The sequence below is a fragment of the Xiphophorus maculatus genome, chromosome 6 (assembly GCF_002775205.1).
Source record: "Xiphophorus maculatus strain JP 163 A chromosome 6, X_maculatus-5.0-male, whole genome shotgun sequence".
Classification (NCBI taxonomy): Eukaryota; Metazoa; Chordata; class Actinopteri; order Cyprinodontiformes; family Poeciliidae; genus Xiphophorus; species Xiphophorus maculatus.
The window spans coordinates 26,728,381-26,972,327 of NC_036448.1; the positions used below are offsets into that span (position 1 = coordinate 26,728,381).

Sequence of the window (243,947 nt, forward strand, 5' to 3'; positions counted from 1 at the left end):
CATAGCCATGTTGCCTTGCAGCAAAAGATTTTAGGTTCAAATATAGAAATAGTTTCCTCTGCATTCATTTTGCATGGTATTTTTTGCATGCAGAGACTTTCTCTGGGTACTCAGGCACCGTCCCACAGTCCAAAAATGTACATTTTAGCTTAATTACTCACTCTAATCTACATACAGGCTGTTGCGGTTTTGTGTTTTTGTATTGCTCTGTGATGAACTGGTGGTCTGTCTACGGTGTATCATGAACAAGGATAGGTATCACTCCCAAGTACACATCAGCGAACGTTTGTTTTTTACCCCTTCTGAGACAGTTTGTGATGATTAGACCTCCATCAGTAAGGGCCTTAGTTTTGGTTGAGAACCTGCCTGTTTCCTAATGGATGCACCATCAAGTCCTTCATCTCAGAGCAGATGAATAATTTTTAGTCTATTGTAAAATGTTTTTCTCTGAAGCTTCTTGCAATCTTTTAAGAAAGATCACAGCAAGAGGCTTAACAGTTCTGCCGTGGTGAAAGACGGAATAGCCTCAGGGCGTCATGAGAGTGATAATGTCTGACAGAAAATAACATGAAATCCAGATTCATGCACAGACTGATGAAATTTACTCCCGTTAGGGTCACTGACCTCTAGGGGCTCTTTTCATCAGACAGCTCTCTCTTGTGTTGCAGGGCTACCTGGCTGCCACAGGTCAGATGTGTTGCAGCTCCATAAAGAGCTCTGTTTTCCCTGGGCCTTGATCTGCAGTGATCTTATCTGTGTGATGTACACTTTTGGCAACTTAATGTGAGGAATTTTAAGAGAACAACTAACAAAGACAAAAAGTGTGTTCACAGTGGAAGTTGGTATGGTTTTTCTGCCATTTTTGTTCAGGACCTTTTTGTGGATGGACAGGAAGCTCAACCTTTGTTCCTTTAAGTTTACTTCTACCAAGTGGTATTTTGTTTCATATAGTCGAAAGAGGCTGTTTAAAAGCTTCCTTGTGTTTATTTTGTTTTTTTCCTCTTACCTTTGATATTTTGCCTAAATTGTAAAATAAACTGTGCTTTTTACTCACATCAACTGTTTAGAGGTTACTAGTTTTTGTACATCTGGTGCCAGAATTGATCCTTTGTTTTCTTGGGGTGGGGTTGTAACAACACCTTTTAATAATTAGCTTTTTTTCTGTCCTGTTTCTTCTTTTTGGATTTTGATAACATATACATCACAATCTAGTTATAGTCCACTTGTATGAAATGTGGATATTTAAGCTTTTTTCCCTCCACTACTAAAATTCTGACCAGGAGTGTTTAGTAAAAGCAGGTTCAGACAAAATACAAGTATAGTGGTGCAATTAAAAACCTTTATATTGGCTCTTGGAAAGTTAGAGCAGTTCTGGGAAAGTTCTAAAGCTGAACAGGCTCCGAACGGGCTGGAGCAAGCCAGGCTGCAGCACCTATTATTCCAATACCAGAACACTGTACTCTACCTTCTTTTATGAGATAATCAAGTTACAACATTTCTATCTAGTAAGCAGATATTTTATTGGTAGCAAAATGGAGCAGTGTGGTTAACTGCTGCATCTAGAAATGACAAAGGATTGAGTTGCTGAAAAATTGATGTTGTCATGATCAATTCAAATGGTTTACTTGGAAAATCTGGTTGGATTTGATGAGAATTAGGCCTGACAAGACCAGAACATGAAAGAATCAAATTTCCAAATAAATTTGAGTAATATGATACTGAAAAGGAAGTGAAAAAATCTGATTGAGCACAAACAAACATTTGCAACTTTTAAATATCCTCCACATTTATTTCTGACTGGCTTGTAAGATCTTTTTTGTTCACAGATTTGTAGAGACTCAAACTATGGAGCAAAGCAGCTGTCTGACAGAGTTTAGCGTTCTTTCTCTCCAGCTATGAGTGCAAATTGCCTAAACCTTTGAAAAGCTCTGCATCATTCTCTGATCTCCAACATTCATTGTACTAGCTTTTAAGAAAAAAAAAGACACCTCCCTGACTTAATTGCAAAGGAAAAATTAAACAACCTTTTCTAAATATTGGGTTAATATGAGGTTAGAATGTTATTTGCATTCCTTTCTAACATGTATAGATGAAGACATGGTTTACTAATTGTCTAGTTATTAAGCAGATTTTTAGTCTTCAGACATTCTTTAGAAAAATCCAGCACTTCACTGCCAAACATGTTTGCAAGCATTACTGGCCAACATGTGTAAAAAAATTTAAATTAATTTACTATATTTTGGCAGTGTCAACTTTACAGCATTTTTTAAAATGTAATCTATAATTTCTATATATACATTCTGTCGAGAAAAACCTTCCATGTAAATTGCACAACAATTTCCTTAAAACAAATAGGACCAAAGTGGTTTTTTTATGTTATTTTAAGATTATCATTGTTTCTGTGTACATTTAATAAACATCAATGTCTTCCTGCTTTCCTAATGTTTGAATTTGAACTACGAGTAGGCAGGTTTGTATTAACCACTGACCATTAGCTTGGATTACAACATAACATATCTTGTCAAAAAAAAACTAGGATGTTGTACATCTAATAACAAACCAAAACCTATGGCCAAATCAATACAGCATTTTTTCCCTAAGCACAAAATTCATCTTCATGTCATCATAATAGGTTGTTTTTGTTTGTGTATCCTTGTTATTTATTATTGTTGGGTATGGCCATATTTCAGTTCATTTCTCTGTCTGCATTAATGGTTTTGCCACATGAGTTAATTCCTTTGTGCAATTGGATTTAGTTCTTTTAGATCAGTGTTGCAGTTTTCACTCTTGATTTGTAGTTTATTTGTCTTTCTTTAGCTCCCTTGTGTTAATTAGTCTCCCTCCCTCAGCTTACTTGTCTAGATCTAACCACAGATGTTCTTTATTGCTCCTGATTAGCTCATTCCTTTCACATTTTCCACCCGGCCTCTGTATTTAAGCTTCTGGTTTGTCATTGTTCATTGCTGGATTCTTCCATTACTCTGCCTGCTTAACTCAGATCCAGTTCCCTCCATAACAGTCCTGGGATTCTTTGTTCACTGCAGAAACAAAAACACTTATTTTGGTCTAGTTTTTAGAACAAATATTGTAGAACACTTGAAATAAGACAAACTAACTAAGTTACATTTTACCAAGATATATGAGCTTGATTTAAGTTAATAAGTACTAGCTACACTGACATGACATCTTTTGTTGTACATGAAATAATCTGTCAGTGGGACTAATACTTTCTCATCAATAGTTGGTGACTTAAAACAAGTGCCTATATCTTGCAGAAAAGTTACTTGCAAGTTAGTTTTGTTTTATTTCAAGTTTACTAAGATATTTGTAAAGTACCTTGGTACAATTATTATTATTTTTTAAATGTCATCTAACAACTCTGTGCCTAATATTCTTTCATTTGGGTTCAACTGAAAACTGAACCATGACACTTTGATGATCTCAGTTTCTGAACCCAAGTCCTGTTGTAACCACATTGGCTGACCTGAAGAGAAGAGAGAACCAGGGATGACCAAGAGCTCTGGGTGATCCTAAAGGTTGTGCAAAGAAAAATGGTCAAGCATCCATCTCTCTGTATGAAACGTTATATTGGTCAAGAGTGTCCTAATTAAGTATTAGCAAAGCCACCTTTTAATTTTATTAGAGAAACAAAATCAAAAGTTGAATTTAAGAAAATGTTCAGTGTGAGACTGTGCTACTGCAATAAAAGTTACATCAATTTGAAAGCTTTGAACGCATCCCTGCCTTGGGGGCCAATAAATGTGGCCAGGAATGTATGCCAAAATGGCACACTGCAGACCAAATCTGGGCCTGATTCCCCCATGGAGCCTGTTAGGAAAATTACTGAATGTTCACTGTACTGTCAGCAAAGCTGATTACAGAATCACAACGCTGGGAAATGTTCACATTTTTTCTTTCTCTTTAGTGTTTACTGTGGCAACCCATGTCTTCTGTTCTCTTCACAGAAGAGTTATTCAGACAGGATGTGGAATGTCGCTGGACGGCTGGAGGATTCCCCTTGAAGTGGGGGGAAGAGGAGGGCGGAGGGGTGGATTCCGAAGTGTGGGTTACAGTGGGAAGGAAGGGGTTACGTTCCTGTTTGTTTGCGTTATGGAATGGCAGATTGTGCGGGGTCCTCTGGGGTCATTCACTCCCACATCACATTTGCAGCTGTCGGGGCTGGGCTGACGTGGGGAGAACAAGAGGAGGAAAGACAAATCTCCCATGATGTCCACTCCTTAAGTCTGCTGGACTTGGAGTTGAATTCATACAGTGAGGTGGATAATAATGAATGTGGCTGAGTTGCCGCCCTGTTTCAATAAAACATCTTTAGAAAAAGGAACTCAACAAACAATAGTGTTGTTATAATGAAGCAGTATATCATCATATGATCCTTTTCCAATTCCAGTTTTATTTAGAGCTTAAACTGCACTACAGTTTGCAATTACTACACAAAACTTTGAATTCTGAAGGAATAAGAGCTAAGACAACTCCAATTAAAACTGGGACAAAGTTGAAACCTCTGACATGTTTTTCTGTCTTGGCTGGAGACAGCTTTAAGTATCTTTCCACTCCATGCAGCTTCTCTGCATCAGTGCCATATCCTCTGCCGCACTATTAAATGCTTGTTTCCACTACCTGTTTTTCCTATCCTTTCATCGCTGTCTTCTGAATTTCCCATTTGTCGGGATGCAGCAGTTTCCTTCCTCCGTAAGCAACAGGATGTGTGCTACTTGGACCGTACGTGCAAGTTTTTGCAACCTACAAATCATTTTTAGCTCCACGTTTTGCTGCTGACTTCATTTCCTCTGTGAAGCTGGAAATTCATTCCTGTTAAGGAATGAATACTAAACCATGACATTAGTTGTGCCTATTGGTATGTCTGGTCATGTCGGAGTGTCGTTTATATATCATTTTTAAACAAGCCTTCTTAAAATTAAGACTCAAAAATGAAGAGTTGGCAAATTATTGTCTTTAACAAGCAGTACACTGGTGCAAAGCAACCAATTATGGAAAAACCATGTTTTATGTACCACCAAGATTAACAGACCTTGAGCACATCTCATTCGTATGATCCAGTCATAAACTCCCAAGGTGCAGTTCAGTCATTTTAAACTGGCGGTGGTCTGTTTTCTGCTTTGTCAGGTTCAGGTTCTGATGATGTGACTCATTAATTCAAAGTACTGTTGAAGCATAATGCTGACAATGATGCTGAGGAAGATAGCTGAACATGCCTTCTTCTCAGGTGTAGCGCTTGTTTTCATGTCCTTTAAAACATTTCTCATGTTTGCTTCTCTTTGAAGCGAAGCTGCTTTGCTTCTCCACCAAGGCTCAACCGTCCATTTATCTCTCTCTTGCTACAATTCAACTGAGGTGATACATTCACCACAACTAAAGCAAAGCTATAACCAGTGACCTCAGTGCTCACTCGTGATAAGAGCTGCACTCCCCTAAACTGAAATCAATACTTTATCTTTTACATTTTTTCTGGCGCATTTAGCTCACCGTGTGCAGTGAAAGGTTCGTTTTGTTCAGAGATGCTGGATTGTTCAATTTTATTTTCTGTCATCATCTATTCGAACTGTTTTTCTGCTCCATGTAAAGGAAAAATAAAACACAGGTAACAAAAGATGAATTTGAAATCAACCAGTGCCTTGCAATCATAGCTAAATTTCTAGATTTTGTCATCTTACAGCAAACATTATATTACGTTTGTATTTTATGGGATGGACAATTAATTGTGCATAATTGTGAAGCAGAGGGATAATGACAATGTTTTATTTTCAAAATAAAAAGATAAAAAGTTTAAGGTATATTTCTATTTAGCCCTCTTTACTCCAATACCCCTATATAAAATCAATTTCAACCAAATATCTTCAGAACTAATCAGTAAGCAGAGCCCAACTGAGTCAGAGGCTGCAGTAGACTTTTTGTCATTTTGACTGACTAAGTCAACATCAACTTGAATTGTGCTTGTGCAAAATCAAATGTCTCAAGTGAGATTCCTGCAGAGACGATTGTCAAGAGGTTTTGGACTTTTGCCCTGGACAGATGACCTCTCATGGGAGTTTTGATGTTTCGCTCTGCTGCCACACTGGAGACTGAAATTACAAGCACTATTTCAGCAAACGTTTAGTAGCAAAGAAAGATTTCTCCAACTGAAGTGATTGGAAGTCAGTAAGGCTCTCTGAATTGAAGGGTTTTCTGATCCTGCAAGTACTGTTTTCAGCAAGAGGAAATCCTGTAGCATGCTCTCCTTCTGCAACAGTAACAGTTGTGCTCTAAAGGTTCCATAACTCTTCAGTGTGTTGTCAGCTCCCAGATAACCAGGTGCATTGAGCACGGTGTTCAGGTCTGAGACGATGCTCTCATGGGAACTTTTTTAGTTGATTTAGTTGCCTGTAGTCTGTGCATAAAATTGAAAATGTCTGCACATCTGCACCACATGGTCAGGGGCATGATTTGTGATCTTTACTTTCTTCTTAGTGAACAAACAGCACCATGAAGACGAAATAACACGTTTGCAGTTTGTCACAAACCATGTAGGGCATTGGTTATTTTAAATAGTCATACTATCTTCTCTGCATGCCTTCAAGAGCTGCAGGAGCCTGTGAACCACTGACGTACGGGACAAAGCAAAAACTATGGCACTAGGCTCTGATCGGATGAGTCTAATATTAAACTTTTTAACGTACATGCAAAATGTTATGCGAGACAAAACTTATCACACTGAATAAACAGTACTCACAGTGAAACATGTTGGGAGCATCAGGCTGTGGAGGTGCATTTACTCAACAAGAAGAGGGGAGATGGACACCATCAAGAAGAAGTTAGGGGGGCGGGGGGGGACTGTTACAGGCTACAAAAGGCCTGAGGCTGAGGAATAGATTCACGAATCAATGGGGCAAATATCCTAAACAAGACTGGAAGAGACAAAACATAGTTTAGTTTAACTGATATTTATATGGTAGAATGGCCCACTCAAAAACCTTCTTGACTTTGAAACATGATGTTCTCAGATAGTCTCTGTCTAATCTAACTGATTTTGAGGTATTCTGCAAACTCTATAGATTTCCACTGTTGGTGAAGGCATGTCCCCACAGAGTTGCAGCTGCAACTGCAGCAGAAGGTGGAAATACAAAGTATTGATTCAGAGGACTGAATAGAGATGCATGCTAAAGGTTTCACATTTTTATTAGTTGAAGAAAAGGATCCCATTCCTCCCACTTCACAGTTGCTGAAGTGGGAGAAGTTTGATTTGGCCTATCTTCCAACAGTCAAATAAAATACATTAAGGTTTATGGTTGAAAGTCCAAGAGGTCAGGGTATGTGACTCTTTTACAAGAAAGTATAGATTTCAGATATGCAGAGATTTAGTTCTTGAATATTGTCTCTTCCACTGTCATTCAGCAGGAATGTGTTGTTAGGACTGCAGGGCTTGTTTCCCATCGGCCAAAACAGAAAACTGACACACTTCATGGTAAATTGGTTAAATTGGACTGGTGGCTCCTGTTTCCATGGAGAAACGGATCACGAGACAGACATGACTCACAGTCAGCTGTTCCTAAGTCTCAACAAGCATGACTAAATCTGGATGCCATTGGTGCACAGGTCAACACGTACGTTTTCACTAAATGGATGCATCACTTTCAGCAGTAAATCACCACTGGATAGTAACTGTATCAACAGCTTTTAGTGACAGAAATCAGGCCCCATCCAGATGGAATACATTACAGACATCAGGTTATATACTTAGGCTGTCCACTGGAAATGGAAAGTATGTTTGGTCCTAGGGTCCTAAATCTGTCTTAATTTTGCTTTCTGATGTAACCAATACATCTAAATTTCTAATGATGCTTTCCAAAGCCAGAAAAATTAAATCCAATATGGCTGCTGTTAAGTTAGTGGGAGGTGCGATTGTTTTTTCTTTCGCTTCTGCCAATTTCTATCACAAAAAATATTGGCATGCATGTTACTGCACCACATGTATTTGTGTGTGTTTTTCTTTAGTCTTTAGTAAATGTTCCAACCATAACTCAACTTGCTTTGTTAATTAAAGTGAGACTTTCTGTTGAGCAAAACAATTAGCAAACCCCAGCGGCTTTATAAACCAAAACTACTCGAGTTGTTGAATTTCAATTTATGAAACAAATAGAATAAAATAATAATGTTAAGTAACTGAACTCTCACTAATTATCTAAAAACATAATGAAGCAATTGCAAAAAATATGTCAATTCACCAGAAAAATAAGTGACAAATAATGTCCAAAGTGACAAAAACGGAACAAAAACACAGAAAGACTGGCATATTGGAGGACTCTACTTTATTTGTGACTTGCTGTATTAATTATACCAAAATGATGCAACAACCAATAATGACAAAAGAATCAGATTACTGAATTAGTGTCATTCTATATTTAAATAAGTCATCTGTTTCTTGGACCTTATCAATGTGCTCATGCCTCGGTGCTTTTTTTGTGTTCAAGTAATCCCAAAGAGTGTTAACTGCCCAGTACAACTCCGGGTATGAGTCCTAAATATATCACCCAACTGAAAATTATTTTCTGAATGCCTATGAGAGACATGGCTAAGATCTGCCAAAGTGCTCGCCTGGGGTTTTAACAGTATAGGTTGAATTTAGTCAACATATGTTAGTCGCATTCAAGAACAAACCTCTTAGTACCTTCTATTTCAATCAAATTTAAAAGTGGGCACACATACACATGCTGACTGGGCTGCTTTACCACAGTGAGAACAGGAGAGCATTGCACCAGGGTGAAATATATTACTTAGCATAAATTGTTTGAGTCATTTTGAACTCATTGACCTCATATAAAGGATGCATTTTTAGAATTTCCCTCAATACATAATCATTACCAAAGCCACAAGTAGCTAGTTCTTTTGTGAAAAGTAGCTTTTGACTGCTCAAAGTTATACAAGGCTGCCAAACGATGCCGCATATAAATTAGCACATCAATGCATTGGCTGCACCACTTTTGTTTTTGCCAAGCTGGTAGCAGGCAGAGAGCAGAGGAATGTGCAGGACAAAAAAAAAGTCTTTCAGCTCACAATCAACTGCACCAATTTGGTTTTAGACACACTGGAACTTCCACACAAGGATCTCCCTGATGGCTGGGAAAGCGCTCTTGCTCTCACCCTTTTAAGTAATGATGTCACTGCTAACAAATTTACCCACACTTGCCAGCGTTTCACTTTGCATCAGTTAAAAGCTTTTCGTGCCTGCTAAGTTTCTCTTCCACTTTTCTCTGTCACGTATTGGCTCTCATTTGTTTCTTCTTTTTATCACCACCCGGGGATTCTCAATCTAAATGTAACACTTTGTAAAATAGTTAACATGTAGTAGTCAGTTGCTTCAGTCATTAACTCTATTTTTTTGGGGGGGAAATGGTTGAGATGTGAAGAGAAGCAGAATCATGAGTCATCTAATGAGCATTTGATAGATATGAGAACTTCTGTGAATTTAGACCGACTTCCTGTGTTGAAGTACAAAGTACATTTGGTTAGTTTGGAAAATGCTTGTTGCTTTTTATAATATCACAATTTGTTGCTTAAGAGCTGAACTATGGGTAACAGGATGTGTAGAAACATATCTATTGACTCATTTGAAATGATCCAAGATTTGTTTGAAAAAGTAACAGATACAAAAAGGAAACCCAGACACCATTCTCCCTGAGACACTCTCCGGCTCTTTCTAAGGCAGTGATGTATCCATTAGTGGTTAGGGTGACCATATTTTAAATTGGGAGAACCAGGACAACCTGGTGGGGGGGGGGGGGGGGGTTGCGGGGAAAGTCCATACAGTTGCGCTTTGGCATGTTGTTGGCTTACAGGGACAGGATGTGAAATACGGACATGTCCCAGGAAATACGGACATTTGGTCACCCTATTAGTGGTCCTTAATTTTATGCTAAGCCATGCAAAAGCTCTGTCAACACTGATGAAGGTTCCCTCATCTCGGTACGCTGAGTGTTTCAAGTGGCTTATGTGGTAGATGAGTTTGCCAAATTTTCTGCTTAGTTTTCTTTCTTCCTTTTTGGACATACTTAGCTAGTATTTCTAAGATAGGGGATAAAAATGTGGCCGGATAAAAAGAAAAACATACAAAAAACCCCAGTGACATCCAATTGAATATTTGTATCAGTTATTCCAAAGAGACACTATAATTGTTTGGTCAACAGTATTTGTTTCCTCTTGATGGCGTATAACAACTTCCTTGTCCATACGTGGTTTCTGGTTCGTGATATAAAGTCCCACACTGATACATGGAAAAAAAGTTCAGTTCTTGGCAGAACAATAAGAATAAAACAAAAAAGGTAAAAAAAATATTTCCAGGTCTTACAAGTTAAACTGTGGTTGAATCTCTTCACTCATAAGGTCATTATGAAATGGTAAACTGTGAATATGCACCCACATGAACTCATACAACCTTTATTTTATACATAAAGAGATTCCTCTGAAGAGAGGGAAATTTGTACAAGGAAGGAGTGAAAGTCTGAGTAAGAAAGCGAAGGGTAAGTTTTGGGTGGTTTTTTTTTACATCAGCGATGTTCAAGACGTGCGCTGTGTGTTTATTATGGTAACTATGGCAATAGTGCTCCTCGGTTTATTTCCTGTTTTGTTCTGAAAATGCAAGTTTCTTCTTATTCAACTGTTTCATTACCTCATCTGTGTTTGTTATCACAGCCACAACAAGGGGTTTCCCCCAGTCTAATCCCGTCCAGTTGTCTCAACAACCATGTTCTTGTATTTACACCTTTCTAAACAAAGGTAGGTCTACAACTCAACTGATATTCAGGCTTTAGGACTTGTGTTTTTTCATTGCTAGGATTTCGGGCCCTTAATTTCAGAATAACTTGTAAACATCAATTAAAGTCCTTTCTGATGTTCCTCCAGCTAAAGTGGACTAAGACTGCTTATTCATGCTCTCCTCACAAATCACTCTCACGCTGAGGTCATCCAGTAAAGCCGTACTGACGGGAATTGAAAAGCCCTTTTTTAAAAATAGCACTTTAAGGGTAAGTGTTTTATATTACATGACAACCTCTCGGGCTGTTTCCTCAGAATTCAAAGTAACATTCCTGTCAAGGATGGCTCCTCTAAACTGTTTTGTCCACTTTCTTTAATGACTAAAGTCTTATGATTTTGATTCATCCACAGCGTGTCAAAACCCAAGATCAGTAGGACATGTGATGCAAGGAGCCAATTAAATTAAGTCTGCTTTTTTTTGCTACAGTCACCCCACTGTTTTGCATATTGTGCCCGCTCCTCTGCCCTTTAACAATCTATGCTTCTCTTCTCACTGAGTGTTTGCATCAAACTGAATACTTTAGCAAAATTAACTATTACATTTATCTAAATTTGCCAATCCAGTGGCATGTATTTGGAACACAGTTAATCTAAAATACAGCGACAACAAGCACAGCTTTTAAATTAGTGTCAATCCTTATTATGCGTTCTGAATTTTTCTTCTTAATGGCTACGGCAAAACTTTCCAGCCTAATTGCAGCTGTGGATTCCTAATCTTGGACCAGATGCAGTTTGCAAATTAAGAATTGGCCATTATCTGCAGTGCAAAGAGTTTTAAGACAGCTAATTAAAAGTGACTGACCATATTTTGGCAACGTTTCCAGATGCTGGATTTCTACAGTTTGCATAATAACAGTAGGTTGTTTTCTCTGTCTAAGTGCTGTCATTGTCTGTTGTTGGAACGTGTGGCCTTTGTGCCATGCTTCGTCTACAAGAGTTACACTTGATCAAATATTAAAGTTGTGGTTTTAGCATGCAGCGTGTACAACAACAAGCAAATTATATTTTAGGCTCAGTTTGATTATGGAGTATACTGCTCAAGTGACATACTCCACTGCACAAAACACTACATGACAAATACACAGCTATGCTGCAGATGTGTTTGTGCTCAATATTTTGTTGCTATGGATTCAATAATGCCAGAGATGAGCACTCTGCGGACACTGAAAGCTGTCTACGTATGAGGTTTCCACACGGCCGTATGACTCATGTAATCTTGGCATCAGCATGGTAACACCACATAACACTCATTCAAAAAAGACAAATACAGACTTTGGTGGGAGTGGATTTTAGTGATGACAGAACTAAGTGTCCCTTTGTGAATACAGGCAGGTGAGTGTGCAGCATTCTTGGGATTACAGAAACTTGCTGATTTGCATCTCACTTAGGAACAGTACAGGTTTCATTTATTGTTTCTTATGACCTTACATAAAATTCAGTTGGTAATTTATAAAAGGAAAAATCATTCTAGGTGTTCTTTACAAAACTTCAAAGTCCAATCCGTATCCGATTATATACAATTCAACTTTAATTCATGACATTTAAGTCATTTATAGAATTTGTAGAAATACCAGGTGATTGCACAGAGCCATTGACTCTGTAGTGGTTCTTCACTGTGTACAAGCATGTGAAACCAGTAATCAATAAAACTGTTGTTCCTACAAGTCTGCCACAATTCTCAGAGATTAATACTTTGCTTTTCATATGTTGCTTGGCAGATTATTGTGGACACAATGTGGGCAAATTTCATGGAAAAGCTTTCATGAATATATGAAAAAATAAGAAAGTGTGAGAATTTAAACTGAAAACAACATAAATAAGTATTTTTGACTAAGTTAAACAACTGCAGCCACTTCCACAGATAATATACATCCACATAAAATACATAAGTATGTTTTGTTTTAGTGAGCCTCATCAACTGACTGCTATATGACATCAAAACCAAATGCAAATGAAATTATAGGTTTGTAGCAATAAAATACTACAAACATTAAATTAGTAGTTGTTGCTTTGACCCTTTTTCCCATTTGTGGGCAAACTTGGCTCTTGTGAATATACTTCTTGTAACAGTGTCCCTGATTTACATGCTGATCTTTACAAACCACACAAATATTTGCTGAATACATCTATGTACTGGCTTCGACAACGGCTTTAAAAGGGCAATTTTGAGATAAATTAAGCAGCTAAGTCATTTGGTAGCAAGGTGCACCTTGCATGACAATAGCAATTATTTCATGGAAGGAGTTTTCAATAAAATCTACTCATGAACAGCTTTAAAAAAATGTTATTATTAAGCCAAATATCTACAGTCTTAACCTTAACTAAAGTTAAGGTACATGGGGTTGATCCATTAGGTCAAACTGCACAAGTAAAATCTGGGGATTGACTGCAAGCGTCGTGGTGTCAGAGAGCACAGAGCATTTCCACAGGCCATGCTGCCAGGCCAAACGTCTTAGACGATGATATAAAGCAGACCAGCAGTTCATTACTGTTTTACAGTTGGTCTGAATGTTGCTGATTGTTTGAAAATTGTTGGTCAGGATGTTACCCACTGACAAATAAGCACATGCTGAAGTAATAGTTATCAGCTGTCAAATGGAAAGTGGAAGCAAACACAAATATATGGCATCCTATTTCCATAACAGTGTGCATAAGCAATCATCTTTTTTCTGCTTCAAGACAAAAGAAGCACAAGTTATTTGTGTAAGAATTACAGAAGATTAAGTTCATATATATATATATATATTGTTTTTAAAAACCAGATTTAGAGAAGATGATTTTGTTCAGCCCTGTCAGTACAAAAAGAACCCACTAAGCATTTTCTCCAAAGTGACATTTTAAAAGTTTTGAATTTAGGTGGGATTTACAGAAAATAACGCATAAGCTAGGTTTTGCTCACTGAAGACAAATTCTATAGGAAGAAAAATTTGGACATATCATTAATTTCAACATTGTGTTACCCACTGCAGCCTACAAAAAGACAGATCTATTATTCTACCTGTCACAAAACATCATCTGCTCTTAATATATTGTACCATCATTATTCACTGGAGTGCATTATGCCTCACTCTCTATGTAATATTCATCTGTGATTTTGTGGTCCTGGCATGTCATTCTGTCTTTCATCTGCCAGGAGAAAGAGAGAGAGATACATTCTTCGTCTAGATTTACTATTCACACTATTCACACTTAGATTAAAATGCAGAGGGATCCCCTTAAAACCTGTTGCATCAATGGGTGCATTCGACGAGTATGCAACACAAAGAGGAAAAATACAGTTTGAGCTCTATTGTAATGTTAATTCTGTCTTTTTCCCCTGCTTATAAGGTCATAAACGAATCATTCGAGCTACAGGGAAACATCTAGCTTCCCTTCAACTACCAGTAATGCATATCACAAACGAGTTCCCATCAGTGTGCTCTCTGTCCTGTCCCTCAGACCCACAGAGTCATGTCCGAATGTGATGCTGCTGAGTGCTGCAAATGTGCCCACTGCCGAGCTCCCAACAAAAGAGACGCCACGGTGGAGGCGCTCGGCCGGCCCCACAGCTCAGACAATAGTCCTCTGTTCCAAATATGCTGTTTGTCACATCGCCTTCCTTTAACTTGTCAATAGTGCTGTTGTCATTCCAAACTTCAACTTTATCCCACATCCTATGCTGCAGGGTATGAGGTTTTACCTTAAGCTGGATTTAAACTGAACAGAGGTTTATGTTTTGTGAGTATGTATTCACCCATCTTCACTGAGATACTTTTAAATAAAGTCCAGTACATTTTCAAACTCAGAAGTTGTAAATAGTCTTTGTGTGATTTAATCTGTTTAAACATAGCTGTTCTATGAAGACCTGTGAGGTTTGTCAGAGAACATTTGTGAATAACATCATGAATCAGGTATGTCATGGACAACGTTGCAGAAAAGTTTTAAGCAGGGTGAGTTCAGTACATCATTTAAAAATGAAAGGGCACTTCACAACTGCTACCCAGACTTATCAGTCCACCAGAACGTACTGGCTGGACAAGGAGATCCAGTACGTTCTGGCTCAAGGAGAGCCAGAACGTATTGGATCTCCTTGAGCCAGATCATACTAGCTCCACTAATTGAACCACTTAATGGATCAATTAGTGGTTACTAATTGGTCCATTAGTAACCACATAGCCCTTGGTCACCCTGGAGGAGCGGCAGGGATCCACAGCATGTTTAGGAGAATCTGTTGACATGATAACTATAATTTATAATAAATGTGTCTTTTCTGTCAGAAAGTCGTATGTCAGAGGTGCAGTTTAATAACTTAGATCAAAGCATGTACATGTGTTAGAATGGCCCAGTCAAAGTCCAGACCATTTATTGGTCACAAGCACTTTCTATCAAATCTGACTGACCTGGAGCTATTTTTAGAACAGATAACAGTCTCTAAATATAGATATAATCCAAAAGACTTGCAGCTGTTCAGAATTGTAGCTAAAGTTATAATTCAGGAGGCATTAATAAAAGTGCACATTTTTCAGATTATTTTTTTAATGTAAAGAATAAAAAAGGGAAACAAAAAAGAAAACATTTATTTTACTTCACAATCATGTGCTACTTTGTGTTGTTCTGTCACATAGACTCACAGTGAAATATAAAAATGCTTGTGACTGTAATGTGATGCCTCTTAAACATGTTTTTCAAAGAACAAATTTTGAGCTAAGTGAGATTTTTAAATTAGTGTTTTAGTGCTGTAAATGTAAACAATTATGAAATTAACCACACATGAAGAATATGATTCTGTATGATATGTAAATATTAACATTTACAATCTCTGATTAATATCCATGTTTTTTGGTTCTTTACTAATTACAGCAAAGCAATGATTATTTACATTCAAAGAGGCGGGAGGATGTGGGGTTTATATTTCCAGAAGTATGTCAGTGTATATTTATATCATGTCATTCTAGAAATGTGAGAGATATATTACCATCTTTTAATAGAAACTCTCATCATGCACAGTGGGTGGCCACATTTTCCCCTTTTCTAACCTCTTATTTCGAGTACTTCGACAGAAAACAAATGAAGCAGCAATGCGGTTTCCTGAATATCACAGAATGCCGCGTGTCGCTTTAACAGAGATAGCCACAGGTGATTGAGATTACAACGCACATGTGGACATTATCTCCAACAGAAGCAAACCAGTCCCTCCTGAAGCGCCTCAAGCTGCTGCCACTACAATAACCGCCACAGCATTTCTGTTTTTTTATTTTCTGAATTATCATTTTTATGGCTAGTCTATTATAACTTAATAGGTTATTAAATTGTCTGCACTGCTGTGGAGAGACTCATAATAATCCTCATGGATCTCTGGACAGTCATGAAAAGGAGAAGTCTATCAGATTTGTTTCATAGACCAAGTAGATGGATCAGACTTTTGATGAACCCCCTGAGCTCACTACTGCATCAGAATATTGTTCTGACAATTTGCACTTTGCAAAAAGAAGACAAGTACATCTTTCTTTGCAGCCACTGACATTGGCAGCTTATGTCATCATGCAAAGAGAGACATGGAGCTGTTTTTGACATGTGGAACATGGCTCTTCACTCGGAGCAGCTCTATGAGGAGGGTACAACGAGTACTTGGACTAAAATATATTTTCTGTTATGCTCCAAGCAAATTGCCTATTACCTATCTGTATGCAAACTTTAGAGGTTTGTTCACATGTGAGTTAAACAGAGGCAGAGCTGCGGATGTGCAGTAGAAATCATCTAACTTCTCACCAGCAGGTCCTGTGCATCCCATCCGACCCCCTCTCTTGCCTTCAGCACTGAGTGACCCTTTAAAAAGGTTTGTTGCTTCAGTTTATAAACTGTGTAGTTCAAACTACAGAACTCTGAAAAAGTACTAAACCACACCCAAAGATTAGTCATTTTTACGTTGACTTCATAGGCAGTTCTCCCAGCTTTCTGAACTTTTTTTTTTCTTTTGGATTTAATCTGTTTTTTCCGGTGACCATTTGGAAATAAATGACTGTGGGGTTTTTTTATATATATATTGAGCTGCTTAACTCTGTCCCATGGATCATTTAGGCAGAAATCTCAAAAGATAAATCATTGTTCAGCTCAACAAAATACTTTGTGCAATTTCGTCAAAAAAGAAAGAAAAATGCTCGAGATAACAAAGTTAGCAAACACACAATATTATTTTAGCTCTGAGAATGTGATTCCCAAAGAGCAGTTAATAAACAGAGGAATTATGTATATTTTAGGTCCTGTGTAAAGTGTGTGTGCGTGTGTGATTTTAAATTTCTTAGGGAAAGAAGATGTTCATTAAAAATATAAGGTTTCAGAAACCTTAAAAAACTAATTGCTTTCAAAGATCACAAAAACATCTTGTTGCTTATAAAGAACATACATATTAGGTATGAAAACTTTTGGGAGGTATTGTGCATGTTATAAATTTTTTAAATCTTATTTATTCATTTTAAAACAACACTTGTAATAGTGTCACATGTGCTTGTTGAATTTGTGATTTTTTTTAAAAAAAGGTTATCATTTTAAAAATAAAAAAAGGTTTAACAAATTATTAACTGTGTTGATCATTTTCACTCAAAATATGTTATTGATAACTTTATATATATATATATATATATATACTGGGGGAGATTCGCAAGTGGTCGTATGAGTGTCATGTCGGGTGATAAAAACATATTTAAATGACTCTATTAAAAGGCAGAAGCAGCCGCTACTCAGTGCCGCTCCAAGCCACCAGCAGCTCAAAATTTTGAATCGGCACTAAACTCCACTTCCTCGTTTTGCTGCTGCTTATATAGCGCTCTAAAAATAGCGCACCAACCACACCACTGAGGGCTGCGCCAGATCCGACAGCATTGGTCAGGCGCTGGTTGTAGGCGGGCCATGCGCTCCGCACACTGATTGGTTCGCGTTCAAAACGTAATGTAATCACATGGGGTTAGTCCGTCTGTAATTTTGAATCGGGGGGGAAGTTTACAGTGCGCTGACAGACTTTTGAGTGAGTTCAGTGTGGAGGGCTCCTCGGTGCGTCACACGCTCAGAGAGCCAGCAGTGAAGTGCGCGTCTATCCCAGGCTGTCATACATGCACATGCAGCAGAGAGCCCAGCTTCTTTCCAAATACAGCATTCTTCTTCTTCTTCTTTTTCACACGCTTCACTTCGCTTCTTGTTTCGGCTGAGACTCGGGAAGGAAATGGATGTCATACCGATGTGCAGCATCTTCCAGGAGCTCCAGATTGTGCACGACACCGGATACTTTTCTGCTTTACCGTCGCTGGAAGAGTACTGGCAGCAGGTAAGGAGACAACACAACCCGCGGCTCATGCGTAACTGCTTAACAAGGAGCGCAGGGAATGTGCGTAATTAGATTTGTGGAAAGCGTGTTTTGCGGTGACAGCTGCCTGTCTCTGTTAAAAGTAGGCGGTTTTAGGGAAGCCATGCAAGTTCCCTTAGAGGCGCTGGACTTTAACTGAGCTAAATAAAGAACAAGTAATTTTCTTTTACAGGTTTACATGGCTGTAAAAGAAAAACATATAACAAAACTTTTCAAACCGTCATATCCACTGTTAAGTGCAACGTAGCAGAAATAATCCGAATGTTTTGGAAATGATTTGCACGTCTGCTGTGTTTTCGCTCTGTTACACCATGCTTTATGTTTTCCTGCTGCGGTTTTGCTCATGCAAATATTCATGTAGACGATTTGGTCTCATCGGCATGCAACATCATGAAAACACGCCGTGCTGCAGATAAAACGGCTGAATGGCGAGCCGTGAGTCTTTGCGCGTATCTCCTCCTCCGGTTACGCCTTCTTTCCTTCTCTCGCTTTCTGCCTCTCTCTCTCTCTTTCTATCTCTCTCTCTCACCCGCACGCGTACACTCACAGCACTCACACACATTACTGGCAAAACACACATAAGAGTGACAGGTTGAGAGAGGGAATGACAGCGGAGACTGGTTTTGCTCCAGTGTGGCTCGACCAAGCGGACCCTGGATGACAGAGCAGCCGTTGGAGTTTCAGGCTGGAAAAAGTCTCGTCTTGTTCACGTTGGGACATGAAATGATTTTGTTCTCCTTTTCCAGTCTCTCCGTTTATCAGACCCTTTGCACGCTCCTCGTTCCAAGTCGCCCTCTCAGGCATTTAAAGCTCGCTTGGGATTTGTCCAGCGCTGCTGACAGGGACAGGGGCGCATCCAGAAAGTTTTGGAACGGGCACCATTTTAATCTTTAGCTGGCACATCATAAACAAATCAGGGAGTTTGAAATTTAAATCAAATAAAAAAAAGAGAAAATACACAATCCTCCTTAGGAAAACCTACTCTTCATTTAGTTAATATTTTGTGTATATTCTCAAAGTCAGCAAATTGACATTCTGCTTTTTAAGGCAAAATGTGCTGTTTTCAAATGAAAAACTGTAAATGCCCTAAATGTTGAGGTAAATATGTGATCCTGGTGTCATTTGAGGGTGGGGCCACGAGTGAGTGACAAGTGATAGACATTGAAAAATGGTTAAATGAAGGACTAAAGAAGAAAACATTAATATACACTAGCAATTGGCCAGAGACTTTATTAAGTTTCTTTCCTTATTGAAAGAATGCATGAAATTTTACAATTTACATATAAAAAATATATTAACCAACAAAATCACCTCAGTAAACACCAGAATAAAGTTGGAGACATACGTTGGATTCCATAAAACATATGAAATCAAAACAAAATCAATGAAATGAATGAATGAAATCAATTCATTGATTCAGCCCAAATCAATTCATTGATTTCATATGTTCATTGATTTTGGATTTTGAAACTACCACTTCTATCAGCAAACCTACAGCATATCTGTTTTATTGTTGTATTATATATTGTATTATATAGTCTTTGGGGGATGGGAGGGGGGGAATCAGAATTGGTCATTACGGGAAATTAGAATCAGCCAGGAAAACTCCCATTAGTGTGTCCCCTAGAGACCCAGAGACCAGTGAATTTCTATCATTAGCCATGGCTGATCTTTTTATTCCCTTGGTGGAGCCATTTGAGTTCAGTTCATTTGTTTCCCTTTCTAATTTGCTCCAACCATGTTTGTCATTTAAACTTGGTTTATTCTTTATAGATGTATATTTGTAGCTTATGCTGATTTGAAACAAGACAAATGTAAATTACATCTGTACCATTGTAAAATCCACAATAGTCTTAGTTTAGTTTTTAAAAGTAATATCACATAAATTGGCTAAACAAACAGACATGTTTGACCATTTCTTTGCTTATTTCAGTGCACTTTGTATGTTTTCGTACTACATAAAAGTCAACCAAAGAAAGGATCCACTCTTCTCAGTTGACACAGATAAAGCTTTTCCTAACAGATACCAAGTTCAGACTTTTGAAAATGCAGAAAGTGTATCAAATATCATGCTCTTGAGAGATCTTATTTCTGATGCAATCAATTAATATGGAAAAAAGTGAATGAAAAGATTCTTCATTATTTGGCGCTTTGATAACTGATGAGAGCAGATCAAGAAGAACAGCCAGTTCCCATCTCTGTCTCCCTCTCATTGTTTCTAATTGCTATAATTAATTTTCTATGAAATTCTAACCAAGTTCTCAGTTTGCTTGGACTCAGTCACAATTGTCCCGTCCAAGTATGAGACAGAATCATTTTATTGAGTTCCACCAAAGTAACGTTTGACTGAAAACTGGAATGTGCCCCATCACTAGAAACTGCCTGTAAGCGGATTGTCACTTCTAGCTTGTGCTTGCAAGCTGCACAGGGTTAAGGAAGTGCTCTCTCACTTCCTTTTTGCAAAAAAAAAAAAAAAAGCCTACAATCCAGAGCGGCTCTTGCAGTATTCATGCCAGGCTCTTTATGGACCTCCACGAACCAGACCTCCCTCCTCCCAGTCCCCTGTGTGCTATGTTATTTCTAGTGATGCCTCCAAATGCATTATTAAATCCACATTATGCTAAATAATTGATAGATTTAAAAGATCTACAAGCACTTCTCTAACTCAACGAGGGGGCGGCGGCTCTGTAGCATATGTAAATTTCATGACCAACCTCAGCACGCACCTACACACACACACACATCTCTGCGCGCTCGCGCCATCGTGCATGCATTTACGGGCTAGAGCACCTTGTTCTTGCATGCTCTCAGGACGATACGTGGTGCTTGTAATCCTTGATACAGCCTCAGAGTGCACTTCTGCATAGGACATTGTGTCTTGTCTCATTCCTGCAAGCAGAGAGGAAGTGTAACCTGTAGCATTGCCACAGCGCATTTCTTCCTCCTGCTGCTGCTAAGAGAGAAAAAGCACAACAGTGGAGGACACCAGAGTTTCCTGTAAAAATAAACATAATTATTGGCCGTTTTAGGAATTTTCCAGTTCAGTAGAAGTATTCCATTACAAGCCTTTAGGCTCTTTGCACCAGCAAACTCACTGCTATCTTGTCCTCTCTCCACACAGACATGCCTGGAGCTGGAAAGGTACCTCCAGAGCGAGCCCTATGTCTCGGCCACTGACCTCAAGTTTGATAACCAGGAGGACCTGTGGAGCAAGCTCATGCTCGCCTGCGGGGACAAGTCAAATGAGACGGACCCAAAGAGCGGCCACCTCAAGGAGGAGGTGGACAGTCACGACATCCAGCCTCTTGACGTCGGCGGTTTCAACTCCGACGCCAGCAGCGAGGCCTCGGACAGCTCGGAGGAGCTCTCCCCGACCCTTGACTTCCCCTCTGGCTCTTTGACTGACATGCTGGGTGACAGCGGAGAAGACTTGGGCTCTGCCATCATCAGCACACCGCCCTCATCTCCTGAGCTCAGCAAGGAAGGCACCGTGGCCCAGGTGTGGAGTGGGATACAGACAGTGCTAAACTCACCGGGGAAAATAAGGACTGGGAGCACAGAGAGGTCAGTGGAGAGGTCAGGGATGACCAGCGGGGAAACATCGCCTGACGGGAGGAGGCGGGTGCACAGGTGCCACTTCAACGGATGCAGGAAGGTGTACACCAAGAGCTCGCACCTCAAAGCACACCAGCGCACACACACAGGTAAATATACTCAACAATGAAACCATTGAATACAGAATTCTTGCTCAAATACTCCCACATAGTTTGAATAGTTTTTCAGAAGGAATGCCCTCAACTGTGACCTAATTCACACAGTGAAACGTGACTTGGTGCAGAAGGGAGGGGAGAGGCAAAAGGGGGAGGGATGTACTTTTGTGACCAAGCGGGACCCAGAGGATGTGGATCCTGAAAACAAATCAACAGTTCTCAGATTTCACCATGGGAAAAGACCCAGAAGCTTGGTTGTATGCATTCAGTTTAAAAATAAAGACACAGAGAGATGGCGTTTAATTATGGGAAGCTGACATTTGCAGTCTTTTGTAGGGGGTTCAGATGTTAGCGGTTTCCCTCGTCACCTCTGACCTCTGCCAGGCTGTTTACAGCTGTGCCGCCTATTAGCAAAGGAAGTCACATTCCGATCGTCTCTCTCCAACCGCACTGAGCTTATGTTTAAGAGCCCTCATAGCCTTTAGAAACGGACTCTGTTTTTTTTTCTTCTTTTTTTCTCAAACAGCTCCCCTCTATTACATAAGCCTTCCACTCAAGCAGCTCTGTGCAGCTGCATACCACAGATCCCGAGTCTTACAAGGTTGTTTTTCTCCTCAGCTTACAGTAGTCAGCCCAGTCCACTTAGGGATCATACTTTCCCAGAAATCAGCATTTTATCAGGTCATGTACAGTAAATATTGGCTCACATTTCAGATGTATTCACTTACAAATACTAAACCATGAACATGCAATTATTATTTATTCATGAAACTGCCAAGAGTTATGCATGAACTTTTGAACTCATTGACACTGAACCTCTTTTGTGAATGTTTGTATTTGACCTTATTTTGACTTTTTTTTTTTTTTTAGGTGAGAAGCCCTACAGGTGTTCATGGGAGGGCTGTGACTGGCGCTTTGCACGAAGTGATGAGCTAACCCGACACTTCAGGAAGCACACTGGAGCAAAGCCATTCAAATGCAATCACTGCGACAGGTGAGACCATGAATCAAAAGCTTTTTTTTCTTGTTGCCCTTTCTGTTAAACACTCCCTCATTAACATAGAGAGCAAAGAGTTGCTTGTAATAACAGGATTCTAAGAAGTGGAGTAAATGGAGACCGAATGGAGGTCAAGTTCAAGGAGTTGCCTGAAAACAGACATAGGATTGGAAATAGTTGAAATCATTAGAGCTAGCCGGATCCCAAAACTTGCTTTTCCATTCTGTGCAGTTCAACAAATGTTTTTTTTTTTTTTACAGAACTCATTCATTTGGATTAAAAGAAAATAAAGTTTGCTGTTAAATTTAAGGTTACTGTACTTTAAAAGCAAAAAATGCATTTCTAAAGTTTAGATTTTAGATGCTAATCACAGCTGACACTGCTGTTTATAACCGGAACCATCAAAATAATGTGACAATTTAAAACGTTTCATTTTTGTTAATTAGTTTTACTGCCTAATAAATTGATGTATATCTAAAGAAAAATGTAGACAATGTACACATAAGTTCAGTATGTTTTTCTTTCTCTATATATAAAAATAAATTATTTTAAATTTGAACTATTTTAGCTTTTTAGCCTTGATATCTTAACTAGGCTAACATTGATGCTACACCAAATATATATTTTGTAACCATTAATAAACATGCATAAATCAATGTTAAGAAATTCAAATATTTCTTTAGTTTAGTAGTTACTAACTTGTGTAGCTATATTAGTTAACATTGATCATAATATTAATGGTGTTTACCAAAAGCAAATCTGGTATTTTTCATAAATTTAACTTTTCTCTACCTATTATTTTTTTTCTTGATTCTTTTAAAATATATATACAGTATTTTTAACAGAGTAAATAAATGATCCAATACTTGTTTTGCTAACTTTCATGGGACAACAATGGAAATATTTGAAATATTTGTAATTTTTAAAGTGAACATCTCTACATAATTTTTTTTATTTTTCTCTCTACTAGGTGTTTCTCCCGTTCGGACCACCTGGCGCTGCACATGAAGAGGCACATCTAAGATGGCCTCCATGTTGAGAGCTCTGAGGGATGAGTCTGGTTGATTGTCCCGACCAGTTGGGAATCAGCAAGGCCGGTGTATCCGGGGAGCGTTAACAGGGACACCGCTGTGTTCCAGTCAGTGGAACGACATGAAGCAACACAGGCTATTATTTGCACCATACTTTGTGCCTCCAACACCTCGCTGTGGTGATTGCTCTTAAAAGGCTTTTACAGAGGAGCAGGGGGTGAAAAGAGAAGACGGGAAAGATCTTGGCTGGAGTTGATGGAAAGAGACTCTTTTGTATGGTGTTAAATGCTTTTTTTGGGGGGTTTTCTGTTTTTCCTGGAAGATTATGGGACTTCAGGAGTGGGGGTGCTATTCCTCCACTGACAGTGTGTTTGCCTGTACACATGGGACTCTGAGTGCCTGTGACTGGATGCCTGTGCTGGCTTTATGGAGTGGCTGGAGCTTGCGAGTGAATGACATGAAAGGGGCGATGTTATACAACCACGGTTTTCTTGTTGGGGAGGGAAGGGAGGAAAAGGGGCGATAGGATGACCTGATGTAAGAATGAATGCAAGCAAAGAATTCTGTCTGTGTTGGTCTGTTCGCTAAGGCAGGGAGTGAGGGGTTGTTTGCTGGAGTCGATTCCTTTAGTTTTTTTTTGGTTTCTTTGTCCAAAGGATGACCCCTTTCTGCCTGGAGGTGGAATTACAGCTCCCTGTCTGAACTTGGGAGGTTGTTTTGTTTAGTGCAGCTATTAAATGTGCAATGTATTACGTGGCCTGTCTCACAACATACACGTTATAAAGCTCATTTCGTTGTTCATTGTGTAAGCCTTGTATCCAAAAAGACAAAAACAAACAAAAAACTATTGTACACTAACACTTATGACCATTATAGCAGCCGTTGCATGGGATCTGGGGATGTCTTGCTCACTTGTGTGCATAGAGGACAACAAAATTCCATTCAAGTGCAGCTACTTTCATGTTACTTGGTATCGTACTATTGTAAAAAACATAAGGCGGTCTTGGTTTTTTGTTATTTTAAGAAATTGGGGATACCACTATTGCTTAGCAACTGTCTTGGTTGAGGGTTTTTATTTTGTTCCTTTTTCTTCACATTTGCTTTTCTCTTTTGTTCTGTCTGTAAATGCACTGTTGACCTTACTGATGCCTTATGTAAGTGGCCTTGTCCTGTTAAAAAGATCACTCCCTCACACATACACGCACCGAACGGCCATTGCTATTGCAATAGTGCGTTTTTCTGAATAGCTTTACAAAGGCTCTTATCCATACACTTGCACCTTTCTTTTGTTTCCTCCAAACTTTTGAACAGTAAAAAGAAAACCTACAAAAAATACTATATTTTCAGCTTCACAATGACTGCCGCCTTTCCATATCTGTCACTTCGTTTCTTTGAATGCATCAGAACAAATCATATTCTAAATGATTCCAATTTGAGACAGAGTTGTGGAGCCTTTGGGAGAAAAAAAAATCACCTTTATAGTGGTTTACTACTATGTAGTATAAGACGATGTGGATGCACTGCAGATAAACTGTAAGCTGCTGTTAAAGGTACAGAGCCTTGGAAACATGTTCTCGTGTGCATTTGGTCACATAAGCAGTGAGGGGATGGCATTTACAGCAAACACATCAGGGCCATTTGTAATAGTTGATGTGTTCTCTGGTATAATAGATGTGGTATGAGATGATGACAGCAGTCTTAATCACGAGTCTGTTATTATGTGTGTTTTGTCTCGCTTTGCTTTCAACGTGAGTCAGTATTTTTCCTCAGTCCCAGTTCAAACAACCCTTAATCTGACTAAACGGTACCAAGACCAGTCTAACCAGTTCGGCTGTGCTGTGCTTCAGGTCAACGGGTTTCTGTCTCTGAAGTGGGGACTGAGACCAACTTCACTTGCACATTCAGACCTAAGTTAAAGGTATTTTTTGAGGTCATTTCATCCCCATTTGCCAACTGAGACTAAAGGTTTCCTCCTGGATTATGAACACATCAAACAAAGTGTTAAAAATGAACTTCATTTGTTTGTATCTTCATATCAGTTGGCATCACAGGTAGCCTTGTGATAACCTTTTTGCAGGTTAACCTGTTGTAGATTAATTAAAAAATCAGTTAGTAATGCTTCTTTTTTTACACTGAGAAATGTCAAAAGATGCAATTATGCATTTGTTGTTAAAAAGGCCATTTTGTAAGAAAGCATATATTTTAACGGGTATGGGACCAAAAGCAAGCGCAGTGAGTCATTTCTAAATAAAACCGATAAAAGGCTGAAGAATTACTGTAAAATAGATGCACTCCATTTTTGTTTTCATTTGTTTGCGTAACTTTTTTGTCATGGGAGAAAAATTAAGTAAGATTGAGTAATGCACATTATCAGATGGCATCAATAGCGCCTACACTTGTGGCCTGTCATTTTTCAAGAGAAAAAAAACAACTTTATAGATGTGAATTGTTCTGGACACTTGAATTGTCATCATCTTGCATTCTGGTGCCCGTATAATTTTAATGAAACTGTTATTTACCTGTAATTTCTTTCTCTCAACTTTTCAAAGACTTGCAAATATACCCTGTCTTTAGCTAGAATTGAAAAAAAAATATTGGATAATATGAGGCTCTATTTTTGTTTGTTTTATGGCATAACAAGATTTTTTTTTCATTTGAAATTGTTTTGTAAAATAGTTTCTGTATGAATGTATTTTTTATTGAAAAATGGATAAAAGACTTTATTGGTTCTACATGTGTCTGTTATTTTTTCTCCTCTGCTCCTTTCATCACAAGGGTCCGATGGGAATAACATGTTTATCCCACAGTTTCCATAGGTGGAGTTATTTTTCTCTCCCTCTCTTTACACATAGAGGTTAATGTCAGGGTTCACTGCAGAACTGGAGAAACTGGTAGTGGTTGAGTCACAAGTGTTGTAAAGGGCTCGTTTATAGAAAATATGGATACTTATTTTTAAACCAGCTTGATGTTAGCTTTAACAATGCATGCTTTTCTTTCTGTCTTATGAAATATCTGGAGACCCAATATTGATTTGTGGAATAATATGAAAAAATATTGGTAAAATAAATGTACACAGAAATGCAGCCTTCTCAGACATAATCCTGGATAAGAAAAAACTACTGTGGGGATGATAGACTGAACACATTTTCCCTTTACTTTTATAAATATTAAAACATCCACCATATCATGCAGCACAGATTTGATTCCTTTGGTGTTTTAAAGTTCATTTAGAAGAACCAAACAACCAACAGCCCAAACAGATTTCATCTAACCTACTAAACCTTACCAACTAAACATGGACTGCCATGCAAAAGAAAAGTGTCTTTCTGCTTGAACGTAATCACATTTTTTGTATTTTATTGGTAATATCTCACTGATCAACAGAAACTAGTGAAGAATTATGCAGTTAAAGAAAAACGATTCATGGTTTTCTTTGTATTTTTTATCAGAAAGACAGTCTGAAAATGTGACCTTGATTTGTATTCAGATCACATTGGAAAATAATTCAAACTCCATCCAGTTGCCATAAATTCTCTATTAGATTTCGGTCTGGACTTTGACTTGGCCATTTTAACACATAACTATAAACTGATCTAAAATATTCCATTGTAGCTCTTGCTGTATTTTTCAGTTTTCTGAAAACTTCCCTGACATTCCTGGGATAAAAGCATCCCCACAGCATGACGCTTCCACCACTGTGTGTCACTTTGGGGTTGCTGTGTTCAGAGTGATGTCCAATGTCAATTTTAAAACCCAATGCATTTAGTATGCTGGCCAAAAATGCAGATTTTGGTCTTATTTGACCAGAGGATATATTTTTCTTATTATTTTTACACATTTACTGTATTTCCTAGTTTTGACAAAGTTTAAAGTGTATGTGTTTTAGCAATGGCTTTATTTTTGCTGTTCCTCCACAAAGACCCAATTTGAGTTAAGAAATGTTTAGTTTCTGTCATTTAGTCTGACAGAAAATGAAATAAAATTGGACAAAGATGTGTAAATGGTGACGAGGGGAGAATTTTATGTAACGAGTTGTTCCAAGGATAAAAACTGGTTTAAAGTTTGTAACAATTCATTGGACCCAAAGTGTGATTTGACACTCCACAGGGTTTATGCTGTCAAAGTTGTATCTTTTTTTTCAGTATAATACTCAGTATAGTCTTCCTTGTATTTTCCACAAAAAAGTAATACCATTGCCAGTTATCTGAGTAAACGTAGCATAATGGGCAAAGAAAAGAAGAGGTTATAAAAGGCGTTCCTTTAAGTACCAAGGCTGTGTTCACAAATGCAACTGAAAATATTGATACATGTAAGCAAAGAAAAACAGTAGGCTGTTTATTCTTCCAGATATATTATTTATCAGGATGATGCGTTGATATTTCTATCCCAGATTTAACATTGAACAAGAATACGAGCTGTGTGGAGGAATCCACGTTGTGAGGACAATCTGTTCCTCCTGTTACAGCCAAGAGTACAGAATTTTCATCAAACTCCCCAAGAAATTCATGCAAATGAAGTTGTGCCACAAACAAATCGCTGATAAGAGCTCTGCGCACTACAGAGACAAATAGCCTCTTCATCTCCAATTGCAAGCATAAACTGCCTAAGCTTAAACACTGCTCTGCAGGGCCCGCCGTGCGCCATGCCCCAGAGCTCCTGAATAATTGAAGTGCTCTCAAGAGACTTTCTTTCTTTTTGTGTATGTATTTATTGGTATTTTATTTATTTACACAAGAATAAAACCAGTAATATAGCACCCCAAAAAAGAAAAAAAAAGCGTTTGCACTGTGTAAGTTAAATAAAAATGACCTCAAATTCAGTAATGATGGTGACTTAATATTTGGGAAGTGGCCAAAACATTTTTCTGCCCTTAGTTATCTAGTATGCAAAACACAGACATTTGTATCAATTAAAAATTCATGACTGTGACACATTCAAATTGACCTTATTTCCTTCCTCCAGAGGTATTACACTTCCCACTGTGCACAATTAGAGACAGCCATGGTGTGTTAATTTGGTCAGTGTAGCAGAGAAAGTGAATCAGTTTCATTAAAGCAAACCTGAGCATTAGTGCTTTAAATACTTAGATAGCCTTATGTCACAATCACACCAACACTTTGTGCTCATGCTGTAAACTATAGTTACCAAACTGATGCTTTTTTCAGGACATGGAGAAAAGTATGATTTACATTTTTTTTTTACTTTAATCAAAATATGGCTGTACATTTTGTTTATTTATTTATTCTTTTTTCTCTTTCCCAAGGGAAGGATTACTGATAAGCCTTGAGCCCTTCATTTTTCCATTCCATCTTTGGAAGAAAAGCTGTTCCAAAGCTGTTATAATGATCTGAGATTAAGAAGAGGTTGGGATAAATGTGTAAACCTCACAGAATGGAGTTACACACCACTGCTTTACGTTTTATAACTGTCCCACAAGAGGTAAAACAATTATTAGCAGATGAAATTTTAAAAATAGCCAATGCAAGCATTCAACATGCTGGAATGAGTGAATATTTCTTGCCATTAAAAGTGAATTGACCCTTTTCAATGTCATTACCTGCTTGTTCATAATAAGAGTTTGCTGCAATGTAATTAACTTGTTCAATTTCCACCATCCAATCAGCTATGAGATTCCAACAGCTAACTGAAGTTGACCCACCAATATTATTGCTCTGATCCACCTCACAAGGCTGCTGCAGACCTGTTACCATAATGAGCTGCAACAATGATACAAAGCAAAGCAGCAGACTGAGCAACCAAGTGTTTTAAGGGAAAAGTGCAGAGACACAGGATCATCCTCCTGGATCTGATCTGAGATACAGGGCTGTGAAAAAGATTTTTTTTTGTGATAATTAAATGTTTCCTATCATTAAAAAGAATTCATATTAGATAACGATAATGAGCGTAAATATAAAAAGCAGTTTTGAAATGATGATTTCATTCATTATTAAGAGGAAAAGCTATTCAAACCAGCCTAGCCCTCAGGGAAAAAGTAATTGCCCCCTTGTTAAATTATGAATTAACTTTAATTAAACATTTTCAAGAATGCTGAACTTAGTTTCACAAACCAGACCAATGTCTTTTTATTATCTGACCTGCAGATGTACTAAAACATTTAATAGAACCTCTCTGACGGCTGAAATGTCTCAGAAAGCAGCAAATTATATAAAAGAATAAAAACAGTAGAAAATAAAATCATTGATATCTATCAAACCGTTTCAGCGATCAACCTTCAGGCTTCAGACCAGAAAATGGCATCCATGGGGGGTTTCAAGGCCAAGACCACTGCTGACTAAAAACAACAGAAAAGCACAACTTATATTTATCAGATAAATATATTAATTTTTTAGAAGGGGCGTATCATGTTACATCTGACATGACGAGGCATTTCAGAAAAATATCCTGACAGCTAATCGTGGTACTGTTAGATGGGGGCTTGGGGCTTTTAACACCTAGACAACTTACTGGAGTTGATGGAATCTGGACTTTTTCAGAAAATCCTACTGGAGAATGTGAAGCCATCAGTACAAAGCATTAAGCCCAGTCATACTTTGACTATGCAGCAGAACAATGATCCAAAGCACAATAGCAAGGCCACCTCTGAATGACTCAACTAAATGAAGTTTTGCAGTAGCCTCGTCAAAGTCTGAACTTAAATCTAACTGAGATTGAATAGTGTGACCTTAAACTGTCAGGTCATGCTGTAAAACCCTCTAAAGTGGCTGAATTAGAACCACTAAGTAAATGGGAGTGCGCCATATTCCTCATTGAAGGCGTTAACAACTCATTGCCCGTTATCACAAACTCCTGATGTGTTATTGCTGCTCAGGGTAGCACAGCTAGTCATAAGGTTTAAGGACAATTACTTTTTCAGAGAGGGCCAGGTCGGTTTGGCCAAGTTTTTATTGTTAATGAAAGAAATCATTAAAAGTCAGATAACCGGAGGTTTGTGATTATGTGTTTATGGCAGAGTGAGGATCTGAAAAGCTCTGAAGAAACATTCAGAACAAATCTTTGCTACCTTGAGTACAAAAAAAGTCACCAGAATGTCAGATTTTGTACTCATGTAGAGGCAATCAGGATGATTTCAGCATTTCTTTGTTCTTAGACTGGCTAGTATTGCAAAATGAAACTGGATTGTTGCATTGAGTTATAACACAAAAATGATTTACCCTCATTCCTCCAGATTGTTGTCATCCTGACAACAAGATTGCAAACTTTAACAGTTCAGAAGTCTTACAGCTTGAGCGGTGAATGTAAAATTATTAAATGTTTCTGTACATAGCCGTAGTTTGGTTAAAAAATCCACCATGTGTTATAGGAATACAGTAAGAAACTGCTTGTTCAGTTTTGATTATGCTTCTATTTCCATTCAAGTAATTAATGTACCTGAATTATCTTTGTAAATGTATCAGTGATGCTGAACACTTCAAATAGAAACAAAAAAGACAAGATCTTATATTGGTTAGACATATGGTAATTCCCAAGAGCCAAGGTTACATGTCTCACCTGCTGCATACATCTGATAAGGAAATGTAATTTGTTGGGTTTAATTAGGTAACATTTTCTATATTTTCCTATAAAAGCTGCATGGTAGGTGGTATAGTTTACATGCAGCCTCAGTGGAATATAAACCCTGCATAAAGCTTAGCTCTATTTGAACACATTCTCTGATTGATGCTTCAGAAAAACCGCACCAAAGAGAATGTATTGACATTAAGGGTTATTATAGAAATGAATGAGAACACTCAAGGACAGCCAGGGTAGAAAGATCTTCCCCAGAGCAAGGTTTCACCACATGAACACATGTATACACGCACACAAGCACACTCCTCCTCCTCCCCCTCCTACGAGCTCTTATGCCCAGCAGCGCTCCAGGCTGGGGATGGATACAGTTTGCTTATTAAACCAGAAGTAAAAGCGGGGGTCAGTGACCCCACATGGGGATCGTGAACTGTCATATCTCCATCACCTGGAAACCTGAAGGCTATTTTTTTTTTGTTTATATTCAGCCACAAAAAGCTGAAAGCTGTTCTGCGGTTGATACAATCTAATGGGAATTTTGTTGGTCTCCAGTGATTCATAATCCTTCCACTCACATTTGGGTATTTACAGTTTATGATGCTGAGAGCCATTTGCTTGGAGAAAATACAATTAGTATTAAACACTGATGCTGAAGCTGCTGCCACACTGTTTGCTATTCTGAAACATATGTTGATGAAAAAATACCTGCTACAAGTGTCAAAGCTTAAGAAAACTTTGTATAGTGGATGTATATTAGGATGAAGGATGTAAACTTCACAGAGAGCTACACCGTTACTTTATGCTCTATAAGTGTCTCCAGGAGTTAAAACAATTATTAGTAGAAGTAATCAGAAAATAGCTAGTTCAAGTGTACGACATGCTGAACTGAGTGAATTTTTATGAATGCCAAATCCAACAGATGCCTTATATAGCACAGACTGTATTTGATATGATATCTGTGTAGCACTTTGTGTGTATTTGCATTAAATATTATGTCTGAAAGGAAAGCTGGTGCCATGGAATATTTCCACATTTCCAAAAAAAAAGTTGACTTTTTTTTGTAATAGCCACTTTTGGCTTGTCAGAAAAGTGGGCATGGTACTGCTACAGTAAATACTTAGATAACTCTTTGCTTATCTTGCTGTGTCATTGAATTCCAAAGCTAATCCCTAGTAGTCAGATGGACCCCTCCACTCCTTTGGTGTCACAACTGCCTTAATTTATGTGGCACAGATTCAAGAGAGTATCAAAATATTTCTCTTATATTTGGTCCGTATTGGAATAAAACCCATCATGTAGTTTTATTGGTGCAGGTTTGTAGGATTCACATCCCTTTTTTCACCATACCAAAGGCACTCTACTAGATTTAAATCTGCTGCCTGGAGGTCATTTGCATATGGGGGCCTAATGAAATGTCCTTTGTGTGTTTTTTCTGCTTTATCCCATTTACTTCAAGATTCGATGTATTGTGCATTGGAACAATGATATTCTGCATACTTTGGTTGTAACAGGTAGTTATTTGAGATGCTGTTGTAATTTCAGAATCTCAAACCAGTGTACCCGTTCTCATTTTCCTCAACACAACTGGAAAAAAAAAATCAGACCAGTACATTAACCTTGGAGATGGTGGTGTCTGAATGCTCTGGCAGGTGATCAGATGCTACAACCAGCAACAGTTTATGCAGTTTAGTGATGACCATGTTCAAAACAACCGAACTAAAACAGAGATGAACAAATGTAACAGGGTAAGTTGTCTTTATATTTAGAAAACGTTTTGTTTTCAGTTGACTAATCTGTAATTACTTCAAAAAGCCTGAAACATGTAGCAAATTAAAATCCATCATTAAAAACTGAAAACATTGTTAACTTGATGTTTAGGTGGACATTTGTGAGGGGACTGTGGAATGTGGTTTGGACAATTTCTTAGAAATCTAGAAATCTTTCACTTAAAATGGCTTGAGGGAGAAGAGCAAGTTTGACAAGATTTGCTAGAAAATATTCTTATTTGACCCATGTAAAATATCCATTAACTTTAGGTGATGTTGACAAGTAATCTAAGTGTCACGCAAAACTACAGAGTTCATCCCCCTTGTGCCTTTTATTCATTTTGTCAAATTTTGTGATTTAATAGGAAAAAGTTCCATTTTTAATCCATAGAAACTCTGGAAAGCTGTAGAGATCCACAGCTCAGGTGGGAAAAGAGTGACAAGAGGAGAACAACATGAGCAGTCCTATTTAAAGTTTTCCAGAAGTCACAAAGAGGACAAAGTAACATGCAGAAGATGGTACTTGGCTCAGCTTAGACCAAAACAGCTGTTTGTGTCTTATCTCCAAATGTGTAATGAAAAGTATCACAGCATATAACCCTCTATGTGCCATTCCCACTGTGACGTGACGCATTATGGCAGTAACATCATGCTGTGAAGGTAATTTTCTTAAGCAGGAACAGGGAAGCTGGCCAGAGCTGATGGGAAGATGAATAAAACTAAATACAAGGTAATCCTGGTACAAAATCTGTTAAAAGTTGGGTAGAAGTGAAACTTTCAGTAGCGCTGTAATGGTTTTAATCATGTTTTACAATCCAATCTGACTAAAGTTGAGCAAATTTGCATAGCTGGTTGAGATATTCCCCAAAGCACTTGCAGTTACACTCAGGGGCCCTAAATAAAAATATTTGCCACACTTTCCAGATTCTCATTTCCTCAACACAATTTGTTTTATTCACTTAAAACCCAGCAGGATAAATTGAAGTTTGTGGTTGTAATTTGAAAAACCTTTACAAGAAATTGCATTTCTAACTTTATTTTCATAGTTTGCACATTTTTTTATTTTTACTTTTTACATGACTATGTTTCCTGTCTGTTTTCTATTCATCTTGGGATAAAATCAGTAGATTTTCTCTTGGTAATAGTGATCTTGGGTCTTGCTGTTCTTTCCATATATTTTAGGGAATGACTAGTTAATGTACAGACATTGATAAAGAGGTTTCAATGTGGGAGGGGGTTGTTGCTCTAGCCAGGCTATGATTATGGTGCCTGATGGATGGCCGTTTCTCAGGGTCCCCCTCCCCTAAATCTCCCTCGTCCATACCCCTTTTCTCTCCCTCCCTCTAGGTGATGAACAAGCTCATTACTATGGTGGACTGATAAAAGGAGGCCATTATCTTTCCACAGCGCACTTTGAACTCTGGCAGAGGAATCTACTCCTTCTTGTCTCCTGGTTCAACTCACATAATGCAGTACTTCCTTGGTGTGGAAGGTGGCTCAGGGCCAAGGTGTTCATTCCATCTCACACTCGAGGCCCCCAGTATAACACACAGGACGCTAAATAGTGACATTTGTCCCTTTTCATGTTGAACTGTAACGCTTTGGTCATCACAGATGACAGCTTGTGGTTTTAATGTGAATTAACAGATCATTTTGAAGTTCGTAACAAGAAACTGTCATAAATGAAAAAAATTTGATCGATCCGTTGGATAATCAAGAACCAGCTGGGAGGGGGAAGCCTTAAAGGGACAAGAGCCACAACAAAGTTTAAGATGTTATAAAAAAATAAAATTATACAATGGGGAAATAATTGTGTTAGTCTGTCAGAGCAATATGAGCTTACTCTGTTTTGTGTAATGTTTTTTGCATTTTTGTTAAAAAATAAGTTAACTGTTTTTAAATACTGAATTTCGAGAAATGTCAGTACATACTGGTTTGGAGGCTTTAAACTGGTTTCATTTTATATGCCATTTTTTTGCAGATCTAATTGTTTATGTGTCCCTTCTTTCCATATCAGTTGAAACATTTGTGAAGCTTTCAGGATAAACTGCAAAGATTTTGGGATTTTTTTCACATTAAAACTCAAAGAAAGTAAAAAAAAAAAGATTTATCACCTCAACAACAGCCAAGGATGAATGAATACATTTTCACAGGACAAGAAGTCAAATACACAGGGGCAAAAACTCTTATTAGACAAAAGAAAAAGATATAATGCCAGTATATACCTGAGGCAAATGTCTGGCTAAACAGATATGTCTTAAAAGTATTTTTAAAAGATTTGAATGATTCAACCGAACATAACATGCAGGTTGTTCCATCACCTGAAATGCTTCATCCTTTACTTCTCAGTCTTGACTGATGAATTTAGATCTTCAGAACAAACAGAACCAGAACCTCAATGTGCTGCTTCAGTTTCTGGTACATTTTAAATTTGCACATTTATGAAGTTGATACCAGCAGAAATGTTGATTAAATAAAAAAAAAAAGATCATTCAGACATCACATGTTCTTGCCTGCTCAAAGGCAAATAATAAAATTACATTTCATCTGTACTTTAGTACTGCAGTCTGGGAAGATTTATAGAAACAAGTCGCTTAAAATAAGCAAGTGCTTAAATAGTAATACTAATTATTGGTATTACCAATAATTAGTATTGTTAATACAAATTAATAATACTAATACATTGTTTATTAAAGGCTGGGCATAAAGTAATTAAGTGGGGCCTCATTTTGTACCGATTCTTCAACATTCGTAACAAAGTTCCTTTCTCAAATGTGGCTGCTTTATTAGCTACAGCAAGCAAACCCCTATGCTCAATTGTTAGCAGAGAACTTATTACATTAACTTATACGCTGTCAAGATTCAAATTAGTTTAGCACAGCAGCACACGAGTTCACAAAGCTAGAATGGTTTATTGAAACAAAGTGAATTGCTGCCGTGGGCACAGACAAAGTATGATAGTCAAAGTTTGGGAGTAAATGTGGCGTTAGCTTGTGTGTTCCTTCTGGGACAGACTGAAGGAGGTGACAGAAAGCAAACAGATGAGCAGAAGCATTTTCAGAAATGCTCTGACTAACTCTGAAGAATCCTGTCGCTTAAAGGAGACGATGAAGCAAAACCGATGAGAAGCAAAACAATTTAATAAGAACATTTAGTAACCCAGACAGGCTACCAGTCCATAAGTAAGTTATCCATAAGTGTTATGGTCAATTTACAGTGGCAAATTAACTTACTGGCTATTTTTAAAGTTACGGTTATAACACTCCCTCTAGTGGTACGCAGAATAAATTTTGCTAGTAAGTGTTAAAGGTTAAATTATAAAAATAATAAGCTAAAAGCCTCTTTGCATGTTTGTTCCTGGCCTGTATGTGAATTGTCAGCAAACTCTACATTCCACTTCCTCCCACAGTCCTGACACAAAATGTCAGGAAATCATGCTTTGCTAATGAGAAAAGTGCTTGAACAATAATGATGTGAATAGGTCGAAGAGTTGGTGCAGTGGAGAGTTAACAGTTATACATGCTCAGTATAAATGTGTCATTTCACTTGTTGTGATTCCTGTTTGTGTGCATTATGTTCGCAGGCAACAAACTGACCTCAATGACAGTCCTCCAGACCAACAGCATTCATTTCTGTTTAATGTCAACCAACAACAGAGGCCAGCTGCGTCATGTTTGACTACAAACAACATGAATCACAAATGGTCAAAGAGATCTTCCTACATCCAGTTTTAGTTTTCCTCTTTAAAAAAATCCAAAAGCTTTACAATTTAATATCAGTATTAAGTAACTGAATGTTAGTTTTTAATAAATGCTGACTGAATGAATGCGCTGGATGTTAAAAAATAAAAGAGCTTTCAGAATGGAGGACAAATTGAAAATAAAAGTTTTCTTTTAAACAGTTTATGCAATATTTTGGAAACAGGCAGTTATTTGGACTTTGTTTGGCAACAGGAAGCTGTTGTGTCCTTAACCCTTTGGTGTACCTGGACAGTCTTTTAAAATTACATGTTTACTTTTTTTTCTGATTTGATGCAAAATGTTACAAAATTTGGCCAGGTTGTGTGTTTTGGATATTTTTCTGTTTATGCCTTTCAAACTAAATCATGACATTTGTGTCTTTTTTGCATTTGCTGTGCTATTAACTTCCCTTTCTTTTCTCTTTGTTTTGTTTATTCATTACAATTTAATTTCCTGGTGTTGAAATCCCTTCAAACTATCATGTTTCATTGTCTTCCACTAGGTGTACATTTAAATTTCATGAACTTCTTTTTACACTCCAAGTATTTAGATGACACTCGTCAGAATATTCCAATTAGCCTATATGAGAAACACAGCGTACCCCGACATTTGTGGGGGTTAGAGATCATAACTGCCTGCAAATTGCTGAAATCCACCAATAAATAAGACATCCTCTAAAAACACTTATGCCTATTTTAAATATTCAAACATCAAATATGCCGTAATATGCATTTATATGCACAGTGGAAACCGTCTCGGCACTGCCATGGAACATCAACGGCCTGCCTCATCTGAGCGGTACAGACCAATCAGCAGGAGGATGAATGCTATTTCCAGATTGGCTGCTTTGCAAATGGCAGCAGTAGTGTGTGAAGTAGCATTGTGCCATCCCAAGTTGCATTGTCTTTCGAAAATGTCAGATAAGTTCTACAAAAACAGTCTTCGAATAGGAGAATTTTGTTTCACAAAAAACTCAAAGATCCATTCCAAAAAAAAAAGAAAACTGTTTTGTCGCTTTTAAATGTCTAAGAATAGTTGTTGTAACTGTTAAGACAACAACATTCAGAAATTTATGACTGTTTGCTATGTGTGGCGAGGACTGAAGTTCATAATGGCAGTCATAATTTTCCTCTGGAATTCATAAAGTATATGTATTCATTCATCAAGAAAGCAATATTTCTATTGCAATCCTGAAATGAGACATTGTTGTAACCAAGTAACATGGATGAAGCACAAAACGAAGGGGCCCCCAAAGTTTAGCACAGCTGGCTGTGATTGTTTCTTTGCCAGTCAGAACCAAGTATAAGCTGAAGAATTTTGAATCTTTAAATCTTTAACATTATGAAACACTTTCTTGTTTCGCTCAAGTAAAAGTTAGAATGTGGCTGAATGTAGTCAAATTGAAAGCACCTTCGATGTATGAGTCTTCATCAAGGTCGGAACAACTTCTCTCTCCTTGTTCTCAAGAAGAATCCCCCATCAGAAACCACTTCTCAACCACGCACACACACACACACACACACACACACACACACACACACACACACACACACACACACACACACACACACACACACACACACACACACACACACACACACACACACACACACACACACACACACACACACACGTACACCCCCACACATCTTTCCCTAAAGGTTTGCAAACCCCTGTTTGAATTCACCTATCACCATGACAACTACTCTCTCTTTACTGGCTGTGCCCATGGGAGGTTTTCGCCCAGCCTTTTCTAATTTCACACTGTGTGGATATCTCCATTCAGTAATTACAATCCCATCCATTCTCATTTTCCCTGTCCAGACAATGTGCCCTGGATATACACAGAGAAAAATAGTATCTTTTGCCTCTGTACACACACAAGGTACAAACTGTCCGTGAGGACCCCGCCGAACGCCCCTGTGGTCATGAGCACACAGGGGGGCACAGGGGACATACTTGTGAGTGTGCAAGAGAGAGATACGGCTGCAGAGAGACGGATGTGAACTGTCACAATTCCTAATTTGCCAACGTTCACAATCACATACAAGGGCATCATTCTCCAAATCCAATTACAAGCCAACCTGCAGTTTTTCAAAGTTAAGTCTATTGCTAAAAACTTTATAATTGCAAAATAACAGAAATCTCCCGTCAATATGATTTCTCCTGCAAAGAGGCAACAGTTCAACAGAAACGAAAATTGGTTCAAACATATATTGTTGAGGACGGATGAGACGTAAGCATGGACTTTTGACAAAGTTGTTGTCTCACATTTAATAAATATGAAAGTCTTTTCCACTCTGTACTGGTACCACCATGTCTTTATTTTAACCTTCATATTTATTCAATAAGTTCTAAAGGTATAAAGGTCAGAAAAAAGACACAAAGTGAGAGCATCACATAAGTGAAAATTAAACATTGAATTTGACTTTCCACCCCATGCAGTTTTTATAGGAGAATGAGAATGAGAAACACTGATTAAGTTATTAATATTAACTTGCTAATGCAAACGGCTTGATAAATGTTAATGACTTCACTTCTCATTTGTTTTGGATCAGATAAAGTCGTGCTGCTATTTGTTTTTATTTAGTTTATTTCATGTTTTGGACAGATTCTATTTAAGGGACTTCTTGATTCTAGAGGTCAGAGAGTCATCAATTATTGGTGCTGCTGGTGAAATTGAATGACAAAAATATTAATAAAGTTAGAAAAAACTGAGTTGTAGTTTCTGGCAGCAAGGTCACATCATCAGCAGTTCAGACAGGACTGCATCACATCCAGGTAGCGTTCTGAAGAAGCCGGTGCAGTTTGGCCCGGTTTGGCCCGGTCTGGCCTATTCAGGAGACTTTCCACCACCGGTTGGACTCTCACAGGTTAAACTCAAACATCTAACATTGCGTCAAAATAGTGTGACAACAAACGTGATGCACTAGCATGTCTTGTTGCAAGCAGTGACATTTTTCTGTTTCCCAATCAATGCTGTTGTGTGACACCAGAAGCTCTACCCTCGCTGAACCTGACCTACAGACCTACAACTGAAGGAGACCCAGTAATGGTGCTGTACGGGTTGGTTGTATGGGCCAGTTTTACAATGAAAACAGACAAAATATCGCACCGATTTGTACTGGTGAGTAGAAACGAGGTGTAACAGTCCTGCTTAAAAACAGGCAGACAATAACCCTGATCTGTTTCACCTGAACAACTCAGTTGCAAATAAAGAAACAATTTTCTACAAAAGCAAACTGATGCTTCAGTCCTTGTCCAGCCTTATGTTTAGCCCGGTGGTCTGTCTGAATGAGGCGGATGATTACTGAATTCCCTCCAAGTGAAATAAACAGTCGATTATAATGTATGAAAGAGATGCGTTCCAGCACCATCATTAAAACCATTTAAGATAAAAATAAATAAATTATGGTGCTTTTCAACAAATCTACAACCAAAAGCTGAGAAACAATTATCGACTGTTACAATAACTACAAAAAGTCAGTCTAAGAAAATGATTCTGGCTGTTTTTCAAAAGAAAGCAAGTCTACAGAGTATAAATGAAGAAGCAAAGACTTCCAGAGCTGCATCTTTAATTTATGATAATAAGCCCCAATAAAATCAGCCAGAATGATAAACATTCATTTGACCATGAAGTTTTCTGACCAATGAATAGGCTTCACTATACACACAGTAATGACATCATAGGTTTGACGTGACACCTGGATGTCATAATCAGCAAAGACAAACATTTTAGAAAACAGATGAAAGTGGAAGAGTCATCTGAAGCTGAAGTTCATGTTTGCATCACTTGCAAACAATGGAACACACAGGCCTCTATTTTTGGTTTCTCTAGGATTAGAAGGTTGCACAATCATTATTTTCCATGAGTGAGTACAGACAAAACCTACCTAATCCTCTCCTCTAACACATTTAGTTTTTATTTTTACTTTTTAAACCTTTTTTACTTGAACATTTATATAAAGTAGAAACATTTAAGTGCTGGTATATAAGCACTCTTCTCAAAAGAGGCATTTTCTTCATTCTAAATGACAAAAGGGGGAAGGATATGACCTCACTACATCAGCTTGTTTTCCCAAGATCCCCTCGTTTCTTGTTTACAGCCTGACCCTGCCGTTCACAGGAATCCCAAAGGACTCGCGTTGCAAAAAAAACACTTTGCTACATATAAACACTGGCCCAGCTTAACTTGTGTTTACCCCAAAACTTGTTTAGGTCACTGTTGTGTCTGTCTCCTTCTCACTGAAACAGATGCCAATCCTGAATGACAAGTATGGATGAAGTTTAGGAAGAATTGCTGACTGGAGGTCATTTGCAAATAAAGTTTAGAGAAGTTGGAATGATCTCATTTCATTCTCTCCCTTTAAGCCGAGGAGCCAATAATTACATGCACATGTCATCTGCTAAGAAAACAGTTTTAATTTTACAGTTTGAAGACGTTAAGTGGAAATAACTGAGGTAGATTTTGTGCTTACACACCATACTTATGATGAAGAATCTCTAGCTTACTCTGTCTGCCTTAAACTATTATTGGTTCCAATTGGAAAGTATTGCTGATTGCAGATTTCTTTACACTGTACACTTATATTTGAGAAAAATTGTTCCAAATAATTGATTACATTTTGGCGTTTTGAATCCAGTGTCTAGAAAAAGAAAAAACACTTTTAGTTTTTCCCCAGACTTTTGCTTTTCTCAGGCTATTGCTATGTTGACCTTTGCCAAATTGATGTAAATCAGGGATTTCCAAATCCAGTCTTCGAGAGATTAACCTTTTTATGCATCTCTGCTCCTACACACCTGACTCAAACGACTAAATTTTCTCATCGACATGTCATGTAGGTTTGCAAAGAACTTTTGTAACAAGTCTTTCATTTGATTCATGCATCTTGGAGAAAGAATGCATCTAAAAGAAGCAGCATACGGAACAAAGGGCTGGACTTCAGCAACCTCCTTTCTGTTGTTTATTTCCTTTTAGACAATTGTTGCAAAATTGCAACAAAAAATAACCTGTTTGTCTATTAAACAAAGGGTTTCCATTTATCAATATGGTATCCTCAAATAGAGTGTTACCCCCCTTTGGCCATACTGTGTCATTACTGGAGGAAAAGAGTTTTAGTTATCTGACCAGAGTTCACAGAGGAGCCATCACTCCTTGGTACTAGTTAGTTAGTTCAGCTGGCCTTCTTTAAGCAGAGGCTGATTGATGGATGGATGTTAAGATTTGATTATATTATTAATCTTTTCTTTTGAGGGTTTTGGGATCTTGCAATATAAAACAGCAGCTGTGTGCTCTTTTTATTCGCAAGGCCACATTGCAAATTAACTGGTAAGCAGCATGCAGTGAGACGCAAATTTAAATTGAATCAAGTTTGAGTTCCAAAGCAGCAAATGTATAAATGGATTAACCTAACTCATTTGGATCCTTCTGTATGCAACCTTGAAAACCTGCTTTTCTTCTGGGCTGGATTTTTGCTGCCAGATTCTTCAATAGAAACTATAATCAACAGATTGTTTTACAGATCCTCACAGACTGTATCAATAAATAAATAAACTTGTTTATTATAAAGAAACTGTCTAACATCTGACACACGGTGCTGGGCAGAAAGCAGAGCTTGAAAGCTCCTTAATCATCCATCACAAAACCAGCAGAGTGGCTCATCTGACTACAGGGACAGCTTCTGCTGCGCTCCTTTGTTCATGTGTCATATGGAAAATTAATCACAAACTTTCAGTCTGCTGTTATTTCCCTTGTTTCCAACAAGAGGGATGCTCTTATTCTGTTTTCTTGTTAAATTTTCTCTTTGCAACTTTGTCAGGTAGTGCCTTGTAACTACTATTTGTTTTGTTCTCTGTGGAATAGATACTTAGTATTCTTACCAGGTCAAAGGTTGTGACACGATTGTTTGGCCCAACAAATTATTAACCGTCACTTGCTCCCAGCATAATAGATATGCATGACTGACTGACATGTACAGAGGAAACAAGTTAATGGAGCATGAATTACGGCCATGTTTTCTTGCTTCCCTCCCATGATGCTCTGAATACTTGACCTCCCCCATTCATAACTCCACACCAAAGCAGAGTACACATCATGTCATTTTTATGCCTTTTGAGCGCCTCTGAATGAACCTCCAGAGGTTTCGCAACAGCAGCTGCAAGGTGCAGAGGCAATGCTCTGGTGGAATTACGAACAGACTTTTTTCACCATTCAGTTCTCTGCTTTACGTTATTAGGAATGATGTTTTGAAAAGGAATAATAAAACAACGGTTAGCTAATTAGAGAGTGGAATGAACTGCGGAGGAATAAAAAAAACTACAAAGTGACTAAAAAGAAAGAAAAACACACACAGTAAGAACACACACGTAGACATCACAGGGCTTTAAGGGCATAGCAGAACAATCCCTTAGTGAGTACTTTTATGCTTTCAATGTTAAATTTTTTAGTTTTTATTTCAGCACAACACAGATGCTGTATTCGTTATTGAAAAGTAGAATCCTCTGAAAAAAAGTTAACATGGAGTAAAAGCTCTGGCTGATGCCATCAGTGCTGCTAGTTTAGGTTAGTTTGAGTTTTCCAGGTCATATCCACATGTTCACTTTGATAACAGTGATAACATAATATTCACCCGGTTCTTATTGGAAATGCAGGAGTGAAAGTTATATGAAAACTGTTCAGAGATTGAGTGAAAAGTCAAGTTGGGGAAAAAAGCAGCATCAAGCTTCAACAACCAGGAATGCTTTGCAGCATTTTGGATAAGATGTGTGTGTGGGGTTTTTTAAAAAAAATGAATAAAAAACTTTTTTCAAGAATATTGAATGAGCAATCTAATATAAAAAAAGTGAATTTTCTCATAGTTTTTTTGTTGGAATTCTCAACAATTATTAATGCAAGATTTTCTGCTCCTTCCACTTTATTCTACGCTTGTGTTTTAGATATATTTGCAAATATATAGACAAAAAGAATCACTCAACAGATGCACTGAAAGACGAGCACTGCCATATTTTTTCCTTTCGCAGTCCGTGCGACACAATCACATGGCAGGGGGCCACATACGCTCTCTTCTGGTCTGCTAATAATACGCTATCATCGGGCTGAACCACAAATGCAGCGCTCATGGCCATAATCTTGTTGTCAGCTGTCTCACACTGCGGATGACGTGCAGACACTCAAAGCCATTCGGCATGTAGGGCTGAGATCCCAGAGCTGTGGGATAATTGGATTTTGAAATGTGGTGCCTGGGCGCTCATCTGTGAGCGCATGCACATAAGCATCGGTATCCCTGCACATCTGAGTGTTTTCATATGTGTGCATGTGTATGTGCGCTCACGTCTGACAACATAAAACATCACTGTCAGGTGCTAACTTCGTAAATTGCATCTACTCAGAAGCACAGAAAAGCCCCCTTGATCTTAAACAGCCTAGGTTTGGAGTTTACCTAATTGGTTTCAAAAGGATTTCATCATCTTGGACTTTGTGATTTCCTTGCCTCATAGACTAGCAGAGAAACAGCAAACCCCTAACTTGAATTGACTTTGGTTGAATCTAATTTCTCATCCACTGAAAGCCTTTTCATACAACCTGTTCAAGCCATGTTCTCTAACACTATTTCTCAACAATTTACAGCTAAAAGTCAACACTTAGATAAAAGAAAAATGTTTCCAGAACTGCCAGAACAGAACAATGAGGAAAACCCTTTTCTGATGTTTTAAAGACTTGTGACTTATTTTATTATGTAGTAATAATTTAGGGCTTTAGTCCAAACTCTTCTGTTCTTTGATTTGAGAACTTGGCTTCTCTCACTGCAATGATCCTAGAGAGATTATTGTAATTGAGGTTTGGATGCTCCTAAAAGAAATAAAAATAACACTCTGGGGATATAAAAAAATTCAATATACCAATAATACTGATTTATGTACATTAAACATGTTAAAATACTCTTTTGCAAGAGGCATCTTGTCTTCTTCACACACATATTAACTTGAGTTATAGCTTAATTTTATCCACAGTGTTTACAATGGAACCTCCTGCATAAATACTGAATAGATCCTTTAGAAATGCTAAGAACTTCTTTTTCTAATTCCTAAAAACAGCAATTATGAGCAATTCATTATGAGCAATTAATTAATTATGAGCAATTAATATGCATTAATAACCAAAGTGAAAACTATCTTAGCACCACTGCAGAAACTAACACATTCCTTATCTTCACTCTTTGGCAGTACAGCCAATCAGCATGTCAAGTAGAACTGAGCCTAAATATACAAGTTTTCTTAGCTGAATTTTCTTTCAAACATTTAGATGTGTCTTGCAAAAACTATATACAAATAGGCAAATTACACAAAATAATCTGCAAACAGGTGAATCCATGAAAACTGAACCATGAATAGGCAATTGGTAATGGAATAAGATCCTTATTTATCCTGTGGAGCTACAACAGCTTCAGCTCCTCTGAGAAGGTTTTAGGAATGTTTATCAAAATTTACCAATTCTTTCAAGATTGTATTTGTGAGGTCAGGCACTGATGTTGGACCAGGAACGCCTGATCTGACAGTTATTGCTGTAATTCATCCCAGTATGTTCTGTTTGGTTAAGATTAGGTCTCTGTGTAGACCAGTCAAGTTGCCTTACACCAGAGATGCTCATCCACATCTTTATGAATTTTGCTTTGTGGATTCAACATTCATCCAGGAACAGGAAGACCATCTGTTCCCACAAAGGTGGGAGCATGAAATTTCCCACAGTCTCCAGGTATGCTGAAGCATTGCACTCCTCAGCTGTTGGAAACCCATTCTATGTAGCTCTTGAGCTAATCTGAAGGACTCAGTAAGTTTGAAGGTATGTAGCAACTGGGTCTGCAAAAAGTTTCCGATCTCTGCCATCTATGTGCCTCAGCATTCTCTGACTGTATGATACAGAGTGTGCATGTTTGCAAGATTCTTTTTTCTAAATGTAGAAAATCACATTAACATTTGTGGCCCATTACTTTTGGATGGGAAAATGCTGTTTGATTACATTTTATTTACAGATAAGCCTTAAGAAAGATCCAACAAAATAAAATCAGACTTTTACAAATCCATAATCCTTCTACTTTTTATATTTAATTCATTGAGCTTTTCAGTTTAACCATTCAATTGAAAGAGATTTGTTATAGAAATAAAGCACTGAGGTTTTTTTTATTACCTCAATCTCTGTGACATCCACAAAGTGAAATCTGCTTCTGCAGAGCAACTCCAGCTATGCAGAGGTATGAAAACAGCATTCCTCTTTGAAATGACAGATTCCTTCCTTTATTAGTTTAGATGCAGCCATCTACTTTTTCGCCCCTAAAAGCATGAAATCGCCTAAATTGAAAGCAGTTGCCGTACCAATAGCAATGGGTGTTTTCACTTTCCCATTTCCCATGTGCATGTGCTCGCTCTTGCATGCATCAGAGTTCATAAACCCTAAAATGAAAGGTATGAGATAGCTGGATGGAAGCTTGCCAGTGTGTGAGATAGAAGTGGACGCTCCGCTGCCTCTTGGAAAGACAAGGGAGCCGGCGTCTTGTCTGTATTCACCCAAACAGCGTTACCTGCTCTCTCCAGAATTCATTGTCCCTGTTGACTCCAAACAGTAGAGTGTAAGCCTACAGGAAGAGCGCCGATGACAGCTTTTCAGCCTGTCAATGCTCACACTGCTGAGAAATGTCTTTTTCTCCTGAATGAGAAATTTGCACTGAAAAAGTTATATATTTCCCATGAAAGTTTAAAATTCCACATCTCAGCTGAGAAAATAAAATCATATTCCTACTAAGACGTTGTTGGAAGAGACAGAGATGCGCATAATCATTAAACTATTTTTTCAGTCTATCATTCTTCGTATAAACAAAGAGAGCTGCATTTTAAAAAAATACTCAGCATCCCGTGGAAAACTTAAGAGATGCAGATAAATCAAATGGTAGAGCTCTTCACTGACCTGAACTGAAAGACAGTGAATTACAATAACAACAAAAGCCAGGAAAAGAGGAAAAGAAAAAAACAATAAACATATAAATTAATACCAAGACTATTTCTTTTTATACATGAATGTGTGATCAAGCTCACCTGATCCCCAGAAATACATAAATATATATATTTTTAATATTTTCTCCATATCTACCACACAGACAAACATATCTTAACTGCAACTTTATTGACTTATTTATTGCCTTTACTGCAGCAGTGGTTGTAACAATCAAACATGTAGTAAAATAAAAATAAATATTATAATATTTGTCAGAATTCAATAGTCTAAAAAAATTAAATGTTGGTTAATGTTTCATTTAAAAGGGAATTTAAAAAACACCTGGCTGTCAAATTTGTGGTGGAAATAAGCCAGTCCTTATTGTCAGCTTGTTGAGTCTGTTGGTATCACTGGTTCTGATCCACCAACTACTTTAATAATAATACACAGGCTTCCACCCTCTGGCTGCACAAACTTCCTCAACAACTAGAGTCCATTTGCCCTGTGATTTTATGACTTTGGTGATGGATTCCCAGTCCACTCTGCTGCTGCTGTCTTCCATCTCTTCCTAAATCTTCTCACACATCTTCAGCTGCAGGTGGTTCAGACCAGAGCGCTCCACACTGCTGGCTACTCATGCGTTGTTTTCCCCTCCTGTTTTCATCTACAGCAACTCTCAAAAGTTCGTACATCACTGTTAAGGTGCCTGAAGTTTCAGACTGAGTGGGCGCCTCATTCAGATACGGATTAGTCCTCAGCGCAGCTATCCGGAGTTTGGTTCTCGACCCTGGGGCTGTACTGCTTTATTAAATGATTAGTTTAAGAGTGTGCATATTTACTAAACAGAGGAGTAGATTGGTTTCTTTTTCGGTTCTCATGTACCAGATATTTCACCAGATAGCATATTGTTTGCCCTCATTTATCCCATATGGGGCCCACCTAGCTATGCCGGCTGGGTCCTCTTCGCCTGGACACCCAGAAGCTCCTTTAACAGTAATTTGTTTGTAAATAAACGCTGTACTCTTTTTTCATTCTGAGTCATGAGTGTATTCTGCATGTGGGTTAGAAAATGTCCTGGCATCATGACATTTCCTTCATTCACATCTGCAACATTGCCAAAATTACAAAATAACTTATTAGGGTCTAAATATTTACATTCCAAAAATGTGTCACTTTAACAGCAGCATGAAGACTTTGAGACCCACCATGCATGACACTAAAGCAAACATCAAATTATCACTCCAGAAATTCTGGTTCATTTCTTTGTAACAAAGACTTTCTGTCTTTTTGTTGCAAATGGTGGTTCAAGCAAAATGGCCACAAGTGTCTCTTCTTAAAGCAGTGAGAGCATCAAAGCAGGCAAACTGATTCCCTTCTAGAGGCATCTATATGGCCAAACTAAGGCAAAATACGGTATATGCATGCATCACATCAAAAGTGGAGCTGATGAGGTAAAAGTGTTTGGTTTCATTTGTGTATTTGCTGGTAGGACTCTTATGGTGCCATCAAAGGGCAAATTCATTCCCAGCCTAGTTTTACTGCACAGCCTGTGTGAAAAACCAAACCAAGGGATGCTTAAAAAAAATCACATTTACAGTGTTTTTGTCTTTGACCTCAAAGACTGCATTGAGGTCTTTATTATTATTATTATTATTATTATTATTATTATTATTATTATTATTATTATTATTATTATTATTATTATTATTATTATTATTTTCATAATATTGTGTAAACTATTTTTAAGTAATATTTGTAAATCAAGGAAACACCTAATAAAGTTCAAATGTGCAACTTCCTGCCATTAAAGAGGCAGCGTTGCGTTCTATACATTTTCCTGTTTAGGAATTTGAAGAAACTAAACATTTCATATTTTTGGACACTTCTGGTCAGAATCTTTGTGGCTGAGGGATTGCTTTTTGGGGGCAGTTATTCCCTCTGGTTTTGGATGAGATGCAGCTGGAAGGATTTTCGCTCTTGCTTTTTTTAAAAATTCAGACAGTGTAACTGTGGCAACAGGACCAGCTTATAAACGTTTCAAAAGCTCAAATAATGCCTGAGTTAAAAATAAGGCTTAGCAGGTTGTAAGAGCACAGAGAGGAGGAAGTTTAAACAATGTTTTCCATTGATCATAATGGGCAAGGACTTTATCCCCTACTCTAACATCTCTGCCCACTTTTCTAACTATACAAACAGGCAGAGATTTAAAGACCAGAAACAAAAGCAAATGCCTGCTAAAAACTGATGGTGTCATCACTACGAGCTAGCACGATACTGAGATGTTAGGATGTGATGACAGTCATGAGATTATCATGCAGCAGCAGTCTTCAGTCAGAGACTTCTTGAATGAATGAATTTATTTGTGTCCCAAATAAATTTGAGTAAATCATGTTAGTTGGTTAAGCATTCAATCTGGCATCAAACTCCAGATATTGCACACACAACTAATGCACCAGAATGAAAATGAAGAGAATTATGGATTTTTATATCTTTACAACAATAAATTCCAGATCAAGCCTTACAGAAGAAAGCTTTCACCTTTTTCAAGACTTGCACCAAACAAACCCAACGAGTCTGGAAGAAGTTAGAAAGAAAAAGATGACAGCAGTCACCTAGAGGCTGAAATATTGCTGCTGGAACCAACCAAAAGGCAGATTTTTGTCCTTTCTGTATTTTCTTATGACCTTTGATATTCAAAACAAAGTGATTTGTTTAGCCTTAGATTTGTTTACTTCTGGTTAGAAACCCTAAGATGGCTGATATTATCAGGTGAACAAAAATTCGATAACTGTGGCAAGATTATTTATTGGTCCGCAACAGGTATGAAAATGTTATTTTGGACATTTGATGGTGTTGTGGTGAGTTTGAGCCATATGACACAAAACTTTGTAGGTCAGGTTATGCCTCTGTTCTCCTCTGGGATCACTGGTTGGAAACAGCCTCTGTGTAAACACAGCTCTGACCTGACTGACTACAGTTTTCGTTTCTCACAGAAAAACCGTATAAATTTTGCAGCTCTAAAGGTACTGTACTCTAACTGCAGAAGAAATAACAGAATATTTTTATCCTTTAGTTCCCTTTTCGCCCTCCTGGCCTGCACCATTTCAAAAGGAAAGTAATCTCTCTAACAGCTGTGCTCAGGTAGCATAGCCCACAAAATGGCCATAGTGGAAAGCGTTTGAAATTTGTAAACTTAATTCAACATAATTTTTGATGTTTACACTCAGCAACAAAACTCGACCAAGATCAACTACAGCAGTGCAAGAAAACATCATAATTAGATCAACAAAATACTGTTATACAGGGTGATTTTGAAAAGCCTTGAATGTTTCTTTGCCATGCACAAAAAAAAGATCATTTTCACCTCTTAGAGGTTGTGGTGAGGAGTTGCTACAGGGTTTGATTTTATTTTTTCAGGTGCAAGGTGTTTTTGCTTGGATAGTATAACTGCTGTCAGGCTGATGTGATACAGACATATACAAACAGGAGGATTCCTGCTCCTTATCTCTTCTAATTTCATCTCCCCAACAAGACCAACAATCGTGTCATGTTGACTGTGTAAGCATGTGTTGGGGCTGCAGCTTTGTCTGCGTGTGTGTTTGTGGTACGTTGAAGCTTGGACAGAAAAGTGCACATTCAAAGCATGAAGGAAATCCTGAAAAATGTAAAATAGTGACTTGTGGGTCCAGGGGAGTCAGTAAAGCTGATAGTATTTCAGTAAAAATGTTATTGTAGCAAAATGTTGAGCTCTTCTGTCAACTAGTTTGGACTACAAAGCAACGCAAAATATTGTTTTTATAACATAGGAGGGACAGTTGTTTTTTCTTCTCGCCATCTATTGTCTATGCAATGCACAAACGAGTACGAGAATTTTTCTGTTTCAAAAAGAAAACAAAATCATTTAGTTGATTTAAAGTCACATAATGCTTTAGCATAAACAGGTAAATATTGGAAATAAATAAGAGTGAAAGCCTGGGTAAAATGAGATTTAAAAATAGTCCATTGACTTCAATTGTTGTTGCTCTGGTAACTATAAGTAATTTTTATATAGAAGTGAAGTAGAGGATGTATTATTAGTGGGGGAAGGTCTCTAAGTGTTTTTGTTAATGATCTTATTTTCCTTAATGTTTAAGAACAGGAGCAGGCCACTGCATTAAGTCAAAGCTCTGCACCAAGCAGCACAAATATTAGGTAATTGTGTAATACATTAGGATGGAAAACAGCACAGCAAATTTATGGAGTTAATTGAACAGGAGTATAAGTTCTGTGTCTGCAGCTGACTGGTTGGGAGCAGCAATGCGCCTGAGCTGCTGCCAGACTGTTGCAAGCGCCATTATCAGTAGAAGAAGAACTGAATAGCAATGTGGCAATTAGATGGAGCTCATCTCGTCCTCAGACCAACAGCTGTTTCCAAGAGACCTGCACACAGCCTGCCGCTATAACACGAGGTTTTTCAGGAATGTGGACATTCATAGAAGCATTCATGAAGAAGGAGAACAACTATTTTTGTACGTTCTGTCCTTTCAAGATTAATTGGAACAGCATCTAGAAACACGCTGTGAGTTGAATTGTCAGATCTTAACATAGCAGAGGAAAGAGGAAACTGGCATTAACCTGGTTTTCTGAAAATTTGTCCTTCTTCTGATATGATTTCCTGGAGTTTGACTGGTTTTCCAGAAACAGGGCTGGTGCCAATCAAACTGAACCCACACAGGGTTGAGTGCTCATCATCATGTGATGTCCACTCTGCCTTTAGCAGGAGAGAATCAGTTTCTACATTTAGAGGTGCCACTGGACAATTTGAAGGATATATAGCTTCACAAAGCCTCCTCCTGCGGAGAAGGAAATATAAGCCTAACAGAGAATTGCATGGCCTAGAGCTAGTTGTGATCTTGTTCATATGCAGCTTTATGTTCAGATTGAAGGAATTCAGCAGCAGAGAGGGTTGCTAAGGGAGCTGCAGGGCCATGCAAAAAATAAAGAAAATATATTCAAGGTATGGTGGGATCTGTTTGTTGGGTTAAACGTATTGCAGTACCTTTGGCTCATATGATGAGGGCAAGTGAGGATATTTTTGGTGTTTTGAATGAAATCTGTTGTGACTTCATTCAAGATTTTGTGAGCATTTGGATTTTTATGAACTTGTGTCATCGTCTATTATTTGTTTGCATATAATTTCAAGGTCTAGTAGTTATTTTGGCCTTTAATTTGAGATCAATCATATCAGAGAAAGAATAAATCATAAGCTAATTACCTTAAGGTTTAGTTGACAAAAAAAAATAGACAAGGGACATGTTTATTTTCTGAACAGTTTATATTCTTTATGTTAAGGCGTTTTCTAATGTTTTAATTTTTTGGTATTGGATCTTCCTATATTTTAGGCAAAAAAAAAAAATGATCAGAGTGAAGAGCATACATTCAAGACCATTAAGCTTAATAACTATTACTTTTAGCTCGCTTAGTATGGTAGTCAGCCAGGCTCTATATGTGATATGGCTGAAATGCAAAGGCAGGAACAAAAAATCAAATATGAAAGCAAGAGTAACGAAAAAGCCGGCAACAAAAACCTGACATGCAGCACCAACAACACACAAACACCATCATACAAAGGGAAATAATTGCCTAATCTCAAATGTGCATATCAAGTTTTAGAGCGTGTTTATTTAAACATGTAGAGATCTCACTTCTGTGCTCGTGTCACTTAAAAAGAATAAAACCTCTCTCAGCCTCAGGTCTGCTCCCTCACTGTAAAAGCACACTGAGACGCCGTCATCTGAAATTTAAATGAGCAATTCGCTGATTAGTTAACAGAGCCAAAAGGTCTCAGTACAGTCAAGTAATGACTGAAATGCAATTTCCATTCAATCAATGTTTTTGTTCCTAATGACTGATATGAAGCTCGGCAGCAGAGCAGGACCACTGACAGAAGCTCATACACACATACATACAAATGCACATTTTGCTCCCAATGTGAGATAATTGGCAAGATACGGGCGGGAAAATGTCTCTTGCTGCTGAGCCTAATTACAGGAAGAGCATTTTCATTGCTGCCAACAACAGCAGACAAACTAAAAGGTGCACCGTGGAAAAATCTGTGGCTTCATTATAATATGACAGCAACAGAGTTCATCTGTTGCTGCTGAAGAGGTGGAGCTGTGACAACCTCGACAGCCAGGGATCATGAATGGTAATTTAAAAGTTCTTTTACAGATGAAAACTTGTAAATGTGTGAGGGCGATGTGACTGGGATAAGGCTTTGGAGCGAAACCTCGCTGGAGATCAATACACCAACGCACGCTTCGATCCCAGGGAGGCGGTACATGTGGAGTTTTGATGAAGCACCGGAGGTCAAAGGTCCCTGTTGGCATTGATCAGTAACAACTGAAGACCATCAGAAAGCCTTCCTGTGCGATCAATGCTATATTTCCAAAGAGATGATTTATGGAGGACATTTTTCTTGTCAGAGCCTTGCAGAGAATTGGGAAGTCATTGTTAAAGATCAGAAACTTCTACTCATCTAAGATCACAGTTGTTTTATATATTGTACTGCTTCCATTTTAAAGGCAAACATTAAAATAATGTTTGCCTTTAAAATCAATATGCATTGATCATTAATATGATTAACTACAGGTTACAACTCAATAAATAAAAATATAATTCATATTAATTTATGAAACTCCTAAATTCCTTACAGACAGAGTGATATACTGTAAAAGCCTGTTTCTGTTAATATTGATAATTGTGTCTTACGGTTCATAAAAACTTAAGTCATTTTCTCAAATTATCACACAAGATTATCTAAAAAGAATTATTTAGTTAAACGTGCTGTACATGATTTGCTTTTTTGCAAAAGAAAAAAAAGGGTTTACCTTTTTAACTTAATAGTTCAACCATCAAAAATACATTCATATGCATTACTATGCAGAAGCTAATTCATACAGTTTTCCTTATCAGCACCAACACAAATAGATGGCACTCCTGGATTGGTTGCTTTCAAAATGTCAGCCAATATCATGTAAAGTAGTACGTATGAATGTATGTCACCTTCCCAACCTGGATTTTCTTTCAAATATTATTTCTCTGAATAATTTGGAATTACCTTCCACAGAAAAACTCACCAGTAAGTGGAAATCCACTGTAGCAGTGATCCTCAGCTCATCTGCTTTGTTAGTTTTGGCGTCTTAATTTCTTGACTATATTCCAGAGATTCTCTGAAGAATAAAAGTACCCCATGTTTTCTAGCCAACAAGCTAATTCCCTTGTCATTAAAGCTGGTATTGATACATTTGCCAATGCTGTCATGTGCTAACTTTTTGTCTAATTAGTTAACAGTTGCAACATGTGCAGTGAACTGCATGGCAGGTATTCATGCATCTGTATCTTGTCAGCAAAATGTAGATCCTCCCTCATGCAAGTTTATGAAAAACTTTTTTAAAATACAGGGATTGTAACTAATAGAACTTGTACAAGCAGAACTGAAGCAGCCAAGGATGAATCAGCCGGTAGACATTAGCTCTCTGACAGCTTCAAGCAGTGAGTGCAGCTGCAGAGGCAGAGTGGGCTAATGGTTTCTCCCTGTAGCTACAGTAAGTCAGCCAGGATTAAATTTGCAATAGAACATGTACAGAAAGATATCGGCTTTTGTAGATACGAGTTATTTTTGGAGGAGCTCAGATTCAGTCTGTGTGGTTCTAACAGTAGATAATTTGTGCTGAGGAAACCCGACAAGGATTACCAACCCGGTTGGGTTAATAGACCCATGTGGCAGAAGGCTCCTTGTTCTGAGGTGCAACTTAGAACTGACTTGGTGAACTTAGAGATTCTACCATCTGAAGCATGTTTCATCTGACTGCAAGTCAGTAACATTTTAGAGTGGTCCAGTCAGAATTCTGATTTGAATTTAATTGTCTGTATCTTGGGTTGTTTGAGGTTTTTTTCCTAGATTTGTTTATATTTTTATTATATATATTATATTTTTGCTTGCGCCTCCTTGCCACCTCTCTCAGCCTGCCTTCTGCTCTCTCCTCACAGCTGCACCATGTTTGTAATTAGTCCCGGTCCATTGTTCAAGTAATCAAGCTCCCAGTATTTAACCTGCTCCTCACTGGTTTCTTCCATTACTTGTTCCTGTGGCTTTTATTCCCTGACTTGCTGCGTTTCATTGCTTTTTTTTTTTTTTTGGAAGTTCATGTTTAATTCTTTATCAAAACCTTCATCATCTATCAGCTGCCTCTGCCTTATCTGCACTTTGGGTGCAGAACCACAAACCATTAGATCATTAGTACAGTTAAATTAAAAAATACCACTAGAAACTGATGAGCAACTATAAGAATAGTTACAATGAAACTCAGGATTTTTCTGTTGATAGTTAAGAAAAGTATAAAGCAAAAAATAATGTTCTTTCTACATTTCTTCCACATTTTAGTAGTACTTGTGAGAAGCTTCTTGGTTAAATGAGGACGACAGAGCAGAGAAAAAGAATATCTGTACACAAGACAGGGATGCTTGACTTTTTCACTTGAGACAAAGATTGAACCTGAACCCAAAAGGATTAGTCCATTTTTTTCTGACTAAGAAGCAGAGGAAGAAGACCTAACATAGACATGTATTTTCCTGGATTTAGGAACGCTTCTGCTGATGTTTGGGTTTAAATCCCATCAAATAGTGACAGACTGACATGAAGTCAGTGCAGGCCTTTCTTCAGGGCTCCAACAGGGGAGCACCCTGCCTGGTTATCTCTCGTTACTGGGATGGAAACTGCTGCCCTCGCTCTCCCAGTTCAACAATCAGGCGGTGCATTAGTAGATGTGAGTTTCCTCTATCCGGGACAGATATTCTCAGCAGACATCTTTAATTACAGCAGCATGGAAAGACTGGGAAAATTAATGGCAGCTCAGTTCCATTAAGTCTCTAAGTAAACCATGACAGATAACCAGAACACACAATAGCAAGACCCCCTCTTAATACAAAGCAGCCGTCATTAACGTACTTTTGCTCATTCTTAATGAGAAGAATCAAAATATGTTTTTCATAGAAATATGTTTATACAAAGGGCTCCATGTCAATAAGGTATGTGTTATTAATCATGTGGACTGCAGATTTTTTCATCCTGCTGGTGTCTGATGGTCAGTGAAACCCACAACTGCATGCTAATGTACTTTTCAGAGCAGAAGCGGCGTGCTCTGAGCTAAATGTGGGGGTCGGCAATGAACCCTGTATTCCACAGTGGAGTTTCATGTAGTGAAATGCAAAAGAGGCGTAGTTCTTAAAATAACAAGTAGATAATGCCAATGTCTTATGTGTGACAATGCAGTGTTATTAGCTGTGATGACGGATTTGTTTGATAAAAAAAGAAAAAAAAAACTGTTATTGAGATCGAGACCCAAAGGAAAGGAAACCATGATGACAGGCTGGGGTTCAGAGAGGAGTGTGTGGCTTGTGTGCATCACAACATTCTGTGGTCAAACTTCAACAAATTTCAACTTTGACTGTGGCGCTATATAAAACTTGCTAAGCTACATACTGTCCATTGATTTTGTTCCTCTCTACACAAAACATGTCTTCAATAACACTTAGAATAGCATAAAGTGTTTCTAAAAAGCCTTGACAGAAACAGTTTGACCAGCTGATTACAGGGATTATTTCTGTAATCAAATATGGAGTTAGGGGTTTTTCCGGCCTTGCAACCTGCCTTCCTTCTGCTGTAATTTTGTCCTCCAGCAACGCTGATCTCATGAAAAACGGTGATGTGCAAATAAAAAGAGATAAATCTTTTATAACACATTGTTTACGATAACCCCCTAGGGGGTCTGCAGTGCCATTGCAGGGGTGAGGGGTTCGGGAATGAATGAATGAAAAAAAAGAAAAAACAGTTACACAAAAGTGTTTCACTGTAAAGATGGTTCGTAGCGTGTTTTGTTGCAACCTGAAGTGGGAAATAAACTCCAGTGGAGTTTGAAAAACAATATGTGTTTAGGTTTATGTCTGGTTGAACGACGTGTGTCCAGCTGATTTTTTTTTTTTTCTTTTTGGGGGGGATTTTATTCTTTTTGGGGGGAGAAGAAAATCTTTGGGAACCACTGGTTTACTGCAATGTAACAATTTGGAAGCAAAACAAAATTTGAATTTTGGAATGGGAGCATGATTTTTATTGCTTTGCATTGCCATTTTTTATGATAATAGTTTGTAAATATTATAGCGCTGGTAATATTTGGTGCTTCGGAGTAAAACATGTTTTCTTGCTCATTTATCTAAGATTTGAGCAGCTAAACATTTTTCAGACATCTGTTTTCAAACAAAAGCCTCCAAAGCTTGCATGTGATGTTTGGCGTTAATGTGGAAAGCACAGATGTGCACATAACCGACGGCACATACTCTAATGCTCCCATGAATCCAAATATGTGTAAATACACTTTGACTTGATGCAAGAGATGTTTGGATGTTTTCCATTATTCTTAAATAAAATATGATGCTTCTACATTGAATTTTGGACCTGTAGTATTTTCTCTCCACTTGTTAGATTTGGAATAGATTTAGATCTAGAAGTTGGTAACCTTGGAATACTTTTAAATATTGTGACTAGTAAGGTAATTGCATACTGGCGCCATGTCTACCCTTATGCTCCTTTCACCTCATCCTGTGGTCATATGACTTTCTTTGCAGCATTTAGCAGCACATTTCCCTCTTAAATCAGGCAAGCAGTGCCTGTCCTTGATGGCAACAGCAGATGTACTAGCGGACAGAAAAGTCGATACTGTGAAGGAAAACAAAACAAACAGAAATACCAGGGAAACGCGGATGGAATCAGGGTTGAGAAATTAGAACACAGCAACATACATTATTCACTTTTCCACAGACTTCCAAATAAACACAAAGCACTGGCTTCAGGTTCAGCAGCTGGCTATTTTTTTTTAGCAGAATACAGCATAACAGTGAGCAATGATAAAAGTGCATTAGCGAGACGGATCCGTCCTCAAAATGAAGATTAATTAGAGAAAGAAATGCTGTAGGAGACGAACGAGCTCTTGATGGAGCTGCTTTTTGCTTTTTCTTCCTCAGCCTACTTAAAATGCAATGTCAAACTGCACTGCAATGGCCTGTAATTACAACATCAGTCATTATTGATCATTGTCACTTTAATAAACAGCTCTCAACATTTGGAAGAATTTGTCGAAGATAAAACACGAGGCAACAAAGCCGGCCTCTTTGCATTTATCTCGAGGACATACAATGAATGGGACCAGCCAGAGCGAAGAACTGAGATGTTTTCCGAAGAGCTGCAGAATCAACATTTAAATTGTGCATTTTTTTTAAAAGAAATGAGAGAGCGTCATGTTGGCTCAGCCTCAAGAAAGGGCTTCAAGGATGCTCTGCTTTTGTTTGCACTGCTCGGTGGACACGTTCGTGTAAAATAGTTGGAGGGAAATGTCAGTGTCATTTCATTGTGTATCAAGGCAAAACACTGAAGGATATGAATTTGAATCTGAGCGAGAGAAAAGCTGCGTGAATGTGTGCTTTTGTATGAATATCCACTCAGGTTTTCAAATACACACAGAAGTTATGTTTTTTCAGTCCACAAAATGTGTTTTTACACTCTGAATTTGTCACAAATGGTAAAAGCAGGGAAGAAAAGCCATCAACACGATAGTTACTGCATATTACACAGAAATATGGTTATGACTTGTATAGTTTATTCAGTATAGGGCAATATTTCATCTGTGTGGCAACGTTCCTTTATTTGTCCCACTTCTACAAGGCAAAGAGCTGAAATGTGTTTTCTCTGTAATTTTGCTGAATTTTGTAAAACATGAGAGAAAGGCAGAGTGCTGGGAAACATGTCACTGTACCTTTCAGGGCACATTTACATCGGCTTTTTTTTAAAGTTATTGGCCTTTATTGATGTTTTCTTATTCCATAATATAATCTGTTAACCTTCAAATTGTTTCAGTTTTATTTTAAACCAACACTAGGTAGCACTTTCTTCTGCAGTAAGTAGAATATGATAAATATTCTACTTACTTTTCAATTGAAATCTGAAAAGTGCAATGTATATTTGTACTTATCCCCCTTTGATCTGACACTCATAAATTAAGTCCAGTAAAAGCAACTGGCTTTAAAATTTACTACTTGGTAAACACGGCTGTTCTGTGTTGGCTCCCAAAGGTTTACACAGCCGTCAGCAAAACATCAAACCTACAAAGACATAACAATTCACCTCAACCTTAATAAAAGGGGTGTTAAGCTCCAGTCCGCAAGGACAGGCTTCCTGCAACTTTTAGATGTGTCCCTGCAAACACACCTGAATGAAACGGCTGACTTACCTGCTGAGTACGCTGTGGAGTTCTCAGGGTCCGCCTAATGACCTCATTATTTGATTCAGGTGTGTTGAAGCAGAGACACATCTAGAAGTTGCAGAACGCCAACATTCTGGGACTGGAGTTTGACACCTGTGACCTAAACTGACAAGCTGAGGAAGAAAAGTTGAAATCAAAAAAGCAGTCGACCAATGATAAATCTGAATCTGTATTCCACTAGAGGAGGGAGAATCTGTGGACAGAAAAAGTCAGAAGTCCTGTTAGCCGTTTCCTGTTAGCACTTTCACAAAGACAACTTTAAAAAATCTAAAAAATCTCGAGTAGTTTTGGAGAGTAGTTTCAGAAAAAAGACTACTGCTGTGACCTTCTCCTCATCCACTCCATTTTTACATATGTGACATTAGCTTCCATCAAGATCTTGTAGCCAAACTAAATACACTGTGATATGTGCAGGTCCTTTATGAGTTTTGAAATTACAGTTTTTGGTGTCTATTGAGATTATTAAAGGAAATTCTAAGCAAAAAGGTCATTGGTGTTTGCCTTAGAAACATTGTCATAAAGCTGGGTGGCATGGTGACAAAATGGTGAGCATCTCTGTGGTGCATTTAAATCCTGGCTGGGTTAACTAAACATTTTTCATTAAACTGTTTCCCTTTAGATCAAATGTCAAAAGTAAGTGAATAAAGGTGTCACTGCAGCAAAGGTAAAAGTTGTTAGTTGTGAGACAATTATCTACAAACAGATAAAACATCCTTTACTTGGGGAACAGAAGCACCTGTGGATACTGCAGCTTCTTCCAGATGAATGGATGAATGGACGGATAGACGGACATGTTAGAGACAACCAACTTCCACCTGGTCACCAGCTCTTGCCTCTGCAGGCTTTGATTTAATGTGTTTTGTTCTCCAAGCAAGTTCCTGAAACTCATCTCCCAAAGGATAAGACGACAAAATACAAGGACTATCGTTTAGTAATAAATTATTTCTCTGTATTTATTGGAAACGCCTTATTTTCCAATAAATAAAGGATTATCAAACTGTCCTGATAATTGCTGATCATCATTTTGCCTTTTTTCACACGGTATTTTATAACATTCATTACTTCCAATTAGTTCCAAGTCTTTGAGGTTGTCCTTGGCATCGCCCTGAAACTTCTCTAAATAAATTCTCTATCAGATACAATTTAGGACTCTGGGGGGGCCGGAGAAGGTGACTTTAAATCTAAATCTTCAGGGTGTGTGAATGATTTTGGGCTTTGCTGTATTTCTACAGAAAGATGAGTCATGCCCAAAGCGATGGTCATGCTGCCAAGTACTAAAAATGTTTTGGCGCAGTTTATATTCAAATTGTTATAAACATTTTTCTGGTCTATTCTGATGTTTTAGGTCTCGAGTAACATTTGAGTTAAACTAAATGAACAGAGTCTTTAGTTGTATACATAAGACTAGTAACCCCTCAGGAAAACTTGTTTATCTTAGTTCATGGCTGTCAGGAAAATTCAGCAGACAGAATATTTCTGCAAAATTAAAGGCAGCATCATATTCATTGACTTGTAGTCCCAGACAGAGTGAGATGACTTTGAGGATTATTACGTTCTTTACCACAGAGTTTAAAGTAATAAAGAAGTTATTCCTGCTGAACTTTTTACATTACTGCTTTTGGCTGCACTGTGCTGGATCTGACTCAGGCAAATCTCAATTACGTTACCTCTCAAATTAAAATTACCTTGTCACTCAGTGCCAACAGTGATAAATTAAAATAAAAATCAGCGAGACAAAATGAAATCCACAATATCAGAAATGCAGAGACTGCAGTTTAGAACTTCTCTAAGTACGGTTGGTTTTCCTGCGTTTAAGGACTGACAGCAGCTATTGGTTTCCTCCTGATGACAATATTTGGCAGCGAGCTATTAATTAGGCCAAGCTGTAAAGCCTGAAACTTCAGGATCAGTAAGGGAAGAGCGATGAGGCAGCACTGGAGACAAAGGCAGTCAGCCAGGAGGAGTCAGACGCAGAGCCAACAGTTTGCTTTCAGTTTCCAGAAAAAGACTTATGGAGCAGCACTGAAGGGCAAAATGCTGATCAATTTCATTACACAAAGATTTTCAAGTTGTTTTTACATGTTATAACAGAGAAGACATGTTCTGTGGTGCATGTCATGTGTCTTAATCAACCTTAACCTAATTTAGAGCAGTACTTCATAGGCATTTAGTTGCTAAATCCAGGACTTCAAATGACCCCCGTTTTACAGCTGTCTGGGGGTGAGTACTAAATAAAAACAAGAAATAAACCCTAACATTTTATACCTCCACCAAATGTAAGAAAATACTCTTGGGCACAGCTCGAGAAGTATTTGGTTAATTGGAAAACATTAAAAGTGTCTGCAGGACCATTTTAAAATGCCATCCATCATCCAGGTGTATCTGCAAATACTTGAGATATCCTCTAAAAACTGTATATTTTAAAAGTTCAAACACTAAACATTTACCGCTTTGCTGTATCTTTGTACTTTTGTAAATCCCTCAGTTTGTTTTGGTTTTCTTAGGATTTAATCTTGGTCATTCTTTCGATTAAAAGTTTAGTATTCCATTGGACTGTTTTCCTTGATGTTGTTTCATTTGTTCTTCTTCCTCTCCATTTTGTGACACCTAGAATCTCCACTGAAAATGGGGCTAAAAACTTACAATGTTTTTTTTTTTTTTTTTTTTTTTTTTTTAACATCTAGAATCAAAATCTCGACTGGGAACCTTTTGCTGTCTATTACTCCACCAGTGCTACGGCTTGTTCTAAATGTAGGTGTTCTGAAAGGCAATCACAATCAAATGTATTATTACAGCTTTAATTCAAGACAGGTTCATCCAGCCCAGCCCTTTCAGGAGATATGTAATCCTTTCAGCACAGTCCGAGTCCACTCGCTGTTCTTCCCACGGCTGGAAAACCTCCAAAGGGAATGAGGAAGAATCACAATGAGCTGTCAGCATGGAAGTGCACACTTGGATTAAGGACTTCCCCTCTCCCCAGGAAGTCTGGAAGGGAAAGTCACCAGTGGACTCCTGATGGCACTTTTCTCATCTCAGGCAGGCTTAGTGTGAACTCACTACAGTGTGCAGCCAGTCTGGAGGTTTTTTCAACAAGCAGACAAAATGTGAACATAGCCTGTTAAAAAAGGAAAGACTTCTCTCGCTAAATTCACTGTGATTAGATGTACAAGCAATAAGGACGCTTGATTAATAATATTCAGGAGATTCCAAAGTTGCTTTGTCCTTGTTATTTTGAGATATTTTTGTTATTGAGAATTTTTTAATGTGTCCGATCTGGCAGTGACTCAGAATTGCTGTCTGAATGTCAAAGGTCAAGGTGAGGTCCAACATATTCACTTTCACAAGTGGAACATTACGGCTTTTGCCATGATGCTCCACTTTATAGATATGGAATACTTTATTCGAAATTGCTTTGTGTTTTGTTTATTTTTTCTAATTTAATGAACACAGAAAAAAGAGAAAGGGAGAAAAGTGGAAAAAGTTTAAAATGACAGGAGAATTATTGAGAAATGTTTACAGCATGTAAAAATGCTCTACACATGCAGCAAAGTTAAGGTGATTTTCATGGTATTTCATTTGATTCCTTCCATCCATCTCTTCCACTTTTCCAAGATCCAGTTGCCGGAGTAACAAGTTCAGATGGAAAACTTTGGCTCTCCAGCTCGTCCTGGTGCCTCTAAAGGACTTGTATGGACAGATTGGTTGCATCACCAGTGAGTTAAGGTCCAGAAGTCTCAGTCATCCAAGCGTCTGATAGGCATTGCGATAAAAAAGCCCTCCAGCTGACTCCTATGGATGCAAAGGGACAGCAGTTCTTCCTGAGCTCATGTCCTTATCGCTCAGCTTCCTTCTGGAAGAAGCTCATTTCAGTTGATTGCCTTCAGGACCTCAGGCTTTTGCTTGTGATCCACGTCATGACAACATCTTCATGAAGATGTCACCAACAAACTGCTGCTAGAAGCAAAGAACGACCCCCAAACTGGAGAGGGCAGACAACATTTATAAGTTGGCATCTAATTCCTGAGGCTTGGAGGAGCTGGCTCCGAGTACTGAAGGAATTTAGCTTTCTAGACCCACTTATGTCCTTTTTTTAATATATACAAATTATACATTATTGTGTTTGTAGCACTCTTGGATTTGCTCATCAGAAAACATTATGACAAAAAAAAGAAATTAATTTCCTAAGACTGTCTTTTAGGATGAGTACTAACTTTGATATGAATGGTAATGATAGATAGGAGGTGTTTTGTTCGAGCGGTGACAGTTTCTGGCCGGATGCCAGTAAATAGGACTTATGTAAACTGGACTCCAGCTGAATGAAAAGGAACAACATTTGTGAGATTAATTGGATTGGCAAAACTTCAAACGTGGAGTTAATTCCTTCTTCTTCTTCTTGAGATGTTTTATTTATTACAATATAAGCTACAAAAAGAAGAAATGGCAGCATGCTAGAAAAATAATTCACATTCAAAGTTTTAAAAACTCTCTATGATAACTTTTGGCAAACAGTGAGCATTGCACTGTAAATAATACATTTATTTTGTAGGAAACTTTAAACAGTCATCTACCTGATGTCCTACATTGTGTTCCTCATTGAGCTCCTCTGAAGATCAGATCAACTTCTGATGTCTGAGTGTAAAAACTGGTAGCATAACCATTTTATGATATTATGGTCATAAATTTACAGTTCCACACATTTCCTTGCAACAACAGGTTAAAGAAAAGCCAATTTAATATTTAAAAGCTTTGAGGCGACACTTGTTTTCTTTTCTCCAAGGAGCGGTGTGCATTTTTAATTCAGCAAAAAGAAACTGGAAAATATGTTGAGACATAACAGGTTCTGATCAACAAAATGCAAAATGATGTTTAATTCAGAATATGTGAACACTTGAGAATTACAAATTTTCAAGTGCAAAACAAATGTCCTTATCTAATGCTTAGGCTCATATTTATTGATGCATTATTGAATACCAAATACTAATTTAAAAATACTTTGTTTAAATATGTATAATATTGTTTGCACATATATACCATTTTGCACAACTTTAGTAAGTATAATATTCTTCACAAAAATGTTCTGTTTAAAAAAAGTCAAAACACCCCTGCTTTATGTATTATTGTTATACCATCATTTGAAAATGTTTTTCTTAACTTTATCGCCTATATTTCCATTCATCCTTTGTCTATTCCTGCTTATCCATTCAGGGTTGGGTGGGGAAGGGGAAAGATCCACAGGATGCTCTACAACTGAAAATTGTATGCAGTCTTATTCAATAAATTAGAATAAGCGTTCTGATGAAGTTAGTTTCTCGCATTAGAAGTAGCTATTTTCTTTTATTATGAAAACAACAACCTTGGAGCAGGAATTAAACTTAAGTTTTTATTTTTTCCTGCTATAAAGCTGTTACTTTATTGATTTGATGCAACATTCTACTGTTAAATGTTCCGTTTTTATAAGATGTGTAGAAAATCATCAACATTACAAGGAAAAATCCGTAAAGCTGCAGTAAAAATGTGTTTTTTACATATTTGTTAAAACTGTCATAATATCCTGACATTATAATATAAAACAGATAACCTGTGGAAAAAAAACAACGTGGTTCTACTACCATCTGCAGAAATGCAGTTTCCAAACAATCAGAGGCAAGAGGAGTGTCTTAATGCTGTCAATCAAGCTTGTGTATACACTTCAAGCACTTGCTACTCGTGTTGAACCCTGTTCCATATTTAAATTTCATATGGCTTCAGGGTAGTGTAAGCTGCTAAAATATTATAATCATTTGTAATATTGTAATACAAATTTTTATAGCACATTTGTGAGATAAAAAGTGATGCACTTTCAATTTTAAACATGTTTCTCTGGTGCTTTGAAATGGAGAGAAACACATTATCGACTATTGCTAACAATAGTTAGCCCTGTCTCTGACCCTAGCAGTTAGCGAATCCCACTGGTCGTCCTCTGTGCAATTACAACAAACTCAACATCATGTCCAGATTTGAGTTCAGACTTCCAAAGCAAATCGAACAGCATAATTGTGCAGGCTGAGAGGCGTCCTGTACAAAAAGTTGTATTAAAACAGAATCTTTTTCTAAAGTGTCAGCTTACAGAATGGAAGAGAAGTTTGTGTAGGCGGAAAACAAGATCTGGAAAAAGATCGAACACAAACTACAGCACTAACTGGAAAGTGGATCTTATTAGCCGAGTCAGACGCCACACACAGAATCACTCATCAGAACTATTCAAGCGGCCCGGTTGGATCAACAAGCAGCAGATGTTAAGCTTTGTGTAGAAGTTTGTCAAAGACTGGCTCACAGTTACTGCATCACCATTTCATACCCTTACATTACCATTTTTTCCTTTCCTATTATCATTTCAATACACAAACCATTTTATACCCTACTCTTTCATCCTGATTTATTTACTGTGTTGTGCTCATGCACTTACCATAATGTGTATTTATATTTCTCTGGGCTGGTGACTTTAGTGAGTTATGGAGAAACATATTGTTGAAAACAAAATGATAAAACAATGCATTTGAAACTCCAAACATACAATCAGACAAACAAATGGAGGAAATAAACATCTACACACTTGACATGCATTGACAGACAGATTATTATTGTGTCTACAAGATATTTGTAAGGCAGGTGAGAAATGGTTGCCAGGTGGGAGCAAATTGTCAGCTATTTTCCTAAAATGTCAGAGGTCATTACAAGCCACCCCATAGCAAATCGCTCCTTTTCTAACCCAAAGAAGAAAAGTATGAAATGATAAAACTGTAAAAGTACAAAATTATTGGTACAGGTTAAAGACTTAATGACTGGAACACGATTTCCATTAGGGTCAGTACAAAAAGTCAAGTGTAGAAAATTAGTGCGCACCACTTACCACAAGCTACAAAGTATCTTGTGGTAAGTGGTGCTGAAACATTTGCTAGGTGGGTTCAAAATATGTGAGGTAAATATGAACTGATTCATGATCAGTAAAAGATGTCCAGTGGCAGGCAGCCTCAGTTTGTAACAAAAAAAAAGCTGAATGCAAAACAAAATTAGAAAAGCATAAGTAGCAAAGGAAAAATGATCAAATAAAATTAGATAAATTGCTAGTAGAAAACATCTACTAGATGTGCAAAATCTTTGAGGAAGGGATCAATCAATTGCTGGCAAGCAGCTCTCAAATGTTTGCTGGACAGCTACAAACGTCTATGATGTAGCACAAAGTCTTCCATGGCTAATAAGAAATGTGCTGTCAAGAGGCAGTTTTCACCCTAAAAAGATTTTTACAAAATGACTAAAACTGCAAAAGTGTAAAATGGCAAAGTTTGAAATCACCATTTCTGAGCCGACACTTAACATCCTTCAGGTGAGTGGAAAATATTCATGAGAAAGGGACAAAGTAATGCATGGTGAGTACAAACACAAAATGACTGCAACAGCAAAACAAAGACATAGTAAATAGCAAAATGGAAGTGGCTTGTCAGGAAGGAACAAGGAAGGAACGCTTCTTGATTGGTATGACTGCTTGACTCAGGTCACATGACACAATCAGCCAATAGATTTCTTTAATGACAAGCTTGTTAATTTTTTGTTTCTTTTAACTTGCAAAGCTTTCCCCATACCAGTTTGGCAGATAATTTGTGCTCTTAAAGAAGGAAATGATCAATTATTCACAACTAGGTAATAGTCTGACACAGGAGTATTTGTGCAGTAATTCTTATTTTAAGCATAATAGCGGTTAGCTGTGAATTTGTTTTTCTTAAACAAACTATGAGAAGATGACTGCAGTAATTGCAATTATATTTTAGCAACAAATATTTGTTAAATTAATAGAATTAATTAAATGAAATTTAACTGCAGTGTTTTCCGGTATGCAGACGTTGGGCTGCTTTACATTCCTTTAACTTTGCCTCCATCCTGTCACAGCTCCACACCCCCTTGTTCATACCCTCCAGGGCTTTCTGCAGGATATCACCTCTCCAGCCTTTGCATAACGCTCCATTCTGACTCCTTTTTACAGTTTCCCTCCCTCATATCACAGTGATTCATCGCCAGACCCTGCTCGATCCCCATCACAAATGGGCCCTTATCAGTCAAGCACCCCTTCTTAAGGAATCCATCCTTTCTTCGTATGCGCCACTTGCTCGTAAAGGAATTCCAATAAGACGGTGTAAATCAAGGCTAACGTAGCTCCGTTCTCAAGGCTCCTGGAAAATCAACATAAGCTTGGCAGCGGGCCTGAAAGCAAAAGAGTGTTGTGAAGCGGTGCTTGTAAAAGCAGTTATTTGATTTGGCTGGCCAGGCACAACCACTATGGTTATGTTCAACATTCTTTAGCTAATGGCCCATGTTGCAGCCGGACTGCACTCTGAGGCTATTATACGAAGGGAAGGATGAAGAACTGTCAACATTTTCAAACTGCCTTGCTTTGCTGTATCAATCGATGAGCTGACCTGTGGAAAATACAGTTCTGTATGCACACAGTAATCTGGAATGAATGTAGAAAATGGGTGGTTTTGCCTGGAGGTTTGTTATTATACAACCGAACTGTTACTGAATGGATCATTAAGTCTTTCAAAGATTTATATCATCAAATATAAGCTGGTTTCTCTTTGTTTGTTTTTGCTCTTCCTTATCCTCTTTTACTCAATTCCAAAGAACAAAGACAAACGGAGGAAAGGCTTGAAATCAAGACTGTGAAATGTTTGGTTTTTCTGTGGAGTTGCTTATTAAGCATGTCACGGTGAATCTATGTGTTGTAAATAAGAAGATGGACTGAAAGATTTCTATTGACTAGTTTTATCATGGAATTGCAGTTGTTCAATTAAAACACAAATAAAATGGAGCTAAACCTATAAACTAAAATATATTTTCTTTTTAAAACAAGACGTGTAACCATTTTATAGTTGCTTTGTTTCTATTTTAAAAAGAATTTGAAATTGCTTGATCTTTAAACAGATGACAAGCAGTGACAGGATTGAATTTAGGTGAAGATTCAATGCAATTTCTGGATTTTTTTAACTGGAGAGTATTTTATAATTTGGTTGTTTATGATTGCTCTTTTGTTTAGTCTGTTTACATACACACCGCGCAACCAGAAGGTTATTCATTTGTGTGCTCTCGGTGGGAATGTGTTGGATTTTCCTCCCACAGCATGTTAGGTTAATGGTATCATCTAATAGTCATTGGATGCGAGTCTGTGCATGAATGGCTCTTTGTCATATGTGTTGACCTTCTAATGGAGTGATGACCTGGCTCGGGTGTCCAGTACCTTCTGCTCAGTGCTCGTACTTACAAGCGGCTGTAGATAATAAAGGGATCATTTGGAGAGTATGAAAGTGGATTTGAGCCTGAATATGACTGCAATTGACAGATTTTTAATCAGAATAAAATAAGTCATGTTGAAACTAATTAAAATGTGTGACAAGACTTAAATGAAATCTGCTAACCTTTTTTCTACACCAGCCTGGGTTGATTTTTTTTAATTATTATTAATTATGTCTATTTAAATTAGCTAAATTAACTAAATTTAGGTTGCATGCTGATTAATAATGTTCCCTCAAACTGTTACCTCTTTTAATCTCGTCTTTGGCCTTTGTGTGTCGAGTTCTTCCTCCATATGTACAGGTTCTCTCCAGGTATACCAGTTTTCTCCCACAGCTGGATAAATTGAGCTTTAGGTTAATTGCTGCCTATAATAATAAAGAAAAAAAATCAAAGATGAACAGAGGTGTTAAGCACCCAAACATAGGGATTTAAAATAATTGCAATTGAGTTTTACTGTTTTTGCAAGAGTGAGGAATGGAAGGCCATATTTACCTTATAAATAGAGTATGGTTACATATCATATATGACAGTGATTCTTGAGAAGTGGGACAAAATGGGTTTGAATTTTCCCCAATTTTTTAAAAAATATTTCTCAAGCTTATGTATACAAATATGACAAATAATATTTTGGAAATGTAAAGATGCTAAGGTGCAGGCTCAAAGTTGAAACATTGTTTTGAAAATTAAATTTTTAATGGACCTGACCCAGAACTTTGTCATCACCATCTGACAAAAATAAATATAAAATTATTTTTTAATGACCCCATTAGTGATATTTTTTACTCAGTTTTACATTCAAATGCTTCTCAAGAAACAAAAGAAATATTTAAAACAAAAAACATAAAGTCCATCTGACGGAGTTGACGCAGAACTGAAGATGGTGACAAACTAGTGAGTGAAAAGAAATACTTGACACATGTGAATTAATGCCATTTATGTAAATTACATTAAATGAATTAACAGCACACTTCAGTGAGATTTGTCAACATTATCACTGAAAGAGTCACACTGTCAGTTAAAAACTCTGATGGACAAAATGCCAAACTACCTCAATTTATATGATGCTATTCTGAAGGCCATGTTGTAGCTCATCAGGTCCATGAAATCTTTACAGCATACTAAAATTAAGCATTTAGTTCGCAATATTTCAAAGTTTTGTAAATTGGCAGTTATGGTGTTGACACATCATGGTTGTGACGAAAAACTTAGGAATAAAACGGACGAAAAAAACTAAAGAATAACATAAGCTAACTAGAGCTGCTTAGCCCTCTTAGCAAAAGAAGAGAAACGAAGTGGTCCTGGGGTCCTCAGAAGTTCTGTTGCCCCCAATAATGCCTGATTTTTTTTTTTTCTTTACATTCTTTTTATGTCTGACGGTGTTGACAAAAACTTGGGACAAATTTCAATTGAGTTGGAAAATATATAAAAATAAATTAAATTTAGATACTTTTATAATTATTTATTTGAATACTTATACTTAATTATCATAATATATTATCTTAGTATTCCTTTAATTATTTTAAACTATTATAATGTATCGAGTTCTGCTCCAGGACAAGGGATTTTAAAGACATCATCCACCTACTACAATGTTTAAAATAAAAAATATTCAGTAAACACCAGGAAAACATAAGTAGCATATCTGTAGAGATAACAGTATACTATATTTTCAATCAATGTAAATGGATTGTGACCAATAAGGTCAATGGGCTAGTTTCTCAGAAGGTATATATGACTCATGAAGGAGCAGACAGACTAGACATTTGCAGTTGCAAGTGCTTTGTATTCATAGTGTGAAAAAATATACACATATTTACAACAGCAGTGGAAACATCCAAATGGCCATTTAAATTGCGCAAAAGAGAACAAAACAAAAAAAACACAATCAATCAATCAATCAATCCCACAGTTCCACAATTGATGAGCCCACACCCTTTAGTTCATCCACCCCAAGCTGGGTTGATTAAAGGTCCCAAGCAAGGTAATTATAAAGTGCTTGGTGCAGGTCCTGGGCTGACAAAAGTCAGATCAGAGTGGGTACAAAATTGTTTGTTGGCTGCAAGGAGCCTCCTACCAGCCTGGCAGGAGAAGCAGACGTCTTCAAGCACCAAAAGTGCAATCTGTCCTTGGGCTCTAGGCCTGGACTTTTGGCTCGCCATCAAACCTGGCCTGAATAATAAAACAGGACTATTATATATATATATATATATATATATATATATATATATATATATATATATATATATATATATATATATATATATATATAATCAACACATTCTAGTGTGCACACAAATTCAATGGCACTCTTTGCACTATAAATAACTCTAAATCATTTTCAGTCAATATGCATTTTCAATAAATATAAAATTCAATATAATTTACATCCATGAAAAAAAATCCAATAAATATGTACCATATAAATTATATAAAAAGTTGACATGAAATGTAAAAACCTAATCTAAACAAGTGCTCAATAAATATTTAAGGCACCTTATTGTTCATCAAATGGGTTTACATAGTCAGTAATTTAGCAGCTACACAAACAGCTAACGCTAAGTCACACACAGAAACACTCACCAATTCCGCAGTTTTATCTCACACCAACGGGTTTTTTCACCTCCTTTTTGGCTCACAGTAGTTGGCTCCTATAGTTCAGCACATTATGTGATAATCGTACAGATTTAAGGAGAATGAGGGAATGGAGGTTAAAATTTACACCAGGATTACACATACATTTGAAAAAAATATATTTTGTGTATATCTTATTCAATTTTTGTGCTTTATCCATAGGACCTGCTTTGTCCCTCTTATTTCGTTTTTTAGATCACAAGATTAATACATTTCACAAAAGTACTACTCAAGAGATGGACCAGCCCATGCGAGCTTGGATTAGTGGAAACACAGGATGGATGGATGTTGACGATTACTCACTCTGTCAATTTAGTTCCATCAAACTCTGTGATTATCACCTGTTTCAAGCCCAATTCCTTAATTTTTGTTCTTGTACAGAACAAAAAATATCATTTTAAAAACAAAAAATTTCTTGCAGAGTTGTCACATTAAAATAAATGTTCCATTCTTGTGGAGATAGTTGTCTTCTTATCTTGATGAAACCTAATAAATGTATATTTAGTGAAGGTGACCAATGTTGGCTTCTGTTGATCATTATGAAGTGTGAAATGGTATCATACTTAATCTTATTTAATGTTATTTGTTTTTATGGAATAGCTTTTTAATAATACGCTTGTGGAAACCACAAATGTATTTATGTTTGACATACAGAGAAGGATGGAAGAGAGTTTGCACAGTGTTGAAAACAGATTAAGACATCCATCTTAAAATTTTCCACTCAGTCAGAATTTCTAAAATAACTAACATGCAAGTTTGAACCAGAAGAGACTTTACCCCTTATGGTGAAATGAGCAGCTGTACAGTTTTGTTCAGTACAAAACCGAGCATCAAAAGTGTGACCGCCACAAAATGCAACCATCACTCTTGCTTATTTCTTTGTATTGCACATCTGCCAACAGTAATCTGGCTCTTGTCACTTCCAGACATCATCCATTACAGTTGCAGTGGTTTCTCTGAGGCCGCAGGAGACGGATTCCCCACATCCAGCGCTGACAGTCAGAATGTAAGTGTTGGCAGCCGGCCAGCATCACTCAGTGAGAGTAAAGGTTGGTGAAACGCTCCCCTGCTTTTCTCACATGTGCTTGCTCACAACTATCATTCATCATTTAGACGAGTCTTTCAACACTTGATGGTGCAGCAGCGGGGCAGACTGAAGTCACAATATGAGTCTGTCACACCGCCGACCAGTCCACTTGAATGCGCCACTCAGTGTAATAATAACACAATTTGGACTCTCAAATACAGTTTGAAGCATGGGAGAGGTTGAACTAAGCCCATAATCTAACCCCATTAACAAACCACAGTGGTGCTAACAGACTTTAATGGACAAGTATACTTTATAAGTTGCATGAGCTGCAACTAGTAATTCATACAGACTTGTCGCTAGTTAAGATTACCAATCCTAGTGAAGGCAGAAAGCAACCAAATGAAATTACTCTCATTATTGCTGTCCATGGTCCTGAAACTGGAGCTGCTGATGAATCCCATTAAAATAAATGGATAAGCAGTTCTTTGCTCCAACTGGTAAACCTCATCATTTGCAAAACCTACCAGCTGACCAAAGAGCTTATGGTTAGGATCATGGTTCCAAGTCTTTCACTGCTTTTCAATGTAATTCCTTTAGTCACACTGCCGTCATTTGGAAACTACAAGAATCATAACTTAGTTATGTCACATAGCAAATCAATGTCAACTCCAAAAAAATCAAGAAAATGCATTATTGACATAATGTGAAACACCAGAATCTTGATTCTTAATCAACATATTGAGAAGAATTTGCAGAATGTTTCAACTGTTTATTATATAACATATAGTAAAATTATTCCACTAGGCTAATGTGGGGATTTCTGGTCAGTTTTAGTTTTGGCTGTGCTTAAACACACCTTTCAAATTTCTGAATTTGTTTCTCAAATAATGTATTTCTAACAAATATTAAATTAGATGTGTTGAAGCTGGGAAGCATAAAATATAGAGGACACTGGCCCTTAATTACTGAAATTATCCGTTCCACGATTAGGGATCTAAATTTAAATTTAGTCACATAGCTAAAACAGATTTTCTTATTTTATGCTGTTTTTAAGCCTTTAGAGATTTCCAAATTCTTCAAGCCCTATTCTGAGTAGATTTTGTTAGTTTTTCCGTGACATAAAAACATAGTTACATTTTGTTCTGAATCATTTGCTAAGCCTGTCCATGGACCACGTTGATTGAGTCTCCTACAACTTGCTTATATGGAGACCCAAAACTTGATGTCTGCTCGGGTTGAATAGACAATATTCAGACATATGAGAGAAAACAGTAAATGAAGCTCCTAATTAACATGCTTTCCAGCTCTTAAAGTAATAGCCCACTGTGTCACCTCTCCCTTTTTTAAGCTCTGCTCACTTTGATTTTCATTTTTCTTGTCAGCCAATTAACATGTGAGCGGCCTTGTCCTGGATTGGTGGCCACACTTGCCCTCACATTCCACCTCTGCTGTTACTTCTATCCTCCCACAGGCACGGCTGATTGGAACAGTGACCTGTCTCTGCGCTCCAGTCAGGATACAGCAATTACCGGCATCTGCTGCTATAAAAGTGAATCTGATTTGTTAGTCACAGTGACTGTGAATCCATATGAACAGCTCAGCATTCTGTTTCTCATGATCACTTGTCTCGATGGACTCATAGTTTGGTAGATTAATTGCAGTTTATGGGAATTAAAGTTTTGGTTGTTATTGATTTCTTTTTGTGTTCGGCATTACTTTCTTTATTTTAAGCTTCACTCCACAACCAGTTTTATTGAGTTTTATATTTAAATGTTTCTACTTAGTTTCCAAACTGTCATATTTAATATATTGTTGCAGGTTTTTTTTTTCAAAACGACGGATGTTTTTTTTCTTCCATGTTACAATGCATTTCTTTGTGTTTATCTTAACACAAAAACATAACACCCACATAAAATATAATCAATTTGACAGAATGCAAAAAAGTTTAAAGTGTAAGAATAATTCTGCAAGGCACTAAAGGTGTAGAGAACTGGAAATTAACATGACAAAGTGTTATTAGTACATAAATAAAAATGGAAAGAATGAACTTGATTCATTGTTTTTAATGTTCACAGCTTTGGAAATGTAATTCAGATTGAGAAAATCCTCTGGTGGTTTGGACAATGCGGTTTGATGGATGGCATTTTTCAGCTGTGTGAGGACCACGAAATTGTATCACAATGTGAGTGAGAGGATTCGTGGTGGCTAGCCGTGGCTTATCTGCATCTACAGTGTGTTGCTTTTCAGTGCTTGTGTGTGGGTGGGTTAGCAAATGCACATCCCCTAATCAAATGCACATTCTTCTGTGTGTGACTGTGTTTTCTTGGCTGGTGTGTGGAAGTGCGTGGATGTGTGTGTCAGTTTGAGCTTGCATGCCTCCCTGTCATTGTGGGGGGTCGTGGGTCTGGGTATCTACTCGTGTGAATGCCCCTGATTGCAAACTCTTCTTTTATGGTTATACTGTAAGTGTGTGCTGGAAGGGGGAAGGGGGGGGGGGAAATAGGTCACATCTAATCAAGGGAAAAGACAACTCTATCAATGTCTGCTCTCAACAAATGATTACTCCAACAATGATCTCGCCTGATGTCTTCTCATTGATTTTTAATGCTGTTTGCTTATCGACTGAAGTGAACGAGAGCAGATCTGAGATAAATTGCTCAACAGAGACTTGATCTTACATTGTTTCCCCCCCAGTGAAGACTCTACATGCTTCATATGTTCATAGCTGAAGGCACATAAAGGGTTAAGCTGATGCTTCTTCCTGCTGCCATTGAGTGACTCTGTTCCTTCATAATAAGTCCATAGTAGAAACTCAGAGGTCAAGTCAGGGTCAATGCTATGATGTGACACGACAAAATCAGTAAGATGTCAGATGAAAGATGCTAAAAAGAAAAAGAAAATGTGAAGGAAGACGAAGCAGATATTTAATGCAGGAAAACTTGCTAAATCCATGACAGTCAATATATTTGTAATTGCTGCAACCATTTAAAAAACAAAACCCTCTTTACCACTCACATTTAGTAGCAATACCTCTCAAATGTTGTATTCTGATTTGTTCCACGTTGTTTAAAGATTTATTTTACATGTTTACCCATTTCATTAAGATTTCTTTTTCTACTGGTCTCTTTAGATTCCACTGCATTTTATTCAGGTTTTGGTCTGGACTTTAACTGAATCATTGGAAAACCTTATTTTTTTCTTGTGAATATTTTCTCTCCTTGTAGAATGATGAACTTTACATAATCTGGAAACCTATTAACCCTTCTCAGATTGATGCAGAAAGAGCAAGACATGGAGAACAGCAGAGTAACTGAAGGAACTTGTACAGAACAATAAAAACCAGAACTTAAACACAGAGGTAAATGAATGACTCTGAATTCAGGTAAGTTAATCAGGAAACTGAGGCACTCCTGTGATGGGAGATTGCTGAGCAAGAGAACTGAGGGAAGGGGAGCAATGGACACAGTGGAAACCAAACTATAAAGAAGGAAACTGTAAACCAAGGAGATAAAAAATATACTGACCTAAGAGAACAAACTAAGACACACAGAAAACAGTACACAAGAAAATTAATTTCAAACATTAGATAAGCAAATCATCAATTCACCAGAAATGAAAATTAATAATTAAACACTCAAGGAACTCAACAGGAAGATTCTGTACGTTTGCTTAATATAAAAAGCCTAAATCCTTATTTTCTTCTGACTGTAAAAAGTTTGTAACACCTGAATTAACATGATGTTAGTTTTTATTTTAAACAAACGCGTTTAAGGATCAGATCATTTTCAGCTACAATTTGTTGAAAGGTTGCATCACTCGGCTCATTTCACAGCATAAGGAAAACACATACAGTAAACTACAAAAGGAGGTCCCATCAGAATGCCTTTAAACTTAATCTGTCAGGGGCAAAGTGAATGAACAGATCAGCACTTTGCTCCCCTGTCTTGACTTTCTGAATGTCGTGTCAGCAGAGCCTCACCAACTGTGTCAGGGATTACACGCTGCGAGCCTCTGCGCAGCACCACAAATTCTTCTCCGGCACTGTTGGACCTCCTTTATATTAGACTTTAAATACCTCCTTCCATCTCATTTGACCTCCCTGCCATGGCTCCCCATGAGAGACAGAGGTATTATTTTTGGCCTCTGGGCCCAATGCTTGACATACTAAATATATAACAGCGATGCAAGCTCGCTTTTTGCTGCTCCATTTCTTTTCTGTGCCATAGTTTACTGTTACAGTGCTTCTTCGTCAGCACACAGCCCTGCAGCACACCATGTGAGTTCTTGGAACTGGTTGTAAGAGAAGTATCTGCCTATATGTTCTCCAGCATATATATATATATATATTTGTTATGAATGCCCTGCTCTGTTGATGATGTAAATGTAATTTCTTATCAGAATACTTGTATGAAATGAATATTGATAGCAAAGTTTTGGACACATGCATAACGTCAGATACAAACACATTAAAGTTTATACAGTACAACATTGTCCAACCTTATCTCCAAAAAAATGCACAAACTAATACCTTTGCAAAGGCACAAGATAAACACATGAATCAATGTACAACAAAGTCAAAGGGCTGCAAATGCTTTTTGGCAACAGCCTTGATGCAAAAAGTAGAAAATTGAGCCATTTTCTTCTTTGAAAATGGTGTGATATTTGGTTGCAAATTACAGCACTTTTATCACTTGAGATAAGTGCCCATGTATGTCAAAACTAGTAAAAGTTGGTGCAGTGAAATATTTTTGCGTGCAGGTGGGTCTGTCAACTAGTTATTTCTCGGAATGTGTTTATAAAAAAAGAAGAAAAAAGAAAACCTGTGCCTTCGCATTATGCATGTCAGAAGTGTTTGTGGCATGTTGGGAGCACGCATTGATGATGAGTTTGGAAGATATTAAGAAGCGTGGGTAAAAGACGATGCAGCAAGCTGTAAATACTGTAAGATCAGCCCATTGAACAACAAGTAGAAGCAATATCTGCTGAGCCTAACAAGCAATTAAGTTCAATATTCATACTGGCCAATTGAAATCTAAAGTCTTTCAGACAATTAACACTTCAAATTAAAAAAAGGCTGGAAAATCAAATATTACGCATGTTGATTTTGAAAAGCATTAGAATATGAGCACTTTTCTCAAATCTTGTTGTGGTAAGATCATGTAAGTTTTTCTTAAATCCATGGAAACTAATAATTTTTAAGGTAAGTTAGCTCAGCTGGTCAGAGCGTGGTGCTAATAATGCTGAGGTCATGGGTTCAATCCCCATACTGGCCAGTTGAAATCTAAAGTCTTTCAGGCAATTAACACTTCAAACTAAAAAAGGTTGGAAAATAAAATCAACAGTTCAAAATAAAAAAATGCTTTAAAATAAAATCATCCATCCATCTTCTTCCGCTTATCCAGGGTCGGGTCGCGGGGGTAGCAGCTTCAGAGGGGAGGCCCAGACTTCCCTCTCCCCGGCCACTTCTTCCAGCTCTTCCGGGGGAATCCCAAGGCGTTCCCAGGCCATCCGAGAGACATAGTCCCTCCAGCGTGTCCTGGGTCTTCCCCGGGGCCTCCTCCCGGTGGGACGTGCCCGGAACACCTCACCAGGGAGCATTCACACTAATGAATGCCTACAGCATTCACACTAATAACATAATCGAGTTTACTAATGCCTCATCATGTTTTATCTAACTGTGAGCAATATTAACATTTAAATCTAATGGAAGACCTGTGAAGGGAGTTAAAGATTAGGGTGATGACACGGAGGCTTTACAATCTAAAAGAACCTGGAGCTTGTCAGCAAAGACACATTATGAGAAAACTGGTTGGAACATGTAAGAAACTGGTCATTAATCACAAGACTGACTGGATTATGAGCTTAATAAAGATTTTCCCAGTCATTATTTATAAAGATTACTGACAGATTCATATCTCATATTAATAACAAACTTTGCAATTAAAAAAATCAAAATGTCACTAAGGTAAGAATCATTTTGGGCTTAAGTATAGTTTTTGCATCAGAAAAAACTAAAAACTGCAGTAATTTTTATTTTCTTAGTCAAGCATTGTGTAATTTGAGGTTATTTCAGAAAGTTGTACAGCTCTGTTTCCAATGCATTTAAAGTAAGCACTCTGCCTTATCTGTAAATACGGAAGAATGTATTTTCATTCTACTTTCTTTCTGTCTTTGCTTGCATCCATGCTTGTCACTGTGAATTTGAGCTTCATGTATGGTTTGCACATGCTTGCATGTCACAGAATGTCTTCTCTGAACATGCGTGTGGGTGTATGAGAATGTGCTGTTAACAAGCAGAGCACGAGCTGACACAGAACATTATTCAAATCATCCTTTCTTTGCCTGACTGTTAAAAACTGACATTCAGCTGCAACATGAGCCACTGCTGTGAGAAGTGACACACAAACCCTGATTCAGAATCCTGCATGAAGGATTTGGTCCTCTGTTTTCTGACTCCGAGAAGCTTTTGTGGGATTTGACTTTGGACTCTTCCGCAGTTTTGCTTTTGTGTTTCCTTTTCAAATATTTTCTTTGGGGCATTGCCAGATTCAAGAGACAGACAATGAAAATATTTTTACTTGAAGCTTCCTGTTGAGAAATGGCCTTCCTCTGTGTAGTCTCTTGCCTCTTCTGGGAGTGCACTCAAGGGCTGTTTGTTGAGCATCTTTACCAACTCTGCAGCGCTCCGTCCCTCTGTTTTCACTCAATAGAGCCGCAAGGACAAATTGATCTGGACTGAAGAAAATGTTAAGCTGTATTTCATATCAGCTCCGAGGGGATTATTTGGTGACTGCGTGATGCCTCCTCGCTGAGGGGTCACTTATTAGATAAGCGTTGTTATGATGTGAAAAACTCAACAGCAGGGTATATATTTCTTTGCATTCTTTTCTCAGCTAAAATAAGTTCTATGCAGTTTCATCCATTCAGACATGATTTTGCCATCTGCTCCTTCGTGCCAACTCCTCCATGTCTGAGCCCATGCTTTACAAGTGATGCCAAAATGGATGGGCAGATGGATAGATGGATTGAGGCTTTGTCTGCAGTAATGCGGGTACAACTCAGGTCCATTGTGATGGGGGAAAAAAACTTCAGCCGAAAAACAAAGCTCTCAATTTACTGCCTATGTTCCATCCCACAGTTACATTATAGTTATGTGATATGGATCATGATTGAGATGGGCTTTCTCTGGATAGTGTCTGGGCTAAGCCTTAGAGATAATGGTTGGAGGGAGCGTACACTGTCCGTCAGTCACCCCCATTCCTCCACATCGAATGCAGTCAGCTGAGAAAGTTCAAGAAACTCCTTTATGGTTCGTAGATCCCTACTGGCTGTAGCTGCCGTAGGAAAGTATTGACCTGCATGGTGTGTTTCTTCATTTTCATAATGATGTTTTCTCAATCATGACCTGGAATCCACCAGAATGAGAGAGTGGATCCTTGGGTTGATGTTCTGAGGGACTTTTGCTTTAGTTTGCTGTTGGTGGATGATCGCTGGACAGATGAAGGTGAAGAATGTTGATGGATGATGATAAATGAAATCCTGCTGAACTTGGGCAGAAGACACTGAAACAGTCAAGATGTTTGGCAACAGCGTCCCCTGAGCAAAACATTAACTAATGAATGAGCAGAACGAATGATTCAACCATTCACGGTGTTGTTTTTTTTTTTTTTGCATTATATAATTTTCCAAGTCATGCACAGACAACATGCTTTTCTTTGAGGCTGATTCATAAACAATGTTACAAGACCACACATGACCAGCGGACTTCTGTTCAATACCCGTGAAGAATGTTATCTGTTCTTATCTGTTCATAACTGCTATGCAAAGCTGAGGCACTCGGTCAAGGTTGAAGGAACTCCCCCTCGTTCTGCACACAAAGGGGAACAAGCCAAAACAAAAGATCCTGGTTATAAACAGCCTCGATGGGGTTGAGTAAGAAACGGTTTTCTGTTTGCACGTATCCTTTTGAATGAAAAGAACCAGGGAAGAGGAAAGAAACCATGGATTTTCATCTTTGCTCAAGCATGAGCATAAATGATTGATTTCTATTAGAAATATGGAGAAAACTTAAAATGAACATGGCGTTTTTAACTTGATAAAAGGAACATTAGGTATCAGTGCCTTTATTCAGTTTTTTATTGGTGATACTTGTGGAAACATTTCTAAGGGTTATAAAATATTTTCCTTTCTCCACTTTTTGCTACTTGGCTGTTCAGCCAATGTGTCGTAGTGTGCTGTAGAGATTTCTGACAAGACTCCTCTTCTCCAGACCAACCACAGAGCTGAATGAGATGCTGCTGCCTTCACTTGTCACTCAGTCTCCCAGGTCTTCTCAAGTTCCTGCAGGTTTTGAGTTGTAGTTCATACCTGTTTATTATGCAACACACAGAAATAAAAACAAAATTTAAAAAAGAATAATGTCATCAGCTTAGAAAAACAAATATAAAATGTTGCAGTAACGTGCAGCAGATGTGTTGAACTTTCTTTTCAGTGTGGAGCTAAGAGGAATAACAGAAGCAAACACAATATCAGACTTTACAAAATGACACAAAGTGCTTGGACTGTAGCATGACTGTCTCATGTTAGAAATGATGCACAATTAAAATATGTATAATCTTTTTTATTTTCAGGTTAGTTCGTAGTTTGCCAACCTTTCCAAAAACAAAACCATTGTTATTTGTCAAACTGTTTTGGCTAAAATTAGATTTTAAGTTGCTATCTATTTCTCTGTCACATCACAGTGGCAAACTTTGTGTAAATGTTCTGTTTAGAAATTCGTACCCAAGGGTAAGTGTCTAAACTGTTGGTGTCCAGGATCTGTGGGGTCTGCAGAGATGTTAGCTGCCCTTTTCTGACCCTAGACCAGTACAAGTCCTGGATGTAGGGAGTGTCAGCCATGATGATCCTCCCTGCACACCTGTTCTTCACAGTCTGGCCTTGTCCCGGTTTGTGGTCGAACTAAATCGTGACACATAGGAGCACAGCAAATCTGTGGGAGACATTTATCTGAATGGCTTAACATTTTACAAGAATGTATTAAAGAAAATGTATAAATTTTATGTAATTGTCTGACTTCTGTTGCTGCTAATCAACCTATGGTTTTGAAATGATAAACGTAACTAATTTCTGAAATTTCTCACCAACCGGTCTCATCATCTGAACCATAAACATCTCATCACTCCAATTGCATCATATTCATCATGTGTGTGTTGACAGGCCAGACTGAACCCAATTTGGTTTATAATAAAAGGTCAATACAGGATCAGCGTCTGCCTGACATCTTATCAAACATGTTTGGCTCGGGGGGTGTGGTTAGCAAGCAATGGCATAAAACATGTTCCGTTTTATATTAAAAGCTAATATGCGGGCGTGCCATGGTGGCGTAGGGGTTAGCGCGACCCATATTTGGAGGCCTTAAGTCCTTGACGCAGCCGTCACAGGTTCGACTCCCGGACCCGACGACATTTGCCGAAAGTCTTCCCCCCTCTCCTTCCCCGTTTCCTGTCAGCCTACTGTTATATAAGGGACACTAGAGCCCACAAAAGACCCCCTGGAGGGGTAAAAAGCTAATATGCACCAGGATATTAGCTTTAATTGCAATATTAATCTTTTTCTGATCATTTTTAATTTTGTGAAACAAATATGTAAACCAACAGTGACAAAACCCAAGACAATAAAAGTTGTGGTGACCTGGGATTTCCAAATTTTAGATTATACTATATGGCTGCACACTTAAACATTTTTTTTATTCTGGTGTAGATGCACCCAGAGAGATGACTTGCAGAGGCAGCCCTCATGGTTAGCAGTAGAAAACCTATCGTATAAGAAGAATTACTTTATTCATCCCAGCTGGGAAATTATTTCGCAGTTACAGCAAAAAATTTTTATACACAGATTAACACACACACGACGGGAGCTGCGTCTGCAGGCAGCCAGCGCCATTTTTGAAGGAGGACATGCGGCAAAGGTCATCGGGACCGGGAGTCGAACCCGCGACGTCCGCAGGTCTAGGGCCTCCAAATGTGGGGCGTGCTAACCCCCTGCACCACCACAGCACGCCCCTTACGAGTGGAAATAAAAGCATGCATTAGAGTCTCACTATTAGCGAGAGAGAGAATAAGGCGAACTCTGGCTATATTTTTAAGATGCTAAAATTCTGTTTTAACTATTTGTTTAATGTGCAAAATAAAAGAAAGCTCAGAGTCAAGAAGAATTCCCAGGCCTCTGACTTGTTTTGAAGGTTTAAAAGATGCAGTTTGCAATTTTTGAGTTATAATTTTCTTCTGATCCTCTGGTCCAATGACTAAAATTTCTGTTGGATGTTTACACTGTCTTAGGTGCTCTCCAGATCAGGGAACTTTCAGTTTGCTCAACAGGCATAACCTGTTTATCACTGAAACCATGACTCATCAGCTAAACAACCAATCACTGTTCAGCAACACTTCGCTCAGGTGGACTTGACTTCATTCAGGTGTCAAACTATGAGGAAACAAAACATCCTCGCCTTTCCTCAGAACTGATCTGTCTTAGTAACACTCTGAGAGCGACTAAATCCTGGAGACACGGTGAAGATGACCAGCTTATGGGAGATGATAAAAGTCTCTCAGTTTGTTCTGGTTGAGCTCAGAGGAAGAAGATGATGATAATGGTGCTTGGAATCCTCCTGCACATGTCCCTGCAGGTCTCAGCTGTGGAGACGTATGAAGGACAGTCCATTCTGCTGTTCTGTGAGTTTGAAATTTTTGAACTGGACCGACCCATAGTGAAGTGGAGTCGCTCTGACCTCAGTCCTCCAATTGTCCACCAGCTTCAGGAGGCAGGAGATGAATTGATGGATCAGAACCAGCTTTACACAGGCAGAACCTCCATGAAGGCTGATGCTCTGGAGACCGGAGACCTTAGCCTGAAACTGACCAACTTGCAGACGTCTGACACTGGAACCTACAGCTGCACCGTCAGGAATGTCATGGGAGAACGGAGAGTTAGAGATGAAGAGCTGCTGGTTAAAGAACTGTTTCCATCCTGGGCCAAAGCTCTCTTGGTTCTCTTTGTGCTGGTTCTGACTGTTGCTGCAGGTATTATATTATATTATTTTCGTCATCGTTTGAGACCAGAACTAAAGGTGGAGATGGAGAAGAAGATGATGGTGGAGGTGCTTTCAGGGGAGGAGTGTGTCCTGCTTCCCTGCAAAATGGTGGGCCACCTGCCTAAAGACGTAAAGGTGAAATGGGTGGATGCAGGCAACAGGGTGGTCCATGTGTATCAGAATGGTTCTGATCAGCCTCAAGAACAAGATCAGCTCTACAGAAACAAAACCAAAGTGAAGAGAGATCTGCAGAAGACTGGAGACTTCAGTCTGACTCTGAGGCATCCTACATATGAAGACAATAACGTCTACACCTGCAGCGTCCACAGCTGGTTAAGAAACATCCAAATTATGAAACAAGTTCAGCTGGAGGTCAAAGTCCAACAGGTGGAGGTGGATTCAGGGGCGGAGTCTGTCCTGCTGCCGTGGAGAACCAAAGTGCATCTGGAAGGAAATGGTAAAGTGGAGTGGAGGGACAAAGAGAATGATGTGGTCCATGTGTATCAGAATGGTTCTGATCAGCCTGGAGAACAGGACCTGTACTACAGAAACAGAACCAAGATGAATGAAGACCCACTGAACACTGGAGATCTCAGTCTGACTCTGAAATATCCTGAAGTCAGTGACGGCTATACTTGCAGGGTCTACAGCAGTGATGGAGAAATCCTGTTGGAGAAACACATTCAGCTAGAGGTCAAAGATCATGAGGTGGAGGTGGAGGATGGGGTGGAGTCTGTCCTGCTGCCATTCAAAGAAACACTTGAGCTGCTGGCAGGAGATAGAGTGGAGTGGAAGCGCTATGAACCTGAACCACCAATAAAGGTCCATGTGTATCAGATCGGTTCTGATCATCCTGGAAAATGGAGCCGGCTCTACAGAAACAGAACCAAGATGGATGTAGACCTGCTGAAGACTGGAGACCTCAGTCTGACTCTGAGATGTCCTACAAAGAGAGACAATGGAGATTATCAATGTGTACTCCTGAGAGAGGAAGAACTACTGAGAGTAAAATATTTCTCTCTGAAGGTCAAAGTCCAACAGGTGAAGGTGGAATCAGGGATTGAGTCTGTCCTGCTGCCCTGTAGGACCAAAGTTCATCTGCCTGAAGATGCTACAGTGGAGTGGAAGGACAGACAAGATAGCATAGTCCACGTGTATGAGAATGGTGTTGATCAGCCTACAGAACAGAACCTGGCCTACAGAAGCAGAACCAAGATGAATGAAGACCCGGTGAAGACTGGGGATCTCAGTCTGACTCTGAGATGTCCTGAATTCAGTGACGACTATACTTGCAGGGTCTACAGCAGCGATGGAGAAATCCTGATGGAGAAACAAGTTCAACTACACGTCAAAGATCATGAGGTGGAGGTGGAGGTGGAGGACGGGGTGGAGTCTGTCCTGCTGCCATTCAAAGAAACACTTGAGCTGCTGGCAGGAGATAGAGTGGAGTGGAAGCGCTATGAACCTGAACCTGTGAGAAGTGTCCATGTGTATCAGAATGGTTCTGTTCAGACTAGAGACCAGGACCAGTTCTACAGAACCAGAACCAAGATGGATGCAGACCTGCTGAAGATTGGAGACCTCAGTCTGATTCTGACATGGCCCACAAAGAGAGACAGTGGAAAGTATGAATGTAAAGTCTTGAGAGAGCAAAAGGTCCTGCGGAAAAAATGGTTCCATCTGAAGGTCAAAGCAGGGACAGTCCAGATCCAGGTCCAACCAGAGGACATCAGGACCCGCAGCTCAGTTGAATCGACTCCTCTGATGGTCAATCAATCAGTCTGATCAGTTAAATGATACATCACTTATTACTGATCCAGAGAGAAACCAGATCTGGTCACAGTTTGCAGAGTGAGTTTTCATCTAAATCAGGATGTTTTCAATTGAGCTGAGGCTCTTATTAAAATATATTAATATTAATACTAGCGTTCTGCCAAGAAAATATATTGTTCTCACCATTGTGGATTAAATGAATACTTTCTCTGTTGTTAAGGTGTCTAATATACCCAAATTTAAAGTTTTTTTAAACGTGTTTTGCATCATATTTTTGAAAAGTTAAAATTTACTGTTACCTTTAGAAGCATGGCAAGTTAATTTTAATGTTAGTGTTTCCGTATTTAGACCAGATGTATTATTAATTTTTAAAAATCTGGCAGCATTCTAGTTTTATCTACTTTGTTTTTAATGTGATTTTTTATGTTTTCTGTTATATGTTGAATTTTGTTTCAACATATAACATATAAATATTTGGTGCTTGCGGATATGTAAAAGAGTTAAAAGATCAAAAAAGAAAAATGTTTGGCTCAAGGTTTTCTTGATTTATTTCTCGTCCTGTTTGGTTGTTCGAATATCTTTATCTGTGGCCACATTTCTGCCTGGAGGAAAAATCTCAACATTAACTCGGGGCTCTCAGGAACTCTCCACCTGGCTCCACCCTTGGATTTCTTCTTCCACTGTGTTGCTGTTCAACTCATGTCTCACATTCTCTGAGTGCAGCTGTTTACACCCAATGTTTCCCTTCGTCTTTATTCCAGTTCTCCTTCCTCCATTCACACAGCTCTCTCAGTTGAGTCATTTTTTCTAAATGGCTCAATTACTGCCTAAGTTAAAACAAAACAAAAAAAAAACAGAAAAGCAAAAATCTTCCTGATTTTTGCTTTTCTGTTTTCAGAATTGATTTATATGACACCATATTTTCTCAATGCATTCTTCATTCTAAAAGCATTTAATGTGTATTCCTGCTTCTTGCTCTCTTTCGGTTTATATCATTTCCCTTCCATAAAAATGCAACCTGATGGATCTATGCTAAAAAACATTCACATTCATTTATTTAGATGCTTGTTCCAAATATTAGTAACATATTCACAGAATTTTTGTCTCATGATTTTTTAGATTTTCAACACATATTTGGACCGTATGCTATTATGATGGTGAGTTAACGGCTTCTTCTCATGCATACAGTAATTTTAGTGTTCACCAGAAACTTGATTTTTCTGATCAAATATTAATTTGAGTCAAGCATATAATTGTATATCAATATTTATGCTGACATGAAGTATCTCATTAACGTATGAAAATATAAATCATGTTCAGGTACAGACTTTTGATGGACTGCCACTGGGAATTTTAGATGTGACAGTTTTACACCGCTGAAGATAACACATTGTTTACAGTTTGAAAAGTATGAAGTCAACACTTTTTCTAAGAAATTAAAATGAGACATTATGTTAATAACACACAAGAAACTGTTGTGACCTTTCTGAGGTCTATAAACACTGTTGCCACATATCCATGTAATGGTTTTGCTCTGGCTGTGTTGTTGTGGTCCACTGTTTGGCCTTCGGCTCTGTGGTGCTACCTGCTGCGTGGCGTGGCTGTTCCTGCTGGTTCTCTGCACACCTGTGAGCGTTTAGGCTCATTACTTGCCTGATTAAAATAAAGAGGCTCACACTCGTTCTCCACCTGATGGCTGGCTGTAATGTAGAACTGTTTCATGTCTCACTTCCTTTCCAGTTACTTATCTTTCTGTCTTCTTCTTCTCAGGGCTTCTGAGATTCTCTCTATCCAGCTATCAGTTATAAGCTACATGCAAACAAACATCTTAACCCTTCTCCAGCCAAGGTTACTAGGCTGAACCCTTTACGCATTAACAAAATGCAAATCCACCAAACCATGCTGTTTGATTGAATCCACAAAAAATACAACATATATTATTGTCTTTAAATACGTCAAACAATATCAATGTCTCTGCATTTGGGTCAGAAATGTAGCAAATATGTGACTTAAACTATTTTGTAGATAAAAATCATTGAAAACTCTGTGGAATGAAAACCACAAAATTCAAACAGCATTGTGTTAAAATTATATAAATATAAGAATCTTTTCTCCTACCCACCCATCTGTTGGAGGAACAATGGGTTTGTTGTTGCTGTGAGAAGATGAGGGAGCCTAAGGAGCTGCATGAAGGAGCAAAGAGAAAGCAGCATGGAGAGGTGAGGTTATGGAATCAGAACCTTTAAAAAGTATTCAACCCCTTGAGAGTTTCACCCTTTCATTGGTTTTACAAATCAATCAAAATCAGACGAATTTGGTTTTCTTGAGCAAGGAAATTTAGCACAAAAAATGTATTGTGGCTGTAAAAACTGATTTCTACAATATAATGACCATTAAATGAAAAAAAAAAGTTTTTGTTGGATAGCCAAATTGTGTTGATCATAATTGATTTGTAAAAGTAATAAAATAGGTGAATACTTATAGGCACTAAATATTTGTTAGACTTAACAGTACAAGAAAATTGCTTAAAATTTGAGATTATTTATGACTGAAAATGATTTTTAAAAACTTGGGGAAAGGAAGATTATCATAATTTATGCATGAAAAAGTTACATTTACAGATGAGGTAGTTTGTAATCGACAGATGATTGGCACTAAAGCAATCTAACACATGAATGTCGAGACAGACTATTGCATATTAGGAATTACTGTCTCTCTTTTTATGCTGCCACACCTGATAAATCTCTTACTGCTCACCGCTGAATGTCCTCAGTCCTTTGGAGAGTGTTGCACTGATGACCTCTCTGGCTTATGGCTTGGAAGTAGCCTCCCCAGGCTGCTGCTGCTTGCTACCAAAGAATGGAACAAGTGTGTGATGTGCAATCCGCAGTCAGCAATAAACTGGAGCCAATTATTATCTTTGTTTCTCTGCCCCAGGGGCCCCAGTGGGCTCCTCTGGCCCCAGATCTGAAATGGGTGAGCGGTGAGAGCGTGCATGTGGTGATGTGCGTGTCTTGGCCAATGAGGGGTTGTTGGTAGCGCACAGTGCAGCAAACATAATGCTGCTCTGGAAAAAAAAAAAAAAAAGAAATAAAGTCAGTCGCTCAACATTGCAGTTACCATAAAAATATCATGAAACGAGGAACTTGCTTCTTTCTTTAAGAGCAGTTTTGCTATCAGACATTAAAGAGGCCAAAGCAACGAGAGCACAGTTGCTATAGAAATGAGCAATAAAGGAGTCTGGGAAAATGAGTATTGTGGGGAGGGGTACAAGCAAGGTTGCTCTCAGGGTCGTGTTTGCCCTAACCCCCATGGCCTTGTTACAATATATATGACCCATTTATGTCTCCATCCACTGTAGCGGCTGACCTTGCTGTTTACGAGGCTGCCGCCACAAAGAAGGCCATCATACAATTGGCTTGATTCATGTGACACGTCTGCTAAACAACAGGCTTGTTACCCTCAACACATCCACCTGGCTAGCTTGTACCAGCTGCTGTAAACGTGCTCAGTGAGATATATTAGCTCTGGGCTGGAAGCATTATTTTGACAGGTAGATTTAGTTACCTGTTCAGATCAATACAAGCTGCTACTGCAGCTAACCAACGTAGGGCTTAGTATGATGTGTTGGTGACATTTTCCAAAGTGACATAACAGATTTTGTGGATATGAAGTGGCATTATGAAAGTTTCTAATATTTAAGACACATTAAATGGGTAAATAAATGCAATACATAGGCAGCAAGAGATAATTCATCTTTTTTTATTGGATATTCTTCTTAAAATAGACTAGATCTACTTTTGGGTTGTGACAAAATTATTCCCTGCAACCAAGTAAGGAAGAGATCAAAGATCAGGAAGAATAAATACAGAAAGCCCAGAGTTGAGTTTTGTTATGGCTCATCATCTGAGTTCAGTGCCTGCTTCCTCAGCTCCTGCTGAGGCAACAAGGAAACCGTTTACCTGAACCCAGACCAAAGACAGACGCTCTAAACTTGACTGACACTTGTGAAAAAGTGAGATTGAAAAAGCACCAAGTATGGATTTCAAACAGTGCATTGACACAGAGTAATAATGGAGAAATATCTTATATAGGACTATTTCATACTGACTTCCCTGATAGATAGATAGATAGATAGATAGATAGATAGATAGATAGATAGATAGATAGATAGATAGATAGATAGATAGATAGATAGATAGATAGATAGATACTTTAAAATCAACATGTTCTTTCTTATTAGAGAGTGGTTATGCTTTTTATATTCTGCATCAGGTGACATTAGATTATACTCCTCTGTTTATTTTTCTAAAATTCCACAATACAATATTATTATTTCTCAAATTTTAAAAGGATTATTTACTACTATTTATTTATTACTATTTACTAGTACGGGAGTTGTTCCTAATATAGAAACCCCTCATATTCATAACAGAGTGCAGCGGTACCCTGCAGCACCACTAATAATAATTACAGACTTCAAGAAGAAAAGATTTATAATGAGATTGTTTAATTAGACTGCATTAGTTCTGGGGTGCTACATAATAAACTGGCAACTGAACAGAAATTCAACCCCTTGAAGTTATGTTTTTAATCTAGGATTTTTATATTTGTCACATTTATCAAACATTGCAAAATCAGTTCAGACATACAAGCGCAGCTTTCACCAAACTGCTGCCAGATCCTGTTAGCTCTCTTTATTGAGATGAAAGAAATTTAAGAGAGAAATTAAGATGAAAGCAGTTTGTTTGTATGTTGTAATGTTTGAATCCCAAAAAATTTAATGATGTCATAAAAACCTGGTCATGAAGCTCTTCCCTGCCTTTCAACGGTTTTCAAAGGTAATCATTTCTTTCTACTACGGACTGAACTTGCAGTTTTCATGACTACTCTGTTATGAAATCGTCTGTCACAATGCAGACGATGCCTCAATGCCTCTCATCCAGAATATGAGACACAAATAAGGCTTTTTACATGTTTGTAATATCAGAAAATAACTAGATAAAAATACCACCTAAAGCATTCCACACCAAAACAATGTCATCAGAATAGTCACCGATGTTGTTGCACATGGTTCAATGTCCTTATTTTTCTTTGTTAATGAAAACAACATTTCAGCTTCTTGTGATCTGTGATAAAACACATGATGCATTGTTGATAATGTAAAGGTGAAAGTGGCACATATACTCTTGTTTGGTTTTTCTGAAGTCTAATAAACACCAATAAATATGCAATAACTGTGTAAGAATCCTGCCTAATTTACGGGTTCGGATTCAAGGACTTTTCTGTGGAATGTACCTCCAAATTATTTGTAGAAAAATCACCTCGGATTTTTTAAAAGAAAATGCAGATTAGAAGTATCTAGTCGCAATGCTACTTGACATAGTTTATGCTGCCATTCACAAATTCAATCCAAGAACGCCCAGAAGAGAGAACATGAGAAAGGCTGCAGATGTTAGCTTCTGCCGTAGCGCTAAGATATAGATTCCACAGGACGTATCAATGCATATTAATGTATAGCTGGTCTTTGTACTATGAAAATACGCGATTATGAGCATTTTTTAGAGGGGGTCTCAAATATTCAAAGATTTCAGTTATTCACAGGCAGCTGTGCTTCATAAGCCCTGCAAAAATGGAGGAGCCACTGTAAAAAATAGCCTAGTAAAATGGTTACAGACAGACAGATAGATTTCATCTTCAGCAAGTATTTTTCCCCCTCAGAATCGAATCCTACTGTTTTAATGAAGAAAATGCAACCATACATCAAAGATTCATACTTGTAAGATTTTTCAGTTGATTCAACATAATTAACTCCCAGTTTACGCCCTCCTAACCTTGATCCCCCACTCCATCTTCCCAACATCTCCCCCTGAGGTCGCAGCACAGCATGGGTCCCAGCTGCGTGGAAGCAAGCTTGAGTGCATCCTGCTGTTGCCATCACAACCCTTATGAGCCACAGGCATTTCTATAAGGGTGTATGTTGTGTTTACACTGAGAAAGAGCAACACAGTGACTAAAAGCCACTGAACAAATAGCAAGAGAGATGACATCTCATTTGGAAATTCAAACATTCAGAGCTGAGATGTTGGAGCTCTGGTGTCATTTGTATGAATAATTCCTTTTATTTGATTATGCACTTTCAAAAGCTGGGCCTTTTGATCAATGCAGTGCCAAGCTGTTTGCAGGTGCTGCTGTGTTCGAGTCCTGATAGATTTTAGGTGATGTTTTATTTGAAGAGTTTTGTCCTAAAGTAGTTTAAATAACTGGGGAAACAAACATAAAAAGTTACTCATCAGTTTTTGTTTTGTCTAAATCAGGAAAAATATGTTTTATAAAACTGTACAGCTGTCAACTGACGTTGCACTTCAAACTCTTTTGTAAATTAATTTAGAGTTTTAATTATTTATTTCTCTGTAGTTTTCATTTGAAGAGTTGGGTGTAAATATTGAACAGGGAAAAATTGGCTGTGAAAACTGAGCAGATTTAAAAGATGCAAGACTTGACCGTATGTCACAGAATGTCATATCTGTAAAGGTACCAACAATCATTTCTGGGATAAGTGAGAAGATCTTATAGTGAGTGGTGACCAACTAACACCTGAATTTCAAAACAGCAACTGAAAGCTGGTGAGAAACAAGAACTTTGACCAAAGTTCACTAACCCCCTTAAGGAGATTGCACCAAATCTTTTATGACATCCTGGGTTTCCGACGTTTCCCCTTTTTAGATTGTTGATCTTCCTCAACTATCTAAAAAATGTTAAGGGAGCTAACTTTGAAATGGGGCATGTTAGGAGTAGTGCTCTGGTACAAGCACTTATCCAAGCACACATTGTCAGTAGATGTGGTTAACTCAAGCAAATAATACGAAAGGCCAAGGTTCAAGAAAAATACAGAAAAATAAATTGCAATTGGTCATGAAAAAATTTCATTTTGTTTAAGTTTGCCAATGTGGCTGAGATCCTCACAGAAAAAATGCAGAAGATAGACGGGATTGTTGTAGGAAATATGCATATCAACAGCTTATGCGTTGTCCATGCTTACCTCACCCATAATGTCAAAATGATTTCTTTTGTCTGAAACTTGATGAAGCCTCAAATGTCATGGCTCAGCTACCCAGCATGCACCAAGGAGCTCAGACCCAACGTCTGCAACAGACTCCATTACCTGACCATGTTCTGTGCTTTTGACCCTTTGAATTACTACTGGTTTACCCTCTACTGACACCAGTTTGTCTTGGGAGACTTACTAGGTAATGAAGATCCAAAAACCTGTATGAATGATCAAAACTCTCCAGTATCTGCAGCTGTGGGGAAGGTAGACTTTATTGGTTTACTTTTATTATTTCTTATATTCAACCTTGTTTGGGCTTGCAAAATATTTTATAAGGCGAATATAACATATTCAGCTTGTTATTTTAGCTTGTCAGATGGGATTATTAAACATTAACCTTATTGTAAATGAACATTTTGACATGTTAATTGGATCATAATTTAAAATAAAAATTAATAATGGAAACTTTGTCAATAAAAAAAAATGTTTCAATAGCTCTTTGTGTAAGCAAAAATTTGTACATCTTCTGAAACACTTTGATTATGAGTTTTTACTGTTTCTGTTTAAAATGATATTCCTTTATAATTTGTGCAGTCTTGTAAATAGGAGGGTATTTGTGGGAGTTCATGCTCTTCTTCAACAATCTAAAAAAATGTTGAAGATCCCAGATATTGACTTCACTTTGTGTAAAATAATTCAGGTCCTTCTTATACTTCTACTCTGTTTATGAACACATATACAGTCACTGAATTATGACTGTTCTTAAGTTTACTTTTAGTGTCTGTATTTGCATATAAAACGTTTTGAGTTGACTAATTTGTTTTTACAATAACTTAGTTTCTGCATTAAATAAAATTTGAACAGTTTTGCCAACATGAGTGCAATCAAAACAACTTAAAATGAAATTTTTATTCTACAGTCTTGAGACACTTTCGCCTCTGTTGCTGTCTGTCTTGCTGTATTTTTATCAACAAATTGAGACAAGAAGGGAAACAAGCCTCAATTATCAGATAATGAGCATGTTGATGATAAGTTACTTAGCAATCAGGGCATCCTAATAAGTATTTATTGGTAGCTAATAGGCTGTGGGCTCACCAATATGCAACCATTAGCAGGTAATTCATAATTAATTAGCTTCACACACTCGTCCAATTAGAAAAATACGAGACCATTAAGGAATAACAGATCGGTCGTTAGTGTCAAATATGCAAATACATGTTTACTCATTAGGGAGAAAAATCTATCTGAGTTAAAATTAGAAGATTTGGCTGGGAGTTTTATCCAACTTAGCAGAATTAATAAAGGAGATGATTGCTATCAAACTAAAGAAAAACTCAAATAAGAAGAGGAAACATTTTAATGAAATAATTTGTTTTAAACATTAAAAATCTGTCCTACATTAATATTTAAACAGTTTTGAATTCAGGTCAGAGTTGTTGTTTCTTTCTTTCTTTAATCTGAGGACATTTAGGTTTGCAGGAAAGCTTTTCCTGTAGCAGAAAGGTCCTGCACAGTTTGACACTAAGGTTTAAGCAAAACCTACTTATGGTTTCTCCTTCATTAAACATAAAATAAGACTAAGATACTCTGACTGGGACACAGATGAAAAGAGAAAGCAGGAACTGCTTCAATGAGAATGTGACAGAAAAAGCCTGTTTGTGAACTATATTTTACATAACTGCACAGTATCATTTTACTTATGTCGTAAATTTGTTCTTACTGTACTGTATCTTACTTTCAGTATTTTTGTCTTTGTGTTAATATGGATGTTCACATTTACCTTCAGTTCCCACTGAGACAACTGAATTTCCTCCTCTCTATTCTAATCTGATCGGTGCATCACTGAGGAAGAATGTGGAAAGTCTTTGCAGGTCCTGATAGTAAGTTACAGGGAAAATAATTAATACAGACATCTTGGTGGCAAATCAATACAGTACTATCCTCAACTATCCTTTACTCTTTATTATGCAAAAATCAAACGTTTGTTCCAATCATCGTCAAGCTTCTCGTCCAGAAGGGAGGAAGACTGGTAGAGTTTCTGCTCAGAAAACCTTCATGCTCCCAACCTGCTGATGGATTGATTATTCATACTTAAATTAGCTTTCTTCACAATTACTGCTCTTGGAAAACACACTATTTTCTGGATTTTGTCACTTCAGATTTCAGAAGTGTCCTTACTGAAGGACACTGCAGGTGAACTGTGATTGAATTTGAGATTGCTGATTAATTAGTGTTTCAACTTGAATTCAAAACATTTTTCATGTTTCTTTATCAGCTCCTTTTACTGTAGAATGTGCATTCGTTAAAACACTTTGTCACTTTCGATTAATATATGTTGTGTTCACATGAAACAGCTTGTTTTCTTATCTTGCATGATTTGTAGGAGACATTTTTCATCCAGTGTTTCAAATGTTGAAATAAATGTTTGTGTTTTGAAAGATGAAGTCTTGGGGCATCAATGTCATTTCAAGAATTTGCAATCACAGTTTTAATGGAACATCCATGTCTGACAAAAAGAAAGAGTACTCTCAAGATGTGGCTGGAGGGCATCTTTTTCTCCGAGTAAAAACAAATTTAGCATTCAGAGATGAGGACTGTTATCATGGGTTGAAAAGCTAAGTCTGCTTGTCAGAACCTCTTCAGAATTCAGAAAACAACACCTACTCAAGTATAAACCAGGTATTCAAGCAAAACATGAACCACAACACAGCAAAAATGGTAGTTATTTCATTAAAAAAACAACAAGGTCTCAAACTATTTATCCAACCAAGTGTAGTTTATGTTCAGCAGTAACAAAGTTGGCTTCAAAGGAAGGTCAGGGAAATGCTGTGTAAAAGAAGTGACTGCCAAAGTTTTCTTCTCAAGGTGAAAGCGTTTGGTAGAGATGCTATTTTATGATGTCAGTTTGTGTTTACAGAGATGAAAGGCAAAAGGACAAAGACAGACTTTCATAGCAGACTGAGTACGAGATGTGAGAGGAGGATGATAGAAGTGGACTGTTTGACTCCACTGTGAACATGATTAATAAAAATGATGGTATGAAAGAATATAGGCTAAGTTAAAGAAATAAAAATAAAGACTGTGAGCAGTGATCTAAGTGGTTCCACAAGCAGAGAATAACGATGGAGCTACTGTTTTCAAATGCTCATCATTGTTTTTAGCTTTAAAATAATGAATTATTGTCTTTTTGGGTGCAATGACAAACATTAAAGGGGACATATTATGCAAAATTCCCATTTCACACATCTTTGTACTTTCATTTGGGTCTCAACTGCTTCTAAGAACAGCCCAAGCATTTAAAAAAAAAAACCCAAAAAACATCCAGCCAGTTTTTGGCAATAAGTTCATGTTTTTTGGTGTCTGGAAAATGAGTCGTTTCAAAAACATCCAAAATGAAATATCACAAATCAGCTGACACGGCCCATCACCTAGCAAACCCAGTGATGCCCAAGTCGTTACCAAGCAACCCAAGCAGATCTCCACTACATTTCGTCAACTGGTTTTCCGACTGCCTGCGCTGTACAACTGCTGCAGGAAAAGACAAGTGTTTAGTTTTAGACTTACCATCCAGAAACCACTTGCTGCTTTCTTGGTGGTTGTCCAGGAGGCTCCACTTATGCTTTTCAAAGAGGTACGGTTGTATAATTGCGTATATTTAAGTTTGAGGATAAAAGTATGATTCTGACCCTTGGTGGATAATAGTAGTTGTAGAACACCATAATTGCAAACTTATGATTTTTGATTCAGTGCATTTGATCTGGTGTATTCTGGCAACGCCTCCAGAAACCAGTCCAAAGAAAGCCTAAATACCAAAACTGATTTGACATTCCTGCCAATGATGACTGTAACTATTCCTCAATATGTTATGTTAGATTTTTTTTATATCAGAGCTTTGCAGCAGTGTCTTCTAATACAGCTATCAAAGAAGATTGTCTTGTATTTTAAAATAAGTTTCTTTTTAGATTTTTCCTCTCAATGTTTTGTACAAGAAATGAGGAGAACTGAAAGATAGAACAAAAGCTTTCTTTTTAAACCAACACAAATAAAAACAAAGAATTGTATTCTTTCATCAAAGCAGTATGTAAATGGCGGCACTCTCAGGATATTATTCCTGGAGGACTCACAATAGCAACACAGTTGAGTTGCTGAGGGTTTGCTGTTTATTTCCTTTTTTCAATACCGCTGTCTTCATAAAGGCTCTGTCAAGCCAAATGAAAAAAAAATAAAAATGTCCTGCTGTTGGGTCACAGATAAAAAATATGTCTTTAATTAAGAAGGTTGTTTGGCCTTTGAGAGAAGTTACCCGGTTTGAGTCGTGGGAGCTTGTAAGTCCTGCCCCATGCACAGAAGAGCATGCATGGTGGTTGGTCGTGCGTATTTATTATGATCTTGGGTGTATTCCTTGGAAGAAACAAATGGAAGATGTGGAAAGAGGAATGCTGTAAATGTTCCTTGAAATATGGAGCCGCTAAAAGCAGAAGTTTCTCATGAGTAGAAATGTTGCTAACAGAAAGCAGCGCTGGAGTCAAACAATTCTTACAGACAAGAAGAATGTTGGCTATAAGGCAGCAGTCAGATTTTGCTTTCGGAAATAAAATAGAATTATATAAATAAATTTTTCATATGAAAGTGATTTATTCCACAGCCATGGGTATGTAAATGATTCCGGTTGCAAGAGGCTGGGAATTTTCCTGGAACAGGCACCAGAGTGCACAAGTAGAAAGAGAACAGTCGTTCAGGCAGCAACCGAAGCATCTGACAGTCAGAATAGTGAGTGATGGTCCACAGACACAGAGAATACCTCATTAACATATTAAACATCTGGACTTTACAGAGCTTTCTTTTGCTTTTATTCATTAAAACTACATCATTTTCATTACTCACTAGTTAGTTCTGGAAAAACAGTGCTGCCTGTCATTTTAAGTAACTGAAACTTTGGAAACTGAGACGTCCCTAAAAAAGAAATGAAGTAAAGTTTTATAGATTAGAACACTTCTGACCTTTACACAGAGGTAGTGGTGTTGACGTACGGTGCTGAGGGCTTGTTTTCTAACTAATACAACGGTGGAAGAGGCATGTCACTTTCCCCTGCGCCCCCATTTCATTCTAACAGAGCCGCTGTTCACCTCTTTCTCTGCCTCTACTTTTGAAGGCGCTACTAAAAGACTGTGTTAATTTCATGTTTAGAAATTTCAATTTCTCATATGCAACCAAGAGCTTCTTCAGTCTTTCAAAGAGCAGCTGTCAAGCTCAAACTAGTCTTTCTGTACCTTGCTCCACATTTAATTAAGCACAGTGTTTCTTATCAGCATGCAGTAAACAGACAGCATGTAGAAGCCGCTGTTTCTGCAAATAGTGTGAAATAACATCATCATAATATGGTAAAAAAAAAAAAAAATTATAAAACACTTCAGCTTTACTTCTTTGTGGCAAGGACAAACATGACTCAGACCTTGCTAAATGTACTGGCTCAGATTTCTAGTTTCCCTTTTTGACCTGCTAATTATGTTGCTTAATAACCACCTAATTATTCACACAGGTTGAAAGATTCAAAATCTGCAGGGGTTTCCTTCAATCAAAATTATGAAAAAAATATAGGATTCAACATTAGAAATAGTAAGTAAAGTGAATGATGTTCACATTGGAAAATGTCTTTAAATAAATGTACTATTGGAATGAAAGTCACAGTTTTTCACCTGCGTTGGAATCCTTTTAAACCTGCAGGTGCATATCCGCTGCTGGCAGCTGGGGGGGGGGTTCTGTTGGCCTTTCATCCTTTTTTGCTGCCAGGGGACACATCAAACTATGATGAATATGTCACTTTGTGTGTGAGGCTGATTAACATTTAAGTAACAATTTGAACAAGGCTTCTTTAGAGAGTCAGGAATGTATGAAGTGTAATCCAACCTGCATGAGCGACACCTCAGGAACAGCTGCAGGTGTTTTTATTTCTCTCTTATTTATAAATATAGAAATATTTATGTGAATTAAAACAGAACTGTTATGACACATTGAGGCAGTACCACGATAACACTAATGGCTTTGTTTTTAGTAATTTAATCTAAAGATTTCATTTACAGCACCTTAATGTAAGAACCTTGTTTTTCTTTCAATTTCAGAAATAATTGGAAGTAAATATTTCATTTGTCAATATGTTTATTAGGTTTGGTCACGCATTTAAATATGTAAAATGATAAGTGAACAGACACAAAGTGAGATGGAAAGATGGGATAGGGATGATCTCATCAGGAATGATCTCATCCTCTTTGTATATGTGGGTGATTCCTGGAGGGAGATGCTGGGAAGGTCAGCCACTGGAGGAGGGGAGTTACCCGCTCCATTCTTTCCCACAGAAACTTTGCTCCACACACTCATACACACCCCCCATGCACACACACGCTGAGCTTTTGTGTCTGACTTTGATCTGGCACTGTTGCCAACATCAAAAAGTTCTCTGTCACCCGTAGCAATGCTGCACAGCGATGTTAAAGAAAAGGTAAATGTGTGCAGAAAATGCAGCAGGAAATATCAGGTTAGTCTACTGGTTGAAGCTAAATTATTCATATTGTTTTTGAAAGCAAAGACAAGGAAGATGAGAGAGCAAGAGATATGTTTGCTCTTTACAGGTTTTGTATGCACAGCCCCATCCACAAAGATGTAGAAAACATCTTGAAAGTTATTGATCTTTTTCCACTGAAAATTGGAGAAAGATCCAGTCTTTAACTGGATCCTATTTAGTTGGGGGGAAATAGCTATATATACTGTGTATATATATATATATATATATATATATATATATATATATATATAGGTTGTTTTAAGACGAAAATGGTTGCGCTATTTTCAATACTTCTTACAAGCCCCTATAAAATAAATGTAATTTATTGTGATTTGTTTGTCTTGCAAAGTAGAGCCATGTTAGAGTGCAATTCTTATAGATACTAGGATATTTTAGACACAAACCTAGAGGCTTCAACTAAAAATCTAAAATGGTTAATTTTGGGTCTTTCAGAAAGATAAAGAACCAAAACATGTGCCCAGATCCACACAGAAATAGTTCATCAGCCACAACAACAACCTTCTTCTTGTGCCATCGCAGCATTCAAGCCTAAATCCTGCGAAAATGTTCAATAACAAGAGACTGTTATTACCTTTGCCTAAAATTTGGTAAAGAATAGACCGTTATGTTCAAATTTAAAATTTATTTTTTTAAAAGTATAGTTTGTACATTAATCTGTTTTCATTCATGAAATGTTATTCAAACATTTCATTCACAACAAAATGACAATATAATTATGAGGCAAACCAGTTTTATTTCTTTTCCCAGGAATATAAGATTTTAAAATGTTTTTTTGTTTTCTCTTCTCCCTTCTTTCCCATTCTGAAGAGTGGCCAAGAAAATTTAGCCACATAGAATGGGAAGAAGACACCATCTCTGGCTCTCTAGATATCCAATAAAGTAGTTTTTCTTTTTTATATGAGTAAGACTTCCTATCATTATTCTCTTATCACTCACATTCTCTGTTGCAGAAATATTTAAAAGGGAACAACATTTTGGTTGCCTGTTTGACAACCTCTTATGGTGTAGGACACAGGATTTGTAAGAGAATCTACACAGTTGCAGTTCAAAGAACAAAATAATACACACAGTAATAATACAATCATATTTAATAATACACAATAAACATAGAAGAAAACATTCTTTATGTTTTGAACAGTTAGATTTATATGACAGGGGCTGAAACCACAGAGCCGTCTTTGTCTAAGGCTTCACTTTGAAGTAAAGTGAGTTTTTTTTCTTCCATCTTGTCTGTGCTGAATGCTGCGGAGGAAATCAAGGACGTTTCTCAGAACTTCACCTCTTTCCTTTGTAAGCAGCTGAAGCTGACTAATTTCAGTGGAGATAACTCTTTTCAAATGCTAACTCCTGCAAATTACAGTTAAATGCTGTAAAACCTTTCAGTCATTTCAATTAAATGAACTCAGATAGAAAAGTGAAGGTTACCAATATATGATGTGTATAACCTAAAGTGGTGCAGATGTTTGGTGATATACCTAGAATCCCTGCACAGTTCCATAAATAACTACAAAGCCACTATTGAACTCCAAAAGTTCTTCATTAAGTGAAGAATCTAATTTTCATGTGTGAAATAAAAAGAGGTAGAACAACATAAGTGATTCCAACACATGGCAAGGTCAAAATGATAAGCACATATTCAATAATTATATGTCTATAATGAGTCTGACAATTATAGATACCTCTAGTAAAGAGGTGAACGTAAAGAAGCAGTTTTAGTTTGTGCTGCAGTAGTTTTATCTAACGGTGAAGAAGTCATCATCTTTGACATTTGACTCAAATGTGTGCATTGAAAATGCTTTAATGACATTCAATAAGGAAATGTGACGAATGTTAATGTGTGTAGAACCAGATTTTTGTGAAAAGCATTTATTTTTAAATGTGGCAATTTTTCCTACAAAAAAAGTGTAATAAAATCAAAACATGAACTATGTTACAATTATGAGATAAGTGTATTTTAAGTTTATTTTTTGTACATTTTTTACCAGAAGTGGCAATAAATCCATGTACGAAGAAGAGCTTTTGAACTAATAGGAGAATGTAGAATTATATTTAAAATCAGAACATAATGAGTCAGATTAACAGTACTAAAATCACAACCTCTAAAAAGGTATTAAACATATTTTTGTTAAGTTCTGGATCAAACATGCTGAAGTAATATTTTTAGCTTAACTGTCATCATTTACAAGTTGAAAGTCTTTATCATTAACATAATATAGTTAACTTTTCAAAAATATTTTCATTTGTTGTATATGAATTTATTTAGCTCAATTTAATTGCAATCTTTTTTTATGATCGTGGGAGTTTGAGGTTTTGGTTCCATTCATGTTTCTGTTTTAATGAGTTACTCGTTATTGGTTCTTCTTGTCTTGTTAATAGCAGTTCATTCCTTTATTTTAGTGTATTCATTCATTCATTCATTCATTCATTCATTTCAAACAGGAGTCAATAGCATGTTAAGTATTATTGCACCAGCTTCTCAAGCTGAATTTTCTTTTGAGTATTAGACATACTCTTCAAAAACACTCAATGAATAGGGAAGTTTTCTGCAAAAAAGAAAATTGAAACTACGTTGCACAAAACAAATCTGGAAACGCTGCTAATCTGCTGATACCATGGCGGGAGTCCATGGTATTAGAAATTTAAAGATTGTACATTTAAGATGCTCCAAAGCACTTCACAATGGGAAATGCAGGTGACCAGAAGCAAAATTGAAGCAGTGCAATTTGAAGTCTTTAAGTTTGGTAATCTGTGTTGCCTTCCTTATCTGTCTAACTGGACTACATGACATTGGAATATCTTGCGACAGAGATAATAATGGTTAATATTGTGATGATCAGTTGCAATCTGTGGGTCTTTTCTTGTTTCCTCTCTTCCTCATCTGCACTTCATTCACTTTAACATTGTGGGCAACACCATTTGTGTCCAGTATGAGCATCTGCTGCCATGAGACTCTGCCCAACTGACTAAAGATTACATTAGCATGAAAAATACAAGTTCATAAAACTTGGAATACGTTAGTCTTTGTGTTATGAGGATTGCTGCGCGCTGATATTGTGATGACGACGTGTTGTGCAGGCCTACCATATAGTGCATTTACCAAGGTAATCAGGTATGTATGTGCCCAGAAACCCATGTTTTCATGAATAGTATCTTGGGTGGTTTGTGTTATGTTTCAGCTAGTCATCTAGCAAGGACGAGGTTTGCTCATGAGTAATGTCTTTATTCTCAGGGATATAATAAAACTTTGATTCCAATGTGTGAGCACCAGAGCTGCAGGAATGAGCATTTTTCTAACAAAATGGTAGAACATGACATACTGGGAATAATTTCAGGGAAACTTAAGGAACATTGCCTTTACTGTTAGAACAGGAAGCTACCAGATCACAGTCACAGGGTAATGTTTATTCAACCTGATTTGGAGGTTTGTGTTGAAACATAAATGCTCCTTCAGGTGATGATTTCTTAACTCCAAAATATGCGAGATATTGGCTTTCGTTTTCCTTCCAGGTAACAGCCTTTTGGGACGAAAAAGTTTGTTCAGAGGAGCCAGATTTCTTTTTTAATAACTTCCTGTTTTTTAATCTAATAAAATTCAGTAAGGATTACCATGACCTGAATGAATGAGAATTGATACGGATGAATGCTTAGAATGAATTTATAAAGTTTAAGCAAAATGTCTGGTCTAATCCATTTTTACATTCTTGGTGACTTTGATACGTTTCTTGGGACCCGAGGCTGCAAATGTAAAACAAGGATATTAAATAATGCACAGCGACCAGCACAGCACAACATGAGTATAAAAGTTTATTTATCACTTTGAAAGATTTTGAGAACGTAAAAAATATGTTGGTGTCAAAAGCGACAACTGAATTTTTCAACATGTTTACTATTTGTTTGTGTTGTCTTATAAATATTCGAGTTTCAGATTTATCTGGCTGTTCCCAAAGTCCAAAAGTAACAAAATGGAAAAATGATCCAGGAGGCAAAATACCACAGGGCGTGTTAATGTAGTGAATTACTTTTGTAAATAATTTTTGCACAAAATTAAAGGGGAAAATATTCAGAGAGGAGTTTAGTATTCAGGCAGCGAGTTTAAAACATGTTCAGCTATATAATTATTCTCATATTTTTATTCCACTGGAGAAATAATTACAGAAAGCTAAAAGTAGCATATCTGGAGAAATGTTCATCTTATCTTTAGATATGATGCATTTTTAACATTACCACTAACATGGTTGTTACAGATCAATATACTGAATCTGTTAATCAGATAAAATATAACTGGCAGATAATTATTAAAATGATATCCACATTTAAGCAATTGAGTTATTGAATGTCTTTTGTCTGTATGACATTTAATTATTGTTCGAGTTAAATTGTGCAAGATATAGATTACATTTAAGGCCGGACACTTTTTTAAAGGATTCATCACAGTCCAATTTTACTACACTTCACAAAAGTAAGTCTTTTTCACAACAGTGTGTGAACTTTATCTCTAATCTTACTGATCATCTTCTCACTTGTCCTGATCTCCTATTACCATGACTAAGGCAAATTTTAACTTTGAAAATTAAGCTGAGAATTGTAATTCCTGCTTTTATACCAACTTGCTACATTTCTACAGTAAAACGTGATGGTGGCAGCATTATGCTTCGGGGTTTCTTAAGTTTCTCCTAAATTTGTTTTTTTAGGGTGGATAAAGTTGTTAATTTCTAATTTGTCCTAAAATACTGATTAATTTTCACCCACATTCATGTTATCCTAGTAGGTTTGATCGTTGCACACCTTACTCTTTCTCAACATTTACTATCTGCCATGCATTTGGGGAAAACCAAACTTAAAGTACTTTAAAGTAAATAAATACTAATTAAAAAGACAAAAGATTACCAAGAGAAACTCAGGCATATTGAATGCAATAAATTGTATCTACATGCAGGGAGTTCCTTAAAAATTGTCTGTTTTTCAACAGCACCTATAATGGGTGAAATATCATAAGCGCTGACTGGCCTAAGCAGAGATCAGAACCAAAATAAAAACCCGTAATCAGGTTTTGGTTGACCTGTATCTGGAACTGACCAGAGGAAACGTCCAAACAGGAGATATTATTATATCTCACATATTTTGAGAACGTCTGTGAGGAAAAGAAATAAATTATGCCAAGGTGAGGTTTTGTGTGCTGAACCACTTCAACCAAGGGAGACTGAATGCTGTAACTCAAATCAAAGGATGCTTCAATAACAATAGTTTTAGTTCAAGAGTGTGCTCATCTTGCATATGCAAACAAGATTGTTGCACCTTTTTTTATTTAATATATTTCCCCCACATTGTTTTTTTCTGTATTTGTAAAAGAGAATTGCAGGATACATTCACGCATGAAACCTCCATAAACATCAAACTGAGGATCGTCAGTGAAGAGCAGAGAAAAGTTCCTCCCAGTGGAAAATAGCATTCCTCTTCATATCCTAACACTTGTCTCTTTGTTTTCTTCAAGCCTCAGGCTGTAGACAAACACATGCACAGCAGTGTGTGAGTGATCAGAATAGGGAATGAGGTCTGTGGCATTGTACACCTGACCTCCTTACAGCTGAGCCTTGTAACAATATCATGGTGCCCCATGCTGTTGTATCGTGTCAAATGACTGGAGTCTTCTACTGCTCCTGTGGGGATGTAGATGACTGATGTATTATTTCATTTTTCTGCAGGCTGAATGTGTTCGTTTTTGTTTTGAGTAATGTTGTTGCTGCTGGCTAGAAGACCAAATATTCAACAGGAGCAATTCAATGTTTTGGTAACATATTGTTTAAAGGTTTGGAGAATGGCAAATGTCCAAACATTAAGTGCAGAAGGAAAGGAAAAATGGCAACCTGTGTAAGAGCATGAGAACAACAAACATAAATATGATGTTAGAGGTTCATTTATAGAGATACCTCATTTCACTTTGCAGTATTTAGAACAAACTGAGCCTAACAAATAACATCCAATGACGGTTTTTTTAACTTTCTGTATGCTGAAAAATAGTCTTAATACTATAATTTATATAACATGCAGCATATTGTCAAACATATTCCCCTTTCTGTCTTCAAACACATGTACACTTCAGTGATGCCATTTGAACATATGACAGCTTCATCTCTTCCAGGAAGGCTACCCAAAAACTTTAGGAGTGTTTACAGGAATTTTTTAACCATTCTTCCAGAAGTGCGTGTGTGAGGTTTAACAAAAATATTAGATTGAGCCTTTTATCAGGTTCAGGACAGGATTCTGGGAAGTCCATCAAGTTATCTCATACCACACAACCATATCTTTATGAAATGTGCTTGTGTGAGTGTGAAATTGACCAAAATGTCTCCTTAATGCTAAAGATTAAGGAGTGTACTGGAACTAGGGGACTGAGCCCAATCTCCTGAGAAACACCATGCCATAGTGCGCTTTGCACCAAACTATATCCATGCGACCTCATAGTCAGGCAAGTGTTGATCTCCTGGCAGCTGCCAAAACAAGACTCATCCATTGGACTACCAGACAGATACGCATGATTTGTAACTCGAAGATAACATCCCCACAGCTCCAGAGATGTAAGGGTTGGATACAGCTGCTTGGCCATAGGAATGCATTATGTGAAGCTCTCTACAAAATGTTCTTGTGTTATTCTGGAAGTTTCCACGTAAAAAACAATCCATAGTGCTACGCTTTGCTTCATCCAGACAATCTGGACTCTCAACTATTGAGAAACAATTGTTACGACTGGCTCAAGGTCATAACAAAAACGGGAGCCCATGCAATGGTTAAAGTGCAGAAAAAGGAATATTTATTAACAAAAACTACATTGGATTGTGAACGTCAGTATCAGTGGTGAAAGGCAAATGCTTGGATGTGGTGTATGAGTGCAAATGGAAGTGTTGAAGTGCAAAAACAAAGACAAACTCAAATGTGCAAAAGGAGGGGAGCTGAGGCCTGGCAACAGAACACAAGCGTCAAGTGGCAGAGTGGATGCCGAAGGCCTCCCAGAGGGTGGAGACGGCCGGGTTTAAATACTCTGTGCTCCAAACCAACAGATCAGCAGCACCTGTAAATGGGAGGAGCACAAAGGCAGACAACAACACCTGCAGCCCAGCCCTTAAGGTCCAGGGCTGTAACACAATTACTTGCTGGAGGCGTGGACTCTGCTGAAGTTTAAATTTTACCCACTCTCTAATGTTTGCCTGTGATGTATGTAATACATGTTCAAAGCATTGCAGTCAGGTATTCCAGATTCCCAAGCTACAGTTTATTTTGTACTCTATGAAACGATACACAAACAAGAGTCTCATTCCACAGAAAAATCATTGAATAGGTGAATCCACTGCATATGCTGTTGGATTTCACATTGACTTCAAAGTTTCTGGAGATTTCTGTAGAATCTTCTGACAAGGAAAACAATGTCAGAATCATGCTGGGATGTACTGCCACTGCTACAGCTTGCTTGTTCATACTAACTAAACAGAAGCAGTGTAACATTGCATCGTGTGAGCTGTCAAAGAGACTGCCAGCCAAACAGAGTCGAGAGACTGACAAAGGAATTGTGTCTAGAACAGCGATTCTTGACACTCCAGTTCTTGCTTCAACACATACATTCATTAAATGCAGTGAAAAACTGTTTTGAACAGCATTCCTCCCTTTGCATGACGAAAACCGTATTCCCAGGTATGGAAACAGCAATAATGCTGCCCTGAATGGCAAACATTAAAATGGTCATACATACCTAGAGTTTAAAGTCATTATTTTTATTAAGTGAGGACATCCCAGCAACATTGATTACTCAGAATTTAATGAAGTGTTCAAAAGGGTCTTAAAATAATCTATTGCAAATCTAAACACACAAAGCCTTAAACCAGTTCTACTTTGGGGCGTGCAAAGAAGAATGAACAAAAAGGTCATTCTAGATGGGCAGGGCTGGGAAAGACAGTCAGCATCAAGTCTGGCTCTACAAAGTATTGACTGAACACACACATAGTCTAACTACTATTTGTACATTTTTGTGTGGAACATTTGGAAAAATGCCTTTTTCTTTCATTTGACAGATTTTCTCCACTTTTTATTGGTCTTTTATATAAATCCCCCCAAAAAAACAGCATGAAATTTCCAGTTGCGGTGTGGTGGGCAAGACAAGGTACAATTTAAATAAAATAAATGCAAAACCCAGAGTTGTCAAAGAGATTTTTCTTTTCTCACTTTCTTGTCCTGCTACTCTTCAACTTATCATTTTACCATCAGCAAAAGCGAAACACATTCCTTTACATTTCTTAAAGCTACTGACTGAAGTGAGTTTAAATCTGACACAAAGTAGAACAAGTGGCTAAATCTCTCCCTTTTCATCTAAAGCCCAGTGAAGAGATGAATCCCCCCTGGCTCTCTCTGCAGCCTAAAGTCAAATATATGTTGGGTTAAAATCTCAGATGAAGAAAGCGTAAAGAGACCCTAATTTGAAGTGAAAAAGAGGGGGAGGGTATGTGGACTTCAAGGCTTTCTTAGCTTCCCCATCCACTTTTGTTGGCAGCTAACTGGAGTAATTGGGATGTGGATGAGACAGTGATCAAACGAAACCTTTGCACCTCCATCACTGTTAATGAAAGCTCAACAAGCAAATACAGAACTGCCAAGCCCTTTGTAGTCACACAAGTATGTGTTTGAATGCGTCTGTGGAAGCAGGCCTGTTTGTGAGGGTGTGTACTGTAAGTGTGGTTGCACAGATCCACTGTGATTGCTGTGGTTATTTTTAAGGCAATTATTTTGTTTTTTGGCAGCGTCAGTCAATCAGACTGACTCGGTCTGCATTCAGATAAGTCGTCTAACAGCACAGATACAAAAAGTCAAGATTTCTCACTGTCTGTGTGTTTGTTCAGTTGGCTTATCGCTTTGGAGGCAATGTAACACCTCAGGGGGTTTGAATTCAATTATCAACAAAATTATAGAGAAAAACAAAATTCACAATGTGTTTATTTCACGGAAAAGTAATTATTCTAGACTCTGGGGGATTTAGATAAAGAACAATACTCTGTGCCTTCTAACATTGTTACTGCTGGGGTGTGTCAGTCTGCGTAAGACTCTTGAGAGATGAGAAGTAGATTTGGGAAGAGGGGATAAAAAAACTTTGTTGACAGTGGATTTTCTGAGCTCCAGTACGTGTCTGTCATGTATTAATAGTTTCTGCTGTTGAAACTCTTGTTTCATTCTTGACTAAAACATACATAGCATGAAACAAATTTGTAGTGTGTAGTGTCCCTGCACACATTTTTAACAATAAAATTTCATGTTTTGCAGGTTTACATTTCAGATATTTCCACTTTTGGATGGGAGGATGGGTAGAAGATACATACGTACAATATCAATACCAAGAAAACCTTTTCCAAAAATATGATCCTGTACAACTCATCTTAAAAACAAACATTAGTCAGAACAAAAATGTAAAAACTAAAAAACTGCTACAATCTTTTTTTGCATAGTTGTGAGCAGTCATAAACTAATATTTTATAGAAACATCTTTTAGAGTGCAAAGTTATAGATTGTTTACTGTTAATGTTTTTCATTCCAGTGTTTCTATGGCTGGTAGATTCAGAAAGAGACGTTAATATGTATAGCAACTTTTGCAAATATTCACAACATTCTTCACAAAAATATTATAAATATCAAAGCCTGACTTAATTAAAAAGTGAATAAAAATATGACAAGCTGGCTTTTCACTGCTCTTTTCTGCAAGATTTTTTAGTGTGTCATTCTCGTAATCATGCAATACATGGAAATTTACTATTAGACTTGAGCAGCTGTGTCCATCGAAATTCTCATAAATAATAACCATCCTTTCAAAGAAATAGCTGGGAGCCAAATGCAGCAGCTGAATGACAGAAAAATGAAGCATTTCTAAAATAAAAAATCCTTATCATCAGTTTATTAACAACAACACAGCAATATCACTAATTCTAATGAGTGTTAACATTATAGCTGCAGGAAACTGAGCAACTGAGAAACAGTGTCATGTGATGAGCCACTGCTTTATTCTAAATGGCATTAACAGGGAAACCAGGTGAAAAGTAACACCCTATAGCAGAACAACAGGCATAATCTGATAATAAAATATTGCTTAGTTGGTACCTATAGAAGGCTTAATATTTAGTTTCTTTGAACAGCCTTCTTGATCTGACAGCTTAGCTTTTACACAACCTAAATGAAATCACCTCTGAGAACTTCTTGTTACATACACTGTAGCTTCTCAATTCCAATAGTTGACCTGCATCTCTCCACAGTGTCAGTCTGTCAGCGCTCCCACAGGGAGGCTAAAGGCAGTAATAACCAGTGTGATGTCTCTGCTGTCACTCAGTGTTTGTTCAAGTGTGCCTGAGTTTCTTTCTCTGTGTATTACTTCATATGTTTGTCTCAGCATGTTTGATGTTTCACTTAAGTGACAAAGAGAAACACTTCTGTCACATATAGCCGGGGCATTAACTCTTTCCTGCCATACTGCGCAGCCATCTGTTTCTCAAACTAACCCCCAGTGGCAACATGTGTCACAAACTGTCGCTGACACTGTAATGAAATCTTTCAGAAACTCATGCTATGGACAATACTTGGTAGATTTATTTAAATCTTACAAACAAGTAATTATTGATAAGTTAGTTTGCATTTGGTAAGCAGACACTAATGCAGTTGGAGCATTTTGGCACACTGTAAAGGCATTTAAATTCAGTTAAATTTTATTTAATTTATATAGAACCAATTGACAAAAAAATTCTTCTAAAGGCAAATGGGTATGATTCATATTCAGTTTTGAACTTTATATGTGAAAGAAACACAAAGGACAGTGAATAATTTTGTCAGTCTTCTGAAAGCAAAAAAGAAACGCATGCAAACAGAGAAGCACTGAGCTAGGAGTACTTACTATGGAAATAAAAAACGATTATGGTTTATAGATATTGGCAGCAACAGGTCAGTGCTTTCTTCCTTGAAAGAGAAACTGTAAAGTACAGAATGACAGAGGCAGTAGTACTTTTATGGATAAGAAAAACAACAACAGCACACATTGTTAATGACAGCATTAGATTATTTTGGTATTTTACTGCGTTTTGTGGGTAACATGGCACAGCATTGGCAACATTCCTGTACTTGCAGGAGCTGTTTTTTTTACCTGCCATATCCCTGCAAATCCTGAAAATTCCCATTTCTCCTATCCTTTTCACTCTCAGGGTCTAGTTGAGCTTTTCTTCCTGCATCAGCTACAGAAATCTCATCAGCAATCAGATAACTGCAGCTCAATCTTTTCCAGGTAAAACTTAATTTATCCAATATGCAGGTCTGTTTGGGTCGTGTCATCAATTTTCCACATGCGCTACAGTCATTCAGACTCTGTCACTGTTGAAATTAAAATGTGAGTGTGTAAAAATAAAATGTTTTTTATTATTACTAATTTAATCGACTCTAATATTTAATAAATAAAATAAAGAAATTGTGTTTTTTATCCACTTTGATATTAAAAAAATTTAAATCCACATATTTTTGTCACTAGTTTCTCAATTGTCAACTGTATATCGTTTTTATAACTTCATATTTTGTGTTTTTACGATGCAAAGTACTTTAAACTGCCTTGTTGCGGAAATAAATAAACGTGTGACGGAGCCGTCTCGAGCTGTGACGTAGTCCTACGGTAAAGTCCGACATACAAGCACACACGCACGCAAACAAACATATGCACATCCAATGTAATTTACTTTTTGGTTTCAGTACAAACTGGCGCGGTTCGTCGTGGGTGTTCCTGCCTCAGTTGTCATATCCATTATGGCTTATAATTCTCAGTGTCAAACATTTTCCCGGTTCAGATATTCAAGCAAAGTTATTTCCGGGTTAAAGCGCGCGGGAGGAAATCGCGTGATGGATATTGACGTCATTAGGACGAGTGTTTTCTATTAAATTGAGTATTGTATTTTTAGTCACAGGTTTCTCTTTTTCAGTATTATGAATAATTTATTTATTTTGTATACTTTGATATGGGTTTACTTGAGTTAGACGTAATTTAGGTTTTTTTTATGATTTATTTATTTCTGTTTTGTCTTCTCGTGGGCGGAGTCAGAGGCTATAAAAGAGGGCTAAGCAACGCAAGGAGCCAGTCTGAGTTTATCTTCCCAATAAGTCACACTGAAGGCGGTGGACGTTTGAGCTGCTGCAAAGGTATTGCTGTTTATTTTGTCAGTTTGTTAACCTGCCTGGATGTCCATTGTAAACAGGCTGCAAAGTTTCTTCAACTTTTTTTCACCTGAAGACTAGCGCAGTAAATACCATCTGAGATGAATTACGACATTGGCCTGTCATTTTTGTCCAAGTCATAACAGAGTGCCGTCACAGATAGATTGATATTTACCTTGTTTTAATTGTGGTTTATAAAAAGAATATTCATAAAATATTTAATTGCATCATGTTTAACAAACACGACTCAAAAATGTTGCATTCTGAAATTCCACACCCTGATCTCAACGACAAATGCGTAATGAGTATGAGCTATTATGACTGCAATGGTAAATAAGACAATTTTTTTGTGCATCTTTTGAGTTTGTCAACCAGTTCGTTGCACAAAAGAAAAAAATCCAACACATACTTTCCTTGTTTTGCTCAATTTTGGTTGATACAATAAATATTGGTAAACTATTTAACAAACATGAGGCTTTTTGTCTCTGCAGCAGCAAAAGTTCTGCAATAATTCTGTCTGATCTCAACTACAAACACAGATGAGTCTGACCTGTTATGCCTGCAATGGTTCAAAAAGTGCAGCTTCTTTTTCTCCACCAGCCCAGCTTCAACCTGTAGGCGCTAAGAGAGATGCTATGTTCACTCCATCACATGCTGACAGAACATTTCCATCAGGAGTGATGGCATTGCGGGGCAGATGCCAAATTTCATCTATATTCAATCATAAGTATTTAAAGCATGAGTTGTCTGACTGAAGTCAGGCAAATCAGAAGCAACCATTTATTAATGGTTTTCAGTTTTATCCAATTCTGGAGTTATTGTCTTACTTCAAACAAGTACAAAGACACCGCAGTGCATTCATGATGTAATATTTAAGAAAGAACTTTACAATGGATGGAGAGCTAAAGGAGTCAGTGTGTGGTATACATGATTTGTGTGTGTGTGAAAGAGAGAGGACTGCCTCCTGGGAGTTTCCCTCACTCAGCAGTAATGAGCTGTGCAGACAACATTTTGCTTATAGGCCTATAAACAACGCACTTATTAAGATGGAAGTCGCCTCGGGCAACCAAGGCTAATTCGGATATATATGCAAGGATTGAGTGCTTTCGGAGGATGGTGTGCGTGTGTGTGTGTGTGAGAGTGTGAAAAACGGGAGGCTGGATCCAAGTCAGTCAGGTTGTACACAGTTAAACGATGACAGACAGAGCAGTCTGCAGAGCGTTTGCACCCATATTTGGAGTGATGTGTACAGACAGAGTTAGAGATAATGACACGGTGGATGTTTGTGGAGGTAAAGGGGCAACAGAAAGTGAGTTCTGCAGAATAACAGCGACAGAAGGAAAGCCACCAAACAAGAGAGACTGACAGAGTCAAACATAACGGGTATGTCAAGGAAGAAGGGACGCATGCAAACAGAAAGATTTGGAAACTGAAACAGAAAAGAAAGTGGCAAAGCAGTCACAGATGGAGATTAAAATAGAGAGCCGGTGAGTCAGACGTGGAAAGAGGGGCAGAAGGAAAGAGTGAGTCACAGAGATAAAGGGAAGTTGGAGAGAAAAAGTGAAATATACAGAGAGTTTAAACTGAGAGAAGACAGAGACATAAGGACAGAAAAGCTAAAAAAAAAGAGGCAAACTGTTAGCGTTAGAGGGGGACCTGAAGTGGAAACTGAGGAGGGCAGAGATGAAAAGAGAATAAAAATCACTTTGTATGGTAAGAATGTTAGATTGAACATCAGAAGCAGTAGGTTTTTTATTTCCATGTCTTCCTTTTACAAATATCTAAGCTGTTCAACAGATGACACTGTCTAGCCTTCAAGCATTCTTTGTCTCTTTAAATTTTACTAAAAAGAAACTGGTTTCCTTCTAATTTTAAAGTTTTTTTTATTTACAAGTTTGAACTTATAGCACCTGAAATATTATATCCTATGAAATATTACAATGGAATTGGAATCAGGAATGATTCAGCATATTGTGCAGCTCAGCTCTGACCTGCGACTCGTTCATGTTCTGCTATCTTGACTCTGCACACAAAGGTGTTTTTGTCACTCTTACATTGGATAGCAATTAGGAGAAATATATTATGCCATTTGTTTTTCAAACACCTTCCTGGAAATTTTTCTCTTCTGTTGGCCCCGATTTAACTGTAGGTCTGCTCTTAAATGGCTGGTTAACCTTCTAATGTCCTGGCCAGGCTGTTTTTATTTCTCCTTTTTCTTGTCACCTTGAGAAAATTAACATCTTCTGGCTCTCCAGGGGATGCAGACGTTTTAACTGAGTAGCTTATGGATACGCTGACATTTGCATATTTTAAACTATGTATTTTGGTGCCGACAATAAACATTTCTAAGGAAACCAGTTTGGGGTGAAAGTAAAGAGCTGGCTGCATTTAGCCAGACTGGATTTCTGTAACACATTGGTTTCCAAATATTTACAAAAGTAGCAAATCACTAAGTAGAGAGAAAGAGATTTTTAAAAAGTGCCACAACCAATTTCACTTTAACTTTTTTCATAAAACGAAGTCATAAATTGAAAGATCAAAAGGTTTTTCACTCACCTCAACCTAGATTGCTGATAAAACCCAATGATTTCCATAGTAAATCACCTGCACTTTTGACCATTTGTACCTTATTAAATTTTTCACATGTGCATGGCACTGTGCAAACCTTTTTTGTGAATATGTCACTATATGAAAGTTCAGGCTAAACTGTTCTTAACTTGTGTTTAACTGTTCTGAACTGGAACACATCTAATTTGGGTTGGATATCACTCTCAGATCCAAGTTCTGACTTCAGAGGAAAATGGATGACAGGGAAAGTAGTCATCACTTCTTGTTCTTCTTTCACTGCCCTCTGCTTTAGTTTAAATTGGGAGTTCCTGAAAATGACTGCTGCACTTCTGTGAAGAAGGAAAGATAAATGTGATTGAACAAATAACTTTTCTGGCTGATACCTCACCATTATAATTCATTTGTTTGTCATTAACTTATGAGAAAATGATACCATTGATATCATTTTTCTGAGTTTGAGAACCATGGCTGTATTCAATACTGACTTAGAGGTCTGGCAATGATTTGAGCACTAAAACCCAGGAGAGGTAAAAGAATATTTATTTACAAAGGAATGCACAAGGCGATCAGCAGATTCTTCTCTGGAACAGCTTCCTAGCCAAACTCTGCAGGAAATACCAATGAGTAATGAGGGCAGCAGAAGGAAATGTTGAAAATGAAGGTGAGGCTTGAACTAACAATATTTTTGTAAAAGGTCTGGATTTAGCAAAATGCTAATTTTCAGAATGAAATGACATTAGACTTACATAGCGCTTTTAGTAGGACACTCAGACACCTTACATGAAATCAGTCATTTCTATTCACGCACACATTTACATGCTGATGATGACAAGCTATGTGGCTGTAGTTCCTCATTACATGATTGAGGTGGATTCTGGGAGTCGGTACCACAGAGACTTAAAATCCAGCATCTGATACTTAAGAAGAAAAAGGGAACTTTTCTGAGAACCAGGAGAAACACAAGTTGTCATTTTACCAGGAACTCTCACCTGCAGGACTGTATAGTGAAGAAAACCTTATGAAGACAGTGAGGTATTAGGATGCCACAACAGGTTGGCCCTCCAAATATGGCTAGGTGCCCTTCCTCACTTTAGGCTCCTTTTCAGAACCAACCATTGCAGAGGCGGAGATTTGTACATGCACAATCCAGAGAGCATTTGTCAAAAACAAGTCATTCACTTAGGAGAGGCAGAATGTTGGTTGGACAATAATCAAAATCTTGAGACATAAGTGGGTTTCAGAGTCACAATAAGAGTTGCTCACAGTACAAAGAGGAAGAAAGCAAGAGGCGGTTGTCAGGGAAACATCATGGACATGACCTGCTCAAAGACTGACAGAAATGACAAACATTCCCACACTGAGTTAAAGCAGAGAGAGTTAATATGGGCTGCAGCACAGGTGAGAACAACGAGTTAATCAGCAGGTAAGGGAGGGGCTGTGAGCAGAAAGACCATGAATCATATCAGGAAACATAGTTAGCAGGAAAGTCATGACATTCTGTTTATTAAGTGGATTTTCCTACATGTCTTTCCAGTGGTGGAGTCTCAGGTACGTCTCTACGCCGATGATGTAACGCTGATCTGCTAGCTGACATCAAAGGACGTCTGACTGCAGATAAAAAGGCCGGAGGAATGTTAGTTCAAGCAGTCAAAGATCTAATTAAGAGGAGTATAAAAGAAGATCAAAACTCAAAAATAAATACATGGGTGTTAAAGAAATGGACATTAATAAATAATACAACCAAGATCAAAGCTAGCACAAATGAGTATGTATTTAAAAAGTCCTCAGATTCTCCTCAGACCCGATTAGGTTTTGATTTTTGCTTTTTCCCCTCCATCAAGGCAGAGCTCAAGTAGAGTTTATGGTGTCAAGTGTGCATATCTGTGTGTCAAATGGGTGAAATGAAATTTCTCTTCTTAAGCACTGAAATGTCACAGGAGATTAATTTGTGTCTGCTGCCTGAGATAGTGAAGCGGTCCTCTGCTGACTTTTGATCATTCAAGGCAATGAAAAGACAGAAGTGTAAATATGTGAGAGAGAGAGAGAGTGAGGGATGAGCAAGGTGATTGCCAGATGTTTTAACAAGATCATTTAACTTTATTAAAAAATCTGTCTTTTCTTCTGCATGTTTTTTGTTGCACTGCAACATACGTTTTCCTCCAGATGTTCTGCCAGCTGATGATAGCATTGCTATCAGTGCTCAGAAATATGAAAGTGTTTGTTAACGTTGGTTCTCTGATTTTTTTTCTTTCATAGCTGTACGTGTCTTCACACAAACAAATGCAAGCTGATAAACAGGCTCATAAGCGCGTGCTTGTGTAAACAACTGTGCACACATCAACACAAACACTCTGCTGCAGTTTGCACATTCATGCTTACTTGCATAAACAGAATTGAATATGCAAATACATGCATGCATGCAAATATAACAAGCGGTCACACCCGTGTACTGTGACACAGGCAACACACACTTCTCACGTTTGCACGAGGCAGCAGCAATGAAAATGCACGGGCAAACATATGCAGAAAGCAGACCAACTCATGCACATGCTGCTGCTGCCATATGTGCTCCTTCGATCCCCCTTTTTTACTCTCCATCACACACACACACACCCACACACCCACACGCAGAGTGAGAAGATAGACATTTACGTGTGAAGTCACCAAGCTTGTTTCCATGGAAACCCGAGAGGCAAGATGCTAATGAAAGACTGATTGTGTAACTATGGGAAACATTTACCTGTACACCTGTGTTTGCTAAAACACGCTGCTTAAATCCATGAGAAGGTTCTAAAGTTCACCGGCTGATTCGGGTTTAATAAACAAGAAATGCTTTTCATTAGAAGTGACAGTTCTGTGTTCCTCATCATCAGCAGTTGATCTTAATTTTGCAACAATTAAACACCTAGATTTTATTAAAGCTTTCACAAATCAGCGAAAAATAAATTAACCTCAAACGCCTTATGTTTTCAATTGCCTAATGTTTTCACATTTTGTCACTTGTGTACAACTGAAGTGGAGGGAAAATGATGCATGTTTTTACATTTTTATAAACTCTTGACTGTTGTACCTCTAAATAAAAATTCACATCACTCTCGCTTGCCACATTATTAGTGTTATTTTCTTGCTGGAAGGTGAACCTTTGCCTGAGTCTCAAGTATCTTGGAGTCTTGAAGAGTTGTTTTCAAAGAATGCTTGTGTTCATTATCTTATGACCAGTTTCCCTGTCCCTGCTGAGAAAAAGGCTCTTCATCACCACTATGCTTCATCTGTGTTTTCAGGATGATGTATGTTCTTTTTCACCACATAGCATTAATATACATCCCAAAAAGTTAAGTCATTGATCTCATCTCTTTTCCCTTCTTGGCTTTTTGCATTTGGCCTCTTGGAGGATTCTCTGGTTGTTTCTTTCTTTGCTGAACCTGCCAGTTCAGGGGGAAGATTATGTCTTGGTATGTTCACAGCAGTTCCATATGCTTCCTATTTTCAAATTATGGACTTGATGGTGGTTTCTTATAACCTGACTCTACTTTAACCATCACACCTTTGTCTGCAGTGTTCATTGGTCTTTCTCTAGCAAATCTCTGAGGACACCACAGTCTAGCTGTAAATTACAGACAGAATCTACTAACTACTGAGGTAAGTTCTGAAAGAAACTGGCAGCACTCCATATATAAGAATAAAAGTATCTGAACAATTATTTGTTACTTCGTGTTGATCTGTTGCATCTCAAGTAAATTTGATGAAACTTCTAGCTGTTATATGATGAAATGTGAAAAAGTTAAAGGTGCATGGATACTTTACAATGTACTGTAGTTTTAAGGACTTAGACTACGGTACTTTTTTTTCTTGTTACCTCACTTCCTGAGCCACTCCTATTTGTTGCATATCATTTAGCAAATTTACTCAACATTATGATAAAACAAAACTTAAATTGGCTCAAAAAATTGTCTTAAAATAAAGGTTAAAGTTACTTACACATCATCTGATTTCATATGTGAACATCAGGGATATATGTGGAAACAATCCAGGTGTTACAGGCACATCCTGGAGCATCCATCCAAAGACCCTATAGATTTATTACACTCCATGACCAAAGCTTGATGGAGTTTGGCCTGGTCATATTTTGGATTGGATCAAGCTGAGTGATTATATTGGGAAGTTTTAGGGCACATGGTTGGTGCCAAATAAAATAAATGTGTTCTATTGCATCCAGACTGGATCTCTGAGTCTGGAGACCTTCACTTACCAGTTTTGATTGACTGAAAGATGCTCCATCAACTGGCTGCAACAATGTTCTACTCATTTTGCTTCCTAAATATAATATCCATTACTGTTGCTGCAAGTTACCCTAAAATTTAGCACTTCCTTCGAATGCTCAACTTTTTGAGTGTTGAAATTTGTAAAACGTATTTTTAATATCACCCTGTGATTAGAGATGTATACATATTTCTAACTCTTGTGTTGATTTTAATTCAAAATGTGTAACTTGGTTATAAAATCCAGGGAGATTTTAGGATTAATTCCTCATTCCAGTTCGGTTCATCTCCCGATCACTAGCACTTCTCGCCAGACAAACCTGGTTCTCAATGCAACAAATTCTCGAAAATGGACAATTTTCTTGTGTGGGTTGCAGCCCTTGAATAAGTCTCTCAGAGAAGCTGTGAAATAGTTTTCTCTATTTCTCCAGGTGAGTGAGCATTGGGGGAGATAAGCCTGTCACAGTTTCCCTGCAGACTGAAGCGCAGGGAGCACATCTCAAACAGCAGGACAACTGGCCAGCAGCGATAGCCAGCCAACATCACCGTGAGAGGACTGAGGAGCCGCTGGTGTGTGTGTTTGTGTGTGTGTTTGGGAGGGGGATGCATCAAAAACTGGGCTTGCTTTCAGAGGATCTAAGCCACTCAGCAGCAGTATCTGTGACAGAGCCGGCCTAATTGTTTTTGCTTCCAAACAAGATTCACGTTGTTTTCAAAGCAGAGAGGAAAATGGATGATTGATGGAAGTGAGCCGTGGGTGATGATGCTTTTGAGGTTTTACTGGAGGGTGGAAGGTTGAACAATTGCATTAAAAGCCATTTGTATTCACAATCTAAGGACTTGGAATGGCAACATTTAAACAGACAAAACCAGTATGCTAGGCTGCATTATTCTGGTGTTTTATTTAGTTTGGTTGTCAGAACAAAGTTTCTTCCCCCTGTACGAATTTCTTCTCTTATACGTTGATGTTTTTAGATGATGAAATAACTTTTAATATCAGATTGTAATGACCTGAGTAAATGCAAAATGTAGTTTTCAAATAATTTCATTTATCAGAAGAGAAAAGCAATCAAAAAACTAACCTTGTGTAAAAAAAAATAAATAAAGGTATTTGCCCCTTAACCTGATATGGATGGTCCATCTTTGGTGGCAAAAATTATCATATGACTGTAAAAACTAACATGCATGTAGGGAGGAAATCTGGTCCACTGTTGTTTATATGATTGTTTTAATTCAGCCAGATTGGAGGGTTTTCTAACATGACCATAAGCATCATAACCAGATTTAAGTCAGAACTTTGACTATGCCATTCCAAGTCCTTAATTTTGTTGTTTAATTTAATGTGGGTAGCGTAGACTTGTATTTCGTGGCCAATATCAACTGCAGAGTGCATATTTGTGTAAAGTTTATACATAAAGCAGATGTTAAAATTCACTAAATACAAGCCGAGAACAGCAACTACTTTATGTATCAATGTTAGCATGTTTGGGTTCTAGATGGAGCCAAATCTAAGAAGAACCACATTAGTAATGTTCTCGTGAAGATTTTTTCTTCACAATACTGAAATATTTGGAGTACTGTCACTAATAAACAGGACACAGAACTAGGACATTTCTGTCAAAACCTGCCACTAGTAATCGTTTAAAAAAAATGTAAATGTCAAGAACACAGTGAGACAACGGAATGAATTAATGATATATGTTACAATACTAATGTAGAATATGTGATACTAATGTAATGCAGTTTGTTATTTTTCTGTGCTTTAAAAAATGTTTGTTCAGGATTGAATGCAGGAGTTGTGAATCTGTATTGTATAATCAAATTGTATCTAAAACAGCCACTAACTTAAAAGCATTTTTATTATTTTAGTTATCATAAAAGTTCCCACTCCGGCCCAAATACTTAAATTCACTTTTACTGTAAAGCCATTAGGGAGATTCTGCATTCACATTAAGCGGGGATATAAATCTCCATCACAGAGAAAAACTCACCCATCCTTCTTTCTTACAGACACCCACACGCATTTTTTCCATTTACTCCCACATCATGCTCCCAGTGCCGTTGGGTCTAATAAACATTCTCCGGGTTAATTATGCGTGCTGCCCATTACATGACCATCTAGGTCAGAACTGACATGTGTAATTTTTCCAGCACTTATGAATTGAAGCCAACAGCTCACCAGAGGCTTGTGGGAAGCAGGTGACTGCTGGACACCAGCCACCCCAGAAGACTACAGGGGGCTTGTTCATATTTTGAAGTGGTCAGAAAAAAGAGAGAGATGTTTGATCATTAAATCATAAGGGAAATTTCTCAAAGTCATCTTCTGGAATGCAATTAAGTAAACTCTGGGGTGTCTTATAGTTTTAAAAGATCTGTGCTTTTATTGAGTAAAAGGGACACATTTAAAGTTATCCCACAGCTGGCTTAAGTATATCCCAGCTGTGACAGGACCAAATCTAAGTGCTAATATTAATTTCACCATGACCTTGTGTAGTCAAGTATGCAAACAGTAACCTTCTACCCAGTTATTAAAAAACGAGTTCTGAGTTGAGTAAACATGAAGAAGGTCAGATATGGGAGCATAAATGCATACATGAAATTGTCTTAGTTTAGGAAAATTCCAGCAGAATTTAATGGAGCTGTTCAACATCTCTGACTTTAATCAGAATTCTGAGATTATGACTTTAATTCTCAGATTAAAGTCAGAATTTTTTATTTTTTTTCAGTGGCCCTAATCCTCTTCCATATGATGAAGATTGTCCTCTATGGTGTATCAGAATTAATTCTGGACTAGTGTGTTTTCTGAACTAGATCATATTGACATATCTAATAGTACATTCATAGAAATGAACAAGTTAACCAGAACAGTACATTAGTTGTATACTTTAGGTGATTTTATGATTAAATAAAGCTGCAGGCCAAAGTTTGTATTTTATATTCAATTTGCACACAATATCATACTTTCATTGGTGAACCTTACAGTATAAACTATGTTTATATAAGAAGTCTTACGTCACGACAGTTTTACTCAGCTTTTTTACTTTTGCTCAGGCTTTTCTTTCTTTCAAAATATTCCCTTCTGGTTTGGTAATAAGTGCATGGCATATGAACAATATGCAAAACTGTCAATATAATCTAATATATCACTCAGCAATGCTTTGGCATTGACATAAATACAAGCATTGACAAGCTTTGACAGCTTAACAAACTTAAATTAAACCACAAGTATGAATTTGTCCTAGACTTACACATGAATACACTCAGAAACAAGCACAATAGATTACCCCCGGAAAAAAAATTATCCTCTTACTTTTCATGAGCTGCTATTGCAGCAGCTCTCCAGGAATATCTTCATTTATTAAACAGCTTCTGCACCATGTTTTCTGATGCCTTTTATAATCTCGGGGCACATGCGGATCTCCAAAGAGCAAAATTAGGTAACTTCTGTCTGTGTTCCTCCAGTTTAAGGTTGAGAGTTGCAGAATAGAAAAAGTTAAGTATATGAAAGTAGGTTGTGTGTTTTTGCACCTCCAAAGTGGTGAGGTTTCAGGGAAGGATAAAACAAACTCTTGAGAATACAGAGATGCAACAGGATGAGATACTTTACCCAAGCGTCACTCTCAACAATCCTGCAACAAAGGCCAAAATGCGACAGAGAGGAGGAAGTTTTGTCTCACACAAAAAGTGGCAGAGAAAGTGAAAAATGGAAGAAAATGATGTTGTGTGTGCATGCGGTACTGACGTTGAGATTTTTGACTTTAGAAACCATTTTTGGTCGATGAAAACCAGAACCTTTTCCAAAGAGGTGCACTGTGGCAGAATTACTGCATATAGCCTATGACAGCGATAACGACTTGGCGCATATTGGGATTATACTGCTGTGTGAAGTCTTTGCGCCCAGCCTATTAAATATGCATGAATGTTTGAAATGAATTTTGGAAGATTTTCACCCCCCTTCTTCACTACCCCCACTTCCTTTTATTGTCAGACTATATAATCATATTCCTGTCTATTAAAATTCAAATGCATAATTTAAACATATGACAACAACAGACTGAGAAAGCGAAGGTTTGTGTTCAGCAGCTGGCAGCAAGGTTGCTTTTGATGAGCGCTGTATGCTAAATTGACATTGTTGTGGTGGAAGAAACAAAACATTAAAAGAAAAAGAAGAAAAAAAACAACAATCCACCCCAAAAAAGTGTCACCCTGGTGAAATCCGATGGCACCACTTCAAAAGTGTGACACAGAAACATATTGGCGGCTATGAAATATTCAGCAAGGTTACAGCGAGGCTGCAGCAGGTGGAAGCACTCTGCTGTTCAGGCTCCGCTTGTTTTACACAGTTTCATTTAGACCCAATGACTTTATCAGCACAGCTGTTCACAACCAATTTCACCCAGTGAAGAATGTACAGCAGCGTGCAAAAGTTTTAAACCACCGCTAATATCTTCAGTATTTGCCATGAAGCAGCCAGTTAATCGCTCAAAGTGGTTCTGATCAATAATTCTCCAGGGTTCCTGAAGGACTTTCAAAGTTTTGAAGTATTTTAAATCCACGTTTTTTCCTGTTTTCTTTGTTCTCTTATATTGCATAACTTTTTTTGCCATGAATTTCATTTTGTTAATCTGCTCTGTCCTTGTTTTTTCTGCCTCTTTATAATTGCTTCAGGCAGTCTAATTTGCTTTATTTTAAAAATATGATTCAGTTTTTGAGCAAAACTGTTGAAAATTATGAAAATCATACAAAAACACCCACAACCAGGCTGTTAAGCAGCGCTTACACAAGGGCTGCCACCAAAAGGAATATCACCATGTATGGGTTCCTTATTTATGCTTTAAAATTGGAGCTGCTTTTTACCTACACAATTCATTTTTATTGTATAATTGTACAATGGCAATACAAGAATATTCAATACAGGTTGTATAATAAGAAGATAATGATGTATTTGACCATTGTTATAACGCCAGAATGCTATCTATGGTTTCAGAAACCAAATATTCCCTCCCTGTTTATTGGTGTGGTTGGAAACCATGGCAGCAGGTGCAGAAAGGAAAGACACTCATGTACAGGTGTAGATGGAATTACACACAAACAGATATGGAGAAAGATCCAGTGCTGGATGCTCTCACACCGAGATTTACCCTCTGAGAGAGCGAGCGCATAAAAGAGAGAAATTCTGTGGGAATGGAGGAGCGCAAGCTTGAAAGGGAATGCAGAAATTGGAGATATAGCTGTGGGTGGAGGGCAAACTAACTTTGAACATTCATTGCTGTGAAGTTATTATCCGTCCTCTCCAGAGGTCACAGACAGGGCTGGTGGGAAGGCTTCTCAAACAGAGGAAAAACCTCTCACGTACTGAGCTCAGAGGGCATAAAATGAGCTTTTTCTTATTCCCCAGACTTAAAAAAAAATGTCTTTAAATATATAGATGAATAGATATGTGCATGCTGGCTGAATCTGTGAATATAGGACCAGAGTTTTAATAAACTGTAATTGTGATGCCAAAACTGCACTACTTTAAGGATAACTCACTAACCAAATTATCCTCACACAGGATTAAGTCCCGACCACTATAATAAAAGTCCACAAGGACTTAGAGGCGGACTTCTGGCCTTCTGGGCTCCCCATTCTGTGTGATAGAGTGGAAATTCTCCGGAGTGTTTTCAGCTTGGACAAAGTTTCACCGGGAGGCCGCATCGGGTTGTTTTTTTATCCATTTACAAGATGTTATTTATACAGTGGCAGATTTATACGTAAAGTAATCTTTACATTTTACTGACATCCTTCTTCTGACTGAAACTAAGAGAGATGTGAATCAGAATCTGATTATAACATGGTGTTAGTTTTCCAAATGACGTAAATTAATGTGAAAGCCTGTAAAAAAAAAAAATTACCTCCCTATTTTGAAATCACATTTTTGTGTGTGGATGTGAGGTTTGAAATGAAACATGCTGCTTGGTGCCACAGCTGGCGGGTCCCTCCGTTTTTGAACTGCAGACATTGATTACTGCTCTTGTTTTCTCAATAGCCATCATCAGGGTGAACCTTAAATCCAGTTTTTATTGTTTTTGAAGCCGCCTCGATGATACCTGCGTTTTGAGGTAGTCTGCACTGATCTGTCTGATTCAAGTATGTTTGCTGGTAGAAAATATGTTTAGAAATTTTTTAGAACAAGTTTTAAGATAAAGTGTCCAAGCAACATCTGGGAATCCAGAATGTTCACCAGAAATATGAACTATTGAAACCAATAAATGTATTTTGAATACATAAATCAAACTGACTGAATTTATTTAGAGGATTTCTAGTCATACTGGCTATTCAAAGCACTTCACACTACAGCCACATTCACACTCACAAATGCACACATTTATATACCCAATATAAAAATTCATAGGTAGCTTGAGGTTAAGTGCCTTGCCCAGGGGTACATCATCCTTATAAGAGTCAACTGTAATCAAACCTACAACCTCATCTATATGTATATCTCTCTTCTGAAGCAGTTTTATGACTGCAGCTTCCAGGACTACATGAGGCTCAGTAATAACATGCTATTGAATTTGTCCCTATTGAAAACTAATGTAACATCCAAATGTGTTTTCCTTGGCCCCACTGAAAGCCATTTAGGCACCTAAGGCTAATTAATTTTCTCTCTGAAAATTCTACCTATAAAATTATGTTTAATTTAAACACGTTTTCTAAATTTAATCAACTAAAGACACGTGTAAATGGTAAAATTAGAACATAGCCATAAACAGTGGCTACTTTACGTCTGAAATTAGGTTTTATTTATTTTATTGTTTGTTTTTTATTATTTTCTTTGGTCCGCTTGGAAATGATATAATATACTGTTTGATATAAGCAACACATTTGTTGCATTTACTTCACCAAGTTAGGCTTTCTCATTATCTGTTTTAAAGAAGTCGTCAGCAATACATTTCTCCAAGATTTCTGAAGGTTTTTCAATGTTTTTCTTTCAACTTTTGCTTTTCAACTTGTTTTCTGTTCAGTTCTTGTACTTGACCTTTGGAGCATATCATTACAGTGAACAATATAAAGAAATGCTGGGTGCAAGAAGCACAAAGTGTTTCTGAACTTTGTATCTTAAAGAGATAGAATTGTAGAATTTGTAGAAAAACATTTATTAGTTTATGGGAAAGTCCTGATTGGATACTAACACCTCAGCCAGAATGGAGATTGTCCCATTGACCTGGGACCTTTTAAAATTAACAGGATGCCCTAAAAGGAAAGATCTAAAAAGCTGGTGAGCAATCATAAAAATTGTTTGATTAACTATGTAATTCCTATAAAGTCAGTTCCACTGATTATTGGGAATGGCAGATGTATTGTTTGACATTTTTTCTTTCAAAATTGATGCTCATTTGACTTATGTTTTATTTCTAGACATGTCTGTCTCATTTTCAATCAGAAACAAGTTTTTTTTTATTGTAATCTGCCAAAGGTGTGAATACTTTTGGCACTAGTCAAACATCAAAACTGATCTAAAAGTAAACTGTAGAAAAATTAACAACTTGAATTTTTCTACAGTAAAATTAAAACTGCATTTTGCTGCAAAATAGCAATAATATTTTTTGGAATCAACTTGGTTGAGCACTACTTTCTCCATTCTAATACATAATTTAACTCCTACAAAGTAACTCTAAACACAATGCAATAACCTCTGATCTAATTGGTCTCTATCAGTTGTTACTGTCTAATCGAGTTTAGATATTAAGAAGAAGATACAGTATATTCCTCCTAGCTGCACGTTTTATGTTTATACCTTGAGCTCCATGTGCAAACAGTGCAGAACACTTTAACACATGGATATCTCCTCTTTATCTGGATTTCTGACTGCATGAGATGCTACAAGGTTAAGTGGAATGATGGATAAATTAATTTTACACATGCACAAACCTTTCCTTCACACTATTTTTTCTCAAGGTTACAAAGCTTCATTTGAAGCACAGTATGAACTGTAAATAAGATTTGAAACTCTACCTAGCTTGAAAAACAAGCTACTCATGAGACCTTTTCTTCGCTATGTTAAGAAAGGTTTTTTTTGTTGTTGTTTTATATATGTTGTTGCATAGGAGTTGGAATCAATCCCAATTCAAAACCAGCACGATGTGAGCAGACAAGCCCACTGTGGGGCTTTTAAGAGCCAACAAAAAGCTCAATAATGAAGCTAAAACACTCAACCAAGAGAATTCACAGCCAGAACTGTTTTAAACCCAGTGGCGTCACTTGCCATTGATTTTTGTTTCTGTGCAGACACTCTGTGTGGCGTGCCTATGCTCAGGTGGCTGCATTGTGTTCATGTTTGATGTTCTGCTTTTTAATTTTGTTTTGCCACAGTCCAAATAAAGTTCACAGAAGCCTCAGGCTGTGTGTCCAGGGAGTCTTCTGACTCTATGGAACGCAGGCAAACGGCTGTCTGCAAAATCCATTCAGATTAGCATCAGAAGGTTATAGACTTACCTGGCAGATTTGTAGATTGAAAGTGAGAAAAGTAAAGTGAGGGTGCTTTCAGAAAGTTATTCCATCAATGGATTTATTTAGAACCAAAAATGAGACATAATGGGCTAAGGAACAAAAATCTTGAATTTAATCAATATTTGTTTGAGCCATGCTTAATCTTCAAAGCAATAAATCCTCCAGGTACTTTTACTCAGGACTTCTCAAGGTAGTTGGCAGGTGGTATTGTATGTGCTTCTGTTAATTTAAGTCTCCTCATTGCATTCTGCTTCTTTGTTTTTCCCCAGATGGACTCCATGTTCTTGAGATCCGTCCTCTGCGGAGATAAGGCCATCTGTTGGAGCAATACGCACTCTTCTTGTTGACTTCTTCTTCTACTTTAGTTGAATGTTTGGTATATGTCTTACTTGCGATTTGTCACAATCTGCGACTTATCTGCAACCTTTGTGTTTACGTTGCGAAGCAGCACTAATGAAGGTGTGAACCTTGAATCTACACAGAGAAAACACAAAATCTTACCATTATAAATGAAATAATTTGCCAGTGAATAAGTACTTTTTTATGAATATTAATGAGAATCCTATTAATTGATTTTTCTGGCTTGTTTTCCTACAGTAAAGTTATTACTGAGTTTGTTTTTATTTATGAAAGGACAACAACCTTTAATAAAAGTGATAAACTGAGAGATATGCAGCTGAGTTAGGGCATTCCTTCCTACACACTCTAAAGGTGTTTGTTTGTGGTCTTCACACATTTAACACCAAATGTTTCAATAAGTTTCACCTCACTTAATAAGTTTCGAATGCACATTTCTGCAAGATCAAACGACATACCACCTGCTAATTCCTCTTCAGATCTGAGAGGGATCTGCAAATTAGGCATGAGGTTTTGAAGTAAACGCAGTTTTGCCACCACGTTTCATTTATTTTCAGCTCCAACACTCTAATTGGCCCCAGAGGTGAGGAGGAAAGTGGATGCGATGCAAGTATGGACTACGGCCAGATATTCACCTAATGCACGCACTTATAGAAAAGTCTGTGAGAACTTCTGACATTTCAAGGCAGGAATTCCTTATCAGATGGTCAAAATTGCAAACAAATCTCAAGCAAGACTGAAAGCCACTAACAATAGGCAATCAGTATTAATTAGTGAGATTTTGACTCTTCTGTAATGAAATGTGTCTGAACACCGAGTCTCACCTTCTGAACATAAAAAATCTGTGAAACTCCTTCCATTTGTCCAGGTGCATGAGGTTAAAATCTAATACCATTGTTTCATCTGTGAAATTGTATAACAGCAACACATACACTCAGGGAAGACATTAAATAGTATCATGTTAAAAAGTCAGAAAGAGCTTTTTGGATAAATATCCAAGATTTGTTTAATTTAGGGGTAACTGATAGCTTCCCTGACACTTTCTGGGAAAGCCATATAAACCCTAAATAATGCTAAATATTACTAATGTAATATTTAATATTGACATGTGGGGTATATTTTGAAAAAAAAGGCCACATTTTTTCTCTGTGGAATGTTTTACACTAATAGCATATTCTTTAAAATATGTGAAACCTTTCCTCTACTTATAAAAACCAAGAAATGCAACTTTCAGTTTTCCAGCCTCGGAGGTAGTTGGGTTTTCCTGTTCATTCTGTTCACAGCCCTCTTTGGTTTAAGGAATGCATAATGCTACAACTCTGGTGGGACTCAAACCTACAACCTTTGAATTACCTCATTCTGTCTAGAAGTCCAATGCACTATCCATTGCGCCACAGAGCTGTTTTTTGGGGGGGGGTTGGGTTGCAAAGAAAATACTCAGAAACATGATTATTGTGTTTACCTTCCTATAAGTTATGTATGCATTACAGGCAACTTTTTTGAACATTTTGATTGAACAATTTGATTGTCTGAACAACTTGTATGTACACTTTTATTTATCTTGAGGAAAGACCCATTCTGAGTTTTTTCTTTGAAAGGACGTCGCCTGGTGGAAAATTCACCTGTTCACAGATTTTTCCATAGAATATATCTGAAATACTCTAAAGAAAATGCAGCTACAGAAAATTGTTTGAGATGCGACTGGTTAGCATTTGTTTGCTCCCTTGAGTCAATTGGTTTTTCCTGGTAGAATAAAGTTCACAAATTTTAAATTTTTTAAAATTTAAACAAGCCAGTTCAAGAGTTCTATTCGTTTTCCTTGGTGCTGATTGGCTTTACTCCTGAGAGTGGAGATAAGGACGACCGTGGATGTTAGCTTCTGCAGTAGCGCTACTGCTTTCAGAAATTAATGCTGCACGTCTTTTAGAACATGTCTCTACCAGTTGTGAACATCATATTTAAAATCTTGCCAAATATTATCAGTTGGATTTAGGTTTGGGCTTTGACTGGGCCATTCTAATTATGTACTGAACAAAATCACTTCATGTAGATCTTGCTCTTTGTTTCCCATTGCCCTGCAAGTCTCAGGGCTTTTGTAGCCAGATCCAGATTATTCATGGTTTATTATTTTTCCTTCCACCTTCCAACTGTGCATTACTTTGAGTCTTCAGAAATCCACTGAAATGCATTTCAGTTACTGTTTCTAATTTAGGCAACATGTTGAAAAAATTCAGTTTACATCAGTCAAAGCCTCTGTACTTTGATGATTGTTTTTAATATTGCTGTTATATTTGAAACAAACATACTGAGCTGTAGCCTTTGTGCAAAGTGGCCTAACCTGTCATGTCATTTTTATCCATAAATCCTGCCTGATAATAAATATGGAGGCAGTTGTTGCTGGGGAAAGAACCACAGACTCGTAGAAACTGCTGATGGATGGCGAAGCAGTAAAAGACGAAAGGAGGCGGAAGAGCTGGGGGTTTTGTTTTCTATTTGACACTGATGGATTGCCCGGGCCTGGATGAACCCACGTCTGGACAGTCCAGACATTTATAAAATCCTGAGGATTACAGAGAGGGAAGGAGCAGATGAACAACAGCACGATCATCCACTTACATCCATGCCAATATCTTACACACAGTCTAAGCAATTTGATTTTTGCATTATCTATGTCTACTTGCATTTGGTTTGAAGACTGTTTTTGGTTGTTACAGTTGTTTGCCGACTTAATCCTGTTTCTTTCAGCTTTGCAAAAATCTAATTTATAGCTTGACCAGCATCTATTTAATGCTTTATTTAAATAATGGCTTCAAAAGCAGCAGGTGTGTAATATTTGGTCAGCCTAAAAGGGGCCTACATAATCCTTCTGCCTAACTTCAAGTCACCATGAAATGAAAAATGACTTTGTAAAATTGTTTGTTAATTTTCCACCCCCACAGTTTTATCCTTCGTACTCAAAACCTGCAAAATATGAACACTATTTTCCTCTTTCTAATGCATTTTCTTTCAAAGTAGTGCCAGTTTTGGCTTTTTCATTAATTCATTCCAGCATAAGCCAAGACTCAAGACGTAAGTATTAACATTCAATCCACGTCATGCTTTATCATAGTTTCTTTTCATGTAATAAAGTTTTTTATACCTTTTATTAATCTGCTCCACACACTTTTGTGCTATCTCTTTTCTTTCTTTTGATAACAAACATGCAGAAACTCTGTGAAGTTGAAGTCGGAGGAGTCTGCTGCTCTGTCGAAAAGCCTCTTGCCTCCTCGCCAAGGCCTCCTATTCATGCTGCTGGAAAGTCTCCCACATGCTGTCAGTGGAAACACAAGGGATGACCGTGGGTGCCTCAAAAGATATTCACAGAAAAAAAATGAAAGCCAGTCACTGCAGTCGCTGTCGCAGTTGTGCTCAGTACAGGCAGGCTGATTTTTGCAGAAAGTGTGCATAAGGGAAATGACTAGTGTTTCTATTCCAGTCCCCCAGGATCTCATGGTGGTTCTACGGTTTACATCCTTTTTATGACATCCCTTTATGATATCCAGTAAGACTGCTTTCCTTGCTTTTTCCCATCTGAAAGTGCAGACACATGCTGTAATAATGGGGTTTGTGTTTTGATATGCCATGAAACTACCTTAGCAGTCCCCCCATAGAGAGATTATTAAGTGGAAAGGGTTTGGGATAATTACCAAAAAGCACAAAACCTTTGGGTCCTGATAAATTCTCAGGTTGGTATGTTTGTCTGTTTACAACCAGGTGATTTTGTTTAGTCACCCTGAGTGCAAAATTATTAATATTAATAGAAGTATTAATAGTTGTATTTTGGATTATAGTCACTGCCGTCCAAAGAAGCACACCTCATAAATTTATTTCTTAAAGTGCTTTGCCAAAGCAGAGACAGCACATTATTCTTCATGAACTATCTTATTCTCAGGCAGTTTGGGTAAGGGAGCATCTGTGAACATCAGTTCTCCATTGGATTTAGGTCTGGACTTTGACTATGCCAGTCTAATACATAAATATACTTTGTTCTAATGTATTCCATTGTAGTTCAGGTTGTATGTGTATAGTCAGTGGCCTTCTGGAAGGCTGGTCTTGTGGTTTTGCTCCAGGATGGTCCTGTGCGTTCCTCAATCCATCTTCACATCAACTCTGACTAGCTTCCTTGTTTCTTCTGTAGCTACGCATCCCCACAGCATGATGCTGCCACCCACATCTTACATGAGGGATGCTGCATTCAGGACAATGTGAAATCTTAGTTTTGTATTTGTCTTTATTACACCCAACGGTCAAAAAGCTCCGCTTGGTCAAAAGAAAAAAAAATTCTCGTATCATGATAATATTAAAAGCACTTGAATATAAAGTTGAATTGAGATGATCAATCAAAAATAATAATTCTAATTCTTCTCATATTAAAAAGCAGTCTACATTTGCAGTTCAATTCCATTTCATCACATATTTCATCATGAAATTAAGGACTGATATAAAAAGGTGAACAGTTTTCACAATAAAAAATAAAAAGTACTGCACATTGATAACACTTTCCTTGCAATAAGAAGGTTCCAATCCCAGTTTGGGGTCTTTCTGCATGGAGTTTGCATATTCTCCCTGTGCATTCTTAGGTTCTCTCCGGGTACTCTGTCTTCCTCTCACAATACAAAAACACGACTACTGGGATCGCTCTAAATGGCGATGTAAATGTTAATGTGTGTGCATCTGTCAGTTGCTCTTCAAGGATAAGTGGCTGTAGAAAATGGATGGATGGATGGATGGATGGATGGATGGATGGATGGATGGATGGATGGATGGATGGATGGATGGATGGATGGATGGAAAAAATAAAATCACCTATAATTATGCTAGTGTATAGGAAAAAACGCATATTTTTCATTCAAAAAGTTAAAGACAAAGAACGAATGTTTTATATTATATTTAATTCAGTAAATACTATAATATTATTCAGTAAACAATAGACAAATTGTGGAAGTTTACCTGCATTTAGCTACGTTTGGTAATAATATATAACGGCCAAAATGAGAAATGCCCTAAAAGTATTAGTTACCAAAATATGTTCACATGGCGTCACCTCGTGGAAGTAAATTGTAATTGCATTTTCTTTCTCCATATGATTAATGTAAATGAGGAAACGTGGTGTTTTTTTGTTTTTTGTTTTTGTTTTGTTTTTTTCATGTGTTGTTAAAACACCGTCCAAAGTTTAGTGTATTATAAGCGTAGTTAATTCTCTAAATGCTCTGCTCATTTAAGTCAAGTCATCGTTTAGTAACCTTAGAGATTTTGTTACTAAACCAATCATATAGTTTCTTCTTTACAAGCTGACCAATCAAAAATGAGGACGTTTAAACGTCATTTGCCCTCTCACTCGCGTAAAAAATTGCGCAACATCTAACAGTAGAGCGCCATTACTGCTGGATCGGTTAAAGTGGATTGCAGATGGTTTAGAAATCTGCGATTAGCGCCGGCGTGGCGGCCATTTTTACATGCGTGGTTGAACCAACATGTCAGCTACACAACACACAGCATGAGAGGACACAAACCAGGGATGTTGAGCCTAAATACAGTGAATTTGTTCAAAATATGGTAGAAATGTTTGGGTTGTAGCTGGACACAAGCAGAAAATAGTTTATTTTTACAACTGGGATAAAAATAATGTTTCGGCTTACGAAGACTGTGCTCCAGAGACTTCATGTTCGGTGAGTTAGTGTATAACGGCACTGTTGGAAAAAAGCCAATGTTTATTTCATGCTTGTTTAAGGTTGTAAATCCATGTCATTCATTATTGACACAGCTGTGCTATTACAATTATGTGAAAGCACACCCGTTTGCATAATGAATTTAAAGACTTTGCTTTAGTTTTTAATTTTTTGTTAGACTTTGTTTAGCCCGTTCAACCTCTGTGATTAAAACTTCATATATTAATTTAACCTGCATTAGACACGACGTGTTTAAAAAGGTCGTTAAATTAAGGATATTTAACTGCGACACAAGACCCTGTGAATGTGACCACCTGGGCTTTTTGACATCAATAAATTCCTACACACATTATTGTAGTGGCGGCGCCAGGCCTCTTTTAGACAAAATACAAGCATCATCTAATTCTAAAATAAAAAAATAACATACATACATTAACCTAAATGAGAGGAAATAATAAAATAAACAGCTCAGATATTTGTATCAACATGTCAACTTTGAAAAGAGGGGGCTCAGTGGAAGGTCATGTGACCTGGGTTTAACCTGATTTTACTCTCATTGATTATATTAATCGCTGAGGTGTTATTTTAGAAAAAAAAACATTTATGTTCAACCTGACAACCCCATTAAACGACTCAAATCTGAGGAGTAGATGGAATTGTCATTATATTGCCATTTTAAATTGTACAAGTGTTGTAGCATATTTGGTGGACATGTTAATTCTGTAACATAATTATGTTCTTTTTAAAATAGAGTTGTCTCTTAATTCTGAAGTTTCAAAGAAAATGGGAAATATATGCATGCACGGTTTCTTTCCAAATTCTCTGGAGTCCTGATTGAGCATGGATGTGCTTGATCCTCCAGGTTGAATGGACGTCACCAAGCATGGAGGCTGAGGAGCTCCTCAGCTAGAGAACAGGCTCTGGAGTACCAACCGGGGCAGAAAATCCACGGCTTCACTGTCCGAGAGGTAGAAGCAGCTTTCGCCTGGCTGATGCAGTAATTGATCATCTGAGAGTTTTGTTTCTTCTCTGAAAATTTGGATGTTGTTTTAGAATTTTTTCTCCCTCAGTATAAAAGCTCAAATGACAAGATTAAATCAGTAAATTTTTACTGCCTTATAATCCACTGCGGATCTCAGTAAGACAATAATATTCGAAATATGCTACTTGCTTGTACTTCCTGTGGTGTGTTAACTGTCTTGTATCAGGACATTTTTAGTTTTTATGTCTGTAACCTTGCAGTTAAACTCGGTGCTTCTTATCCCGACCTCAGGTTGCAGCCGTCCCTGACCTTTGTCTCACAGCTGTGACGTTAACCCACGATAAAACTGGAGCGCAGTATCTGCATGCAGCCCGAGATGACTCAAACAACCTCTTCAGGTTGGTTAGCTCTTAGTGTTAAACTGGTGGCAACGTCTGCTTAATCTGTGGAGTTTTTCACAGTATTACAGCTGTGTCTTATTTGTAAATAGAATCAGAAATGGTTTCCTGGTTTCTTGTTTTTTCTTATTTGCTCTTGCTGTTGTTCAGTGTCCAGTTTAGGACGACCCCGAGGGACAGCACAGGGGTCCCCCATATCCTGGAGCACACAGTGCTGTGTGGATCTGAAAAGTACCCCTGCAGAGATCCCTTCTTCAAGATGCTCAACCGCTCGCTGTCCACCTTCATGAATGCCTTCACAGGTTCGCTATTATTTGGTTGTAAATATATTGAGACACCTGTGCTGAGATTGTGTTTATTAATCCTCGGATAAATCCATGTAAGAGACCTGCTTTATGTTTCTGTGTGAACAGCCAGTGACTTCACAATGTATCCATTCTCCACCCAAAATGGGAAAGACTTCCAGAACCTTCTTTCAGTTTATCTGGATGCAGTTTTCTTCCCTTGTTTACGAGAACAAGATTTCCGGTGAGATTCAGCTGCATCACTGCACTCTTCACATTGCCCATAAGCAACTAGAGTAAATTAACTCGAGTTTAGCTCTGTTTATATTCTGATGTTAAGTTAAATTAAGGTGTTGTAAATTCATAAATTAAATTTTTTAAATGAAAATATACTTTTGGCATGCAGACGGTGGTACTCTGTTTAGGAGTAGTTTAGGATCTTGCTTTAAGTTGTATACGCTGCAAAGCTCTTAATAAACATTACAGATGTAATAGTGAATTGTTGCTCTTGCAGATTTTGTTTTATCTTGTTCTTTACTTGTCTGATTAGTTTTTCAGTGGAGCTAACAAAAATCACATGCACACTATAATCAATTAATAATTCAAGTGATTAGTAGACACTCATTTTCTTCTGTTGAATAAAAACAAAACTGAAGAAACAATCACTAGTTGGCACACAGCTTCAGCTATTACAGATAGAAACTAGAGATCAGGCCTGAAATCTGGGTCTAGTGATGGACTGAGACCTTCAGAGTCACATAGAGACAGTCACAAAGTCGGCCTTCTGTCACCTGAAGAACACTTCCAGGATTAAAGCGCTAATGTCCCAGCAAGATGTAGAAAGTCAGCCATGTATTTATCTTTAATTAAATTCTTTTTTTTTTTAATTACTGAAAATCAAGACGGGAAGCCCATTTGTTTTGATTCACCTTTGGTGAATAATAACTGGAACATCACTAACTATAGTCTGGATTCCAACATTTCATTCAGGCAGGAAGGCTGGAGGCTGGAGAATGAAGATCCGACCAATCCCAGCTCCCCGCTGGTGTTTAAGGGAGTTGTGTTCAATGAGATGAAAGGAGCCTTTGTAAGTCACTATCACATGCATTTCAGCGTGCTCACAATTACTGTTGCATTTTTAGTTTATTTAAACACAGTTCTACTGCTTTTAGACCACCATATAACTGACAGTCATAATTTGTCATCAAACTACAATGTTTCATCTTAGCTTTGTCTTTTCCTTGATCTCATTTCAAAATGGAAGGAGGTTGATAGGAGATGGGGAGTGGGAAGGTTTCCAGTTCTCAAACCACATCAGTTTACTAAATGTGCTCAACCAAACTTCCAAATGCATCATTTAGCTGATTTATTTTTATTTTTTTACCAGTTCTTCCAAGCACCATTGATACTTGAATATTTATTAGTAACTTTACTTGGGTTAGATTTTTCATTAGCGTTGATTAATGGAATATTAATGTTTTATACATTGTCCATTTTTACTAAGATTTATGAACACAGCAACAAAACCAACAGATCAAATAGTGAGTGATTTTGTTTTTAGAGGCATAATGTGAAACAGTGATATGAGGAATTGTAAAATGTAATATTATTCTTAATACTTAGGAATAATGTGCCTAATCTTGACGTATGTGTATATCACCATTTTAGCATTTCCTCTGTAGTTATTAATATTTTTAATCTTAAATCTTGAGTATTTAGATCAGGACTTCTCTGTTCAAATTTATTTGGAGGATTACATTCAACCTTATGTAAAATGAAACCGCTGATCTTTTTTTGTGTGCTTTTCCAGTCAGACAGTGAGCGTTTATATGCGCAGCACCTTCAAAACAAGCTGTACCCTGACCACACCTACTCTGTGGTGTCGGGCGGAGAACCGCTGGCCATTCCAGACCTGACCTGGGAACAGCTTAAGCAGTTTCACGCCACACACTACCATCCCAGTAACGCTCGGTAAGGAAGCACGGTGTTCCTAACACTGAAGCACAGGAATGGAAACTGGGAGTTAAAGAATATCCTTCATTCTCTTAAATGTTCAGGTTCTTCACTTATGGAGATTTGCCTTTGGAAAACCATCTGAAGCAGATCCAAGAAGAGGCTCTTTGCAAGTTTGATCGCATCAATGCAAGGACAGGAGTCCCATCTCAGCCTCACTGGAGCAGTCCAGTAAGCACACGTGTCAAACATACGTTTACGTAAAATCATAAACATCAGAAATGGCTCTGATATTACTGTGGATTTCAACTGTTTTTGTCCAGAGAGAAGACCATGTGACTTGCAGCCCTGATGCTTTGGCTCCAGATCCAACTAAACAGAACACTCTCTGTATGAGTTACCTGCTGGGAGAGTAAGATCTGACTTTAATCGATAGTCTTGAAAAATTAAAGTCCAGTTGTGTGATTTCAGCCTGACTTGTTTCTGTTTCTCTTCTTAGCATCACAGATTCCTTCGAAGGATTCACTCTCAGCCTGCTGTCTTCGCTCATGGTCTCTGGACCAAACTCACCCTTCTACAAATCCCTCATCGAACCCAAGATAGGAAGTGACTTCTCCTCCGTTGTTGGGTTTGTACATAAACTTTGCTTGGAAGAATAGTTGACCAAGCAAATGTTGCATCATCGAGGTTTTGTGAAAAAATGTTTTTGTTGCCCCACAGATATGACGGAAGCACCAAAGAGGCGTCCTTCAGCATCGGCCTGCAGGGGATGGCTGAGCACGACACAGAACGGGTCAAACAAATCATCAGCCAAACTATCGACGATATCATAGAGTGAGTCCCATTACTTTGAGTTCTTCTTTTAACCAAGTGAACCATGTGGGGCAGGGAAATTCTGTTTTCTCATTTGCATATTGTAGTTGATGCTGTAGTTTGCAGCAAAGTTACAAAGGATTAAAAGTATCTCCTGGTATCAGTCAGCATTAAATATGCAGTGGAATCATAATGAACGTCATAAATAAATGGAGGACATGAGGAACATGGTGGTCAGGGAAGCCGACAGCAGCACTAAATGAGCTGCTGGGTTTTAAACCACATCTGGTTGGTCTACAGGTCACAGCAGTATTCTATATCGTCTTTACTATATTTTCTTACCTCTATGGAGGCTGTTATGGTCTGATGATACTAAAGTACAGTGAATTAACAAAAAACATGTTTTAAAAGGAGCAATTAGGACACAAAAGCAAATAAACAAGTTTGGATTTTGATTTCTGTGTTTTCCAGATCTGGATAAGTATGGACAGAAAATAAAAATAATTCAATTTCTAGACTTTATTTTTTGTCACATTATCTAAATGTTTTCCTTCAGTTTTTCCTTCCTTTGGTGTATCCTTTCTACCTACTTTGTATCCAGGGAAATTATGTTTCCTTCCATCCTTTTGTGTATCCCTGTTTTTGTCAAGGAGGATGAAATTTTGAATAGTTTGTCCAAATATCACTCAGTTTTAATTCAAAGCAGTCAAATATTTTATAGCTGAAGATAAGGAATGTTGAATCATTATTCGGCACTAGTCTTAAACAAAAACCATAAACAACCAAATAATTACTTTGTTTGAAGACAGTCCAGCTTAGTAAGTCCAAGCCAGAGAACAGAACTAAACCTGACAGATAAGCTGTGGTGTGACCTCAAGAGCGCCGTGGGAAAGACGTTCTCACAGTGTGGGGTCAAGAAGTGAGAACATATCAAAGCTGATGGACTCAAAGCAAAAAGTGTAGAATGTCCCGCAGGTATGTGGGACGAGTGTAGAGATAGTGCTTGAAGATGTGTTGTTTTTTTGCTGTTCATTTTTTTTGTTGTTGAACTGAACAGGGTATATCTTACATTATCAAGTTATTTAACAATAAGCATGTAGCTAAATAACCTGACTTTACGCCTTCTTGTTTTGGGTTTTGTGGCAGGAAAGGCTTTGAGGATGAGAGAATCGAAGCTCTCCTTCATAAGATTGAGATCCAGATGAAGCATCAGTCCACAAACTTCGGCCTGGCTCTGGCCTCTGTGAGTTCACCGTTCAGATCATTTCATGAATCCAGGGACTCAGACACTCAGACATTTTGGGTAGTGTGTTTGTGTTTTCTGTTTAAAATCTGGAATTAATCTTTTATGATTTGAATATTTCTACACAAATCAAGAATTTAAACATGCTGTCATTGATTTCCCTGGAAACCATTTTATTTACACTAAATATTCTGTTATTGCTGATTGCTTCTAACCCTTTAATCACCTGTGATTTCAGGTTTACATTCCTAGTGATTTATTCAAGGGCTTTTAGGTGTCATAAAGTAAATGCCATGCATAAAAAATTACTTGCAGAATTAGAGCTGTTTCAGTTTGACCTTCAGTTTTTTCTGTCGGGTACATCTTCCTTCATTATGGGCTTTTTTTTCTGCATGTTTCTAATAGTATATAGCTTCATCCTGGAACCACGAAGGAGATCCTGTAGAGCTGCTCCGAATCAGCGACAGCGTTGCAAAGTTCAGGCAGGCTCTGAAAGAAAACCCTCACTTCCTCCAGGACAAAATCAGATACTACTTCAAGGTAAATAAATGAATTTAGCCTAAGTTTAGGCAAAAATAAGGTCTATCAACGGTGCTTGGCATATGTTATTTGAGTATTTATGGATATAAAACACATTAGATTTTAATTCCATGCTAATTATTGCCTTGAATGGATTATTTGTGCAGGAGAACACGCATCGTTTGACGCTGAGGATGAGTCCTGACGAGGCGTTCCTGGAGAAACAAGCCAAGGCTGAAGAGGAGAAGCTTCAGGAAAAGATCTCAGTTCTGACCGACAGCGATAGAAAAGAGATTTATCAGAAAGGTAACATCTTCACTTCAACGCATCTGATTCCTGCTCTCTTGAGCCTGGTTATAGATTTATAGTGTTTACTGTTTATTTCTGCTTTTATATTTTAGTACTGGTGGAAAAATAACTTTAGATTTTTACAAGCTTTTCCATTTTGTGAAACATGGATGAGTCTCCTCCCATGTGGATGCAGATATTTGATCCCTTAGGATATACTTCTTATATTAAGCAGTATAAAACCAGTAGTGTTCCTGTTGCCATAAGCTTCCAAAATTCGACTTGGAATAGTCTAAATATTGTTTTATTTTCTATTTTTTTCTTTTTCTTTTTTAAACTTGTCCTTTTGAGAATGTTGTACTTCAGTTATCTTTACTTTTTCTTTTTTATTGTTTTATTGGTTTTTAATTTTTTAACATATGATCACCAGACCATTTTGAATCATGTTATTGTTGTGTTGATGTAAAGTTTCCCTGTCTGGCAATAAAGCAGACTCACCTCACTGTAGCTAAATCTACCTAACGGTATAAATAAATTTGATTGATTGATTGCTCAGTATCCTTCAGGTATGACGCTAAACTAGAAGATTTAATAATGTTTTTATTGAGTTGCATGTTTTCTTGTTGAAAAGGTCTGGAGTTGCTGGAAACTCAGAGTAAAACTCAGGATGCCTCGAGTCTCCCTGCTCTCAAAGTGTCTGACATCCAGCCAATGATGCCCTTCACTGCCGTTCAGATGAGCACTGCAGGTACAGCAGTTCTCTCCTTATCTCATTTAATCGTAACAAAACCAGCCAATTTGTTTCTAACGGGTTGTGTGTTGTGCTGAAGGTTATGTCCCGGTTCAGTTCTGTGAGCAGCCCACAAACGGTTTGGTGTACTTCAGAGCCATATGCAGTCTGAACACTCTGCCAGAGGACCTGAGGGTTTACGTCCCGCTCTTCTGCAGCATTATCACCAAGTGAGTTCCAACGTACGAGCCAAAGCCCCGGCCTGGGCTTGGAGATAAACGCTACTAGTGAACATGGAAAGACACTTTAATATGAAATGTTTCTTCCTCTTCTTGAGCAACATTGAATTGAATTTTATCTCTTTTTTATTGAAGTAGAAATAAAATTGGCAGCAATGCTTTTCCATACGGTGCAAACAGAAAACAGGCACAGACATTCACACAAGCAGATATAATAAGATAATGACTAGCAACAGATAAAACACAAAACTAAAGCCACAGGAAACTGGATCCTGTGTATCAGGGACAGAGCGGTGGTCTGAGGTCTTGGTGGTTTATCCTCCAGCTCTGTCAACAACACAGTCTGGGCCCATAAAGCTACAATATGTAACTTTCATTAAAAAAATATTTTCTGAATACTTGTTAAAACTATCACTTTGTTATGACAGTATGGTATGAGACAAATAATCTGTAAAAAATAAAAATAAATCTGGCTGCTCCCAGTGCTAACTAGCCCTCTGCTGTGCTACAGCTGATGATGGTGGATAAATAGTTTTCCTGGAATAACAAGTTACTTCTCCAGCATTAGCGCATTTAGCAGCTCGTACATGCCGTGATTAGCAGCGTGATTAAAACTGCAGCTTTAAAATCTACAGCACAACTCAAGTCAAGAGTCTAATTCAAAATCAGTAAACTAGATTTTTTTTTTAAATGACATGTTCAGTAAATGTGCAGCTTTGTAGAAACCTGTTGACTTGCTCAGCCCCATTGAGACTATATTCTGTTTATTAACATTTTGACATTCATAAAACAGAATGTCAAAATTCGTTCCTAGGCCATGTTTTCTAGGAAATGTGTAGAAGTTCTTTTAAAAGCAATTTGCTTTGATTTGATTGGAATGAGAACTTTTTTTTTTAAGTGTAAATAAAAAGTATCTTCATTAGATGTCTATAAACTAATTAAGCGCCATATACATGAGATTGCTGCATCAAGACTTTCCATCTGTTTGTATTTGCTCAGCCTGACTAGATCAGCTGATTGAACAGCTCCAGTAACCTCAAGGACTTTACAAGCTAAAAATAATCCAATTTTATTTCCAACTATAAGCAATCTAGTTTGGTCCAGACTGAATTCAAATCAAATCATTTCAATTAAATGCAACTTGTAGTCAGACTCATATTCAATAGCAAGCAGTTTATGTTAATCCATATAATAATACAATACAAACTCAGTTGATTAGGTAATACTACATCATAAAAAAGAAGCACACCTGGTTTTGTTGTCAATCTGCTGCAAACAGCTGTAGGTGGAGATGACAGGAAGTAAATGTGGAAACACTGAGCCAGGAGAACTTCCTGTGAAATAGAAAAACAAGGTCTAAAGATTTGGATATTTGTATTATTTTAATGCTTTTTAGTAACATTGGATGGTCTTGTTGCAAATTGAAACAATTTTTGCCTCAACTAGATTTGGGTCCTTTTTGGTGGCTTTGCTGTTATTCTTGCAGTTAGATTAATTCACTCAAGAAGATTTCTGAATTGTGCTAAGTGTGTTTAAAGGAACATTCATACAATTCTTCATAAAAAATACTTTTTGTTAATACTTACTGTTAAATCCTTACCGAATATTATGAACACAGTTGCTTTAACTAAATAAGTATCTTTGTTTACTGCATGTTTTACCTTAAATTTGCTTTGAAAACTAACAATCAAAAAGACTGGATGTCGATTTTCCATTCCAAGCTGCAACAGCGGATTAGAAGTTGTATTGTTTTTGGGCAGAATGGGCTGTGGAGATCTGGATTACAGGCAGCAGGCCCAGCAGATGGAGATGAGGACAGGAGGAATGTCTGTCTCAACGCAGGTCATCCCTGACTGCACCCAGATGGACACGTTTGAGCAGGTTAGCCAAAAACACATTTATCCTTTTGTCTTCTTCTGCTTTTAGATGAAGGATAAAGCTAAGCTCTGTTTCTAAAGGGAAATTGTCAGCTTATTGTTGCTGTTTCTCTTACAGGGGGTTCTCCTGTTCTCCTCCTGCCTGGAAAGAAATCTTCCTCACATGTTTAAACTATGGAGCGACATTTTCAACAGGTTAATAAAACTCCAGGATGCAAATGCACTTTCTGTCAATCTTCTCTGGTTTTTCTGGCTGGATATTTGACTATTTTTCTTATCATAAATTATGAGACTTATTTCATTTAAATTGATTGGTTTCCTGCTATAGATTGGACCTTTAAGCATTGTTGGCCATGTTCTGTAATGGGGAGATAAGGAAGCTTTACATTTTCTAATTCAGTCTAAAACTAGTTTTGGAAGAAAAATGTTATGGTCAGATGACAGAAATAGAATTGTTTTTCCATAGTGAACTACATGTGGATGATTATTGCTTTGCATGAAATAACAAAAGACTGGTGGTTCTGCTACAGCCCTCATTTTGACAGCGAAGAGCGCCTCCGCGTTCTGGTGATGATGGCGGCGCAGGAGTTGGCAAATGGGATCTCCTACTCTGGTCACATGTACGCCATGACCAGAGCGGGCCGGCACCTGACACCAGCTGGGGAACTCCAGGAGACCTTTGGTGGGATGGAGCAGGTAATCCTGATTTTGGGCAGCATTGACTGAAAGATGGAATAGTTTGTTGTCTATAGTCTTTGTTTTGTTGTAACATCACTCTGCTGTGGTTTACTGATCAGGTTTTATGTTTTTATTTGAACATTAGGTGAAGTTTTTGAAGAGAATAGCAGAGATGCCAGATCTTAGTCAAGTCATCCGAGTATTACCCAGGATCAAAAAACACCTTCTGAACCCCGAGAACATGAGGTGGGATCATTGCTAGATTTTCTAGTCACTTAACAATAAAGTTTGGTTGAATCTGAAAAGTTTATTGTTTTGTTTTTTTCTTTCTGTGGTTGCATCTTATCACATTTGTGATTTAAGTTTTAGCTACAGAATGCTTACCATTTCATTTTCATTTCCTGCTTCCTTCACATTCTAACAGGTGTGCAATCAATGCAACACCACAGATAATCTCTGACTCAGAAAAAGAGTTGGAAAGGTTTATTAAAGACGTTGCTGAAAACAGAAAAGAGCGCAAACTTATCAGAGCAAATATTATAAAGGTAAGATATTCCTGACAGATTGAAGCAATGCTCTGCTTAGAAAATATATTTATTTTTATGCATTATGTATTTTTGTTTCTTTGCTACAGAAACCACTTGACCCTCTGGATGATTCAGGTCCAACTAGAAAACTAATAACAGTAAGTTCAATATAATCAATAAGTTTGGATGTATAGAAAAATGTTTTCTAGTTGTTGCATTTGTTATTAGTGAGAAATCTAGAATTATAATTACATGCTGGATAGAACACTCATGTCTATATTAACTGAAGTTTAAACTTATTTTTTTATGCTGCTACAGGAGCCAAATTTCCAGCCATGTCAAATGAAAACGTTCTTCCAGATGCCCTTCCCTGTTAACTTTGTCAGTGAGAGTATTCGTACAGTCCCTTTCTGCCACCAGGATTATGCCAGGTAACTATAAAATAAATACAGAAAAGTCCACTGATAAGTGATTGCTTCTTTATTATAACTTTTATTTTAGCTTACTTAATGGAACTACAGGATGTACTCTACGTTACATGTCAAAATGATCGCGTTACGGTAATTATGTACCGTTTGATTCATATTTCTTCATTGTTTATCCTCTCCACTTGCTACCATCTTCTTCTGAGTCAGTTTGTGCATCTTGGCAAGAATGATGACGGCTAAATTCCTCCACGGAGAAATTCGGGAGAAGGGCGGAGCCTATGGAGGCGGAGCCAAAATGGGAGGAAGTGGCGTGTTCTCCTTTTACTCTTACAGGTGGGCAGCAGTTCACACATTCGATCAGCCTTACTTTATTTTGTAATAAAAAATGAAAATTATTACAATACAAGAATGTAAAAATCATTCTTTGATTGTATTTGGTACTTAAATTTTGAAGGAAAAAAAAAATTCTGGTCATAAATAAAACCTCTGTGTGCTTTCAGGAGCATGTCAGCGTTTTAGAAACCCTTCGATATTATCATTTATTTCTGCTAATTTTGATGATTGGGTCTGAAAGCTAATGAAAACCCAAAATTCAGTTTAAGAAAAATGTGAACATTACTATTATACTCGGTTTAAAAAAATACACCTGAACATTCCTGTATCCTAACTCAGATGATGAGTGGATAACTCGGCTGAGCTGCTTGATTTCTTTTTTCCCTAAATTACTAATTAGGAATTATAAACTATAAAACCAGTAAAGGACATTTATTAAGCCTCTCTTCTGTGTCTAAGGGATCCGAACTCGGTGCAGACGTTATCTGCATTTCGAAAAGGCGTCGACTGGGCGAAATCAGGCCAGTTCTCTCAGCAGGACATCGATGAAGCCAAGCTTTCCGTTTTCTCCGCTGTAGATTCACCTGTGGCTCCTTCAGATAAAGGTGATGATGCAACACTTTAATGGCTTTTGTCACAGAATCTTTTTGTAACCTTTTAGATGCTTTTTTTAATGGAGTGGAATCTGCTAGGTAGTTTTAATAACTTTTTCTGGATTTTCTTTTCCCTTAACTTAATTTTCAATATGGTATCCAAATTTTTGCTCTTTATTTATTAACTTGTGGTTTGAATAAAGCAGAGTTAAAAGGTTGGAAACTGATTTGATGTTTAAGTTGGTAGCTGATCCCTTCTCTTTGTGGAGCAGGAACGAGTCGCTTCCTCGGTGGAGTCACAGATGAGATGAAGCAAAGTTACAGAGAACAGCTCTTTGCTGTGGATCATAAAAGCCTGGTGGAAGTGGCAGAGAGGTAAAACAGTTCAGGATGAATGATTGTTTCATGTCATCATCTGAGTTTGCCTTTGGGAAACTCTTGCACACGAAGCGGAAATCAGCTGATTGTTTCCCTGCAGGTACCTCAGTGTCGGTCAGAGCACGTGTGGAGTCGCCATCCTGGGTCCAGAGAACGATGCAATCAAGAAAGATCCAACGTGGATATTAAAATAATGTTCTTTTCATAACTGGACCCAAAGCTTGAATGAACTTTGTACTGAAAACCAAACAAAAATGTAAGTTGTTTTTTTTGTGTGTTTGTTCATATTGCTGGCGAGAGACAGAAACACACAACATGAAGACAACTAAAGCTGATGGCTGTCATTTTAAACGGGCAATAGAAACCTTTTTATATTCCATCATGTACATATGACTGATGGAAAATATTTGTTACAGTAACACATTGAATATAAAACTAGATCTGAGTTTTGTGAAAGTAAAATCACTTTGTCATTAAATCATTAAGTTTAATGGGATTTCTTGTCATAAAGTGGTTTTGTTTGTCCAACACAACCTTTAATTTACCAAGACAAACTCTAAAAATGAAACCCTTCTGTTGGGTTCAGGGCTACAAATACAGCTCATTACATTAGAATATAAAAATAAAATTACAGTGAAACTCATATCATTACAGAGAGTGGTCTATTTCAGGCATTATAATTTAGATGACTATGGTGCAGAACTAATAAAAACTCAAAATCAGTGTGAATATAATGTTTTAGTTTACAGTTGTTGGAAATTTTCGCTCTGATTTCCTAGTGTTCTGCTGTAACGTTCACAGCATAGAAAGCTGGATAATTACCTTTTTTAAAGAGGTCTATTCTGAACTACAACATGAATTTCTAAAGATCAAATTCCTACCTTCTGCCGTTTCTCTGAAATACTGAGGAACTTAAAAATGGAAGATTCTTTGAAAGTAGTTACAGCATTGTCTCGTAAAGATATACCATAAGGAAATTTTCTCTCAGGTTTGGAATCCTAAAATGAACTAAAAGGTTATTAAAAATGGTCAGACAGCACAAGGTTATGGGAAAGTGGATATTTCTTCAGACTCGAAGCCATATGTCAGCTCAAGGCGACAGAATTGGGTAGGACTGGATTCTTTAAGAAAAAGCCAATTGAGGCTAAGATAATATTAAAGGCTAAATTTACTTTTGGTGTTAATATGAAGTCCCCACTTTAATGACCAATATTTAACATTAAATCATACAACAAATCTGAGATTTGATATAAAATTTGAGAGCACAATACAGATCAACCAATGAAAGCGATTTTAATAATTTACGAAGGGTCAGAACCTCAAAAGAACTGTAACTTTTGTTAACTTTCCAATCTGGTTTCCTGAATACAAAATCCATAAAAATCATTTTTTTAATCCATGTTCCTATTATTTACCAAATGAACACAACATTCAGCATTTCCACACCATAAAAGCTTTATTTACTCTGAAACAGGACACTCACGTCACGTTAACGCCATCAATGAGCTGTTCCACACATCCTCCAAATACTTTGCTTTGCTACAGCAACAGCCTGCATGAATAAAAACTATACGGTGAAAACACAGAAAGCCCAGGATGGATACAAGCAGCTAAGGCAACAACACAACACACACATACAGTTAGCTTTCGACCGTACACACACCTGCTCACTCTGAAGCCTTCAGGGTTACAGCATTTTCCAGGACATTCTCGAGAGTGCGCGTGATTGGCCAGACATTGATTCCCTTTTTAAAAGCAGCTTTTGGGTGATAACATTGACTACGTAGTTCAAAGTGCAAGTGAAGGTGATAAAAGCCCAATTTAATCAAAGATTTTCATCCCTGGCTGAGATGTGTCCACACAAAACAATAATTAGACATGGCTACATTTGGGGCACTAAAACCTAAATACATCGTGAGTAGTGCATATATTATATTATATTCATGTATAATAACTTTGGACATCTAAGCTTTCTTAGATGTTAGCTTGCTTAAAATAAATACTCTTTCCAAATGACCCTCATCAAATTTTAACTAAAAAATGTAACATTCCTTCTGAAAAGTGCCACACTCATACAATAAATCCTTTTCTAAATTTTACCTCTATCCTTTATAATCTTTCCTTTTATATATATATATATATATATATACTGTATTTACAGTATATATATGCAGGAATCAATCAGTGTGAGCAGCTGCCACTGAAATGTGAAGCAGGTTTCCTGTGGGAGTAAAGCCGTTTGGCAGTGGTTCAGATCGCGGCCGAGGCGTCGTTCTCTTTGGGCCGCACCCGGGTCACGTGTTCCAGCTGGCCGGCGTCCGACACGTCGTAACTCGTCTTGTACTTGGCCAGGATTTTCATCAAGGGACGGAGCTTGAGCCACCACTGCTCCTTCGGGATCCGGTGGCTAAAAAAAAGAAAACGAAGAAACTGAGTGTGAGGATTTTTTTTAGAGTTGAACATTTCACCTGAGACAAAACTAACAAGAGTAAATCCCTGTTGATGTGATTTGTACAAATTCAAGCACAGTAACTTGCAAAAAAATTAAGACCCTTTCTTATATTAAAATTGACCATGCTGATATACAGTTTTCAAAATGTTTTGCAAAGAAAAACCCCCCGTACTCTGAAATCAACTATTCATCCTCCATAACAAAAAACTTTATCTTGCACTGCAGTTCCAGCTTTACACATTTTTCTTACAAAATAGCCCGAGCTTTGTCACATTTGATGGAAATGACACTCTGAGACCTTCACAAAACAAATAAAAAAAACAAAATGGTTGATAAATTATTCAAGGTTTCAGGGGTTTGAATACTTTGGCAAGGAAATGAAGGTCTCACCTTCAGCACATTACTAGAAGGACATGCAGAGTGTCTGTGGGGCTAAATTTGGGACACAAACTCTTTTTGTTCAGTGTATGGAAGCAGTGGTGGAGCTGCAGCTCTAAAACAGCTGCAACATTACCCAACACACACAGCTAGCAGTAAAGGCAGCACAGCCCACTGGAAATCTGAGTAACCTGAAGGAATGCTACTTCAAACTGAAAACAAGTAATTAAGAGTTCACTAATTGTGACTGTTATAAGAAGGGAACATCTAGTGTAAAAATAACTTTAAATAATAAATTCAGTTTTTGCTCTGTAGTGGATGTTGTAACAATGGCATCTCCAAACATAGAAGTCAGTGAAGGTCTGAAATCTTCACTGACTCAATGACACCAAACAGAAACACCAGGAATCCAACCAGCTTAACCTGTTTGGATCAGTTTGACGCATTGTGCATTAGGGTCAAAATTAATACATTGATTGCTAAGAAGAGTGTACATAGCTGTAATCAGGAAAATATTCTCCTGCAATCTAAATGACACTAAACTCAGGCTTGGAACTACATGCTAAGATATGGCTTGCATAATTCCGTGCTGGATGTAATAGTTCTCTTTTAATCCTAAACATATTTGCTTTTTAAAGTAGATATAAGTCTTTGGACAGCGTGACTGTAAGGATGAAAATAGAATCTCTATCTTACACAAAGTCGGTCTCTTCCCTGAGTTGAGCTACAGGTTGAAAGACCATCGCCCTTCGGCGCATCCCCAGCAGGCAGGCGGTGTCCTCTGAGTTGGTGAACACTTTCCCTGTATATAAGAAAAATGTAAACTTTTACAGCCAAGACATAACACAGTGAAAATCTCCCAAAAACATTAATATGTAGCGAATCCTTCTCAGAGTTAAGTACACAAGTAGGTAGTGTGACACACCTTCTTTGTATGACTCCTTGAGTGCCCGTGTGATCCACTGTATGGCTTTAGCTGCAACCTTGGTGCCAAAGTTTCTGTCGAAGGGAGACGGAGCGCCGCCCTGTTGAAGGGAAGATAATGGCACGGCATTATATATTTTATAAGATTTAGTAAAAGAAAAGTTTTATCTTTAAAATACTATGAACACTTTAAAAGATATACTTCGATTGACCATTATAAATCAACATTTAAACCATTAGACCAGACTTTATAAGTCGGACCTGCTGCATGTGACCCAGGATGTTCTTCCTGCAGTCAAACACGCCTCGACCTTCTTCAGAGTACAGCTGGTAGATGAAATCAGTGGTGAAGTTTTCGTTGCAATTCTCATTTCTAAGATAAACAACAGAGGCAAAAATGAAAACAGGGAAAAGAAGACATATTTGACGTGAAGAAGATGCCCCACATTGCAATATATTTAGGTATATGATTTAAGAAGACTGCAGACATGAAGGCAAATCTCTGGCTCAACATCCTTTTTAAGGTCAAAGTGACTGAAAACGTCTACTTTGCTTTTTGCTCGTTACAAGACAGATAACTCCAGATGTTAGGACATATTTCTGAACTTCAAAGACACAGACAGCTATGGGTTTCACATTGTTCATTTTAAAGCAATGCAAGTTAAAAACTACAGCTCACGAGCTAGAAACTAAAACAGGAAGCACTACCTGAGCAGATAGCCTTACTAAGTATTCAGTTAATATCAGCTAAATGAGAAAATAGCAGCCAGAGTCCAAGAAAAAAGCAATTGAAAGATCTTCAGAAAACTGTTGATTAGATGGGATTATATGTGGTTTAAAACTTTTTCCACATAATATATCAATAGAAGTTGTTATTGTGTTAAATTAGATCAGTTCATCCTGTTTTTAAGTTCATTAAACTGCAGTGTTCTGTGTTTTACAGCCTGCAGATTCCCTCCATCCATTATTGTTCTGGTTTTGGTGTGCTGTAGTAAATTATTATGCAGGTTCACCCCTCAGCACAGCCTCACAATGTCACCTACGCTCTGTTCAAAATATTACATTTGTCCTATTTCCACAGAGCTTCATCCTGCTGGGAGCATTTTAAACACTGCAGTGGACTAAAATAACCGCAACACACAACATCACAGGAAGTCTAAAGGGTCACTTCAAAGGCTGGAAAATAACATAACAGTTTTCAACAATGGAGACATTTTCATGACAGTTTAACATTTTCATCTGTTAGACTTTAGTGTGTTGACTAAAGCTAGACTGACATCAGCAAACTGAAAACATCCTAATCTTTCACAAACAGAATGAAACTCACCGGAGCACCAAGCCTCTCTGGATGCTCGTCTTCATTTTCTGCGTCAGATGCTCCACGTTGGCCTGGAAACAGAGGGAAGACTTAACGTGAACCTGAGGGAAGAACGCCTGCTGCCTCCAACCTGGACAAGCAACTGCAACTCTGAGACTCCTCGGTGTGCTGCTCCACATGACACAGTGGCGCAGTGCAACAAAAGCACCACCAGAGGGCACCACAACCAGTTTTATTTAGCAACTGAACGCATAAGGAGAGATAACGTTAGTTTAATGTTTGTTTAGGTGTTAAGAGTCCATGAAGGTTCTTCTGTGAGATTTTAATCACTTCTCCACATGAAAGAATATTTAAAAGTTTAAATATTTTTCAAAAATCAGGACACGTTTAACACTTTTTACAATTTTTACAATTTTATCAAATTATAAAAAATATATTTTATGGTATTTGCTTATCTTACTTTATTGAAATCATTCATAGGTTCTTGTTATTGTATTTTTGTACAGCACTTTGTTAAAGTGTGGTTGTTTTAAATGTGAAATGAACGGCGTGTTCAGATCTTGCTCTGCATGCCATTCCTCCTGCACATACTGCTCTCCTTCACATCGCTGTGTTTGTTGTTGCTTCTGTGTATGCAAGTCTATTTTAGGCAATGTTTTAAATTTTACTCTATTTATTCTTTAGCCGTCTCTTTCTACCATCACCGTTCTGTTGTCTGCTACACATAAAGTCAATATGATTGAAAGCAGTTTTCTTATCTGCTTATAATAGAGTGTATTGATCATTTAACCAAAACCTTAAAAACTTCTCATGGAAACTTACATTTTTAATAAATGCCTCAAGCCTTCCACTACTGGTTAGTAAAACATTACAATGTTTTCACTTCAAAAGAAACCATTAGAAAACAAAAACGTGTAATTTATTAACATTCTTATCAGTAAATTTAAAGAAAACAGTTTTTGGGACAATCTAACGGTAACAACGAACACTGACAGTCCTGCCGTCTCTAATCCTCTAAAGAGATCTGGCTGTTATGGAATGAATGACGCAGCTCAGAGGTTATTTATAAATTCCCTTGTATTGCATATCTTTAATCTGCCTCACGTGCAAATTCCTGACACATCCTGATCGCAGCAGAAGCAAGACGCATGTGAACTAACTTCTGATATACCAAGTTGTTGTAAACAATGTGTGCAATTTACCCAGCAGGTTCATAAATGTATTAAAATGTATTTGAATCTGACCTGCAGGTCACGGATGTCAAACGGCTCCTCGTAGATGTAGACCGTGTCGGCTCCTGCAGCCAGACCGCCCACCGTGGCCAAGTAGCCGCAGTAGCCCCCCATCGTCTCAATGATGAAGACCCGCCGCTTGGTGCCGCTGGCAGACTGCTTGATGCGATCGCATGTCTGATTCACACAGAAGTTACGGGGTTAAAAAACTAAACATTTCCGTCTCTGTTCGGGCATGCAGCTGCAGAGAACGCATTTCAAAAGCAGAGCTGAGACGAGTCAAACTGGATCATTTCAGATACTATAGAAAATACGATGGAATGATGTACCAATGATCCCTTTGGAATCAGAGAACTGGAGGATAAAATAACAACAAATGGCATAATTGTGACAGACGAAAAGATGACAAAAAACAGCAGCAGCTCTGCTTTAGAGTGGATAAAATTCCTGCAGGGTAAAAATATCACAATGACACACAGGTTGACTCCTCATATGGTGCTGCAGTAATGTTAAAATCATGAGCTTTATATTCAAGTGTTTGCATAAAAATTAGACACTAAAGTTTAACTGCTTAAAACAGCAAATATATTCTTTAATTTCGTGACAGAAAACAATATCAATTGAAAATAAGAAATAAAAGAAATAATCAAGCCTTAATTTAAAACCTCCTGATGGTAAATAATGCCAGTCAACCTTGTTATGTTGAAGCACAATTACTTGAATATATTATTCTTTCTAAGTGGAGTCAGTCTTTAATTTCTGAAGGTGTAAGCGCATTCAAAGTGAAATCAACCAAATCAGAAAAATGTATCTCCATAACATCACTGAAAACCTCCTTTTGGCAAAATGCAATCCATCAAAACATGCAGATTTCAACACAATAATATATAGTTATGCAGTAAACAACTTATCAAGAAAACACAGACACTCAGTTAAACATGCAGGTACTCACAAGCTTCTGTTTGTCCATTGATATTTGAAGTGGTACTGAGGGGTTCAGCAGACATGCTACCAGCTTAATTTGGGCTTTTTCTTATTGCCTTGAACCTGTAGGTATTTTTAAGGTGGTTGTACAAGAAAACCTCAATAATTTGAATTTAAGTCTATTGGATACCCTACAATATGCAATAATGAAGCATTTCCCGGATTTTACCTGGACTTTCAGGCATAGTTTAGATAACAATGATAAAACTTCCTTTGCGACTATATTTTCATTTGCTCACCAATAAGTGAGAAAGTTTAGGTTTATGATTTTAAATCTGTACATGGATATTCTGGGGCATTCAACCCTTAAAACCATCAAAATCTATCCTAAAAAAAACCAAGCAGTTACTATTACGTTTTTTTCTGAAGGAAAATACCAAACGTCTGTCACTATGGAGACATTGATGTGCTTGTTATCATTAATATACTGTCTTCTCATTATTTTTTCTAGACCATTAGTTGTGTTTCTGTTTTTGGGCCTTACCTCCACAATGGCGTTGAGCGACGTGTCGGCTCCCAGACTGTGGTCAGTGCCCGGCACATTGTTACTAATGGTGGCAGGCAGTATGCACATGGGAATGCAAAACTCCTTGTAGTTGGCCCGGGCCTCGCACAGCTCCAGCAGGGACTCAAAGGCCTGATGGTGGTGGCCCGTAATATGCAGTTAGACCACTAGGGGGGGAACTTACAGCTCTACGTGTCTTTACCAACTGATCATGGTGCCCTGGGGCTCCATCATCCTGTATCCTTCTTTTCTGTGGACATATGTTGGGTTTAAACTCAACTCTGTTTTGTTTACAAAACAGAGTTGTGCTAAAAGCAATTTTATGTTTTATATGAACTAGAAGGGAGCTGTGACTTAGAAAGCAATAGAAAATGAAGGATACATGAATGGGGCAGCCTCTTTACTTTAACTGGAACCATGAACATTCAGCTCTGTAATGGGTGGGCTGCTTAGCTGACTCTCTCCAGGACGTCAGGGATGGGGCTTTGGCTTCTCATTGGCTGAGAGGGGACAGAGCGGGGTGCAGGGGTGAGGTCATCACCGTGACAAGTCACGGTGATGACACACAGAGATAAAGGCCGAGGAGGGACTGCAGAGGATCTGACTCCATTTATGTCCATCCAGTGAAGAGTCTTGAAACAGAAAGCGTCAGCAGGCTTGACTTTAAACGAGCCTTTCAGAGGAACTTAATAGTCTGTGTTGTTTGGAGGAGAAATAAGCTGAGTCGGAGCGCTGCCCACTTACTGAGTGTTTATCAGCACACAAACAGCAAACTGCACTGACACAACACACCAAGACTACGACCGTGGTGCAAACATGCAACAAGTCACTGCATGCTCTGACTTACCTGGCACCTCTGCAGACCAACTCACCTCCAGCAACCAACAGCAGAAACATGTTTCTAACTCATCAGCTCCATTTTGGGAGAATTAAACTCATCAGGTGTGTTGAGAGAACTACACACTGTATGACGTTTATTTTTTATTTATATCTAGTGTTATGTTTATCCATCACTGGTATTTAATGTTTTTTTGCTTTGTGAGGGTAGGTGTATTTTGATTTTTCCTCCAAGATCAGCCAAGGTTAAGCGGCTAAAGCTAAAGGCTAAAGGTCAAGCAGAAGGTCGACCGTGTTAACTATATATTTTTCCGAATATTTCAGCTGTGAGCCATTTTTAACAACCAGTCAGCAAAGAAGGAGGACTGGAAAGCAAAACATCACAACAGAATAAAACTTAACACACTGACTGCATCTGTGATCCGTACGTCAAGTAGCAAAAACTAGAAGTAATATCTTGGCCCTACTGAATAATTCATCCTTAATAATATCTGGTCAGGTATGTCTCGCTGGATGAGAGATGCATCTTAAAAAATGTAACCTCATCATAATATGTGGTTCACGCAGTAGGCCAAACCACATATTTTAAAATGACCATAACAAATATACTGATTGTAGATGTTCACACAATTTAGTTTTGTTCTTGTTTAAACCTCTTTACAGACTCATAGTACGTTTGTATTGTTTTATCCGGCTCAAATAAGCGCCGTGGTAACAATGTTTCTATTGAACCTGCATTTAGCAAAGCAGCTAACTAACAATGGCTTACCCACAGAGAGGATGTTTGAAGCTTTAATAGCTCACTTCAGAATAAATGTGATTTGTTGTATTATTTTGGGTGAACCATAACAAAAGTGTAGACATGTTAGCAAAACCTTGGTGCAAAAAGCTCCAACTTATAGGAAGAACCTTGATAGCTGAATAAGATTCACGATCAGCTCAAAAACTGAAATGGATTGTTGTGAACTGTATTTGGACTGAATTGGATTGTGTATGTTGGAAACATGGACCAAAAATGGACCCATTTTTAGGTCCAAAAATGTTCTTGTGTTTGTTTTTACGCTGAATCAAATACATCCAACCCCATAACCAACTGACTCACTACAGGAGGTAATTATACCCAAATCTGGTTTCTGACTTTAACCCAGAAACCAAGTTCTACTGCTTAGTTTGACAACCATTACAAAAATGTTTTTTCTCCCTGTTAATTTGACATATTGTACCACTTTTCTGTCTAAATACACTAATCTAACTTTGTAAAATTATCTCAGTATCACTTGAAGAAAGCCATATCATTCAGTTGCATGAGTTTTCTCTGATACTAGAGCTCTATTAATAATAAAAACACTTCAATTTCCACTTCCTGTTTGTTGTTTCTTGGAAGCGAGCTGGTAGTCAGAAGAATCCCAAACTCTGATCGACTGGACGGCGTTTGACTGACACATCCACAAACACTCGCAGGCGCTCAAAGCCAGCCACACTTACGTCAGTAATGGCATTCAGAGCTGTGTCTGAGCCAATGCTGAGATCTGAACCAGGTATGTTATTGGAGACTGTGGCTGGGATCATAACCATGGGCACGCAGAACTCGGCGTATTTGTCCCGTGCCGAGGAGAGTTCCAGTAATCCAACGTATGCCTGCAGCGTGGAGAGCCAGCATCTTATTGGTTGGGATCAGGAGATGAATGGTAGAATAGTGAGGCGTAACGCTGAGATATTAACGTAGCAGAATGAGAACAAGGATACAGGAAAGCTTTTAGGTAAGAAAAAGTCCAGGAAGAAGCTGCGACAGCAATAAGATCCAAAGGAAGATAGTCATTAGCTTAACTGTTTGGTTCAATGTTAAATTCTTCTTTTTTGGATACAAAAGTCTGTACAGTTTAAAAGGAGGAAATTCTAACAGAAAGATTTTAATAACTTTTGGGTCCAAACATGCTGGAAAATGTTCATATCTTCTGATCTGTAATGTGAAAATTGAGTCAGGAGAGGATAAATGGGGAGACAAAACTCATGATGAATGTGGCTTGTGTCCAAACAGGGAGGGAGGGAGTATGATGTAAGACGGGGGGCTGCTGATGGGAGAAATGTGGTGGGAAAATTACAGGCACTCTTGGGAAAAACAAAGTTCAGGGGACGAGCATAGTGGAGGGAGAAGCCAAAGGGAGAGAGCCAAGCCAATCACTGCAGGCGCCAGACATGCACAGGAAGCTGATGTTGCTTGTTGCACAAAAAAGATACAAAGATGAAAAAAAAATTAGCTTTTCTTTTATTGGCAAAGCTGCACTGATCTGTCAGGGGACTCCTGGAAATATTTTATCCATTATCTCATGGAATCAGTAAATAACTATGATTATTCTAGGCACTGCAGGCAGTGCTACGCACAACAGGTGTTGCAGCTTTGCCAATAAATAAAAACTGTGCAAAGATTTTAAACCAAACCTAATTTCTTTAGAAGTTGCTTCCAGGGCACCAGATTTCTGAAAATGACTTCATGTCATTTCAATACTTTGCACAGTCATGTGTTTAAAATAAAGCCTGAAACAATTCCTTATACATCAATTAGTGTTAAGTTTAAATAGTTAAGCAGTCAAGACATGTTTTTACTAGCTTAAATGTTAAATAGCGATGGCTAGTGAAAGCAAAAAACTCAAACAGGCTTGAAATGAAGAGCAGGTCGCCAATGGATCGAAAAAGTGTACAAACACCGTTTAAAATGCCAGGCTTTCAAAATCTGCTTAATGTGACACATATCACGTTACAGAAATAAATAAAGTAAAATTAAAAAAAACTAACAAATCTGTTAGACTGAAATGCCTGTCAGTTTAGCAGTGATGTGTACACTTTAAGATCCACTGTAAAATACAGGACAGCAGCAGCGGAAACAAGTTACAATGACTAAAATGAACAAAATCAATAACTGATCGATCATAACAGAACATGAACATTAAACAACAGAATGAAATTCTAAGAGTGTTAGCAATACTTTCTGTTATATTTAAAAATATCAAAATAAAAACTTAAGTTTCAATAAAAAAAGACAACTTTGTCTAATAAATAAAAAAAGCAACATACCTCAAATCCCCCTATAACAAGTAAAGCAGTGATGTTATGGATCCTCATCTGCTCAGCAATTGCATCCAGATGTTTTGCTGGAAGAGTTCTTAATGGGGAACAGAGAAAATCTGCTTTATTTAGAACTTTGTTTTATAGGAAATAACACATCACTCAATCCCAACTATAAAATTATCAAAGATACAGCAAAAGAAACTGAAAGGGATAAATTAAATATTACCAAATCATTTTTCTTTGCCATGTCTTCTTCGTACTGAAGATGCTACAAACTTAAGGTCTACGTGTTTTCGTTCTCACCTTTTTGTTCCCAGCAGAGATCCTCCTTGGCCAGTCCAACCTCCAACATCTCCCCATTTTATCTCCTTGATCTGAGAAGAATAAAACAAAAATCTGCTGAGGTGCTTCTAAAAGACTGCAAAGGAATTACAGAAAAATATTTCATAATTACATCAACACAAGATTCCCTGTTAACAGTTGCCAACTAACAAAGTGTTGAGGCTGTTCATGAGGTGTGCTGTATTAACAAAGATGTTTGCTTTTCCAAAGCAGCAAACTGCAGTGATACATATTTATTTAGATTTGTTATATGACAGAACAGACCAATATTAATAAGCTAAAACAACATTTACTAATAAGGTTATGAAAAGATTAATATTTTATTGCTATTATTATATTTCAAAGCAACAAAGTAAAAAGAGTGGCTCATTTTTTTCCCCTTTACTCTTTTCATATCGCATGAATGCAAGCAGAGTTTTACCAAACAAGCTGCTCTTCACTGCAGTCTGTGTCCTATTTAGAAGAGCTTTTACTCAGGGATCACTGCTTCACGTCTCAATCATGTCTAATCTTCCTCTGTGACCACTCACCTCGGAGAGTAATCACTTCCCACAGGTCACCACGGCTCTGCTGGAACATCCAAACACACGTAGGCGTGTATCTGCGTATGTGTGTGTGTGTGTATGAAGGTGTGTACAAGCAAGTGTTTGCCAGCGGTCAGCAGAGCATGTTGGAGACCGCTTCTTTGCATGAATGGAATTGCTGCAGGGGAAGGTTCTGTAATTGGCTTACAGTAAGCAGAACTGTTTACAGGACGCTGTTGTTGTCACTGTGGTCATTAGGGCTCAGAGGAGGCGGTTAGTGACGGAGCATTCATGTCCTACATCTGGGCTCAGCCGAGTCTGTTCATCAGGCTGCATGCAGACTGAACTTTAAAGTTGTCATATCAAACAGGATACTAAAATTATTAAAATTATTGTTTCTTTTTATGACAAACATAACTTTTATTCAATTGTAATAAAGAACTTATTGCCTGCATGCTGTGAGTGGTAAACTAACCTTATCACATCTGCCTTTCATTTCAGTACTCTGGGTATTCCATAGGAAATTAACACCTTACAATGCAGGTAACATCATATAAGCAGTCTAATCAACACATCATCCATTCTGTCACAGACATTTTGGAGATATCAAAACATTCTAATTAATGAGCATGTTAGTCTTCACATGCAATGCAAATGTTGCAACAAAGAATCAATAATTATTTTAGGTAATCTCACACAACGATATGTAGATGTAGCACTTACTGTCAGATTAGTTGATCTAACTATCAACTACAGTATCAGTGGTTAGAGAATTATTTTTTATTATCAGATGGTTAGATCGTCCTTAAAAATGATCAAATTGAAACTATTACATGAATGATGCCACACGAAAATAATATATCCACTCATGGCGTAGGATGGAGTTAAATAAACACCACTGATCCCCGTAGGCATGAACTGTTCAGAGCAGGAGCGCATCAAAGTGTATTCAAACACATTCCTTACTTTTCTCCTGTTTTCTTACATTTCGACCCAGTCAGATTCCAATTTTAGTATTTGTGTAGATTCATCTAGATATGCTGGCACTTTCTCAAAACCTGAGTGTAGTCTTTCTACATCACAGTCAAAAGTTTTACCTGTGGCGTAAACAACTGCATCGTCACCGTATGCCTGAAGCTGATTATAGGAAACTCATCTATAAATAGCAATTAAACTGAAAAGAATAGGAGCTAAAAATTGTTCCATGTGGAATTCCTGAAGATTCAATTTTTGGAGATAAAGATTTAATATTATCCGTTACAACACACAATTTGTTTTCCAGATATAATTCAAATCATGACAATGATTTCTTAGTAAAATTATATTTTGAGAAAAAAAAATGCTTTCTTCCATTCTGAAAGCAACTCATGTATTTCCTTAAACAAGTGGTGGTTTAAGGATTTTTGACAAGAGGAAGGGTCTGTTAAAAGCCTTTGTTTTAATAGTTTTATCTATTAAGAAAATATAGAAAATTTATTCTAGCTAATCAACGGTTACTCTGAAACAATGTGCTACAGTAGTTTGGAGGCTGGAAGGAAGTTTTAATGTGAACAAACTGTAGTTTTGTGACCAAGGAACAGTTTCAGAATTCATATTTTGCTCAGCGCTTTGCCTATCAATAAAATACTGGTGCATCCTTTGAGTTTGGCAGCCTTTTTAGGTCTGTACAATTTTTATAGTTAATTGGACAAAGAAAAAAATGTTTATTTTTGTTTGTTTGTTTGCCTGTGGTGACTCACCTGTCCTTTGTAGAAGCCCTCAAAGCCGTCGTTGACAGCAAACATTTTGTGGCCTTCTGTGATTCCCACCCTGACGGCAGAACGCACGGCGGCATTCATACCGGCAGCCGGAGCGCCGACGTTCATCACCGCCACGTTAAAGGAGCTCTGAGGATAATGGAGGGCAGATATTTCACACAAAGACACGCAACCCTGAAAGGTGCTAAATATGCAGTAGATGAATCAGAATCCGGCTGCTCTGCGTATGCTAAGGCCGTATGTTCTAACACCAAGCATTGCCATATCTTTTAGTCAGACCTAATGCATGAATTTCACATTTAGTGTTTGAACATATGTAAACCTCAGCATTAAACATGTTTGAGGAAATGAAACAGTTCCTGCAATGAGAACTTTACATGCAAGAAGCCACATGCTTCTAGAAATGCAGAGAAGCAGCAACTTTTGTTTTCTCATGACAACCACAGAAAACATCAGCAGCCATCAGCATTAAGAATCTGCTGAGCACTAAGGATCAATAACACGTTCAAGACGTCAGAACCCCAAAAAGAAGGCGTTTCAGAACTTCTGCTGATAAATCAACTAAAACTTGCGTTTTATTGAAAATTGACTAAGTAGCTCCTGACTGTGAAAAAAAACTTTTATCAAAAACTGTCAAATTTCTGACTCTGATATTAACATTGGAACACAACAGTGACTTAGAAAAAAGTCATATTTTCATCTGAAATTTTTAAGGCACAGCATCAAATTCATATACAGTAGGTAATAAGTGTTGTCAGTTGTCTCTTGAACTCAGCTTAAGCTAAGCTCTACATGCACTTAAAAACTCTAACATAATTTTGAGTTATGCGTAATGTTACCAGCATTTTTCTCTTCAGACTCAATGCTTATTTTTTATGCTTATGTGAAGCATAGAAGTCATTACCTGTGTGTCTATGCTTCAGAACCATTTCTCTATAAGAATGCAATTCTACAACAAAGCGGAGCCATGAAAAAATAAGAAAAGATGGACAGAGCAACTGGTGGGGAGCACTGACCCTTTTGTGGCACTCTGTTACCATGACAAAATGAAAATATGAATTTAAAGAGATTTATTTCTGACATGAATACACAAAACCTTTTTCATTTTTTGTCAGCATGGTAATTAGAAGCCGGCAGCTTGATAAGGAGTCTGAGCTAATTTTCCTAAAACTAATGGTGCGAACTACACCTGCACAAGCTGCAGAAGCTGACCCATCACATACATGAGATTGCTCTTCTTCCCCTGCCTCCTTCTCTTCCTCTCCCTCAAGTCAGTCACAGAAAAACAGAGACTCTGTTAGTGTCACAAAAAGACTGCAGCACCCAGGATGCACCTGACCAGGCGGTACCTTATGCTAATGTACAAATCTCAGAGCAGCTGTTGGAAAAGATGCATCAAAGAAATTAAAGAGTGGATTTCTGGTTTGTTTGTATTCTTCATTTTTTTGTGGTGTTTGTTTGCAGTGGCGCTTACATTTTGGAGTTCAGAGCGAGCAGTTTGAGAAGCAAGCAGTCTGTAGGTGCTCAGATTATTTTCAAAGCTCCTGCACATTGAAAATAGAGTTAAAGTTTTTAGACAACGCAAATCCATTGCATACCTTGCTTTACAATTTCTTTGCAGATGGCTTATTTGCACATTTCATGAGTTTTGTCTCAGACCTACCTGCCGCGCAGTCTGACCGCCTCATCAAATTTCTTCTCGTCCATGGCCTTCTGTACCTCTTGAGTCTGATGGCAAAACAGAAGAGCTGCTTTACTGAAAAACAAATGATTTCAGCATGTAGCTGGTCTTCTTTTTGAGCACGTCTGTTGGTAACTACTGATATATGGTGAGTAACGTTCAGTGAAACTGGAAGCACCTGGGGATAATTTCAGAAAATAACTTTCAAAAAAGTTTTTTTTCATTTTGATTTTACTTACAAAACACAGGGGGATTGTGGGTACCCTAGTCCTGAATGACAGTGTGCTATGAGATCAATCAACCACCACCTATTACCTTGATTCACCATGGCAACTACATCAAGCTAACACGTGAAGAGAATTTTCATAAAAGTAAAGTTAAGGAAACTTGGGTACTTGGGAGGAAAAGGTGTAGTGGGGGAAAGCTAAAACTCTCATTGTCGTAAGTCAAAAGAAAAAAGTAATAAGATAAGTCGTACTTGGAGTGCATCCTAGCTTCTTTCACAATTCATTAATGAGCTCCGCCATGTTCTGAGCACATGTGAAGTTTCTGAAATAGAGCTGGAATTGCAAAAACCTACGGTGGCCCTGAGGTGCAAACCACTTCAGCAAATTGAAAGCACAATTACAAATTACAAAAACACCACAACATTAACAAAACGGAAGAAGTATGTCCCAGTGGGAGACCTAAGAAATCGCTGATTGGACTTCAGCTTGTTTTAATTTTGAACTGGAAGTTACTCTGGTGTGCTTCGTTTTAATGAGAAGCAAAGCAAGCGGGAATACGATCACGTCGCCATGTATTGCCCAAACTGTGGAAAAGAGCTGGTTGAGCTGACACCAAACTTTTGTAGCAGTTGTGGCAAGACGTTTGGATCACCGAGAACCTTCATGTTTTTAAAAAACATGTTAAAGCCAGAATAACTTCCGGTTCAAAAGTAAAAACAAGCTGTAGTCCAATCAGCGATTTCTTAGGTCTCCCACTGGGACATACCTCTTCCGTTTTGTTAATGTTGTAGTGCTTTTGTAATTTGTAATTGTGCTTTCAATTTGCTGAAGTGGTTTGCACCTCAGGGCCACCGTAAAAACCAGAGGAGGAGTAGACTGAAACTCTGCAAGGTTGACATGGAGGGCTAACCGTGATAATGGGTGTATTCCCTCCTGAAGGGTGACACATATCTACTGCATGGCACTTTATCAGTTCAGTTCTACTTTCAAAAACATGACTGTTGTCTGAAGCTCAGTGGTGTGTTCTGTCATGGCATACTTCGGTGCAACCTGTCGAGCCACAATAGAGCTATAACCACCTTTTGATGGTTCAGACTTCAACCTCACTCTCATCCTTTTAGAAAACAGAATGAGATGATAAAAAGGAGTCTGAATCACTGCGTAAAGTTTTGAGAAATTGGCAAACATGAACAAGCCAACTTACCATCTGAACACACTCCATAAGCGGTAGTCGAACAGCCTGGTTGCCAACTAGAGACACAACACAGGCAGGTGTGTCGGTGGACGCCTCCAGTAATGCCAACACTGCCTCCACGCCCATTCGACTGGCCTGGAAATTCATTTCAGCAGGGGTTTACCAATCCAGCTCCATAAAAGTGAAAAAAAAAGGAATTGTAATTGATTTACGTTGATTTACCAAAATCCTGTCAAAGGCAGATGGAGTCCCACCTCTCTGTACGTGGCCCAAGATAGTGACCCTGGTGTCAAAACCCAGGCAGCTCACTACCAGCTATTGACAGAGACATCATAGATTAACAGACGTAACAGAATTGCTTTTAAAATTAATATATTCTGCCATAATGTCTATAGATGCAGCATATATTATAATATAGACATTAACTCAAGGTTCTCATTGAAACAGTAATGCCTCCTATTAGTTTGATATTTGTAAGACTTTATCGCTTCTCGAAATGAAACAGACTTGAAAAAAAAAAAGGTAGGACAAATCACAAAAAGTAACAGAGGAGAAATCATGCAAAACATCTCCTGTCATGTTGGTGTGTGCCAAATGATGGACATGCAAGGTCAACTTTCCAGAACAAAAATAGGGCGGAAACAAAAAATGATGCGGGAACGGAACAAAAAAAAAGGAAAATTAAATGGTGCATTTTTTATTTTTAGAAATGACCACATGTGAAGCATAAATTGTTGTAAGTGTTTCCATCGTGAGGAAACCAAAACCATAAAGAGAAGAAAAAACTCATGCTTATGAGGGATAATTCGAGCATCCACCAGACGACGAGGCTTCGCGACCATACTCACGTCCTTGATATAATCAGGGGTTATTGCCTTGTTGTGGCAATCAATGGCACCCTCAGCTACAATAATAATGTTCAGCCTTTTCTTATCAGCACGGTTCTAGAGAAATATAAAAAGCACAAGTATTTGAAAACATGACAGAAAACGTTTTGCAGTGCCACAAGCTGGATCGAACAATGGAGGATGATCTCAGAACAAAACGCGAGGAAACTTCGACTTGGTGCCTATTGTCATCTGTACTTTGCCACATTCCTGGCAGTGTGACAAGCATCTCAACCAACCTGAAATTATTTACGTAAACTTCTTGAGAATCATCCATTTCGTGTTCCAGCTGTTGGTTCTCCTCTGCGTCAGCCTGAGACTGAGCTTTACTCACTTTCTTCACTAAATCAGAGGTAATGTGTTGTCCTTGTCTGTCAATGGCTCCTTCAGCAACTATGATAATGTTCAACCTGGAACCTCGAGATCGACTCTAGACAATAGCAAAAGCACAATGAAGTATGTTGGAAAGTAATGACAGCGCAATGCATGGAACACTGTGTTCAAACCGCCCAGTTTTAATTTACAAGTCCTATAACAATAGATGTTACAGTGAAAAATTCTTGATGAAAGAAACATTTCATGATATCTTCTTGAGACTATGCTATCTCAGAGTTGACCTGCTTTTTAATTTCTAGCCAAGGTTGGATTTAATTGCTCCCTTGTCTATGTTTAGAGCAATGACTGATTCCTTAAATGAAAGTATATTCTCAAAAAATAATTTTGATCCCGTTACAGCTGTCTTCCTAAAGTGACTAATATTCTACCTAAAACTGGACTGAACAATGTGAACTCTAATGCGACTAGCTCAAGTTGATATGAAATGTATTAGATATTTGTACAAATAACTCATCCCTCTGTATTTTTATTATTGTGGTTCATTTTGTTTCTAAAATATTTTTGACACTTTTGGGACTTTTGTTTGACAGTCTGCAATAAAACAATCGCTACAGAGTACCGAAACAGGAGCTTAGCAATATTCTAGTTTTTCGTGGGCAGCTGAGTGGGGAAGCTGCTCTTTACTTCTAGTGCAAACATCAGGTGTAGTTCACAGGGCCAGAGTTTGAGTCCAAGCACTATTTTACGTTGAAGTTTATGGTTAGTGCAGCTTTCTGACTGATGGCTTCATAAGCACAACTGCCATCGATTTGCTTTTTCATTCTCCTTCTTGCAACATCATTATTTGACACAGATATCGACATGACTGCCAAGATATGGAGCTTTACACCCGTTTGAATCACTGACCAGTGGGTCATGTACTGTTCACATTAAAGTGACTAAAATACTCTGTGGTACAGACAAGAACATCTTAGACTTCTAATGACCTATAATACCTGTGAATGAATATCATTCACAGGTTGTGGGTTTGAATCTCTCTATAGCAGCAGTGTTATTGAGCTTTCCTAAACATTAGGACATTTTTAATGATAGGACAGAGGATTGACTTCTTATTACAAGCAATGATCTCACACTGCCTTTATTTAGCTCACATTCCTCAGGGAACTATTAAGTTTGAATTTATGATCAGGATTGCTTGTTCTTTGTTTGTTAGACTTGAAGCCTCGGAGATCTTGTAAAATCTACACTCCCTCACTCAGACATACGGAGGAGGTCCAAAATTCTCATCTTGATGTCTGGAAGGATTTTTCCATGATATCACACAATAGAGCAGAATGGTTTAGGTGTTACCTTTAAATACATCTGTAAGTTTACCTCATTGTTCCTTAAAAGCTATGAATTAACCAGAATCGTACAAAACCATGACTTCATCATATAGGCTACCTTAGTGCATGTAATCTTCTAACTTTAAAGAAATTGTGGGGGGGGGTTATAAACAGTATGTAAATAAATGGTTCCAACTGTGACTGTGTTACAGACCACAAAATGACCAATTGAACTGAACTGATTGTGTTTGAGAAAGACATCATGGTATGATTTCATAAGTAAACTATTAACAGATAAGTCCATGCCATTCATTTTCTTATTGCTGACTGACTGTGTGCCCCAAAGAGTGGTGATAAAGAAAACCTCCAGGAGTTTTATGCATTTGTAATGAAAACATCTTCTAAGATGATTGGTCTTTTAAAAAATAAAGGTTACCTCAGACAGTTTCTGACACATGTTGTCTTCCCAGCCATCCTCAGGAGGCATCTCTGGAATAAAAACCCAATCTGCTCCACATGCGAGGGCACTGACTAAGGCAAGGTATCTAAACACACACATAGACATCCAAATTATTTTGATGTAAGATGGACTTTAGCCTGAAATGCATTTAGTAAAAACATAGGCAGCCAAATTGGCACCATAACATCATATATCTTAGAACAACCTTGATAAAGAAAAAGATAAGCTTCCAAAACTTGCAACATGTTTTTAAGAGTTTGCATTTAGTATCTTTTTCAGTAATGTATAATTCATACATGCATCTTTAGTTCATTTACCCGCAGTGTCTGCCCATGACTTCCAGCACAAATGTCCTCTGGTGACTGGAAAACAAAGAAAACAAACAGTTCTATCAATTTATGGAGTTACTCATATCTTCTGGTCTTTTTGCAACCATGAAGGGATATAATCACCTCCCAGCTGTAGTCATGATAGCATCCACCACCTCAATGATCCGATGCAAGGCTGAGTCAGTGCCAATGGTCATGTCTGTGCCACAGAAGTCGTTGTCGATAGAGCCAACCATACCGACAATGTGAAGATGAGAATGACTTCTGGCTGCCTCTTCATCTATGAGCCCTGCACACAGAGAAAGGACAAAGAGTTCAGGTATGTAAAGCTGAAACACAGAAATTCTGAGTTTAAGATGAACAATCACCTTGCTGTATGAGTTCATTCAAAAGGCCACTCCACTCTTCTCTGAACAGGTTGGCTCCGGTCAAGCTGCCGTCTCCACCAATCACACACAGGTAAGTGATGCCCCTCTGAACGAGGTTGTGAGCAGCTTTTAGTCTGCCCTCATGGGAGCGAAACTCTTTACAACGAGCACTGCCGATGACAGTGCCACCCTAGAGACAGAGTCAATCATAGGAATTACTCTAAATATAATTCAGTAGTTCTGACACATTTATGACACTGAAACACTAAGTTTCTGGACGACTGTGATTTTTTTGCTTTTGCAAAGGCTAGTGTGCATTCTTTGGGATGGGAAACATTTTGGGTTGGAAAAAGGACTTAATCATGAATTCTATGGTGCAATACATGGGATTCTTATAATGAGTTCTGTCCATAAACCAGTTGGTACTTTAAAAAGTAGTTGTACATAAAGATGGATTAACATTGTGTAAAAGTCAATTGCAGAACCACCTTTTAGCAAAAAAACATCTTTCAAAAAACCCACACAACAAAATGTTTGAAAAGGAAGGAGTATTAATTAATTACATTAATTAACATGAATTTGACCTAAAACTTCATTTAATATACTATTAGAGCTGTGATAGTAGCTCTAATACTATCACATAAAAAAGCTTTTTTTTAATGCAAAATTTCTTTTTGCATTTATAAAAAAGGAAAGTCATTCTATATTAGACGGATTGTGGTGAAAAACCACAATAGTATTTAACTACCATAGAAGTTGTACTTAGCTGAAAACCTGTTGGTGGAAAAACCTTACATGTTTAAGGTTTTCTTTGAACACATGGATAAAGGCTCTGTGGTGCAATGGATAGCGTGTTGAACTTCTAAATGGATTGAGGAGGTTATTCAAAGGTTGAGGGTTCGAGTCCCACCAGAGTCAGATTTTATCAGAAGGAAAGCCATTCTCCTTTAAATGCTTAATAGTGAAGATAAACAATAGGAAAGTCAACTCCCAAAGAAACTACGCACAGATAAAAACCTCTTGGTGGAAGAATACTAAGAATTTCCAATGTTTAAAAAGTTCACACTACCCACTAACCGGATGATATTTCTTCAAGACATAAATATGTTTTTAAAATCTACTCTGCTGCATTTTCCTTGTATTCTGCCATATTATAATTGTTTGACCATTTACAAGTAGCAATGAAAAGACAAACCTTAAGTTACATTACATATTTGAGATCTTTTTTGAATAATTTCAGATATCTGCTGGTGTGATTGGATAAGTCATGTTTTTCTATTTCAAAGACTTGAAAAATAAGGTCAGTTGTGATTTTAGATCCAGATTTTTACAGGAAAAATAAACTTTGCATAATCAGAGACTTACTAAAAAAACATTTATTGCAGTATTTAAGCAAGATTGTTTCAGAAATATTTGCCTAATAGGCAATTTAAACATTTAATTAAGACTAACAATTTCTGTGTACATTTTTCTTCCTTTTGAGTGTCCATGTAGAAAGAAAATCAATTTCCTTCACATTCATTCCTCAATAGTATCTTAGTTACCAAGATGCTGCGTTCAAGGATCTGAGGTGAATCTGAGACAAAGGAGGAAACGCTTAGAAATCTCAGCATTAATTAATGATTTAAAGAGACACTTGACATAAACTTAAAGTAATATAATTTTAAAAAAAAAATTTAATTGTATTTATTCAGACACTGCTGGATGTTCACTGGAAGATTTTAGATAATAAAATTCACACAAATTGCCAGTATGACGTTACAGTTGAGACACACAATGTGAAACTTCCTCCAGATAATAAGGTCCACAACCGCAGCCTGCTTTTCATGCAAATAACATTTGTACCACAGTTTATGACACATGAGAGTACCATGATTTACAGCAGAATGAGGGAACATGAAGAGCAAAGTGAGCAGAAACGTAAACAGCAGGTTGTGCTCACCACTTGCAGAACGCTGGAGACACTTTCCCACGTCGCCTCTTTGATGTAGTCTCCACCGTCTACCATCCCCTGATACCCCTGAGAGGAAAATACAACAAAAAGGCAAGAAATCATTCACTTCTTATTTTAAAAAGAAAATCCACATTTTAAAGCAATAAGCAGCATTTAAATTTAATTTTTTTTTTTTAAAAAGGGACCAACTACAGTTCTGCAGAAAGTGAATTTAACATAAAACACTGCATGTGTGTGTAAGAAGAGATGGCCTAATCAAATCAGGATTATTTTCCACTAAGTGATATTGATAAGAGTAATGACTTTTATCAATACCAAGAAAATTTACCAAGAAACTTACTAGAAAGTCAAGATATGAGAGAAAAGTTAAAGCACCAGCTGAAGCAGAGATCAAGTAGAACTATAAACAAAAGCTGTTTTCAGCCACCTCATTGCAACAGTTAAAAACTGAAAACATATTTGCAAAGGATGTTACAAATATGTTTGCAACATAACCCAGACTCACCGCACAGTTTAGCTGAAGCTAAGTAAATGTTGCACAAAAGCAATTTAATTCTTCCCGTGGAACCATCATTGCAAATGATGTTTTGAAAATTATGCAACATAATATATGTAAACACACTTTGAAAATGGCTTGATTTCAATATATGAATCAGAATCCTATTTATACAGGAATGATTCTAATATTGTCTGCAATTAATTGTGAGTAACCCATGTATTATCAACTGCTCTGTCATCAAATTTAAAGCATTAGAAGATGGAGCTAAATAACATGCAAGCTTCATAAAACATAATGCCACACCTGTCAGGCTGACTGTGGGTTATAAACATATGCAAAACATATAGAGGGATCAGATGCCTTTCTGGTGACCCTATAGCCAAACAAAAAATAGAATATAGACTGAAAGATATTCAAAAACACCACTTAAAGACAAAAGTGTAAGAGTGTTTCATTCAAAGCAGGGAAAATATTATTTAGTTATTTGTTTCAATGCAATAAACATCTGAATTTAAGAACGTAACAACAAACCACTTCTAAAATAACCTCTGACCATATTTCTGCAAGTTAGAAATCATCCATTTACTCACTTTATAATCATGTTACTTCAAGCTCTTAGATAAAACCTGGTCTCCAAAAAATGGATATTGCGTTTCCAGTTTGCAAAGGGGCATATTATAAAACCAGCCTTAATCTTTGAAATACAAATCATTGCTCTCTAAAATGATTTAATAAAATGTTTAATACAAAAAACTGAATCTAGTCAGTCTACCAAACACATTAAAATGACTCCTTATATTGACAAAATTGTGCAGGTTGTGCGAATTTTGGCCTATTTTTGTCTTACACCTCAAAGTATTTAAAATAAGAATATTTCATAATAAAAGAAATGGAATTAAAAAAACATTCAAATGAGAGCTTCTATCAGTGTTTGATCTACTTTAATATAATGTTTTAAGTTTTATTCATTTGTTGTTGCTTGTGCCATTGAAATCATCATATTTTTGAGCCTGATGTGAAATAATAACTGTAAATGTTTAGATGTTATTATTTATATTAATGTTCCCCAACACAGCTCAGTTATATATGAATTATTTTATAGCAGGTTTTAGTGTATAAAAGCTAAAATAAAAGTGAATTAGTGCTCAGGAATAAAATGTAATGTTACGTTTAAAATGTTTTCAGGCCAGACTGGGGAAGTCAGCTTGCCTCATGCTGGTCCCTGATTCCCAGTGATAGCCCAGTACAGAGGAGCTGTCAGCACAGATTTAGTGAGCAGCTGAGAGTGGCAGATACTGCAGACTCTCCATGGTCATGTCTGGACTCTGAGTCATTCTCACCTCGTGAATAAAGTAGACTTTGGCTCCCACATAAATCCCCATTCGGACCACAGCCCGGACAGCTCCATTCATGCCTGGGAACAAAGAGAAAATCAGAGGCTTTTCCAGCATTTTCAGAAAGTTTATTATTACTACAGACATAAAATTAGTGCTATATGACAAACAGTAAGCTCCTGTGTCACAAATGAGTCTCATGCTTGTGTTTCCCAAAACAACCAAGAGAGACTGTATCCAGAAGGTACTTTATTTAACATATTAACTTGCTAATATTCAAGAGCTAAAAGTTCTTTAAAGGCACTCTGGTTCAAACACACTCCATAAATAAAGTCCCTTAACTCCACAACTCTCTTGATTTAAAAAGAGCTGGAGTGTGGTGAAAAAATCTTCACACCTCTGAAGATATATATAGAATATTCTATAACCACAAACCTCAGTGAGGTGCGAGGTTTTATCTGATAAAGCCTCATACTGACACATGACCAGGAAGGCCAGATCTGGGAAAGTAAGGCTGACAGATTTTCCACCTGAGCTGTGCATCTTTGCAGCTCCTCCGGCGTTACCATGCACTCTTGGACTCCTTCCCTGATTAACTCTTTCCATGACCTGTCAAGCTTAGCTTTATAGATCTCCTTCTGTATTCTACTATTTTCACATGCTGGATTGAACAATAACCTGTGAGTTGTTTCAAGTTCAGAAGATTATTCTAAAAGCTGATCTCGCACTGCTCTCTAACTTTATTCTTGATCTATTTTGTGTTTTTCTCAGTCTTAATGGGATGATTTATTTGTTCCCACAACTACAGTATGTGCTAATTCTGTTGGTCTACCTCATAAAATCTCTGTTTCACACTCGGTTGTAATGTGACAAAATATGAAAAAGCTGAAGGCACTGAATGAAAAACTGTCGAAAAAGTTTCATGAATTTTGTCTGCAACACTTATATTCATTTTAAATTAACTTTTACAGATTTTCATAATGTCAATCCTGTCATCATAATAACCATGTAGTGAAAATCTGACGCCGCCATGGCCTCGGTGACCTACCTACCGAGTGACGTCAGTGACCTGCTCTTTAAATGAATTGAAACCAGCAGCATAAACAGGGAGAGGCAAGTTGAAGGCTGGGGAAAGGAGGTCAAACCAGAGTGAAGCTGAGACAGAGAGAGAGCCGGAGAGCCGGAGAGCCGGAGAGCCCAGAGGACGTTGGGCCAAGTCAGAAAGAAGCCTGTCAGAGCACTTAGTGCAATTAGACATGAGACAGGCTTTAAATCTCAGACTAAGTCTGGGATCACAGAGCTGCTGCTGATTTACATTAACAGGTTGATCATTACACACCAGCTTGTTTATGTGTTAGCTGATAGATGGTCTTTTTCTGAGGTAAATGTGGATTGAAGACAGGATTTTAGGTTTACATTGTTCCTCAGACTCAGAGACGAAGGTGATGAGTCTTGCAGTCCAAAGGTTGTGGGTTTGATTCCAGCTTTCTCTTGCCACATATAGATTTGTGTTAAAAGCAACTCAGGCTTTTAGCCCTGAGTTTCCTACCAATCTGTGTATTGGTATCTGCTGGGTGAATGTGGGTCTGGTGCAAACAGTTTTTGTTGGTCATTATGACTGGAAAAATACAACATAAACTGGGTTTTTTTCCAACACAAAAGAATAAAAATATGTATTTTAATAATAAAAAAGTGTAATGTCATCCAAAAGTTGCCTTTGTATGGCGCCGGCTCAGCTGGCTGCCTGCAGACGCAGCTCCTGTCGTGTGTGTGTTAATCTGTGTATAAAAAAAAAAAATTCTTGCTGTAACTGCGAAATAATTTCCCTGCTGGGATGAATAAAGTAATTCTTCTTCTTCTACTTCTTCTTAATTTATAATCACGTATTAATGTGTTTTGTTGTTTTTCTGCAAAGATTAAAAAGCACTATTTTAATGCAGTTGTACAATTTACAATGTTTATTCAGTGAGGAAAACGTAAGATGTTAAAAATAATCATTCTCATGGCCCTAAGCTCTGTAGTCCAGTGGAGTATTTCCTGTGCTGCTGCTAAATGTTGCTGTGACCCTTTGACCTTAGAGTATTCTGTGGTGAAGTGACTGCAGAACATGTTGTTCATACACAACGTTCAGCTGCACAGAGCATTCCCCATAGCACCGTATGACGTTTATCTCAGTGCACAATAACAGACTTCCTGTAGTCAACCATATATTTCCTGGTAGACTGAATGTTTTTGTTTGATATTACACTTTTTAGACACCAAACCAGACTTCAAACCAAAAGATGCAGAGCATTTTATAAAAGCGGGATATGACTAACATGTTCATTTATTTATAATTACTCAGATACATTAGAAATAACCCTTTTCAAGACTTTTTGTGGCATTTTATGAAGATGTGTATGTATTTAAAATATCTTAATTTTCTTTCTTTTTTATTTGATTTATAATCAAATCAGATTCCCAACTGAATATTGGTCACATGATTATGTTTTGTTATAAATTATTTAATTAATTCTGGTCATTTGTTTTAAATAACCTAACCTTAAACTTCCTCTTCAAGTCTTCTGCAGCTTATAAGTTTTCAAATGACAAAAATACAAAAACAAACTGACTTTGTGAGTCTGTTGTTCTATTCACGTGCTTCAGAAGCCCTGTCTGCCTCTCTTTAACCTTGGTTTATGTACCTGTTAATCATAAGATCTTTATTTATTATTGTTTATTTATTTATATTTTTACCAGGACAAAAACCCATAGAGAATAATAAGGGAGTCCTGGTCAAGATGCAGTAACAAATACAACATCCCTTACATCTTAATGATGTCCGTCCCGAAGCGTACAGTGTCCCATGATATTTGATTTAGATGGATTATAATCATGCATAAAGTTTGTGCATGGAGAGCATTTATACAGTAACATCCAGACTACAAACACTACCTCTCCAGTAGTATTTGCTCAGGGCTTCAGATGCAGACAGACATCAGAGCTCCCAGATGAGCTCAATGAGTCTGACGCTGCATCACTTTCACACTGGCTGCTCAGTTTTAAAGGTGCAGTTATAATTAAATCTCAGCTGCTGCCACAAGGAGCCTGTCCAAAATACAAAGACTGTCCACGATGCACTGACAACTGAGAAAGAGCATCTCCCTCCACTCTCACTGCAGCCTATAGGAACACGGTGTTGTGTAACAGCCAACAATAGCACTGGTTTAACTGGTGCATGTGTGTGTCCTACATGGCAAAGTACAACATGTTCTATGCATATGGAGAGCTGATCAGTAATCACACTCTAATGAGGTAAAAGGTGCATTCTGTGCAGGCTGCAGGGATGCAGTTAGACCATTGATTACATAAAAATCATCCAAAAGTTGCCTTTTAATGGCAATCATTATTATACTGCTTTAAACGCAACTTTTAATGTATTACAAACGTTATTTTTGCTCTACGAATTCAGAATTCAGTCTTTCCATCACACCATCATTTCTGTAAATACTCGCTGCTCCTCACGTAGTCGGCTTGACCTTCAGTGACAGAGGACGTTAAGTCACTGAAGGTCACCGGAAGTAGATTCCAAACTCTTTCTAAATAAAAACGCAAACTCTAACAGCGACACTGAGCCGTTTAAATCTGAAAAGCTGCACCGGATGTAGATAGTTTTATTCAGATAAATTGATGTTGGTTCAGTCGTGACTCAGCTTCCGTGATGCGGGAGGATTTATTTCTGAGGCAAAAAAAAAAAAAAAAACAGCTGACAGGAAGTCCAAACCACAACATTTTACAGCTGGTAAATGAAATAAGGCGCACTTTCAGAGCTTTTATATAAATAAGAAATATATATATGACTAATACATATTCTAAATCCATAACCCAAAAAATCTACATAAAATTCTTCAGAAATAAGTTGGAGTGTAGTTAAATCTCGTCATGTGGGGTTGCGTTGCTGGAGCTGCTGCACCGATTCGTGGAAATTGTAGATAATTAAGGCTCTGAAATGCCGATCAGGTTGGGTAACAACGTTAAGTCCCCCTGGGGGGTGCGCGCGCGGGCCTGCGCCATCTGTGCATACATGCATGGCGCAGGTGACGTTTCATATTTAGAACACCTCGCATTAAAGAGATACGACTTGATCAGTCACCTGTTGATACTGTACCCGCTTCTGAATGTATGCACGAGCCTTGAGTCACGCGCTGGAGGTGTTTCCAGCAGACTGAGAGTCTTTATTAAAACTTGTAACATTTCCCTCTGCAGAGAATGCTGCAGCATCCCCGCAGGAAGCAGAGACACCGCGGGGTGAGCGCAGGCTGTTGCGTAACAGTCCGGGAGACTCCAGAGCACACACTTAAATCCCTAGCAGAAAAATATTTGATATATAAAATATGAAAATTTATTAGGAGGAACTTCTTTCTCCTTCACTTGTTGTGACGCGCTGATATCAAAGCACACGCTGTTCCTGCTCCCCGGGCAATGCGCAATTTGGGAAGCTTAGCCAGGTACATCCTTTATCGGACAGATGCCTGTCTGTAGCGTTTTTCAAATTAGAAATAACCAACTGATACACTAAAATCAACATAAATTACGGATGAATTATTAGGCTTTCATACTTGAATGTTTCCAGACGGTTTAGACAGAAAGTGCCCTGACAGGCTGCGTTATGAGCGGAGTTAGATTCAGCTCTCTGACCCTGCGCTGATCCTGACTCCAGCTCGCTCTTACAGCCCAACTTGACTCGGTTACCTTGAGCATCTCCGCCGCTGGTCAGCACGGCGATGCATTTCCCAGCTCCAGAAAGATTCTCGAAAAATTTCCGGGTGTCCTGCCGCTTCGGTCCCGTCGCTCCGGCCATCTCTCAGTCTGCCCGGGGTCTCTGCGCGGCTGTCGGTGAAGTTCAGCTGAACTCCTCAGGAGGCCCACCGGAGGGTAACACTGGGGGTATCTGAGGCAGAAGAGAGGGTGGCAGTTGAAGGGCCGCAGCGGGTACCGCCCCCCTCCTCCTCCACCTCTCCTCCAAAGATCCTACAATAGGACAGATTACTGCCTCCTTTCCTTACAAGGATGAGGATTTTCCACCGCATCTCTGTGGAAAAGTAAGAGACAGAGGAAAAACAGCAACATGTAAAAATAAAAAAGAAATGTTTTCTTGTTGTTGAGATGCAACAATTTTTGTTCTTTGCGCTTTAAAAACAGACGATTTAAAGTAACTTTCCTGTAACTCTACTTATGCGCTTCTTGCGCGTTTCCCCGTTTCCTCAGGATAATCCTTCATGTAAATTTCAAGCGGCTCAAACAGGATTCAGAACCACAATCAGCTGAAACAGGATTCAGAATGAAGAAGTGGCTGTTTTTGTTTGCTAAAGTATTTTTGCTTATCTGTTATCTCCACTGTCACTGCCTGTCTTATTTTTTCATTTTCTACATTGATACATTCTTTGAAAATGTTTCTATTTTATTCATGTCATCTTGAGACATGAATAAAGCATGTCTGATGAAACGTTTTATTGTGGTTTTGTTCTCATACTTTTGTTGTATGTGGAAGTTGAGGGATTTAATTTCCCTTCTCAAAGATTGACTGAACATTTGTTTTCTTTGCCATCTAATTTTTAAAAAGGTTATGTTACTATGAAAGCTTCTGTGTTTCTGATCTATTTTAAAATTCTAGATGTTTTTGGAAACGCAAGTTTAATCTCTGCCGACAGAGGGCGCTGTTTTTCTGACTTCAAGGTGAACTTCCCTCCAAATTTTTGTGATTTTGTGAGTTACTCTATCATAAAAAGCTATATAATAACCAGCTACGACAAAATGTATTCATCTCCAAACCCCTGCAAGAGGCTACAAAATGACATAGCTTTACAAAGTGGTAGGAGACATATCACTTAAGCTTTACATGCTGGAAGATTAAAAAGTTATCAAAATGACACCATTTCTGAAATTAATTCAACAAGTTGAACAACATTTAATAATGACCTTTAAGAAAAACCCTGAGTACCATCTACTTTGCAAATAGTTAACTGTCTAGTCAGGCAGACCATGTGGCAGAGCAAAACTTTCTTGCTTTTACAAATAATGTATTTAAGATGTCTTGAAGTTACTATATTTTGCTTTTCAGTAATGTTAAAAATTGAAGTTTTGGTGTTCATAATCACAGTTCCACTTTTGAATTTATTTCAGTACAAATTCACACAAACCAGTAAAAGTAATTGTAAATGTGGTAATTAAAACATCTGATCATTTATGACAAGGACCAAAAGAGATAAAAACATAAAAAGAAACATAAATATTAAAAATATATATATCAGTGTTAATTCCTCAAATACATCAGTTACATAACTGCTAAAATATAACATTTTGCTACCACCCTTCTGCTAATTTGAATTTAATTTCTGATTTCAGTTGTGGAAAAGGAAGGAGAGTGGTAGGTCTTCATTTTTTTATCTGCCTTTGGTTATCACTATCTGCAATAGAGAGCAAAGCCGAAGTCGGAAAGCCTCTGACGCAGGTATCCACTTGACTGGCGGCTGAACGCACCAATCAGCTCCGAGGTCTCTTCCAGGACGGGAAGTGACCTCCCATTCCAACTTCATAACCAGGAAGTCCTTCACTATCAGCCTCAATTCACAACTTTCATCACAATCCAAACACTGGAAGCACCAGGGGATTGTTACGGCACGGAGAGCTGACTGGATATCTGGATGCAGTTATGTAACTGCTGCAAAAGGAGCTGATTGCAGACACAATAGTCTCAGATATACTACTCAATACTTGCCATGCAGTGACCTTGAACATGTCTGGTTCCAGTATTACAATGTCAGACTGAAATGATCATGTTGGCTTTGTGTGTCTGTGTTGGTGGCACACTATCTCTCTGACTGCCGGTACGACGTGTTCCCTCACACCAGTGACACCAAATCAACCAGTTTCTTCATTTTTTCTTTTTACTCATTGAATTGTGTGAAGATGGAAACCTGGGAGCTTTGGATTGAAAGGGCCACGCTGAGGACACTGGATATTTGGCTGGTTTCAAAATTCTACTTGCAGCACAAAAATATGCCTTGTGATATAACTGCTTCTCCTCACTTCTTCAATGTTCATTCCAAGATCCAAAATGAGGAACTGCTTAAGTTATTTACCTCTAGAATTTGGGTGCCAAGCCTTCATATTTGTAACAACTTTAGTGATGCATATTTAAAATAAAAATTCAAAATAATTTTGAACCTACACTCTGACCTTTTCTGAAGACTCTGAAGTTTCTTTAAACACAGAGCTTACGTTTGGTTTGATCAGAGGGAAAATGAATTAAATAGATGAAATTGTAGAGTTTCTTAGCTGAAACACTCCAGTTTTGAAATGCAACTGGAGTGCAAATAAAAACGTTTTGAAATAGGAAAACCACATTAAGTGTGTTAATGTTATTCCTAATATAACACCAAGCAGTGAAAAAAGAAAAACATTTTCACTTTCTGTCACAACATGGATTTTAACACAAGTAGGACGGCGCCACCTGCTGGTGGATAATGGAAATTGCTTTCTAGTTGTAAGAAAATGGATTTATGGAGGCAATGAAACTCAGGGGCAAATCAGGTCAATAAAAATAGTTTATTTACAGTGGCATCAATCAGAAATCAACCAGCAGCATTGGCAGAAGCAACATCAGAGTCGACAGTTTGCATAAAGTTGGTGAACAACTGGTGGGTAAAACCTCCCACTAAATGAACAGTTTAAACTGGACTGTGCAGCTGCTGAGACGTTTCAGTTCAACTTCACAGCAGAGACAATACTTCAAATAAGATTTTTAAAATACCAAATTTGAACATCAACACTCTGTGGCTGACTTATTATTTAGATTTACAGCATTTAATATCTTACCTCAGTCAAAAGGAGTTTGCAGCACATTGTGGTGCCTAACAAGAAAAACAAAAAAAAACAAACTGGAAATCTGCTTCATTTGCTTTACTGTGCTGTTAGTAATGTAGACCATGATCCTGAGACTAAGGAGTGGAGTGGAACATTTTAATCAAATCTAACAAAATTTACTTATGTTAAAGTTTTGATGTAAATATTTACAAATCAGAAGAAGAAAAACAGGACATTTCTGACTATTTAGTTCTTTGCAGTTTGAAACAGCTTGAATTTTGGTTTGATTTCCTTGAAGTGAATCTACAAATGTTTTAATTTTCATTACTAAATAAATCTCTTGCAAATTAACAGGAATATAAAATCAAGTTGGCAGTTTAAGCCAGATGATATCTGTGAAGCGGTCCAACTGTGAGATAAAGCGGTCAAAATCATCTAAACATAGCAAGTGCTTGAACTGATGGAAATATTTTTAGCAGGTTCAAATATGTTTTGGGGATTGGCTTTGGCTGTTTTCCCAAAATGATTATTATTTTTGTATTATTTTTATTTTTTTACAGCAGGAAACAGAGATTTGAAAAAAGTCAAATTTTATATATACTCACTCTTCTCAATTTTTAAAACATCCTTTAAGGTTTAAAGTTTTAGTTTTGAAAAAATACATTAAATCTGTTGGTATAAGTAGAAAAACCTTGATGTTATGGAGTCTAAAATCAAGTCAAGTATATTTAAGTAGACTCAGCAGATAACCCATTGAATATCTGACTATAATGTTATCATAATTCATGGCCCACTGTAGTTTAATTAGCTTAAATAGCCATATCAAGGAGGGAAAAAAATAATAAAGTAAATTATCCTTTAAAACCAAAATCTTGTACTAATCAGGGAGTATTTCAGTACATGCAAACAATGTGATGAGAAACAGCTGGATTTGCTAGCATAACAGATCTTAAGAGGTTTATCACAGCTTGTAAAGTCTCATTTTTTGTGAGAAAACCTAATATTCCTGCTTATAAACTGCATAAAGTGGAGCATCACCAAGTCAGCAGAGTTTGACACACCAGATACTCTTTAAAACCAAACAACTACACACCAAACAAAACAAAGAAAATCAAAAAGCTAAGGCATTACTCTATGCATATTTACATAAAATACAGTTGTATGCAATTGATAAAAATATACAAAATTATCCAGTATGTATTCTTGTCTCAGTTTAAATCAAGACAAACAGTTTACCTTCATATAAGACATCTGGAAAAAAATGTACACGGATGTTCATCTTCACCGTAATCTCACTGAGTGTTTCAGAGATTCAGAACATTTCTATGGCCTACATTTAATCTCTGAGGTTTTTTATGTTATAATATGAGGCTAAAGAACAAAGTAATAATAATTGTTGTACCAACAGGGAGACACAACTAAATTCCAACTTTCTTTACAGTGTTCCAGTTTTCATTTCCCAGTTTTCCTCATGCTACAGAATGTTAAGCAGGGAATTCAAGAAAAACATGTTGAATTTAAACAATTTCATTCACAATTAAAAGCTTATTATGAAAAAGCACCTATTGAATAGCACCGAAACTAGCTGAGCTATTCACGAAACGTTCCTGACTTTCAGTTTGAATTGTAGAGGCTCTTAGTCAAATAGTTTGAGGGAAAAGTAAAATAAGTAAGTAAAACTTAAGTAAATTCTGAATCTTTAATGATTTATTTTCATTAAACAAGTATCTAAAGTAAGTATAAACAAAAAGTTAAAAAGATAAAATACAAAAACGTGTAAATCTGCTTTTAGAGTTAGATTATTCTAAACTAGAAAAGTCACACTACAAAGGAGTTTTGTTGTTTATTATGGGTAAAGGAGATCTAATTGCAAGTACAATTAAATTAAAGAAAAAATATAATATAGTTTTACTGCTACATGCTAGTAATTAGCTTGCTAACATTGTTGTCATGCCCTCCAGTGGCAGTTGAACACTAAAGATTTAAGATTCAATTTAAAATTAAAAGTTTGAAAGGATAAACAAAAAAAAAGGTGTCACATCATCTACATTGGCATATTTAAAATAGCATATTATGCAGCAAATTTAACTGATTATGTGGAACATCGAGTTCCATCAGATCTTTGAAGGATGAATGTTACTTTTGGTTTGAATAGTGTGGGATTTACAGTGTTCAGCTGCAGAAATGTTACTTTTATCACAGTCTGTGTGTGATTTTTCTGTATTTAGGGATAATCTGGGAATAAAAGTTTTCAGACAGTTATACACTGAATTTCTGACAAACTATATATGGCAATCAGTTTCACTTTCAGCTTCAAACATGCAACATCGGGAAGCTAATGAATCTTCATCAGCACAGACAAAGCATTTGCATAGTATTACATGAGATAAGTAATGTTGTCAATGATTTGTTCCATTATTTGAGTAGCAATGACAATCCTGGTAGTGATGTGTATGTATGAAATAGAAGCAATGTGAGAGCTAATAATGCAGAGTTTTGACATGTAAAAAAAACATCAGTATTCAAGAATATCTATGTGAAAACTGTTAAATGCATAGAAAAGCAATGATGGAGCATTATTTATCTAAAGCAGTGTTCCTTAGCTGCTACTCTCTTCCACATGGAGGATACACTGTACTGGGGCACAAAACAAAAATAACTACAACATGTAAAAGCTATTCCTCACTGAGGGATTGGACACAAATTTTTAAAAAAGTGTGGAGTTTTGTTGGTTGCACATGCATTTAAGTCACAATGACAGAAAAATAATTACTATACGTGGGCAAATTTGGTCAAAATGCAACAACAGCAAGTTGTGACATTGTTCACCGCTACATGCTAACAATTAGCATATTAACAGTGCTATTTAGCTAAAGACTAGCACTCCCCATTACAGAACAACTGAGGCTTTTGTCTTTTGTTTGTTTGGAGCTTCATAATAATACATCCACCAGGAAGTTTGTTTGAATAAAAAGAGACAATGTGCTTAATTTAACCTATGGCATATTTCTACTCTCTATCGATCATTTATGAAAATCCAAACTTCTGCTTCATGATACCACTTAAGGAAAAGGGGTGATAAAGATCTATGTACACTATTTATACACATTCACCTTTATTTGAAAAGTCATTAAATAGGGGATACATGTCCTATGTACTACAGCAGTTCAAATATATATTACTTTTAAAATTAACATCAATGAGTACCATTTCAAAAGACCTTAAAGATATAATTGATTTTCTTCCATACAAATAATCTAAAACATTTTTAAAACTATAAATAACTGTAAAATCTTTCATATAGTTTTCCTTTCACGTTCAGTCGGGCTCTAAAATAGAACCAGGAGTTAAAAAAAAAAATCTAAAGATTCATTTCATACATCTCTGCAGTGTGAAATTGTGACAGTTTGAGTTTCACATACATACACACACACTAACACACACATAGTAGTCAAGCAGAAACATTTCACCTCAGAGACTGAAGGATCAAACCTGGGAAAACTGTACCACCTCCTTACAGCAAACACCCACTGTAAGCAGCTCGTCTATAGAGGCATACACCCTGTGTGTCATTAAACTGACTACCTAAAAGCTTTTGTAGACACAGTTTATGTGCTGGTTTTACAGCAGCAATTCATGGAGTCAAAATATTCAGCAAGAAAATGTACATATATTTTTTTAAAAGATGCCACAAACCACATTCTGGAGACAAAAAGCTCCTTTTTGGGCTAATTCATCCCCAAAAGGCCATTGGATGTTTTTGTTTATTGGTTGAATAAGTGCCACCTAACTTTCTTCATCATAAAGTTAGGTGATATCTGTTCAGTTGCGTGTTCAGTTCAGTAAATTACAATGGAGTCCCTTCATACTGTTGCAGAAAAAATGGAAGCTAAATGGAATATTTAAACCCAGAGATAATGACTAAAATGTGTTCCTGAACACAGAATCAGAAATATATTCTGTTGTAATTACTGTCCTACAGTTGTGTTTGCTGCCAGAGTGGTTCAGGTGACAGTTTTCATGGTATTTCAAACTGTGTTTGATTTAATGAAAAACTGGAACTTGACCAGTCTGAGTGAAGTTCAGAAGTTTTTACATTTTGTGTTTTGTCCTCTGAGATGAATGTAAGTATTTCCTTTAAAATCTTCACACTTCTCTGTGAGTTCAGTGAGTGTCTGTTTTAGCTGGGGCCCGTGTGTCATACCGTGTCCCAACTGAGGCCGTGGTCAGCAAAAATTCTACAAAAAACACAGAATCACACAGTGGAGAAAGATTAGTTACTGAATAATTAGAAATGCTATACAGTAATGCATTTTTAAAATATTTATTTAACTTTTTTTAATAGCATATTGCTAAGTAAAGGGAAAGTTTTACTTCCTAAGCACAAAGATTACAAAGTACAATGTTCTTATTACAAGATGACAATTTGTGCCAAAAAATATTGTAGCAATATTTGAATGTCCCTCAAATATTGCTTCAATAAATTTCCACTACAGCTCTAACATTGCAGGAGTTTCATTTGTTTTTTTTATTTTGGAAATAATAAAAGGGAAACTTTGAGGGACACTTCTGTAAAAGACCTCTTTTGTTTAGTACTATGTCTGTGTGTATTTTTTTTAGATTAAGAAAAGAATTGGAAAATAATACTCACAGAATTGACATTGCTCTCTTGGGTCAACATATCGATTCCTCCAAACTGTTCCAGCATCAGGCTGCTGTCGCCCACCTGCACCAACAGTGACACAAACAAGCCAAGTTATATCTCCTCAGTTACTTATATGTAAAAAAAACAACACAGGGTTCATACACAAGTCAAAAATCAACACTTTTCCAGATTCAAATCCCCAGAGTTTTCATGGCTGGATAGATTTCATGCCCAACAAACTGCTGAAATATCGAAGCTTTTTAAATGTGAAACAGTGATTTTGTCACCTGTTCGTTCATGGAACCCATCTGTCCCGCCACTGAATTCATGTTGCTGCTGCTGGCCATGGTGACTCCCAGGTTCATGTTGCTGCTGCTGTACATTCCACTGGATTGTGTCGAGTACTGAGACTGGGACTGCTGGGGGTACACACTGAGAGGAGCACAGAAAAGTGACGCAGAGCTTTAAGACAGCTTGACTGTGATGTCGTTGACCCGGAGAAGCTGCTGCTACCTGTTGCTGGTGGGAATGTTTGCAGGCTGCGACCACCCGTTTAGGTCGGCACTCGTCTGATAGCTTGGCGGTCCGCCCTGGTTCGGAGCCTGGGGTTGGGTTTGCGTTTGGCCCTGGTTCTGCTGCAGCATGGGGCTCTGACCCTGCCCCATCCTGGGGGACAGCAGGGGGCTCTGTGGCGTGCCAGCCCCACATGGAAAGCATGACGCTGGGTCCTGGTGTTGCTGCTGACTCATTCCTACAAAAGCAGAAAACATAAGATGCAGGTGAGCTCAAGTTCAACATTAAAGCAACATATAAAAATACATTATTAGTTCATGATTTATAGAAATTAAATAAATTGGAATATCTGACCAAAATACACAAAAGACTGTGACTGATTTAAATTGCTAGCATCCAAAGAGCAGATATATAACAAAGTATTTATATAAAATGCTTTACATCATAAAAACTCCATACAGTCATCAATTATGAAAGAAGCAATAAACATTACACGTTGTCAAATATCATCAAAATCATGAAGCAAATGCACAACATATATGTTGATCAATGTTTCAATCTAATCAGGTGGGTTTTCAGTTCATATTTAAAAGTACTCAGTGTTTCGGCTGTTTTGCAGTTTTCTGGAAGTTTGTTCCAGATTTGTTGTCCGTAGAAGCTGAAAGCTGCTTCTCCATGTTTGGTTCTGGGGATGCAGAGCGGACCAGAACCAGAAGACCTGAGTGGTCTTGAAGGTTGCTATGACAACAACACATCTTTAATGTATTGTGATGCTAAGCCTTTCAGAGATTTATAAACTACCAGCAATGTTTTAAAAGTCTATTCTCTGAGCTCCAGGGAGCTCCAGAAGGACTTTAGGACTTCTGTGAGGTGCTCTATCTTCCACGTTTTAGTCAGAACGCCAGCAGCAGCGTTCTGGATCAGCTGCAGCTGGAGGATGATTTTTTTTTTTTTTTAGGCAGACCTGTAAGGACACTTGAAGTAATCAATGTGACTAAAGATAATTAATTTTCTATGCCTGGAAATGTTCTTCCGGTGATAAAACACTGGTTTTACATGACTTTGAAGGTTAAGGTCAGAGTTTGTCGCTATACCCAGATTTCAGCCTGATCTCTAGTTTCTAGCTGTAGTAACTGAAGCTGTTTGACTCTAGATCACCACCACCAACTGAAACAACATCCTCCATAAAGCACATCATTAATCCAATACCTGAATTGCTGAACTGGAAGGCACTGTGCTGTGATGGTGGGCTCATTGCACCGCTGTATTGCCCGCCTACATTTCCCATCATGCCCTGGCTTGCCAGGAGATGACTCGGGGAGAGAGGGGAGGAGAAGGGGCTGGAGGAGCCGGGATGAGAAGGAGGAGGAGGAGGAGATGACAGTCCTGTACCGTAACCGGAGGCCGGGTAGGGGAACCGCTGCATGCTGCCCTGTGGCACCCGGGTGTTGGCACCCCCCATGGGCATCGGCGAGGGAGCAGCACCCCCGCTGGGCATGTTGGGCGGCAGGTTGATGCCCTGAGTCCGCATCATCATGGCACGCTGCTGATGCACGTGGTGCTGCTGCTGCTGCTGCTGCTGTTGCCGCTGACGCAAGTGGTTGCTGAGGTACTCGCGCTGACGCTGCGCCAGCATGTGGGCGTTGACAGGTCCCTGATGGAGCAAACACAGCCGGGTCATTTCTGGCAGTACCATGAAACAGGAAGAGGACATAGTCTGCTAGGAAACACTGCACAGGAAGTTCACTGCAAAAACATTAAATCTTACCAAGTATTTTTGGTCTAGTGCAAATATCTCAGTACACTTGAAAGAAAACAACCCTAACTTACAAGTAACCTTTCAACCAGATATAGGAACTAGATTTTAATCAGCAATTCTTTTATTTTGATGGAAATATACGAGTTCCACTGGCAGATTATTTTACTTGTAACACTGAAAAAAATATTGTTATAAATGAAATAATCTGCCAGTGGAACTAATACTTTTTCATAATCAATAAGTAATTATAGATTTAAAACAAACTCCTATTTCTTCAGGAAAGTTACTAGTAAGTTAGTTTTGTCTTATTTCTGAGTGTACTGAGATATTTGCAGTGTTTACATTGTACAAGGCTGCACCATCAAAACACACTGACTTTTTTACATTTTGTCACCATAAAAAATGTACAAGTTATGTGAAAAAGCAACAAAAAGCAGTGCATTACTATTAAAAAGTTTGGCTGATGGCTGGCATTCTTTTTACAAATAAAAATCTGAAAAGTTTGGTTTGTATTTCTATTCAGCCCAATCAATGTTTTATAAAACATGTGATAACAATTGTTGGAGGAAAGGAGTAATTGGGAAGATCAATTTTTAAGTCTCGTCACAAATTATTTGTTGGATTTAGGTTTAGATTTTGACTGGAAAACTCTAACAAATGCATATTCCTCGATCTAAACCATTTCACTGGACCATTAATGTCCATGGCTGTACCACGACAAAATGTGGAAATGTTTAAGATGTAAGAAATAAAAAGAAAATAGAAATCACAGGGGACCAGATGGTTAAGGTTTATGTATGCAAGCAGCTGACCTGGGTCGACACATTAGATCTTAGAGGTAGATTCATATTTCCAACTCCCCCCATCTGGTTCATCACTGGCTGACGGTTCTACAGAAAACACAAAACCCAAAGCTTTAACAGAACCAAGACTTCATCAGACTCCTCTGTGTGAAGAGCAGAAACGTTCTACCATAGCTAGTAAAGTTTAACAGAAATCACAGTCATAGACCTCAAATGATGAAAAAATTAACCCCATCAACTGTTGATAACATAAATTTTTCTGTACGTTAAAATCATACAGGAAGATTTTTCCACTTGACCAAAAGCTAACAGGGATTTTTTGTTTTGGCTAGAAACAAGTTGTCAAAATTCTGCTTATGATTATCATCTTGCAATTTGGGTAACAATTATTTCAGTCACAATGATCAATAAATCAATTTAATATGCTCCAAATGTATCTATATTTTTTTGTCTATTAAAATAGTAATAAAAAAGTAAATGACTCTGTCTTTTGTCATAATCATACCAAGAGTGACGGTACGTGTTTTTCTTCAACTTTCCACCAGGTGGCAGCTTGTACCAATATCACATATGAACCTGAGTTAAACAGTAGTGAAGAGTCTTTCGTCAAAGACTCGGTTCGCGAGTTATACAGTAATAAAAAGGCCAGATTGTGAATAATAAGTATGTATGGAGTTTGTTTATTGCAAAGTGTTTCAGGGACACTGTGCTGATTAAACAGGAAAGGTGAAACGTTTTTTGTTTGTTTGTTTGTTTTGTTTTTTTGCTGCAGTTTAAACCCAGCGAACCCCAACGACCTGCCTGTTTGCTTCAGTCAATCTTCTTTACTTAGAAAAATGGCTGCAGTTTCAGAATGAAGTTGAACATTCTGCAATGACATGGTTTCAGATTAAATGGCAGCGAAGATAAGCACTGGATTAAAAAGAGAAAACAATTCAGACTGGATATTTAAAACGGTATTTGGAGTATAGAAGCAATAAATTAAATGACTAATAACTGCAGTAAAACATATAAATCTTCCCTTTTGAAATACTGAAAACAAAAATAAGAACAAAATGCCTTTTTTAAAAAAATTACATTTAACTCTGATTCCAATTACACTCCAGCATGTTATGTGGCTCAGATTAATCATATTACACCACCACTGACCAGATCATTTTGTATCACGTTTACTTCTTGACCTTTCAGATTTGCTCATTTAGCCACCAGTTAACATCGTGTGTGATGCGTTCCAGAGTGTGATTACATTTTTTTTGTAATAATCAATCAAAATTAGTAAAGTCCCAGCAATAGTTTCTGCATATTAAGTTATGCGCCTTTGTATACCAGACTGTATTCAGCATGGAACCACAAAGTGAGATCCAGAGTAACAGTGTTCAGCACTGGTTTTCCTGATTGTACCAAATATCGGGCCACTTTACAGTGGTTACAATAATTTAAATTAATTACATCTAAAACGTAATTAAAATGTTAACATATAAATAGCACCCCCATCCACTATTTTGTTTTACATGTTTTCAATGTTTGTCTTTACTTGCATATTGTAGAAAACATATTTATTTTATTTCACATGTCTGCTGCATTCAATTTTAATCTAAAATAACAGTAGTATTAATATTCAGCAGTTCCCTTTAGGATGCTTAAGATGACCTCATAGTTAAACATTAAAAACTACAATGTTTTCCTGCCATGTGGACATTTTTAAAATTAGTCAAATCCATAAATTACAAATTTTACTTAATTTAAAGCTAAAATATAAAAAAATTGCTTTTACACATATAATTTAAAAACAAATGTTTTAAATGCCAAAGCAGAAATATTTTGTACTAATCAGCCCACATTAAAAAAAAAAAAATATATATATATATATATATATATATATTGGCTGCTTTTATCAGACGCTTCAAAACTAAACAGAGGCGATAAAGGCGCCGCCTACCAGCTGGGCCTGGAGTCTGTGCTGTAGCTGGAGCCTCAGGTTGTTGGGCTGCGGCGGTACCATTGGATTGGGACCACTAGGTCTCATGCCAGGGGCCCGGGGTACTGGGGAGCCCGGCATTCTCATCATGGGCGGGTAGCCTGCCGGGGCCATCCTTTGAGGCCCCATTTGGCCCCCCATGGATGGGGCAGGGTACAAGCCATCAGGGGGCATGCCGCCATAACTGGGCTGCCCTCCATACTGCTGACTGTAGAGGGGAGGTTTCAGGCTGGAGGGAGAGTCCGACGGACCCAGGTACTGGTCCTGGTCTGAAAGAGGACCCTGCAGGGGGAGATGGAGGAGTTTTTTGTTTATGTTGTACAACACCTGGAAAAAGTACCAACATAGTTTGAGCTTTTCAAAATTTTGTGGCAACAAAGACCAATTTTATTAGGACTTTACGTCACAGACAAACACAAACTGATGTGAAATTGTGAAGCAGATGAAAAAGTTTAGACAGAAATCTTTTAGACTTTATTGATCTTATTGTGCTGTTTGATAACTAAGATCAGTTGGAATGTGTGTATGTTTGAAATTAAATTATATTTTGTAAAGTGCCTCAAGATGATATTTACTGTGAATTATGAATAAAACTCAATTGAATTGAAAAATTATGCACAATTTGAATACAAATCCACAGTTATAAAAAAAATTTAATTGTTGTTAATAGTTAAAAAATTGAAACTACTGGAAAACCACCGGTCTCTCCCTGTCCACCGCTGTGCACCGCTGTGTTTTGAAAATCCAAGAAAAATGTTAAACAAAAACACTGAAATTCATGATTGTAATGATTAAAAACAAAGATTTAAAGAGCATTTGTACTGCTGTATGGAAGTATAGTATCCAAAGTTTGTTTATTTTAATGAAGAATGGTATAAATTCAAAAACATTTCATTTTATTGTTGGTTTATTCTCAATACGGGTGAAGTTTATTTGTCAAGAACAATACATAAACAATAATACATACTAAATCATGTAGCTCCAGAAATACATTCAGGATTTCTGGCTGTACCTAATAAGAAGGCGCTGTCTCTTTAAGGCAAACTGGACCAAGCTCACCTGTCCAGCCAGAGTGGGTATTCCCAGCATCTTATCTATCTCCTCCAGACCCTCATAGTCCTTCAGCACCGAACACAGCTGGTTCAGCAGAGCACCTTCATCCGTCTGTCCTTCAGAACCACAGCAACTAATCCCGTCCTCCTGACGGACGCCATACGGTGGCCTGCAAGGCAACTTCTCATCAGACTAAACTAAACCAAAACTGGTTCTTCCTTTATGCTTTAAGCTGGACTGAATGTCAAACCTGCTTTGGTTTCCATAGTGATCCATCATCATCATTCGGTCTGGCCATGGAGCCGTCTGATTGGGCGGAACCTGCTGCTGGTGGTAGGGCGGAGTTGCCATGTCTAACTCTAAAGTGGCAAACAAAGGAAAAATATCAACGTCTGCACAAACTGGATGCCAGTTTGGGAGCGTCTGATTGGTTGATTCTTCCCACCGTTGCCCATCATCTGCATGCTGACCAAAGCTCTGGAGACATTTGGACCAGTGCTTCTTGGGGGGAGTGCAGAATTCATGTTGGGTACCATTCGACCCACTCCATGGGCCATCATGGGTCCTGCACTGCCCCCTGTTGGAGCATGGGGACCCCAGGCCTGCTGCATGGAGCTTCGAAGGCCTGCAGAAAGAAAGAAGATTCATATGATATCATTTAAGTTTTCACAATTAAGAGACACATTTTCCACTTTCCCAAAGCTTTGGGGAAGACAAAGTGTTTAGAAATTTACTGACTGTTCAGTCTGACCTGTGTTGGTTACTGCTGCCTGGTTCATGCTGGTGTGGGTTCCCATCATACCTTGCTGCTGCAAGGAATATGGCCCATTGTTTCTGTGCTGAGGAGGGAAAGGCCTGGTGGGGCTGGAGCCCATACTGCTGTCCAGAGACATGCTCCTGCCTGGAGGAGCCCCCTGACCGGCCTGGCCCGGCCTGACACCATTAAAGCTCGCTGCAATGACAAAATGTTTTCATTCCTATTAAAATTTTGGTAGAAGTGATTAGATTTAATCCATCTGGTTTATTTTAAAGACCTGCACATATTGAAACATCCTGCTAAAGACGTACCTGCGGCTCCAATGGGAGGGAAGGCTCTGTGCTGGCTGGGGGAGCTGCTGCTGCTGGTGTCGTTCATCTGCAGGATGTCACTGATGATGGTCTGTTTGTCCACAGAGGAGCCAGCTGGCACAGCTGATGAAGAGGATGAAGAGGATGGAGGCTGACTGGGAAACAGCTGCTGCTGGCTGCTGTTTTGCAGGTCCTCCAGCAGGTCCTCCAGCTCAGATGCCTGGAAGCAGCCACAATTATAAGAGTAATTTATTACAGAAATTTATTTCTGACATCCTCTCATATTCAAGACATTAATTAAAATCCTGCTAAGCAAATTTTGTAATCAATCAAAATTGATTTGCACAACTAAACTGCAGAACATTGCCTTTAATCAGAAAAAATCACATTTTCACTGAGTCTTTTACAAGTATAAGTTTGGTTTTAATAAGATTTTAAACTAAAACTACTTCAGGAGGTCACCTGCAGAGCCACCACAAAAATCTTTATATTCTAAAAGACTTTCTTATTTTAAAAAAGGTATTGATGTAACAATTGGGCCTCCTGATTTTAAAATGCCTCTCCTTTAAAAAGTGTTTGATTTAAGTTCAGATTCTTTTATTACATTTAATCTAACATCATTTTATCATATTTTATTTCACTTTATTTAATTTTATTTCACTTTTAGTATAGTTTCTTTTTATTTTTTACATTTTTCTTTATTTTCTTTAATTTTATTTAAATGCATTAAAATACATTTATTTTCTAAAATGTTTTTTTTTCTTCTCCAAACTGATTTTAAGCAAAGAAGCATTAGTCAGGTATGATGACAACTTTGACAGAAACGGAAACCCCACTCAACCCTCGCCAGTAACACATCGTAACCCAACTCTTTACAAACACACACACACACACACACACACACACACACACACACACACACACACACACACACACACACACACACACACACACGCACACACACACACACACGCACACACACACACACACGCACACACACACACAGAGTGGACAGATATGGTTTCCTAGGGCTGTTTGGCTGATGAATAGAGTGGGGAGCTAAAAATAAACTTCCAGCACTAATGAGGTCATGTGTGATGTACAGTAGGACACACAGAGGTTTGGGAAGCATTACATGTGAGGACAGCAAAATACTTAAAGGTTATATTTGAAATCATTGATATAATGGTCGACAAAAGCATTGCATCTGCATCAATGCAATGAGACACAATATATCATGAGGCAATATGATGAACACGCACTGATATGTTAAGAAATTGGGGATCAAACCACCTCTAATAAACTCCTCCTCTTCCTTTTGAACTACACCTCCTATTACATTTTTAAAATGCTATATTTTACTCCATATATTATGTTTTTCTTTGGTCCAAAAACACCTAAACTGAGCAGTACTGCAATATCATCAGCAGATCATTTTAAAACATACTTTTCTTGGACAGCAGGAGGCTGTGGTGGCCAACCTGACAGTGGCCTCCAGCGACTGTCCGTGTATGAAGTGTTTATGAAATGACTGAGTGCTCTTCTTGTCAAAATTCAGCAAAGCATGGCAGTGGTTGAAGTAAATTAATGTTAACATGTGGATGTTATTAATGCTTACAGCAGTTGATACAGATCAAAGATTGATTCGTTCTAATTCTTATAAAACTTAACTGCATGTCAGCTCCCAATTTTTCTTGTTTAGAAACAATAGTTCAAGAATTTGAAATCTTTAGGAAGAATAAATGATTTTGCTTTCTGCATTTTTCTTATAATTTCAATCATTTAATTGATATTTATCTAGTTTTTAAAAACTGCATGATATTAAACTATCCAAATTAATAGTTAGGTAAGCTGATAAGTCATAATCGCAATAGATTTAATAACCACTTAACAAACCCCCTTCCTGGAAAAGCTCAAAAAGGCTTTCTTTTGTAGAGTTTGGGTATAGCTCTCTTCTTCTCTGGCTCCAACTTCCCCTTCGCCGGACGCACCACTGGTTGGGTGGTCAGACCCTTTGTTTGGAAACTGAATCTCTGCCATCTGCCTTTCACTCAGTGAACTGTCTTAATGTTTGCCAATCCACATGCTCTTTCCAAACAAGAAAAAAAAGGGCAAACTCAATGAACTTTGCTTTACATGAAATCATCCATTTTCTGACTCTCTATGTGAATTTACTCCTGACTCCTGTCAGCTGCAAGTAAGACATTTATCAGTCAGAATCACTTTAAACAATCTAACTTTTAAAGACAAGGCAGGGCTGTTGATCTGGGCTGGCGTTTGAAACCTGGTCTCTTTAATATTCTAGAGCGGCCAAATGAGCAGCCATCTAGTTTGAAGATGCTAAACCAATCAAAGTCCAAGTCTCAACTTAATAGGAATGGCCTCTTTGTCAACAGATTTCAATAAACTACAAAGGTATGTTAATTGGAGTAAAACCATTTCTTATTGTACCAATGGGAAAGACTGATGAGGGGTTAACCATAACCATAACCCTACCACTGAAAAGATGGTTGAACTGACGCAAGGTGTTTGCTAAGTTTGTCACATGTTGTTTCTACATCTTTTTTTTCTTGTTTCAGTAAAATAAAATGACTGTGTAATAATTTATGTAGATTTCTCACTTTAATACCTGATTATTGAGACATGATGAAGATGTGGTTCTTTTTCTTGTTTCTTTGCCAAGTTTCATCAAAATTATGAAAGCCATTCTTAATGAAAACTCTACCCAGATTAGTTAATAGGTAGACACCCTGTAGAATATGTTTTTTTCTCTCTACATAAACTGCTTGAATTCTTACCTGTTCAGCCAAATTAAAGCCTTCATCCTGTTTCTCCGTCTTAACGCAGGTCAGCTTGAGTCCGTCGCTTGGTTCCATTTTGATGGCTTTGTCGAGGATGCCATTATCATCCCTATCCAGAAGATAGCGAAGCAATGCATTGTCTTTCTTTCCCTGGCTCCCTGGCTCCTGTTTGGTGCAGAGTTCACTAAGAGCAGCCATGCTGTCTCCTGAGGCAGACTCTGGACCAATAGGATCTTTTCCCGTAGCCTCTGCCGTCAGCTTGGCCAGCTCCACAGGTGAGGTGCTGTTCTGCAGTAACCTGTGGAGAATTTTGTGTTTTTCCTTTAATGAGGTGGTTTGGTTGTTATGTCCGGCCCCCCCACACATCTGGTCCTTACAGTTCTGGTCATCTCCTATGGGACCTGGTGGTGAGGAAGGATCAGAGGGTTCTAATTTAGTGGTGAGGAGCTGCAGCAGCTTGGTGTGGCCTTTGGTGGTCAGATGGTGGTTTGCAGCATCGGCAAGATCGCCAAGGTTTCCGTTTACTCCCAGGGTGTCAGGATCAACATCTTTCCCATCTGCCTGTGTACCGTCATGGGTGTGGGACGACAAAAACTCTTCCTGCTCTTCAAAAGTTCCAAACAAGTCAGTCTCTAAGCTGAGACTGCTCTTGCTAATTTGGCTACCAGGTTTGTTGCTGTGAAGATTACTCTGAAGAGCGGCTGGTTTTCTGTCAGGTGACTCTGGATGCTGTCCATCAGAGAGCCCTGGGGAAATCCTGGCGCCCTGGCTGAGAGCCTGCAGCGCACTGAGGGAGTTAAAACTTTGGTTGTTTCCTGTGGTGCTGCACACGGATGGAGGTGAGTGCAAACCAGCTGCAGGAGAGAAAGATCCAGGTGGATGTTGGAGAAGATGAGGGCTACTGCAGTTGCTGCTATTTGCGGCAGCGCTGGGACTCTGCCGATGACGAGGAGACAACATGGCACTCTGGACCCCTGAGCTGACGCTTGGACTTCCTTGGCCAGAAGGGCTGCCCAGTTTCAGAGTGTGGCTGTTTCCCTGAGGCGTGATGGCCCTTCCTGGAACAGACCCAAAACCACGTCCAGGGGTGGTGGAGGCTCCAGTGGAGTGATGGCTGTTGCTGGTGACACTGGCATCAGGTGAGGGGAAGGACCCACTCATACTCGTTGGGGTCATTGACTTGCCTGAGTCCTGACCACTGGGAATGTCTGTAGCCATGCCTCCCAGGTTTTCCCTGAAAAAAAGTTGAGAACTGGTTTGTACCATTTGAGTTCAAAGGAACTTTTTTCTATTGACTTTTTAATGTCCACAGTATTCCCAGATATGATTTTCAGTGGGTGTTTGATACAGGACTGCAGTGGCTGACGGTTTTACTACCAGGTTTGTCTGTGAAAGGAGAGTAAAAGTCAGGAAACGGGGTTACCTCTGCAGGATGTGCATCGACATGTAGAGCTGCGGTTCATTGGTGCCTGGAGAACGGACCAGTTTGCTCTTTGTGTGAGCAGAAACTATGGTGCCGTCTGCCAGGGAGAATCTGTACAATGGGCTGAGGGCATGGCCATTCTTCAATACTGCATACAGACAGAGAAAAAAACAGAGTGTCAATTAAAGAAACCTGCTGTGATATTTGACCTTTTTGGATCTTTCAGATCCAAAAACTCACAAAATGTAATGTATATTTTGTGAGGAGACATTATGCCAACCTTCTTGCTGGTGTTTCTTGGCAAAGGAAATCTCCCCGTCACTCTGCAGGTGGAACTTCTGGATGCAGCGCCGGACCAGGTCTTCCCAGCCCGGTTTCATAGATGCCCGAAGCACACTGGTGTCCAGAGAGGTGATCTTACCTGAACAGATTAACAAAGCAAATTGGCATCTAGAATTTTAAAGCCAAGAAAACAAGCCTTTAGCCTAACCCATCAAAGACTACAGTAGTCTTTAAAGCAAAGCATAAAATGCCTCTCAGGCTCCAAACAGGTCTAATCCAGTTCTATGAAACTTTCTTAAAAAAAGGACCTTGAATACCTCAGACAAAATAGCTACAGATAGATAGATACACAAATTACATTTGTTTTCATAACCTTGGTTGTGAACACGGGGCATGTTGGTTTTGAGTGCCAAATATCAATATGTAGACTAATATTACGTTATGGAAATTGACTCGCACGGTGCAAAACTTTGCAGTATTTTTACAGCCCAGTGTGTCAGCCAGGTCGTACCTTGAAGGTCCTGTCGTGTTGTGAAGCTCTCATACGCCGGCATCACAGGCCTCTCTTTGACAGGAACCCTTCTTGCCACACAGATGAGACACGACTGGAAATCTACATTTTTGAGGAACAAATGTCAGTAATTCCATATCTGTATATGGCAAAGGCCCTATCACAACACTGCAACACTGTTTGTCTCTGTTGGATAGAATTATTTTACCTCTGAGCCCTTTATAATTTTAGTATTTTCACAAATTAGAATACAACGCAAGCTATCTGTCTATAGCTCTACATTATTTGCATTAACAAAAATTAAAAACACCTCTGACCTAACAACCAACAGCCATCATTAACTTCCACCTCAGTGTTAGTGTATCTACAATCCTCTAAACAAATCTTGACTCAACATTAATTTTTTACATTTTGCTCCTGAAGGTTTCTAGTCATCTTTTTAAGTGGGTTGGTCAATAGTTTTCCAATTATTCTCAGAATGCTAATTGCCATTAGTGTGAGTTTTCAGAAGAAATTACATTTTATTACATGTCAAGATTCTTCTGCAGGTCATTCAGGCTATGAGAGAGATGCATGATCCTAAATAGGGAATTCATGTTCAAAAACCTTCCACTTGGTCTGAATTAACACAAGATTCATTACTGACAAATAAATCACAGTCTATCTGGTCCTACTAGCAAGTCCACCAACAGAGTGATGCAACTTCAAGTCAGCCTGCAACCCTCTGTCTGTCCACCAGATATCCTCATCGTGTCAGGGGAGAGATTGGCAAAATATCTGGCTGTCAGACGTCTAAAATTAGAGTGGCAGACACATTCTTCTCCCCCGTGTTCATGTGTGTGTGATTGGATTAGATGGGAAGCTGACAAAGTGCCACACACTAATTAGTCTCTCCCAGTGGATGGGAGGGGAGGCAGAGAGAAGTGGTGACGGAAGGAGGACAGGACACAGGAGACTGGGAGGGCAGCACTGGGAAGAGTGATGGGAAAGTGACAGAAAGTCAAGGCTCAGATGAAGAGATGAAGAAAAGCAGCAGAAAAATGATTTCTTGAGCAGTGGAAAAGGCAAATAAAAGAAAATTCACAACCATAATAAGATGGTTTTCGAAAGGCAGACCAAATCCAGGTAAAAAAGAAAAACCGAAGCAATGACGGCTAATTAGCAGGACAAACAAGAATGAGAAGAAAAAACATTTAAAGAACAAAGTAGACAAAATTAGAGATAGGGTTAAAAAAAACAGTATACCTTCCCCCTCTTCCTTGATAGACTTTGGTTCAGAGACGGCAAAACACTGCATGGTCTCGTATTTCTGCTGCGCTGCGTCCTGCTGATCGACGGCTTGGCGAGCTTCGCCATCGGCGTGAGGGTTGACCAACATACGACAGTTAAAGGTGTGACTGTTCCTGTTGGAGGAGTCGGTGCTGCGATGATTGACTGCATGACAAAGATACAAAAAAAAGGGAAATGTAAGAAACAGTTATTTATAAAGTTTGTCATGAATCTACCCTCCAATACAACACAATTGATACGTTTAAAGAAATCAGAAACACTAAAATGACACTAAAACATACTACTTTAGGAGAATTTAGAGATATTTATAAAATATGTTCGCAAAATAAAAGTTAACTTACACATTTAAAAAACTTTTGATAACTCCAAAATGAAGTAAATACATTCTATTGTGGCAAATGTACCAATTTTCTCACCCAGACTCTTAGGCAAAAGGTTCTTGATGAACTCTGCGTGGTCTCCAACATGCAGCACACTGTAGACGCTGGTGTTCATCAGCTCCTCCTGCTGGTAGCGCAAATACTGGCTGACGTTCTCCGACACAAACACGATGTTTCCCTCCATGTTCACAACAAAGAAGAAGCCGTCCAGGGCCTGAGGGGAGAAAAGATTAGCAAAAGGGACGGGGGTGATGGTAAAATATAAAAAAGGATAAATGACAAAGAAAAAGAAAAATATAGTTAAAAATGTCTGGGGAAGTATAAGAGTGGACGTAATAAGGAAATTAATTAATTGCAAATATGGTTTATTTGGTTTTATTAAGAGAAAAGAAGAAACATTGATGAGACGACAATGTAAACATACGAAAGAAGATTAGCTCAAAATATATTGTAAAACATTTATGGCTTCACAGCAATGAAACTCAACATTCTGTTGGTTATAAACAGCTTCCATCATACATTGTATTTTAAAAATAAATATGCCAGAAACATTACCCGAGTTACAGAATTTTTGTCTGTGCAGAATATTAAGTAGTGAAGGATATCCGCGTATAGAAAATGGATGGATGAATATATATCTATCATAACATTGTGAAAATGAATAAGTTCAATGGAGGAAACACCTTTGTTGCATTTTATTTTGTTTTACATAACTCAATCTCTGCAAACATTTTTGTTTTTGCACTGCTGCTGAACAACATACATTTGAAATGTTGACTGCATGTTAATGTTTATCTTCCAGACCCCAAGCAGACACCTTTGCCAAAGTTGGTGCTTCTGAATACTATATATAGCTAGTCTGTGTGTATGGGGTCAGACTCCGCCCCTTCTTTTCTAATCTGGCTTTTCCCAAAGGTATTTATACCTCGCCAGGTCCCATGGTAAACGTCATCTCTCACTCGTGCACAGACACACATAGGCTCCACTGTCAGTCAGCGGAGCTCTTATCTCCATTAGTCACGTGTAGAGAACGCTAGATCCAGTCAGAAAGGTGTTCTCAGGCTGAACGTCTCTCTCAGGATGGAATTTGTGCTGCTTGTTCAGGAGTATGGCTACACTTTGATGCATTCAGAGTGAATTAGATTTATGGAGAACTACTGCTCAGAATATATAGAGTAACTTTACATTTAGATGTCAAAGTAATAACTGAACAACTGGATTACATTTCCAAATAGTATATTAATTTCCTGAGCTACATGACATTCAAAAGACACAGTAAGAGCCCCATTTAAATATGAGACTTTACATATTGTGCATATATCTGTTTTTTTTCTGTACTTACATTTTGTTTTTGTTAAATACATAATGACATGATGCAATCTGTGCTGTGTCTTTTTGCACAGCTAATGTAAACCTTAGGTTAGGAAACATGACTTAGAGACATGCAGCTGATCTAATAATTATTATGAAATCTAAGTAAGTTACTAGACTATTTCAAGAATGGCAGCACTCACATCTACAGCAGCTTGTCTTTTTCAAGGAAAATTAAGTCGGTTTTTGCCTCTACACTCTAATAAAGAGTGTAGAGTCTTTATTATTTTTAATAAAGATAAGCATGGCCTTCAGGGATGTATGTAGGGCAGAGACAATGAGTGACATGCCTATCTCCTGAAGGGCGGCCCGACAGGCTGAACTGGCCCAATGAATGCAATAATGCAGTGTCTTCGAGATAAAGGCTGGCAGCCGAGACTAGTTCAGAGTTGACTGAAACATTACACTATTGCTTTTCTCTGCCCACAAAAAACATTTGCACCAGCAATAGGGAGACTGCTGTATTTTTGTTTACTAGCGTTCACATAGCAACATGTCTGGCACTAGAGCTTCCTATTACCTCATTTTCAATCAAGATGGCAGTGCAGCATGTCTACTGTGAAATATGTTAATCCTGTGGTGAGTAACTGATTTAAAACTTGATCTGGTAATGGCAGCGGAGGAGCCAGCCATTGGTTACCATGGAGACTGATCGCAGCTTGCTGCACAGGCATTACTGCTGATCAAGGAGTCACACCAGGTTCTTACACAAATCTTCCAGGAAGTATCATCACTTTCAAGAAAGAATGAGAATTTTTTTATTTTATTTTCTAACACCAGAAAAAAGACTTGAAAAATTGCAGGTTACACTAAAGCAATTTTTAAAGTTATACCTGTTTTGATTTTTTTTATTATTTACCCTAACAATAAGATAAAAGTTTTTCTTAAAGGTCTGCAGGATTGAAAACTCGTTGGTGTAACGTGCTTTTTCCAGCATGAGAATCTTCCACATTAGATTGCACTCACCTTCAAGGTAGAACACATTCACAAAATATTGAGAGATGAGTTTAAAAAAAAAAAAAAAAAAAAAACAATGACAGTTAGACCTACCTCCAGCATCATTGGCCCAAGAGTGTCTTTATCAATGACGGCCTGCCCTGTGGAGGAGACATCTGCCTTCTGCACCTCCTCTGCATTAGTCACCAGGGTCTTTTCTGTGATGAGCAACATAAAAGCAGGTGGTTCAAAAGGGAATCAGGGGATTTTTGTCATGTTTTTATCTCGCATCACCTTTAAGTTAAGATAATAGAACCTGTCAGTGAAAAAAGAATGTTATAAATGCATGAATAATTGCTGCTGTGGTCAAAGGGACATGTCAAATCTGAAGACACAGATCAAAATAAATAATTTAGTATGTTAAATATCTCCTTGTAGGAAAAGCAGTTTGTTATGGTAAAGCTTTTGCCGTAGGTTGTCTGTTTAAGCAGACAATGCTGACAGTGTTGTTTTTATCTTGATGAAGCCCTCACCCACGCACCCACTTTGTGTTTTCATACACAAGACATGAAGACCTTCCACATACTACATTCCTTGGAAAGCCGTTCTCTTCTGGTAAAGTTGACATGGTCATTTTTATACTTCAACTCTAAAATAAAGAGTGGAAATCAGTGAGAGGACATGGAGATTTGAGTGGCTGGCATGTTACTCACAGCACGGCTCGTTGCACAATTTTCCTGTACATTTTTGCACCAACTTTTTCCCTTTCCTTCATGGCCGTACCACCGGACTGTTAAGCCTCCCATGGCCCCATTCGGCCACATAGCTGACATTCCTTTTGTGGGACTGGAGCTGTGGAGTCATCAGCCTTTAAAACTCTGTCACTGCAGAGTCCGGAATGGCACTACAGTGCAAGCTGGAGGGAATTCAAGTCATTGCCAAAGTTTATTTAATCGATAAAATGTGTTATTACAATTTATTTCACCTGACATGATTCTATGTTTGCGTTTCCTATTTTTTTTTTCCTCAAAAAGAACAAAAGAATCATCTCTAGTGAATAAATATACTTTAAAAACAAATCCTCTGAACTTCTCGACAGCTGACATCTTTGAGGATTGCACATAAACGACTTAACAGTTTGGTGCCGCATATCTTCCTTATTACCCAACGCACAACTCATTAGCTCAAATTAACTTCATTCAGCAGCACTTCCAGCACACGAGCCAAGGTTAAGACCTTAAAGCAGCAGTTTTCATTTACACAACTCATAAAAGCAAGGGATATTCAGCTTTCAGATGAACCGAAACCACACTGTAACCTTTACAGGTGCACTTAATGTGACCTTCCTTAAACTTTTGAATGCACATGTCGAACAGTTCAATGTTCAAGTACTTCTTGCACAACTTGCTGTTCTCCAACAAGAAGCTTAACGACAAAATACACAAGTGTTTGATTCATGAATCAACCAATACATTTTCTGGTTCAATCAGAATTGGTATTTAAAAGGCAACCATACTGTTGGCATTTTGACATCATTAGACCAAGAAGACATCTAACAACTGATACACAATACCTCACCATTGCAAGGTTTCAAAGAGGATGCTCTCAGACGGAAATGGCCGATGAGATTAGAGTGTCATCAAAAGATTGCAACAGAGACAAAGAGACACTTAAAAAGTCATAGAAACTTTTAGAAATTTCCAGTTGGATGACATTTAACTCCCAGGAAATTTGAGGGAGGCGAGAGGCACCCAGGAGTCACGTCAGGCCTGCAAGGCACCTGACCGCAGTGCAAGGTACGGATGTCAATGTCTTGCACGGATGTCAGTCGGCCTCAGTGATGTTCTATGATAAGTCGATCCATGTTGAGCAGAAACTATGGCCGCCAATGATAAGATCAAGGAGAGCACTATGCAGCAGCCACCGTTGTCACCAAATGAGCCTTTGGTGTCAATAGTTTTATAGTGTGGACAGGTCCGACTACTGAATACAGAACTGCCCTTCATTTTGAGAATGCTTTAGTGAAAAGTTGATACTACCTGAATAACGTTATTAATCCATTGTACTTACCAGCTTGTACCAAAAGCTAAAACTCCCTAACTTTTTATGAGTTGTGTCATTTGGGTAATGGTTATGAATAAACAGATTGGTCAGGAACCTTGATGATTTTGTGTCAATCTGTCCTAATAAACAAACAGGACAGAACTATCTGTCATTTCAGGTAAAAAAGTATTTACATCTAACAAACTAAATATTAGGAATTGCACCATAATATTTATGTAGTATTTGTATACTACACAAATACATGCTTTTATTCCTTTGCAATCTGAGAGTGGGGTCAACCTAAAGATTCGTGTAAAAACTAACATGAGGCTCATAAACACCTTGTCACTGGAAACTGATTTGAGCACAGGATGAACATTTTTCCAGTAGTGGCATTATTTTCTTCATTCTCTATTCCTTTTTTAAAAAAAAATTCTGCTTATCAGTTAAATGTTCCTCAACAATAGTGTGTTTTTCTGCTGTTGACCTCACAGCTGTGTGACTTGAGCATTATCCCCGTGCGCGAGTCTGTGCTTATTCAGCTGTTGTTTTCAGATGCAAACAGTGCAATGACACATGGACACCAACTGGGTGACTGCAGGCACAAAAGGAGGAGATGAGCAAGCGAGAGACGAACAGATGAAAGGAAAGATGACAGGACGCGCTTTCAAGTCCGAAGTTTCTACACTCACAACAGGCATGAATGTCATATGTGTGTAAATATAAATTTTGAGTTACTACGGATTCTTTTTAAGAAAATAAAAATTAATAGAATAACTTTAAACAAAATAATTTCCACACAGTACAGAAGAATTCAATCATTTAAATCATTTAATAACTGGTGATAAAGGCTAGGTGCAGCTAGTAGTTTCTCTGTTTCACTATAATATAATTATTTTGGCAACTGTCACTGAACTGAACAGACTTTAGAATCATGGCAAAATCCAAGTCCAGAAATGATTTTAATGATTTTATGTCCTTTAAATACTGTATGTCTGAGTTTCTCAAGGTCTGGGGAAACTTTCCCTCCTCAGGGGAAAAATACTTGAACGAAATTTCAGGTTCTTACAACACTAGATCTCATCTGTCAAACATGGTGATGGTAGAGTTGTTTTCAACCCAATTTAAATGCAATTATGTGTTGTATAATATTAAGTAAATATCAATGAAATCACCCATATTGCGTTCACATTCATGTCCATATTTTTTGTATTCAAACTTGGAGGTGTGGGATGAAAAAAAATAAGATTAGAATATAAAAGAAAAATCTAAATAGTGGATGAGCAACACATCAGATATTAAAAAGACACAGAGAAAGCCAAAAAGAAAAAAATGAAGGAGAAAATGTTTCTAATGAATAGAATAACCAAGACGAAAGGGAAAAAAAGACCAAGAAAAAGGACTGGAACCAAACAGGAAGAGGAATCAAGTAAAGAGAAAGAGAGCAGATTGCAGACAAAATCTGAAAACAGAACAGATAAGAGGAAGAACGAAAATAATGAGAAATCCATTAAGTGAGTGGAAATGTATATTAAAATGATGGTTTATAAAATTGTGACATTTATGCAAAGAGGATTAAATACGAGGCAGAGGAGTGTAAAAAGGTGAGAACATTGTGAAGAAATAGTAAAGCTTAAGAGAAAGTGAGGGACGAATCAGAGGAGCAGATCCTCCTGCTTCTCTCTGCAGGCTCATTTCATGTTGGTCACTGTTATATAAGCGCTCCAGCAGAGGCTGTCTCACCATTACAGTCCTTTCACAGTCTGTGGGCTCCCACAGTGAAGGGGATTGTTTTCTATTTACTTTTTAAAGTTAAGGAGTCCACATTGGCTCTTGAGATTTCAGTTTTATAAACATCACTTCTGAGCTCTTCTAGTACCCACAGCTATCACACTCTCTACCAGCAGATGTTCCCCTTTCATGGTGGGAAACACTGGAAGGCCCATTTAGTAATAAATAAATGGTTATCTGAGGAAATAAGCGGCTTGTGACATTCTAATGGAAAAACAAATTAAATAGCTTATGCAGCCTTTCAATTTCTTTATTCAGGACATCTGAAACTGGAAAGTCCAGAACCTACCATACCATTGCAGATCCCTCCCTTTAAAAAGGGAGGGATCTGCAAAATGCATAAAAGACAAAAAGCACACTGTGAAAATAAAGATACTGCTACATCTAACAATTTTTTTTATTATTACAAGGTCTTCCACCTGGGTCCCAGGAGGTCTGACTGACAGTCTTTCCTCTTCACAGATTTATTTATAATCTGGGAAAAGTGGCATCTGTTCTAAAAACTGCCTTAAAATTATAGAGTTAAAAGCTAGCTAACGCTAATGGCTAACTGTAGCAACCGATCAGCCCAAACTCAGTGCATCGTATAAAATGCTGTTCTGAGGATTTTCCCCAACAGCTAAACATGTTGCCTTCAGGAACAGCTGAAAATTTCTAAACCTCAACATTGATCATTTTTTAAGAACCAGAAAAATATGATGTGAACTGCCTTGTTGCTGAAATGTGCTATATAATTAAACTTTAAGTGGTTAAATTATTGTATGATCTGTCTATCCAGGCATCGGCTATGCTACTTTACTCACTGAAAAACATCCAACCCAATATTCAGTAAATTATATACTTTTTTTAATTTTAGACAGTATTAATCTAAATAATTTCAGAAATTGAAAACTATTCTCTGTTTACTGCTGCCCAAGGTAGAATAAAATCATAATAATTGTACTAATTGTATATTGTACTGTCCTGAATAGGTACACAGCAGTGATTTTTGTGAACCAATGCTCTCCTATTTAATCTGCATTATTTTTTCAGTAATACTTGAGGTTGGTAGGGTCAACTAGCGGGGTTGAGGATCTAACACCAAATCCTTCAAAAAAGAAGAAGTGACAAAAAAGCTCACCCTGCTCCTTGATCTGCCTGATCTGCTTCACCGTCTCTTTGAGGATGGCACATTTGTCGGGCTTGACGTTGAGGTCGTCTATGTCGTTGATGTTGGCAAAGATCAGCTCTGCCAGCTCCTCGATGTATTTGTTCTCCTGCTCCCTGTTGCGCCTCTCGGTACTTCGCTTTGGGCTGCAGGACAGCAAGGAATGATGCCAAAACCATGAATCAACCTCAACTGGAGAAAAAAGAACTAAGTGGTGGAAATTGTCAAGACAAACATCACTGTACAATGCTGGACATTACATCTGAAAAGCTTTTGTCTTTGTGCACTGACCAGCTTTTTTGTGAGACAAAGACCTCCCCGGTGACCCTGAATTAACTTTGTGACCTCTTGGTGACCTGACATTAATGAGACATATGACCTCTGTGCAAAGAACTGAGCATCATTATGACAACTTTTGTGTCGTTACAAAACTATTGTCTGTAAAAATGAACCACAACTGTTTTCTTCCTAAAGTGCCATTAACAGCAATTCATCATTTACAAAAGATTTGGAATAACTTTAAAGTGCTTCACATTTTGTAAGATCACATTCTTTATACATTTCCCCTGTTCATTGGCCTTCATGATGCTGTATTTTCTGTAATAGTATATAAGAACCCTTTGTTTCTGTTTTTAAACTGAGACTAAATTAGTTGTAGAAGAGAAAATGGGGTTGAAATGTAAAACAAAATTTCAGAATTTAATTTGTTAAGAAAAGGTAAGAATTATGTACCCTATTTCTTCTACTTAATTACTTTAAAATCGTAAGAATATAAATTGACATTTTGTGTGTGTGTGTGTGTTGTTTTTTTTTTTGCTGGTAACATAATAAAATGCAAAACAGGTCAAGGTGTACAAAGGCATTGTGTCTGTGCTTCTCCTAGGAGAAGAGATTTCAGATTTAAAACTAATGTCCAAATCCTTATTAGCTTTTCAGAGTTTGGTTTGTTCTTAGTTCTAGTTCTTTACTTGAGAAGAAATGTCTCCCTTTTAAATCCTCAAGTAAAAAAACCCAAAGATTAAAAAAGTTAAGGATCTGCTAAATGCATAAAAGACTAAAAGAACACTGTGAAAATGAAGATACTGCTACATCTAAAAATGTTCTATCATTATTTTTTATTATTATTATTGAAGACAAGGTCTTTCACCTGGGTCCCAGGAGGTCTGACTGACAGTCTTTCCTCTTCACAGATTCCCCTTTGGGGGGCTCAGGAGTGTCCCCCCCACCACTACTCATCTTCAGCAGTTATCAGCAGCTAAACCAAAGGAAGACAGGAAAGCAAAGCAGACACTTAGTGATAACATACCAAATGACAAACCTTTGATTCTCTTTGATTCTAAAAGGGAATCAAAGAATCTCTTTAAGCAATTCTTTGATTCTCCAGCAGCGGCAGAAATCAGGCTAATAAATATAAACTTTGCTGTTTTTGTTTTATGTCTGACAAAATACCCAAAAATTGCAGAAATCTGTAGGTTGGTAAATACATTTTCAGAGTACTATATAGACTCCCTTCACATTTAAGGAGGTTCCACAATCCAACCATGTAGGACCAGGTCAGAGACCAGGGCTGTTTAAACAGGCCCTGCCTGGGCATGCTCATTATATTTGACAGCAGTAGACTAATTAACTCCCAAGTTCAAACATCCATCTCTTTACTTTCTTTATTAATAGTAATGTTTACCTCATTACAATGTATACTCTTCTCTGAGTGTTTGAAGTTTCCAGTCATACAAGTAAGCAGAGTAAAGATCAAAACCCTAACAATAAAAACAAAGATGATGGTAAAGTTGAAAATAAAATTTAAAAAGCCATTTGTCTCCTCCGAGTTTCAGTCAGCACAATTAATCACAATATTTTAAAAAGGTACATTTTTAATCTCCTGGTGATGTAAACAACCCGCAGAGTGCATTATCAAACACAGATTATGAGTCACAAAAAACAATGTATCACTGTAATGAGCCTGAAGGCAATATGTGGGCAGCCCAGTGGGAATATAGTGGGTGTCAGTAATTACTTCAGATAGAAATAGCTAATTCACATAGGCACTATCACTGTTCCCTCATTCACTTTAACATGTCAGTCTTCAATATGAATGATGGTTGGGATGTTTGGAGAATATTTCTGTAATCTCAATCAAAAATAGGAACAAAACATAACTTAGGTCACACTGAAATAAAGCTTTCATGGAGCAAGAAAGATGCACCATATGGCCGTATCATGCTGCTAGACTTGCCCCATATGGTTCAGTAAAAGGGACACAATTTAGACAAGTGAGCTGCCAGAGCTGCTGGTACAGTGGAGCCACAAAGCTGCTGGTGGTGGAATAAGAATCAAAATCAGCTTTATTTGCCAAATTTCTGCACCCAAAAATGAATAAAAATGAACAAATATATATTTTTTGTAAATATGTATGCATGCAATTCACACGTTGTGATTTGGAACTTCAGTAAAGGGCTATTTCACAGCTTTTAAGATTCTGGACTAGTTTTATCAGCTCTGATTTAAAATCTAAAATGGATAGACCAATCAAATCTGGACTAAATCTTGGACTTGTGATTTAGTATGGATATTCATGAATGAATTGTCAAATTGAAAAAAATGTTTACGTTAGTTGACCATCCAAAAGATCTTCAGCTGCAGCAACAATATGAAGCAAGGCCCACATTTCATGATGCAAACAATTAATCTTGCTTTGTCAATTTGTTTTTCTATATATTTTAGCCAATTTTCTATTCTAGTTGGTCTTCCTGACACTGCCCTCTACCTCTGTTTGAGTTACTTCATAGGCCTGCACAATATACATCAAGTTGTAAAAATATTTTCTCCAGCAAACATTTAGTGAAACGTATGCTATAGATAAAGTTTGCAAGTTGGTAAGCAACTTCTATCACATTTTAGTTTTTATTACGTTCCAAAATAAAAATACACATTTCATTCCATCCTTAAAATGAACTTCTGAATACAAAAACATGGCTGGTTGTGCAGGTTTGTTTTCTGGAATATATTTTAATTTAACATCTGCTACCAGCTTTTGTTTCCAGCTTCACATCATCCCCTGAGAACCACTGAAAGAAATGACACGAAACCTCAGAAGAAGACACTGAGCATGACTTTCTTCTTTGCAAAATATAAACAAAACTGTAAAGCGTCTCTCTTTTGTTTTTGGTAAAAGACCAGGATTCACTTTTTTGATCCACATTAGAGTTTGATTACACATTTACACCTCCAAATGAACAGGACTGGTGAAAAACGCACCTTAAAACCAAAGACATGGTAACAAACAAAATACCACATTCAGGACCTTAGAATCCCCGTTCAATAAAGAACAAGTTCTAATGCATTCAGTGAGCAATGAGAGCCAATTTACTATTTTCCAACCAACCTGATGGCTAAAAGTAGAGATAGTGTTTCCAGTAAAGCTCAACGTGTGCCCAGACTCTCATTTCCCGCCATCAGTTTTTCTCTGGGTTTGCCTACAACTGGCATCCGCAAGGAGAGTAAAATCTCATTTTACAACCAAAAATATTAGAAAGGATCAGTTTTATTCTGCAAGAGTGCATCTAAGACAATCATTTTCAGACAATCAGACAATAATGAAGAAGTCCAATAATTAAATGCAGGGGAGAGGTGGTGTTTATAGGGATAGTGGGCCTTTAAGGCCCTTCAACAGGCGGGGACACATCACCTGACAGTTACATAAGAGCCGGTCAGTGGGACTGATACTGCGCAGATGAAGGCAGAAGAGAGGGATAAGCAAAAGGGAAAACAACAGGGAGAGAGAGAGAAAGGAGATTAGCAAGAAAGAATTGGTGTAAGAAAGAGAGAAGAGGAGACAGAGAAAGAAATATTTTAAAACGGTATCAGGGGAAATAAACGAATGGACAAGCTGTCAGTTTTTGAGTCGTTAGGGAAAATGTTTCCGACACAGATATTATGTTGACAAGAACAAATGCTGTACAATGATACAGGCGGGGATAAACAGAGTGACAGCAGGAAGAAAATGGGAGGTGGGTCATTTGTTGCTCTAAATAATCAGGCCTGAAGGCAGAGGAAAGCATGGCCTAATTACACCATACGGGATAAGAGGATGGGAGGAAACGGCAGATAGCATGATACTGACAACACAAATGAAAAACTTTAAGACAACTAGTGCAGAAAGTATGTTAGTTAATATCATCAACGCTTCTTTTCACGACTGAACTTTCACGCTAGCATCATTGTTTCAGCATCGAAAATCATCTTTCCACACACAGAGAGCGAAAATTTGGTGAAGCACTGTAACATCCATCATCTGATTGCCAGAAGGCAACCACTTGATAAGAGAAAAATTGAAGCGTTGTGCAGAGAAAGTACCCGGAAAACACAGCGTGAGAATTTCGGGGATTCCCTGACTTTTTGCCTGTGGTCCAGGCAGCACGTACTCCCAATACTGAGCATTCATACCGCAATAAGAGGCCGGCAACTTTTCAGACAAAGAGGCCTTCCATCTGAGCTTCAGGATATACAATTAAAGCCAGAAGACAACACACACCCATTAGTAAGACACACACACCTTTTTTCTCTGTCTGAATTAAATCAGACCAAAGTTCAGCTGGAATCAGCAAGATTTTTCCCATTTGCTAAATGCCACAATAATTAGGGAAAGAATATGTCAGAGATTTATTAATGTCTACAAAATTTAATTTTTACATTATTTCCTTAGAATTTAATCTCGCAATTCAATTCAATTTTGATTCTTCAATTTAAAATTGCTTTAAATGCTTCGACATCGTTTTAGGATTAGTGGAAATTTCCTCGACTGCAATGCAACTGTCGAATTTTAAACGTACCCAACCCCAGAGCCAGGCTTTCACAGCAGAATCTCAGGAGATGACGCCAGAATGAACTGGTTATATATTAATTATGATCATACTGAGAGGAAACAGGTGAGCTTAAGAGGTAATATCACACAACATTGAAGTCCTCATGTTTCACGGCTGCAGAGCATGCAACAGTCCCACATGATGGTGTCAGAAATCGATACAAAAAGGCTCCTTTAAACTTTCAATCAATCACAAAGAAGCTCCACACACAGACACAAAGTCTGAGCACTCACAACTGACATCGCTTGGATGTTCATGTCAATATTTGTGTGCTTCACAATACACAGACACATGCGCAAAGGTACACATATGGCGCGTAAACATGTGCATTATAAATTAACACTAATGCAGGCTGCAACAAAAGCCTTTATCCAGCTCTGCCCGATGCTAATGCAATCAGAGGAGCTGAGAGCTTTGCAAAGCGAAGCCATTTAAAAACAATTTGAGCTGGAGAGAAGGGACAGGGCCAGAGGGTCAATGCTGCCATTAAGAAATTAAAGCTGAGGATTGATCACTGCCTGCTTAAGTGGGCTTCGTCTCCAATAGAAGCCAAGCATGTGTTTGGGTTTGGGTTCCGCAAACCTAAAGTCAGAAGGCAAAACTGTTCCTCACAAAGCAAAGTAATATTTCTGTGAAATACATATACAAAACTTCTTTAATCTCTACAAATTTTGTGAATGAACTCATACGAAAGTGTCAGGATTGCGGTTCTGAAAGTGCTAGCAGTCATTTATTACCAAATCGTCTTTCTGGTTTTCAAAAAACAAACCCCTGTGGTTTCTCTATGCTGCAGCGGACAGAGAGCATGTAGGTGTCAGATTACACTCAGATGGAGGTCAGGCTTGGGGAAGAGATAGAAACACGGAGCTGCTCTTGATTTTAGCTTCATTTATGCAGATGAAAAACAGCAAAACATGAGTAAACGTTCTACAAAATGCATCAATAAGTAACAGCCCCTTCATTTGCGACTGAGCTAATGGTTGGTCTTTCACAAGCCGCCCTTGTGAAAGACCAAAGACTCTCAAAATGATAGTTGTCATAGGAGTACAGTACATTACGGGCTGTTATTATGGTAATGAGTCATCCTCAGGCCTTAGCTTGCACACTAATTGAGGTTTTGAGCTTGTAACAAAAAACGTGGACCATGATGTCTTATGTAATGACAGAGAGCAGAAAATTAAAGCTGATAGTGGGATAACGGAGAGCCTCTCTATGCCTAATGTGATAACACCTTCACTGAGTAAATGTCAGAGCTTTTATCCCCAGAAATGAATTGAGTCAATCAGTTTAGCAGCAGCTTCACTCCCTTTAGGTCTGTGTGTTTGTTGAGACGAATTGCTTCCGAGAAACTTTTTCAAAGAAGCGCCTTCATTAATTAGTTGGAATTAAGTGAACCTCACATCAACAGAGCCATTGTGCATTTTATTCTTCCTAATGTTTCTATCAATTTTTTTATATTTTGTTTTCAGATACTGTCATTTCCTCTCTCACTTATTAGCTCCTCTGTACAAAGATCAGATCTCAGTGACAAAAGAAATAAAGAAGATACAATCTTTGATTATTTCATGTTGAAGAAAATTCCCAGATTAATTTTATTAAAAATTATTAACAAACCATTTAAAACAACAATAAGAATCCATACAACTCATTTTTTTAAATGTACAATTTTTTCAAATAAATCTACTTAGAAAGTTAGATTAGTCTGTAGATTTTAAAGTTAAATTCACTTACTTTTAGGTATAAGTACGACAATATGGCATAAAGGTCTATTTCTCCCAGGCAGTGTTCAAAATTGCGACCTTTAGGTATAAATGTCAGGTAAGACATTTATACATATGCAGATTAATCTTAACGGCAGGTAGAAAAAAATCTATTCTCTTAAAACTAATCTACAAACAGGAAGAAGATGACCTACTTGTATCTCAACACAGTGAACATGATGGAAAAAAAGCCGCTGCTGATTAATGTTAAAGCTCTGCAGCAAAATGTGGCATCAGAAAGTCTCCAAGTCTGCAGAAAAATCTTCTGATGCTGTATGCCAACTGTTTGCTTGTGAGTTATACCAGGAAAAAATATATATTTTCTTTCCTACCATCCTCATCATAAACATGTGTGGTTTCAGTTAAACCAAAGTGTGAGCTGATGTGGTCAGCAACACAGGAGTCCCTCAGGGGACGGTCTTCTCACCGTTCCTTTTCACTCTGTACACATCGGATTTCTGGTAAAACTCAGTCTCAGGCCACCAGTAGAAACACTGAGATGAATCTTCAGTGGTTGGGTTTACCAGGGATGGATAAGACAATGGACTGGACTGGAGGATCAACACAGACGCTGTGTACAAGAAAGGGATGAGTTAATTCTACTTCCTGAGGTGGCTTCGATCCTTTCATGTTTGAAACAAGATGTCGTTGATCTTCTACCAGCCTGCGGTAGAGAGTGGATCAACAAACTGATTCACAAAGCTGGAAAAATCCTTGGTCTAGGACAGGAAGTCTCTGAACAATCTGGTCTCCATCATGAAGAATCCATCACACCTATTACACGACACTGTGGAGCAACAGAAGAGCTCTTTTTCTAACACACTGCTGGCACAAAGAACAGTTCAGGAAATTATTTTTTCTTATTCTCAAAAACTCTTATGTGTGACAGAGGTGGTCACACCTCTTTATTGTGAATTGAAACCACCACATTAATTTCGGCAGTACTCCTACTCCCTAAATGACTCCTTCCATGGCTCACCAGCACTGACGTACATTCAGCCTCTGGTTCTGTCTGTCTGTCTGTTTGTCTATCACCACTTTTGAAAAATGCTGTAAACCTTTTTTTTTGTTTGTTTGTTTTTTTGGATGAGATTTTCACAATAAAGTTTACATCTTCTAAAATCAAAACTTTTAGGCACAACATAAAGTTTTTCGTCTGAATAATCATACTCAGATAGAAATGTGTGCTTTGCTCACATTCAACTAAAATTGAACATTTTTATCAAAAAGCACAGGTTTAAAGCCTAATGAGAGACTGTGGTGTAAAACAAAGTTTATTGTGAAAAGCAAACATTGTTTTTTAAGTGTTGTGGAGTTTCAGTGATAGTGCTTCTCTTTTAAACATCCTGGTAAACATGACGGAGTGCATGGCAACATGTTCTCTTTCAAATATCTGGATATTTTTAATAAAAATCCAGTTGTCTCTGCTGGAAAACTGAAAATGGGTCAGCATGGGCATGAGTCGACAGGATAATGATTCAAAAATAGATCTACGTAAATTATATCAACAACCTGTGGGGTGAGATGAGAAAAGAGATTAAAGAGACAATCCAGAGATAATGTGCAAAGTAATGGTCAAAGATCTCCCTGTCCGTACACACTAACTTATAGAAGTGTAGCGGTGTTGGTCTGTCAAAAGGGGGCGGTTACCAAAGTAAATCAATCTAACTATTCTAAGATTATTCTAAGATTCTGGCCTATTGTTTTCCTACTCAACATTTTATACATATTTCCAATGAAGATATTTTATCCCATCTCTTTCATAAAAAAGGGTCTTCGGCATTTAAGTTCCCCTGGTATGTTATAATTTGGATCTGACCTCATCCTCTGCCAGTAAATAAAATAATCAAAGGGAAAGTTAGCTTATGTATAAACAATTCACTACTTGCTTTTAAAAACCATATAAAACTTGTCCCCAATAAACAGATGAATCAGCAACTTAAGTAAGGAATCAATCCATCACATAGCACCAATTAGGATCATTTAAAGACTTAAGGACTTTGACACCAGCGGATTAGACAATTGGGAGGAGGGACCCCCCTCCTGTTTGTTTCCCAGCTTCTGTTAAAGCAGCAGAGCAAAAACCAACAAACCCTCTGATCACACACAAGTGCACAGTAAAGTAGACCTAATGCCCTGCAGAGGCTGTATTATGACATGGGTTCCTCCCATGACGAAGGACCTAAAGCCAGGTCAGTCGTTTTGTCTACACATACATCTGTGTGCAGCACTGTCCATATCAGTAAATCAAATCTGTTTATGTACTTCTCAGGTGTTTGGTGTGGTGATGCTATGCTGAGGCGCTGCCTTAATGACTGGTGGCTTGTTGCCACTTCAGAGACAGTACTGGAGAAAGATTTCGACTGCTGCTTCCTTTCACAACCCAGAGGCTCACGGGAGTTGACTCAGCAAATAATCACAAAACAAATAAGACCTACAAAGAAATGTTTGGCTGAACTAGCAAACTTTTAAAGAGGCCCCAGTTAGACCACTATGTGTCCTGTAAAAAGAGCTAATTAACTTTAGTGTTATTTAAAGTAAAAATAACATTCACCTAGTGGGTTCCTACCAATCGGGATTGACACATATGGCCAGTCGACAAGCTTCCAATGACTAAAGAAAAACAAAATCCTTTTGATTTAAGAGAAAGAAAAAAAAACATGAAAAACCATGCTAAGTGCCCACACAGCCCAGAGACAGTTTCTTAGTGTGTGACCCACTGGCACATAGTGGCCACAACATATGGGGCTGAAAATGTTTGACCCAAGTATTGGTTTAGTTTTGGGATGTCCCTCCTCAGCCCACATGAACATGTATGCTAGGTACTAGCAGCAATCACAATTTTGAAGTTGGAAGTGTTTGAATTTGAGTAAATTACAAAATAAAGCTGTTGACCCGACACTAAAAAAGGCACTACCACTTAAACTGGAATATTGTTAAAAGACCAAGCAACATTGAAGAGCTATGGGACACGTTGGAAAGTTTCAGTAATTAAGTTTGACAATTGGACCAAGACTCTGTCTCAGTTAAGTTTATTAGTTTGGCCACCTAAGCTGTATGTGCTAACCAAATCTCATTAATCATGCTGCTGGACAAAGAGGTATTAAAAGGTGTTAACACAAAGTGTGCAGCAGCTAAAACTCTCAATGCAAATTAAGACATCCAGTATAATTTAATCTGAAATCCATCTGAAGCTAAAGAAGAAGAAGAAAAAATTCAGGCTTAAAGACAAAACGTAGACAACTTTTTATACTTTGTTCAACACTATTTTTAATCAGGTTGTCTTATCAAAACCTAACAAAAAACTACCAGTTTTACAAATCAGGTTGAACATCCAACATTGCGGTCGCAAATGAACAAAGGACTTGATAAGAAAGAAACCCTCACCTACAAAAACCCACAACTTTTTATTTGGTTTCCAAAGACTTCTGGCACCAGTGTGCTGGAAAGAAAAGTAAATGTTTGTCTGTGTGCTGAGAAGTGAGTCCACTTAAAATCCATCTGTACAAATTGACCCACTTCAACAATTGCTCACCTTTCGGACCAGCCGCACCGTATTTTTTTTTGTCTAGCAAATAACACTAATTGGTATTTGTGTAGCAGCGTGATCCGGTGTCACCGGGGCACGGTTGGAAGGCTTGGCCATTGTTACTTTTCCATTTTTAGTCTACGTCAACAGAAATCAATTAACATGTTGTTTTCATTTCTAAATGAAGAAAAAATGAATAAACTCATTATAGGAATTACTTCATAGAAAAGAGAGAAAGGTTAAGAGTAAATCATTTAGGAACTAAACTGTTTGATTTAAAAGTGATTTTATGCAACAACAAGAAAGCTAATCACAAATGGAGACTAAATGAAAGAACACCTTTAAAACAAACAGTTGTGTGTGGATGGTTGCAGTAGATAACCGTCACTCTGCATGAGCAACCTCATGTAATACGAGGGCCTGATCGATTATAGACCAGAATCAATAACATTGAACATGCCTGCCCGGATGCTAACTCAGTTGACACGCTGGTGTGCAGGCACATCAAGACAATCACAAAAATAAGAAATTGTTTCAGAATTGCAATTAAATAGAAATAAAAAACCCTCAAAGAAGTACTAAATGTTATGTAGGCGAGGAAATTAAACCAAGTCGAATCTTGGTGTCCATAGTTAGCTTGTTTAGAAAAGTCGAATACATGCAGGAGAAATCACTCTCAGGCAGTCAGAGTGAAACTTGTAGCGTTAGTGGGAAGAAGAGAGGGAAGCTTTGCTTATTGACAGAAATGCTCGCTGTCTTCTGTCCCCTGTGTAATAACTGCAGGATTGCACTGCTAACACAAATACAGTGGTGTCTCAATGTGCACACACATGCTCCTGAGCAGGATTTCTTCATCTTCAGCTCAAGTTTCACAGTTATTTCATAACACAAGGCTGGTAGTCTGATACTGTCATTATCTCTAAAAATGCATTGTGACACAACTAAAGACCTTTTCCGTTCGGTATGCGACATACATGCAGAAAACAATCCCAACCACTCTGGCCCACCAGATAAACACTAAAATAAGCTCAAATGTGCATTGGAATACATGGATATCTCTGAAGAATGCAAGAGTAAATCACATGATGTAAAAAGGGAGATATGGTAGCAGTTTTATGTTGTCCTGTTGACCAGTCGGTCAAAGTCCAGCTACAGCTCACTGATTGACTGAAATGCAGCAGGAGCTGTAGGTTGTGTCAGTGAGAAAATTAACATACAGTCACAGCTGAGTGGCTTCTTGACACTCAGACTTTTTATTCTGGTCAGATAAGAATGCAAAGAGCAATGCGGCTCATCAGTTCTGGGATAAATATTCAGTTCTGACTGTCTTTCATCTATGACCAGGTCACTTTTCAGTCTTTCTGTTTAGTTTCTTTTGTGTGCCATTTGAATCTCTCGGCCACAAGCTTTAATTCCAAAGACATATTTCAGGTTTCGGGTGATTTTGTAATAATAAATCAAAAAGGACAATCTTCCTGCACCTCACAGTAACTACAGGTGTTCCACAGGGATCTATTCTAACCCCCATTTTATGTTCTCTTGATGTTCTCTTACTATAAGAGAACATTTTATGTTAAGAAAACATTGAGCTTCATCCAATGATAGATAGTCACTGTCATGGGACAACAATGACTTTATCCAGGAAAAATACTTTTATATGCTGATGATAGTGAGCGTGTATTTGACCTGAGCTCCCATCGTGGATTTATTTTTTGTTAATTAATTATGACTACATGTGGAATCTGTGGTGAAATAATGACAGAACATGGTTGAGACAGTATTATTTGTAAATTTAAAGACTAGCACTGATAAATGATGTGCTTCTTTTTTACAATCATTTAATGCACAGAGAAAATTATGTTTCACAAAAATGCCTTCTCATGTGGTTTCTCCAAAAGCTACAATTCAATGTTCATATTTCTAACAAAGGTAGATTACTAGATGTTTAAGTAGCATGAACTAGTATTACCAGACCTTAATAGATGTTTTATAAGTAGTTTCCCATTGCCAAGAATTTAATTTCTCTGTTTTTAGACCTTGGAAACATTTAGAAATTCATTCCTACTTTTAAAAAACTAGATTCACCACATCCTGCTACATCACACATTCCAACGTCCGCGTTATGAATTCTTTAGTGAATCTTCCATGACTGTTTAAAATGACTGTAAGTCTAGCGGAAAATAATTTCCATTTGTATTTAAGGAAATAAAAATGTTCAATGGCTATTTTGTTGTGGTCATTCTACCAATTATTCAGATTATACGTAACAAATTTTGCATAAATTTCAAACATGCAAAATTCATGTGGGAGCTATAAATGTACCTTTGGATGCAATAATCACTATTGTCCTGGTTTTCTTTGATGTCTCACCTGCCAATTTAGACTTATAATTTTTTTTAAATGCTAAGATCTACTACATAAACAAATTATGCACATAACACTAAGGAATTACGTGCAGGTTAATTTAATTTAATTTCTTTTTTGTAGAATTTTTGGCACTATTGGCCTTTATTGAACAGTAAATAGACAGGAAGTTGGGTGGAGCAAGAGGAGGAAGACATGCAGCAAATGGCCCAAGACTGGGAATCAAAAATGGAACAACCACATTAAAGACTATAGTCTCTAGACAACAAACTGAGCCACACAGAGCGAAAGGAAAGGAATTTTAAAATATTTTTCAAGTTGTGATTAAAATTTATCCCTCTAATGTTTGACTTCCAAAAGACAACATTCACAACATTCATTTATTCATGTTTCAGGTCAGACAGTTTTCTTACTTTTATCCAAGAATAGCACAGTTTAAATTGGACCTGCAAAGGCAATACATCTCGTTTAACCTTAGCTTAAGCAAAGACGTTGAAAGTCAGGCTTGTTAAGCCCATCTGAGCAACACTAAAAATTACATTCAGAGATCAGTAAACCTCTTTATCTAGACCGCTTTTGACATTTCAACCACAGTTCACATTGTTTGGACTGGAGATGGGGCATTTTTAGTAAAAGTGGGCATTTTTCATTTTCATAAACCAGAAAAAAGAATCAGATTTTTCAAAGTTTTACCTGCCGAACACTAGCCACAGATTTCTAGGAAAACCAGCTACATTTAAGCATCTAAATGCAGTTAAGGTGACTCGTTGAAGTTCAAACAAGTTCAAACTGTGCCTTCGAACGGAGAAGTAATTGTATTTCAACTTAGCATGGATGTTGCCAAGAGATGACATTGTTGAAGCATTTCATAAAAGACTGAGATTTTTCTTCACAACCTTCTCCAGGGTTCAAAGAGAATTATGAAAATAGAGAAAATATTTTGTTGATGTCAGAGGTTAGCAGACATTGGGCAGACTGGTTCAAGTTTATAGAAAGGCAACAGTTGCTCAGACAGCCTCCTCCAACAAACAAGGTTTGCAGAAAACTGTCTCTTAAAGCACAACACATCAAACCTTGAACGAGCTACAGCAGCAGACGACCACACCACTCCTGTCAGCTGAAAGTAGGAATCTGAGGATATTCAGGCAGAGTCACCAAAATTGGACAATTACAGATTGAAAAGATGTTGCCTGGCCTGATCAGTCTTGTTTTTAGTTGTGAATTTCAGATGAACGATTAAAATTTTACATAAGCAACAGATTCAACCCACCTCAAATCAATGCTTTAAGATGACACTTGTAACGGTGCGAAATATATTTTCCTGACCCCTTAGAACCAACTGAGTATTGTTTAACAGCCACAATCAACCTGATAATTATTTTGACATGTCAAAAAAACGTATGTGGCAGCCTGGCCAAGCTGTTGATCAGATTGTGTGTGGTGCCGTGTCAAATGCAACTTACATAATTAAAAAGCAAGACTGACACACCATGGAGTGATAACAGGTATAAGTAAGGGAAATATAAGAACTTATAACCTTTTATTTTGTAGACTGGGTATAAACAAAATTATTAGTACATCTCTACATTTTAAACTAAACTACAAACCTGTAATAAAACCCTCTTCTAATGTAACCCTCTACCTAATACTGGGTTTTTACCTGTAAATTCTGGGAATCTGCTTTTTAATGAAAACAGTTGTTTTTTTGGACGTGAAGCAAACTGAGTAAACAGTCGGCTGGTTAGACCTTAGGTGACAGGGCAGCTTCAGGCCTGCTGACTCCACAATCTGTGAGCCACCAGTCCATCATAACCACTCCCCTTCGCAACACACACACACGCACACACACCGTGTCACAACCCACAACAACAATACATGACAGCTCAAAGTCCAGGACTGAGTAAGACAACCACACCAACTGGGTGAATTGAATTCATCCCCATTTGGTAATAATGAAACATAATGACAATATGGTGACTAACAAGTCACATAGTTTAAGATAAATGAAAGTTTCTCAGTGCTCTAAAAGTATTTTCTTTGATATAAAAACAGAGAGATTTGGAAATGCAATGAATCTAAGAACAATAAAGATCCAAAACTGAATATTTATCAAATTAACATTCTCTGAGGTAAATATTTAGCTTCCAGTTTGCTCTTCCAATATTTAACTTGTATACAAGAACAGAAAACCACCAAATAGATTCATAAAGTTGAACCACTTCAACTTTCCGGACTGTGCCTTTAAATCTGCTGTCATATATATTCTTATAGTAACTCACCTCTGCCAATAATTGAAGCAGTCCATAACAAGTCGCAAGCCGGCTGAAAATCTCATGCCAACCGGGCCAGCGTGCTGGTTTTCACACGGTCCGCGCAGTAAACACACACACGCATGCACACACACGCGCCACTGTCATCTGCACGTTGTGTATTCCCCCCTCTCTTCTCTGTGAGATTACCCGTGTGTGTGTCATCTGCATCTAATGACAGCTGACTAACTACATGCCACAAATCCTCTCTGCTCCCTGTCCCCTCCCCCTGCCTCTCTCTCTCTGTCTCTCTCTCTACCACACACACACCCATGCACACACAAACGTCTCTCTGTCTCCTCCCACCACACACACATACACACTCCTCCCTCCTATTAGCTGATGTCCAGAAAAAAAAACTGTCTCTCCATTATCTCTCACCGCCTTTCTAGGTACAAAAGGATTTGCATGACCTGTTGTTCTTTTGTTTTGGTGTATCGTTCTGTGGATGGTTTTCATTTTCCAATGCAATTGTTCAAGACCTACTTTTTTGTAAAACTACCTTTAACTAGTGGAAGCAAATACCAAAGCCGGTGAAAGCAGAAGAATACACACTTGATTTGCATCCGCCACCTTCATAATAAACCTCAACGCTGCTTTGATAATAAGCTCTAAACTAAATGACAGGGCAGAACACAAAAGAGTCGAGTGGTAGAGAAAGACACAGTGATGAAGGTAGTTCAGCGAACAACTGCAGCTTCCCACATAAACAGGACTACACACACACGCACGTACTCACACACACAAATACTGTCAGCCTAACTGCCTCCCTCACATCTTTCTCAGCTTTCACTTTCTATGTTGTCATGTCAGGGTGTTCCTGTTTGCTTCAGTAGCTTGTTGCGCGTTCCGGAAATTTCTACTTTCGAAGCTTGGCTCTATAAACTCCAGTATGAGCACTCATAATTTAGTCTCCCCATTCAGGAAATCATGTTGTACACTTGAGATAACACATTTATGGTCACCCACCGCTGAGCTCTGTTAGGCTGCTCAATTGAAATTTAATGAAGAGACTAGAAATAATTTGCAGAAACTAGCTGTTGATAAAGGAAGTGTACCGAGAAATGTGCTGGAGAGCAGGGGAAGGCCTAGATTTTAAACTCAGATCTGCCACCATATTAGCTAATGCACTATATCTAAGTGCTAAGATGAACTAACAAGTTCTGGTCAGTGACCAAATGGGTGAAAACTAAAACGCAAATCTTTTCTTTAGATAAGTAAACACTTAGTGTGTCAAAATATCCTGCTTACTGTAATACTCTTCAGTGTGGACGTTGTAATAGAGCGAAGGTGATATAACATCACAAAGGTTGATGTTATATCTAAATTATTTATTTAGTATGATGATTTTAAAATATGGGTAACAAATGAGACACAAAGCAAGGAAGAAAAAAACAGGCAGAAAACAAAAGCACACCAACCTCTTACACAAAGCATCCTGGTAAGCATCCACTTTGGAAGATTAGTCTGTCCTCTCTGTAAAAAACAACAAAACATCTAATTTAATATAAAGGTCCAGAGTGTCAGCTTAACGTGTAAATATGGAGATTAAATTACCCCTAGGAGGATTCAAGTGGCATCAGAAGACAAATTTTTGAACTGGCTTTTATTTTGGGGTTTCAGAGAAAAAGAGGCTGGATAAAAACACATGCAACACAATTCAAACTTTGATACATTGACATTTGTAGTTGTAATGCGACAAAATATGACTGTGAACAAAAGAAAGGTATGAATACTTTGGAAGGTTAATGTTTTGTAACAATAAATAACGTTTCTTTAGTAACGTTATTTTTTGTTTTTCAGATGTCACTGACTGCAAAAAGTGAAATATTTTCCATAACAATATATGGTAACTCTGAAAGGACTTGTCCTGCTGGTTAGTCAAAGTTTGGCCACATAGACACTGATACTAAAGCAACCACACTCAATCTGAGAACACAACCTGTTTTACTAACAACACCCAGGTGGTATTCACCACCAGGCCAACCGGTGGGTCAAAACCCGTCAGGCAGCAGCAGGTGGACCCAGACAACACCAGCAGGACGTTTGACCTGTTTTGATGAATCATAAGCAAAGTGGTAAAATAAACACCTTTGAAACAGTAAATGTGTACTTTTCGTGAAGAAGTAAAATCAAATGTTTCCAAATATTCCTAGAAGAATCTCAGAATTAAAAAGATGTTTAACTGCTTTGTGATCCATTGGCCACGCCTGGGATCACATGTGTGACTCGGCATTTATAAATACTATGCTGAGCTTTCATAATAAAATAGTTGGGCTGAATATCACCTTAATCATCCCCCACTGGTAATTCTGGAAATCTCACGCCAGCTAGCAGCAACAAGAAAACCTGGAGTTTTTCCCAGATAATGACAGCAGCCTGAGAGGACGAGCCCGAGCGCTTTCAGGCATTTTTCACACCACCAGCTTGACCTGGACCAGTGTGGTGCTGGTCCAGGTTCACAGAGTTCCCACTGGTCATGGGGTTCAGATTTATGGGAAAAAAAGATGTCTCCTTTTTATTTGAACAGCTGATGCTGAAAGAAAACCTGCTTGCATCGGACTTTAATCGGCACACTTTTGCCGTTCTTGTTTTCAAGAAACACAGAGCTGTATTGTGACTGATGAGTCGGGGATCGGGTGTCACGTTGCAGTTCCCATAACAAAAACACCAGAGAGCCTACCTGCTCGCCAGGCGTTGGTAACAGCATGCAGCTCTGCCTCACCTTGAATAATCTGGATGATAAACCTCACCTTTTCAGGAAATATTACAATCTTCTCTGGTGAATCACTTCCTGTCCTCAATCTCTTTTAAACAAACTGAGTGATTACAAATAAAAGTGTCCAGTGTATTTGCATTTAGCACCCATTACTCTGATACCCTGAAGTAAAATCAAGTGCAATCTTTAGAAGTCCCCTAGTCAATAAAAGGAATCCTCATCTAATCTCAGTGTAAATCTTAAAAAGAGAAAATATAATCTGTGAAAGTTCTGTGAAGTCCTCAGAGATTTGCACAAATTGGGATTCTGAAAATAAATTTGCTTAATGGAAACAAGGCAGGGCTGCTCAGTGGCGCAGTTGGCAGAACTGTTGCTTTGCAGCAAGAAGATCCTGGGTTCGACTCCCAGCCTGGGCCATGTTCTCCCTAGGTGTGTGTGCATGGTTGTTTGTCCTGTCTGTCTCTGTGTTGCCCTGTGACAGACTGGTGACCTGTCCATGGTGACCCCGCCTCTCGCCCCAAACGTTCGCTGGAGAGGCACCAGCATCCCTGCCGACCCCACTAGGGACAACACGGCAATTTTTGCGCTAGGATGAGATGATTTTTCAGGCGTATTGACATTAGTGTATTCCGTAAAATTGCAATGGGAACTCTTATAAAGTAATTAGAAGCAGGGTTGGACAAAATCCCATTTGGTCATAATTGGATCACAGCAAACATGAGGAAGAAGGTGCTCTGCTTAGATAAGAAAGAAACTTAACATTTGTCCTACACACAAAGTTTCACGTGATGAAAAACTAAAACTGTGCAACATCCCAGAGGTAAAACTTGGTGGTGGGGATGCTGTTCCTACAAAATACATGACAACAATGAAAGAAATCTTATGAGAGGCTACAAAAAACTTAAAATATACACAGAGGTTCAAAGACCCAGTTAATGTCCAGACTTAAATTTCATTAAGAATATGTATCAAGGCTTGAAAATTACAACTGTGCATTGGTGTATGATAAATCCCAATAAAATACATTGGTGTTTTAGTTTATAACACAACAAAATGTAAACCAGTTCAAGGGGTATGAAAACTTTTGCAGCATTGTGTTTGGCTTAAAAATTGATCAGTTAAGTTTTTTTTTATCTAATTTATGCAGCTCATCTTAAGTCTTATGAGCTCTTAGTGTTCAGTCCAATATTTGGGCCAGTGAGAAAGAGGGGGCGGGGCTAGAGTAACCAAAAAACACCAAATGAAAAAGCAGCAAAAAGAAGAAGTTGGTTTTTTGGTTGGCGTCCAAAGCCAAAGCATCTGCTGCCGCCTCCTCCCAGCGCGTGCACATCTCAGGGCAGATGATAGGTCGTTCCTGTACATGTGGGACTGCGGCCTTCACAGTCACCCTGGAGAACTCAAACCGCTGAAACTTCAGCATGCACCTGCCACTGCTGGGAGGGTTGCATGTTTTCAGAGCTCGTCAGTTAATGCGTGTGCATCAGTGTGTGTCCGTGTAGGAGGGACGGACAGCTGATCTCTTCCCAACTGCTGTGCAAACTTCACAAATCGCACACACAAGCACAGATGTCGTTCCTGTATGCACAATGACACAAGAACTCCATGTGCTTCAGATTGATGATTAATTTCAGGAAGACGTTTGTGTTAACCATTGCAGACAGACAAAGTTGGATAAAAAATAAACAAATGGCATGATCTGTTAAAAAGACTCGTTTAATAGATAATGCGCTACTATGACTCACTGAAACATGCAGAAAAAAAGTTATTTAATTGAGTTTGATTAGACCTTAGGATATGAGGACAGAACATCACTTAGTCTTCTTCAACAACATTTCAAAGCAATAGGAAGTGTGATCTCATTTATTTCCTTCTTGTATAAATTTCTCTTTCATTTCTGCATGGGGTTTTTGATTACCAAGGAAGAAGGTTGTGTTTATACCTTGTGAAACATTCCTGTCTATATTTGGTCATAAAGTGTGGATCATTATCCAGCAGAATAAAACAAATAACCCGTTTCAGTTTTCTGCTAAAATCCACCAGAATGTCTTGGTATTAGAAAGAGTTTGATCAGCATAGTAAAATAACATTTTCAAACGTATCAGTCACATTTTTTTTTAAAGCGGGCTATTGTTTATAATACTGCCATTTTATACCAGAATCGAGTAACTCTGTTGCCTACACTTGTAATAAAATGCTGTGTATATCAAAGTCATTTTTTTACATTATTTACTTCGCATCATAACCATACCTGATGCCTTTAAATTGGATTCTGTTCCTTTAAGAACCTCCTATTCTTTCCGACGCTCCCCCTTCAGCAGGTCATCACACCAACGCTTCTACATGCTGTCCACTGATGTCGTTAATTGTTCTAAGGAGCACTGCAGTTTGCATGATAAGCTCCACCACATGTTTGCTCTCTGCTGCTGCCACTAGTCTGGAGGAGTTGTGTGGGAGCTGCCATCCCCCCTGTGTGGAGGACTGACGCTCAACGGTGGAGTTATGGGTAAATGGGCGGAGCATTGTATGTTGCAGTTGTTAGGGCACCCTCAAATGGCTGCAGTGGGAGGTTCAAGGATTCCTTAAACATGAATGACTGAGTCAAAGCAACACTGGGCATATTTTGGATGAGGGGAAAGCATTATAACATGATATAAAACTCAAGAAGTCGATTTTCCATAATCCCTTCCCTTTAAAGAGATTATTAGGGATATTAATATTTGTACCACCTTTAACTTTGTCAAAAGAATTATTTATTAAGATGGAATTATTTCCCTTTTGAATAAATGGATTAAAGTTGAATGTTTAACTTTTCTAAATTTTTAAGTGTTGTATAATGTTGTTGCAACATCCATCTTTATTGGAGACGGCAGCAAATGTTCCTGTGTCTGTACCATCTCTGTTATCTGCAGCTTAATTCACTAAACATCCCCATGTTTCAACACAAGTCAAAGTTCATCCTGCACAGACAAAGCCACAGGTATATGCTGCAGGATGCTGTGGAGCGTTTGACTGTTAATTATTTGCATACTCGACACTGTGGTAAGAAAACTCTACGGCGCAGGCACACGCGTTGATGGGAGAGCACAGGGGAGCTGTGGAGAGTCAACGAGGGCCACGCAGAGAGACGGCCTACTTCCTGGCTGTGATTAATTTCTGTTACCAAGCAGCTCTATGGTAACACAGACATCAGTAGCTGCGCTGAGCTGCTTTACAGCGCAACCACACATCAGACACGTATCAGTCCTGGTCAGAGTTACATTTATGAAAAATGCACAACACAGTGACGTGCTAATATATTCTTGCACCTTTTTTTGAATTTTGTCACATTATAACCACAACGTTCAGTAGCTTTTCTTATTTATATGTGATTCACCAATACAAAGTAGTGAAAAGTTGAAATGTCATCCTGAACCTTTTTTGCAGAACCAGCTCCAGCTGCAAGTCATCTACCAGCTTTGCACAGAGACTTTTTTCTCTCCATTCTTCTTAGCAACATAATTCACGATCTGTCTGATTAGATGGTGAGTGCCTGAGATTCTCTGGACTTTAACTAAGCCATTCTAACACATGAATATTCTTTAATCTAAACACCTTCATTTTGACAGTAAGTATATCTTGAATTATCTTTCTGGACTGTAAAATGTAAAACACTTTTATCAGATCACTGTGTGAACTCCATCACTTTACCTTTCATTGAAGCCATATACTTGGAAAAGTTTGTATTGGATCGGTTTTAAAAGTCACAATATAATCCCTATTAGAGATTTTCTTCTTGTCTCGTTGATTCTCAGTGCTAATGTAGTATAGATGAGTCTCTTTTGCTGTGAGACCCATTTCATTTTTACAATTGTTCTGTTTCCTGAAATGCCTCGCAGCACGTGCCCTCCAGCTACAAATGAAAACAATAAACCGAGCTGCGACACATTCTACGAATCTTTGACATCATCTGGGGACAGGAAAGTTCTGTGCTGAGTCATTCATCTAAATAAAAAACAACAAACAAACAAAAACAAAACTTTCATTTTTAAAAAAAAGTCACATTTAAAAAAAAAAAAAGAAGCTCACAGTAGTGAATAGCGGCATTTCAATCTGGCCTGAATGAATTTTGCCCATTGTGTGGATAACCCATCTCACTGGGGAACATCTGAATGAGCTCTGGCCAGCGGCAGTGTTTGCTCTACAAAAGCTTGTTATGCCATTAGCTTGTAACATCCAACTGCAGGCCTGTGCAGTCACTCGCTCCCTGCACCTCAGCTTTGCTGTCATAGTGCTGGAGAATTACAGCCGCCGTCAAATCCAGCTAACCAAATTAGCACCTGTTATGCAACCTGCTGCACTTGGCTCCCTGGTCTGGAGCGTAATCCTGCACAGCTCTCAGTACGGTGGTCTGCACGTAGAAGGCTCCTGTAGACTGTACAAACAGAACTGTTCATGTTCCGTAAGAAAGCAACTTTGCTGCCATTCCTAACGATTTTTTATATTTAATGAAAAAGTCAGAGTTTCAACAATAAAATGTTGGAATATGAGAAATTATTGATGTTTTCTGCAAGAAAATATACTGAGGGGGAGAGATTGGCTCATTTACACTGACTCATTGTGTTCAATAGATAGTACAATTTTTACATTGGAAAAATACATAGAAAATCCAACAATGCAGCCAGCTTCAAATTTGCACACACAAAAAAAAATATAATAATTTTCTTCCTGTTCACACATGCCATTAAAATCCTTATGGATGGACTTTTAATGCCATAGTTTATCCAAAAAAGTCCATGTGTCTGCTAGAATTTAAAAAATAACACCCTTAAGTATCCTTATGGGGGCTTTATCTAAACTTTGCTGAGAGAATGTTGCTGTGATTGTGGTGTTGGAGTTAAACAGGAGGCTCTGACAGGAGCCATGGCACGGCTCTGGGAGTGAGTGAGTGCGTCTGTGCATGTGCCTGTGATGGTTAATTAGAGCACTTGGTCCCAGGAGGATCAGACATGGAAGACGACTGTCTCTGCTACGTGACAGAAAGCCAGGGCAGCGTGCGGTTGATTAGTTAGTGGCAGCAAGAAAGGCTGGACGTAAACAAACATAGATTAGCAGACAAGCTGACACACGCCCATGGTACATTTAAATAAATGTAAAAATGAACCGGACGTGTGGAACTTCATGGACAAAGTGGACCTCGAAACACACACACGCTAAAGTTATCTCTTTTTGTGTGGTAAAGATGCATTTTACTTGAGTGTTGGTTGTTGGGTTATTAGGATTTCAGCAATTGGAGTGAGGATGTTGCTCTGTGAAGTAAAGAGGATAAAAAACAGAAGGAAAGTAGTTTCTAGGAAAAGAACAAACATGAACTTCTGTTAAACTTGAAGATAATTTTCAGTGGCAGTGGCTACAGACGTCTCACAATCACAAGGTTGTTGATTACACTGCGGTTTGCCCAGCGCCATAATCAAAGTGTCCTTGGGCAAAGCACTGCTTCCAAACTATCCCTAAAAGACCCATATATAAAATATAATAGATTTGGTTGTCACCCTGTAAATGCATCAACAATCCTGGAAAAAAGGAAGTAAAAATGAAGTTAAATTGATGGTGGCCAAAATGGTGAACTTCAACATATCTAGGGTTCTTTACAGTAGGGCTGGGTTTTTTTATATATATTGTTTGTACTTTTTGTTTCATGTGGTAACACTGTTATTAACAGAGTTCAACACATGGCAGCAGAGGGTGGTTTGTGGTTCACCATACACTGAAAAGCTTTATACCAAAATAAAGAAAAATAACACCTAACAGCCAAACAATTGCAGTTTCAGAAGAAGTAAAGTTATCACAAAGTGGAAACTAAAGCAAAACGTGAGCTATAACTACAGGAAATGGATATCCCTAACACCAGTGAGATGTTAGATACACATAAATGCAACTTCTGTACTGCAGTGCTACGTTTCACTGGTAAAACTTGATGTAAACAGGCAAAAAATTTTTGCAACAAAATCTTGCAAACGATAGCCCATAGCAATTCACGTAGCATCGCACCTAGCTGCATTTTCAGGCTGCATTGTCACCCAATATTTTAGAAAAATCCACACATTTTTCCACAAATAATTTGGAGTCACACTCCACAGAAAATACCATACTAAGGTGAATCTGCAAAAACTGAAATATAAATAGTTGGGTGTCCACTGTGAATGAAAGTTATGGATATTTCCGATATCCATAACTTTCCAGCGCCATAATCAAAGTGTCCTTGGGCAAAACACTAATCAACATCATATATACTAGATTATAATATATTATTATGTTATTTTAACAGTAGCAATGAATTCTTATCCCATTTGTTTTTACTTTAAGTCTTTGTGTAAATATCATAAATTTGTGTTGGATTCTACTCCAGGTTTTTATGGTGTTATAACTTTATATCCTACAGGTATTTTTGTGTTTTTTGTATTTCGTAGGTGATTTAACAGTTGTTTAGCTAGCAAACAACTGTCAGCTAACCATTCATGTTAAAAGCATGAATGGTTAGCTGATTATTATCAATAAGCCAATAACTTTTAATGTCTAATTGTCTTACATAAGTAAAAATTTGACTAAAAAACCACAGACAGCTATTGCGTAAATTTGGCCAAGTTTAATGTCCACAGAACCTTTAATATTTTCTCATGTTATGACCACAAACTTCACTACACGTATGTGACAAACCAAAACAAAGCAGCTTTTCTTGGATTTTCAACCTTTTCGCAAATAAAAATCTAAAGAGTGTGGTGTGCCTTTCTCTGGAATTCCAAGTAAAAGTCTTTAAAGCTAAAATTGTGTCCATTCGTCTTTGCAGAATAGCTTGAATTTAGCTCAGTCGATTTTCCCATAAACTCTTGACTCTCCTGTTCCTGCTGAACAAAAACACCCCAACACCATGATGCTGCCACCACCATGCATCACCACTGGGATGAGACCCTGTCGTATCACCAGTGATGTCTTAGTAGGCATGTAGTTGTGCCATACTTTCTCCAACTTTAAAATGATGAATTGAACAGGGCTCAGTGATACATTAGTCATATAGTTTTATAACTTCACTGTCTGCAATGATGTTGTTTGCACAGGCAGCCAGTCCTCAGCCCTTCCTCCTTCTGTCTGCCATTGGCCAGGACTTCACGTGATCTGTCACATGGTTCAGTCAATTCAAGCCACTAAGGATCCCTCCCTGGGCAAGCTGCCAACCTGAAGTTAAGATCTTGATCTGGAGTACATTCCTGCACTCTTCCAGCAAGACTACAGGTTGGTTTTTAGAATAGACAAACACTTTTCTAAACCACATGCTTCAAGGGTGAAATTACTACCCTGGTAGTGAAAGTAAGGTCAATTATACCAAAGGCATTTGGAAAACACAATTATGTCACATCCAGGTGGATCCCTGAACAACAACAAACAGTGGAAGAAGGTTTTTTTCCATCTTGTGGAACAGTCAAAGTTCACACTTGCTCCAAATTCCTAACAAGGGAACAAAGCATCTGAAGAATCGGGTATCCTCCAAGGCAGGAGGCTAAACGCCAAGAGGCTCTGGAAACCTGCTATACATGTTGTAATCCTTTACAAAGTTCACCATTGGCTGCTGAGAAGAGCAAATAGGTTTTAAAAAGAGCCTAAAAAACTAAATCAAGAGTCCAGCCCTCAAAGATAACACAACCAGACGAGTCAGATGGCACCTGTCACGTAGGCAAACTGACAGGTTTCTTACATGAACATACCAGCACAACAGCAAACACAGGCACATTCTTGTTCCTCCGCTGACAGAGCGAAACCTCAGAGTTAAACAATAAGTCAGGACCTGCGCTTAATTTCTAGTCTGTAATAACTCGAATAACACGTTTGGCCGGTGTCACGATCCTCATCAGATGCCATGATCCAAGAATGCATTCAAGCACAATGTGATAGATGGGATTCTGAGAGGAGGAATGTCACTGGGAAAATACGGGAAAATACTCTCTGCGGAGCAAATGATTTATGTTTTGGTATGTCAATTGCCTTCGAAGAGCTTTAACCAGCCACCACAAAGAATGCAAAACATGCAGTCGTATATCAATAAAAAATGTGTTTTTAAGGTATGACATCCGTGTTGGATTGTGAATTCTGAACAGAGTGCATGGGACTCATCAGCCACGCAAGAAGACCTGTGCAGAAATATGTCACCTCTTATTAAAAGAGGATGAAGTCTTTATTGGTTGTATTAAAATAAACATATTGGGTCAGCAGTCCAGGGATTCCTTCTGCACAGTGTCATTATTGATTTACATAGATTATTGAAAAGAAAATTACATATAAAGTAAAAAAACAAAATACCTGACACTTCATTACATTTTGTATTAATGCTTTCTAGCAACTTCCTAACAAATCACTTTCTTATTTAGAGGAACACCGGATATGTACTTTCAAAGTAAGTGCATATTAAGTTATCAATAATATTAAGATACTTGCTGCATAAAAATGTACAAGTATTTATGAAAATTATCCTTAAAATGCTGAATTTCTTGAAGAAGGTCAAACCACAGCATTTAAGCTAAATTTAAGGATGGACTTTGACTAAGCCTCTCCAAAATACTCAGTTAATTTTATTTTATTTTATCGATGTGCTTGTTTACTTGGAGCTATTCAGATGTGAACTTGCTGGTGTCCTTTGGAGAATTGTTCACTAGGGTTAAGCGAAACAAATCTATGTCTAGACTTTTTCTTTCAAGATATCCTGGTATAGCCAGCAGAATTTATGGTTCTATAAATTATATGCAGGACCTGAAGAAACAAATAGGACGCAGACTATAAAACTACTACCGCCAGATTTGCTATGATGTAATTTTTCCAAATTTAGTTTTAATTCTATGCCAATTGTAATTGGAAGCACACCTCCCAAAAAGTTCCACTTTTGTGACTTGTCACGCTGCCGTTTTTCCAGAAGTCCTGGGAATCTACATGGTTTCTGGTAAATGTGAAAAACTTGACTCAACCTTAGCACCATACTGAATCTATGATATTTGTTTTGCCAAGTGGAAGAGGAGAGATCCCAGACAAAACCAGGGCTGATCATCGGTGGCACTATTGCGTCAAGTCTCACTGATGCAGCTATTCATGCAAAAAGTGCCTCAACCAAATACTGAACTCAGTATAGAAATACTTGTCAGAATGCAGAAATGTCTTTATTAAAAATTCTAAACAGTCTTGGGAAATATTAAACTTTTCTGGGGTACAGAATTGTGGGTTTTCACTGCAAGTCAGAACTTTACCCTTGAAATATATCAATGTGTGAATAATGTGTAAATAATAAACTAAATTAATTTCCTGACTCCAATTACTGAAAAAATAATCATTTCTGTTCACACCAATCTAAATGAAACCGTAAAAATAATTCAATTTTAGGGATCAGAACTATTTCGCGTTTTATTTTGAAACCTTAAACCGGAAGTCTTGAGTTATGTTGATTTGAATTGACGGTTGAGATGTTTGAGGAAGTCCTAGATAAACGAACCTGTCACGGAATAACTTGAGATGTCAAGTGTAAATATGAGTGTCTTCTTCTTCTCAGTCATATTTCATCCATGTTGAACTCAAACAAGTTAAATTTGTTAGCGATTAAATCCAACTTGAAAGAATTAAACGAAAAGAGCGACGCTTATAAATAAAACCCCGCAGCTGCCGCTTCTCTCGGTCAGAAACGTTATTTTCCGACGGCTGTTGTTATTCCCATGTTAAATCTTTATTATCGTACCATAAATGTCGTATCTTTACTGTCGCGCCGTAGACGGCACAAAATAAATTAAGCCTGAAGTAGGTTAACCTTGATGTTAACTGACAGACACTTTGCACAAGCCCCTCCACCACTGTCGGTGCTGGAAATTACCGAGGGGGTGGGACTGGAGGAGCAGGTTGGGGGTCGAGCAGAGACTTACCTGGGAGTTGAGGTGCCATGGGCGGCTGTAGACCGGGGACTTCGTCGGTGCTGTAACGGTCAGCGGGACGGAGCGGCAGGAGCGTCCAGAACCGGAGCCGCCATGTTCATCTGGCTCAGAGGCTCAGAGGCTGTTTATCTTTACTAGTAGACCCCCTCCTCCTCCTCCTCTTCCTCCTGCCTGCTACACCTCCACCTCCTCTCTCCTCGTAACACCACCAGCTCGGCTCCACGCCGCTTCTTTGCGTCTAAAGTTTAAAATTGAACTTGAGAAAGCAAGACTTTGTGGTTGGAAATGAATACGCTGCTCGCTGCTTGGGGAGAAACGGATGAGAACATTTGCTGCTTTGAATATTATGTCATTTACATTAGCTTACATTAAAAGATTAAGGTTTAATATATATTCTAATTCTGAACGTTGGAAATAATATAAAACAACCAATTTAAGAGCATTTCCTGAAAGCCAAAGCTAAAATCAGTCTTCAGTAAACGCTTTAAGGATTATATTTTAATTCCTTTATGACTGATATAACCTTACAAGCGACCTTTAAGGACATTTCCTCAAGTTTCCTGAAGTTCAAACTGGGGGATTGTAACCAATCTTTTGAATAATACAGTAAATAACATTCAGAACGTCATACTGAATATTCCAGTTAAGTATTAGGGTAGGGGTGTACAAACTTTTTGCCACAATCCCAAAGTTGAAAGTAATTGGGGGCCATTTTACTTTTTTCTAACGCAAAATAATTTTGTTGGGATTTTTTTACCTGCTAATTTTAATGAGACAAAGTGGCATTTCCTTTATCTTAATAAAAGGCAGACACTTTCCTAAATTTTGGGGTATATTTGGTCTAAAAATCTTTTAGTCAATTTCTAGCAACAAAAATGAGAACTTTCTTCAAAAGCCCTTCTAGGAACAACTCCTGCAGATTCTGTAACTGTTATAAAGCAACCTACTTACAGGGAATGCTTCCTCAAATTCCTTAAAAGTCACGCTAAGAAGTTGCAACAGTACCAAGGTGTTTATCTGCCATAGTTGGTAAATAAACACAGGAACATCATCTTGTTAAATCAATAAATTTTCTTGTTATAACTATGTTGCAGCCAAACTTAATGAAAACAACACTTAGGAAAGGTGCCCAGAAGGTCACACCATGTATGTGACAACCTACATCTTTGTAAGCTTTGAGAAACATTTCATTAAGATTTATCTAAAGTCAAACTGAAAGTGGACACCAACCTACCCTACAATTGTTGCAACCAACTTGCGGGCTTTTAAGGAACCTCTCGACTTCCCTAAAAGTCACTCTGAAAAGTAGCAGTCAACCTTCAGGAAAACAAAACACTGAATGTCATAAGGTCAAACAATCTTCAGGGAACAATCACTCAGTTTCCTTCAAGGCAATCAAACTTAAGGAAGCTTTTAGGAAACTGTTGTTGGAGGAAGGTATGTGTATGTCCCTCTATGTATGTTGGAACAGTCCTGCATGTTTTCTAAAGGTCAAGCTGAGAAGGATGGAACAAACATTTTGCAGACATTTAAGGACCATTCTGTGTTCTTCAAAGCCAACACTTAGATTGTTGCAACCAACTTTCAGAAAAAGTTCCATGGAGGTTCCTACAAATTCAAACTACATATGTTAAAACTAGTTTCGAGAGCATTCCTCAAAGGTTCCCAGAAGGTCAAGTTACAATTGGTACAACTGATCTTGTATATATTCTCATGGAAGAGTTCATAAAGACATATCATGGCTGCTGGATCTAACCTTCACAAGAACATTTTCAGTAAATGTTACCTGAAGTTTCTTCAAAGATCTTGAAGTTGCATTTAAATCTCTTGAAATCTTCACAGAATATTGTTGAAAAGTTTCCACAAGGCCACACTGTGAACCTTACAAGTAATTTTAAGGTTTAAGGTAGGACAATGGTTTTCAGGAAACCATTAGGCATATCAGGAAACATATGTCATGTTTTAATCTTCAATTAGCTTTCAGGGAACCTCCCAATACATTCCCTGAAAGTTGGACTGTGAAAGTTGGAACCAAGAGTCAGGGAACCGTTAAATTCTGCAATCTGGTATCCAAATGCAGCACATCAAGACCTGTGTTCTTCATGTATCTGTCATTAAAGTCTTTCATAATGACATTTGCTAACTTCAAGTAAAATCACCAGTCAAATACTAAAAAGGTTTGTGTTCAAAACAGCAGCACTGACACAAAGAAAGTCCCCATGTAGTCAGACTGCATTATCACCATCAGTCAACGTAGAGACAGATGAGGTCTGCAAAGTTCAAGAGGTCAACCCAACAGAACCAATGAAGGAACTCTAAATAGTGGTTCTTCATAATGATTTAGCTGGAATCATGTTCAGCTGTTCAAATTCCAAATGTCATATTTTATTAGAATTAAATTAGTTAAACATTAGTTTAACAATGAAAAATAGATTAACTCACATACAACATGCATCAAAGACAGACAATAAGTCTCAATGTGAATCTTATTTATTTACAACCTCATCAAGAAAAATAGAACCTTTTTACTCTACTTTATATTACTGGATTCTTATTTTATTTTTTCTTAAATAACAACTGACAGATCAGGTTATTAAACAGATGCTGCCACCTAGTGATAACCTGGATACGAGTTCACCTTTTTTTTTATACAGACGTCACATTATGGTCCAGAACGAGTGTTAAAGGGACGAAATCTACCAAGTTAAGGAGAGAAATTGGTAATGTAAAAAATAATAACCACGGTTGTAAAAAAAAAAAAAAAAAAGAAAGTCCATTTGTATGACGCATTAGCTAAAGTGATCTGATAAGCAGTTAAGAGTAAGACAAATTTTCAGTTGGGCAGGAAAAGTCTGTAGAAAATATGTATGATAAGAACAATTTTTAAGAAGCTTGGAAAATTCAAGCAGACAGGAGCTCACTCTGTAGGAGATATCTCACTCTGTAGGAGATATCTCACTCTGTAGGAGATATCTAAGTCAAGGTTGTAAATGACCTTTGGATTAATTTTAAATCTGTGATGCAAGCAACAGCTCAGTCCATAAAAGACGTTTACCCCTTTAAAAACATGTAAAGCAACATGTTTAAAAAAAACATGCAATACTTTCCATTCACAGGCTTTCAATTACATCCATCACTTTGTAATGTGATCACTTGGTTTCAAAATGGATTCCCAGACGTCGTCTGGATGGATTTTCATCACTCAGGTTGCACGTTGCGTTTACATGATTTCATCTACGTTTGGCTGGATATCATAGATTACTTCTCCACTTGCTGCTCATAGAAGAGTGATGCACTGGGGGGGACATATGTTTGATTTAGACCAGAATGAGAACTGAAGTGGTTTATGGATTGTTGCATTAACTATTGCAGCAGAGAAAGTGATAAAGTACCTAAAGTGATCTTGCCTTCCTTCTCCAGTTTCTTGAGGTGATGAACCAGGTTGACATTAGCTGCTTGGTGCAGGTTTTCAGGGGTGTCCTGGAGAAAAACAGGCACAAAGGTTAAATGTAATGTTTCTTTGAACACAATGCAGAGTAGGGAATGAAATTGGGACGGCCATAAAGGTTTGGCCATTCATGTTCAGATAACCTTCACCAACAAGACAGACAAATTCATCAGAAAATATTTCCAACTTTGTAAAATACAGACAGTGTGAAAGTTAAAAGGAGGACACTGAGTACTTTTAATAAATAATGCACAATAACTTGAAAGCCTTTGCTGAATTGAGTCTGAAAGTCTGTTTATCAAAATAAATAAAACATACATGGTAGGTATAACACTATGATACCTGTAATGTGTTGAAATACTCAGGGAGGAGAAGGTAATTTTCATTTTAAAGTTTGTAATAAAAACAATTGGATCACTTACACTTTTTGTTTTTAAATATTTCTGTACCAACTCTGGTTCTGCAAAACTGTGAGTTTTTTTAATAGACAAATCTAACTTAGAAAAGCAGACTGTGTGTGTTTATTTATGGTTAGCATGCTCCATAATAACAAGTTTAGCACCACTCACACCTGTGTGCTTTCAAGAGCTTAAAATAAAAAGCTTCAAAGAGACCAAGCATTCTTCCTGACCTTATAGACGATTTTTACAAGCTCCATTGAAGAAAAAGGCTTTCCTGCTCCATCCTGAACAGCTTCCAGGATCTGTTGTTCTCTTTGGTCTCGGTGGGTGATGTAGTGTTTGATCTTGGCGCCAGCATCCTGAACCACAGGTCCGTGTCCTGCACAGGAACACGAGGAAAACTGTGCTATCTACACTGTCACCACCCAGCGGTGTAGTGAAAAACCTGGCTTTTTTTGGCTCTCAGCAGTTTAGTATAGACAAATTGCCTGTTATTGTTTACATATGGAGGTTTCAGGCATGCACACAGAGCTGGAGGGCAAAAAGACAATTTATTTTACTTGCCATCTACAGCTGCACAGCCAAGGTCGAACAATTTCATTAACTAAATGAAACCTGGAGATATAGGTATTATTAATGCAGTGCGCAAAAAAAAAAAAAATTAAAATCTGAGAAGTTGTTGAAGAACAACTCAAAACCACTCATTCTTTTTTCCTTGCTTTCTGCATCAGCTATGCTACACACAGACCCCAAAACTGACCTACTTCTCTCTTCCTTGCTATTTTTTTGATTAAAACTGCTTCCTGATCTTGCTATCTATTTGTCGGAGTATTGACAATTAGTAGAAAAGCACTGCATCCCTTTTTTTCTTTTACATAGCATGCATACATTTAAGATTTAACACGTTGTGTGAACAACTTAACAGCTAAAACCAACGCTTGTCATCGTCGGTGAGCAGCTTTTTGCCCCGCAGCAGGGAGATGGGGGGCGGGCTCAAGCATCTGCGACATCACATTGCAACGTGTCCAAAGAATAACTTTCTGGGGTAATATGTATAAACATGTTGCCAAAGCTAATTTTCTACTCACCGGGGTAAATGAGGTCAGCCTGTGTGTCCAGCAGGATCTTCAGAGACTTCATGTAGTCGTATAGATCTTCGAACACGGCCGTGCCCTCGCCCAGGATGCAGTCTCCGGAGAAGATAGCCCGCTCCTCCTCCAGCACCAGGGCCATGTGGTCGTCAGTGTGGCCTGGGGTGAAAAGCACTCTGAAATGTGGAAATTTGGCTCAGATATAACTAACCTCCCATTCAAACATGTTTCACCTTTAGAAGTTGTAACTTATTTTTTAGTTTACTCAATATGCTAATTCCCAGTGAAAGATGTGAACTGACTTGAGAGTGGCTCCTTCAGTCTGGATAACATCTCCGTCTTTTAGGTAAGAATACGTCTTGCTTCCAGCCATTTCTGTGACCCGGGTGGCGCGTGGGAGTTTGCTGACCCTGACGTCAGATCCTGCAGGATAGAAAAACTGTTTTCATTCATTTCATCCCCTTCAGTAAGCAATCATGCAGGAACACACAATGATTAAAAACGGAATCAAACAGCCCGGCCCTGTTTGAACCCACAGAAACAAACCAAACCGGTTATATCTCTGCAGATGTCTTCCACTCCGCCGGTGTGGTCGTGATGCCAGTGAGTGACGATGATCTCCTGGATGCTGGTGCTGAACTGTCCCAAAGCATTTTTCAGGTTGCTGATGTATTCAGGAATAGCAGGTTCTCCAGTGTCTATAAGCACACGTCTGAAACCAAAGTTAGAAAGAAATTCAATGTTTTTTTGTTTGGTTGAAGCTCAAGGAGCTTAAGTTCAGCAAATAACTGTTAGTGAATAGTGACATACTGAAATGTTGCAGGCCATCTCAAGGTATTACATAAAAAAACAATTAATGCAAAATTATTAGAATTTAGCTCCATTCATCTTCCCATCATTTCTGACCAGCTTGCCCACACCATGATGCAGCCGCTGCTGTTTCACTGTGGGGATGCTGGTTAACCATGATGGTTCGTTTTCTATTAGACAGCATTTTGAATGTAGTCAAACAGTTTTCTTTGTATCACTGCTCCATGAAGGTCAGATTTGTGGAGTGCATGATTAGTACTTGTCCTATTTTCCTACCTAATCCTCCAGAGTTAGCATGGACCACTTGGCTGCTTTTATTAATAACTATTTCCCCAGAATACGACTTCTGCAGGAATTTGAATGCCCTGGATTTGATTTAGGGGTATCATAAGGGGATAAAAGCTGACGCAATCAACAGAGGCTGACAGTTCATGATGCACTCGTTCTCATACTAATTAAACACATTTTCTGTATTTTTGAGCAAGTATTGCTGAAATTCAGGATTTTTTTCCGCTGAATTTGGTCGACAAGAGTTGAAAGTAGCATAAAATACGACCAGTCATTGTTCCTCAGACTTCATAACGGTTATTTCTGAATAAAACAACGACAAAAGCCCAAAAACATGAACTAACGTGTCGACAGCAGTCACCTTTGCCCGGTACCGACCAGGTAGGTGTTGGTTCCCTGCAGTGTCATCGGGCCCGGGTTGCAGCCTAGAACCCGAACCACTCTAGCAGACAGCTGCTCTATCCGAGGAATAATGGCGCTCATCGCTACGACGCTTTCTCTACAGCAAAAAACAAAATTAAAGAGGTGAAAGTTCAAAATAGAAACCTTAAAGCGTCGCTAAACAGGAAACGCACGTGTTTACTTCCGGTGGATTTGCCCACTTCAAAATAAAAGGTTTGGTTTGAATATATTTTTTAAACAATGAATTTTTTAAACAATGAAAAATAAACATAGCTAAATTAATACATTATTATTTACAATTACATTTGATTTTTTTTTAAAAAAAGAAAAGTATATGCTCTAAAATAAAAGAATATATAAGTGAAACTGGAAATTTAAAGTTAGCAAGTTAAGCTTAGGGCTTTAGTTTTAATTGTATTTTTAAAGCATTCAAATTAGTCAATCAGTTTTTTAAAATATTTAAAACAAAAATAAAAATGTAAAAATTTAATGTTTCCAATATTATATATTTTGCATTGACAATTATTATCTATTTTATTTTGAAACCTTTACAGAAAACCAGCAACAGGTTTTAGAACTTAGATTACGCTCCAAAAGCAAGCCTAATTTAAAAATGTCAAATGATTTCAATTCAATGATCTAATCGTTTGTGTTCAATTTCTTGTTATGGCATTTTTATCAAACCACCAATAAAAAGTTGGGTTATGTTTAACTGTGGGACTTCCGGTCCTCGTTGCTGCTGTGTTAACTATATTTACACCTTCACAATGTTGGGTCGTTTTTTAATACTAATTGACTATTATAAAAATCTCGTTCTGCATTGTGCAATTGTTATTTCCGTTTGGGATTTTTTCTTCCTTGATTTTTACATGATTATGTTCTTACAGACAGCTGTTCCTGGCCGGATATGTGAAAGCGTTGCATTCAGTACAGCAAAAAAAAAAAGCACAAGGTGGAGCCATTGATCAGTTTATGCAATTTGTTTGCCTCTCTGTAGACTGTTTTGATGTAATAAAGATGTTTTTTAATGAGACATCAGTTTAAAGCAGATGCGACATAAATAGATCCTGAATGAGTTTAACAACGAAAACGTTTCCAAAGCTCTCTCAAAGTTTACGTAATAAAACTTCATGACTGAATCCCTGTAATTACCGTTCATTACTCCTGAAAAACAAAATAAATGTTTCTTATTGGACAGTGGTTGGTGTCATTTTTAGGCTTGTGTTGCATTGATCTGATAGTCAAACAATAATGAAAATAAAAACTTTTGGATCTAAATTACTAGTGTACTTTTTTCAGTTTATTTGAATGATACAAGCTGAAGTCTATTTGTCTTTTACGGTGAGCACATTTTTTAGACACATGTTGGAATTTAGGCTTGCTGAACTTTTGTTCAGCTTTAACTCAGAGAAAGTTAGTAATCACCCTCTGATCTGCTGCATGTTTCTCCTCTCCACACCTTGTGGTAAACTGCTGCCATAAGGTGCCTGCTCCTGTCTAATCTAACATTGGTGTATTATTAACAGTCCTGGACTTTAGTTTGTATCTCAGAACATAAACACTGAAAAATATGTTTGTTGTCAGTTACCAACAAGGGGTTTGAAGAGAGGTTTATTCTCTGGAAAGATGCTAAATCCATTAACAATTAAATATTTCTGCTAATGTTGGCAAATTGTATCAGTGTATTTGAATGCAAACTCTGTAAAACACAGTGATATTCATCTTGAGTGACAGGGTTTCAATGTTATGTTTGCAAACAAAACTGCAGAACTCCTGCAGTGGAGGCCTGAAATAAAATACTGAGGATATTCAACCAGTGAGAAATATTTAGCATCCTCCCACAAATGAAGCTCTATGTTTAGTTCAGGTCCTCTCCAAAAAGTACTGCCTCCCTAGCAGGGCTGATTTCAAGGCAGATATCTGACCAGCTTGTCTGATTTATTTCTGTTTCCTGCAGTGAAAATGCAGAGGCTAGAAAAACCGGAGCAGAAAATTACTCTGGTTCCTCAAAAGGTTTCTGCTGTTGAAACAGAACTAAAGTCATTTCTTGATTCCTCATTCTATGCTTTGTCTATAAATATTGTATAGACATTGATATATAAAGGTACAAAACAGCAAGAGAGTTAGAGTACAAGTGCCTTACCCCATCATTTTACCTCTGCCATGCTTTAGAAAGGAAGCTCATTTGAAATAGGACCTTTTGGTTATGATTCACGTAATGTTCAGGTTTTTCTTCACCACAGCAGACAGGAGCAAAGCCTGCTTAACAGCAAATCAAACTTCTCTCCATTTATCAGTGTTGTATTTTATTCTGCCATCACTTTCAAAAAAGACGCTAAAGTAGTTTAACTCTTCTGCTTGAGGCAAAGACCGGCCTCCTGCCTGGAAGGAGAAGTCCATCTTTTCTAGTAAAGAAACAGCCTTAGACCTCAGGCTGCACATATTCTGCAAGAACAGGGAAATTTGTTCTTTTATTTGAGTTTCTCTGACCAGCACATTTTATACTGTACAAGAAACCCAAGAGCCAAACTCCTGGGAAGTCATCACAGAGCCCTTCATACTGCTGCATGAATCAGAGTACCAACCTCGCCCACTTCAAATTTCTGACTAATGGCGCAGTGGTTGTCAGAGCCCACAGCAGAGAAAAGTTCAGCCAGGATGATGTGTCAAGAACAAACTGCAAGAACAGAATAGTGTCATTTTTTCTTGTCGCCCCGTGAGAGAGAACATATTTCTCTCATCTGGTGGAGAATGTATAAACCTGTGGAGGAACTGACACGCTCAACACGCTGTAGGTCATAACTTGAGGAAACCTCAGAACTACATCACCAAAAAAAAGGAACAAAGACAGTTACTCAAAGGTTCCCACTTATCCTCACCTGTGCCTCGACATCCTGCACATTACCACCACTAACAGGATCCAGGAGAAGTGTCCCTAATGGAGCCTGCATTGCTTTGAATGTCTTTGACTAACATGCAAGATTGTCCACCAGATGCTTTTAAAGATAATAATGGAACTGCTGAAGCTTTTATTCTGCAGAATTGAGAGAACTCATCCAGTACTCACCATTTAGATACATACAAACTAATTTGGGTAGTTAGAAACCCTCCTAAGCATTACTGACTGCTCTTTAGTTTAATTATCTACCATATTATATGTGGGAGTCATAAGATGCTATGATTACACTCCTGCGGTGAGCAGACTTCCTCCTGGGTGCTCACGGTATTGAGAAAATCATGTTGTTCTAATGTGCTAACTGCTTTGAACATCATCCAATGATCCCTGAGTGAGAACAGATAATGAACAACAGATCCCACTCTATCTGCTGGACTGCTGATAGTCAGAGCAACGGCAACCCTTTGGAGAGCTTTGGGAGTGTTACACTACAATGTTCAATTTAAATCCATGGTTTTGTGAGATCGGCGCTAGAATGGCAGAATGAACTGCAGCCACAGTGAAAACCTCTCTGCCATCTTCCCCTGTCTGTTCACACCTTCAAAGGTACAGCCAATAAAGACAATTAGGACAGAAGCTTGTGCAGCAGCAGAAGACTTCTGCACTGCCATCATACAAAAGCAAAGAAAGAAGGGGGGCAGTGTGGACATTGATTTGTATAATTCTTAAGTTTATTCTGCAGAGCAGTCTGCTGGAAGCTGGGATACTGTAACCTCTTTACAGCTGGAGCTGCCTTGGGAGGCATTAGTGCACAAGCTTGAGGTAATCAAACAACACAAACTGCATTTCCTTTACAAATGTGTGCAAATCTTTGTTGATATTCTGCCCTTGTCAAAAAAAACACAATTTTGTGTTTAAATCAGAAATTAAATTACAATCACACGTGAATAGGTTTGTGCATGCAATAAGTCATTAAAAATCATTTTGTGTGTCTGTAAGAATATTCTGTTGATTATTGATGAGCAAATATCTGAATCAGATGTGCTGAAGCAGAAAAATGTCAGAAAGTTGAACTCTGAACTCTGACAGAGGAACTGTTCTTAAGACTTAAATCAGTTCTGTTAAAGTCAAAAGTTCAAGAATTTCTGCAGTGTTGTTTACTTCGATAAAGCTTCGCTGCTAATCTGCTTTGTGACATTCTAATCACTTTCAATCTGATTGCATAATGGAACAGTTTTGGTACTCCTGTTCTTCCATGTTCAGTTTTTTTTGTTATTGTTTGTGTATATCTTGAGTCAAGTAAGATAACTCTTTTAAGTTCAGAATTTTTAAAAAAGTTCTGACCCCAAATATTGGTGACAATATACAACACACAGATTTACTTACAGGTTACGTTCCTGAAGTTTAAGCAACGTAATGCCTTTAAATGGTCTTAGCTTTTTAACAGAACCTATTTTCAAAACATCTGGATTCTTTAGGCTGATCTGTTTTTAAATGCTAACATATGTTTTGTTGTTCCATTTGTCTTTTAAGTATCATTGTATTAGAGAACTCAAACAACTCAAGTGTAAGCTGCAGAAAAAACCCATGAAACGCTTTTTTACTTTCTTTTTTAATTGACTGCAAGAAACAAATTATTTGCAAGTAATGCGACTAAAACTTTAGTTGGGTGTATAAATTCAAGAAAACCCTAAACCCCTGACCTTAAAGCATTTGTGTTTATTGATTAACTCTGATATATTGGTATTGCTGTGCAGTGTTGATCCAGCCTGTAAAGCTTTAAATGAGGTTAGAAAAAATGGAAGACTTGTCTTTGCTTCTCTTCTTTAAACCTGTCGTTAGCTACACAATTGCTTTCTGGTTTGTGTTAATTGTCTGCCAGAGATAACTTGTGGATCGCCTTTAATGTTCTGCAACACCTCCATATGATCCAGGATGAGACTCCATCACCCACAGTTGTTGTTTTCTGTCCAGGTGTTAAAAGTGCTGTGAGACATATTGTTCAAACATCCATGCAAATTGAGTTAATTGCATTTGATTTGATGGGAGCTGGGTAAATTAGGTAATGTTATATGCTGGCTTTTAACTCTTAGTTGCTTTTTAAATGTAAGCATATAACTGATTTGCGCTCCCTGTAATTTCCTGTTTAAGTTAGCAGTGCATCCCTTCCCATTACTGCTCCCATAATACAGAATTTACTCAAACTGCCAATGGAATTACTAGACACTCTTCATTCAAGATGCCACCTAGTTTATAAGCAGAAACACAATGGATGATCTTTTCCAACAGGCTTTACATTATGTTGAAGCCATTAGAGCCTCTCTAGAGTCCATGACCAGTAATCCTACATGCATTATACCACCAGATCAATGCAATCAAATGAAGCTATAAAGTGGGTCGAGCTGCAGCTGTAAAAACCTTATGGAGGGGAGAATCCACACATCCTCCTTAGTGCCTCGTGTGATGTTTGTCTTCAATAAATTGTGACCCATAAAGAGTGATGTAACAGCAGGAGGCATTCAGCCCTGTATAATATTTACAGGTAGAATAAGTGGAGGAGAAAGCAGAGAGACAGTATTTCCCTAAATGAAATAGATCCTGGCATCTGGGAATCCAGTGCCCCTTCCCTCTCCTGGTCCCCCCCACCCAACTCTTTGTAATTACACGACATAATGGTGGTGCAGTCGGCCCATAATCTCCCATTATAATCAGTTTCGGCTGCCTCCACTCGCTCTCCACCATGGCTTCTAATTCAATATAAATGTAAATGACTGGAGGGCGGGAGAAGAGGCTCGGGAAGAGTATAGAGTGTGAAAGTGGGAGTCTAATTTCTCAGTAAACCTGCATCCCTGTTTCTGAGTGTCTGTGTTTGTAGCTATGCTGACCTCACCCTGCCAGAGGAGGGGCTGCAAAGACCAAAAATTACAAACATGTCCAAAGAGATAGATAGTTTGCACCATTCCTGGTCGAAAACAACCAATCAGAGCAAGGAGGAGTGTCCTAGTGCTGTCTATCACACTTGTCTATATGCTGCTCAATGTGCTAAATGCAACTTAACTTTTATGCGATGTCATCGGTGGCCATGTTAACTAGCCTTAGCATTTGTACCAGGCTCTGCTGATGGGACAAATGTTTTTAAAGGCTGTAGTGTAGCAGAGTGTAAGGGAGAGAGTATGAGCAGCACATACACAAGAATGATTGCCAGCGCTAAGACCCGCCTCTGCCCCATCTCTGATTGCTTGCTTCTGGTGTATTCCTGCAGTTAGTTCTGGGAGCATTGGAAAAAGGCAGAGGAGAGCATTTGAATTTTTTTCACAGACTGTCTCATACATAGCAAATATGTAAAACATTTTTTTTTTTTCACAAAAGTCACATGGCATCTGAGGAATTTCTCTAACACCTTCTCTTTTGATTAAAGGAAAATGAAGACTGGTTTTTGGAAATTTTCACCAAATTAACACAATCATTCTCTTCTTCTTAGGCTTGTCTGAGAAAAGTAGAAATGGATATTACAATGTTCCATCATTAAAAATGAAAAAAACGTTCTTCATTTTTGATGTTATTCTGAGACACTGAATTTGTCTTTTTTTATCTGAATCTTAGGAACATGGTGTCACCACAAACATGAAACACTAGTATGTTTTGTGCTTGTTGAAAGCACTAATGTTTTTTTGTCCCACAATAAATGGACTGTCCTGTGTGACACCAATATCTCCAATGTAACCGTTCCCTGGTATTGTTCTATAGACCTGCAACTTTAGGGTTCAGAACAGGTTGACTGTATGTGACCTGCTTTTGCAATGGAAACAAAGAAAATATCATACAGGACTGCACCAACCTATGTTGTCCCACTCTGAGGAAACAAGAAACTGGACACCATTAGTCTCAGGACTGGCCGGGGGGGTTGCTTTGGATATTGACTCTGATGCTTTTCGCCAAGCAGTGTCTAAAAGCTTAATGTGAAAGTTGGGCTTCTGT

The 243,947-nt window shown here is 37.9% G+C and overlaps 6 protein-coding genes and 1 non-coding gene across 13 annotated transcripts; 4 read left to right on the plus strand and 3 right to left on the minus strand.

The window, feature by feature from the left end:
• The first annotated feature begins 17,784 nt into the window (after positions 1-17,784).
• Positions 17,785-25,371, plus strand: klf6 (Kruppel like factor 6). Its single transcript, XM_005796581.3, has 4 exons — positions 17,785-18,124; positions 21,285-21,867; positions 22,744-22,867; positions 23,841-25,371. Exons 1-4 carry the CDS (start codon positions 18,023-18,025, stop codon positions 23,890-23,892), a joined length of 861 nt encoding a protein of 286 aa, XP_005796638.1. The 5' UTR covers positions 17,785-18,022; the 3' UTR covers positions 23,893-25,371.
• A 57,375-nt stretch (positions 25,372-82,746) lies between these two features.
• On the plus strand, positions 82,747-85,637 carry LOC102225860. The gene has a single exon (XM_005796619.2). It carries the CDS (start codon positions 82,891-82,893, stop codon positions 85,123-85,125), a length of 2,235 nt encoding a protein of 744 aa, XP_005796676.2. The 5' UTR covers positions 82,747-82,890; the 3' UTR covers positions 85,126-85,637.
• Positions 85,638-132,123: 46,486 nt separating this feature from the next.
• Positions 132,124-145,098, plus strand: pitrm1 (pitrilysin metallopeptidase 1). Of its 2 annotated transcripts, XM_005796583.2 has the most exons (27): positions 132,124-132,339; positions 133,202-133,307; positions 133,613-133,719; positions 133,870-134,021; positions 134,133-134,247; positions 134,994-135,090; positions 135,814-135,974; positions 136,061-136,187; positions 136,280-136,368; positions 136,456-136,584; positions 136,677-136,790; positions 137,916-138,012; positions 138,418-138,552; positions 138,699-138,837; positions 139,451-139,567; positions 139,650-139,779; positions 141,549-141,669; positions 141,784-141,860; positions 142,196-142,361; positions 142,489-142,589; positions 142,768-142,888; positions 142,978-143,028; positions 143,189-143,301; positions 143,506-143,631; positions 144,091-144,236; positions 144,497-144,599; positions 144,703-144,796. In XM_005796583.2, exons 1-27 carry the CDS (start codon positions 132,296-132,298, stop codon positions 144,794-144,796), a joined length of 3,078 nt encoding a protein of 1,025 aa, XP_005796640.1. In that variant the 5' UTR covers positions 132,124-132,295. The 2 variants fall into 2 exon arrangements, with proteins under 2 accessions (XP_005796640.1, XP_023190502.1); XM_023334734.1 differs by lacking the exon at positions 132,124-132,339 and having other exon boundaries at positions 144,703-145,098.
• A 934-nt stretch (positions 145,099-146,032) lies between these two features.
• LOC102216735 (ATP-dependent 6-phosphofructokinase, platelet type) lies at positions 146,033-174,513 on the minus strand. 4 transcript variants are annotated; one of them, XM_014474993.2, is made up of 22 exons: positions 174,248-174,513; positions 169,523-169,596; positions 167,672-167,749; positions 165,730-165,919; positions 165,485-165,650; positions 165,350-165,394; positions 165,009-165,117; positions 162,873-162,968; positions 162,247-162,339; positions 162,034-162,159; positions 160,585-160,649; positions 160,396-160,465; positions 158,904-159,050; positions 156,602-156,672; positions 156,305-156,392; positions 152,375-152,527; positions 150,919-151,083; positions 149,684-149,745; positions 148,618-148,729; positions 148,358-148,457; positions 148,129-148,234; positions 146,033-147,009 (listed from the first exon to the last, which is right to left on the minus strand). In XM_014474993.2, exons 1-22 carry the CDS (start codon positions 174,354-174,356, stop codon positions 146,853-146,855), a joined length of 2,382 nt encoding a protein of 793 aa, XP_014330479.1. In that variant the 5' UTR covers positions 174,357-174,513; the 3' UTR covers positions 146,033-146,852. The 4 variants fall into 4 exon arrangements, with proteins under 4 accessions (XP_014330479.1, XP_023190763.1, XP_005796641.1 ...); XM_023334995.1 differs by lacking the exon at positions 162,873-162,968 and adding an exon at positions 163,246-163,341; XM_005796584.2 differs by lacking the exon at positions 152,375-152,527 and adding an exon at positions 154,718-154,870 and having other exon boundaries at positions 174,248-174,511.
• On the plus strand, positions 166,558-166,647 carry trnar-ucu. Its single transcript is given in 2 exon segments — positions 166,558-166,594; positions 166,612-166,647. It is a non-coding gene; the product is annotated as a tRNA-Arg (tRNA).
• A 3,443-nt stretch (positions 174,514-177,956) lies between the features above and the next one.
• LOC102226120 (nuclear receptor coactivator 2-like) lies at positions 177,957-230,761 on the minus strand. Of its 3 annotated transcripts, XM_023335169.1 has the most exons (23): positions 230,625-230,761; positions 219,401-219,455; positions 204,303-204,410; positions 203,129-203,301; positions 198,289-198,392; positions 195,904-196,081; positions 195,443-195,631; positions 194,198-194,299; positions 193,685-193,825; positions 193,405-193,552; positions 191,979-193,215; positions 189,181-189,400; positions 188,864-189,064; positions 188,558-188,737; positions 188,363-188,471; positions 188,119-188,281; positions 187,021-187,341; positions 185,091-185,168; positions 183,729-184,173; positions 182,520-182,757; positions 182,294-182,438; positions 182,013-182,087; positions 177,957-181,599 (listed from the first exon to the last, which is right to left on the minus strand). In XM_023335169.1, the coding sequence occupies exons 3-23, from the start codon at positions 204,389-204,391 to the stop codon at positions 181,588-181,590; spliced, it is 4,548 nt and encodes a 1,515-aa protein (XP_023190937.1). In that variant the 5' UTR covers positions 204,392-204,410; positions 219,401-219,455; positions 230,625-230,761; the 3' UTR covers positions 177,957-181,587. The 3 variants fall into 3 exon arrangements, with proteins under 3 accessions (XP_023190937.1, XP_023190938.1, XP_023190936.1); XM_023335170.1 differs by lacking the exons at positions 219,401-219,455; positions 230,625-230,761 and adding an exon at positions 217,950-218,162 and having other exon boundaries at positions 183,912-184,173; XM_023335168.1 differs by lacking the exons at positions 219,401-219,455; positions 230,625-230,761 and adding an exon at positions 217,950-218,162.
• A 2,235-nt stretch (positions 230,762-232,996) lies between these two features.
• On the minus strand, positions 232,997-237,251 carry lactb2 (lactamase beta 2). The gene is made up of 7 exons (XM_005796621.3): positions 237,033-237,251; positions 236,125-236,285; positions 235,876-235,996; positions 235,571-235,749; positions 234,713-234,861; positions 234,026-234,113; positions 232,997-233,928 (listed from the first exon to the last, which is right to left on the minus strand). Exons 1-7 carry the CDS (start codon positions 237,152-237,154, stop codon positions 233,885-233,887), a joined length of 864 nt encoding a protein of 287 aa, XP_005796678.2. The 5' UTR covers positions 237,155-237,251; the 3' UTR covers positions 232,997-233,884.
• Positions 237,252-243,947: the final 6,696 nt, after the last annotated feature.

What these genes read in the sequence shown, in the direction of transcription:
- LOC102225860 (XM_005796619.2), top strand. Translation starts at nt 82,891, where the DNA reads ATGATGATAATGGTGCTTGGAATCCTCCTGCACATGTCCCTGCAGGTC.
- pitrm1 (XM_005796583.2), top strand. Translation starts at nt 132,296, where the DNA reads ATGTTTCGGCTTACGAAGACTGTGCTCCAGAGACTTCATGTTCG. An exon ending in GACTCAAACAACCTCTTCAG is followed by an intron (nt 133,720 to 133,869) that starts GTTGGTTAGCTC and finishes GCTGTTGTTCAG; the next exon opens with TGTCCAGTTTAGGACGACCC. An exon ending in TCAGAGCAAATATTATAAAG is followed by an intron (nt 142,889 to 142,977) that starts GTAAGATATTCC and finishes TCTTTGCTACAG; the next exon opens with AAACCACTTGACCCTCTGGA.
- LOC102226120 (XM_023335169.1), bottom strand. Translation starts at nt 204,391, where the DNA reads ATGAGTAGTGGTGGGGGGGACACTCCTGAGCCCCCCAAAGGGGAATCT. An exon ending in GATCTAATGTGTCGACCCAG is followed by an intron (nt 184,174 to 185,090) that starts GTCAGCTGCTTG and finishes TTGCTCCATCAG; the next exon opens with GGACCTGTCAACGCCCACAT. An exon ending in CTTCCAGTTCAGCAATTCAG is followed by an intron (nt 182,758 to 183,728) that starts GTATTGGATTAA and finishes CTGCTTTTGTAG; the next exon opens with GAATGAGTCAGCAGCAACAC.
- klf6 (XM_005796581.3), top strand. Translation starts at nt 18,023, where the DNA reads ATGGATGTCATACCGATGTGCAGCATCTTCCAGGAGCTCCAGATTGTG. An exon ending in TGGAAGAGTACTGGCAGCAG is followed by an intron (nt 18,125 to 21,284) that starts GTAAGGAGACAA and finishes CTCTCCACACAG; the next exon opens with ACATGCCTGGAGCTGGAAAG. An exon ending in ACACCAGCGCACACACACAG is followed by an intron (nt 21,868 to 22,743) that starts GTAAATATACTC and finishes TTTTTTTTTTAG; the next exon opens with GTGAGAAGCCCTACAGGTGT.
- lactb2 (XM_005796621.3), bottom strand. Translation starts at nt 237,154, where the DNA reads ATGAGCGCCATTATTCCTCGGATAGAGCAGCTGTCTGCTAGAGTGGTT. An exon ending in CTGGTCGGTACCGGGCAAAG is followed by an intron (nt 236,286 to 237,032) that starts GTGACTGCTGTC and finishes CTTTGGTTTCAG; the next exon opens with ACGTGTGCTTATAGACACTG. An exon ending in ACTGAAGGAGCCACTCTCAA is followed by an intron (nt 235,750 to 235,875) that starts GTCAGTTCACAT and finishes TCCACATTTCAG; the next exon opens with AGTGCTTTTCACCCCAGGCC.
- LOC102216735 (XM_014474993.2), bottom strand. Translation starts at nt 174,356, where the DNA reads ATGGCCGGAGCGACGGGACCGAAGCGGCAGGACACCCGGAAATTTTTC. An exon ending in TGTGTCAGAAACTGTCTGAG is followed by an intron (nt 162,969 to 165,008) that starts GTAACCTTTATT and finishes ATATTTCTCTAG; the next exon opens with AACCGTGCTGATAAGAAAAG. An exon ending in TCCTGGGTCACATGCAGCAG is followed by an intron (nt 148,458 to 148,617) that starts GTCCGACTTATA and finishes TCCCTTCAACAG; the next exon opens with GGCGGCGCTCCGTCTCCCTT.